General features: G+C 42.9%; 2 protein-coding genes across 14 annotated transcripts; both read left to right on the top strand.

Moving 5' to 3' along the window:
• Positions 1-93691: 93691 nt before the first annotated feature.
• Positions 93692-130241, top strand: ADGRF1 (adhesion G protein-coupled receptor F1). Of its 3 annotated transcripts, XM_032650299.1 has the most exons (17): positions 93692-93798; positions 93951-94026; positions 103838-103915; positions 105387-105538; positions 107668-107725; positions 109623-109766; positions 110737-110910; positions 112891-112991; positions 114020-114078; positions 117496-117659; positions 118802-118965; positions 120593-120781; positions 122858-124231; positions 125955-125996; positions 127428-127487; positions 129325-129391; positions 129916-130241. In XM_032650299.1, the coding sequence occupies exons 4-17, from the start codon at positions 105470-105472 to the stop codon at positions 129987-129989; spliced, it is 2739 nt and encodes a 912-aa protein (XP_032506190.1). In that variant the 5' UTR covers positions 93692-93798; positions 93951-94026; positions 103838-103915; positions 105387-105469; the 3' UTR covers positions 129990-130241. The 3 variants fall into 3 exon arrangements, with proteins under 3 accessions (XP_032506190.1, XP_032506191.1, XP_032506189.1); XM_032650300.1 differs by lacking the exon at positions 93692-93798 and having other exon boundaries at positions 93879-94026; positions 105448-105538; XM_032650298.1 differs by lacking the exon at positions 93692-93798 and having other exon boundaries at positions 93879-94026.
• Positions 130242-170673: 40432 nt separating this feature from the next.
• ADGRF5 (adhesion G protein-coupled receptor F5) lies at positions 170674-282057 on the top strand. 11 transcript variants are annotated; one of them, XM_032650271.1, is made up of 23 exons: positions 170674-170961; positions 222661-222786; positions 234640-234694; positions 244372-244542; positions 246944-247120; positions 247252-247361; positions 249240-249298; positions 250151-250293; positions 254057-254278; positions 255255-255458; positions 260685-260855; positions 262667-262786; positions 262939-263148; positions 266823-267035; positions 269024-269176; positions 270949-271157; positions 273672-273851; positions 275406-276791; positions 278040-278081; positions 278168-278227; positions 278836-278920; positions 280101-280167; positions 280795-280882. In XM_032650271.1, exons 1-22 carry the CDS (start codon positions 170899-170901, stop codon positions 280163-280165), a joined length of 4224 nt encoding a protein of 1407 aa, XP_032506162.1. In that variant the 5' UTR covers positions 170674-170898; the 3' UTR covers positions 280166-280167; positions 280795-280882. The 11 variants fall into 11 exon arrangements, with proteins under 11 accessions (XP_032506162.1, XP_032506169.1, XP_032506161.1 ...); XM_032650273.1 differs by lacking the exon at positions 280101-280167 and adding an exon at positions 171240-171437 and having other exon boundaries at positions 170920-170961; positions 280795-282057; XM_032650270.1 differs by lacking the exon at positions 280101-280167 and having other exon boundaries at positions 170676-170961; positions 247255-247361; positions 280795-282057.
• The last annotated feature ends 6301 nt before the right edge of the window (positions 282058-288358 follow it).

The raw sequence follows: 288358 nt of genomic DNA, 5'->3' as shown, positions 1-288358 counted from the left end.
GTACACACCGAAATGTTATCTATAATATTTTCATTTGAATTAGATTTTAGTTGTATAAAAATGATAAGTAAGAAGAGGGGAAAGAGAAAAGAGCTAGCTGTGATATAACATAAGTATTAGATAGGGTCCCAGCAGCTGAAAGTTCACACTGAGAGATAAGACCTAAGTGCCTAGAGCAATGAGAAAGAATAACTGTTGCGTTTGGGGTAGAATGCCAGAGGCAAAAAAATCAAATAAAGTATTACTCCAAGTTCACTGGAAGATAGGGAGTCCATGAAATCGGAAAAAGAAAACATCTCAGCTTTCCCATTTATTAGGCTTAGTGACTGCTAAGATTCTCTGTTTTCCCCTCTGTAAACTGAGGTTAACCCTATTCTACAGGGCTGTTATGGGGGATTGAATGAGATGGAACATGTTGTATAACAGGATTCTCAGTTGCAGGCAACAGAATCCAATTTGGACAAGTTTAGGCTGAAAAATAATTTATTGGAGAATGGGTAACCTACAGAATCTCCGTCAGGACGAGTGAACTGGGCTTAAGGGCTATGTAGTCAGAGATGGCTAAGATTTGGTAGAGGATCTTGTTGAGGGGGGTGGCAGAGGACTGGCCCCCCTCTTAGTGCTGGGACACTGGGAGCTATTGCTAGAATCCCCCATCACTGTTGCCCTAGGAAACTGGATCTGCCTGCCAACATGCTCACCAAAATGGAATCTGCATGGTACCCACTCCTTTATGCTACAGGCTTCAAAGCAAAATCTGAAGCAGGTGGCTCTGATGTCAAAATCTAAGTCATATGTCAGGCCCCAGCTGTAAAGCAGTCGAGAAGAGAATGTCTGGTGTCTATACGGAGGAATCGCCCAGTCACGAGAAGGGTGTTGAAGATGCTGGGAGACTGAAGGGAAAATGACAAATGTTTACTGCATACATATGTCTTCAGTTCACATTCATCTGAGAACAAGGCATTCAATTTGGCAGTGAGGAGGGCACGGGAGGAGGCTGAAGGGGCTCCAGTCAGAGCTGTGGGCTGGGAGAACCTCTAAAAATGGTTCTCCCAGCAGCGTCTCTGGACCCCACTGATTGAGGGATGTTGAGTTGGATTCATGCTGATGAAATTCTTTAACCTCAGTGTTAGTTTCCTCCTCCTGTGAGAGGCTGGTGAACTCGTTTTTAAGGGTAAGCAGAAGCAGCCCTATGATGAAGTCCACTAAATAATTCGGCTCACTCTTTAGCATCAACTTAGTCCCCACTTCCATTCTTCACGTGAACATAGAGTAGAGTTCATAAATGGTGCATCGCTGTACAAGCCTTGCTACAGCAAAATACTCATTGAGAATCCAGGCCCTTCCCCTGTAAACAGAGCCTGGTAAAAACAAGCAAACCAAACAAATAAACAAACAGAAAACCTATTCTCCAGGAAAAGAAAGAGACACACCTGACACCCACCAGGGAGTCTGCTGAGTGAAAACAAAAGATTTTTCTTCTCACTGTTTCTTTTGTTACCATATAAAGAGGCTACTGAGATTTCACAAGCTGGCCGGGCTGTGTCATGGGCAGAGGGACAAGCACGATTCCTGTGGGCATAACTGCGTGAGTTTTCCTTTTTTTTCCGTCATTGTTGACTGAAGCAATCGATGGTTTTCGGTTCCTATTTAACATCCTTCTTTCCCTCTACCAACCCTCTGAACTGCCCAGTGCCCTGATTGAAAATTCGTGGGTCAGCATAATTCTGCTTGAGGACTTGAACCCAAAGTAAAGATTGTATGGCTGGTGTCACCACCGTACCCTCGGATCTGGGCTCTGTCTTGGCACCAAGCTGACATTTGACACAAGTCTTGAGCAAATGACAAAGAGGCAGTGTGACCTGACACAGCAATTCCCAGATGCCAGGCCCTCTCAGGGGACAGGAAACTGGGTCACTCTTCCTGAGATGGATGCTCTGGGGAAACCTTGAACTTGTTTGGGGCCCTGGCAGGTAAGGGTGATGATGGCTGAAGTTGGGGAGGGGGACAGAGGGGAGGGAGCTCTTCCAGCGGTGTGAAAAAGGCAGCATCTCACGGGTAAACTGCAAATCCCTCCGTCAGGCAGACCCAGATGGGCTGACGGGCAATCCCCTCTCCTGCCCCCTCCAGGTGCCCTGCAGACGGCATCTCACTTCCTTGATTTCCCTGCCCACTCCACTGCCACCACGCTTTTTTTTTTCTTTCGGTACGCGGGCCTCTCACTGTTGTGGCTTCTCCCGTCGCGGAACACAGGCTCCGGATGCGCAGGCTCAGCGGCCATGGCTCACGGGCCCAGCCGCTCCACGGCATGTGGGATCTTCCCGGACCGGGGCACGAACCTGTGTCCCCTGCATCGGCAGGCAGACTCTCAACCACTGCGCTACCAGGGAAGCCCCACCACGCTTTTTTTAAAAAACATTTTTATTGGAGTCTAGTTGATTTACAATGTTGTGTTAGTTTCAGGTGTACAGCAAAGTGAATCAGTTATACGTATATCCATTCTTTTTTTTTTAAGATTCCTTTCCCATATAGGCCATTACAGAGCACTGAGTAGAGTTCCCTGTGCTATACAGTAGGTTCTTATTAGTTATCTATTTTATATATAGGAGTGTGTATATGTCAATCCCAATCTCCCAATTTATCCCTCCCCCCGCCTAACCCCTGGTGACCATAAGTTTGTTTTCTACGTTTGTGACTCTACTTCCGTTTTGTGAATAAGTTCATTTGTACCCCCCCTTTTTTTAGATTCCACATATAAGTGATATCATATGATATTTCTCTTTCTGTGTCTGACTTACTTCACTCAATATGACAATCTCTAGGTCCATCCATGTTGCTGCAAATGGCATTATTTTGTTCTTTTTACCATGCTCTTTTTTTTTTTTTTTTTTTGCGGTACGTGGGGCCTCTCACTGTCGTGGCCTCTCCCGTTGCGGAGCACAGGCTCCGGACGCACAGGCTCAGCGGCCATGGCTCACGGGCCCAGCCGCTGCGCGGCATGTGGGATCTTCCCGGACCGGGGCGTGAACCCGTGTCCCCTGCATCAACAGGCGGACTCTCAACCACTGCGCCACCAGGGAAGCCCTACCATGCTCTTTTAAACAAGATTTCAGCTGCTAAGATTGTTAAAAAATGCACGAGCAAGTGATGGATTCCTGTTTCCCTGGGGTAACTCTGCCCAGTTAGGGCCCCTCTTGCTGGATTTCCTTTATGAAAGATGGTGAGAGTTCTTTCTGGAGCGCTAAGGCTACTCCCCCCATTCTTCTATATTCTTACAAGTACAAAGGGACAGGAAGTCTCTCTTTCTCTTCCTCCTATGCTCTCTATTCTCCAGGGGAGGGGAGAAAGCACAGGCTATTACTCACAGGCCCTTGGAGCAGGTCCGTTGGACTATTTTTAGAGGAGGGCAACAGCATTTGTGAACACACCAGTTCTGTATGGACTGGTGTGAACACACTGGACCGCTGCTGACAGCAGAATCATGGTAGCAGTGCGAGATCCTTCCTAGAAAGCCCTGCTAAGATGGCTGTTCTGGTTTGAAGGCGAATATAGAGGCAAGGAAAAGTAGTAGATGCAAGTTTAGGGGCCCTTCATCAAATACCCTTGAGAACGACTAGCCTTGTGCACTGGTTCTCAAAACTTGGTGTGTTTCAGACCCACCTGCACGGCTGGCTAAGACTCAGGTCATTCTCTGGGGCCACCTGCAGAGGGTCTGATTCAGTAGGTCTGAGGTGAGGTCTGAGAATCTGAATTTCTTTCTTTTTTTCAAATTTTATTGAAGTATAGTTGATTCACCATATTGTGTTAATTTCTGCTGTACAGCAAAGGGATTCAGTTCCACATATACCTATATCCTTTTTCAAATTCTTTTCGCATTTAGGTCGTCACAACAAGTTTCTGTTAAACCCGCTGATGTGGCTGGTTTGAGGACCACACTTGGGGAACCACTGGCCTGGAACCTCATTCCCCCAACCTGCTGTTGGTTACACAGTATTATGGAAAGACTTTGGAGTTTGGAACCAGAGAGCTGTGAGCACAAAGCCTGTTGCTATTCCTCATTACATGCATGGCCTTGAGCAAGTTACTTAACCTTGCTGGGAATTAATTCCCTCCTTGCTGTAAATACACCCACTGATGAGGTCATCTCTGTAAAGCCCATAAGCACAGTGCTTGGCAAATGGTGGGTATTTAAAGAACAATCACTCCTTTTCTTTCGCTGCCCTTACTGATACCTTTGGAAAAGTCACTTGAAGGGGGAGTGCTAGGCCAGACTGACCTTCCAAATCCTGAGGGTGCACGAGAGCCCCTGGGGAAAGTTTACAATTATACACGTCCCTGTTTCCTTGTTCACTACCTGACTCACAACGGGTGGGGATGCCGCCCCTTCCCCAGGCAAGGAGAGAGTCTCAGAGCCCTGAGGGGGACTCTGAGGGGCAGCCCTGCCCACCTCTCCAGTGTATTTCCACCTGCCTGACTTGAGGACTTCTCAGTCCCTCATGAGGTTCCCAGCTCCTTCCTAAGAGGAGCCTTTGCCCAAATACTTCCCTCTGCCTCTTATGCTTTTCCCTCACCTTCAGTCTGATAAACCCCTATCCCGCATTTTCTTCAGCTCTCAACTCAACTACCATTTCCTCAGGGAAACTTTGACCATCTATCTAGGCCTGAACATGCTAAGCTCTCATAGAACTGTGCACAATTCCTTACATGTTTATATTTGATTAAATTCTAATTAATATCAGTATCTCTGTTGAACTATAAAGGGTGAGAGCCTTTGTCCATATACCTTTATCCTCATACTAGGTGGTAGATGTTTATCATGCATGTGGCCATCTGGTAATTACAAATGGTAATTGAGATATGATTTGAATCCAGGCATTTTTACCTGGGAGCCCATTATATCTTAACTATATGCTCACCCTGACCCACCTGCAAAAATGTGGCCAGTTCTCTTCATTATGAGTCCTATATCTTGAAGACAGAATGCAGAACTCATGTATCTTTCCTTGCAACTTCAGTTCAGGCAAGTGGCCCAGGCTCTACCAGTGACACTAACCTGTGTGAGGCTGATTGAGGAGCGATGATATGAAGAAGCAGGTTCCATGAGGAATGCATCTTTTAGCCAGGATAGTGGTGAAGGCATCAAGCTTTTAGAAGGCAGGAGTGGTGAAAGTTCTGGCATCCAACACCCAGCAGTGCGGGCACAGTCTGTCATGTTCACGCCCGTTGTGGGGTGGTGAGCTCTACCTGGAGTAGGCCTGTGGTTGAACTGGGAACTGTTCGTGCATCGGTAGCCTCCATACAGATTCTCTGGGCCTCCCACAGATTCCGGGAGATAGCTAATACACAGGAATTGTTCAATTCTTCAGATTAAACTGGCTAGAATAAATCTGTAACTAAGAACCCCTGTACTTACATTCTATCCCTGGAATAATGCATAGCATGTGACAGGTGTTCTGTGATATTTGTTGAATGGAATAATTTAGTAAGTCTTTACTATGCTTAAACACGTGCCTAGGAAGCTGTGTGGATTGATCCTGGCAAACTTATTAATGTCATCTACTCCAGGAGACTGTAGAATCCCTCAAGATATTTGCTGTCCCTCTATAGAAAGGATTAAATTTATCTGATTCATTGATGCAGGTTTGGCCGTGTCTTGCTGTGGCTGGTGAAATCCCAGCAGAAGAGATGTATATCATTTCTGAACAGAAGTTTTAAGAGCCAGTTTGTCCTAATGGATACACTCGCTTATAGATGCAGACACCAAGGACAAATGGTAATTGAGATATGATTTGAATCCAGGCATTTTTACCTGGGAGCCCATTATATCTTAACCATATGCTAACCCTGACCCAGCTTAATGAAGAAGACAAAAGTAAAAACCAACACCAATCATCGATATAATTATGAATGAGAAATTAGAAATAACCACACATTCTGAGGATGTTTAAAGCACTATTAAACAGCACCTTGCAAGACAATATGCAAATGTATTTGGAGACTTGGATAAGAGGATAATTTTCTACGGAACAAAATTAACCTCAGAAGATAAAAAGACATGAAACAGAATGACCACCACAATAGAAATGGAAAAAATTATTAAAGATCTACTACCCACCTCCCTGACTCCTGCACCTGCTGGCCACTGTTGAAAATATAGCGTAGATTCCTTCATGGGTGAATTGTTTCAAATCTTTAAGTAACAGGTAATTCCAGTGCTATTTAATCTGTTCCAGAGCATTGAGAAACAGATAAAGCTTTCAAATTATTTTTAGAAAGCCAAAGTAACATTGTACCAACACCTACAAAGATAGCACTAAAGAAGAAATCTAACATCCAATCTCACTTAAGAATAGGGCTGACAAATATTAAATATTAAAAATACATAACTCAACCAAACATTAAAATACAGCAAATGAAATCCATTTCGCAAGCTAAGTACTTGACATATATTATGATAGTGCATTCTACTAATACAGATCAAAGGAAAAACATGTTCATCTCAATCAATGGCCAGATGACATTTAATGAAGTTCAATAATTAGTTCTGATTTAGAGACACAGACAACCATGCAAATACATAGGAAAACGATCATAGAAGAACACTTTCTTCACCAAACAACAATAAAAAATGTATTTCAAGCCCTAAGTCAGCACATTATGTGACTTTAAAAGACACTAGAAACTTTAAAACAAGGCTCCCCACTCTCAGGACTATTTTGAGACATTGTTCGCTATGCACAGTCTACTACAGTTAGATAAATGTAGGAGTAAGTGACAGAAATGCTATATCAAGAAAACTAAGAAAATAAATTGAATAAACTATGAGGACAATGAGATCTCAAAAATGTAACTGTTTTTACAAAAGTAATAAGTACATATACACAGAACTTTTGTTTCTTCTTAAAATAGAGTAAGAGGGACTAAATTTACCTTCCTAATGGAAACAACCCAAAACCTGATGAAATATATAAAACAACAGTTTTTGAAACAATGGTCATCAGGCAGTGAAGCACACTGATCCCTGAAACAGGGAAAACAAACGATGTGAGTCTTCTGGTTTCTCCAGTTTACTGCCTTTAGACAGTTTCCAGCCTGTGGTTCAGGGAGAGGAAACCAGGTGGAACTCAGCTGATTCCCTGAGTTGAGGAAATTGTTTTAGGAAAGAGCAATAATTCAGGGAATAGAAGAAAAAAATTTTAATCTATAATTAAAATCTTCAGAGGATTAAGAGAAGTTACTACATCCATAGAATAAGACTAACATCTTAGTGAAAGGAGCAGTTCAAGACAAGCAGAATTCTTGGAAGTTTGAAATATGAGAGAAGGAAAATAAAGGAAGGTTGGAAAATAAAGTTAGAGAAATTTTCTTAGATATAGAGTAAAAACTAAAAAAACAAAACAAAAACCCACACAAAAAAACCCTGAAAAGTAAAGAGAAAAATTAAGAAACTTGGAGAATCAACCTAGTAAATAATAAGAATTCCAGAAATAGAAATTTAAAAAAAAAACAAAAAACTGAGAGGAGGAAGAAGAGTATTAAAATAATACAAGTAAACATTTCACAAGAGAAGAATTTGAGTTTTCTGATAGAAAGAATACACCAAGGGCACAGTACAATGAAAGAAAAAAATGACTCATATAAATGTGTCTCATCATGAAATACCCATAAATTGGGAATAAAGGGAAAAAAACATAAATGTTTCTAAGAGGAAAATTAGATCATTGCTGGAAGAATAAGAATGGTATTTGCCTTCTCAATATACATATGGGAAGCAAAAAAGGCAATGAAAAAACATATTCACAATTCTAAAGAAACAATTATTACTATTATTTTTGTGTGTGTAGAGGGGGAGCTGAATTCTATACCCAGCCAAACAAAACAGGAGTAAGGGACTTCCCTGGTGGCGCAGTGGTTAAGAATCCGCCTGCCAGTGCAGGGGACACAGGTTCGAGCCCTGGTCCGGGAAGATCTTACATGCCACGGAGCAACTAAGCCCGTGCGCCACAACGACTGAGCCTGTGCTCTAGAACCCACAAGCCACAACTACTGAGCCCACGTGCTGCAACTACTGAAGCCCGAGCACCTAGAGCCCATGCTCTGCAACAAGAGAAACCACTGCAATGAGAAGCCCAAGCACTGCAACGAAGAGTAGCCCCCACTCGCCGCAACTAGAGAAAGCCTGTACACAGCAACAAAGTAGCCAAAAATAAATAACTAAATTAAAAAAACTAAACAGGAGTAAGAGTAGACTACGGCTATATTTTAAGACTAGCAATGTCTCAAAAATGTATTCCTCGTAAACTCTTTCTCAAATGATACTGTAGGATGTGCCTCTCAAAAACAAGGGGTTAAAAGAAGAAAGAGGAAAACATGGGATCAGAAATCCAGATAGGGAAGGGAAAGTCCCAGGACTGCAGTGGAGCAAATCATCCTCAGAGAGGAGGAAGGATGGGTCAGGTGAGATTTCTTTAGGAAAAAAATTGAACTGATAGATTTTTCTGAGGGAAATGACTGCAAGGAAATAGACTCAGACGGGTTTTACAATTCTTTGGGAGGGCTTGCTGGGAATTATCATCAGTAAATTTATCTACTTACATGTATTAGATAAGTCTTGCTCTAAATTTTTTTCATTCTTTTAAGTACGGAATTAGTTATCAATAATTTTTGTACCTTTCCAATGTTAAAAGAAAAAATTCAAAATGGTAAAATTATGACTCTCCTACAACTATAAAGTGAACACATGTCAAAGATTTTATTTAAGCCATCAATTAATGAGGAAACCAGTAAGATGTTACAACCAGTTCAAAGGAGAATCCATAGAACATAGATGTTTAAACAGGCAATTGGTAATACTGAAGAGGATTTCCTAATAAATGCAAAACCATTCTCTTCCACTTGGGAGAAATCAATTGAATTTCTGCTGGGCACAATTCATTTGCATCTTTATTGACAAGATTCGTTTGCATTACTATCAGTTTTCTGAAATTTATAAAGTTGTAAAATGGCTCAAAGACCATGAAAGGCACCTATCCTATGGCATCAGTTAACTCTGAAAGGTCCACTAGATAATGTATAATAGTTCATTGAAAGAATACTCAGGGTTCTTTTTGGCCCATTGCAAAGTTGTTTTTTTTTTTTTGCGGTACACGGGCCTCTCACTGTTGTGGCCTCTCCCGTTGCGGAGCACAGTCTCCGGACGTGCAGGCTCAGCGGCCATGGCCCACAGGCCCAGCCGCTCTGCGGCATGTGGGATTCTCCCGGACCGGGGCACGAACCCGTGTCCCCTGTACCGGCAGGCGGACTCTCAACCACTGCGCCACCAGGGGAGCCCTGGGTTCTTTTTAAATTTTATATTGGAGTACAGTTGATTTACAATGTTGTGATAGTTTCAGGTGTACAGCAAAGTGATTCAGCTATACATCTATCTATCTATCTATATATCTATCTATTCCTTTTCAGATGTTTTCCCATATAGGTTATTACAGAACACTGAGTAGAATTCCCTGTGCTATACAGTAGGTTCTTGTTGGCTGTCTATTTCATATATAGTAGTGTGTATCTGTTAATCACCAACTCCTAATTTATCCCTCCCCACCACCTTACCCTTTTGGTAACCATAAATTTGTTTTCTGTGAGTCTGTTTCTGTAAAGAAGTTCCTTTGTATCATTTTTTTAGGTTCCACATATAAGTGACATCATATGATATTTGTCTTTCTCTGTCTGACTTACTTCACTCAGTTTGATAATCTCTAGGTCCATCCACATTGCTGCAGTAAACACTTGTTAAACACATTCATGAATGAAAACTTTGCAAGCATTTTCCTGTCTCCTTCTCTCCACTGTTAATACAGAAATAACTGTACCTATTTCGTCAGAATTCCTGCAAAAGGGATAACTTCTGGTAAATGCAAATTTTCCAAGACACTCATGAGTAATCAAGGTTTAATTTATTCCAACGTTCCCAAAAATGCTTATTTGCTTTTGCACTGGGGTATACATTTTTACTCTTAGGGAAATAGGTGGGGATTTCAGAGCAGGCTGAAGGGGAAATTGTTTTATTGTTTTATTCAGCGGTGTGTACACTCCACTTGTGGGGAGGTTGACAGGGACCCCTGGGCTCAATCCTGCACAGAACAGGACTGTCACAACTGATGCCACCACACTTACTATGCTACTCCTTCCTTTGTCCCCTTCCACTTGAATTCTCAGGACCACTCTGCTTTTCCTACATGTCATCCTTTTTTCCCTCTATTCCTACAAAGTGAGGCCATGTGGGGCTGGCCTGATCCCAGCACCCTGACTACCCCTTTCCAGAGTGTTCCCAGAAGAGATTCACAGCTAATCCTGACTTTCTTCTACGTGCCTCCAATAATGATGGGCTTGGCCCAGTCACTTCCTGGGTATTTTCCCACAACAGAAAACTTCAGGGTAACCCCTAAAACCTGGGTCAGCCTCTGTAACTGAGACCATCCACTTCAGTAACTTTCATTCCTTTCCCATCATTTCCAATAAATTTCTTTCCAAACTACCACTTACAAGACACGTAGCCACCTATCAGTTTAAAAATTTTTTTTCATCTGTTTGGTTCCAGGAATTGGGTTTCTTCACAGAAGTCATTGCCCAACTTCTTGTTTAAATGATTTAAGACAAAGCTTTGTGGGCTTCCCTGGTGGTGCAGTGGTTGAGAGTCCGCCTGCCGATGCAGGGCACACGGGTTCGTGCCCCGGTCCGGGAAGATCCCACATGCCACAGAGCGGCTGGGCCCGTGAGCCATGGCCGCTGAGCCTGCGCGTCCAGAGCCTGTGCTCCTCAATGGGAAGGGCCACAGCAGTGAGGCCGGCATATGGCAAAAAAAAAAAGACAAAGCTTTGTAATCTAGCATAATGGGCTTTAAGAGAATAGGTTCCGTGCAAAGAATTTGAGATACCTGGCCTGAACCCCTTTTGTTGGCTCCCACAGAATGGGAAAACCAGTGTGTGAACCTCAGGACCCACTCTTCTGGGCTCAGCCCCCCTCCCTGCACTAACAGCTTTGTAAATTTGCGTTTGCATTTTTACTGTCTCAAGCCATTCATAGGAACATCTCATTTTGCCTTTTAAAAGCCAGGTTAATAATGTTAGAATAATTTGGCAGTGAAATGACATTCAGCTTTCAGATTTAAATAAGGTAGGGAAGGAAAGCCATTAGTTTCCTACCATCCTTGGGGGTGGGGGGGGGTGGGCGGGAAGTGCATCTTTAAGAAATTAAGGGAGAGAATAGTTCTATTTAGAAATCATTCAAGTTTCTTTCTGACATGTCATGCTTAATATCTATTATCCATTTTCCTTCTCTTTGTGCTCGACTCTGAATACTTCCTGACTCAGAAGCTAACTTTAATCTTCTACTTTGTTTCAAGGCCTGTATTAGATTAACCTCTTTTTCTTTCCTTTGGGAATGACTGATTAGCAAGCAGACATTAAATTTAAAAATTCAACTCTGTACAGTGGATTTTCTCAAGCTCGCTAGACCTTGCTAGCGATAGGGATGGGATCCTCTGTAAAACCATCACTTCATGCTGGGTTGTGGTTGCCAGAAAGACAAAATACCTTTTGGACCACATCTGGAATAACAGATACAGGGCGCTATTAATCTATTCTTCTATCCCTGCAGGGTGAGATTTCAGATTTCTTAAAGTCCAGGGTCTTGGAAAGAAATTTTCAAAGTCCCGAGGACAAAGGAATTTGATAAGAAATACTTCCAATAATTGTAGAATTCAGGAATAAATGCGTCCAAGTATATAATTTAACTCCTTCATTTTAAAGATTAAGAAAATGAGATGCAAAGTTAATTATGGGTGCGGCTCGCAGATTTTTGCAGGTCTGGCTAGGTTTCCTGTGAGTACTTTCTCTAATGCACTACCCACTGAATACAGGCACTGGAATGTATAATCCGGTTTCATTCAGCCTGTTCTGAATTTCAATTAATTGCTCCTTCTTACAGGGTGTTCTCTCAAATGTCCCCCAATCCCACAGTCCATTCCATTCTGACCTCTGTTTTTTTCTATCTTCCTTTCCCTCCGATCTTTATTTTTCCTCTTTCTGACTGCTTTTACTTATTAAAAAGGCTAAGGCCTGAATAAAGTACCAGGTAATAGATTTAAGGGTCGTGATAAAGATGAAGATGTTGGTACTAATAACACTACCTCACATTCCATTGTTCTTTCCAGCAAAGCTCCTTCAATTCCATTTTCTCCTCTCATTGCAACCTAGGAGATGAGTTAGGCCAATATTATTTTTGTCATTTTATATGGAAACCAAAGCTGGAGTAAGTGAACTGATATGCCTGAGGACGCCACGCCAGGAAAAGAGATGAACTCAGGGGTCAAGCCTGTGTTTTAGGACTCTGAACCCAGGACCACACTGCGTCTCTTGAGTGTGGTTCACTTAGAGAGCGAGTCAAAAGACACCTTGCTGCTAGGAAGTACAAGGTGATTAAACTATCAAAAAGGTTTTGGGTAAATGTAAGGGGAAAACAAATTTTGATGGGTCAATAAAACATGCGAATTGTTCACTGAAGGAGATTGTGTACCGTTTCCCTTAGTAGAGGAACCCGATGAAGCCAGGTTCCTAGTTATTCCCTGAAGCCTTCCAAAGTGTGTTTCCGGAAGACAATTCAGCAATGCGTATCCAAAACAGTAAACACATGACTCACAGTTTCGGGCAAATTACTCAGTGTCTTCTAGGTCATTTCTTCATCTGGTAAAAATAGGGTTTGGGAGAGGATTAAATACAGTAATGTTAAATATCCCGACATATCTAGTGCATTCAATAAATATTGCCAGTGTTTAATCATGATATTTTCACTTGTATGAGGAAATAACAAGCACAAAGATTTAACGATAAAGACATTCTTAACTGTATTTTTGTAAATAATAGTGAAAAGTTGGAAACAACCTATATCCAGCAATAGGGAATTGGTAAAACAGGGCCTTCTGGTACCGCAAGGTGCTAGACTGTTAGACAGTCATTTAAATGATTATAAAATATGTTACTACATGGTAAGAGGTTTGTGGTTTATTATATTAAAAAAAGAAAATCATAAAGCATTAAGGGCGCTGATTTTTTTGTTGTTGTTAAAGTATATATATACAAGAGAGATATAGACATAGATAAAAATCTGAATGGGGTTATGTCACTATGTTAACAATAATTGACTGGGGACAGGATTATGAATGCTTTTAACTTTCTTATTTTTGCTTATCTGTTTAAAATGTTTTTCCAACAATGAACATGTAGTTTATGTGAAAAAATGTTATATTTATTTGAAAAATTTCAGGCTTTCTTGCCTCCCATTCTCTTCGTCAGTTTTGCTGCCAGGCCCTAGAAACGGACAACGTTCCCTAAACCCTCACTTAACAAATAACCCTTACTTATCCATTCCAGGCCAGGCACTGTTCTACACACCAGTTGTAGAGGTACACAAGATGGGCAAAGCTGCCCCCAAAGAGCTTACACTTGAGTGGAGGGAAGCCCTAAAATAAGCCCATAAAGAAGGGGGAGTAGACCCCGCATCCGGATGAGGTGTGTATTACTGAGGGAGCTGCCCCTCCTAGCAATTCTAGCAATTCTCTCCCTCCTCCTCCAAGCGCCCGGCAGCCTGAGGCCCAACGTCATTTACGTCATTTACGTGGATAAAGGCGGCTTATCTCTTGTTAAAGTGCAGCGATCTCCTTGCAGGGGAATGTGCTGTGTCAATACTGGTAATTTACACCTTAGTATGAGTCATTTCCTGAGAGCAGATTATCAGACCTTGATGGGGGAAAAAGGGCGAATGTGAAAGTACACTGAAGACCAGGTGGGGGTGAAGGGGTCTGACTTTACAGCCCCTCCGCCTTCAGAAGAGTAGGGGGCATGAAGATGGGGTGGGGCTGGCCTGGGTATGCGGTAGGCACGAAAGCGGGCAGGCGAGCGGGGTCCACCTTCATGCCGTTTTTTAGTTTGCCATGGACTGACCTTGGTTCCAGCAGCTTCCTTTCAGATCTGAAAGCCAGTGTCACCTTCTCTTCTCTTTCCCTGTTGTTCTGAAGTGAATTCATGTTTTAAATGTACGTTTCTCCTACTCAAGGATTAATTTTTACATTGTGTTGTAGTTACAAATGGAGGAACTCCACTTCTTTTCTAAAAATAGATGATCATTACGGACAGGGTTTGTATCTATGGATCTTTGTAAGGTTCAATAACGTCTTTCAGCAGACACAAAAATAAATACTCTCCTCACGGTGGCACAGTTTGGGGTACATATTAGGTGTTGGATAAGAATTTGTTGGATGAGTTGAGCGAAGGAACAGATGAATGCAACATTTGCTACACATGGGTACCACTCAACCATCCACACTGGGATTTCACGCAACAGCAAGTTACCATGGCAACGGCCAGACTGGATCCTCTGCCACTGTGTTCCATTCCCACCCTCTCCCCTGGGCCACAACGTGTGGAAAAAGGCAAAGCCTGGATCTGAAAATATTTGAGCCACGGGGCTCGTACTTAGCTACGTGGTAAAACAGAGGATCTAGCTGCAAATATGACTGGCTCCGTAGGGCCAATACTGTGGTAGCTGGGTGGTAATCTTGCAAAGATCAAAGGGAGCTTTGATTTTTCTGAGGGAAGGGAAGAGCCAGGAGGAAGAGAACTATGCTTGGATGGGAAGAAATTTCAAATACCAGCTAGGTGTTTAACAATTCAGTTGAATTTCATACGGCTCAGTTGAATGCCTGCCAGTTTTTCCCCACTAGCCGGACCCGACGGTCTTGTCAGGCTCGTGAACTCCAGCAAAGCAGAAAGAGGCTTGAACTTCTGGCATTTATATTTACAGACCATTAGAGACATGAGAGCAATCACAATAATTCCTGGAGTATATATCCTCCCCTCCCATAACCTAAACATACTGTACCCAGCCTGGGCATTCTAATCCCTCCTCACCCTAACCATATCCCTGCCCTTTACTGTTTCCCTAGCAACTTGACAGCATGGGGAAAGGGATGGGGAGGCTATAAAAGGAGCCACAGTACACAAAATGAATTATAACAAGGGTGTATGGCTGGGAGATTTGGTGTAGTAGAGGGTGGAGGGGTTGACCTCCCGTGGGCTTTATCTGTGTTTCTCATCTCCATCTCCCCCAATACCCTTGGCTGTGTTAGTTCTCATATCTGCACCAGGCAGACAGAGCTGAGCATTGATAACTTCCAGTTTTCAGAAAGGTAGCTCAAAGGAGAACAAAGAGTGAAGGGTGACTTTTCCTAAATCATGAGGTTTAACCAAAATTATTTTTAGAAACTTGGCATTTTTATTCTGTTTTTGTTTTTTGGTCCCAGTTTGCAGATGACAGCAGTGAGACTACTGGTACCAGGCAACACTCCAGGGAAAGTGCCGTTTATTAAGTTTTAAAAGGTCTGGTCTTTTATTATTATTATTATTGGAATATAGTTGATTTACAATGTTGTGTTAGTTTCAGGTGTACAGCAAAGTGATTCAGTTATACATATATATATATTCTTTTTCAGATTCTTTTCTATTATAGGTATTGAATATAGATATTGAATAGAGTTCCCTGTGCTATACAGCAGGACCTTGTTCTTTATCTATTTTATAAAAAGGTCCAGTCTTAATATATGACATGGTTGAGGCATCCGGTCCCACTTTTCCACAATTTCCTTGTTCTACTCCATGGGTCACACTTTATTTCTTTGTCAAGATCCTTTTGTTGTTGTCGTTGTTTAGTTCCTCATCAAGAGTGTATCACTGATAGAGCACACCCCTATGGAGTGTCACACAATGATTTCCAACAATTATGCAAAAGTAGTTTTCCTTGATGGTTCATCATTGATTGTTCCAGGCACTGATCTAGGCCTTTGGAAAACCAAGCAAACAGATGGAAACCTCTGCAGACATTCTAGTTGGGGAAGAAACGGTAACTACTAGACACTATAAATTACGAAAATTTCGTTAGAAGCTGACAAATGCTGTGAACAAAATAAAGTGGCGGGAAGGGGGAGGTAGAGTGGGACATAGCGTTTTAACTTTAAGATAGGGTTTGCAGAGCGGGCTGCACCGAGAAGGTGACACTGGTCCAGAGGGACAGAGCCATTCTGAAATCTGAGCAAGGACATTCGGAACAGGGGAAGCCCGCTGTGGAAAGGTTGGGGGGCATGTAGCTGGTGCTTTTGAAGGGGGCCGGGGCTCAGGATGGAGTGCAGAAGGTACTGGAAAAAGAGTAGGAGGTTGGGGCTCAGATGAAGGAGTGGGGCAGGGCTTGTCTTGGGCAGATAAGCCTCTTAGCTTTGACTTTGAAGAGAATGGGAATGTTTAGAGAATTTAGGTCCAGAAGGGACATGCATCTTTTGTTTTAACAAATTCTAAAGGGAACAGGAAGGCCACTTAGGAGGCTATGACTCTAACCCAGGCCAGAGATGGCACTGCTCAGACTGGGGTGCTGACCGTGGAGCGGGTGAGTGGTCAGATTCTAGACGCTTTGTGAAAACTATTTCTAATAGGATTTCCTGATGGGCTGGAGTTAAAAAAAAAAAAAAAATCTCACTATGATACGCACGTGTATGCTTGTTTGGTTATACTGAAGAGTGGTCGATGGAATGCGTACCAAACTGTTAACAATAGTTACCTGGAGGGCAGGAAAGGATAGGACGGGAGGAGGATCTTGGCTTTAGATGTGTACATTTCAGTGTTGTTTGGCCGTTGTAAATCACGCTGTTGCTTTTTGCCGCTTAAAAGCAAAAACCAATAACTTACTTGTCAAAAGAGTACCCCTGATGCTCCTTTAACTTGCTCCCACCTGCCTTTTAATATTGGTGGGGCTCACGGCGATGTGTCCCTGGCCCATTTCCCAATCCTAAAAGCAGAGCTTGGGCTGTTCGCATTGGTTTTTTTCACCATCTGCCAGGTACTCTGGCACTGCAGGGAATCATGTATACCCTTTGGCTCCACGTATATTAAACGCAAATGAAAAAATAATATCATCTCTGAACACTCCTGCCGTCTCTTGTGGCACTGGGCACCCCAGAAGAACACCTCAGGCAATTTGGGTGGCTTTATGCCTCTGGATACAAGTTGCTTCTCAATATCTGGTGTCATTAACACAGAAAAAAAGGAAGCTTGAGGTACCCCAGCCTCTAAGCCAAGAGGTGGGGGGGCAGGCTGTTGACATCTCCTTTCCTTGAAATTTCTTCCTTTTCTTTTCTCTCCCTTTCTTTTTAGCTATTGCAGGTCTCAGGAGGCAGCTGAGGCTTTGTCCTGGATCTGCCCTCCGCCCATATCCCTGCCTGGCTCACAGAAATATTATCATGGTGAAAGGAAGGAATGCTTTCTCCCATGCAAGGAGTTCTGTAGCCTTTGTTTACCCTAGTCCATGGGTGGGGGTGGCGGGTGCATTCCGTATTCTGCCTAAAAATATCTCCAATGTGCTTCAAAATATTTGTCACCCATACAGAGAATCCTGCAAATCCTCACCGCAGAGGCCTGGAAAGGAGAACATAGAAAGGTCTGCTGAGAAGGACTTCCTCTCACCTGTGTTTCGCAGCAGCAATTCTAGAGATCAAAGGTCTTTGTCTTCTAGGCTAAGATCTCGGCTTTCTGCATGTTTGTATCTGATTTTGCTCTGTGTTTTGCTCTCTGTGCTAATTGCAAACTTGAATGAAATGCTCAATGTCACTTCCCCACGAACCCAAGATTCTTCGGGGCATGGGCGCACATAAGACCCGGGTACAGTTCCGACCGTCCTGGTCAGGTGTTGCCTGGCCTCCATCAAATTGGCCAGAGTGTCCCAGGTACCATTCTGTCGACATCCTCAGGTCTCAGCCAAGGAGTTCCTCATCCAGGTCCCGTATGGCACCCTGGTGCTCTGCACTCCTGATCCTTTTCTCAAGGAGCAGAAGCTCAGTTTGTGATGAGTTAAAAACACTCCTTCTATGAGTGTAAATGACTTCTATTTATACTTGGGTGCCTTTTCCAAAGACAGTCCTAGGACTGGGTCTGATATCCTCAGAGCTGGGGAGTCTTCAGACCTGACGGTACAGAGTGTTGGTGTCACCCGCACTTGGTTGTCTGTGAGACCCACAGCAAAGCACTGGTTTTCTCTTTTTTCCTTTCAGCACGTACAAATGCAACTGTTGCCAAATCCCTAAAAGCAACTATTCCCCAAGTTCTCTTATGCGTGATGAGACATCCCTCAGCTCTCTTTGGATGTTACTTCCGTTTTTATTTATTTCTCTTGTTATTCATAAACATTAAGACAAACCAAACGGCTGGTTCCTTCTCCCATCCATTCTGAGGGCATGTTTCTCCTGTATTAAACTAAAATTAAACTCTGTCCCTAAAGAGTAAGCCGGTTTGAGAACTCAGAACCCTTTCACACTGCCTCAGTTTATCCAATGATAAACTTTGAACTACACTCTTGGGCATAATTGAGTTTGACTCCAACGTTTGCTCATTAAAGAGTTTATTTGTTAGTAACCCAACTCTTAGACTGCATATGTCTCTGCTTCCCCCAACTTACTGCTTTTAACCTTAACTCTACAATTAATCCTTTCAGTACCCCAGGAAGTAAAATGGGAATTGTCCCTTATTTAGTGGGTATGTGTTAAATAGAAGGTAGGTATGAATTGTGACCCTTGGAACAAAGGGCCTGGTGAAGTGAAAGCACCACTATGGTTATTATAATGAATAATAACAAAATTGCATCACTGACATGCAGCTACACGGTTTCTCCCCTGCCAGTCCTTTAACTTTGCTTGTAATGTTTTATGGCACAATCTTTCTGAGCAGCAACCAAATGCAGTACTTATTTTGCAACCTGTAGGATCCACAAGCCAGAACTCGAAATAAGGGAGTTATTAGTGATATGGATAGTCAGGGCCAGAGAGAGAGAGAGACAGAGAGACAGAGAGACAGAGAGAGAGAGAAAGAGAGAGGGAGAGAGAGGGAAGAATTTTATCTGTAGAGAAATGTTTTTATTTTTTTTGCCATGCCACTTGTGGGATCTTAGTTCCCCCTCCAGGGATTGAACCTGGGCCCTCGGCAGTAAAAGCACAGAGTCCTAACCACTGGACTGCCAGGGAATTCCCCAAGAAATGTCATCTTTTGAAAGATCTGGGGGCAATTATCCATATATCTTCTATAATGTTAGGTAATTGTCAACTCATTACTCCTTTTTTTTTTACAGTATTGATAAGATCAGCACTAAGTATAACTGTAAGTTTATTTATAATTGCTTCTGAAAAACCATGCAAAGGAATTTAAATGGAAGAAGATTATTTAGTTATTTGTAGAGACCACTAGGAATCTAAAATAAAATTTTGAAAAAGTCTGTCTTACTTGAAACTTCCATAAATTTCTAGCAAATAAGAGTCATAAATATAGGGGTTAAGAATATGGGCTCCAGGGACTTCCCTGGTGGCACAGTGGTTAAGAATCCGCCTGCCATTGCAGGGGACACGGGTTCGAGCCCTGGTCGGGGAAGATCCCACATGCCGAGGAGCAACTAAGCCTGTGTGCCACAACTACTGAGCCTGTGCTCTAGAGCCCACGAGCCACAACTACTGAAGCCCGCGCGCCTAGAGCCCGTGCTTCTCTACAAGAGAAGCCACTGCTCAACGCAACTAGAGAAAGCCCGCTCTCAGCAATGAAGACCCAATGCAGCCAAAAATAAAAATTAATTAATTAAAAAAAAAAAAAAGAGGGAACATGGGCTCCAAAGAAAGAGTGTCTGGGTTCCAAGCCTGGCGGAGCTGCCAGGGTGACCTTGGAGGAGTTGCTCAATGTCTGTTTTCTCATCTGCAAAATGGGTAGGGTAACAATAAGTAACTCACAAGGCAGTAGAGAGGCTATTATAACAATCATCATCATTTCCTGAGCATGTCCTGTTTATTGGACACTTTCTAAGCCCTTAATTTCCACAACAACCCCAGAGGATCGTCCATAGAAGTCAATTAGGCTATGCACCGCAACACCCTTTAGACTGTGTCCAGCCACGCTAAGACTTAATCAAGGCTACTTGTTTTTCATGTCCCCAAGCAAAGTGAAATCATCACGCCTTTGGAGTGAAATAAATAATTTAACAGGAGGGAGGCGATTTCAATAGGAGGCAATCTCCGTGAATCCCGCATATGAAGTGAGTTCATTTGAATTTGCCAACAAGCTCCTGCTAAATGAAATCAGTTGGAGAGCTATAACTTAAGGCTACAATTAAAGGGCGAATTAAAAGCAGTGCCAGCAGGTTAGGTAGTGAGGACAGGCCTCGCAGCGTGCAGTGCACGCTAGCTTTTGGCTTCCCGTTTTCCTTAAAGCAGCCCGAGAGGGCTGTGGATTAATTGGTGGAAAAGCAGTGACCGGAGGCTTTGGGGCCAATGTGTGAAGCAAGCTGAATAAAAAGCAAAATGATGAAGGGGGATGAAGCACAGTAGAGCAGCGATTTCCACACTTTTAAGTTTCAGGATCCCTCTACTCTTAAAAAAATTATTGCAGACTTCAAAGAGCTTTTGTGAACATGGGCTGTTTCTATCTTATTTTTACCTTATTGGATGTTAAAGACATTAAAAAATATTTATTAACTTAAATATAATAAAACTTATGTATTGATAGCATAAATAACATCATTTTTATGAAAAATAGCTATATTTTCCAAAACAAAAAAGTGTTATTGCTTTACAGTTTTTGCAAACCTCTTTAATATTTGGCTTTTTAATAAATAGCTTGATTGTTATATCTACTTTTTCATTCTGTCTGTTGTGATATAACATTTTGTTGAAAATCTAGCTTGTCACGTATTTAGTTGGAAAAGGGAGAAATATGTTTAATAGCCTTTCAGGAAATTATGGATTTTCTTCTTTGATAATACACTAAAATTTGACAGGTGTTTGATTCTTTTTCTTTTTTTCGTCTTTACTACTGTTTCCAAGGAAATCTTTTCTTTTTTAATTGCAGTATAGTTGGCTTACAATATTGCATTAGTTTTAAGGGGTACAACATAGTAATTATATATTTTTATAGAATATACTCCATACAAAGTTACTATAAAATATTGACATTCCCTCTGCTGTACATTACACTCTTGTAACCTATTCACTTTATACCTAGTACTTTGTACCTCTTAATCCCCTTCGCCTATGATTCTTTTTTTTTTTGCGGTACGCGGGCCTCTCACTGTTGTGGCCTCTCCCGTTGCGGAGCAACAGGCTCTGGACGCGCAGGCTCAGCGGCCATGGCTCACGGGCCCAGCCACTCCGCGGCATGTGGGATCTTCCCAGACCGGGGCACGAACCCGTGTCTCCTGCATCGGCAGGCGGACTCTCAACCACTGCGCCACCAGGGAAGGCCTCACCTATGATTCTTAAAGACGAGTTGCAATGTGACATTTCAAGCTATATCAATGAACTTTTCATACTCTATACAAATGCAACAGAATGAGAGTGAAAAAGGAAAATCATGCCTCCTCCCCTTCTTCCTCCCCCTCCCCTTCTTTCTCTTCTCCTTCTTCTTCCTCTTCCTCTTCCTCTCCTTCCTCCCACTTCTTTGTTGAATAGTTTTGACCTCCAAGACACCCTGAAAAGGTCTGAGGGGCCCCTAGGGCTTCCTAGAACACATTCTGAGAACCACTGTCCTAGGTAAATAATCTCCCTCTCTCTCTCTTTTCCCCCTTAGGCTCTTTTAGTCACATAGCATAAAGATTTGCTCCAGGTTATCTCAGAAGAGGTGGCTTTATTTTATGGCTAGAGATGACTTGGATCCCTACAGGTACATTCTCTCAGGCTCCCTTTCATGAACTACATATTCTTTTCCCCAGGACACCTTACCAGCTCCATTCTTTCCTCTCCTTTCTCATACTTTCTGCTCTGTCAACTTTAAACTAGCCTCCCTCTCAATAGCAAGACGTTTTACCTTAAACTCAGGTAGATAACTGCACATTCCCTTGATGTTTTCAAGCCCAGAGTTATAAGAACTCAAGTTGGTCATATTGCGGTGCCGGTCATAGCATATTCACGGGTGACACTAAGACCAGCTGCCCTTGGGCCAGGTGTCCCTCAGAGCCCATTAGCTGTGGGTGGTAGAGTGGGGCACCCAGTACAAAGTGTATTTCTTCTGTGCTCTTTTTACAGTGGCTGAGAATTTAGCCCATTATGATCAAAACTGCACTTTCTTTTGAAACTTGCAGGTTTTCTCAGTGTTCTTCAGGGGCTCCCCCTGAGACTCCAACCTACTAGGAAGTGTAATGTAGCAGTGAAACAAATAGGTACGGAGACGTGTGCTTGGATTTGGATCCGCTTATTACCTGGTGACTTTGGGGAAATACTTTAACTTCTTAGTCCTAGAATGTAAAGTGAGGATGATAATGGCCCTTAGGGTCATAGTAGGATTAAGTGGGAGCACCCATGTAAAGTGCTCATGGTACAGTAAGTACCCAGAGGAGTTAGCACTCATCATTCAGTTTTACTTCAGCATTGGACAGGTGGAGGCAGCTCTGCCCAAGAGGATGGAGACCAGCCCTTGGACCCGCTCACTAATATGCCTCTTTTTCTCTTGCCTGATTCAGGTCCCCTTTCCCTCAATCACCAGGTTTGCCTAGTCGGAAATAGTACTATCCACGGTCACTTAAGCACTAGGAAGCTTAAACAGCTTTTCTGTTTTCTTCTCAGTTCTATCCTTCTCCCCCAGCTTTCTCACGTCTTCTTTCCTCTTTCTTATTCTCCCACTCCCCTTCCCCTTCCAGTGTTGCCCCTCTTCTTCCCCTGTCTTTCTCTTAGTTACAGTACATGATAAGCTGCTATAACAAAAAGACCCCCAAGACCCTGTGGCTTAAAAAAGGGCAAAGAGTTTATTTGTTTCCCTTTTTGAACTGGTCCAGAAGCAGTGGCTCAAGGAGGCTGTTCTCCATCAGGCCATTTGAAGGTCCAGATTCCCTCCTTCATGCGGTTCTTCCGTCTCCTAGGATACAGGGTTCATCTGTATGGTTGAAGCTGGCTCGTTCGACATCCACACAGTCCAGCCCACAGGAAGAGGGTCAGAGGAAGTGGAGGGCAAGCAGATTGCTTTTTTAAAAAATGTATTCTGGAAGTTGGGACACTGGCTAACACTTAGATTCAAGGAAAGCTGGGGGGCTATGTGCTCAGCTAAAACCCAAAGAGATCAGAGTCCTTCTCCTAAAAGGAAGAAGTGGAGAATGGGGACAACTCTTAGTCTTTGCCATGACCCTCAGTCTATCAGTGGGACTCCCAAGGCACGGAATTTAAGGTTTTAGCAGCACGTTTCCCAAACTTTATAGCAATTGAAAATGCTGTCTGTTCCCTCTGCCTGAAATGCTCCCACCACCCACCTCCCCACCTTTGTCGGTCACCCTAGTGTGAGGTTTCTGCACCTGAATCTGAAACACTCCTGCCACATTCAGTTCGACGTGGACCCAAGAAGGGAGAAGAGTCACGGACCTTCAGTGGGTTCCTCACCCAGAGCTAGGCCCTCTTTCAGTGGGTTTCCAGCTTTCTCTCTTCCCTTTTCAGGGCACATGGCCTCTGATGCCCTGGCAGTAAGAGGACCTTCCCATAAGGCCACTGGCCTGGGAAGGTCATAGCAGAGCTAGGATAACATCAGTTTCAACAATCAAAACTTCTGATTGCGAACAAACCCACTTCTTCTATGGACACCAGAGGAGATAAGAGTGTGGGCTAGGCTGGAGATTGTTTCACTGAGGAACTGTGATTACCCTTTAGGGATTCATAGCTGGCAAGAGACTCGATTTAATTCACTTACAAAATTTTTATTAGGCGAATATCAACATACTCGCAAAGGTTTCCCTCTGCCCTTTTTATAACCATGTCAAAATCTGCCACTCAATTATGCTAATTCTTTAGTTTGCACTCAGTCGGAAACATCATTTAAGAGGGAAATGATATTTTAAATGGCCTTTCTAAAAAAAAAAAAAATGGTTCTGAAGAACCTAGGGGCAGGACAGGAATAAAGACACAGACATATAGAATGGACTTGAGGACACAGGAAGGGGGAAGGGTAAGCTGGGACAAAGTGAGAGAATGTCATGGACGTATATACACTACCAAATGTAAAATAGATAGCTAGTGGGAAGCAGCCGCATAGCACAGGGAGATCAGCTCGGTGCTTTGTGACCACCTGGAGGGGTGGGAGGGAGACGCAAGAGGGAGATATGGGGATATGGAGATATATGTTTATGTATAGCTGATTCACTTTGTTATACAGCAGAAACTAATACACCATTGTAAAGCAATTATACTCCAATAAAGATGTTTTAAAAAATAAATAACTGGCCTTTCTTTATTACTCTATTTGTGTCAAGCCTAAGTGATTCAAATGCCTGTGCGACCAAAAAGTAATTGTGACGTCACCACACTGCTGAGGTCTGGGGAGTGACCTCTTGTAGCTCATTGTCAACATCTATTTTATGGATTCTCAGCTCTCCCTTTAGCCTTAATCTTTGATCTCGGGCTAGAAAGTTATGATGTCATGAAATCAAATGGGAGTCTCAAGTTGAATACCTTATCATTATTTTTTTATTCTAAGTTAATAACACAGACATACTTTTTTCTTATAATGAAATAGCTACTTATACGTTTCTTCAGTCCAATGAAGTTCATGACACAGGCATTGCAAAAAGAGTTTTTAAAATTTCCAATTACTTAGGTAATGGCATACTTTCTAAGTAAATGAAGCTTACATTAACAATGTCTTGATGGATGGACCTAGAGATTATCATACCAAGTGAAGTAAGTCAGGCTAAGACAAATACCATGTGATATCACTTATATGTGGAATCTAAAAAATGATACACATAAACTTATTAACAAAACAGAAACAGACTCACAGACATAGAAAAGAACCTTATGGCTGCTGAAGTGGAAGTGAGGGGGTGGGAGGAGGAGAGATAAATTAGGCGGAAGGAATTAGCAGATACACGCTATTATATATCAAATAGATAAACAACAAGGACCTAGTGTATAGCACAGGGAACAATATTCAATATCTTATAATAAACTATAATGGAAAAGAAACTGAAAAAGAACATATATATTATATATATATACACACACACACACACACACACACACATTTATATAACAGAATCACTTTGCTGTGTACCTGAAACTAACACAATATTGTAAATCTACTACAATTAAAAAAAAAACCAATATGATCCTGAAAAACCCAGTTAAGAAGAAGGAAAATTATATCACCTGCCAAGTGTTCCTGGTTTCCTTCCTCCCCAGTTCAATATTTTAACCAAACATTTGAAAGAAGTCTTAAGTAGCCTGATTATTGATCTGGGAATAACACAAAGTTGGGAAGGTTGGTTAATAAGTCAGAACCCAGATTCGAAGAGGTCTCAGTAAATGAGATTGGTAGGCATCTACCATCTCTGCAATATAGTTTAACATGGATAAGTGTTTGCCTTTAGACAGACAGAAACAAAACAAAACAACCCAAACAGCTAAATACGTATTAAAAAAACTCAGTTTGTTTGAAAAAGATAAACGGAAATTAACTGACCAAAAGGCAACACAAAGTCAACTGTGACTGCCACATAGCTGCTAAAAATCCAATGTGGTCTTAGGCGGCATGAAGGGGAAAACGTGGACAGCATAAGGTGCGTGATAGGTCTGTTAATTTTTTTTCCTTTTTTTTTGAGATCATACTGCATTTTAGAGACTTTTCAAAAATTCTGGATGCTACATCTTCAGAGGCACAGTGAGAAACTAGAATGTATTCAGAGGAGAGTAAGTGTCAAGGGTTTTGGAAGCAGTCATGTATGAACTGGGGACAGTTGTACTAAAACTAGATGGCTTTGGGGAGACTTGAGAACTATTCTCAAATCTTGAGATGAGCTGAGAACTCAGGGTTGACTTTGCGAGAGGGAACATTATTTGCTCCCCTATGCTTTCCCCTATAATTTCCCTTTTCCCTGGAAATTTTACTGGAAATGCTATTATTTTATGTATAAATGTCAAGTAATTTCTAGTGTTATTTTGTAGTACCTTCTTCCTATTCTTCTAGCTATCTCCTGTGACAAATAATAGCACAATCTCCCCCACTTTAAATCTTCAGAAATAGTTTCATTTATCTAATGAGATTCATCCTTTTTGGATTCAGAATGAAGGTTTAAACACCCTCTAAAATGACTCCATGAATCTGCTCTCTTGTCATCCCCACACCTTCACCGTCCTTCCACTTCTTGATTTGATTATTCCATCAGAGACTACACCTCTGTCATTCGGGCTCAAAACCATGGGGTCACCTTCAGCTCATCTGTAGTCCTGAGATGCAACCCGATTTTGTCCATCACACAGTGGCCTGGCCCAACCCAGGGACCCTGACCAGAAATATGTGATTTCTATCCCATGTGGCAATGGTACATATGTTATCAAAGACTCCTGTTAAGTGCAAATCAGAGATTCTGCACATGGGCTGGAGGCTGGGGAAACTTGAAGGAGCAGCTCCTGACTCTGCATCAGGACGGCCAACCCTGAAAGCTTCATCCTGGAAAGGGTCTGGCGGATGTTTAAGGGCGATCCCCTTCACAAAGTCGCGAGCGTATCTCACGATTTGAGTGTAATTCCTAGTAAGCAGGGGGATGGCCTGCATGCTCCCTAGAGCCCTTCCCAGTCAGAGGGATGTGACTTACTCCTTGTGAATCCCCGGAGTGGAGAACAGCTGAGGATTTGACAGGAAGTGGCAGGAGATGGGAATTCAGCATGAGGGGAGATGTCTTTGTTTTTCTCAGCCTCCTGGGTCTCCAGGGCCCTGGGCCAAAACGCTGGAGGCTGGGAAATGCACAGGAATGTCTTTAGTTCATTTCTTCAGCTGGAGACTTAGATAATCAGACTCTAATAGAGACACAGACATAGAGAACAAAGGTATGGACACCAAGGGGGCAAAGGTGGGGTGGGATGGATTGGGAGATTAGGATTGACATAAACACAATACTATGTATAAAACAGATAACTAATGAGAACCTGCTGTAGAGCACAGGGAACTCAGTGCTCTGTGACCTAAATGGGAAGGAAATCCAAAAACGAGGGGATATATGCATACATAGAGCTGATTCACTTCACTGTACAGCAGAAACGAACACAACATTGTAAAGCAACTATACTCCAATTAACAAAAAAATGTTTACCTTGATTAATCTTGTGAATTGAGAGAGGAGCCAGAGATCACCATGTACTTCATTATACCCTCTAATGGCTGAGGTACAGCCCAGGGCATTGAGAAGGGCAGAGAGCTGGCCTCAGGGCCATCCATAGATCTCTTCCTTCCAGTTACAGGTGGTCTACTTTGAGCAACTCAGCCAGGAATTTAACTTTTCAATAAGTCTGGTGAACTGGGGACCAGCCTTCACATCTCTTTAAGGGCCTGCAAAGAGTTCCCAACCACTAAGAAGCCTGGCAGGAAACTGTGGGAGCTGGGGACACGTGTGACCCCTTATTCCCAGTTCTCGTGCTCCCAGCTCGTGCTTCTAGGACGTAGGGTCAAAGTTGTGGAGTCTGGGGAATTCTGGGTAATGTTGCAAAACACAAGCTGCAGCTCGTCTTCCTCATACCTTCTCAGATTATCTGCTCCTGATAACCGTGTTGTGGGAACCTGTCCCCAGCTGATGTGGGGTATCATCAGGGATGCACCTCCGTTTAACCCCATCCCATCACTGAACTGACCGTGTGCTCTTCAGGGACTGTCGGGAAGGGTAGGTGAACTCCTAGGACCCCTCGGCCTGGGGAGTCTGTTTGGAGCAGCAGGCCAGTTGCATCTGAAGGTTTCGATGATCTGTTACAGGACGTTCAGGAGGTCATGTCTTCTTCTTGGGGGTCCTTCCCATAACTTCTGGTCACAGGACTGGCTGCTCACTGGTGGGAAATTCTTGATGGGACCGGGGTCCTCCTCCTAACCAAGATTATGGGCTTCAGCTTTTGTGGGGTTTTGGTTTGTTTGTTTTGGTTTTTTGTTTGTTTCTTTTCTGCCATTTCTACGGTTTAATTAGAAAAAAGAATTTTTTAACATATCTATTAATAACATGTTTGGTTTCTAGCAGAGACAGATGCTATTTGTGTCCCACCCAGAAATAATAATAACAATTATGTATTGTGTGCTTGCCTGGGACCAGTATGCTAAGTGCTTGCTGTGCTTCTCTTTACAACGATGCTGTAAAGGCATCTAGGATAAGACACCATTCTAGAGTGACACAGCTACCAAATAACAAAGGGAAGGACCAGGTTATCTTCCCTTTAATTACTACTCTACAAAAAAATGTCCTGTTGTCCTGATCTCACCTCTGAGACTCAACTGTGAACACACCAGCTATGATGCATTCTCTTACACAAGCTCTTTGAAATTTTAGAGGGAGAAGAGTATGGTTTTTCTTAAGCAATTTAAAAAATATCCCTTCATAATTCGTTAAAAAAAAGTTATTCAGCAAATTAGAAAGAAGGAAGGAAGGAGGGAGGGAAGGAAGGAAGACAGGGAAAGAAAGAGGTGGAAGAAGAAAGAAAGAAAATGAGTCAACACTCTACCGCTAATATTTTAAGGGGTTTTTTCTGTAGTATTTATCTCAGGCATAATGTTTGAAGGATAAAGATTCAAGTAAAAATTTAATAACTTGGAACTCAAATGGCTTTCCTAAGCTGGCTGAGAGTGGATAGCTTATTTAGGAATTCCAGTGCAGGCAAAGGTCAACAGATTATAAGGGACTAAGGTTAGAAAATGTGTGTGAAATAGACAGGAAAGGAGGCTGAGGATTCTGCAGGCTGGTCTCACCTGGCTCAGGACAGTGGGTGGTAGAATGTGCTGGAAGCACAGGGTGGCTCTGGAATGCAGGTAGAGTCCTGCAGCTGGAGTTTGCCTCTGAGTCTTGGAGCCTCTTCCTAGGGTCTTCACCCCGGCAGAGCTCTGATTAAGACACCTGGGCAAAAACAGTGGCTATTGGCTGTGCTTCTGTCAGTGACAGAGGGAATCATGATTTAGAAAGTTAGAAAGAGTGTAGTTAGAGGGAGAAGAGTCAAGACAGAACAGTCATTGGCATCCAGCCTTTCGGCAATCGTCATTAGCAGTGCATTGAGGGGGTAGGTGGAGAAAGGAACCAGTAGGACCGGTCGTGGTTTTTTTTTCTTACATATTTTGTTCAATATCTCTTCTCTGGGGGCTGGGATAAATTAGGAGTTTGGGATTAACAGATACACACTACTATATATAAAATAGATAACCAAAAAGACCTACTGTACAGCACAGAGAACTATACTCAATATATTGTAATAAACTATAAAGGAAAAGAATCTGAAAAAGAATAAATAAATAAATATATATATATAACTGAATCACTTTGCTGTACACCTGAAACTAACACAACATTGTAAATCAACTCAACTTCAATAATTAAAAAAAAAGAAAAATCCCCTCTCTGAGAAACTTTCACATCCCAGTGTAGACCATAATAGACAGATAATTGTGGCATTTGATTAACTTCCATAATTTGTGTTATGAAATTTCCTGTGGAAGACAGAAAATCTGTTTCTTAAATTTGCAACAAATATAAATTCATTTCCACCTAAAAACAATTATATATTTTGTTCAATATCCCTTCTCTGGGAGCTGGATTCTAAGAAAGCAAACAACTTTGTTTTGACTTCAAAAGGTATAATTAAGGATGCAAGACATAGAAACATAAAACAAATCATAATGGGAGGTGTTATAGGTCGCCAGAAATGGTTATGTTAGGGACAAGAGACATTCATGCCTTAGAGGACTCAAAGTTTGATGATTCCATGGTGCATGATTTATCAAACTGTGGGTCTCAGCCCCTCAGTGGGTTGTAAAATTGAGTGGATTATGTCCACCATATAAAAAATACAGTAGAAAATATCAAAGTGCATTGTGTGTAGGAAGGTTATGCCTTTCATGAGCATTGTTTTTTAAGCTGTAAACACGCACACAAGTGTACATGATGGGTTTTATTATAAAATATATTTCCCCTCACAGATTCAATCAAACATTTCAAAGATGTTCCATTCACCAAAGTAATCTCCAACCTAGATCTTTTTTTTTTTTTTTTTTTTAAACATCTTTATTGGGGTATAATTGCTTTACAATGGTGTGTTAGTTTCTGCTTTATAACAAAGTGAATCAGCTATACATATACATATGTTCCCATATGTCTTCCCTCTTGCGTCTCCCTCCCTCCCACTCTCCCCATCCCACCCTTCCAGGCTGTCACAAAGCACCGAGCTAATATCCCTGTGCCTTGCGGCTGCTTCCCCCCAGCTATCTACCTTACTACGTTTGTTAGTGTGTATATGTCCATGACTCTCTCTCGCCCTGTCAAAACTCACCCCTCCCCCTCCCCATACCCTCAAGTCCGTTCTCCAGTAGGTCTGCGTCTTTATTCCTATCTTACCCCTAGGTTCTTCATGACATTTTTTTCCCTTAAATTCCATATATATGTGTTAGCATACGGTATTTGTCTTTTTCTTTCTGACTTACTTCACTCTGTATGACAGACTCTAGGTCTATCCATCTCATTACAAATAGCTCAATTTCATTTCTTTTTAAGGCTGAGTAATATTCCATTGTGTATATGTGCCACATCTTCTTTATCCATTCATCCGATGATGGGCGCTTAGGTTGTTTCCATGTCCTGGCTATTGTAAATAGAGCTGCAATGAACATTTTGGTACATGACTCTTTTTGAATTTTGGTTTTCTCAGGGTATATGCCAAGTAGTGGGATTGCTGGGTCATATGGTAATTCTATTTGTAGTTTTTTAAGGAACCTCCATACTGTTCTCCACAGTGGCTGAACCAATTCACATTCCCACCAGCAGTGCAAGAGTGTCCCCTTTTCTCCACACCCTCTCCAGCATTTATTGTTTCTAGATTTTTTGATGATGGCCATTCTGACTGGTGTGAGATGATATCTCATTGTAGTTTTGATTTGCATTTCTCTAATGATTAATGATGTTGAGCATTCTTTCATGTGTTTGTTGGCATTCTGTATATCTTCTTTGGAGAAATGTCTGTTTAGGTCTTCTGCCCATTTTTGGATGGGGTTGTTTGTTTTTTTGTTATTGAGCTGCATGAGCTGCTTGTAAATTTTGGAGATTAATCCTTTGTCAGTTGCTTCATTTGCAAATGTTTTCTCCCATTCTGAGGGTTGTCTTTTGGTCTTGGTTATGGTTTCCTTTGCTGTGCAAAAGCTTTGAAGTTTCATTAGGTCCCATTTGTTTATTTTTGTTTTTATTTCCATTACTCTAGGAGGTGGGTCAGAAAGGATCTTGCTGTGATTTATGTCATAGAGTGTTCTTCCTATGTTTTCTTCTAAGAGTTTGATAGTTTCTGGCCTTACATTTAGGTCTTTAATCCATTTTGAGCTTATTTTTGTGTATGGTGTTAGGGAGTGATCTAATCTCATACTTTTACATGTACCTGTCCAGTTTTCCCAGCACCATTTATTGAAGAGGCTGTCCTTTCTCCACTGTACATTCCTGCCTCCTTTATCAAAGATAAGGTGTCCATATGTGCGTGGGTTTATCTCTGGGCTTTCTATCCTGTTCCACTGATCTATCTTTCTGTTTTTGTGCCAGTACCATACTGTCTTGATTACTGTTGCTTTGTAATATAGTCTGAAGTCAGGGAGCCTTATTCCTCCAGCTCCTTTTTTCGTTCTCAAGATTGCTTTGGCTATTCGGGGTCTTTTGTGTTTCCATACAAATTGTGAAATTTTTTGTTCTAGTTCTGTGAAAAATGCCAGTGGTAGTTTGATAGGGATTGCATTGAATCTGTAGATTGCTTTGGGTAGTAGAGTCATTTTCACAATGTTGATTCTTCCCATCCAAGAACATGGTATATCTCTCCATCTATTTGTATCATCTTTAATTTCTTTCATCAGTGTCTTATAATTTTCTGCATACAGGTCTTTCGTCTCCTTAGGTAGGTTTATTCCTAGATATTTTATTCTTTTTGTTGCAATGGTAAATGGGAGTGTTTTCTTGATTTCACTTTCAGATTTTTCATCATTAGTATATAGGAATGCCAGAGATTTCTGTGCATTAATTTTGTATCCTGCTACTTTACCAAATTCATTGATTAGCTCTAGTAGTTTTCTGGTAGCATCTTTAGGATTCTCTATGTATAGTATCATGTCATCTGCAAACAGTGACAGCTTTACTTCTTCTTTTCCGATTTGGATTCCTTTTATTTCCTTTTCTTCTCTGATTGCTGTGGCTAAAACTTCCAAAACTATGTTGAATAAGAGTGGTGAGAGGGGGCAACCTTGTCTTGTTCCTGATCTTAGTGGAAATGCTTTCAGATTTTCACCATTGAGGATGATGTTTGCTGTGGGCTTGTCATATATGGCTTTTATTATGTTTAGGAAAGTTCCCTCTATGCCTACTTTCTGGAGGGTTTTTATCATAAATGGGTGTTGAATTTTGTCGAAAGCTTTCTCTGCATCTATTGAGATGATCATATGGTTTTTCTCCTTCAATTTGTTAATATGGTTTATCACATTGATAGATTTGCGTATATTGAAGAATCCTTGCATTCCTGGAATAAACCCCACTTGATCATGGTGTATGATCCTTTTAATGTGCTGTTGGATTCTGTTTGCTAGTATTTTGTTGAGGATTTTTGCATCTATGTTCATCAGTGATATTGGCCTGTAGTTTTCTTTCTTTGTGACATCCTTGTCTGGTTTTGGTATCAAGGTGATGGTGGCTTCGTAGAAGGAATTTGGGAGTATTCCTCCCTCTGCTATATTTTGGAAGAGTTTGAGAAGGATAGGTGTTAGCTCTTCTCTAAACGTTTGATAGAATTCACCTGTGAAGCCATCTGGTCCTGGGCTTTTGTTTGTTGGAAGGTTTTTAATCACAGTTTCAATTTCAGTGCTTGTGATTGGTCTGTTCATATTTTCTATTTCTTCCTGATTCAGTCTTGGCAGGTTGTGCATTTCTAAGAATTTGTCCATTTCTTCCAGATTGTCCATTTTATTGGTATAGAGTTGCTTGTAGTAATCTCTCATGATTTTTTTTATTTCTGCAGTGTCAGTTGTTACTTCTCCTTTTTCATTTCTAATTCTATTGATTTGAGTCTTCTCCCTTTTTTTCTTGATGAGTCTGGCTAGTGGTTTATCTATTTTGTTTATCTTCTCAAAGAACCAGCTTTTAGTTTTATTGATCTTTGCTATTGTTTCCTTCATTTCTTTTTCATTTATTTCTGATCTGATTTTTATGATTTCTTTCCTTCTGCTAGCTTTGGGGTTTTTTTGTTCTTCTTTCTCTAATTGCTTGAGGTGCAAGGTTAGGTTGTTTATTCTAGATGTTTCCTGCTTCTTAAGGTGGGCTTGTATTGCTATAAACTTCCCCCTTAGAACTGCTTTTGCTGCATCCCATAGGTTTTGGGTCGTTGAGTCTCCATTGTCATTTGTTTCTAGGTATTTTTTTATTTCCTCTTTGATTTCTTCAGTGATCACTTCATTATTAAGTAGTGTATTGTTTAGCCTCCATGTGTTTGTATTTTTTAAAGATCTTTTCCTGTAATTGATATCTAGTCTCATGGCGTTGTGGTCGGAAAAGATACTTGATACAATTTCAGTTTTCTTAAATTTACCAAGGCTTGATTTGTGACCCAAGATATGATCTATCCTGGAGAATGTTCCATGAGCACTTGAGAAAAATGTGTATTCTGTTGTTTTTGGATGGAGTGTCCTATAAATATCAATTAAGTCCATCTTGTTTAATGTATCATTTAAAGCTTGTGTTTCCTTATTTATTTTCATTTTGGATGATCTGTCCATGGGTGAAAGTGGGGTGTTAAAGTCCCCTACTATGAATGTGTTACTGTTGATCTCCCCTTTTATGGTAGTTAGTATTTGCCTTATGTATTGAGGTGCTCCTATGTTGGGTGCATAAATATTTACAATTGTTATATCTTCTTCTTGGATCGATCCCTTGATCATTATGTAGTGTCCTTCTTTGTCCCTTTTAATAGTCCTTATTTTAAAGTCTATTTTGTCTGATATGAGAATTGCTACTCCAGCTTTCTTTTGGTTTCCATTTGCATGGAATATCTTTTTCCATCCCCTTACTTTCAGTCTGTATGTGTCTCTAGTTCTGAAGTGGGTCTCTTGTAGACAGCATATATAAGGGTCTTGTTTTTGTATCCATTCAGCCAATCTGTGTCTTTTGGTGGGAGCATTTAGTCCATTTACATTTAAGGTAATTATCGATATGTATGTTCCTATTTCCATTTTATATATTGTTTTGGGTTCGCTACTATAGGTCATTTCCTTCTCTTGTGTTTCGTGTCTAGAGAAGTTCCTTTAGCATTTGTTGTAAAGCTGGTTTGGTGGTGCTGAACTCTCTCAGCTTTTGCTTGTCTGTAAAGGTTTTAATTTCTCCATCAAATGTGAATGAGATCCTTGCTGGGTAGAGTAGTCTTGGTTGCAGGCTATTCTCCTTCATCACTTTCAGTATGTCCTGCCACTCCCTTCTGGCTTGTAGGGTTTCTGCTGAGAGATCAGCTGTTAACCTTATGGGGATTCCCTTGTGTGTTATTTGTTGTTTTTCCCTTGCTGCTTTTAATATGCTTTCTTTGTATTTAATTTTTGACAGTTTGATTAATATGTGTCTTGGCGTGTTTCTCCTTGTATTTATCCTGTATGGGACCCTCTGTGCTTCCTGGACTTGATTAACTATTTCCTTTCCCATATTAGGGAAGTTTTCAACTATAATCTCTTCAAATATTTTCTCAGTCCCTTTCTTTCTTTCTTCTTCTTCTGGAACCCCTATAATTCGAATGTTGGTGCGTTTCATGTTGTCCCAGAGGTCTCTGAGACTGTCCTCAGTTCTTTTCATTCTTTTTTCTTTATTCTGCTCTGCAGTAGTTATTTCCACTACTTTATCTTCCAGGTCACTTATCCGTTCTTCTGCCTCAGTTATTCTGCTATTGATCCTATCTAGAGTGATTTTAATTTCATTTATTGCATTGTTCATCGTTGCTTGTTTCATCTTTAGTTCTTGTAGGTCCTTGTTAACTGTTTCTTGCATTTTGTCCATTCTACTTCCAAGATTTCGGATCATCCTTACTATCATTATTCTGAATTCTTTTTCAGGTAGATTGCCTATTTCCTCTTCATTTGTTAGGTCTGGTGGGTTTTTATCTTGCTCCTTCATCTGCTGTGTGTTTTTCTGTCTTCTCATTTTGCTTATCTTACTGTGTTTGGGGTCTCCTTTTTGCAGGCTGCACTTTCGTAGTTCCCGTTGTTTTTGATGTCTGTCTCCAGTGGCTAAGGTTGTTTCAGTGGGTTGTGTAGGCTTCCTGGTGGAGGGGACTAGTGCCTGTGTTGTGCTGGATGAGGCTGGATCTTGTCTCTCTAGTGGGCAGGTTCACGTCTGGTGGTGTGTTTTGGGGTGTCTGTGGGCTTATTATGATTTTAGGCAGCCTCTCTGCTAAAGGGTGGGGTTGTGTTCCTGTTTTGCTAGTTGTTTGGCATAGGTTGTCCAGCACTGTGGCTTGCTGGTCGTTGAGTGAAGCTGGGTGCTGGTGTTAAGATGGAGGTCTCTGGGATATTTCCACCGTTTAATATTATGTGGAGCTGGGAGGTCTCTTGTTGACCAGTGTCCTGAAGTTGGCTCTCCTACCTCAGAGGCAGAGCCCTGACTCCTGGCTGGAGCACCAAGAGCCTTTCATCCACACAGCTCAGAATAAAAGGGAGAAAAAGTAGGGAGAATTAGTAGAAGTATGAGTAAAGAAAGAAGGAAAGGAGGAAAGGAAGGAAGGAAGAAAGAAGCAAAGAAGGAAAGAAAGGAGGGAGGGAGGGAGGGAGGGAGGAAGGAAGGAAGGAGGGAAAGAAGGAAAAAAGACAGAAAGAAAGATGATACAGTAAAAATAAAATAAAGTATAATATAGTTATTGAATTAAAAAATATTTAGAAAAAAAAAAGGGACGGATAGAACCTTAGGACAAATGTTAGAAGCAAAGCTATACAGAGAAAATCTTACACAGAAGCATACACATACACCTTCACAAAAAGAGGTAAAGGGGGAAAAATCATAAATCCTGCTCCCTGAGACCACCTCCTCAATTTGGGGTGATTCGTTGTCTAAAGGAGGGAAGGAAGGAAGGAAAGAAAGAAAGAACGAAGGTAAAGTATAATAAAGTTATTACAATTAAACTTAATTATTAAGAAAAAGAATTTTTAAAAAAAAGTCATGGACGGATAGAGCCCTAGGACAAATGGTGGAAGCAAGAGTATACAGACAGGATCTCACACAGAAGCATACACGTACACATTCACAAAAAGAGGAAAAGGGAAAAAAAATCATAGATCTCGCTCCTAAATTCCACCTCTTCAATTTGGGATCATTCCTTGTCTCTTCAGGTATTCCACAGATGCAGGGTATATCAAGTTGATTGTGGAGCTTTAATCCGCTGCTTCTGTGGCTGCTGGGAGAGATTTCCCTCTCTCTTCTTTGTTCTCACAGCTCACAGGAGCTCAGCTTTGGATTTGGCCCTGCCTCTGCGTGTAGGTCGCTGGAGGGCGTCTGTTTTTTCGCTCAGACAGGACGGGGTTAAAGGAGCCGCTGATTCGGGGCCTCCGGCTCACTCAGGCCGGGGGTTGGGGGATGGGGGTAGGAGGGGCACTACGTGCGGGGCGGGCCTGCGGCTGCAGAGGCAGCGTGACGTTGCGGCAGAGGCCGGCGTGATGTTGCACCAGCCTGAGACCCGCCGTGCGCTGTCCCGGGGAAGTTGTCCCTGGATCCCGGGAACCTGGCAGTGGCGGGCTGCACAGGCTCCGCGGAAGAGGGGTGTGGAGAGTGACCTGTGCTCGCACACAGGCCCCTTGGTGGCGGCAGCAGCAGCCTTAGCGTCTCCCGCCCGTTCTGGGGTCCGCGGTTTTAGCCGCGGCTCGCGCCCGTCTCTGGGGTTCGCGCTTTTAGCCGCGGCTCGCGCCCGTCTCTGGAGTTCCTTTAAGCAGCGCTCTTAAACCCCTCTCCTCGCGCACCAGGAAACAAAGAGGGAAGAAAAAGTCTCTTGCTTCTTCGGCCGGTGCAGGCTTTTCCCCGAACTCCCTCCCGGCTAGTCGTGGTGCACTAACCCCTTCAGGCTATGTTCAAGCCGCCTACCCCAGTCCTCTCCCTGAGCTCCGTCCAAAACCAAAACCCGAGCCTCAGCTCGCAGCCCCGCCCGCCCCGGCGGGTGAGCAGACAAGCCACTCGGGCTGGTGAGTGCCGGTCAGCACCGATCGTCTGTGCAGGAATCTCCCCGCTTTGCCCTCCGCACCCGTCGCTGTGCACTACTCCGCGGTCCCGAAACTCCCCCCTCTGCCTCCCGCAGTCTCCGCCCGCGGAGGGGCTTCCTAGTGTGTGGAAATTTTTCCTCCTTCACAGCTCCCTCCCACTGGTGCAGGTGCCGTCCTTATTCTTTTGTCTCTGTTTTTTCTTTTGCCCTACTCAGTTACGTGGGGAGTTTCTTGCCTTTTGGGAGGTCTGAGGTCTTCTGCCAGCCTTCAGTAGGAGTTCTGTAGGAGTTGTTCCACGTGTGGATGTATTTCTGGTGTATCCGTGGGGAGGAAGGCGATCTCCGCGTCTTACTCTTCCGCCATCTTCAAGGTCCCCCCCCAACCTAGATCTTTATTACCATTTATTAAATGCCTAAATATTTCCAGGCCCATTAATAACAATGCTTAAGAAAATTTTTTAGGAAATGACAATGACGCACTCCCTGTCTGTGAGTCATCCAGAAGACTGTCTTCACGATGATAACAGCTTACATTCACTGAACACTATTCGTGTGCTGGGAATCATGTTAAATATTTTTCATCCATTATTTAATCTACTTCTCATAACAACCCTATGAGGAGGCTACTATTATTCTTCTTATTTTTCAGATGATTCAAGAGAAGTTCCCAGAACTACAGTAACTTACCCCAGGTCCCCCAGTTAGTAGAACTCAAGCCCATGCCTGTCTGACTCCACAGACAAAGACTGGTACCACCATACTGCATTGTTTTTCAAGAACAAATCCCTTTTTGTGGCTGAGTAATATTCCACAAAAAGGGCTTTGTTCTTGAAAAACAACGCAGTATGTTGTACAAGGCTTTGTCTCTGAAAGTGTATCATTTGCAGAGATGTGGATGGACCTAGAGACTGTCATACAGAGTGAAGTTAAGTCAGAAAGAGAAAAACAAATATCATATGTTAACACATATATGTGGAATCTAGAAAAATGGTACAGATGAACCTATTTGCAAAAAAGAAATAGAGACACAGATGTAAGAACAAATGTATGGACACCAAGGGGGAAAAGGGGGGAGTGGGTTGAATTGGGAGATTGGGATTGACATATATACACTACTATGTATAAAATAGATGACTAATGAGAACATCCTCTTTGATACAGGGAACTCTACTTGGTGCTCTGTGGTGACCTAAATGGGAAGGGAATCCAAAAAAGAGGGGATATATGTATACATATGGTTGATTCACTTTGCTGTACAGCAGAAACTGACACGGCAGTGTAAAGCAACTATACTCCAATAAAAAAAAAGAACAAATCCCTCACAGAAAGCTTTGTCATTTGTAAATCTTCTTTTGTGGCCTCTTTTAAAGTGTTCCCCAGATAGCGCTAGGATGAGTCAACCCCCTTTGGTCCCCACGGAAGGTTGATAAAGAGTGTTTCTTCAGTCATGGGTGTGGAGGGTGGGGTAATGCTGGAGAGAGCTGATTCTAAGAAACCTGTTCCATCCTCTGCCTACAGACTCTGTCCTAACAGGCCTGAGGGCTTAGATTCTGAGGCAAACCTGGATCCTCCCACTGAATGGCAGGCATTTCCCTCATTCCTCACTTCCACCAAGAATGAAGTTTCTTCTCCAACCAGGGAACAACGGCAACAAAACATACCAGGAATACTCAGTTTGGGACTCCCTGGAACGAGAATGAACTTCTCTGGGTCAGACATCAGCAAACTTATTTGAGGACAAAGGGCCAGATAGTAAATTTTTTTTTTTTTTTTTTTTTTCTCTACGTGGGCCTCTCACTGCCGCAGCCTCTCCCGTTGCGGAGCACAGGCTCCGGACGCGCAGGCTCAGCGGCCTTGGCTCACTGGCCCAGCCGCTCCGCGGCATGTGGGATCTTCCCGGACCGGGGTACGAACCCGCGTCCCCTGTATCGGCAGCGTCGGCAGGTGGACTCCCAACCACCACGCCACCAGGGAAGCCCGATAGTAAATATTTTTGACTTTTCGAACCATGTGGTTTCTGCCAGAAGGCTTCAATCTAGCCATTGTAGTCAGAGAACAGTATGGGCAACACTTAAATGAATGTGGCTGGATTTGGCCTCAGGGCTATGGTTTGCCAACCCCCGTTCAAGAGCCTAAAACTGAATCTTCTCTAACGGCCAGTTCGGGAGAAGAAAAGCACATAACTTTGCTCAAGTTTTAGTTCTATATTCCCCCGGAATCCTTTTTGCTGTGTGTCATCCTCCTCCAATATTCAAACAACTTTTTACCAGCAGTCCTGCATCAAGACCTAGGAAGCTGTGGAGTATGGAGGTATCTGGGTTTTGTTCCCGAGATCCTCTTGTGTTGGTAGGTTCCCGTGTCATCATGTTGAGGTGTGGATATGTGGGAGGGTCTCCCCATCCGGCTCCAAAAGAAGGACCCCTGTGAGGCACTGTGTCCTTCAAGATTCTTCTCTCCTTTACTCAAGAACAGGATTTCAGAATAGTTTTCACCAAATGAAGCCAACATCTTCCACAAATAACTGGCAGCGAAAAATGAACCCATGTGCTTACATCGCGGGTGAAGTCTGCGTTAAATAAGGTTGCTCTCACATAGGAAGTTTCCCTTGACTAAGAGAAAGCCCGCTGTACCCCACATCCCACCCATACCACAGGGCTGCTGTTTGCATTTTTCACCCTCTGTGAGTCTATTCCTTTAGCTTTCAGTTCAGCCTCTAATTAAAGAGAGGATAGCCATCCTAACATAGGGTTGAGCTTGAAAATAACGGTGCAAAATGGTAAGTAATGTGACCTAATGGTTCCCTAAAATTATGTATATTTATATTCCTTCCAGGATTCCTTTCTTCCTCTGTCCCTCTCTCCCTTCCTTCCTTCCTTCCTCCTTTCTTTCTTTCTTTTTCTTTCTCTTTCTTCCTTCCTTCCTTTCCTTTCTTTCTTTCTCTTTCTTTCTTTCTTTCTTTCTTTCTTTCTTTCTTTCTTTCTTTCTTTCTTTCTTTCTTTCTTTCTTTCTTTCTTTCTTTCTTTCTCCCCTCCTCCTGTTCCTCCCCTTCCCTCTCATTCTCTCTCTTTTTTGTGTTAACAATCTCCTAATACTTTCTTTTTTAAGAAATTGTATTTATTTATTTTTTATACAGCATGTTCTTATTAGTTACCTATTTTATACATATTAGTGTATATATGTCAATCCCAATCTCCCAATTCATCCCAGCCCCCCTTTCCCCCCTTGATGTCCATACGTTTGTTCTCCACACATATATGTTAATATACAATATTTGTTTTTCTCTTTCTGATTCACTTCAACTCTGTATGACAGTCTCTTGGTCCATCCACGTCTCTACAAATGACCCAATCTTGTTCCTTTTTATGGCTGAGTAATATTCCATTGTACATATGAACCACATCTTCTTTATCCATTTGCCTGTCAGTGGGCATTTAGGTTGCTTCCATGACTTGGCTATTGTAAATAGCACTGCAATGAACATTGGGGTGCATGTGTCTTTTCGAATGATGGTTTTCTCTGGGTATGTGGTTTCCTCCCAATCCCCAGTAGTGAGATTGCTGGGTCATATGGTAATTCTATTTTTAGTTTTTTAAGGAACCTCCATACTGTTCTCCATAGTGGTTGTATCAATTTACATTCCCACCAAAATACAAGAGGGTTCCCTTTTCTCCACACCCTCTCTAGCATTTGTTGTTTGTAGATTTTCTGATGACACCCATTCTAACTGGTGTGAGGGTGATACCTCATTGTAGTTTTGATCTGCATTTCTCTAATAATTAGTGATGTTGAGCAGCTTTTCATGTGCCTCTTGGCCATCTGTATGTCTTCTTTGGAGAAGTGTCTATTTAGGTCTTCTGCCCAATTTTTATTGGGTTGTTTGTTTATTTAATATTGAGCTGCATGCGCTATTTATATATTTTGGAGATTAATCCTTTGTCCATTGATTCATTTGCAAATATTTTCTCCCATTCTAAGGGTTGTCTTTTCGTCTTGTTTATAGTTTCCTTTGCTGTGCAAAAGTGTTTAAGTTGCATTACGTCCCATTTGTTTATTTTCGTTTTTATTTCCATACTCTAGGAGGTGGGTCAAAAAAATCTTGCTGTGATTTATGTCAAAGAGTGTTCTTCCTATGTTTTCCTCTGAGAGTTTTATTGTGTCCAGTGTCACATTTAGGTCTTTAATCCATTTTGAGTTTATTTTTCTGTATGGTGTTAGGGAGTGTTCTAATTTCATTCTTTTACATGTAGCTGTCCAGTTTCCCCAGCACCACTTATTGAAGAGACTGTCTTTTTTCCATCGTATATGCTTGCTTCCTATGTCATAGATTAGTTGACCATCGGTGCATGGGTTTACCTCTGGGCTTTCTATTCTGTTCAATCTATATTTCTGTTTTTGTGCCAGTACCATATTGTCTTGATTACTGTAGCTTTGTAGTATAGTCTGAAGTCAGGGATTCTTATTCCTCCAGCTCCATTTTTTTCCCCTTAAGATTGCTTTGACTATTTGGGGTCTTTTGTGTCTCCATACAAATTTTAAGACTTTTTGTTTTAGTTCCATAAAAAATGCCATTGGTAATTTGATAGGGATTGCATTGAATCTGTAGATTGCTTTGGGTAGTATAGTCATTTTCACAATATTGATTCTTCCAATCCAAGAACATGGTATATCTCTCCATCTGTTTGTCTCATCTTTGATTTCTTTCATCAGTGTCTTTAGTTTTCTGAGTACACGTTTTTTACCTCCTTAGGTAGGTTTATTCCTAGGTATTTTATTCTTTTTGTTGCAATGGTGAATGGGATTGTTTCCTTAATTTGTCTTTCTGATCTTTTGTTGTTAGTGCACAGGAATGCAAGAGATTTCTGTGCATTAATTTTGTATCCTGGAACTTTACCAGATTTATTGATTAGCTATAGTAGTTTTCTGGTGGCATCTTTAGGATTCTCTATGTATTGTATCATGTCATCTGTAAACAGTGACAGTTTTACTTCTTCTTTTCCAACTTGTATTCCTTTTATTTCTTTTCCTTCTCTGATTGCCGTGGCTAGGACTTCCAAAACTATGTTGAATAATAGTGGAGAGAGTGGACATCCTTGTCTTGTTCCTGATCTTAGAGGAAATGCTTTCAGTTTTTCACCATTAAGGACAATGTTTGCTGTGGGTTTGTCGTATATGGCCTTTATTATGTTGAGGTAGGTTCCCTCTATGCCCACTATCTGGAGCGTTTTTATCATAAATAGGTGTTGTATTTTGTCAAAAGTTTTTTCTGCATCTATTGAGATGATCATATGGTTTTATTTTTCAAATTGTTAATATGGTGTATCACCTTGATTGATTTGTGTGTATTGAAGAATCATTGCATCCCTGGGATAAATCTCACTGGATCATGGTGTATGATCCTTTTAATGTGTTGTTGGATTCTGTTTGCTAGTACTTTGTTGAGGATTTTTGCATCTATATTCATCAGTGATATTGGTCTGTAAATTTCTTTTTTTTTTGGTATCTTTGGTTTTGGTATCAGGGTGATGGTGGCCTTGTAGAATGAATTTGGGAGTGTTCCTTACTTTGCAATTTTTTGGAAGAGTTTGAGAAGGATGGGTGTGAACTCTTCTCTAAATGTTTGATAGAATTCACCTGTGAAGCCAGCTGGTCCTGGACTTTTGTTTGTTGGAAGATTTTTAATCACAGTTTCAATTTCATTACTTGTGATTGGTCTGTTCATATTTTCTATTTCTTCCTGGTTCAGTTTGGAAGGTTATACCTTTGTAAGAATTTGCGCATTTCTTCCAGGTTGTTCATTTTATTGGCATAGAGATGCTTGTAGTAGTCTCTTAGGATGCTTCGTATTTCTGTGGTGTCCGTTGTAACTTTTCCTTTTTCATTTCTAATTTTATTGATATGAGTCCTCTGCCTCTTTTTCTTGATGAGTCTGGCTAAAGGTTTATCAATTTTGTTTATCTTCTCAAAGAACCAGCTTTTAGTTTTATTGGTCTTTGCTATTGTTTTCTTTGTTTCTATTTCATTTTATTTCTGCTCTGATCTTTATGATTTCTTTCCTTCTACTAACTTTGGGTTTTGTTTGTTCTTCTTTCTCTAGTTCCTTTAGGTGTAAGGTTAGATTGTTTATTTGAGATTTTTCTTGTTTCTTGAGGTAGGACTGTATTGCTATAAACTTCCCTCTTAGAACCATTTTTGCTGCATCCCATAGGTTTTGGATTGTCATGTTTTTGTTGTCATTTGTCTCTAGGTATTTTTTGATTTCCTCTTTTATTTATTCAGTGATCTCTTGGTTATTTCATAATGTATTGTTTAGCCTCCATGTGCTTGTGTTTTTTACATATTTTTCCTGTAATTTATTTCTAATCTCATAATGTGGTCAGAAAAGATGCTTGACATGATTTCAATTTTCTTAAATTTACCAAGGCTTGATTTGTGACCCAAGATGTGATTTATCCTGGAGAATGTTCCATGTGCACTTGAGGAGAAAGTGTAATCTGCTGTTTTTGGATGGAATGTCCTATAAATATCTATTAAATTTATCCGGTCTATTGTGTCATTTAAAGCTTGTGCTTCTTTATTAATTTTCTGTCTGGATGATCTATCCATTGGTGTAAGTGAGGTGTTAAAGTCCCCCACTATTACTGTGTTACTGTCAATTTCCTCTTTTATAGCTGTTACCAGTTGCCTTATGTATTGAGGTGCTCCTGTGTTGGGTGCATATGTCATTGTTATATCTTCTTCTTGGATTGATCCCTTGATCATTATGTAGTGTCCTTCCTTGTCTCTTGTAACATTCTTTATTTTAAAGTCTATTTTATCTGGTATGAGTATTGCTACTCCAGCTTTCTTTTGATTTCCATTTACATGGAATCTCTTTTCCCATCCCCTCACTTTCAGTCTGTATGTGTCCCTAGGTCTGAAGTGGGGGGTCTCTTGTAGACAGCATATATATGGGTCTTGTTTTTGTATCCATTCAGTGAGCCTGTGTCTTTTGGTTGGAGCATTTAATCCATTCACATTTAAAGTAATTATCGATATATATGCTCCTATGACCATTTTATTAATTGTTTTGGGTTTGTTTTTGTAGGTCCTTTTCTTCTCTTGTGTTTCCCACTTAGACAAGTTCCTTTAGCATTTGTTGTATAGCTGGTTTGGTGGTGCTGAATTCTCTTAGCTTTTGCTTGTCTGTAAAGCTTTTGATTTCTTCATTGAATTGAATGAGATCCTTGCCAGGTAGAGTAATCTTGGTTGTAGGTTCTTCCTTTCATCATTTTAAGTATATCGTGCCACTCCTTTCTGGCTTGTAGAGTTTCTGCTAAGAAATCAGCGGTTAACCTTATGGGAGTTCTCTTGTGTGTTATTTGTCAGTTTTCCCTTGCTGCTTTTAATAATTTTTCTTTGTCTTTAATTTTTGTCAATTTGATCACTAGGTGTCTCGGCATGTTTCTCCTTGGGTTTATCCTGCCTGGGACTCTCTGTGCTTCCTGGACTTGGGCAGCTATTTCTTTTCCCATGTTAGGGAAGTTTTCGTATATAATCTCTTCAAGTATTTTCTCGGGTACTTTCTCTCTCTTTTCTCCTTCTGGGACCACTATAATGCAAATGTTGTTGCATTTAATGTTGTCCCAGAGGTCTCTTAGGCTGTCTTCATTTCTTTTCATTCTTTTTTCTTTATTCTGTTCCGCAGCAGTGAATTCCACCATTCTGTCTTCAAGGTCACTTATCTGTTCTTCTGCCTCAGTTATTCTTCTGTTGATTCCTTCTAGTGTATTTTTCATTTCAGTCATTGTATTGTTCATCTCTGTTTGTTCTTTAATTCTTCTAGGTGTTTGTTCTTTAATTCGTCTAGGTCTTTGTTAAACATTTCTTGCATCTTCTCAGTCTTTACCTCCATTCTTTTTCCAAGATTCTGGATCATCTTTACTATCACTATTCTGAATTCTTTTTCTGCAGGTTGCCTATCTACACTTTGTTTAGTTGTTTTTCTGGGCTTTTATATTGTTTCTTCATGTGGTACATAGCCCTCTGCCTTTTCATTTTGTCTATATTTCTGTGAATGTGGTTTTTGTTCCACAGACTGCCGGACTGTAGTTCTTCTTGCTTCTGCTGTCTGCTTTCTGGTGGATGAGGCTATCTAAGAGGCTTATTCAAGCTTCCTGATGGGAGGGACTTGTAATGGATAGAGTTGGGTGTTGCTCTGGTGGACAGAGCCCAGTAAAATTTTAATCTGCTTGTCTGCTGATGGGTGGGGCTGAGTTTCCTCCCTGTTGGTTGTTTGGCCTGAGGTGACCCAGCACTGGAGGCTACAGACTTTTTGGTGGGGTTATTGGTGGACTCTGGGTGGGCTCACACCAAGCAGTACTTCCCAGAACTTCTTCTGCCAGTGTCCTTGTCCCCAACGTGAGCCACAGCCACCCCTCACCTCTGCAGGAACCCTCCGACACTAGCAGGTAGGTCTGGTTCAATCTCCTATGGGGTCACTGCTCCTTCCCCTTGGGTCCTGATGCGCACGCTACTTTGTGTGTACCCTCCAAGAGTGTAGTCTCTGTTTCCCCCAGTCCTGTCGAAGTCCTCCAGTCAAATCCTGCTGGCCTTCAATGTCAGATTCTATAGGAATTCCTCCTCCTGTTGCCAGACTTCCAGGTTGGGAAGCCTGACGTGGGACTCAGAGCCTTCACTCCAGTGGGTGGACCTCTGTAGTATAAGCGTTCTCCAGTTTTTGAGTCACCCACCCAGCGGTTATGGGATTTGATTTTATTGTGATTGCGCCCCTCCTACCGTCTCATTGTGGCTTCTGTTTTGTCTTTGGTCGGGGGGTATCATTTTTGGTGAGTTCCAGTATCTTCCTGTCGATAATTGTTCAGCAGTTAGCTGTGATTCTGGTGCTCTCTCAAGAGGGAGTGAGCACAAGTCTTTCTACTCCACCATCTTGAACGAATCTCTCCTACTACTTTCTTAGATGATATATCCTAGGAACCAGAAGGTCCTTTCTCCACCTAGTTACAGGTTAGGGGTGAGGATATCAGCTCGAAGAAATGAGTGGTGAACTAAATTGCTCTGTCTAGGAAAAGAAACACGGAGAAGCTGGGAGAAAGATCTGAGCATGAGGAGGCTGGTGCCAAGGGAAATGAACTTGGGCAGAGTATTGCGAGGAAGGCTGGGGTTGACGTTGGGACACTGGTGGTGAGGGCTAAGGGTGAGCAAGCTGGCAACCCTCTTCCATCTCCTCTTTGGAATCTTCAGGAACACTTCAGACTAATGCATTGGGGGATTGAGTTTTTATTCTTTGGGTAGATAAAGAAGCATGCTAGTGCAGTGTGAAGACAGATCTCCCCACCAAGACAAGTGCTTTATATGTGCTTTATTCTCTTTCTTACATGTACTCTTACTCATATATACATTATATACATTTTCCTTATATAGATATGCAGTATACAACAAAACCACCAAAATCTTAACAGTTGTTAATTCTTCATGGGGGGGTACCAGCCATTTTTATTATTCATTTTAATTTTTGGGGTATTTTCTGAACTTTGCGTAAGGAACATGTGTTAATTTTATCCCCAGAAAAAAAGAACGAAACAGCTCTTTGTCAGCTATTTTCATCTAAGTGTTTATATAGAGGGAGAAGAAAGAGAGAAAGACTGAACACTGACTATTTGAGAGGAGCTAAAGGGAGTGCTGGAGGAGGAAGCTGGGGCATCCCAAATCTTCCCAGATTCCATTTTTATTGAGGGATGGTGGGATAAGAACGTTAGAAAGGCATAAATATAGCATTGCATTTCCTTTCTGAAATCTCTCAGGGAAAAGGCGTGGATGGGGAGCAAGAGTGTTGGTTGATGAGACATTTTCCCACGTTCTGGGTCCAGAAAGAGAGAAGAGTTTGCTTGAAACATTAGAAGTTGGGGAAATGTGTATTTAAAATGAGCTCCTTCTGCATTTTTTTTTTTTTTTTTTTGCATTTTTGTTTTACCTTTTTTTGAAGCACTATGATCATACTTTTATGTCCCCCCACATTTCTCTCTAAACCTCCAATTGGCATTTTACAGGGGGTTTGTTTCAGGTGTTCTTTTGAGAAGAGGTGACGATGCTCAATGAGAAGAAATAAGGAGAAAAGGAGAGAACAGAGGACCTGGGGCCCTTCATCCAGTTTAGTGAACATTTAGGGTGTGCTTACGTGAGGGGTGATAACGGATCAAAGAATAGTGCAGAAGCCCTATCTTCCAGGAGCCCTAATACAATGTTTCTCATCCCAGCAGCACATTACAGTCACCTGGGGGTCTATTGAAAAAATGCCATGCCAGGTCCCCACGCTGGACCACACAATGAGAATCCCAACGGTAAGGATCTGAGCGTCAGTATTTTTTAAAATCACAGAGGTGGCTCTAATATGCAGCAAAGGTTGAGACCAACAGTCTAAAAGCCAAGGCAGAGCAGGAAGGGGGGTGCAGATCTATGTGCTAGGAGAGGAACGTGTGAGTCCGGGTTGGTCATGGCAGTGGAGGAAGAGATCAACTTTTCCTCGGGAGGTGACGTTGGGTAAAAGAGTCACAGAAGGAGAGACGCTTCAGCTCCATCTTAAAGGACAAGAGGAGGTTGATCAAATCAGACAAAAGTGATGTGGTGGTGTGCATTCCATGCCAAGAAATCAGCCAGTGCCAAGACATGGAGGCATGACACATGGGGGACACCCTGGAGCCACCTAGGTAGGGCCAGGCAGTGTATTAGTTTGCTAGGCTGCTGTCACACACCACCACCTCCTGGGTGACTTAGCCATCAGGAATGTATTGTCTCAAATGCAATGACCCTGCAGCGTGGATTAAGCTAGAGGTAGAGGTGAGAAGGAGCCTAGGGTAGTGACTTGTTTTTCTAGCATGATGTAGGCAGTAAGAGAAAACTTTACAAAAGGAGACTTGATAAGGTTTTGGGACCAATTGATATGCCAGGTGGGAGTGGGAAAGGGGGACTGGATCCAAAAGTAACTCAGAGGTATGACTGGGAGAATAGTAGTTTGTTTAGTTTTTTTTTTTTTTAAACAGAAAAAGAGAAGTCCATTTTTTGGGGGAAGAGTGAGTTCAGTTTCAGGTTTTTTGGGAAAGAGGTGATAGAGGACACCCTACTGGAAGCATCAGCAGAGCACCAGAGATACAGAACTGTGCCTCAAGAGAAGAGTTAGGGCCGGAGACCTAAAGAGGTTACAGAGGGGGGATGGTTGAAACCTTGAGGTGTTTACGGCCCAGAGGCAACAGCAACAATGACCAAAGGGGGCTAAAGGGGGCTCCTCCATTTCACTTTCCTTGTATGAATCCTCTCCTGCTTCTCATGCACAGGGGCTAGTTCTGCAGGCCAAAGATAAATGGTGTCTTGGCTTCTTCTCCTGGGCCAACTAGGATGGCTGTGACCACTCAGGGCATTGACTTTCTCAGAGCCTACAGGGAACTGTGGGAAGTGTCAAACCAGTACCATGGCTGGCAGGTGTGTTATCCTTGGAGGACTGGAAGACTGGGATGCCATCAAAAGCAAGGCCATTTAGTTTCCCCTAAAATATATACTGGGTCCCCAAGAGAAGACTAATATGGCCTCTGGAAGGACCAGGGGCCCCATGGGTACAAGGACGCCGTGTCTTCCTTGGGAGGTTCCTGTAAGAGTTGGCATTCTACGGCTCCCCTCTTTTCCACAAGTGGCTCTAACCTATAACCTGTGCTCCATATTTTGGGCCCTTAGGCCAGGAAAACTCCTTGAATGACACATGGAAAAAGGACTGGATTTGCCATTGGGAGACCTGAGTTTTAATCCTGAGGCCGTTCCTGAGACATTCAATAAATCACTTTACAGACCTTGAGAAGAAACACATCTTGAGTTTACTTCTTCATCTGTAGAAGGAAAAGAGGTAGCCTAGAGGATCTTGAAGCTCCTTGAAGCTCCAAAATTCCATGATTTTTATGTTCTAATCAGAGCTCAGACCAAGGATATTCAATGCCTGCTGTACCTGAAATTGGCCGAGCAATCCCAAACCTGTATATTTGTGAAAATGGACAGATGAGTTGGTTCTTCTTGTGCTTTTTTGTCTCCTTTGGCCCTGAGGCTGTTTCTCTTCCCTGCTGTCTTCTGTCGCTTGAAGTTTGCCCAGAGAACTATGATTAGCAAAAATTGCTAAAAGCAGGCAGCTTTGGCTAAATTGACTTCTCAGCAATTACACCAAACAGTTGCTCCAAGGATATATTTGCTCTTTTTCAGCCACCACGGCACCACAGAAAAACTTCTCGCATGGCAATGGGCCCCCATGCCAATTCATGCAGGTAACAAGCTGTGTCTTTCCCTGGCAATAGAGATTTTCCTGTTGTGGCCTGAAAGGAAGGCACTGTCAGTTTTATTATTTTTGAATGAAAATGTTTTGAATCATTTGTTAGATGACTCCTCCTCTAGGACTGGGTGGAGTGATGACTAAGTTAGGAGAGGGCCATACAGGGCAAGCCAGGTCTCCATATGTAACAGGGAAGAGCCGAATCTGACTACATGTTGGATCTGTTTCTTTTACTTTAACCTTTGTTTTCCGCTGCTTTTGTTCAGGATACTGTCTATACATAATGTCCTGCCTCGGGGAACCCTGCCCCTCTGCCTGAATGTTAAACCAAAGTGCCTTTGTTCAGGGAAACATCCTGCCCCTGTCCACCTGTGAACAGCTGCAAGAAAGGAGAAATTAACGCATCCCCTCTATGAGGCCTTTTTACTTTACTTCGTCATCTCCTCCCCTTCTCTGTTCTATAAAAGAAACTGGCACCCAAACCCTGATAAGATGGTTCTGTGGAGACATTAGTCTGCCATCTTCTTGGTCTGTGGGCTTTCTGAATAAAGTCACATTCCTTGCTTCGAAACCTCGTCTCCTGATTTATTAGCCTGTCATGCAGCCAGCAGAGCGAGCTTGGACTCAGTAACATGTATAGTTATGGGAGGACATTTTTTTCTCGAGCAGCAAATACCTTGCCAAACCAATTCCACGTGGCCAGGGGCCAGTCATTCCATGTTTCACTGCTTGAATTTTGGTTCTTGAGATATAAACATGTAATCAGAGAATAACGGGCCCATGTCTTATGGAGGAAAATACAATGCTGAGAGGTAGAGTAATGTGCCTGGAACATCTTAGACTTTGTGATAGAAGAGATAAGATTAGAACCTCATGGACGCAAACTGAATCCAAGATGCCATGCTTCTTCATATGTAAATATATGCATTTGGTATCTTGTAGAAGATGCTGGATACTCTGCTAAATGCTGGTTTTCAGCACATTTTCTTCCTCATATTTCATACGTTCTCCTTGTGTAACCCAAAGAAGCGTCTCAGATGCTGCTAAGAGACTGGTACTGGGATAACTGAGTCAGGATGCTTTAGGGTACAAGTCCTTCCAAGGACCAGAAATAATATTACATTTTAAAAATCCTGAATTCCATTTCTTCTGTTTTTCCATCTCTCCTAGACAGTGGATGGTTTCATTCCTCTGTAACACTCTAACAAAAACCAAGCTATGAAAGAGATTAGACCTAATTGTGAATCCAGGGACAACATACCTTAAACATGCATAAAGTTGTAGCAAGAACATAGGGAAGTAATATTTCTGAATTCTGAGGAAATTGGAGAAGCTATAGCGTCCATCCCCCTGTCCTAGGGCAGCAGTACATATAAATTAAGTAGGTCACGCTAATTGTAGAGGTTGCCAGCCGTGGTGATTCTATAACCCCTTCAGAAGGGCATTTCAAGAAACCTTCATGGTTATTTTTTTTTTCCTGTATCCTAAGTCTCTTTCTCTCTAATTGTAGCTGCACGGTCTCCAAAAAGTAACAAAGTAGATTTAATCATTCATCAAACTTATTTTCTAAGTTAAATAGCACACATTTCTTCATCTTTTCTTCAAATCTTTAAAACTATTTTTAGACATTTGATAAATGATCAGTTTATTGCTAATTCCTAGAACTTTCTCATTTCATGACATCTTTCAAATGGTGAAGAGGCTTCGCAGGTCAGTTCCTGCATAACTCAGAGCAGAAACATACATTTGTATAAAAACCCTGAGTGACCCTTCACCTACCCAGAGAGCTCTTTTTCAGCAACTTGACCTTTGGCATTAAGCATCTTGACAACAGCAATGGAGAGGACAGAAAAACTGTAAAGAGTGGACAGTAGACCAAGTCAGTGCATCAGGCTGGAGCCAGTTATAAAAGACCAAGCAGCTCTATACGTCTTCTTGGCCCCTGGGCAGTCAATGGTTTAAAATACTTTAAAATCAACACTGATTTTCATAATGATGACCACAGGTCATTTAGAAAAGATGCTACAAAGGGTATCGGCAATAGAATCCACGTAGAGTTGGAGAAGTGTGTTTCTTCCTCTAGAATGCTTTCCAGCCAAACTTATCCCTGTAAAGTTAGTCTTGGCACGAAAAGAGGTCAGTGAGCTAGAAATGGTACCGGTGTACTGGTGTCAGAAAAATGTAAGCCAAGAGATTTTTCTGTTAGCAACTCAAAAAGATAAGGAAAGTAGGGAACAAAGGGAAGGGATGAGTCAGTCCCCTTAGGCAATTAGCAACGATCCTAAGCCCCCCGGGACCAGGTAGGATTGGTCAGGGGTAGGAAAGATGTGCCTGAATATGGGCTTTTATTTGCATAGAAATTTATTTTGAACACTCAATTTGAAAATGCCCAGCAACCTCTGCATCAGAAAGGGCACCATGAGTAATCTGAATAAACTGGGCTTTCAACTCAAGGTACCTCCGCATGGCCTCGACTGATGTCTACAGTAGCCGCCTGGCTTTTAGCATAAGCCACCGTGTGCACATCAGGCTTCAAAGGACAGATGGGGGGGAAATGCCAAGAAAGCCACTAGTTGGATATTAAACCTACCTGCAGCAACTTACTCGGCTTTGACGATGAATTCATCTGTGTCTGGATCACTTTTTTGTTTGCTTGGATATGAATCCAGTACGGCACTTAGGTCATAACCTTCTCGAGGTTGCAAACTTGAACGTATCTAAGCCCTGCAAAGTTGGGTAAATGTTCTTAACAAATCATTCAATGTTCACTTAACAGATATTTCCTAAGTGCCAGTTCTGTGCCAGGCAATGCTTTAGACATGAAAAAAGTAGGCCAAAATTCCCACCCTGATGGAGATCACCTTTATGGAGGATATACATAGTTTCTGTATTTTTTGTTTATCACCAAAATGAAATAGAAAAGGGTGAAATGCGAAGTGAGAAGAAAAATTACTGATGAGGAAAGACGGCCCAGGTGCCACAGAGGCCTCAGCAGTGAGCCCTTCCCAGATCTGGCTGTGTTGCAGAATTGGCAGGGGAGCTGTTAGAAATACAGAGTGCCTGAGAGAGAGAGACAAACAGAGACAGAAAGAGACTGACAAAGAGAGACAGAGACAGAGAGAGATACAGAGAGACAGACAGGGGAAATATTTTTATATATGTACACAGTTTATTAAAATATAATTTATAAATTTAGGAAAAAAAAAAAGAAGTACAGAGCATGAAGACTCGCGCAAGACACCTCTGAGTTAGTTCTCCAGATGTGAGGTCCAGGAATCTGTATTTTCCAAAAGCTCCCTAAGCAATTCTGATATGTCCCACGCAGAACTGTTCCTAAACATATGTTTAGAAATCACTGAGCTAGATGTTCTCTTGATGTTTATATCTGTTGGCATTCCAGCGGGAAACAAAAGGCACATTCAGTGGAATAAATTAAAGAAGATGTACAGAGGGATGATTTACAAATGAGTGGTCAGGCTGTCAGGAAACCCCCAAAGGATGGCCGATCACAGGGGGCAGCTGTTAGCATCTCTAAGCCTGGGAGAGAGGGGAGTGGGAACCCCCAAAGTGGAGGCAGAGAGCGCTGGGGGGAAAGAACCTCTTGACAGGGGCTGTGACCTTCAGTTGAGAGAAGCAACCGACTGGTTTGAGCCAGACTCACCTGGAATTCAGAGGGGCAGGCAGACCACCCAGACCAGCCTCTGAGGGTGCAAAGAGGGATGGAGAAAAGGGTGGAGAGTGTGACTGGAGGGGCAAATGAAGACATCCAGCCCAAGGCCTTTTTCAATGTGGAAACATAGGGAAATATAATGGTACCCCAATCGATCTAAAGCTATACTGCCAATATTTCATAGCACAATTTTTCATGAGAGGTCTAACTCTTAGCCCCTTGTTAACTCTACTTGGTACCCCAATAAAATACCAGGTTTTTGTTCTTGCTTTTGTTTTCTCAATAGCAGTTAATATTTATCAAGTAATCATTAAATTCTATGTACTGTGATAATTTTTTTTTTTAATTTTATTTATTTATTTATTTATTTATGGCGGCATTGGGTCTTTGTCGCTGCACGTGGGCTTTCTGTAGTCGCGGCGAGCAGGTGCTACTCTTTGTTGTGGTGCGCGGGCTTCTCATGGCAGTGGCTTCTCTTGTTGCAGAGCACGGGCTCTAGGTGCACAGACTTCAGTATTTGTGGCTCACGGGCTCTAGAGCACAGGCTCAGTAGTTGTGGCGCATGGACCTAGTTTCTCCGTGGCATGTGGGATCTTCCCGGACCAGGGCTCGAACCCGCGTCCCCTGCATTGGCAGGCGGACTCTCAACCACTGAACCACCAGGGAAGCCCCTGTGATAATTTTTTTTAAAAATTTATAGAGCAGCACTTCAAAGTAGGAATTATTATTTTACTGAAAAGGAAATGACTGCACAGAGAGGTTAAGACATTTACCATGGGTCACCCAGTGTGTAAGCATAAAGTCATGATCTGAGGTCAGATCTGTCTTATATCAATGCCCGTGCTGTTGAACTTTTAGGCTGTTTTGTGAAGCTTCTCCAGGAATATGTAAACGCCAGTCGCTCCCAGTAACTTGGAAGGCTATGCTCTGCACAATTTTGTCAAGAACAAGAAACTGCAGTTCCTTGTATTATTGAATATAGTCTCATATTCATTCATTACTTATCAAATATTTGTGTTTGTTAAATATGACGTTATCTCCCCATTCATACTCAGGAAGCAACTTGGACCTTGTGGATTGACTATTTATGATTTTATGCATTCATAAATCATAGGCTTGAGCACAAGGTTGTGGTACGTTTTCTCTGTGCTCTGCTGGTACTTCTGTGCTCAGGACAGAACTAGGATGACCCACTGTTCCGATGTGTCCTGTGCTGAACGGTTTCCAGGGCGTGGAACTTTCAGTGTTAAAACCGGGACAGTGCCAGACATACCAGACTGGTTGGTAAATGCCAAGCTTTTCTTTTCTTTTTTTTTTTTTAATTGAAGTAAAGTTGATTTACAATGTTGTGTTAATCTCTGCTGTACAGCAAAGTGACTCAGTTTTACATATAGGATATTGAATATAGTTCCCTGTGCTACACAGTAGGACCTTGCTGCTTATCCATCCTGTATATAATAGTTTACTTCTGCTAATCCCAAACTCCCAATCCATCCCTCCCCCACTCCCCAATGCCAAGATTATTTAAAGATAGCTTCAGTTTTACAATGAGAGCCTCAATAAATTCTTAAAACACATATAAAAAATATTTTAAGTCTAATTTTCTTCCCATTTTCCCTGTTTAGCCCTGGTTTGATCTGTTCCTGCAGTATTCTAAGTCTAGCTTTTGGCCCTTCCTTAAGACAAATGAGCTGAGGCACAGAGGTTATGTGATAGGACAGGAAGAAGGAATTCAAAAAAAGGTTCAGCCCAGACGAGTCACTGTGGCGGCCAAGATGGTGAGTGACTGCTTGCTTCCCTTGGTGGACAAAAAGATCACTGAGGTCAAGGGCCCAGCGGTCTCAGGACTTAGAACTGGGCCTGTTCCATGGTGACCCATTGGGGAGCATCTGGGCTACAAGGGAGGTATATTTATGCAAGATTTGTTTCCAAACTTCCTCTACTCGTCATGAAACTTGGCTTTGGTATCATCCTTGAAACATATAAGACACTTGAGGTGGGGGAGGGGGAACAGGGAGCCTCATATCATAGGAGAATTTCCTGCTAAGTAAGCTTTCAGTCCCATTCCCTAAAGATTGATCTGTCCTGGGGACTCTGCCAGCTCCTCCCAAACCCACAGGAGTCAGGGCACAAAAACAAAGACAATAAGAGCCTGCTGTGTAGCACAGGGAACTCTACTCAATCCCCTGTAATGGCCTATATGGGAAAAGAATCTAAAAAAAAAAAAAGTGGATATATGTATATGTATAACTGATTCACTTTGCTGTACACCTGAAACTAACACAACATTGTAAAACAACTAGACGCGAATGAAAGTTATATAGAAAATGATAATCTCCCCTCCCCCAAAACAAAACAAAACCAAACCTTAGGAGAGCCCCAGGGCCTCTAGGTTAGCTGGCGGCCTTCACTCTTCCGTTGTTGGTTGGGGGATGCCAGACAAATGAATAAAGTTTATTTTTTACGGGGACAGAGGTTGGGTTCAGGTAAGTGACTGAGGCTTCCACAGGAAAACTTAGGGATCACCTGTACGGTATCATTTAAGGAAAAGAGAAGGATGGTGGCAAAGGGACTAATACTTACAAAGCACTTATTCTGTGCCAGGCCTATGGCTAGCTTTTTACGTGTCCAGATGAATTTATTCCATGCCAAAATATTACAAGATGATCATTTCCATTTACAGGTAAGGCTGAGACGTGGTTGCATAACTTATCCGAAGTCATACAGCTCGTGAGAGGCAGAGGTGGGATCTGAAACCAGGTCCACTGAACTCTTAAAACCTCCATCCGAGGATGGAGGATGTGGCCCTGGAAGCATCACTGCTGCCTCCTGGTGGCCCTGAAAATCTCTGGACTGGCTCCTGGGCCACCAGGTTTCTTCCAGTTTCTGATGTTACCCAGATACTAATCGTGACCTGGAAATGTTGAGTTCTTTGTAGAGAAAGCCTGCGAGATGTCTGGAGCTAACAGTGAGGAGGTGAGTGACCCTAAAAGAAAGACACAAAGAGTAGCAGAAAACATGGCTTTGGAATTTCCTGCTATTATTTGGGGGAAGACAGCCCATTTGTAAGTGCTAATGAAATCTCTGTTTCAGTTTCACCAGTATCAATTATTCACAGAGAATTAACCACTGCTGAGGCTCTCCCTTCCTGCAGGGAGAACAGCCCAGCCTCCGTGTTTGGCTTTAGTCTTTTGAATATCAGTGCCCTCTGGAGGTTGAACTCAGAGAAACAAAGGCAAGAGAGAAGGACACAGAGTTTTCTGTTCCTGTTCCTTCTTATCGAAGTGGATGCCTCCAAGTACAAAGGCCGGGGGACTTTGGAGGAACGTTTTTCCTAGTGTGACCCCAAGTGTGAAATATCATGGGACCACTGGGCTAGTGATGAGGAAATCAAGTGATTCCTCAAATCCATGTCCAAGCTTCTGATTTGTCCCCCGTGATGGATCTTCCTGCGTGTTCTATCTTTTTTACCTGTCTCAAGGTAATGGAGCCCCGGCAGCAGCCTCTCACCAAGGGGGAAGGATTCCCAGTGAGAAGGCAGTATCACTACCCACAGAGTGTGTACACAGATAGTGACAGAGGGTCTCTATCTGTGTTTTCTTTGTTAAGATACAAGAAGGCCCAGAGAGCCGCTGTAGACTCACTCTGTTCCTGCGTGGCAGTCCAAAGCCAGTGATGGCAGGAGCTAACTGGCCTAATGTTTGTTAAGCACCTACTGTGTGCTGGGCCCTACTTTAACTCTTTGATTTCCTTAAGAAGAGGAGTCCTATCCTTTGGTTCTTTTTAAGCTCTGGGTTGAGTTTATTTCTAAATGATAGACTTGTCCCTTAAATAGGATGGCCCATGGTAGGGCTACTCAGGTGAGAGGCAGCGGCAAGGAAATGAGGTGGTAGTACAGTCCCAACAGGGTGAGCCTGGTGAATCTTATGCCTGTAGTTAGGGCTGAGGGGCAAGGGAGGGATTCCCAGACTCTAAGCTTCTTTTTTTTTTTTTTTTTTTTTCCCAACAAGTGTGATTTAGGAAGTTCAGGCCTAGGAAGCCTTTGCTACTAGTCTGTACCTGATTTCAACACCTGTTTGGATAGCTGGGCTTTGATTGTGTTCCTAAGTGTCAGTAGCATCTCATAGTAACAATTTTTTTTTTTTTTTTTTGTGGTTCGCGGGCCTCTCACCGTTATGGCCTCTCCCGTTGTGGAGCACAGGCTCCGGACGCGCAGGCCCAGCGGCCATGGCTCACGGGCCCAGCCGCTTCGCGGCATGTGGGATCTTCCCGGACTGGGGCACGAACCCGTGTCCCCTGCATCGGCAGGCGGACTCTCAACCACTGCGCCACCGGGGAAGCCCCATAGTAACAATTCTGATGACTAGATGTGTCTTTTTGCTGTGGCTGAGGTCTTGACTTAGTAACCCACCCACATCCTGTCAACTCGTACCATTACTGAGCTCACTGGTTCAACTTGCAACAACCAGCACCTGTGTCCACCCGCCTGCTGGCTTCTTCCGGAGGCAGAAACCTACTCTGGCCATGTGCAAAGCAATCCGGAAGCGCCAGGGAATTGATGTCCACCTCGCCAGTAGCCTTCAACCAATAACTGTAGGAAATTCAATATATCATCTACAGAACGTAAGGACAATGTGAAACCTAGGACGTCTGTAAGATAATGCTCAGAGGCAATGCTTAGAAGGCTGTTCCTTTTAGAATGCCCACAAGCGTCTTAAAGGCAGAGATTGGGCCTTTATTATGATTCCAAAATCCACTGCCAATTTCAGTCAATAATTCTCTAAAGATCACCGGTGTGGTGCTGAGAAAGATGGTATAACATTCATTGGAATTTACTGCTCAGTCTAAAAAGCTTCCAGCCTGGTGGGTTTAGCAGACCATAGACTCTTCCATTCAATCCTGGTACCTTGGAATAAGTTTTATATTAGTCATCTCTTGCTGTGTAACAGATTGCTCCAAACTCAGTGTTCTAAAACAAGAATCATGTATTATCTTTCACAGTTAGGTGGGTCAGGAATTCGGGATTGGCTTCTCTGGGTGGTGGCTCAGGGTCTCTCATGAGGTTGACCAGGGCTGCCGTCATTGGAAGGCTTGACCGGGGCTGAGGATCCACTTCCAAAGTTGCTTACTCACCTGCCTGGCTATGGGTGAGATGCCCCAGCTGCTCTTCACATGAGCCTCTCTGCAGAGCTGCTTGAGTATCCTTACAGCATGGCTGCTGACTTATGCTGGAGGGAGCAATCCAAGGGGCCAAGATGTCATGCTTTCTCTGACTCAGCCTCTGAAATTACACACTGTCATTTATGCTTTATTTAATTGGTCACACAAATCAGTCCTGATTCAGTGTGGAGGGGGCCACACAGGGAGTGAATAGCAGGAGACTGGTTACTGTGGGTTTCTAGTGGAAAAGTTCATCCCCTGTAAGGGTTTACGGGAGAAACGCATGGAACGTCAACAGATTCAAATTACATTGGGAAGCGCCTGTTGACTGGGCAAGCAGAAACATTTCAAACATTTTCCTTATTTTGTAATTTCCCATAATGCTATCTGTGGGTAATGGTCTGTGACCTTTTCGTCAAACATCCTACAACCCACAGTAAAGCTTTGCCGTGATATTGAGGTGGAAACGCCTTAGAAACGTGTAAAAGGAGTCACACTTGAGCACAACAGAGAGTTTTGCTTTTGATGTGGAAGAGTGAGCTCTCAGATGACTGGTTTTCTTCTAAAACCTAAAATCCACGAATTCTCAGAGACGTAAGTCAGAACCTTAATCCCCAGAGTCAGACCGGGCCACCGTGTGGGTATGGCTACTGGCCGGTGTTCTCTGGGCCAGGGTAAGGCTGAACATTGGAGTGCTTTGTTGTACTCCGGGCAGAGGGAGCCCACTGGCCCAGTTGCTTCAGGGCTCGTTTCCTGAACAGGAAGGTTTTACCACCTGGTAGACAGATCTCTCCAAAACAAACAGGCTTCCCACCTCCCAGCTTTGAACTCTGTGCTGAGCCCTGAACTCCAGGAAGAAGAGATGGACCATGGACTTATCATCAGTGGCAGCAGATACCAGTGCTGCAAGAGGTTTTTACATTCAGTAAGTCCTTGCTACCAGAGGTCAAGTTCCCACTGCAGGAATGGAAAAAAAAAAAAAGAAACCCAAAATCTAAGGAGGCAACACTGAAAGAAACCAGGGAAAAGGAGATGGTAGCAGTTGACATGCTAAGCTTTATTTCTCAGTCGTGGACAGAGCCTGGGAACTCCACTCTTATCTTATGGAAAGTAGTCCTTTTTGCCATTCAAAGAAAAAAAAAAAACAGTGCTATGATATGTTCAAAAATAACAATGCTATGGTATGTTTGCTTCGTATGTTAAAATACATTCTCTTTTAGTTTTCTCACAACTTTTTGAGGTTGGTATTATTTGTTTCTGGCCTTTCTAATGAAAATGGAAACCCTCTTTGTTTCCCTATCCTGCTTTATTTATTTATTTTTCCATAGAGCTTATTACTCTCTGGCATTGTATCCCACGTCTTCCTATTTGTTTATTTTCTCATTATCTAGTTGTCCATCTAACAGGTAAGGTCCTCCAGAGCAGGGACTGAGTCTGTTTTGCTCTCTGCCACATTCCCAGAACCTGGTTAACGCTCCATATATAATTGCTGACAAATAACTTTTGCACTGAGTCAGCTATGAGAGATTAAATAACTTCCTGCCGGCCTTCTGGGTCTAAATTTGATGCCCTTTTCGTCATGTTGGGCTGCCTCTCTGTTTCATGTATCGAGAACCAAAAGCCCACATCCAAGGAAACCGAGGCCACAAAGTTGCAGAGCTCGAAAGTGGAGGCGCTCACACCAAAACCCAGGGCTTCTGGAATTTAGTTACTCAGCCTCGTTCTTGCTGCCATGCGCAAGCTCAGGAGTTTTCCACATACGTAAGGTTAATACTTAGGTTTGAAACCATCCTCTCGCTTTTTCCGTTGTGGCTGATCGGCCTCCTGGTTCGTGGGTCTGGAAACGCACTTTGGGTGTAACTCAGCACAATTACATCCCACCCCACGCCCATTCCACCTGTATTATCAAAATGACCTATAAGGAAATAGCGTGACCACAGTTACACGTGGCTGCTCAGATGTATGTATGTAAGTTTCTACTCAGGAAGAACTTACGTCTAAAGTTCTGAGCAAAACATCTGAATCAGTACTAGGGTGAAGCCCCATGGAAGTTCAGAAGAGAATTTGTTTGTCTTGATTATGTATTTTCAGGGTCATTGGACAATTCCTTATCCATCTTTGGCTTGACCTACGTTTTCTTCTTTGCCTACCACTTGGCTTTCTTCTTTGCTTCTCTGCCTGTGTCCCTCCCAAGAGCTGAAAGTAGGTGTTAGGACTGAACATGCCCAGTAAACCACCCAGGAGCTTTGGTTGCCAAGCTGGGGAAACCGCAGCAATCGCTTCCTTATGGCCGTGTGCTTAGAGAGCCAAGAACAACTAAAATACATCAGCTGGGAGTCGACCCTCACAAGCAAACAGATTGGTCCAGCTTATATCACTGAAACAGCTTGTTGGAGGAGTCTGGTTCTACTGAGAAGAAACACATGTTTACACCCAAATGACTCAGTTAAGTGTGTTCCTCCCGAAAACAGGATTAGAGCCCATGAGCCTTTGGACTTCATTTGGTGGATTTGTTATATGGGACCCGCCTTGCCCATCACTGTTGGGGTGAACTGCCTTTGCAGATCCTCCCTCTTCTTTGCATCTCAGGGGTAGACAAAAACAGCACTGCTTGATAAACTACTTGAGAACTGCAGCAATTAGGAGGAAAAAACAATTTTTTTTTGGTCCCTGAATACATTGCATCAAGAGGTTGCACAGTGTAAAAATTTCCCGATAATTTGTCATATTTCCATGTTATTTTTTTTTCTTTGGAAAGATAGCAAAGGGAAAAGAATCAATGGAAAGATCTCAGGTTTTGGGAAGTGGGTTCAAATTCTAGATCTGCCATTAATTGACTGTAAGCCCTTGAGTGAGTGGGCTAACTTTTCAAAATCTCCTTTGTTTTTTTTTTGGGGGGGGTTTTCATCTATAAACCAGGTACAGGGTGTAAGGTTATTGTTAATGCTTGGAGAATGTGAGTGTAGAAATTGTCAGTGCCCAGCAGATAGCAGGGTCTTCATGGCAGGGAATATTATTACCATCATTTGTTAAATTTCTACTGTGTGGGTCAGGATTAGGGCAGCCACAGTCTAACTGAGAGGCTGTGGAAAGGAAGCGGATGCGGGGGTGGGTGGGCATCTTTGCCATTGCCAAGTTTTGCGTTCCTTGGACAAACTGGGCCTTAGCTTTTACATCTTAAAAAATAGGGGAAAATGCTATTCTCCTCACTTAAAAACCAATGAACTAGTATTTTGAAGAGCATGCTGTGCACAGACACTCTAGTAGATTTTCCTTAAAATGTACCCTTGGCGCAGTGGTTAAGAATCAGGGGACACGGGTTCCATCCCTGGTCTGGGGAAGATCCCACATGCCATGGAGCAACTAAGCATGTGCAACACAACTACTGAGCCTGCACCCTAGAGCCCACGTGCTACAACTACTGAGCCCTTGTGCCGTAACTACCGAAGCCCATGCGCCTAGATCCCGTGCTCCGCAACAAGAGAAGCCGCTGCAATGAGAAGCTCACGCACCACAGCAAAGAGTAACCCCCGCTGGCCGCAACTAGAGAAAGCCTGTGCTCAGCAACAAAGATCCAACGCAGCCAAAAAAGAAAAAAAAAATGTACCCTCACTTTTCACAACACTGGATTATTGCTCAGGCTGTACACGTAAGGAAACGAAACCCCAGAGAGGTGAAGAAATTTGGCCAAAATCCTGATACTAGCAAATGGCAGAGTTGGCATTTTGAGCCTGAATTTTTGACATTTGTTTATGCACCATTTATAAAATGAGATATTGTGTTGAAAGTTATAAGTAAGAGGTTTATTATTATTATTATTATTTTTGTCAAATGCTGATTATGTTATAAATACAGGGCTAGATGATTGGGAAACAGAGAAAATAGTAGAAAACAATCCCTGACATTGATGGACTGAAAATCTCTTTGGGATCTTATGTTCTTTGGCACATAAAAATTGCCTTCCTAAAATAGAAATAATGTTCTGTTTTTTAAAAAAAGACATTAGAAATGTAATTAGTCTTTCCTTTAGAAAAGGAGAAAGGGAAATGGGAGGGCAACCCCAAAGCATTGTGCAGATCAAATGAGATAATGACTCAGAAAAGCCTTGGAAAGTAAAGACGCACTTTAGATATACAACGCTGTTGTTATGTTTATTATTATCATTTTTTATTATTAGACTCCACTGCTGCATCTAATGTACTGTAATCCTTGCAGAGAGGACTGAATGATCATGCATGCTCAAAGGCCCAGGGTGAAAAATGTTGAGTTAGGGGTAGAACAAGAGCTACAGGAATTCCGAGAATGACACCACCAAGGGTAATGTTTGCAGGTTGCCTGGAACTCAGAGATTTCTAGATTAAAACCAAACACCTTGGATGATTCATGCTCATAGTATTTGAAGTGTAGCTCTGAGTAACTGAAGGGTCCTTAAATCATCTGGTCTATCTTTGAAGGGTGGGGTTTGGTACCGAGAGCACATGTGAGCTTTATTTATACAGACAAGGAAACTGAAGTCTCCGGATGTGCTCAGAGTCAGGTAGAAAGGGTGAGGTAGAGACCAGATATTTCCAACTTTGGTTAAGGGAAGTGGAAAGAAACCAGAGTTTAGAGCCAATTCCTCCCTTGACTAGTGATGTGACTTCTGACGAGTTACACTGAACCTTTCAGAACCTCATTGGTTTTTTTTTTTTTTTTCATCTGTAAGAGGAAGGCGAAGAACAAAACAGCAATGACATCACTGGTGTTGGTATGGGGGAAAAGTGAAATAGCACAGGTGAGGATACACCTGGTACAGAAATGTGTTCATCTCTCGCCATCCCCGTCAGTTGTGGTAACGAATTTAACCCCTTTCTTTTCCCAGCAGAAGCCAACAAATAGCTCACATTTTACGGATCAGAAGGAAGGGAAGATTTACTTCCCTCTTAACTGGAATGAAAATGTAAATTGCTTCTAAGGCAGGGCTACTGGGCTTTGTTTATCTTTGTATCCTCTGTCCCTGTCACAGTGCCTAGAACTTGGAAGGCACTTCAAAAATACTTATGAGGCTGAAAATATCACCAGGTTGTTAATAAAACTTCAGATTGTCCTTCTGCCTCTCTTATCCCATTTTTACATTGGAAGAAATATCAGACCAACAGCATGTGAGACAGCTTTGCTTCTGGTTGGGGTAAGTAGCCTCTGTTGAGCCAACCTTCATGAAGATAAAAACTATAAACTGTGGACAAAACCTACTGAAAACCCCAGTTACTTGAAGGCACTAGAAAGTGAATAAAAGCACGCAGATACTGGAAGAGAGTTGATTCACGCACAAAGTGGATAGCACTGGGTACACTTCCCTTTATTTTTAATTTACAGCTTTCAGCCTGAGAACAGGCCCCAAACTGTGGCCTGGGAAGGTGAATAAAGCCAGTGGTATATTGTATCCTTCTGGCTTGAAGAACCAAAAGACGGAATCCCGGACAACCAAAGCTGCTGGAAAGTGAAGAGAAAATCCTGAAAAGGAAAGAATCAGAGGGGAAAATCCCCAAATTCTGTTTCCAGGCTCTGCCTAAATCACTAAATGATCTCTGAATCATGTGTGCCCAAGAAACTGACTTTTTAAAAAAAATCAATACTCTTCAGCGGAACATAACAGAATCCAGAGTTTCTATAACATATTTTTCATAATGTCTGAAATACTGATATAATCCAAAATTGATTGATGTATGAAGAAACAGGAAAACATCACCTATATGTAAAGAAAAGCAAAAACGGTAACATTGTCATATGGAGTTTATAATTTATGTGGATGTAATACATATTAGAACTATCATAAATGATGTGAGTTTCTATATTTTACATGAAAGTAGTACGGTATTACCTCTAGACTGGCTGTGAAAAATTAAGAATGTATATGGTAATCCCTAGAGCAAACTCTAAAAACATAATGCAATAGGTACAACTAGGAAGTCAATAAATAAAATAAAATTCCAAATTATTTTCATTTGACGCCTGCCTCACAGATATGCTTCCCACTGCAGAGTTTCAGGCCCACCCAACAGCAGTCTCAGATTATAACCACAGCATAAAAGGGTGCTCCCCAGAGACCTGACCCCCTCTAGCCTTAATGAGAACAGGAAGGAAATAAATAGAATTCAGAAGGGACATCCCAGATTTAGGAATACAAGCAAGACTATGGGCATGTAAACAAAAAGTGCAGGGTCACTGGAATGGAAGGATGGGAAATGTGTAAGAAGCTCAGGGAGCTTTTATTTTGAGCCTGCTTCCTGCAGCTGGTTGACCCAGGCCTGAGAGAGGGAGGTGAGTGCGAGCGACAGCCAACCACAACCGGCACTGTGGATGAATTTGGGTAAACAAGTGGCTAAGTATATTGCTAATTATGTTTCCAAGATATTGCAGAGGAAGGAAAAGAGCAAAACAACATTTTGCCTCTCTTCAACCTGGTGTTTTTTGCACCTGTGTTGGTGTGTCACAGTGTAGGGACAGTTGCATAACCTAGTTGCTATCGATCCCTTGGTTTATTCCCATACTGCATCCTCCCTTAGGATACAGTTTCCAAGTAGGTGTTGGCTATTTCATAATCAATAGCTGTGGGGGAACGAAGGTATCAGAGAAGTCCATACTAAGCCAGCCCCCCAATTCTATATTATTTTTGTCTAAACAAGGAATTACAAAGACTGAAGAAGTCTTAGGGATACAAGTTAAACCGGAAACGCCAAACTATCTATGAACGTGTTGGAAATGCCTTCACGTAGTTTTCTGGAATCTACATATCTGACTTAGCTCTAACGGTAACCAAGTCTTGCACCGGTTCTGATTCAGCATCCACAGGAAAAGGGATTGGTAGAAGGAGTAAGAGCAGATCACTTTCCAAATGGAATTATGATTTGAGAGAGCATTCTTGATGTGGAGCCGGGTGGGAGGAGAGGGCTGAGATAAATAATAAAGGAATGTGGGTCTCCAAGATTTTTAAGGGGGACACAAGAGGTAAAATACTGGCTGACCATATGGGCTATTGTATCCTCGTGTTCTGTACATAAGACGGTTCTGGGAAGCCCTGCGGTGGGGGCAGCTGTCATACTGCACAAGTAAGCGGCAGCACTTGAAGTAGGGTCAGGCAAGTGAAGCACAAAATTTAAGGGAGCACCAAAAAAAACCCCAACACCTCAGCATTCAAGAATCAAGACTTTTTTCATCAAAAATAAACATTGGGGCTTCCCTGGTGGCGCAGTGGTTGGGAGTCCACCTGCTGATGCAGGGGACACGGATTCGTGCCCCGGTCCGGGAAGATTCCACGTGCCGCGGAGCGGCTGGGCCCGTGAGCCATGGCCGCTGAGCCTGCGCGTCCGGAGCCTGTGCTCCGCAACGGGAGAGACCACAGCAGTGAGAGGCCCGCGTACCGCAAAAAACAAAACAAAACAAACAAAAAATAAATAAATAAAACATTGAATGCAATACTTAATAAAAACTCATGTAAAAATCCCTGATGAATAAAATAGCAAAATTTTACATATAAATAAGCTGTTACTATTTTTTTTAATGATCCTGTTATACAGCCATTTCCAATCCACCCTTGGTTCCTGGGTCTGCACTGCCATTGCGTCCTCTTGGGTGTGTGTATGAGGGTTGATACTGGTGAGCAAACGAATTAGATATCACTGGGCTTTATATATAGATACGTTTTTTTTTAATTGTAGAGCTTTCACTAATGTTTTCCCTTGGCTCAAAATCTGGGAGGAGATTTCAGTAAGTGTATATAGGTCCACACACTTTTCCTTTGCCTCAGGTTTCAATAGGGTTCAGCCTGATACTCAACTGAGAAAGGTGTGCCATAAGTAGGACTGAGTAGGGAAAAGCCGAAAAAGCCGAGAACACTTGGACTGAAACCTTGATTCACAGAGGGACTTTTGAGAATTCAGGATGAGTTGATTCACAGCTGAGCGGCCAGGGAATAACTGGCTGCAAATTCATAAGAATAAGAGCCCGGAACAAAGGAGACAGGTGGACTCTGAGTGGTGATGGAGCCCAGATAGCGGGGAGAGCGTTGGCCGAGGAATCAGCTACTCATTCCAGCCCTGGCTCTAACTTCCCATGGTCCGGCCACGGCAAACCCTATCTAAGCCTCAGTTTCTACACCAGTAAAATAGAGTGTCTTCTGACTTGCCTTAGCTGGGGGCCCTTTCTCCAAATAAATTTAATGTGACAGCCATAGTTAGAAGTATGGCTGATTTGGTTGAACTTGGGGTGTGAAACCAAGACCCTGACCTGTTCAGCTTTTCCTGACTCCACCATCTCAGGGCTCTTCAGAGTACAGTTTGAAACACTGTATTAGGGGATCATTGATGTCATTTCCAGTCTCAGCATTCTATACAAGCTGAGAAGAAAGCCCTACCTGTATTTTCATGTAGACATTTTGACAATGAAAGTTTACTCACATCAAAAAACCAGAGGGGCCTCCAGCCTTTGGATTGCACTTCTGGGTGTGCCCTGTTCTGTTTCTGGGCTCTTTAAACCTGCAGGGCTCATGGAATTAGCAGAAGCATCAGGAGAATTTAGTCAGCCTTGCCATGGCCAGTACAATTATACAGTGAAATGAGGCATGCTGTCAGGATTTTAACATGAAGCAGGCACCCCTGGGAAACACTGAGAAGTGACCAGGCATTGTCTACACATGGCCAAGAGCCAGTGGCAGCCAGCTGGGCCTTCCTTTCAGAGAAATATGACAGTTCCAGACCTGTAAATATTCCAGGACTGGAAGAGAATGAATTCTACTGGTATTCAAAACAACAACAAGGTCCTTGTCATCTTTATTAGAATTGTTATCCTCTTGATTACTGTGGCTGTTATTCAATTGTTATGGATCTTCAAGGACATAACAGCCTTCTCTTAAAACACAGGTGGCAGGAAGGCAGCAGGAACTGCAGAAAGGGAAAAGGAACTTCAGGGTCTGACAGATCCAAGGTGGAACTCCGCACGTCTACCTCTTACTAGCTGTGTGGTTTCGGTCTGTTTTTTTTTTTTGCGGTACGCGGGCCTCTCACTGTTATGGCCTCTCCCGTTGCGGAGCACAGGCTCCGGACGCGCAGGCTCAGCGGCCATGGCTCACGGGCCCAGCCGCTCCGCGGCATGTGGGATCTTCCCGGATCGGGGCACGAACCCGCGTTCCCTGCATCGACAGGCGGGCTCTCAACTACTGCGCCACCAGGGGAGCCCCACGGTCTGTTTTGTAAAACTTGTCTGAGCTTCAGGTTTCTTAGTTCTACAATGGAAATACAGTGCCAGTAGAGCTGTAGTGAGCTCCATCGATTGAACAAAACTTGTACAGCCTAAAAGTTTTGAGTTATGCTTTCTTTGGGGACCTTACTGAGGACTATAGCCCAAGAGACAGCCTCTCAGATAGCTCTGAGGAACTCTTCCAAAGACTATAGCCCAAGAGACAGCCTCTCAGATAGCTCTGAGGAACTCTTCCAAAGACTATAGCCCAAGAGACAGCCTCTCAGATAGCTCTGAGGAACTCTTCCAAAGACTATAGCCCAAGAGACAGCCTCTCAGATAGCTCTGAGGAACTCTTCCAAAGAGGTAAGGGAGGAACTAGAGTACATAGAAGTTTTTTTGCTGAAAAAACAAACAAACAAAACATGTAAAAAACAAAAAATAAGCCGTGTAGTCAGACATCAAGAAATTACTGCTAACCACAAAAATGCCAGGCACATTCTCCTTCTCCTCTTGGGATGCTCACACTTGGAATCCAGAGTAGGGAGGAAGCCCAGCAGCCTCCCAGAGAAGCCATGGGTAGGAGTTCCAGCCAACAGCCAGTACCGACTTCCAGTCAGGATGAGTCTTCAGATGGTCCTGGTACCCAGTCAGGTCACTTCCGGTTTTCAGGCTACCCCAGCTGATGCCATGTAACACAAACTGTCTCAGAGAAACCTTGCTCAGACTGTAGATTTGTAAGGAAAATAAATGTTTTCAGCCACTTAGTTTGGGGTGGTTTTTTTTTATGTGGAGCCTGAATCCCTCTTCCCAAGCCGGTGTATCCATCTTCCAGCTACTGTGAGTGTGGGCTGCTAAGATCCTGTGGCCACGCCCTATCCACACAGACTTGCCCTGGGCTGGCTGGGGTCACAGGGGAGGTTATGTCCACCACCCTGCAGCCAATGACTGATTGTCACAAAAGGTGGTCCCCTTGCCTCAAGGCAGCATTGGTTCTGGTACAATTCACACTCCGGTGGTCCCTGTGGGACTAGGCTAAGGCTAGATCCCCCGTGAGGTCACATCCTAGGCTAGCTCTTTCCCTGCCCCATCTCCTTCTCTCCTCACCTTTCTCCCGAGAGCACCCTCAATACTTCACATGTGTTAGAATCCCTGTCTCAAGCTCTATAACTAGGTACCTGACCAAGAACAGGCACTAATGGATGTTTTAAGTAGTGTAGGGGAGAAATCTTTCCGTGCCATCTGCTGGTGCCTCCACTACCCAGAGACGTTAATATTTTGGTGTACGTGAAATTATCTAATACTAATGATAGGGCATTTAGTACATTCCGTGGCAGACAGTAAGCCCTCAATAAATGCTAGCCATTATTATCATATCTCCCAGTGCTTTTTTATATATTTGATAATCACGTTTTTATTGAGCACATATTATGTGTCAGGCACGATTCTAACAACACATTTCATGTATAACACACTTAGTCACACAGCAGTCCTATCTAGTGGACATTACCATGAAAAACGAGGCAACTGAGGCCCAGAGAAGTTTAATAACTGATCCAAGGATACACAGCAAATAAGCGACAGAGTTAGATGAGTTATATATGTCTACATTATATTTTAATCATCATTTCAATGATTACTTCTTTGTGGCAGATTGCTTCAGTGTGAGGCTGGATACTTTGCTGCATTTTAAAGGACTCAAGTATGCATAGTAATTCACTCCAGCTGTGACTGTCCCCTCCCTGTCCGGGGAAGTACTATGCTTGTAATTTCAGATGGGTCTCTCTTCTTGGAATGGCCTCACCTCTTCTCTAATTATCCAGATTCTAACCTCCCTTTAAGAACCACATCAAACCTTATCTCCCCATGTAGTTTTTCCTGATCTCTCACTGTTCTTCAGTTACAAACTCCTACAGCTTTTATTGTATGTCATTTCTGCCCCTAACAATTTCCTGCCACCACCGGCCCTGACACATTTCCTTTCAATAGAGGTTATGCTTACAGATGGGTCTGTTTCCATCAGCTAGACTGCAAGCCTTTTAAGGACAGAATCAGGACTTCTTTGCTGTTTCTCCAGTATCTCCTGTAGTGCCTGGTACAAAGGAGATTCTTCACAAAAATTTGTTGATTGGATGAATGAATCAACAAACTACTTCATGTGTGTGTGTATGTTTCTTGTTTTTTTGTCTGGATTGTAAGGCCCTTAAGACCCGGACCCGGTTTTCAGTTTCTTTTAAGACCTTCATGTTTAGCAAATGGTAGGACCAGGACAGAAATATTCATGGAACTGAACCAGAATAGTCTGTCCTAAAGATGGGTCACACTGTGGTCTTGCTCTGGGAAAAGGACAGCTCTCTATCAAAGGGAAGCAGTCCCATGTGAAATCTTACATGGAAATAAGAGAAATTTTTAATCTCTGAGTTTGGTGTGTGGCCGGCCCATGTTGCGTGCTGTTTCCATAACTCTGCATCTGACTGAATGTCCTTGACTTGACCTTGTGGGAATATGTAAACTGTGGGATTCAAGGGGGGGATGTTTGTGGGAGGAGGGGACCATGTGATGTGGTGCAAACTTTGTTTGTAATTCCCTGACTCAGGAGTGACTTCTGGGCGGTAGCAAGAGGTGACCCCACGAAGAGCCTTGCTGGCCTCTTCAAAGACAAGACGTTTTATGGAGAAGTCCCCCTGCCAGCCTGACCGGAAGTGGAGGACAAAGGGGCAGCTGACTGCAGGTCTCATCCTGACCAGCACCAGCTTTTCTAGGCTCAGTTTCAGCATGACGTTTCTCCTTCAGGAGGGGAAAACCTGAGCCCAAGGAATACTGCTGTGTCTCTTCGTCCTGCAAGACCAGATTCACATATCTCTAAATAAAAACTAATTTTTAAAATGCATCAAAGAAAAAAAAAATTGGGCTTCCCTGGTGGCGCAGTGGTTGAGAGTCCGCCTGCCGATGCAGGGGACACGGCTTCGTGTCCCGGTCTGGGAAGATCCCACATGCCGCGGAGCGGCTGGGCCCGTGAGCCATGACCGCTGAGCCTGCGCGTCTGGAGCCTGTGTTCTGCAACGGGGAGAGGCCACAGCAGTGAGAGGCCCGCATACCGCAAAAAAAAAAAAAAAAAGGTATCAAAGAGCTGGCAAGTCAAAGTACCCCAGTGCACACTGTTCCAGCATGGACCATCTCACCTTCCGCACTTTCCAAGTTTATCTATTTTGCAAGCATACACGATCACATGATCAATGTTGGGCCTTTTTCAAAGACGTATAAATTTATCTTTAAAGAATAGGGAAGAGGCCGTGAAGTACAGGGGGTTAGGAAAGTTCATTATGCTTTGGAGAATGTTTCAACCTTGATCTTAAAGCAGTGCCCAGAAAGCTTCCCATTCAACCTCAAGGTCACCCGCTGTACTGCGCTGCTTTAGGCCAGAGAGGATGAGGGCTCCTTGGATTGGGGTCAGGGTTGGGATAGGGTAGGGAGAAATTCTGGGCATTCACAGCTGTAGGAAGTGCTTGTTTTCTCTTCATTTTGTTTTGCTTAAGAAGAGAAAAGAAGCTCACGTCTCTTTGAAGCCCCATGGGGCTGTTTTCACTGAGAAGGCACAGAGAAAGCCCATGATTGTTCCTGGAATGCTGGTCTCACCATTTATTGTCCTTGGATTTAATGCCTGCTTTGCATTTGGAATAAAGATTCATTCATTTCTGTGCCAAGAAATAAAGAATTCTATTGTCTCCCTGCCCAAATTGTTTCAAGACCATCTTTTTTTTTTTTTTTTTTTTTTTTTTTATGAGGCTGACAGGGCCAGATAACATCTTGCTCGGCCCCATGATCTGGTCTCCAAAGGAGATGTTGTGCCCTTTTTGGTCTGAGCCTTGCTGCCACAATCATGTTACACAGAGCAGATCTGTCCCCTCAGTACCAGGAACATTGCCCCTTTCACGAGGATCCTTAACAAGCTCTGCGGATTGCCAAACCAGACTTACACTAATTCTCCACCATAAGGACAGCTATGTCACTTGAATTAGCAGGTGATGATGAGCCTTGGGTGGCCCCTAATTCGATCCATGGGGAGAAATGAGTGTAGCGGATTTGCATGCTGTAACATGCTCCATCCCAGAATATTCTTTGATGACTCACCAAAATAAAGGCCAATTTAATTAAAACGAACACAGAAGTGTGGAAAAATAAAGGGCAAAAGAAGTTCCAAGGAAGCTGGTTATCTCTTCGGAGGAAAACTTCCTCTAGGGGCTGTAGCCAAAACAGTTTTTAACAGAGTGTTCTTAGGTAGTTTCATTCCAAGCATCATGACAAAGGTCATGTTTCCTCTTCCTCATCTGCTCTCCTAAGCCTTCCTCCCTCCCCTCAAGCCTCCTCTGCAGCAAACCTCCTGGCCTCTAGCCTGGGGGGGGAAGATGAAGCCACCTGGAACCCTATACTTGGCTCTTTCCTCCGGTTTCAGACAAAGGCAGCCTCTCTCCAATTTACTGCTGGTGCCTCCTGTTGTGCTATTCATCCAAATGTATCCTCCAGGAGCTGGTTCCAAGGTATGTCTGCTCTGTGCTGTAGTGTCCTTTTCTTCGTCACCTGGCTCCATTTCCATATCCTATGAAGATGCTCAAGTCTCTCTTATCTTTTAAAAACACCCTCTCTTAACCTGTCTTTCTCCCCATCTCCCCTGATAGCTTCCCTTTCTCTCCCCTTCCCAGATAAGATCTTTCAAAGGGTGCTTTATATTTAACACCTCCACTTCTATCCACACTTTACCTGCTTCACTCTTCACGACTACGGTATCCTCTTTAAACCCTCAAACTCCCTGACAACAAGCTTCCCACTTCCAGCCCCCAAGGCCACGAAAACGATGGGAAGAAGACACTAAGGACCTAATGGTCAGAGGCAAGGAGCTCATTTTACCCTCAGCTTGTTTGATTTTATGTAGTGGTTGTCTCCATGGTCACCCCTTTCTTCTGGAAATTCTACTCTCCATTTCTAAGACACCACCACCTCCCAATTCTCCTTTTCCCTCTCTGGTGATTTCTTTCCACATCAACCCTCAACTGTTGAAGCTCTTCAGGATCCCTGGATCTTATCCCTTCTTAGTCTCTCCTGGTAATTTCTCCCATGTCCATGGTTCACCTCCTACCTGCGTACTGATGACCCCTATGTTTGTATCTCTACCCCATGTTTTGCCCTAAGTTCCAACTGCTTCCTTCAAGATCTCTTCTCCTGGAATACCATACAGGCAGCTCAAACTCTACATACTCAAAATTGCACTCATCTTTCCTGTAAAACCTGTACCTTGTACCCCTCTTCCTCCTGTACCCCAATCCAGGAAAGAGCACAACCATTCATCTACTCACCTGAGTCAGAAACCTGGGCGCACATCCTGGCTTTCTCTCTTTCTCTCATCTTCTATGGCTAGTCGGTTACCAAATCTTGTAGACTTGACCTCCACAGCACCTCTGCTATGTATCCACTGCCCTCCTTTTCCGCCATCCTTGACTTTTCTCTGGATTATTAAAATGCTCTTCTTGCCTCCTGTTTTTTTTCATCTGCAGTCTACCTCCTACAAAGCATCTGGGGTGAACTTCCTTCAGTGGCTCTCTATTGCTTTTAATATGAGGCCCATACTCTTTAGTGGGACCAAGAAATCATGCAGCCCCCGCCTACCACTCAGTTCTCTAGTCTCTCATCTAAACCTCTTGCACTCCACTCCCCGCAGAGACAGGCTAAACATGCATTCTCGGGCTTCCCTGGTGGCACAGTGGTTAAGAATCTGCCTGTCAATGCAGGGGACATGGGTTCAAGCCCTGGTCCGGATGGATCCCACATGCTGCGGGGCAACTAAGCCCGTGCACTGCAACTACTGAGCCTGCGCTCTAGAGCCCGTGCTCTGCAACAAGAGAAGCACCTCAACGAAGAGTAGCCCCTGCTCTCCACAAATAGAGAAAACCCGTGCACAGCAAGGAAGACCCAATGCAACCAAAAATAAATAAATAAAATAAATAAATTTTTAAAAAAACATGCACTCTCTTTTCACTTTGCCCAGAATTATGCTGTCCCTTTTCTGACTTTTCCAACTTGCTATTGGTCCATTTCCCTCCACCCTAAACCCACGGCAGTGACACATTATCTACATATCTGTTTTAGACCCAATTCCAGAGTTATTTCACCTCTAATCCCTAGGAGAATTTTCCTGAATACTAACCCATCCCTTACCTCCAGGCGCCACCAAGGGTACCTTCCTTTGAGTCTCACGGCACTCGTACACTCTTTCACGTGGACTCATAGCCCTTTATTACCAGCATTGCTCAATTTTGTTTCAGCATTTATCACAGTGCCAAAACTGAATAAATGTTTCTCTGAGTGAGTGAATAAATGAATGAAGGAACGAATGAATGAATAGACTCTCAACCATTTCCAGTTGGACAGGTGTAACTTACAAGTCTCAAGTATTAACCACTGAAGAGCTTCGCCTGAGAGGATGTATGCTATGAGAAAGGAGTTAAAGCCATTTGGCTTACCCAATATTTTTAATAATCAAGAGTATGAATTTTCCCCTCCTTAGCATTTGTGGAGTGTTTACTGAGTGTTAGCTAGCACAAAACATTCCCTGCTGTTAGTCAAACATTAAAATGGCTAAGCGCTTTTAATGCACTTTAATATTTTGAGATAAAATTACAGTTTTGGGTCAGGGAACGCTTTTGCAATTTGGATTTATGACTTTTGCAAATGGATTTGTATTTGACTGTCACGTACTAGCAACACAACTAATTTGAATGTGTGTTCTGCTATTTTATTTTTCATAAGCACAGGCTCACTGAAAGCCTGTGAGGCTGTGAGGAATGCATCTTCAGGTTCATCCATGTGAAATATTCATCCATGTGAAATAAAGGTGGCAGCAGAAAGACACATCATACCTGCGACTACGTACTGAGCATATATACTCTGCATATACTCTGTACCAGGCACTTTCATTCAATCATTTCAATAGCCTCGGGATGCAGGGGTTCATTTATGAAAGAGGCTTTACACATGCCATTCGGTAGAAGGATTCCTGTTCAGCAGTGGGGTTTTTTTGTTGTTTTTTTTAAACGTCTTTATTGGGGTATAATTGCTTTACAGTGGTGTGTTAGTTTCTGCTTTATAACAAAGTGAATCAGTTATACATATACATATGTTCCTATATCTCTTCCCTCTTGCAACTCCCTCCCTCCCACCCTCCCTATGCCACCCCTCCAGGCGGTCACAAAGGACCGAGCTGATCTCCCTGTGCTATGCGGCTGCTTCCCACTAGCTATCTATTTTACGTTTGGTAGTGTATATATGTCCATGCCTCTCTCTCGCTTTGTCACAGCTCACCCTCCCCCCTCCCCATAACCTCAAGTCCGTTCTCTAGTAGGTCTGTGTCTTTATTCCTGTCTTAACTCTAGGTTCTTCATGACATTTTTTTCCTTAAAATCCATATATATGTGTTAGCATACGGTATTCATCTTTCTCTTTCTGACTTACTTCACTGTGTATGACAGACTCTAGGTCTATCCACCTCATTACAAATAGCTCGATTTCGTTTCTTTTTATGGCTGAGTAATATTCCATTGTATATATGTGCCACATCTTCTTTATCCATTCATCTGATGATGGGCACTTAGGTTGTTTCCATCTCCGGGCTATTGTAAATAGAGCTGCAATGAACATTTTGGTACATGACTCTTTTTGAATTATGGTTTTCTCAGGATATATGCCCAGTAGTGGGATTGCTGGGTCATATGGTAGTTCTATTTGTAGTTTTTTAAGGAACCTCCATACTGTTCTCCATAGTGGCTGTACCAATTCACATTCCCACCAGCAATGCAAGAGTGTTCCCTTTTCTGTTCCCTTTTCTCCACACCCTCTCCAGCATTTATTGTTTCTAGATTTTTTGATGATGGCCATTCTGACTGGTATGAGATGATATCTCATTGTAGTTTTGATTTGCATTTCTCTAATGATTAATGATGTTGAGCATTCTTGCGTGTGTTTGTTGGCAGTCTGTATATCTTCTTTGGAGAAATGTCTATTTAGGTCTTCTGCCCATTTTTGGATTGGGTTGTTTGTTTTTTTGTTATTGAGCTGCATGAGCTGCTTGTAAATTTTGGAGATTAATCCTTTGTCAGTTGCTTCATTTGCAAATATTTTCTCCCATTCTGAGGGTTGTCTTTTGGTCTTGTTTATGGTTTCCTTTGCTGTGCAAATGCTTTGAAGTTTCATTAGGTCCCATTTGTTTCCTTTTGTTTTTATTTCCATTTCTCTAGGAGGTGGGTCAGAAAGGATCTTGCTGTGATTTATGTCATAGAGTGTTCTGCCTATGTTTTCCTCTAAGAGTTTGATAGTTTCTGGCCTTACATTTAGGTCTTTAATCCATTTTGAGCTTATTTTTGTGTATGGTGTTAGGGAGTGATCTAATCTCATACTTTTACATGTAGCTGTCCATTTTTCCCAGCACCACTTATTGAAGAGGCTGTCTTTCTCCACTGTACATTCCTGCCTCCTTTATCAAAGATAAGGTGACCATATGTGCATGGGCTTATCTCTGGGCTTTCTATCGTGTTCCATTGATCTATCTTTCTGTTTTTTTAATCAAGAGGCTGCTTTGCTTTTGGTGATGTCTTTGGACAGAGTGTGGTAAGGAGGCAAAGGTGCTTATCTGTGAACCCTTGCCAATCAATGGCCTTTGGTACCTGCCAATCACCTTGGGTATTGCTCTGCCCTGAGACCTCCATCCTTCTCTAACCACCCAACATAAAGACCTGGTTGTGTCATTCTACCCTGCTTCTTTCACCACTGGTTTCCATGCTTCCTGATGACCTAAACGTCACTTTGTTTCATCCTGTGAAATTCAACACCTCTGAAATTCAACTTGAGCCAGATGTTCTTTTCAAGGTCGAATAAACTAATCTTCCAGTCTTATAAAATAATCTATGTTAACGAGTAATGGGGGAGAGTCAGAGAATCTCTATCTTTCCCATTCATATAGAAAATTTGTATTAAATGCCTTCTTGAAATGATGTCACACAGTGTCAGTGTCATTTAACCAAAGGATGAGTCTTTGGATAAATGTCAAGGTATGAAGTGGGAAAGGGTCATGTCACAGTTGGCCGGAAGATACACTAGCGTAAGGAAAGTGAGAGGCCCGGAGGTGGGAAAGTGCCTCAGATTAGCTAGAACAGTGCTGTCCAGTAGAAATATCATGTCAGACACATAGTCACATATGGAATTAAAAATTTTCTAGGAGCCACAGTGCAAAATTGTAGAAAGAACCAGGTGAACCACATTTTAATAATACACTTTATTTAGCCTAATCAATTCAAAATATTGTCATTGCAACATATAAGCAACACAAAAGACATTTATGAGATAGTTTACATTTTTTTACTACTATGTCTTTGAAAGCTAATAATATGTATCTTATACATTGGATGAGCCATATTTCAAGTGCTCGATGGTTAGTGGCCATCCTATTGGATAGCACAGCTCTAGAATCCCAGGGCAGAAAAAAGACTCAAAGTCATTAAATCCTACAATTCTTTGAGGTTCAAAAACCCCTATAGAGCATCCAGGTGAAGTGTCTGTTCTGTCCATGGGTGAGCACATTCCGTAACAGAAAACAGCACTTTCCAACATTGGGATGTTTTGACCTTTAGCAAGTTTTTGGACTCTGATCCCCCAAGTTCAGAGAAAGGAGAAGGAGAATCTTTCAACTACCTTAAGGCCCTTGTGATCCTTGAGTTTGTGCTTTAGGTTAAGCTTTCCTAATGTTTTCAACTGCTCTCTGTATGAAGGGGAGGATTTCCAGAGTCAGAGGAGGTAGGGCACAATGATTTCTTAAGTGCTTTCCAGCTCAAATGTTCTATGACTTCGAATATTAAGCCACCACCTTAAAGACTCTGCATAAAGTAGAAGTGAAAACATTCAGAGGAAGAAATAAGGCAAGTCAATGGATGAGTCATGTGTTCCTGTCCACATGTTATAGGACCTAGAACCAATTAAAGGGGAAAATTGTGTTGTTTCTGACCCCATCAACAGGTTGAATCTAATTCCCCTCTCCTTGAGCATGGAATGGTGTTATGACTCACTTGGAACCCACAGAACTGGGTAAGAGTGAGTTTGCACGGCTTTTATTTTTTGTTTATTTTCTTAAAAACTTGATACTACATTTTTAAAATTAACCTTTTCATTTTGAGATAATTATAGGACCACATGGGTTATAAGAAACAGTACAGAATAACGCAGTGTACTGTTAACCCCTAAGAGTAACATCTTGGAAAACTATAGCTCAGTATCACAACCAGGATATTGACATGGATACAGTCAAAATATAAAACACTTGCATTGCTACAAGGGTCACGAGTGTTGCCTTTTTATAGTCATATACACTCTCTTCCCATCCACATATCCTCCTTAACCCCTGGAAACCATTAATCTGTTCTTTGTTTCTGCAATTGTGTCATTTCAAGGACGTTATATAGATAGAGTCATACAGTATGTAATTTTTTTTATTGGCTTTTTTTGTTTTTGCTTAGCATAATTCTCTGTAGATTCATCCAGGGATTGTTGCATGTATCAATAGCTTTTTCACTGCTGAATAGTAGTCCATGGTATGGGTGTACCACAGTTTGTTTAACCAGTTACCTGTTGAAGAACATTTGACTTGTTTCCAGTTTGGAGCTGTTATGAATAAAGCTGCTATGAACATTCATATACAGTGCTTTGTATGACCATATGTTTATACAAATGCCCAGGAATACGAATGCTTTCATATGGAAATACAACTGATTTTGCGTGGTGATCCTGCAACTTTGCTAAACTCACTTATTAGTTGAAGGAGGGGGTGTGTGTGTGTGTGAGTTTTAGCTTCCTTGAGATGTTTTTATGTAGATAATCACAGTATCTGCAAAGAGGCACAGTTTTAGCTCTTAGTTTCTGTTCTGTATACCTTTTATTTCCTTTCTTGCCTTTTAGCATTGGCAAGAAGTTCTGGCACCACGTTGAAAAAGAGTGATGAGAGTGGATGCCCTTGCCTTGTCCTGATCCGAGAAAAGCGCTCAGTCCTTCACCTCTAAGCGTAATATTAGCTGTAGGCATTTTGTAGATGTTCTTTATCAAGTTGAGGAAGTTCCTCTTTGTTTGGTTTTCTGAGAGGTATTTTTAACATCATAAATAGATGTTGAATTTTGACATGTTTTCCTGCACCAGTTAATATGATGGTGTGATTTTTCTTCTTTTGCTTTGTTGATGAAAAATTAATCAGTTGATCTAAGAAAGAAATGGAAACTTTTATTCGAGCCAAATTGGAGGATTATAACCCAGGAAGAGCATCTCAGAAAGCTCTGAGAACTGTTCTGCCCCTTAGAAGTCAAGGCACAGTTCTGTAAGTTTTTTGAGACAGAGGACTGTACATCAAACGACCTATTATTGACAGTTTATATCGTCCAGATCTAAGTGCCATTGCGGTGGGTCACGTGACCCCTTACGAGATCCAGGAGACGTGTTATCTTTAAGGAGTTGTCTTGCTGATGCGAGGAGAATGTTGCTGTTTATGATCGAGCAGGTATTTCTGCCAACGGGGGAGGTTTGGTCGACGCCAAATGCAGATACACAGCGCACGGTGCGGGGAGGGGGGAGGCCAAAGGGCAGAGAAGAGTTTTTGTTTAAATTTTTCTTGTCTTGCCATAAAAATATGAATTTTTGACTGCCGGTCACTGTCACCAGGGACCTTCTCCTGCAGCGCCTAGGCGAGACCTGGAAGCACACAGGCCTTGCCTGGTTACAGATTGGGTCAGGACTCTTTGATCACAAATCTCTTCCTCTTCTCCAGCCAAAGTAAGTCTCCAGTCGCCTCTTCTGTCTGTGTCTCATTCCTCCTTGAGATTTGTCACCAGGTCCATATTAAAGGAAGCAGAGAGCTGGCTGTCTCTCTCAGCACCCTTCCAATTTACAAGAAGTCTAAATGGCTGGGGCTGTCCTGTCCTTGCTGGTTATTTCCTTTGAGACAGCAGCCAGAGGAAGGGGTGGGAGTCAAGGCAGGCAGGAAGAAAAATGTTGTTGAACACAGCCCAGCTCAGCAGATGAAAGCCTGCAGGCCTTTGGCTGAGGATAGCATAGAAAGGGACAGGCAGAGCCAATCTTCAATCATTCCTTCTCAGTGTTTACATCAGTGAGCTCTGGGCACTGCCCTGCTGGCAGCCTGGGTATTAGTAGCTGTTGGCTCGTGGCCTGATTGGAAAGAGATTCCAGATTTTGGAGGGAGTTGAGCGAAACAAGAACAACATGTCCTGTTCACTCAGAGAGTATGGAGGCCTCCGGCGTGGTCGTATGTACAGGGCGCTCAGCTGCAGGGTGATGTAGCCTCCGACACCCAGGGCCACACGTGTCAGGAGAATCCCAGATCTGGAGCCGGAGGAGGTCCTACGTTCGGGTATGGTTCCACTCTCTGACCTCAGCTTGGGAAAATGGGAGCTTGCCCAGTTTACAGGGCATTCCAGCAACCAAGGCCTGGCCTTATCTTGGGATATACAGCTAGAAAGTAGATTGAGGGAGAAGGTTGGTAAAGTAGAAATGCAGTCTGTGGTCCCCTCTGTCCCCTCCTGGGGACACTCTGGCAACCTGGCCAGCCTGGACCAGCATAAGCGACACTGGGGAAATAATGCTTGCCTGTCTGCCCCATATTTACTCCAACCCATCCAAATGCCACCACCTCTATTTCAGGCATTGTCAGCATCTAATAAGCCTATTATCCAAGACTTAAGTGTGTAGTGTGGGTTACTCAGGGGAAGTCATTCCCGTAAGAGCTGGAGTAGTCAGGGAGAAAGTAGCCAGGGAGAAGAGAACTTGATTCAGGCTTTAAAGTTGGCGACTGAAAAAAATGCACACCCTAAAAGTTGAGAATTATGTTTGATTCACAGACTTGGCCTTGCTGAGGACTACAGCCCAGGAGGCAGCCTCTCAGCTCTGAGGGACTGCTCTGAAGAGGTAAGGGAAAAGCCAGGATATAGGAATTTTTGCAACAAAAACCAGGTAGTTGGAACATCAAAAGACTACTGTTAATCAAAGAAAACCAGACATCTCAAGTTAATGATTTAGCACTTTTCTATGTACGGGAAGATACAAGAGTCTGGGCTTGTTGAAATCACTCCTTTGATATGCACCTTAATTATCTAAGGCCGGTATCCTGTTTTTCTCCATCCTGAACCCCGCAGGGTACACAGCCCGGGCTGGCTGCAGTGGCTGGTGGCTTGATGGCGGCAATATCCTTTGTTTACTGATATGGCAGGTGACATTCTTCATCCACAAAGTCTGTGTAAGACTTGAGGAGATGGAGAAGAGGGAAATGGGCATTCCAGGAAGCTACTTTTTTTTTTTTTTTTTTTTTTGCGGTACGCGGGCCTCTCACTGTTGTGGCCTCTCCCATTGTGGAGCACAGGCTCCGGACACACAGGCTCAGCGGCCATGGCCACTGGCCTAGCCGCTCCGAGGCATGTGGGATCTTCCCGGACCGGGGCACGAACCCGTGTCCCCTGCATCGGCAGGCGGACTCTCAACCACTGCGCCACCAGGGAAGCCCAGGAAGCTACTTTTTTGAAGCATTTATTAAATGCTAGTCATTAGCAAAGCACTCTACACACATTACCTCATTTGATCTTCACAACAACCCTATAAGGTAGGCATGAATTTTTTTAGGTTTATGAATGAGGCTGGGGGGGGGAGGCAGTGAAATATTTCATTCAGCATCATCAGATGATTAACCCAACGGATGTCTCCCTGAGCCCTTATTCTTTTTTTTTTTTTTTTTTTTTTTTATGCGTTACGCGGGCCTCTCACTGTTGTGGCCTCTCCCGTTGCGGAGGACAGGCTCCGGACGCGCAGGCTCAGCGGCCATGGCTCACGGGCCCAGCCGCTCCACGGCATGTGGGATCTTCCCAGACCGGGGCACGAACCCGTGTCCCCTGCATCGGCAGGCGGACTCTCAACCACTGCGCCACCAGGGAAGCCCCCTGAGCCCTTATTCTTGACCCCTGCCCTATACTGCTTCTCATGGTGGAACAGGAGAGACAAGAGGGTGTCCTGAGATGAAATGGGAGTGGAGATTGATTGGCAGAGTGGGTGCAATTGACATACATTTTTTGTGATCAGACATGGGTTAGGTGCTCGGTACTCTCTTGGGCACCTGCTGATCTAACACTTAGCCAAGATACTAACACTCTAGAAAATTCTGCTGTGACAATGGAAACGGCATCCTCCAAATTCAGGTTCAAATGGTGTAGGGTCAATTCACTGGGAGGCTAACGAAATGACCTGGATGAATCTGCTCATCATCAGTCCTATTAGACCCGAATTCCTGTTATAAGTGACGTGGTGTCACCCTTCTGTCTATCTGTTCGTGCCCTTTTTTAACTTGTATGTTCCCTGAGGATGAAGATTGTTAGTATTTAGCTCAGTAAGTCCCTCAGTAATGGAAGGAACTCTCCATGGGCTCTCAAGTTGAATTAATTAAATCAGATTATTTAGTGGTAATAATTTCACAGTATATGCATATATCAAATCATCCCATTGTACACCTTCAACTTACACAATGCTGTATGTCAATTATATCTCAATAAAGCTGGAAAAAGAAGAAAACATTCATTTTCAGCCACGTGATTTTGAGTAGAGTTACAGAGAAGTTAGACTCAAAGCCTCCATTGTCTCCTTCTCAAATGGTTGAACGCCTTTTAAGGATCTAAAATCCTTAAAGGATCTAGCAATTTAAATTTATATTCTGGGACCCAAATGAAACCTCTGAAGTGACATCTCTTTTAACCAATAGGTCCACAAACTTTTATGCATTGTGCATATTGGAGAGGAGATTCATCCATTGAAATGTCTCAAGACTTCTTGTAAAGTTTGCTTTTAACCATGTACTTAAGGTCTTGTGATTCTTAAATTTGGACAGAGAGGCACTAAGGCATGATTTCAAGATCAGTCATGAAAAGCCCAGGAACCCAAGGTGGATAGACCTGACTTCCAGGGTCAGCTTTGCCACTGGTTGTGTGACCTTGGGTGAGCTGGCTAAACTTTCAAAGGCTTGGTTTCATCCTTGTGCAAGGGAAGAAAAAACGGAACCCATCATAGGTGGTTGTTGTGAAATTTAACTGAGAAAATATATCCAGAGGATTCCCGGGCACTAGGCAGTGTACCGTAAATGTGAAATTAGAAGATGAAATAAATTAGTGGTACTGCCTCGGCTATTTTCATTCAGAGGCTGTTTGCGTCTCCTAGGAAGGGGTAGGTGGCAAAGGAGGCTGGGTGGGTGCAGGAAGTGCTGTGGTGTGTTTGTTGTGGGACAACGGCATGGAAAACCACTTTAACGTGTTGCATGAGTCGGTGGGGGAAGCGCACAGGTGCTGTTACCCCTGAAGAAATTCACTGCCTCCCGTCCCGAACCCCCGCCCCAGAGAGAGGGAGAATCCTCACATTTTCGCCGAAGGACGATCCTCCTTGTTCCTTAGTACAGAAACCTGTTCTGTGAATCATTACACCTCTTTCCCAAAAGCCACCCAAGATGGTCTACCCTCAGCCGAAAGCTTCTTTTCCTTGGATTTTTTTCTGGCATCTTGTATGCAAGCCAATACCTGAAAGTGCCCTAATGACTAGAACTTATATGAGTACCTCTGAGTGTATTCCCCATGCCTAAGTGGTCCCTCTGAAAAGATATTGCCCTTGGAGACCTCTTGGGATGTTGGGTCATGGTGAACACAGTAATGATGCTTGGTGAGTAAATCTGAACGGTCCAGATGTTGTTTAGTTAGTCAGAGTTGTTGGGGGCAGTTGGACGTAGTGTTGGGCCCTTCATGTGCTGTGTGTCCTCTGACTGAGGTCGTAGGAGTCATCTGTGGGATCAGGGTGGCTAAGGTGATGCAGGTGAAGTGCCGGAACCTTTCCATACCATTGACAAAGGATAGCAGGTTTTGATCTATTGATGGCTTCTGTGTTATGCCTGTACCTCCTTGATTCTTATCTATCTCTGATGGGGTAACTAGATGGGTCGCAACAAAAGGGTATAATTTTATGATTTTTAAGGAACGTGGTAAAAATTATGTGGAGCCCTGGAAGAGCAGCATGAAAAATCTGGAACTGTAGACCCTGGGCTGGACCGTCTATAGCTAGTTAGCTTGGTGCAACAGTTCATTTTACGTGTCAGGTCAAATGGGACACAGCGTCCCCAGATATTTGGTCAAACATTATCCTGGCTGTGTCGATGAGGGTGTTTTGGGATGGGATTAACATTTGAATTGGTAGACTGAATAAAGCAGATTGCCCTCCCTAATGTGATGTGTGGCTCTCACCTAATCAACTGAAGACCGGAATAGAACAAAAAACCTGACCCTCCTGTGAATAGAGAGAACCTCACCTGCCTGATTGATTGAGATGGGACCTTGGTGTTTTCCAGACTTGGACTGAAACCTCTGCTCTTCTGGGATCCTGAGACAGCCAGCTTTTAGGCTGGAACTTACTTACACCATTGGCTCTCCTGATTCTTCGGCCTTTGGACTCAGCCCGCAGCTACACATTGGCTCTCCTGGGACTCTGGCTTGTCAACAGCCCATCTTGCACTTCTCAGCCTCCATAATCACGTGAGCCAAGTCCTTATAATAAATCTCTTTGTATCTATAGAGATGTATACGTATTTCCTATTGGTCCTGTTTCTGTGGAGAACCCTGACTAATTACACTTGGTAAATTGTGCATGCTTTTGTCTGGCTGTGTTAGTATCTTCAGGCATTCAATGGGTCACTTAAATTTGCTTTTCTGCATTTAAGTACCTGCACCCCAAACCCTGACCTGCTGCCTAACAGTGAGCTGCCGTTATGAGAAGGAACCAAGAAAGGGAAGATGGATTTATAAAGATAAATTTAGACCTCCTCCTAAAAGCTTCTAAATTTATGTGGATCTTTTTGTAAAGTTTTTGTTACAAAGTTTTGCATATGACAAGTTACAAACTAGGTCGCCAGCTTGCAAAGTGTGAGCATGAGACTGTGTCCAAGCACTTTAGGAATAAAGGCAGACAGAATACACGCAAGAAGCAGTAAATTGGAGACTATTCTGCATACGAGTGTGCCTTGAGGTCTAAAAATTCAAGTTAAGGCAAATTAAAGGCACTCTTTTAAGAGGCGTTAAAATTGCTTCCGTGAGATGCCGCCACGTGCTGAAGACAAAGTAAGTTCAGCAAAGGGTTAAAAATTTCATATATGATAACACTGTGTTTGTTGGTTTACTAAAATAAGCAGGAAAACCAAAAGTTAGAGCCCCAATCTGTGGAAGATGACATCGTAGGGCAAATTGGCAGTCCCACCACGTGGCAGTGAGAGGGGACCCGCAAGTGTGGCATAGCTTAAGGTTTTGATTAAGTTCTTATGATATTGAGTTTATTATTCTGCTTGTTGCTTTTATTGAATGTAAGCAGGCAACAGGCATTGGAAGTGTTCATTGTAACGTATAACATTGTTCTCAATTTTTTTTTTAAGGCATTAGTGCTCTTTCCCATGCAAAACTGTCAGCTCCTTACATCCTGGGACCTGGTTTATTTCTTATTGTGTCTCTAATAGTATTTAGGTATTAGTACTTTGTGCCGGGCTCCGTGCATAGAGGGTCTCGGTATATACTTATTGAATAGAATTGAGTCTATCATCCATTCAAACAGGCATGGAGACACTATAATTCAAAGTAGGATGAGTACAGATGTAAACCAAAGAAGGCATACCTTGTATTTGTACAGCATTGTTCTTGCACAGAGGACAACTTCCTTGTTATACCCTATGGGCTCAGATATCATGTTAAGAATGTTATATATATTCTGAGTAGTATTCCATTGTACGGCTATATCTGAACTTGTTAGTCCCTGTGCCATTGATGGAGATTTGAATTGTTGCCAGATTTGAGCAATTATTAGTAAAGCGGCTATGAACATTGCATACAATTCTTTGTGTGGATAGATTATTTTCATTTCCCTTGGGTAAATATCTAGAAGAGTGTTATGAAGCTACAGCAAATAGTGTTGAGCTGGTTCTTGAGTACATACAGATGAATGCAAAGAATGTAAAGTCCATACGTAGACACAAAGAAACATGGGAATTTCATATTTAATAAAGGTGGTACCTCAAATCAATAAGGAAAAGATGAATTATTCAATCAACAGTGTTGGAACAGATGGGTACATAGCTGGAGAAAAAGTTACTAGCTTTAATTGCTTTGGCTGGTTTAGACTATGCATTATAAGAAAAAGATGGCTGTTCTCAAAAAGGAATAAAAGGACGAAAAAAGAAGTCCCCAAACTCCAGGATCTGTCAGACAGAAGATGTAACTAATTCCCATTTCTAACTGGAAAAATATAAAACCGAGATGGCCTTTGAGTGATTAAGGCCAATTACTACTGAGCCTCATGACAAGAAGCAAGTCAAGGGTATGACCATCAAAAGCTTTTGCTTAAACATCTGGAATAATTAAGGTGGTTCTAGGTAAATCCTTTCAGTTGGACAAAATTGCTCCGGGAAAATACACCAAAGATACGGCTCTCCCACCAAAGCCTGATATGCTCAAGACACCTGCCTGGAAAAGAACTGGGGCATAACGATCGGCACATAAAGCTAATTGAATAAAATAGATAAAAAGCCAACTACGTTTTTAAGAGAGTTACACTGTCAAGAGAGCCACTAGCTGTGCTAAAAGGGGTTCTAACTTCTTTATCTAAGACCACAAGCTTATTCAGCATATTATTATCTACCAGACAAGTTCTCACAAAAGTTTTACTGCTTTACATAGATTGCCTTCAATTTAGTCTCCTGTAACAGTTTCTTTGCTGCCCGTTAGCTAGACCAGAAGCAAATGCCATTAATTTTCAAATTGCTCTTATGGAACTTTTTGCCCCACTCTTGGAACTAATTTCTGTGTTAGCCAACTAAGTCAATGGTGGTAACAATGAACAAGAGTGAGTCACTTATAATATACATACAAAATATTTTCCCAAATAATTATTTATATTTGGATGCTATTTATTGTGGTTTTTTGCCATGAAGAATCCCTCCCACCTGTTTATATAGTCAAATACCGTTTGGTTCTCTTTGTCATTCTGGGTTATGGTTTTACTTTGGAAAGATTTTGTCATTAAATCAACAAATTAAGGGACATAAGAGCAACAGCTCCTTGTTTTCTTCTAGTATCTTTATAGTTTCATATTTTAACATTTTTAACCCAGATGAAGTTGATTCATGGTGGTAACAATTTCAGTTGTTAAAACAAAAAAGGTTTATATTTTGTGCATATAACATATTTTAAATAAATAGAAGCCACGACACCTATTTTGTATTGCTTTCAATTGTCACATATCACAAGTAATTCTGCACTGGACATATCTGTACAGATATCATTCTGCACGTGGGCAAGTATATCTGTAGGTTCTATTTCTAGAAAATAGAATTGCTAGGTTAAAGGATATGTACGTTTTAAAATTTGGCATGGACTTATTGATTTATACTCCCACTAGCTATATATGAGACTGCCTATTTCCTCCTACCTGCAACAAGAGTATTAACCTTTTTGATCTTTGCCTCACCTGAGAGGTGAAATGTAATATTTCATTAATGTTTTATTTTTTCAAGTTAGATTAGACTTTTCCTTGCTTTTCATATATTTCAGAAGTCTTTTTACCTATTTTTTTTTTCATATCCCTTTTTCCATTTCTCTCTTTGGTTGTATTAACAATGGTTAAAGAAGACAATTTAGTTGATCCAAACAAGCTTTATTTAACAATTCATGAAGTAGACAGTCTCCATTCGGAGAGGTGCAAAATGGGGTAGAAGGCAGGAAGCTTTTATAGGTAAAGAATAAGGAATGAGGAAGAGGAAAAAAGAAAACCTATCTGATTGACTGGGGCTGCAGAGTCTACCTTGTTTGGGGTGAAAAAGAACAAGGAAATAAGGGTAGATCCCGGAGCTGGCTTGGTGTTTGGCTAACAGAATAGACTGCATTTCACGTCAAGTGGAGTATTTACAAGGACACAGAAGTCACCCAAGTTTGAGTTTGCTGCTGTGGCACTCCAGGCGGAAGTGGATGCATTTTGGGCCCAGAAAGTTATTTCAACAGACATAACTTTTTCTTATAGATTTATAAGAACTATTTACATAGTCAATAAAAGACTCACTTATGACATACATTGAAAATATTTCTCCAAGTAATTATTTATATTTGGATGCTGTTTTTTGTGGTTTTTGCCGTGAAGAATCCCCTCCCACACCTTTTTATATAGTCAAATACCAATTGTTTCTCTTTGTCGTTCTGGGTTATGGTTTCACTTTGGAAGGGTTTTCTCATTAAATCAACAAATGAATGGATATAAGAGCAACAACTCCTTGTTTCCTTCTGGTATCTTTATAGTTCCATATTTTGTTTTAACATTTTTAACCCAGATGAAATTGATTCTGGTGTAAGTTGCTAGGGAGGGATACATATTTATACAATACCTAACTGGTGAGGGTGGGTGTTTTTGTAGATGATGATCTGTGAGCTGTGGAACAAGAGTTGTAGAAGATTAATTTTCCAATGAATATATTTTTGTAATTTTGAGTTTTGTACCTCGTTCATGTAAAATCTACCAAAAATTCATTGAACTAATTAAATTCTTTGCTGTGATGAAAGAAAGCAACAGGAACATGGACAGTCTCTGCTCAGCTTCAGTTAAATGTCACCAAGGCAGAAATATGGAAACAGTATTGTCAGACCTGCCCATTTTTCAAAAGAAGCTGAAATCTGGATTTTCATGTGAAATCCCTGGATGTTTAAATGTTAACAACTAATTCAGAGTTTTAAAAACATTGCCTGGGCCAAGCAAACACATCTGTGAGCCAGATGGAGCCCTCAGGGTGCCAGTTTGAGACCTGTGGTTTAGACATGTTTTCCTCTTACCCTCAAAGATTCATTTAAGTGCCTCTTCTAGGGGCAGCCATAGTGTGGTCAGCCTGTATCACAAAGGATTTTAATTGATTGTTGGTGGCCTAGTTTTTCTATTAAACTCAAGCCTTTCTATTAAGTTATAAAGTTAGAAATATTTATAGATTTTGAGATCCCCAGGGCCTAGCACAGTATCTTGTACCTAGTAGACATTTCATATGAACGTATGTTGAATGAATAAGTAGATAAATGAATGAACTCCACTGCAAATAGAATCCCTGCCAAATATTTGGACAAAGTAGCTCAGGTTCTCAGAGGTTACCTCCCCCCAACCCCCCAAGTCCCCCAGTGCACTCATGGCAAGCTGAACTTTTGTACCCGATTTTGTGTACAGGTGGCCTCTTCCACGTTGTGAATCTTGGCCACTAGATGTCTCGCTTTGCTTAAAAGACATTCTGGAGCCCTGGGTTCAACTTGTGGTTTGCTAAAAAGAAACAATACTTAAGTAAAAAAGAATGCCTTAATCTCAGGCCACATCTTCTACATATGTTTGTCCTCTTGAAGAAGCTGAAGACAGCCACAATATCAAAGAAAAAGTGCCTAGGGATGGAATCAGATTTATTTTGTTCTGGGAGAATTTTTTATCCACAGGAATGTACCCTTGGGGGCACTGAATGACAGTCTGTTGGGTTTTAGCCTCTAATCCAGCAGATTCATGAGTGTTCTCCACAAGTCTTGTTGGTGTTACTTTTCTCTGCTGCTTTCGGCTGGTGGAGAAATGCATCTTACTGTTAAGGGTCTGGGACTCTAGAACCTGTGTAGTAAAAGCAGAATTCTTGTAAGCTGTATCAGGACAAACTTCCCCACTGAGGCTGCCCAGATGCTCATCTGAATTCCTGAGCATCACGTGAACACAGGGGATATGTTGGTGCCTGTGGTCGTGTCTTTCGTGTGCCCAGTGAGGGCCTGCTGAGCTTGGAAAGGTGGAATGCTTGGTGCTGTATAATTCTTATCTTCTTCTTCTTTTTCTTATTTTGGCCACACCCACGCAGCCTGAAGAATCTTAGTTCCCTGACCAGGGATCAAATCTGGGCCCTGGCAGTAAAAGCACCTAGTCCTAACCACCGGACTGCCATGGAAATCCCTTTCTTTTTTTAGTGCTCTATAATTCGCATTTTAAAGACAGGCAGAGTAAGGGGTAAAAAAAAGCTCAATACTTTTATAGCCCATGGCTTTCTCTTCTCAGTGTTACCTCTGGCATTCAAACACAGTACATTCTGAACTGATTAAGGGCAATGGACGGAAGATTGCCCAACCCTGTTAAATGCACCCAGGGCCTTGAATTTAATGATACTTGAAGCTACTTGAATAAAATGGAACTGTGGATTCTATGGGGCTCTGGTGGCTTTCTGACTTATTATGGAAGGTTCAGATGGTAAGAACGCTGTGTCTCATTAGCACCTGAGACATAGCCTCGCCTTTATCTTTTCTTTGGTTATTTTGCAAGTGTTTGACACTTCTCTTTGCATTTCTCTTCTGTCTTAGAGAAGCAATGGAGTGTAGGTTCAGAAAACAGAGTTTGAAGTCAGCTTGTGTTAGTGTCCTGGCCCACCATTGAGACTACATCAGTTTTGATTGTTTTACCATATCTGTAAGACTTACCATATTACTCACTGTAATTTACATTTTACAGTCAACTCCCCCCCCCCTTTACTTCTCCTTTCAGTTGTTTTTTGTTTTTGTTTTTGTTTTCGGTACGCAGGCCTCTCACTGTTGTGGCCTCTCCCTTTGCGGAGCACAGGCTTCAGACACGCAGGCTCAGCGGCCATGGCTCACGGGCCCAGACGCTCCGCGGCACGTGGGATCTTCCCAGACCGGGGCACGTACCCGCGTCTGCCGCATCGGCAGGCGGACCCTCAACCACTGCGCCACCAGGGAAGCCCTCCTTTCAGTTTTTCTTTCTAATTATACCTGAATTTTAAAAATTGCATTTAACCCTTTCACAATTATGGAATAAAGCCACTGGAAACAGTTCAGGACCTATCCCTCCCTTGAATCACCATGTCATTCAATGTGGCCCTCTGTGTTTGCAGTCCCTGGATCAGAGCTTCTCAAAGACCAAACGCAAAGGATACCGAGCACTTCTGATGAAAGGACACTCCTCAGAGTGGGTACATGTCCTTCGCAGGTCCACCTGCTGATCAAATTCAGATATTGTCTCAAACCCACAGCCGTCACTCAGGGAAAGATTGCTGAGGTCATAAGAGTTAGATGACTAGTTCCAGTAACACGATTCTGTTTGTTATTTCCTTTCTCCTAGGCCTCAGTCTTGTTGCTGCTTACTCTTTTGCTGGGAAACCAAGCCATCAGACCAAAACAAACAGATGGAGTTAGGAGGCCTGAAGCTCTTCCTCAGCCCCCGGTCTTTCTTCTTGTTCTTCTTTGGCGTTTGCAGGATGCTAGACGCAGACTCGCCAAGGAAGCTCTGTGGTCAAGTTCAACAGAGGAAAAAAAAATGTCAGGTTGACCAGATGGACCAAAACGCATTGGTTTAGCCACCTTTGTACCCTCAGGTGAACAACTTTGTTTCTGCTTCGTAGGTTAGTGGGTGAGATTTGGGGGCAGAAGGAGCATTGCCATCACACCAGAGCAGCAACACTTGCTCAGCTCTGCCTTCGCAGAAGGTGGCTCTTCTTGGGCTCATAACAAAGACATGTCACAATGCCACCACAAGGCTCAAAGCATGCTTCTTCCTTTTGGTCTTTGTCCTCTGCAGTGATGGGGGAGCCCCATCCCCTAACCAGGAAATAATGAAAAATTCAGCATTGCGTGTGTTAGCACATTATTAGGAGGAAGCTGGAAGGGGTGATTAAATGTCTTGGTGGTGAGTCATCGGTAACCCTCTTTGTGAAACAACCGAAATACTGGGCATACTATGATCTCCTTCTATAAAATATGGAATTAACTATTAAACACATACATTTATTTGAATTCAGGGTTTCACCAAAATCAATGACTCATGAAATCACTGATGTTTATTGGTTGCCTAACTTTCTAGTATCTGCTGAATGGTTTTGATATAAGAAGACACTATAGGGGTCCCTTTGGTTCTGAGAGCTATACACCAGCCCCTAGGAAGCTGCTGGGCTTCATGACAAAAAGAGCTGGAAGTGAATAACAGAGCTGCCGTACGAGCTGCCAGCCCTCACCACGCTGAGCTCCACACTGGTCGGCCACTTGGTCTGCTCTTCTGCTGTTTCCTTACCCCTCCCCCTCGCCCACCACCCAATTCCATAGCTACTTTCTCCCTAAGTAATTAATAAATTATTAGTCCATTTTAGAGACACATTCCCACTGAGATGTCAGTGACTTATATGTTCCTACAAGCTCCTGCATTTTCATACAGACAATAGGAAAAGGGCAGCACTGAACTGAAAACATGGCGTCTAATCCTAGGATGTTAGACATTGGATCAACTGAGTAAGACTATATAGTTCTAGAAGTCCTCGACCCTTCGTATTGAATGGAAATTTGGTCTCCACGTACCATTGGTGGATCCCGAAAACAGGCAGAATCCTGCAGAAAAAGCACATGAGGAGAAAGGAATTAACTTGACTAAATGATGAGATCAGCTTTATTCCACCCAGGCTGGTGGGGGACACAGGAGAGATGGTTGATGCCCTTGAACTATTGGAGATTGTCAGAATGGCTTTGTTCTCTTGACAGCTCTTCCACTGGACCAGATCCAGACCTGGTCATGAAGAGACAGGATGAGGACCAAGTGGCCCAGATGGTGTTGGAAACAAGAGGGTCACATTGAGTTTAGGCCTGATTGGCACTAAAGGTATTCAAAATGAAAATATAGACCCTAATATATTGGGAATATTGTTCACTCTAAAAAAAAAAAAAAAAAAAGAGAGAGAGAGAGAGAGACTTCTGTTAGGTTTTAGTGCCCCGAAGACCATTTTGTCCTTCCTGAGAAAATGGATGCTTCCTCTTTTCTGATAATAAGAAAAATGTATCTGACTAGCTTCCTCTTTTCATTGCTAGGAAGCTCTGTCCCTAGAGTTACATTTTAAATTTACAAAACACTGTAACTACCTCCTAGGTTTTTATTTACATTCTTTTTCTTAGTTGATTCCCTACTCTTTTTTTATTTTATTGGAGTAAAATTGCTTTACAATGTTGTGTTAGTTTCTGCTATACAATCAAGTGAATCAGCTATATGTATACCCATATCCCCTCCCTTTTGGACTTCTCTCTCCCCCCACCATCCCACCCATCTAGGTCATCACAGAGCACCAAGCTGAGCTCCCTGTGCTGTACAGCAGGTTCCCACTAGCTATCTGTTTTACATATGGTAGCGTATTTACGTCAAACCTAATCTCCCAGTTCATCCCACCCTCCCCCCCGACCATGTCCACATGTCTGTTCTCTATGTCTACGTCACTATTCCTGTGACTCTCCACTCTTATAGTTTCCCCTTTTTATAGTTCATGTACATACATATAGTTTATGTATAGAACGTTTATATTTCTTTATTTCTATTCTAATGTAATTTTATGCATTAATATTGTAAGCCGCCTCAAATCATTTGTAAGTTATAGAGTGGTTTAAAGTGTCAACTACCTCAAGTCATTGGTAAATGTGGAGTGTCAGCTTTCAAATCAGATGACTCCTTAGAAAGAAACTAATGAAAAGAAGTTAGTAAGGTTTAGCACAAGGTTTTCTAAGGACAAAGAATATACCGAAAGCATTTGACCCGGGCGTGGACGCCGTTGCTCTCTTTTGCCCACCTCCATTATATAGTATTCCACCCAAAAGTCCAAGGTACCTTTGTCTGGGAAAGTAGCAGGTTGATTCTTCAGCCTTGAGTGAGAAAGTGGGAAAAGGAAAAATGATATCTACCTCTCCCCATACCTCACTGGAACGACCTACCTCTCCCCAGCTGAAATTTATGCATGAAAGGCTACATTCCTTCTGCTTTATGGGCTATGGCCCTGGGTGTCCAGAGGCTGGATGTGAAAGCTTGACAGAGTGGCATCGTGTGACACGTGAATCTAGGACAGAAGTATCCTGCATTCCCCTAGAGCATTTTTCTCCCATTTTCCTTCTGTGATTTCTGTGTGCTGGGAGAATCATTAGGTCTTGGGCTCTGAGCTCTTTCCTGTTACCAGGCCTGTTAGGGAATTAAGTGGGAGGGAGAGTCAACATAAAGGTATTTCTCTCTTCCTTCTTGAAGGGGGTGTGTCTGGGCTTGTCTGCCTACTGGGCAGCAACGTTGCTGCAGGAGTTGCTGGTGAATCAGTGGCCTGTACACCTGCCAGCGAGCCCCTGTGGCTCAGATATTACGATTATCTTTCCAAACAGAACAAGAAGTGATTGAGCCACGGTTACACCAGAGGAAGGGCTCCCTGGGGCTGTGATGTGAAGAGAGGAATCACAGGTAAGCCTCAAAGCTGTGATTTGATTCCTTAGAATGTGTCTTACTATCATCCTTATTACCTGTTAATCTGAGATGATTTTTCCCCTCCGCATGGGGAAAACTCTGATTTCAATAACCCATTTCCTAAAGAAGGGTAACTAAAGGAACAGAGAGTGGAAAAAACAATGAGCAGATACGACAGAGTTCAGCTTCTCGGTAATTATATAAATCGAGATGTTTGGTGAGTCTCAGACTAGAGGTTTGCTGACTCAAAGAACAGCCTTCTCTCTGTCGATTGCAACACGGTAACCCCTATTCTTGGGGGTGTGCCTGGGAAATGGATTGACTGGAATAAAGAAGGCTTGGCCAAGGGTAATTGTTAAAAACGTCAATCTCGCGGCTTCCATGAATTAGTCATAGATTTCCCCTAGCCATCTCTTGAAATAAAAGTATTCTTGATAAGATCAAGTTTATTTTCACTTTAAGATGAATTAGTTTAAGCTTTGACCTAATTGGTATATTTCCAGGAAGTGCTTCCCAATTTAACTCCTTCCCTAGACTCTAAAAAATCCACAAACTGACCCTTTTAATCCTTTCCTCTGCTCCCTCCCCAAATAAATATAAAGTGATACACTATATTTTCTGACAGTCCTTGAAAATTAGTCATTTTTCTTTTCCCTTTTCTTCTTTTTCATGAAGAATTAATTTATGCAAACCTGATCTTCTATGTAATCCATCCAGGCCAGATACTAAATAATGAGAAGTTACCAAAGGATGTATAGGAAGAAGGTCAGGGTGGAGAAATGTGGAAAAATGATGACTTTGGCATTTCCATGGAGAAGTCCATTAAACTAAACCTGATAATAACACACATAGGCTGGAAATTACAGAGACAAGAGAAGAAACAAAAATAGATAAAAGTACATTCTATGATTTATCAGAGTATTAATTAGCACAAACCTTTTGTTATGTTCTTAATAAAACCACTATTAATTATTCAACCATAACCCAAATTCAAAAGGATTGTATATTATGTAGCCACATATAGTACTTTATTCAACCATTAACAAGGAACATAATCTTGAGCAAATTATTTAGCTTTCCTTATTCTGGTCACTTGATTTGCAAAATGATAGCCATGAGCATGAAGTGTTAAAATGAGAGCCTGGGGCTTCCCTGGCGGCGCAGTGGTTGAGAGTCCGCCTGCCGATGCAGGGGACGCGGGTTCGTGCCCCGGTCCGGGAAGATCCCACGTGCCGCGGAGCGGCTGGGCCCGTGAGCCATGGCCGCTGAGCCTGCGCGTCCGGAGCCTGTGCTCTGCAACGGGAGAGGCCACAACAGTGAGAGGCCCGCGTACCGCAAAAAAAAAAAAAAAAAAGAGAGCCTGTCTGTGTTGAGTCTTAGAAACTTGACTTTCAAACACTCTTATTCTGTGCATGACCACAAGTTGATGGAAATTGTTGCCGACAGGCCTCAAAGGCACATGTGTCTTGCTTCTCTAAAAAGACAGTGTATTTCCTTATTCCTTTTTAAAAGTAAGGACAGGGTTCCCATCACAGGGTTTATCTCTTGTGGTGCTGGGGGTTAGGCGAGCACAATACTTTGGCATCCATGTGCCCTCTGGTGTCATTCATTCCACAATTAAAGGGATACAGATATCCTCCTAGAAAAAGTCAATGAACACATTCATTCAAACTAGGGTGTCAGTGACATTTTTTAGCAGCTTGGCTGGGAGCAAGTGTGAACTGGATGAAGCAAGAGGGTACAGGATACGGAAGGACACGAGCAGTGGCAGCAGTGTGTCCCCAGGGTGAACGACCCAGAAAGTAGAGGGATGGCATCCCTAGGACAGTGTCACTGAATTCACAGTTTTGCTTACAGCCGCTCCTTAAGAAACCACGTCCTACCCAATCTAAACGTATGTCTCTGCCACTTTCAAAATGGTCTGCCTTGTTCTCTTTCTAAAGGTCTTTGGCAGGGAATACCCATAGCTACATAGAGTGTGTTTGAGCAGAGATGTGCTCACAGGATGTCAAGGTCTCCGTAGTTCTGGACTGGATACACGGTCTTGATGGCTATGAAAATAATCTTAGAAACCTGGAGGGATGGTGCAAAAGATCTAGAATATCATCCTCTCTCCCATGCCCAGCTGGTTCTAGCCTTGCTGAATTCCACCACTGTAGTACACAGAACTGGGTGGGGAGGCAGGTGGGGTGGGGGTGGGGGTGGGGGTGGGGTGGGGCTTCTTACCCCCCACCCCCCACCCCGGCCCCAGCAAGCCACGGATAATCTCATCAAGGCTCCAGTTCAACGGCAGATGAAAACCTGGGCTCTGGCATGTTGAGGCCAAAGATCCATAAGAATTAATAAGTGTGAAAGTGCCCTGGCATTTCCTAGAATTATAGTAAATTTCCCATGCACAGTCAGTTAAATGAATAAAATGCAGAGGTGAACAGCCATGAGGTATGCAGCCCTAAAACGTGCAAAATATAGTTAAATCTTGTTGATGAAGGTCATCTGGTCTTCATCGTGTCTCTGGGTCCTCAGTGAGAATGTCAGTCTTTAATCCCCAGAGGCTCACAAACCATGGAAACTCTAGTGTTTTGTTTTGTTTTAAAGAAAGTCTTTTAAACTAAAGACTTTAAGTGAAGTCTTGAAGATAATTTCCTTATCACTTGCTTCTTTCTCATAAGACAAAGTTTTTAAAAACCTGATCACAAGAATTCCTTTATTATTAGGGATAAGCAGGCATTTACTCTAAATTTGTGGTGTTAGGACAGCTTTGTCACAACAGAACAGATCCACATCTGCAAAGTTTCGGGTAAAGAGGTTTTGTATTAAGCAGATTATATTTTCCATGATGACTTTTCACACTTGTGTTTGTACGTTAGCCTAATTTTGCTTAAACACATTCCTGTGCTTCATCTCTTAAGAGAATCGGGCTAATTATTTCTAAGAAGAGAACAACGTATTTCTTAGGCATATAACACTCTTCTACATCATCAACCAAGATGCCAATTAAGCAAGTAACTAGCAAAAGAAAAGACACAGACATCATAGAATTTAAAAAATATTTAGGTTAGAATTTTATTATATGACCATGTGCGCCTTTAAAAGTGATAAAGAATTTTACAGGTGGTCTTGATAAAGAATGGTTTAGTCAAGAAATGTAGTTAGCATGACTGGTTATTCATTTGGAGGAAAATGAAATAAACCCCTATTTTATACCGGAACCTAAAATAACTCCAGAAGGACTGAGAATTTTAAAGTATATAACAAACAAATGAACTAACTCACTGAAAGAAGTGTTAGAAGATAATATAGGAGGATATGTTTACCATCTTTTTATAGAAAAAAAATTCTTAGCATGACCCCAGTTTAAAATCCATAATGGAAAGGATTGACAGAGACATTCATTGATGAATGTCTTAAACTTTTGTGCTGAACAGGACAACATAAAAAGTTAAAGACCAGAGACAAATGATGAGCACATATTTATAACACGAGTGACAAAGAGCTGATATCCATGCTATGATGAGCTCCTAGAAGCAGTTCTTAAGAAATAGGTGAACATTCCAATAGAAACACTTTGGACAATGACTTAAATAGTCAAGCCGGAAAAAAATATATATAAATGACCAATAAACATCTGAAAAATGCTTAATTTTATTAATAATCAAAGGCATAAAAATTAAAGCAATTAGATAAATATTTGCCTATCAGTTTGGCAAATATTATAAAGATGTTGGGGCCAGTGTGATGAAACAGGCATTTCTACACCTTACCAGGGACTGTAAATGGGTACAAATTAGGAGGGCCATTTGGCCATGTCTATCAAAACTCAAAATGTTGAGTTAAAGATGCACAAGAAGAAGGTTAACAGAAGGAACATTTGAGGCAGATTATAGGAGTCTAAATAACAAATTTGCCATGATAATGTGTTAGATTTTCGTCTGTACATGACGTGAAGCCCAGAAGGTTTTTGAATGTGGATTGGCATGGTATTTGCAGGATAGGTAGAATGCCAGGCCACTGGCTTTATTTCTAGAAAAATCATTTGGGGAATATCATTGGAAAATGTGCTTTTACTTATTAGGAAATTAGGATGAAAACACTTAATATGCTTAGGGAAGCTTAAAGAATGAGTGTTTTTTGGTAGATTTGAAATAATTGAGGTTTAGCAGTGTGAGCACTGAATGAAAAGTCAGATATTGTTTCACTCTTATTTAAAAATAGATCATGCAAGAACAGTTTGTAGCATCTTTAATCTGACCTTTCACCCGTGAAGACCCCACAAAGCCCGTTCTGTAGGTTCTTTCCAGTAGGCCTGGTGAATTGTGTTTTCTCCCTTGAAGAGCCGAGTTTCCTTGGACACTGGTGGCACTCACGTTGTTAGGAGGATAGCTTTGAAACATATATTCTTCTTTTTCCTGAACAAAGAAAGCTTAATTGTCAGGAACTCGGATGGGGATCATGTTAATAATTGTGACTCTATTAAAATCATGGCCTAAGCAACAAAACGAGCTGGGTCCAGAGTCCGAGAGAAATAACAAGTTCCTTGGGGAGAGAAACTTAAGGAAATAGTCAATACGTTCTTTTTATTTAGAATTTAGGTTTACCCTTCTCATTTTACACAAGTGTAAAACCCAAATAATTCCCACTTAATTGCCCAATAATCAAAGCAATACATATGAAAGTACTTTGTAAATTAGAAAGAATTATCCTATTTCTTCTTATGTAAATATCCCCGCCCTTGAGTGCGGTTCTGGTACATTTTTCAAGCAAAAAGTCCAAGAGGAAGGTCAAATTCTCTGGGCTTTACTGATTGACAGTAAGCAAATTCGAGTGGGGAAGATGGGAAACAATGACCTGGGGATTCCAGGAAGGCTGGGTCCCCACTTGCTAAGCTGAAGTCTTGGCTGAAGAAAGAGCTTGGCACCTTTTCTAGAATGCCATTAATCATGCTTTAAGGGCTTGGTGGTAACTTGTGTTCTACTGAACCATGAGTGACAGGAGCAAATCCTCAGTTACAGGGGGTTGGAATAGAGCCAACCCTTGAGGCTGGCAGTCAGGCTTTTTACAACAGAATTGAGCTAGACTTGTCTGTGAGTGATAAACTCAACCAGTACACCCAAAGCAGTATTGGGTGATGAGCTAAGAACGATGAGTCATTCTGTATCTCTTCTAAGAAACAAAGCAGAGATAAATGAATTTAAAAAAACCAGAATCCTTGTGAGGAGGGAGCAGACAGCTGAGCTAGGCTGACAGCACCAGCAACAGGAGAAATGCTCTCTAGCTGAAGTTCCAATTCGTGGCAAAGGACAGAAGGCCTCGTCAGAAATGTATCTCAATTTTTGGATGGGAAAGAATCAGATAAGAGGCATGGTCACAAACTGGACTCTGAAGGCAGATCCATTCAGTGAAACATCAGAGAGTTTAAATAGGGAACAGAGATACCCCAGCAACCCAGCAGTTGTTTTCAAAAGTAGGTCTGATCATGGCTCTTGGAGTTTCCCCAAGTGGGTGGCACGAACACCCTGCCTGGGAAATTGGAGGCGCTCAATACACAAGGCTCTCGATACACAAGTGATTGGACAAATCAAAGTTTAGCGGATTGGTAAAGTGTTGCAAGGAAAGGGACAACTTAGCTAAGTAATTCCTTTTGTCCCTTCCAGCCTTACAACTCCGTAGTTCTTAAAAAACCTACCGCTATTCTCAACGGAAGGGCTTAATTCTTATCAGGTTCTCAGCCCATCTCAAAAGATGTTCAGGAATGATAATAAGCCGTATGAGGAGGACACAGGAACAGAGTCCAGTAAAAACAGTTTCATCTTTCTAGACTCAGATTTGATGACTGACAGACACTAATGAAAAGAACAATTACATATGCAAATAGAAACTGGGAAATGGGCATATAATAATGGAATCTGAATGTGAACAGATCTGAGCGCACCCTATTTTCTTCCTTACTTTATAGAAAAGGAAACTGAGTCCAGCAAGTTTTCTTTTTAACTTTCACGACTTCTAGCAGATAAGGGACAATGCTGAAGTTAGGGTCTAATTCATCTAGGTCGTTTCCCACTAAGTTTATTCAACGTGAACACGCTAAAAACATACTGCAATATAAAATATGTGTTTTAAACTTTACTGGGAACACATGTTTATACAGACACTCATTGAACTTTTAACTTTTAAATAACTTCATAGTCCTTCCAAAAGAAGTTGGTCTAGCTCATAAAAAGTCCCAAACCACCAAACATTTTTCCATATATGACATTGGTTATCTTTTCTGTCTCCCACCTATATCCCCACCTGTCTTTACCATATCTGCCTACTGAAAGGAATGCAAAGAAACTCTTCTCAAAGGCAAATGGCCCAAGAACTCCCATACAAAGGCAGATCCCAATGAAAATGTGACCAAAAACTTATAAAATAAGACGTAAAATAAAACCGAGATTTTAAAGGTCCTCTGCCTATTAATCAGTTCTATTTGAATCCTGATTTCTTTCAGATCCCAGCTGGAGATCTGTTCTTTCCATTTGTGTGTGTGTGTGTGTGTGTGTGTGTGTGATGCATGTGTGCACATGTGAGTCCAAGGCAGAGAGGAGGGTGACAGTTCTACTGGGAATTCTTCTATTTATAGAGGAAGAAACATAATCCCATACATATTGATGCCAGGAAAACAGCCCAAGAGTTTAACTCTGCCTAAGAATAGAATGTTACTAAAAATGCTGGAAAATGTATGTGAGAGCAGTGCTGGTGAAGCACCACTGTTGATAAGGAGACAGCTGTTGATATAAATAAATGATATTTGGATCCATAAATACATAACTGGAAGATTGAGGAGACAATGGGCGGCCGTCTCCAGAGGCGTAATAGCAAATTCTAATGATTGTTCTCTAAAAACTGAAGGACAGGGATTATCAGGAATGAATTCACTTGAATGAATTCAAGGAAGTGAGGGGAGTCCCACCACGGCCAAGTCTTCCCATGGATGCCAGGGCCTCCCATGGACACCCGGGCCAACACAGCTGTAGGTCAGGCATCGCTGGCCCCCAGCCGCACAGAGAGACGTGTGTTGTAAACAAGCACACACACTCTGATGACAAAAACAGCTTCTCATCTGTGGCAAGGGAACATGGATTCTGAGAATTTTTTTTTAAATAATCAGGACCCTTCCAGTTCAGAAGGGACGTGCTGAAAATACCACGGGGTTTGCCTCTAGTGAAGGCAAAGTCAAGTTGGATTTAAGATTACACCTCAACACACACACACACACACACACACACACACACACACACACACACAGTATTTCTTGACCCTCTTTAGAGTCAGATAACTAAGTTACCGTAAAAATGTATTTTTACTACCTCCGAGCTGGAATCCCTCCATTTACACAGTGCTAGCTATCAACCCAGGAGCACCTTTTATTTGATCAGTTAATTTGCCTCAGATTGAAGTCAAATTCTGACACAATCCAACAAGTAACTACAAAAACTGGTGGTGAGATTGAAACGCTAGTCGTACTAATATTAGCAGCTATCAATCATTGAGGCTCACCGCCTGTCAGGCGTTGTTCTGAGTCCTCTATATTCAATTACTCATTCAATTCTCCGAAGAACCTCTGAATTAGATACGACTTTCCCCATCTTATAGACGAGCAAACCGAGGCATAGAAAGCCTAAAAAAATGTCAAAAGGAGTCCGGTTGACAAACGCCAGGACCTGAAGCCTTTGCAGGCTAGCCACAGAGCCTGTTTTGACCCATGCACCTGGAGATAACGATTTTCCTCCTTTTGATTAGTTGTCAAATACGGCCCAGTTAAATTTGAATTTCAGAAAAACAGCTGTAATTCTGGACAATGAATAGTGTCCCAAATATTGTGTGGCACATACTTACACTAAAACATTATTTGTTATTTATCTGAAAGTCAATCTTCCAACCCTACCCCAGAGGGAGCTGAGTGCACCAAGGAAGCAAAGAAAACATTTTGATAAATTTGACGTTTGGTCCCAAATCCCAGAGGAGAATTCAAATCACAGTATTAGCCTCAGGGCAGAACTCTTTTTCCCTCTGCTAGAAGCAGTCTAGAATAACAGCTCTCAAAGCTGTCTGGGGGTCAGCCTCACTCGCGAAGCTTTTTTTTTTGCAGTGTGCGGGCCTCTCACTGTTGTGGCCTCTCTCGTTGCAGAGCACAGGCTCTGGACGCGCAGGCTCAGTGGCCATGGCTCACGGGCCCAGCCGCTCCGCGGCATGTGGGATCTTCCCGGACCGGGGCACGAGCCCGTGTCCCCTGCATCGGCAGGCGGACTCTCAACCACTGCGCCACCAGGGAAGCCCATTTGCGAGGCTTCAATAACGCGCATGGCTGTGCCTGATCTGCATAAGATTTAGTAGGCTTACTGTGGGATAGGGGCACCATTATTTTCAAACGAGCCCCTAAGTGTTTCCTTGTCTCCTTCCCAGCTCCTCCCCCTTTTTCATAGTCCGGCTATTCATGACTGGCCTATAGACCAGTGATTGGGAATCACTGGTCTGAAACCCTGATTATAAGTTCCAGTTGACCATTTCTAGCCAGTCCAAGGAGACAGCCCAGGCTCCACCCTCCAGTGTAGGAAGAAGAGAGAATTAACAGGCTGAGAGGATGAGAGAGTTTCCTCACACGCTTGGAGCTGTCACCCAGGCCTCCTCACGGTGGGTTTGCAGCCTCAGGCCTGAATGCTACATGTGAGAAAGAGATTTTTCAAAGAGAGAGAGATGGAGAGAAAGAGCCATATGAGGCCCAGGCCTCCTGTTTGGAAGCAGGCCCTGGCACAAGAGAGAGGGTAGATCATGTTAAAAATTGTCCCTGGAAGTGGAGGAAAATTGGGAAAGGGGCTGGAAAGAGCACAAGCTCCGTCTGCAATGTGGCTGCACTCCAGGAGGGTACTGGGAAATAAATTTAGCAGGACGTGGCAGTTCACCAATAAACAAACAAACAAATATATAAATAAAAACAAATAGAAAATATCCAAAGGGCACAGAAAAAGAAGTTCTATTTCACAAAACTGTTCAGTTATTTTACATAGATATAAAATTTTCATTATATGTGAGTGTATATATATATATATATATATATATATACATAATACAGATATATACACATTTTATTATGTGTGTATCTATATCCTCGTGTTATAAAATATGTTCCTTTCTATGGGGTCAAAAATATTTGAAAAACACCACTCCAGAGACAAACATCCCTCACTTTTGGAATGCAGAAAGCACAGACCAGAGCAAATAGGACTCAGAGCAGGTTTTGGGAAGGAAGATGGGGAAGAATGATCTGGAGACTGGACAGCTGCCCAAAGAACGTTAAAGCAGTCGATTTTGGGGGAGTCTTGGCAGGCAGGTGGATGGGAGCACGCGAGGACCATTCACTAAGGGGAGAAGGTAAATAAAAAACGGGTATGTGTCTCATGGTTTATTTTTCATGCTGCCCTAGAAAGCCCTAGAAAGAATCTCTGCTGACATGTAGGCCACATCTGTGGGAGTCGTTACCCTGTCTCTAATGCCTTTTCTCTTTTCTAATCAATATTTTTTTAAATTGAAGTATAGTTGACTTACAATGTTGTATTAATTTCTGCTGTACAGCAAAGTGATTCAGTTATATGTATATATACATTCTTTTTAAAAATATTGTTTTCCATTATGGTTTATTCCAGGACATTGAATACAGTCCCCTGTGCTATACAGTAGGACCTTGTTGTTATCTATTCTATATGTAAAAGCTTACATCTGCTAATCTCCACCTCTCACTCCATCCTTTCCCAGCTGTTCTCTTTTCTTGTAGGTCAGAGAGCAAAGCCTGAGGCCGCACTGTTGGGATGGCAAGGCGTGTATGAAGTTTAAAGTGCACCCGGGAAGCAAGGTAAGGGCTGGAGAACCAACCCTGGGCTTCTGTGCTGCTGTCCCCAGGCACTTATTCCAATGGTGGGTTATTGAGCTTGGGAATCATAGCTCTTCATCTTTTCCTATGGAGATGTAAAGAGAAAGGGAATTTTATGACCATGACTACGGACTTTTGTCTAAATTATTCTGAGATAACCATGAACTTGAGGACAATTTGTTGCTAACCACATCAACTATGAGGAAGGCCACAGGGAAGTATTCCTTCATGTTCTGTCAATACTGGCCAATAAAACTTTAAAAAAAATTTTTGTTAACAAAACCCCACACAACATACAACGTACCATCTTAGCCGTTTTTAAGTGTAAAGTTCAGCAGTGTTAAATACTTTTACACTGTTGTACCACAGATTTCTAGAACTTTTCCTTTGGGCAAAATGGAAACTCTATACCCACTGAATAACAACTCCCCTCTACCCCCTCCTCCCAGCCCCTGGCAACTGCATTCTTCTGTCTATTTCTATGAGTCTGACTTCTTTAGATCCTCATATAAGTGGAATCATATAGTACTTGCCATTTTGTGATTGGCTTATGTCATTTAACATAACGCCCTTAGGGGTCATCCATGATCATAGCACGGGACGGAATTTTTTTTTCTTTTTAAAGGCTGAGTAATATTCCATGCCCAATAAAATTTTTGGCAATGATGAAAGTGTTCTGTGTCTACACTGCCTAACGGGGTAACCACTAGCCAATGTGTTTACTGAGCACTTGAAATGTGGCTAGTATGACTGAAAATTGAGTTTTTCATTCCATTTTATTCTAATTAAAATTAAATTTATTCTAATTAAAATTAGACTGTCACATGTGGCTGGTGGCTACTACATTGGACAGAACAGTTCTAACTCGTGATTTTTTTCATTGCCACCAAATAACCTGTGTGTAAATGATTAAATCTTGTGACCATGACTATGGGCTGAGTTTTGTCTAAGTTATTCTAAGATACCCATGAACTTGAGCACAGTTGGTTGCTGATTACATGAACTATGAACAAGGAAATTTGCTGGATTGGTTCACTATTATTTTTATGCTGAAATACTCAGAGTCTATCTTTATATTAATGGTTCTAGGGTCCTTGGTTATTTGAATGCCTGTCTTTACTGAGATGAAAAGAAAACCTCAGTGAAATATAAAAGGCTGGATGTTAAATGCACCCAACTACAAAGTAGAAGCAAGCCATGATTTTAAGATAGCCTGTGTTGAGTCAAATTTGATCACTTAGATCAAACTTAAACGTAGAAGAGAGTTCTGGAGAAATTTTCTAGTAGGTTTGTAAAGAGGAAAATTCACTAGTTCTGCAGTGGGAGTGGAAGTGATGTTGTCTCTGGTGGAAAAATATAACCATATGCTCAGGGCTTCTGATGAGCCCAGCTAGGCTTTACCCCTGTGTGCATTTAAAAATGTTGGCTTGAATGACTTGTTTTTGTGCCTCAGCCTTGCATGGCGCACACGTCTAGTCACAGACTGTGACTCCAGCTGTTCTTGTCCTGTCCAGAAGCAGGAGGGGCCAGGGGAAGATGAGAGTTCCTACGCCCTGGCTCTTCTCCTTCTTCATGATCACCGAGGGCTGGAATGGCTTCCTGGGGGTGAGTTTGCGTACGTCCCGTTTTCTTCTCTACCACCTCCCCGCTGTCCTTCTGGCACTTTGAGCGTCTGTCACTCTCTAGGCAACTGCGGTGACAAAATTTCATAGACTTGGCATCAAAAGTGCTGGGTTCTTGTCTCAACAATACCAGCATTAGCTGTGTGGCCTTGGATGAGTCACTTCATGTCTTGGAGCTTGGAGGACCTGACTGCAAAAACCGGGATCTTGGACTAAGCCATACTGGAGATGTTTTCTAACTCAGCGCATCCTCTCCTATGGCCTCTTTGATGGAGGAAAAGCATATAGATCGACATTAGCAGTCCTTGTTGGCCTCTTCCCTATCTATACTCACTTTCCTTTTTTTTCCCAATAACCTTTTTTTAATTGAAATAATAATTTACATATTTTAGTTTAGTTTACATAGTTAATTTACAATGTGTTAGCTTCAGGTATACAGCAAAGTGACTCAGTTATACATATATATATGTATACATATATATATTCTTTTTCAGATTCCTTTCCATTATAGGTTATTATAAGACTTTGAGTATAGTTCCCTGTGCTATACAGTAGGTCCTTGTTGTTTATCTGTTTTATACATAGTAGTGTGTATCTGTTAATCCCAAACTCCTAATTTATCCCTCCCCACCTGCCCCTGTCCCCTCTGGTGACCATAAGTCCGTTCTCTAAGTCTGTGAGTCTGTTTCTGTTTTGTAAGTTCGTTTGTATCATTGCTTTAGATTCCCCGTATAAGTGATATCATATGATATTTGTCCTTCTCTTTCTGACACACTTCCCTTAGTATGATAATCTCTAGGTCCATCCATGTTGCTGCAAATGGCATTATTTCATTCTTTTATATGCCTGAGTAATATTCCACATCTATGCCACATCTTCTTTATCCATTCATCTGTCAATGGGCACTTAGCTAGCTTCCATGTCTTGGCTATTGTAAATAGTGCCGCTGTGAACATTGGGGTGTATGTATCTTTTCAGATTGGAGTTTCCTCTGGATGTATGCCCAGGAGTGGGATTGCAGGATCATATGGCAACACTATTTTTAGTTTTTTTAAGGAACCTCCATACTGCTCTCCATAGTGGCTGCACCAGTTTACATTCCCACCAACAGTGTAGGAGGGTTCCTTTCTCTCCACACTCTACTCACTTTCTTGATGCTTTCATCTGGGGTCATGGTTTTAATGTTCTCTGCATGCCAATGACTCCAAAATCTGTGTCTCCTTCTCACACCTGTTCCCCGAATGCCACACTCACCTATCTACTACCTACTTGGTATCTCCAGCTGGGTGCCAATATCCCCTCAACTTAATATGTCCAGAATTAAACTCTCGGTTTTTTCTCACCAAACCTGCTTCTCCTTGCCCATCTCAGCAAGTGGTATCACTGTCTCTCCAGCTGCTTAAGCAGAAAAATTATTATTATGCTTGACACTTCTCATAATCCACGTCTAAACCATTAGATCTTTTTTTCTGGTTTTCTCTTTAAAATATATCCAGAATCCAAACACTTCTCACCAACTCCATGGCTACCATCCTGATCCACACCTTCATCATCTCTCACCTATATTATCTCGGTAGCTCCTGAAACGCTCTCATTGCTTCGGTGCTTGTCTATTCCCAACACGGCCGCAGGATTGAGCCTTCTAAAAAGTGGAGCAGAGCACATCTTTCCTCTGTTCAGAACTCTCCAGCAGGCTCCCATCCCACTCAAGCAAAAGCTAAGCCCTTGCCACAGCCCAGAAGGATCTACAGGACCTGCCTCCCCAGAGATACTCTGACGTCACTTCCTGCCCCGCCCCCCCCCCCCCCCCGACTCCACTTAGCTACTCTGGTCTTCACGTGCCAGGCATATTCTTATCCCAGGGCCTTTGCACCTGTTCCTTCCTCCTCCTGGGAAGTTCTTTCTCAGGGATCCTCACTTTCCTGCTTCCTTCAGGTTTGTGCTCAAAAGGTGCCTCAGCGATGTCCTTTTCTGCCCCCCTCCCCCACCATCCCTGGCTTGCATTTTAGATCCATGATTTCAGTTTATCTGGGAAATCCAACGAGGCCTTATGAAATACAATATGATCAAGGCTTGCTGTAATTCTTCTTCTTCTTTTTTTTCTCTTAACAGAGTGATGATGGCATCAAAACAAAGCAAGAACTCATTTTGAATCAGAAAAAGCCTCTAGGTGAGACTCCCTCAGATAGCATGGTACAGCACACCCTGGAGCCCAGAGAGCAGGGTTCAAATCCCAGGGGTGCTCCTGAGGGGTTTTATGATCTTTGGCACATCATTAAATACCTCAAATGCGTAAAACGGTAATTACAGTAATTCTTTGTGAGGATGAAATAATATAATAAAGGCATAGCATCCTGTCCCATAACCAGCCAGTAGCTGCTCCATACTCGTCCTTTCCCTCTTCACCTTGATCCCAATAATGTAATGAATGGCACAGACTTCAGTCTGGGAATGAGTTGTGGTCTGAAATTTGATTTGCGGGTCTGATGCTTCAAGCATTGTATATATTTCCTCATGGAAACAATGGTACACACAGATGGTGGTTAGGTTCCTGGGTCAGTCCTCAAAAGCCTTTTTACGGTGCCATGAATCTGCCATCCAGCAATGTGCTGATAGGGCCATAGACCTTACCACGCTGTAGCAAGGCTACAATTCTTTGGGAAAATGAAACCAGAGCTTCAACTTGGAATGCCATGGAAAGGTAAAAGCACACGTATACATTGAACTGTTACCAGTGCCATGCACTATTCTAAGTGTGTTAGATGAATTAAATCCTCACAAAGATCCTCTGAGTTAGGTACAATCGCCATCTTTATTTTACAGATAGTGAGACAAGGCCGGTGGGTAGGTGGGGCAGGATTCAACGCCCAGTCAGTCTGGCTCCAGAACCAGAGCCATTCATCTTTCCCCGCTTCCCCACCTATTACCTGCTTGGGCCTCCCCTTAGCTTACATCCCTTGGAGTAATTCCCAAGGCCGGGACAGAGTTTCCGGCCTTAAGGAGATGCGGGGAGGGGTGAGTTGGTGGCAACTACAGCAGGCAGGAGACTCCTGTAAATGTCCCGGGACATGCTGCAGCTTCTGGATTTCCTTCTGAGAAGCCTAGGGATTGATCCAGCTGCTTTTCTTCCCTATAAATCTCCCAGCTCCCCCAGACCCTTAAGAAATGGGACAGTCTCATAGAAGCTCCCCATCTCACCTGTGCCTGTAGAAAGCATGGTCCCGTCCTGAGAGATCTAAGGGATTCTAAGAGGTTTCACTGCCGATGATCACAAAATGAGACCCAGGAAAAAAGGATATTCACCTTTTGCCTCTTTTTCTCTGAGGCCCTTCACATTCTTAACCTGGGGTCCACAGAGGACCTTGGGAGGATCTTGAGACCCCATGGAACTTCATACAGAGTTTCATGTGAATGTGCCCAAGTGAATTCTGGGTGCGATTCCTCTTCTCTCCCAGCCCAAAACACCTAATGGTCTCTTCTTAGGGAAACAAAAGGTACTGCTCAGAAACGATAAGGTGGAGGTGAGGGTGCATCAAGGCTCAAGTAAGGTTTGGTTTGGTTTTACTTGTGCATTTCATCTCAGTATCAAACTCAGCTAATTAGTGGAACATTTGTACAGGAGAAGGAAGGGCTCTTTGGAGAGGAAAGAGGGGACTGGGGGTTTTATATCAGAGATACGTCCAGGAGACCAGAGCTGGGGGAGGAGGCGGGGAGAGTGACCAGGACTTTCTCACCTCTTCTCCCTTCAGTCTTGACCCCGAAACTTGACTCTGGATGTGACCTGAGAAGTATATAAAGTCAGGAGGGCGATGCTGGGGTGCGTCAGAAAGCACGGAGCAGCTGGCCTGGCTGAAGTCGGAGGAGAGAGGTGTCTTAGGCACCTGTAGACCATCTGATGCTTTGCTCGGGATGTTCATTTTTAGCCCATGTCTGGATGAATGGAAGCGACCAAGCCATGTCCGTGACCCTCAGGCTGAATCTGACAAGCGCTCCGAGGTCACTTGCTCTGCAGTGTCTCCCTCCCAGCCTGAGAAAAGAAGCCTTCAACGGTCTCTCTTTCTCTCTAGGTCCAATCCAGGAATACGAGCTGCTGCTTCAGGTAGCCTATCGAGATTCCAAGGAGAAAAGAGACGTGAAGAACTTTCTGAAGCTTTTGGAGCCTTGCCCTGTTTTGGGGCCGGTGAAGATTATCAGAGCAAAGGCCACCACGTGTGAGTCAGTCTCTGGTAACTGGGAGTGGAAATGGGGAAGGTGGTGTGTGAGTCGGGAGAGGTTAGGTTATGCTGGGGAATCAATCATCCCCCCAATATCTGTGGCTGAAAAGCATAAATGCTTGTAAAAGATATCTGGCCAACAGCACTAATGACCACCACAATAGGGTTAGGAGAAGTTAAATGATTTATCTAAAGCAAGGGTTCTCAGAGTGTGGTACCCAGACCGACAGTAGCAGCAGCATCAGGGAACTTAAAAGAAGTGCAGATCCCTGGCTCCATTCCAGACTTACTGAATCATACACTTTGGGATGAGACCCCTCCCAGAAGGTTCTGGCACATGATCAGGTTTGAGAACCATTTATGGCGCACCACTGTGCATATTTTCACAACCGTATGTGGTGACTTTGCCGCATTTTTTTTTTTTTTTTTTTTTGTCTATTGTAAAGGAAAGGTTTCTTAGTAGGAGTTTTAGGTCCAATGCAAGCATACAGGATTGGTTAATAAAATTTTTCATCATGATTCTCAACAAAAAGGTTTCTCTGCCTTTGCCATATTGCTAACAGGGACTCTGGGGGAGTGATGCTAGGTGGATGGGAGCCTCCGATAAGACAGTGGACAAATACCATCTAGAACCCTTTAAATAACTCTCAGGTCGACATATCCTCTTCTGCTTCTTTCTCCATGTGAGTGGTACCGACTGGGCACACATCCTTCTTTTGGACGCTAGCCCCAGACACTTGATTGTTATGTTAGCTGGGTTTCTGATCCAACCTCAGTATCTATCGAGTGGGACGTTTCTTTAATCTTAAACATACTTGTTTCCATCTTGTTTTCATCCTTACAGCTTTTGGAGAGAAATATCTCTAGCTTTCAGTTCAGATTCTATATCAGAACCAAAGATGAGAACTCAACCATAGCCAGTTTATTAACCAGGTCCCGTGAGACCAAGCTCTGTTTTTTTGTGCAGACTGTGGCATCCAGAACGGGGTCCTGCGCTGTGCCTGTGACGACGGCTACTCCTGGTTTCCTCCCTCATGCCTTGATCCCCAGAAATGCTACCTTCACACGGAGGGATCTCTCCAGAGCTGTGATTGTCATCTCAACAACCTCACCCAGAGTGTCCATTTCTGTGAGAGAACAAGTAAGTGTGTAAGGATACCAAGAGGGGAGCTGGGGCCACTCCCACCTCCACATGTGACAGAGAGAGAAGGACCACCAGGTCTGTACCCCAGTGTTTCTCTTTGCCTCCCAGAGAAGAGCCAGTGTTTACAGGGAGTTGGAAGGGCAGTGATGACGTACCCTGCTAGGCTTGGCTGGACACAGCGAGAGCTCCGTAAGTGCAGAAAATTCAGAAATGCGAGCTGATGTTTGGGCGCTAGTTCAGCCTGGAGGTACCTCCAGCTCACCTCGACAATTCTACGATCCTTCTGAGATTTAGGGAGATTCCCTGAAATTCCAAGTAGGGGAACAGCTTGTGTAAATAACGTTTTTCTTCCCACCTTCTGTTTACTTCTTTGGCCAACATCAATTTCCAGAAAATAAAAATTTAGAGGTGTGCAGGCAGGGAGGGTTGCCTAGTGATTACATTGAAAGAAATTCTGTAAATTGCCAACAAATATGTGTGTTGAACGAATTGCCAAAACCAAACAAAAGTTGAAGTCTAGTTTAGGAGCCAGTGGACGCTGAGGGAGCTACTGCTGACTCAGGTTGATGTCCAGTGGATGATGGGGTGAGCCTCATGACGTGGGCTCCAACAGCTTGAAGGACTTTAAGAAACGTCCCCAAAGACTAGTCCAGTTATCTTGAAGCTCCAGATTTTGGTAGAGTGGAGCAAAGAGTGAAGGAGGACCTGAAATAGCCCAGCTTTCCTGGGTCTCCCTGGATCCCTTTCCCAGAACCACAGCAGTTCAGGTTAAGGTAACACTTATTTATTTATTTATTTTAATAATTTGATTGAAGTATAGTTGATTTACAATGTTGTGTTTAATTTCTGCTGTACAGAAAAGTGACTCCGTTTTATATACATCTATCTATCTACCTACCTATCTATCTATCTATCCTTTTTCATATTCTTTTCCATTATGGGTTATCAAAGGATATTGAATACAGTTCCCTGTGCTATGCAATAGGACCTGTTGATTATCCATCCTGTATATAATAGTTGGCATCTGCTAATCCCAGACTCCTAATCCTTCCTGCCTCAAGTAACACATATTTATTAAACACCATCTTTATACCCAGATCTGGGGCAAATTCTGGCAGGTCACCGTGAGGCATTTATCTTGCTGTCGATCAATTAGCAAGCTACCTGGGGAGGCCAGGCTGTTAACACATAAAAGAAGACAATGTGACCTCTTCAACAAATTTTGATGAAAGCCTACACTTTGAAAAGTGGTCCAAGTCTGATCCATCTTTGGGGGATACAAAGATGGATCAGACAGGGATTACACTCACAAGGCGATTCCCAAAGTAGAGTGGGGACACACATTCATGAGGTGTGTTCACAGATAGATGTGTAGGTGAAGAGGCTGGAAGGGAGGTATGGATAAAGTACTGTAAGAATTTAAAGGAGAGGAAGACTCTTTTCATCTGGGGCCCAGGGAAGGTCTTGCTAAAGAGGCACATTTAACTAAGTCCTGAATGAAAGATACACAGGATTTGTCCATCCAGAGGTGGGGAATAACCTGTCCCAGAGGAGAAAAGCACCAGTGATGGGTAAGCAAGGGGTAAGTTGGAGTTAGCAAGTAGTGATTTTTTTTTTTTTTTTTAATTTTTAAATAGGGACAATGTTTAAGCTCAGGGCCTAGACTGGGATAAGTGACTGCCTTTTATAACCACATGTGAGTGGCTACTCATTTACCTGCTTATAAGGTCATCTTGATTATCGCACTTTCCCATTATGTTCCAAATCCACAAAAGAGAATTCTGGTTTTATGGATGCTTCCTATATTACTTTAGGTGAACATTCATCATAAAAAGAAATTGACAAAAAAAAGAAGAAAGAAAGGAGTTGAAGTACCAGTGTCAAATAGATGGGCTGAATTAGACTTCTGTCATTTTAAGCTATAATATATCAAGTGAGTAATTTTTATCTTTGTAAATTTCTTTTTATTTTCCATAGAGGTTTGGGGTACTTTCAAAATTAATGAAAGATTTACAAAAGATCTTTTGGATTCATCTTCTGCTATATACTCCAAATATACCACTGGAATTGAAATTCAAGTAAGCACCTTCTACTTATTACAAAAGAAATCATTGCCTAAACGTAAGTTCAGGTGTTTCCAATTCAACATATTTATTTAACACATATTCTTAATTTTTCATTTTCAATGAGTTATTACATAGCAGTTAATCACTCTGCCCACAAGTGATGTACTTTGAACATTTTCTTTCAAGGAGCATTAAGCAATTGACTTCTTCCCATTTCTTTAGTGTTTAGTTTTGCTCATTTGTTAGGGTAATATTAAACCAAGCCATCTTGATTCTTTTCTTTTTTTTTTTTAAGTACTAAGGATCTTTATTCTCAGGTCTGATATTGAATCTGTGGCTGCAGGTAATGTCACTATTTTGAGAATAAAAGTTCCCACTATCTTCATTCTTTGCAAGTCTTCAGCCACAAAGTTACACCTTATTCTCATAACAAGATAAGTGAATCAAGCCGTCTTGATTATTTTCTGATTTTTATTTGTCAAAAGAAAGCTCTCATGATCTAAGCTCAATTGTTAACATTTGGGATTTGTTCCTTAAAGAAGCCTCTCTTGTTAGAGGCTAAAGAGGGTTACTGACCAAAATTTTGGACTTCATAATGAAGTGACATAAAACTACCTCTACCTGGGATGGTGGTTTAGATGTGGTCCTAACTGAAGACATGCACAAACACTCCGCAGGCAGATTCAGTTTAAGCATCTATTGAAATCAATGGCTTATTTAGGGGAAGGAGAAAATAGATTTTGGGTGAATTTATTATGTTATCTGGCACCCGACCCATCCTCTAGTCTAAGCAGTTGGTTCTGCATTCTTTATTAGCAACCTCAAAATTAAATTATATGCGTGTACGGAGGCGTGTGTGTGTACATTTTCTGCTATCATTTTAAATGTATTTCTACAACATGCAACTACCTCTCACCATATCTCTTTCCTTTTCTTGGTGCTTCCGTTGGTTATTTATTGCCTGCGACCATTTTTTGCTCAAATGTCTTTCTTGTGTGGGAACAAAGATCAACATATTGCTCTTTGCTCTCTTTGTAAAGCTTAAAGAAGCATACAAGAGTATCCAAGGTTTTGAGTCAGTTCAAGTCACCCAATTTCGGTAAGTTAATGCAATCGTCTTAGAAGGGCATCCCTGGAATCATGCACCCGTCCTGCAGGATGCCTCATGCTGTTTCCAAGTGACCTTGACAGAAAATAAGTCAACTGCTCTTTGAAGTAGGATTCTTACTAAAACCGAATAAAAGTCTGTGGTGCTTTAAAAAATCTTAAGAAGAAAGCCTATATTCTCACTTAAGTGCCTTTGCGAATATAAATATTAAATGGCATTCTCGAAGCCATGGATCAGAAACTAGAATTGGAAACCCGCACGGCTTGGAAGGAAGCAGGAGGACGTGGTGTGCATGCATGGGAAGGGGCGAGTGGTGGTGACGAGGGTTGTGGGTTGAGGAGGGATGCGTTTTCTCCTTCCATGAACACAGAGGGTGTGATGTTGTATAACTGGGGGCCAGAAGGGGCTCCTTGGGTAAAATATTATATTTTTGTGTAGATATCATGTATGCACCATAGTTCAAAGCCCAGTAGTCATTGTCTACAGCAAATAAAGAGATAATTAGGAAATTACCCTTTTGTTTACACTTTAATTCAAAAGTTATTTGGTTAGTTACCCGTGTGTGTATTGATTACCAGCTATTTATAGTCTGCTTGATAGAGGAAGTGACTTAGAGGTCAGAGAACTTAACTTCTTATATACTTTTTTCACAGCTAAAGGATAGCTATAGGAAATTTTCAGTAGCTTTTGCTATAAATATACTGTCCTGGACATTATCCTTTAAGCCCTCTCATGTACCTATAAAAAGGCTCACATGTATAATATTCTTTAAAATTCAGTGCTAGGAAAAACACTGCTTCTTTTTTCTTATATCAAGGTCTATATAATTAATCTAACTTATGTTTTTGACTTTGCCATCATTGAATTCATAGACAGCATTGAAACTCAATCAACAGTTTTGTATTTAATATTCACATGTTTCTTTTCCTTGGTCCTGGTTTTCTATTTATATTTCTAATTTATATTCCATCATATATATATATATATATATATATATATATATATATACATATCTCTTACAAACTGTCTCCAATAATTTGTAGACAAAATCACAGTAAAAGTAGATATAAGTCTATAAAATACAACTATTTTGGTTTTACCCTTTACATACATGATCAAAAGTAAATCTTAGTCTCTCACAGTCTCAATTTATTTATCTGTCAAACAGGACTGTTAACACCTGTGGAATTTGAGTTAACCTCATTACATAAAATGAAATAATAGAAAAATACTTTTCAAACACTATAGAAGGGCTGTATCAATGAAAAGGCATTGTGATCATCACAGCATAAAAGGGTATTTGGGTTTATTTATTGTGAGTTCAACGTAGTTCAATGTAGTGATTAAGAATTTGAGCTTTAGAGAGCCAGAGGTTCATATCCCTCAATTAATAATTAATGACTTGACCCAACTTCTTTTGGACTCAGTTCTCTTATCTATAAAATGAGAATAACCCTAACCCTAACCCTCATGGAGTTGCAGGATTAAATTAATCCATGTTATCTCACTTGCTTTCATAACTTCAAATACCATCTGTATACAGATGGGTTCTGAATTTATTACTTGACCTCAGCCTCTCCCCCAAACTCTGGACTCCAATATCCAATGCCTATTAACATCTCCAGGTGATTTTCTAGTAGGCATGTCAAACGTAACATGTCCAAAATGGGAGTCCTCCAACTGCCCCCCATCATAAGCTTTCATCTCCTTCTCCCACTGTCTTCCCCATCTCATTTCCAGAGATGCTGTTCTTCTAATTGCACAGACCCAAATCTTAGAGCTATCCTGTCTTAATTTATTTTCCAATAAATTATACTTAATTATTGAAGTATAATTTACATACAGTGATATGCTCAAAACTTAATTGTATAGCTTTATTAGCTTTGACAAATACTAATACATGCCACCTCCTATCAAGACAGACCATTTCCATTATCCCCAAAGTTCCCTTGTGCCCCTTTCCAGCCAATCTCCATGCACATTCCTACCTCCCTACCAGAAATAACCACTGATCTTATTTCTATCACCATAGGCTGGTTTTGCTTATGCTAGAACTTTACCTAAATGGAATCATGTAGTGTACAGTTTTTTGGGGGGGCCTGGCTTCTTTCACTCAGCCTAAGGCCTTTGAGACTCATCCTTGGCTTTTTGAGTATCAGGGATTCCTTCCTTTTTATTGCCCAGTAATAATCCATTGTATGAATATACTACAATTTGTTTTTCAATTCCCTGGGGTCGTTCTTGCCTGGTTTCTTTCTCCCACACCCAAAATCTGCTCCGTTAGCAAGTCTTCTGGCTCTATCTTCAAACACAACCTGAAACTGACCAGTTCACTTCTCCCCCCACACACTGCTACTCAATCCGTTCAGGGCACCACCCTTTCCTTCCTAACTAGTTTTCCTGCTTCTCTGCTTCCTCCCTTCACCTATTTTCTACACAGCAGCCAGAGTGATGATCTTAAATTATAAATCTGATCATGCCATGCCTTTTCAAAAAGAATAAAACCTTTTAATAAAAGATGAAATTCAGACTCAAAGGCCCTGTTCCATCTGGCTCCTGGGTACCTCTCGAGGGTCATCTCCTATCCATCTCTCACCCGCTCATTGAATTTTAGTCACGTTAGCCTTGAAGTTTGTCAGACTCACAGGCATTTTCTTGCCTCCAGCCCTTCTCAGGTGCTGGCCACGCTGTACCAATTCTCTTTGCATCACTGGCTGTTTCTTTTCATCCTTCAGGTCTCAGCTTCAAAGATCCTCTGCACAGAGAAGGTTTTCCTGACCAGTCTTATTTAAAGTGGGCCTCACGTCTACTTGATATTCTTTTTTTAAAAAGATCTACATGAAGAAAACTTTATTTTATTTTAAAAGTTGTATTGGTGTGTTGTTGATTTTCAATGTTGTCTTAGTTTCAGGTGTACAGCAAAGTGAATCAGTTATACATATACATATATCCACCCTTTTTTAGATTCTTTCCCCATATAGGCCATTATAAAGTATTAGGTAGAGTTCCCTGTGCTGTACAGTAGGTCCTTATTAGTTATCTATTTTATATATAGGAGTGTGTATATGTCCATCCCAATCTCCCTCCCCCCACCTTACCCTCTGGTAACCATAAATTTGTTTTCGACATCTGTAACTCTATCCCTGAACTTGTCTCTCATAACACTTAACAAAATTTGGAATTATATATATATATATAATTATGATTTTATATATATATAGATAGATAGATATAGATATAGATATAGTGGTTATTTGTTTCTTATTTGCCTTGCCTTCTCCACTGGCACGTAAGCTCCAAGAAGGCAAAGACCAAATCTCTTTGATCTATTCCCACGGACCCAATGCCATCCCCACACAGAATAAGCCTTGAGTGACTGAATGAATGAATCTCATTTTTCTTTCCAAGTCATCATTGTAGAAATGGAAGCATCATTGCTGGGTATGAAGTTGTTGGTTCCAGCAGCACATCTGAACTGCTGTCAGGCATTGGGCAGGTGGCTAAGGAGGCTAAGACGTGCCTGCATCGGCTGTTTCCACTAGAAGACAACTCTTTCAGCGTGTTCGGAAAAGGTAACACTGGATTCCTGTCCTCTGTAGGAAAGTAGATTAGGGGAGCCTAATTAGTAGATTGTATTATATATTCGAGATGTTCCCGAAACAGAATTGTTCTAAGACTGACTTTTAGTAGAAACAAGCAGCTGTTTCTCCTCCCGACCAGGATGAAACTCAATTTCAGCTCCACTATTTCAGACGCTTGCTCATGGGTCAGCTGACCTCCAGTTCTTAGTGTAAACGTCACACAAGACTGATTCACGGCAGGCGCTGATGGAAATGAGTCAGCAATCGTTTCCTGGTATACATGCTGGAAGAGCCCTGGGGCTGATGAAATTCCTAAATCATAATCCAAGGGACCCAGGAGAGAAAGCATTTTTTCCAGGTCATTCACATACACCCAGACACACAAACACACACAGATATACATAGACACACACACCCTACTTCTTTTCTTCAGATGTTTAAAAAATTCTTTACATTCAGTTTTAAACCTCTCTTACCAAGCTTTGTGCCACTTTCAACATTTATTCAACAAATATTTACTAAGTATCCAAAGTGATTAGGCACTCAAGACACAGCAGTGGGGAAAAGAAACAAAATTCATAGCCCTTGTGGTTCTTCCTTTCAAGGCTTCCTCTTCGCAGTCCCAACGTGGTAAGAATATATTATGAAGGGCCAGCTGCAAGAGGAACTAGTGGCTGATCACGATGTGAGAAGCCTTTAAAGGGGTACAAAGTAGGACATGTCACCCCCAAATGGCAACTGCCCATCTTTTAACCCTATCATGCCTGCTTTGTCCCATAGTGTCTTGAAGATTTTCTGGTTTTCTAGCATTCCCTTGAAGAGTGAAAATATTTCCTGGGAGGGATCACACCCTGTCTTATTTTCACCGAATACTTAACTATTTGATAGCCCGTTAAATTCAGATTGTTGGCATAGATGAGACACCTGGAGGGAAAGGGAGCCAGCCTTGGGGAGGGTAGGACATCAGGAAAGAGGAAAAGGGGTTGATGGGGTGAAGCTGGGCATCAAAGACAAACTTCTCCTACTCCTGGGTTTTGTCTGAAAACATGACTTAAATAGTACTGCTTTATAGTTTATAGAGAGTGTCAAGATATTCAGAGACATTTTTCTTCTTCGTTTCCATTCTTTTCCAGCCCAGTGTAACAGCATAGTCTTTGGATTTGGGTCTAAGAATGATGAGTATACTATTCCCTGTAGCAGCGGCTACTCCGGAAGCATCACGGCCAGGTGCCAACCCTCTGGGTGGCATGTCCTCAGGGAGACGTGTGTGCTCTCTGAGCTGGAAGAACTGAAGAAGGTAAAAAAAGCATTTCCACCTTGCAGATTTGCCCTGGTTTTGAGTTTCACAGTGGGTGTCTCCCAGTGAGCATGGCTGGGTGGAAGGTAAAATGTATCAATTTGTCTCATTGGTCAGAAGTCAGTGACATCAGACCCTGGGAAACCCAGGGAGTGTAGGCGTGAGTAGTGAGTCTAGGTAGCAGCCGAGAACCTCAGAAACGTAAGATTGGGTGGTTTTGGGGGGAGGGTGCAGCAGAGGTGTGAATCAATGCTGAAGAGAGCTGAAGATGGCCTCTGAAAGCCTGGGAATCAAAGATCCAAGTGAAGGTATAAGTCAGAAGCTATAACCTTAGTACATTTGTCAGAAATCGGGGCAGGGAATGAGTCAGCCATATAGAATGATAGAACTTCAGTGGCTCTCCAGGGCCATGTGCCTCACCAACTTCCTTCTATAGATCAGAAAAGGGGAGACTAAGGGGCTAGTGGTCCCTCTGGTAGCAGTAGTGTTGAACTAGAAACATGGTCACTTGATTTCCGGTCCAGTGCTATGACCTTCACGTGATGCTCTCTTAGGAAGGTTCAAGTACTTAAGATGTAGTAGATAGAAAGATGGAAGCAAATGGTGAGGATTTAAAACCCAAGTCATCGAAGAGGAACTCCAGGACCAGCTCACAGACACTATCCTGCAAATAGTTCATAGTGAGCAGAACTTCAGTCCCAGCCAGAGACCCTGCTTTGGAAGCAGAGAACCCCACAGTATTCACCAAGGGACCGTGGAAGGTTTACTGCTCTCTTTCTGGACCTCAGTTTTCTCATCTGTAAACTGGGGAGGGAGATTGGAGCAGATGTCTTCTGAGGTTCATCCTTGTTCTTGCCTTCTTTGGCCCAGTTTCTGGACACGAATCGTAGCTGGGACTAGGTCACCCCAGGGTGTGAGGACAGTCAGATCCCAGGCGCCCTAGGCAGAAAACAGCTCTGTCAGCTGAGAAGAGTAAAAAGGAAAACAGGGGGGATCTGGGATCCTGGGTTGATGTGCTTTGAACAAAGGGAATATCCCTCTTGGCTGCCTTCCAAATTAGCTCAGTGTCGTGGAAGCAGACGGGAGCGTCAAGGAAGAAGTAAAACCCCAAATCCAGTGACCAAGTGTAGCAAAATCTCCACGTATGTCCCTCTAAATCCTCTATAGGGATTTCTCAGCATAGTATAATGGATATAACATAGAATTTAGTGCCAAGTAGACCCTACCTTTCCACTTCCTAGCTGGGTACTCTTCGGAAAGTCACTGAATCTCACTGAACATCAGGTTCTGTATAATCAGGGTAACAATTTATATAAAAGTGCTTCTTAGTGAATCTCTTCAAGTTTCAATTTCCTTAATCATAAAATGAAAATATCATGGTACCTCCTTTAAAGGGTAATGTAAAGATGAAATCATTGAATCCCCAGTAAAACGTTTAGCACACTGTATGGAAAATAAAAAGCACTGAATGAGAGCCATTATATCGTTGTTATCATTGTTATATGATTATCCTACGTTATAATGCACCATACAAATGCTGGTTATTCGTGGCCATGAAATCTGATTTAAGTCTGATGAAACACAAGCATTTCATTGTTTTCTAGAACATAACCATTTCTATTCCTAGAATTTCAGTGTGATTGCCAGCAACGCCACTGAGGCAACCGTGTCATCCTTGGTGCAGAATCTTTCAATGGTCATTCAGCAAAACCCATCAACCACAGCTGGGGATCTGGCTTCTGTGGTGTCAATTCTGGGCAATATCTCATCCCTGTCCCTAGAAAGACACTTCAGTGTGTCCAGTTCGACAATGGAGGTAAGGTCTGCCTGAGCTTGAATGGCTCAATTTAAATGCTCAATCTTGCAGGAGGAATGGCAGACGCCCCAGTTGATGGGGTGCTGTTGAAAAGGACCAAAGAGCCATGGAACAGTCTTGACGTGAGCTTCACTGCTTCCTCAGCAGTGTCTAAGCAACCCCCGGGATCAATTATGTGAGTTCAAAGTTAGAGGGAGCCGCCTCCAGGCAGACTGCCTAGGTAGCAGCTGGCTGAGGGGAAGGCGTGAGCCTCTGCCCTGAATGACACTGAATGACACAGGTGCCAATTTTTAATATTTAATATTGAGTCGGCAGTTTTTCCTTCCCGTGGCTATAAGCTCTGACTTTAGTATATCATATTTAGTATATTTTAAGAGCTCCATTTTTTCGACTGGGGAATTCATGACTTAGTTTGGACATTTAAAAATTAACTTTAAAAATTACTCAAATGAGACATGCTCACTATAAGATATACAAAGAAACAAAAAGAAAAATAAGTGATATGTAATCTTGTCACCCTAGAATAGCCGCTGCTTACATTTTACGTGTCACCTCAGTGCCCAGAAAATGGACAAGGGACACATAGCAGGTACTCAATAAATATTTGTTAAATAAATATCCTTCCAAACACTTTGGACGTGTGCATTTTATATGTTAAAGCGTATAATATTTTACAAAATTGGGTTATATAATGTATATTGTTACATAATCACACAATCCTGCTTAACTGTATAAGATGAACATAACATCAGAGATGACATTAAGTGTGAATAAGTTAAACTCCCTGAATCAAAGATGCTCAGATTTGTTTTTTTTTTTAAAGTCTGACTATGCATTGTTTACAAGAGACCAACTAAAACAAGATGACACAAAAAGGCTAAAAAAAAAATAAAGGACAAAAACAGAGCAGCAAACACAAACAAAAAGAAGGCAGAGGTTGCTGGGGCAATAGGAGAAGCTCACTATGGGATCCGGGCCAGAAGCCACAGAGGGCTCAGTTAGGGTAAGACTCAGCCAGAGGGATAGACGCCCGCAGCAGATGCCTGGGAACCAGACCCGTAAGAGTGAGTGAGGGTCCTGGGTGAGAAAACGCTGCCTTTCAGGTACGTTTGGAAAAGGAACCTGGTTTTTGTTGTTGCTATTGTTTTTGTTTGTTTGTTTGGCCTTACTGCTTGAGGGATCTTAGTTCCCCAACCAGGGATCGACCCTGGGCCCTCAGCAGTGAAAGCGCAGAATCCTAACCACTGAATTGCCAGGGAATTCCTTGAAAAGGAATCTCAAACTGAGACTGACCCTTAAAACCCACAACAATTCAATGCTTCCTTGTTGCATGTCCAGTGTTTAAGGATTTTTTGCTTTATATTCTCCTCTATTAAAGAAAAGTCGTAAATACGAATGAATTAAAACTTGAACATTCATGACATGAATTTAGAACTTCTGATATTAGCAAGAAAACATGATACGGGAAAGCAATTACAAGTAACGTTTCACTCTTGGACCCTCAGCCTGAGGAGTCATGTAGTCCCGTTTGCCATCTCAGAAGGAAGAAAATGCACACTGCAGCGCCCATTGCAGGATTCTCCTCCTCTCCTCCGAAGCCCCAACCGGAGTATGAATTCCCGGGGGTGATCACGATGGAACTGACATGATTCTGCTGACCCTCATTTCTTTCTCTTTTTTTTTTTTTTGCGGTACGCGGACCTCTCACTCTTGTGGCCTCTCCCACTGCGGAGCACAGGCTCCGGACGCGCAGGCTCAGCGGCCATGGCTCACGGGCCCAGCTGCTCCGCAGCATGTGGGATCTTCCCGGACTGGGGCACGAACCCGTGTCCCCTGCATCGGCAGGAGGACTCTCAACCACTGAGCCACCGGGGAAGCCCTGACCCTCCTTTCTTAACCCAATGCTTCCACTGCGTGGAGCCCCAGAGCTAAATTTCATTGCTGAGCTTTAATGTGGTCCTCAACTGAGCCAATTCTCTGGGCCATTTTCCTGAGCTTAAGACTAACGACTATCCACCCGTAGTCCTCTGATCTGTTTACTCAAAATCCAAACTGACTCTCACCCTTGTATTTCAGAATGTCATCAGTATATCTGACCACATCCTTAATTCTACCTCGGTAACCAACTGGACAGTGTTACTACAGAAAGAAAAGAATGCCGGGTCCCAGGTCCTAGCGTCACTGGAAAACATCAGTGTTCTGGTCCCTTCGACAGCTCTGCCTCTGGAATTTTCTCGAGAATTCATTAACTGGAAAGGGATTCCAGCATCCTCAAATCAAAGCAATTTGGGTTACAACTATCAGACTGAAATGTTCCTAAAAAACCCCTCCATTCCCATCAGAGGCCATGTATTAATTAGGTCAGACCAGTTCCAGGAGCCCCTTCCAGAAACTATCATCAGCATGACCTCCTTGACCCTGGGGAACATTCTACCTGCTACCAAAAATGGAAATGCTCAGGTCAGTGGGCCCATGATATCCATGGTTATCCCAAACTATTCCATCAATGAAATTTTCCTGACTTTTTCCAAGATAGAATCAAATCTGAGCCAGCCTCATTGTGTGTTTTGGGATTTCAACCATTCGCAGTGGAACGATAATGGCTGCCACCTAGTGAATGAAACTCCAGACTCGGTGACGTGCCGCTGTACTCACCTGACCTCCTTCTCCGTGCTGATGTCACCCTCTGTCCCCCCTGCCATTGTTCCCGTTGTGAAATGGATCACCTTTGTGGGACTGGGGGTCTCCATCGGAAGTCTCGTCTTATGCCTGACCATCGAAGCTCTGTTTTGGAAGCAGGTCAACAGAAGCCAAACCTCGCACACGCGTCACATTTGCATGGTGAACATAGCCCTGTGCCTCCTGATCGCAGACATCTGGTTTATTGTCGCTGCCTCCGTGCACACCACGGCGAACCCGTCTGGACTCTGCACAGCTGCAGTGTTCTTTACACACTTTTTCTACCTCTCCTTGTTCTTCTGGATGCTTCTGCTCGGCTTCCTGCTGGCTTATCGGGTTATCTTGGTGTTCCACCACATGACCACGCCTTTGTTGGTGGCTGTCGGGTTCTGCCTGGGCTATGGGTGTCCTCTCATTATATCCATCGTCACCATTGCGGTCACACAACCCAGCAAGGGCTATGAAAGGAAAGATGTGTGTTGGCTTAACTGGTCCGATGGGAGCAAACCTCTCCTGGCCTTTGCGGGTCCCGCCCTGACTATTGTGGCTGTGAATCTGGTGGTGGTCCTGTTAGTTCTCACGAAGCTCTGGAGGCCCGCTGTTGGAGAAAGGCTGGCTCAGGACAGCAAGGCCACTGTCGTCCGCGTGGGGAGGAGCCTTCTCGTTCTGACCCCCCTTCTAGGGCTCACCTGGGGGTTTGGCATAGGAACAACGGTTGACAGCCGGAATGTGGCCTGGCACGTTATCTTCGCATCACTCAATGCATCCCAGGTGAGAGTGGTGAGAACAACCTATTACATCATCGGGTAATTGGAATAATTATAGAGAATTGAGGATGGGAAAACCACTCTGGGGGCGATCGATCTCATTTCCCTGCCTCTAGCAGGACTATTATAACCCAAATTGCCTGGCAACAGTGAATAGAAAAAAATAAAATAAAATAAGATCCAGTCTTCCCAACAGTGATTCTCACACCGAAGCAGAATTTTGGGCTTCTTCAGTAATCCGTTCCAGGGTTTTAAATCTGTTAGAGTTCACATAGCTAACACTGATCTCTCTTGCCGTTGACCCAGTCCTCTTTGTCTTGTGCTGACGTCTGTTAAAGCACACAGGGAAAGGGAAATAAATCCAGAGTGCTTTTTGAGTCTGAATGGTGCAGAGGAAGTCCCTAATGTGCCATAAAGCAGGGCCTGGCCAGTTGTAGGCAGCACTGTCTTTGTAAATAAAGTTTTATTGGAACGCAGCCATGCCCATTCATCTACATAGGGCCTGTGGCTGTTTTCCTTACACAGGCAGAACTGAGCAGTTGTAAGAGACTGGATGACCTGCAAAACCTGAAATATTTACTCTCTGGCTCTTTACAGAAAAAGTTTGACGAACTCTGCTGCCAAGGATGGGTTTTACATGCCGTGATCAGAGAGTATTCAGAGAGTAGGTGGGCAAAGCAATCCTTAGGTTTTGGTGAATCTGGAAGAGAGCCTTCAGTCCTGGTTCAAGAAATATTTGCTGGGTCTCCTCTGGACAACGACTGAGGGTAGCGGTGGTTAAACGTTTGAGCTCTGGAGTTAAATAGCTCTGGGCTCAAATGAGTCATGCTATCCAACTGTGTGACTGCTAACAAATTATTTAATTTCTCTATACCTTAATTCTCTCATTAATTAATTAATTACCTGTAATATTAAGTACCTGATAATATTATTAATATTAATTATCTGATAATAGTATTACCTGTATCTTAGAGTAAATGAAGATTAAATGAGATCATTTAGCACTTAGTGCAGTGCCTGGCACAGAGTAAGTGCTCAGTAGGTATCTCCTGAATCCAGTTGGTTCTCCACCTACTGCAAGAAACCAGGCTACACTTAGGTGGTGGCGCAGAGGGCAATCACGGAGAGCACACACCTAATGGTGGCAGGTTTAGGGAAATGCTGTCCAGGGCCCTTGGTGACACGCTGTCTGAACAGGCACCAACTGAGGGTCCTCTGCCTGGGAGGAGAATTTCAAGGTCCAAGAAAGGCTCTGCCAAGGGTTACCCGAGGGCTGGATGGACCTGATGGAAAGGATGCTGATATAGTCAACTTCCTCTACTTGGCCTTGGGGTCGGACTTCAGTGACTGCTGACATCATAGACGCTTAGTTAACGTTTGTTTAATGCCTAAAGAAAGACTAAGACATAGAAGCAAATGGAAGTTCTTTGTTTTGGGTTTAGGATAACACAAAGGGGAAAATGGTGCTCCACGTGTGTTTCAGACTTTATTCACACAATAATTTAATTATATGTTCAACCAAAAAAAACATGTTTGTGTACTTTGTGTTAATCCAGGCATCGTGGAGTTTACACAGTATCCTTACCTTCAAGGACCCACAGTCAACAGGGGGACAGACAAGGAAATAATTTCAATGTTGGGGGATACAATAGAATAGTAATACATATAAATGCTTTCTTTACTGGAAAAGGAAAAGATAATACATGTGCCTTATTCTTTTTTTTAAGGGCTTTTTCATCTTATGTTTTGGAATGCTCTTGGATAGTAAGGTATGTGTATTCATTTCTCTCTTTCTCCTTTAACCCAGGCACCTAGTCCCTCCCCTTCAGTTCTAGGGCCCTTATTCATACATAAGAAGTTAGACCATGGGTACCTGCATAATAAAATTCTATAATTTCACAAAAGGCAGGTTCCGTCAGGAGACAAAGAAACTAAACACTCATTGCTGAAAATAGAGCTGTAGAGAACTAACCACAACGTATAATGGGAACATTGTAGAAAAAAGGGGAAGCTTGTTTTTACTTTTAAATTATGATTTGGCATAATTGACCAGCAGAAAAACTTTCCTTAGGGGTGAATTTCTGTTTTGCTCCTTTACGTAATTTATTCATTCACTTAGAATATGCTGAAAGGCCTGTTTGTATGTTTCTAGAATTTTATGTAGTAAATATTACATCGCCTCTAACATTAAATAGAATTCCTGATGAAGGATGACCAATGTAAGTAAAAGATAAGAGAAAAATACTTACACTTCTTTCATTATTTTTCCAAGCTTGGAGCAATTCTGCAGAGAGGTAAAGACAATAAGCTAAAAGATGTAGCCTCTGTTTTAATAAGATAAGGATATTTTATAATTATCATAATTGTTGCCCATGCCTCCAAACCCCTGTTTACAAAGAAGCAATTTGCCTCCTTCTTTTTTTTTTTTTTTTTTTTTTTTCATGCGTTACGCGGGCCTCTCACTGTTGTGGCCTCTCCCGTTGCGGAGGACAGGCTCCGGACGCGCAGGCTCAGCGGCCATGGCTCACGGGCCCAGCCGCTCCGCGGCATGCGGGATCCTCCCGGACCGGGGCACGAACCCGTGTCCCCTGCGTCGGCAGGCGGACTCCCAACCACTGCGCCACCAGGGGAGCCCCTGCCTCCTTCTTGATTGGACCAAATAATCTTGTTGTTTGCACCATTCACTTGATGAGGACGCTCTTCACTTCAAACTTCGATTTAGCCACTATTGCCAATTACTAATGTCTAGAATCTGAATTATTATGGTTTTGGGGACTGTTGCTCTTTGTTTCATTCTAGATTTGTTTACAGGTAAAGAAAAGAAAGAAAAGAAAAGAAATCCTTTCATCAGACCCACATGCTTATCGTCTATTAAATGCTTCCGGGAAATACTACTACTAAATAACAATTACACTCTTCAGTTTTGTTCTTTTTTTAATTTTTTTTGTGGTACGCGGGCCTCTCCCGCCACGGAGCACAGGCTCCGGACATGCAGGCTCAGCAGTCATGGCTCACGGGCCCAGCCGCTCCGCGACATGTGGGGTCTTCCCAAACCGGGGTACGAACCCGTGTCTGCTGCATCGGCAGGCGGACTCTCAACCACTGCGCCACCAGGGAAGCCCTTCTGTTGTTTTGCTCTTGATTTGCCTCTGTACGATTGCCTATGTGTAGCTCCTCACTATTTCTTTATTGCCCTGTAGCTGCAACAGCTGCTACTCAACAAGTTGTCTCCTTTAAGCTTTTGGAACCAAGCATCAAAGGTAATCATCTCCTGCAGCCGTGGAGGCAATTCGTGAAGTTCCAGTTTTGCACTTTTTTACACAGTCCCGCGGCAAGCCCACGTTTGTGTAAACCCCTTGAGTTTCTGTCATGTTATATTCCTGGTATCTGGCATGATGTCCAGCACGTGGTCAATACTCATTAAAGAGCCGTTGAATGAATGAGTGAATGGATGAATGGATGCAAGGGTGTGGAAAGCTTCAAGGATGCTCAGGCATGGGGGTCTGTGGTGCTCTTGTGAGCAAGTACGTTTCAACGGTGTTGCTTATTATAGTCTGACTTGTCTCCCAATATCTAGAATCAGTAGGGTCCTTTTCTCTGCCTGCCTGTCTAGATCTCCTGCAGACCACTTTTCCTTCTCCAGAAAATCAGACGGGGAAGCCTTCATTAATTTCTAATATGTAAAATGATCTTTATGAATTTTCCCTTATGCTGGTGTACCTGACTTTGTCACTTGCAATTTTAGCTCTTCAGTCTACAAACTGACAAGTTTGTATGGAAACAAAGGATTCTTGTTTTCATTCTTTGCCACAAAAGTGCAATCCACTTAAGGAACAGTATAGTTAGGAACAAAAGTACTTGCCTCTCGGTTTTGTATTTTTGACGTTAACTCAGACTTTCGTCTTTTAGCAAGACACGGAGGGCCTTTCAGAAAGGGTTTCTAAAGCAGAAATTTCTGTGTGTGATAAAAATCAGCCGATTTAAGTGCATGAAAAACTACATGGATATTTAGAGATTCTTAACAAAGGATAATATAACGTTTTGAAATTAAAAAAACAGTGAGGAAATTAGCCTCTGGCATTTTTATAAAATAATTTTCCTGGGTCTGCATTTCATAGGAGAGGGCTGTGGGTTAGGAAGCTGTCACCCCAGGAGCTGGCAGACCTGACTGTATTTCTGACTCAGTGACCAATTGGCTGTGTGACCTCGGGAAAGTCACTTAGTACCTTTTGGTTTCAATGTTCTCAAGATGTAAAAATTAAGTGTTAGACTAGTTACTCAAAGCAGAAATTCTAATATTCTGTGATTTTGATTTTATGTCTTGAAGAACTAAAATCCCTTGAACCAGAAAATGTGAAACTAATGAATCATTCTCTACTCTTAAGAAAAGGAGGGAGTTACAGCATGTGTGACTGCATTAAAGTCAAACCTTTAGTTAGTAAAGCAAGACAGGACACTCCCCACCCTACAAAGCAGGAAGTCAGAATTTTTCTCACTGGAAGGCCAAAGAGAGAAAAACACTGAAAAGGAAAATACACCAAAACCAAAAGTAAAGACGCCTGACAGTGGTTTATCTCCCTGTTTTTATTTTTTTTATTTTTATTTTTTATTTTTTTGCAGTATGCAGGCCTCTCACTGTTGTAGCCTCTCCCGTTGCGGAGCACAGGCTCCGGACGCACAGGCTCAGCGGCCATGGCTCACGGGCCCAGCCGCTCCGCGGCATGTGGGATCTTCCCGGACCGGGGCACGAACCCGTGTCCCCTGCATCGGCAGGCAGATTCTCAACCACTGCGCCACCAGGGAAGCCCTATCTCCCTGTTTTTAATGTAAATTGTTGACCTTTTTCAGAAGGCAGCAGTGGTCAGTGAGGGCTTTGCATCTTCTGGATTTGTACCCCTTCTCCAGTTTCACTTTCAAATTAGGTGACAAAAATGAGATTTTGTTTTCTGGGTAGGTGGCTCATTTGCTTTAAAGTAAATGCACATTTGGCAGAAGAAACATTGAGTATTTGTAATCTTCTGAGGGAGTTTGAGTGAAAAAGCAGGCACCTAAAAGAATACTTTGAATGCCTAAATGACTTGGTTTTCTTTTGTGCAGCAAAACTCATCAGATTCATCTCTCAAACCCAGATTCAAAAAGACTTTCAACCCATTCCAACACAAACGTGAGTTACAACAAACCAAAGGTTCTAAGGGGTAGGAAGAAAGAACATGAATCCATCATGGGCAATCAAAATTCTTTGGATCTCAGATAAAGTTCAAGTGTCGGAACTTGAAAAAGCATATTTCCCTCCCCAAATGCTCAATGGGCTCATCCAGAAGCTTTGGGTCCTGTTATCACTGCCACCAGCCTGAGGGCTTTTAATAAATCTCTTTACCTTTTTGGACCTTTGTTCCTCATCAGTAAAAAGAAAAACTAAGAGATCACTAAGCTTCCTTCCAGCAGTAACATTCAGTGATCTCAAACCAATCTCATTCCCCAACGTCTGAAAATACAGTGCTTCTCTTCTCAGATGAGAGATATCTGACAAATGTAAGCTTCCATGGCATTAATAAGATGCTGTACACCCTAACCTCTTCCTAACACTGTCCAGAATTGTAAGGAATTGCATAGGCTTATTTTCATTTTGGTCTTATGCTCGATTCCAACATAGTAGCAATAATTCTTATCCTCTTTTTCCTCTTTCAGGCAACTATGTACTTTCTTATACTGGAGAGTCCTCAAACGACATCACGCTAACTCAGTTTTCATCAACTGAATAAGACCGGGAACCCTAAAATCAAGGAAAATTTTTTGGAGCAAATTGACATTAGAGCTCAATGTCAGTGAAGAAATCATGCTCAATATTCAATGGATTTTTCTGATTTCGGAGTCTGAGAATATAATAAGAAACTCTCAGCAGTTTCATGACAGCCATCTTTATCTTCAATTAAATGGAGAGATTTACTTCCATGGGGTTTGATTCAAAGGAATTGCTTCATAAACGTAGAAGATTAAGTTTTTGTCGGAAATTATGTCAGTTGTACTAGCCTCTCACTACCACAAACTATGGTTTCCTTTTTCATAAAATCGCATTATTCATGTGACATTTCTAATCACCTGAATTGGAGTAAGGAAATGTCATGAAATCACTTTAGATGCATTGACGGACCATGTTCACTCTCTTATAAAAAAAGTCACTGGTGAAATTTCCTAGAGAAAAGGCGTTTTCCTCCAAAAACTTCCAGTTGGATTTTATGCTTGTTTTTGTTTTTTAGGTACAGTCACTGAACTTTGAAAGTTAATCAGAAACAAAATAGAAGTGTCCATTTCAGATAGCTTCATAGCCGTTACTTAGGAAGTATAAAGCAGTATTTATATATATATATATATAATATATAAATATATATAATATATATATATATATAAAATGCATTATTTTTCAGTTTACAAGGCACTTTCATCTGGTCCCCCATCCAATGACGTGAGGTGTCCAGGCAGACCTAGTGCAGACATGATGAAATAGAGGCTTGGACAGGTGAAGTGACTTCCCAAAGTGAAGCCAGTAAAGGGCGCTTTTAGGACTTTTGGTTCCTAGTCCATTTCTACAGCCTCGTAACAGCCTTGAAAATTACCTGCAATCCTAAGCAAGCCTTATGAGGTTAGATACGAGATTCATCACTCCCAGAATTCTCTCTATGTAAGAGGAAAATTGAGGGAGAATTTGGTCGTCAGCATCCAGAGAGACCTTAAAGCACCTGCTTTTCTTTCATAATACACTGTTGGCACTTTTGGAAGTCATTTACATGTGTGGCCGATGCTACTTCTGGATGAGATAGAGAGCAGCAGGTGAAGGCACTGTAGGAAGCAACATTTCCCTTCCATACTGCCATCACTTTGGGCTCACCTGAGTTTCAGTCCTGACCACAGTGCCCAGAAGAACTAAGCCCTTTGATTCATCCTTGCTTCCAGAGTCTCCTAAAAATCTGCTGTGGCATTTTTAAAGCAAGTGTTGATTTCTTTCAATAATAATTGCAGTGATGATGATGATGATGGTGGTGGTAAGAAGTCATAAAAGAAGCAGCTACATGTAGAGGGTGCTCACTATGTGTCAGGCATTATTCTAAGTGCTGTGCATCTATTAACTCACGTAATCTTCACAATAAGCTTGTGAAGGGGGAATAATATTATCCCTGTTTTACAGCTGCTGAAACTAAGGCACAGAGAGGTGAGATGTGAGCAGGGCAACATGGATGGCAAATGGCTATGCCAGGGTAGTAGTTATGGAAGTTGAATTACAATAAGAAGAGGGTTATATAAGTCAGCCTAGCAGGATTGGAACTGCTAATTTAATTGTAATTAGAATCCTAGACTACTTGGTCTGCAAAGGAGTTCAGGCATCATCTAGCTACTATTTTACGAGTAGCCCTGATGTCCTAAGTCACAGTAGCCTGTGATTACAAAAGTAAGCCAAGTCCACATTTACTGCTATCTGTAGGAGTATATTAGTCAGCTCAGACAGCCATAATGGAACATCAGAGGCCTGTGGTTTAGACAACAGAAATTTATTTTCTCATGGTTCTGGAGTCCAGGAAGTCCAAGTTGAAGCTGCCGTTGGGCTTGTTTTCTAGTGAGACTGCTCTTCTGTCTTGTCTGTGTCCTCACATGGCCTCTTCTCCATACACATGCAAATAGAGCTCTCTGGTGTCTCCTCCTCTTCTTATAAGGACACCGATCCTATCAGATTAGGGCCCCACCCTTATCAGCTCATTTCACCTTAATTACTTCCCTACTGACCCTGTCTCCAAATAATCACATTGGCGGTTAGAGCTTCGACATATGAATTTTGCAGGGACACTATTCAGTCCATAACAAGTAGCTAGAATTTTTATTTGCCTGTTTAATTGAAATTAGGGTGTTTTAAAAGTGTGTTGGATCACATACCATATATCATGTTTGTCTAACCCACTGACTACACATTCAGCTCAGCTCCCTTCCAGAATGCTACTGAAACAGCAATAAAAGAATTAAAAAAGGAGAAAGACATTGGAATATTTTCTATGGCTGTGTAAAAAACTGCCACAAACTTTGGGGTTTAAAACAACCTGCATTTATTTTCTCACAGTTTCCCTGGGTCAAGAGTCCAGACACAGTTTAATTGGGTCCTCTGCTCAGGGTCTCACAAGACTGAAGGAGCTAGCTGGTCTACCTCTTTATCTGGAGGCTCGACTGGAGAAGAACCCACCTCCAACTCATTCAGTTTATGGACAGAACTTATTTCCTTGCAGCTGTGGTAAAGAGAACCTTGGCTTTTCACGGACTATTTGCCAGAGGCTACCTTGGGACACTAGAGGTCACCTACACATCCCTGCCACTGGGATTTTCCAAAATGGCCACTTATGTCATTAAGCCTGCAAGGAGAGTCTCTTAGTCCAGTCTGCTTTTAAGACAGAGTCTTGTACAGTATAAGGTGATCAGGGGAGTGACATCCTATAACTTTTTCCATATTCTATCGGCTAGAAGTGAGTCACAAGTCCTGGCCACACTCAAGGGAAGGGGATTTCTAAAGGTGTGAACAGCAGCAGGAAGGGATTATCAGACCTGAATTATTAAGGATAAGGAGAGAGAGAGGAAGCAACAGCAACAGAACTTTGGAAAGCAGGTGGGGTGAGTGCAAACTGACTCAGCTGGCCTAAGAAAGCTAAATATGAAGCCAGAAGCGAGGGAAGCCAAGAAGCAAGCTGCTTTACCCTGCAGAGTCCCCCAAGAGACTTGAGACTTGGCAGCCCCAGTGTCCATAAGAAGTGAAGTGAAGGTGGAACTAAACCGTACGGTTGTTCAAAGTCAGTTTAGGAAACAGACTCTCAGATGCTTCCCTCACCCCAAGCAACCAAGTAACCATCCCTTCCTCCACCCTAGCAATAGAATATATGGATATGTGGGGAAAACATGGGATTTGGGGACTGAGAGACTCCAGAAGCGTTTGAGGGAGAGTTTACCATCTCCGAAACAGAGAGATTCAGTGAGAGTTAACATATAACACCAGCAGCGAGGCTTACTTCCTCCTGGCAAGAGACTGGGATGGTCCTCTCTGGAGAATCTGATCACCAGGAGAAAACACTGAAAGATACTGACTCTGGGTGTTTGCTAATGAAATGTTCACACCTACAGTGAAGCCAAGAACCATCCTACGCACTTTGTTCACAGACCTTCCAATCAGCTCTTCAATGTCCTACTCTGAAAAGTAAAGCCAAACTGTCACAGCCCACTAGGCTCTCTAGGAAAGCACCCAATATTAAATGCAGAAGCCAAAACAAACAGAAAGAGCCAGTATGGTGTCACCTAGAATCCAGTTCTGTGAGCTCGACTAGAAGATGAAGGAGAAAACAGAGAAAGGAAGCTGGGGCAGGGGCAGGGGCAGGGGGGTGGGGGGACGTGACTAGAAAGAGGGGAAGGGCAGGGATCAATACTAACCTCCAACAGAACATTGCCTTTATGAACAAGTGCTATAAAAAGGCATACTGGGGCCACAAAAAGAATCTTTGGAACTAAAAATAGAATAACATAACCACTAAAATACTTCAACTGAGGGGATGGAAGATAAAGTTGAGGCAATGACCTGGAAAGTAGAAATAAAAGAAAAAGATGTAAAATGAAAAAAAAAAATTAGAGGACTAGACCCAGAATTTCACCATTTGAATAGTAGGATTTTCAGAAAGAAAGACTAGAGGAACAAAAGGAAGGCATCATTAAAGTCATAAACAGAGAACAATTTTTGGTCACTTAGGGTCATGAGTTTCTCTACTGAAAAGGCCCACAGAATGCCCAGTATGATAAGTGAAAACAGACCCACAGTTAGACATGCTATCATCTGAATGTTTGTGTCTTCCCCAAATTCATATGTTATGAATTCATACCTAGTCCCCAAGGTGATGGTGGTAGGAACCGGGGCCTTTGGGAAGAGTTTGGGCCATGAGGGTGGATGTTGCATGAATGAGATTCGGGCTCTTATAAAAGAGGTCTCACAGAGCTCCCCAGCCCTTCCCACCACCCGAGGATTTAGCAAGAAGCCGGACGTCTGCAACCCGGAAGAACCTTCACCAGATCTTGTACTTCCCACCTCCAGAACTGTGTTGAATAAGTATTTGTTGTTTATATGGCATCCAGTCTATAGTATTTTTCTATAGGAGCCCAAATGGACTGAGACAACATTATTGTGAAATTTCAGGTCACAGAAGAAAAAAAAAGAAGATGCAAATATTTTCAGAGAGAAAAAGTGGGATTTACCTGAAGGGTCCAAATCAGAATATTATCAGGACTCTTCACAGCAGCAGTATAAGCTAGAAAACAATGGAAAATGTCTTCAAAATGTTGAGAAGAAAAGACTGCAACCTAAAAGCAATTAAGTGTGAGGAAGAATAAAGATAGTTTCAGACGAAGAAATTCTTGACACGTTTTCCTGCAATACTGCCTTTCCCAAAGGTTACTGGGGAATAGACTACGCCAAAGGCAGCAATAAGCCCAGAAAGACTTGGGACACAAGATGCAGTAGAGGAGAGAGAGAGAGGGAACCTCTAGGGTGGGAATAAGGGAGTCGCTAGCCAGACAGCAGCCGTGGGGCCGGTCCAGGCTGGACCCACAGCAGAGACTGCTCAACAAGGTGAAAATGATAGGATACCTGATATACTTGAGTGTTATTTAGAAGAGACCTACATACTTTGAGGTAGGTTGGGTATGGATTTTTTATAAGAACACAGAAATCTAAGCAAGTAAAAAGAGTTACACCTAACAGAAATAAAATGTTGTGCGAAAAAGGAAGAGCAATTAGCATACTACCTGGCTCAGCTATGAATAGAGCATACAGAGTGCCAATAATGTGAAATGATTTTGATATAACCAAAATAATAACGATGTATTCGGAAGGTGGAGAATAGGAAGTGTATCTGAGAGGATAGGAAAAGAGATCTAAATACTCATTCTTTGTTTTTGGAAATCAATAAAACTGAGAAACCAAGAAGTAGCATTATAGTCATGTTATTTAGAAACATAGAAATAAATACCAAAAGAATCAGCTAAATCAGTTAAAAGAGTTTGTCTCTGAGAAGCAGGGAATTATAGAGTTATTTGACTCTTGAAATCATATCCATGTGACTTTGGTTTAATGTGTGTGTGTGTATAATTGGAGACAGCATGGGACATCCTGAACTAGGAAGTCACCTTGATTGATTTGATTGGCCACAAGCTTATGTAGCCTTGGTCAGCTGCTTCAGTTCTTGGAGATGCCTATGAAACCTTCAATTTGTAATGTCCAGTAGGCCACTTGGCATACCAATCTATTGTTCAAGGGAAAATCTGGGACAGAGATACACTCTTAGGGTCTTCACCCTGGAGATTATGGTTAAAGCCATGGGACCAGATGAAATCACCTAGCAGGTACAGGGAAAGAAGTGAGTAGGTCCAAGCATTGAGCTTTGAGGGTACCCCATCATTTAGAAGTAGGGAGAAGACGAGGATTCAGTAAAGAGGAAGGAGAAGGGCAGCCTGTGAAGTAGGAGGGAAACCAGGACAATGAGACCCAGAAGCAAAGAAAAGCATTTCAAGAAGGAGTTCAAGGACAGCAACTGGGTTAACTACTGCTGAGAGTCAAGAAAGATAAAGAGCCCGACTTGCCCATTCCAGTTTGAATGTGAAGGTCATTAATGTATGAATATAATAGGCACTCAGAGTAAGAAATTCCACTAGCGGAGGGTTTCACATTGAACACAGAGAACGGAATCGTGTTTAGATGTTGCCATCCCTCATACTGGATAAGCTCTTCCAGATCTGCAACTAGCTATTTTAGAAAGATTAATTTTCTCCCTGTTTTTTGGATGCTTCCAGAACAAATGCAGGGGCTGAGGGATGGTCATTTTGTCGCACCTAGAATGTTTCCCAGCCTGATGCAGATTTTGGTAAACGTCCCAAATCTATTTCTTTCTCAATGATTCTTATGAGGAAAGACAATGTGCCTTTTGTTAAAAGAAGGCAGGAAAACTGTGCTGTACTTACGTTTATTAAACTTCAGGGGGCGGGCTCTGACCAAGAAATAAATCCTGGACAAATTGCTCAAAGCTTAAATACACCTGAGATCCAGCCTAGAATGTGGCGAGGTGAAAGGCGTTTTAATCCAACTACTCTAATTAGGAACGATTTACAGTGTTGCTACTGTTTTGTCTAGTAAAAGAGATTAGGGAGCTAAGAACATAATAACTCTGTTTGGGGCTGGGAAACAATACCTCTGTTTCCTGGGTTTAAGCCCAAGGGTGCTGACCAACAGTTGAAGGCTGCTTTTAAGCAAAGCAGGAATCAGCCATGGTTGGCAGGGGATTTTTCCTGCTAGAAAACCAGTGTTTTATTTAAAATGTAGGTTGTCTTAACAGGATATACCTTGAGTAACTTGGGTAAATGCAAGTTAATTCAAGTATGAGGCACCAAATAGATTGGGGATATTCCTAGATTTTTTTTTAAACAAATTTATTTATTTTTATTTTTTGGCTGTGTTGGGTCTTCATTGCTGCGCACGGGCTTTCTCTAGTTGTGGTGAGCGGGGGCTACTCTTCATTGCGGTGCACGGGCTTCTCATTGTGGTTGCTTCTCTTGTGGAGCACAGGCTCTAGGTGCTCGGGCTTCAGTAGTTGCAGCACACGGGCTCAGTAGTTGTGGCTTGCAGGCTATAGAGCTCAGCCTCAGTAGTTATGGTATACAGGCTTAGTTGCTCTGCAGCATGTGGGATCTTCCCGGACCAGGGATTGAACTCTTGTCCCCTGCATTGGCAGGCGGATTCTCAACCACTGCGCCACCAGGGAAGCCCGATATTCCTAGATTTTTGGATGCATTGTTTACTTTGGGGGAAAATGGTTTGGCCGATTCTGTACAGTTTTGTCATACATGAGCTTCCATGAACGAATTACCCTAACTCTTCAGGGCGGAGGGAACAAAACAAAAGAAACATAAAATAGTGACTTCATTCAGAGCAAAGATTTACTAGGTCCTCAAAGATTAATCAGGAAAGATCAGGGCTGCTTGCAATTTATTCCTCAGCCCTCCCCTTGCTGCCAGGGCTTGCGTTAGTGTTATGCAGTCCAAGTTCATACTGCTGTCTGCACAACAGGCCAATAAATCAAGAGACGAGGTGTTGGGACAAGGAATAGGGACCTTATTTGGAAAGCCAGCAGACCAAGAAGTTGGTGGACTAGTGTCCCAAAGAGCCATCTTGCCCAGATTTGGGTGCTAGTTTCTTTTATAGAGCCGAGAGGGGAAGGTGAGGAGGTAAAGTTAAAAAAAGTGTTAAGTTTTGCAGATATTTCCCGGTTCAGGCCAGACTCAGAGGGGATGTGTTGATTTCTTCTTTCCTGCAGCCATTCATAGGTTGGCCTGGTCAGGATGTTTCCTGTGAGCTAAACAAAGGTATTTTAGCTTCATCCTCAGGCATGGGAGGCAGGGCTCCCCAGGATGGGCCATTATGTATACTTTAAGCCTTAGGCAACATCCCTTTAGTGATTAACTTGTAGCAAAAGCAATAGAATACAAAGATTAAAATAAAAGAGACAGATCCAATATGGAGTCAGATTTGTTCTTCCCTATTACATTATTGACAGAAAGGGTAGGAAAGGGAACAGAGGTGACCAAAGCCCTCAGGATTCCAGTTTCTGTGCTAGACTCAGCATAGATCATGCCCTTTAATCCTCAAAACAACACAGTAAGTTGCGTATTATTTTCCCCCTTCTGTAGATAAGGAAGCCGGGACTCGGAGAGTTTGGGTAAGCTGCTGCACACAGCAGGGAGGGTCCAGAGCACTCCACTCTGCCTCACTTCCCTTGTTCAGAAAGCCTCCTCGCTTCCCTCTGTGCAAGCAGCAACCATTCCTAATATTTTGTGAATAGAGATTTATTGCTTTGGGATAAACATTGGACCCTCAGGCTGTACCATGAAGTAATTTATCCAGACACTCGACTCCAGATTCTCCTGATAACCCGGGCAAGGTCAGGGAAGGGTTAGAACTTGAGAAAAGGACAAGTGATGGGGGAAGAGTCCACTGGTGACCACAAACTCTTCTGTAATTTGTCTCCATTTCACCTGCTTGATCCTAAAAAAAAAAAAAAAGTGCCCATGTACGTTTCCTTGATGTGCTCCATGGGGCTTATGTAGAAGGTTCTCTCTGGGATGGAGTCCTTGGGAGGCCCACCTCTAGCTTGCCTCCATCACTCCTCTGTGTGTCAACTTCCCATCAGTAAAACCACAGATCTGCATTAATTAGATAAGCTCAGAGATTCCCTTCCAGTCCTGACTTTCTTTGATTCTGTGTCTCTTCATAGGTAACACCCTGGGAGAAGAGAAATTTATCACCAAAGAGTACCAAGTGGGTTTGGCAAGACCTTATCTCGCTGGGTAGGAATCACAGACAAAGCATTGCCAACAACTACTTTTATGCCAGCCAGATGGGAGGCAACACCCCTCTGGAATTCTGACCTGACACTTGAAACCAGAGGAGAGGAGATCCCCAGTGTGATGTGTTGCCAAGGGACACATTGCTTTTATGGATAAGGTTTCCCGGTTCTTAGATCTCAGCCATGTCCCCCAGTAGGGCACGGCAAGGCAGCTGTGGATTCCATGACAACACACAGCCAGGCACTGCCAAGGACAACTCTTTGTGGCATGAAAGCTTGCCTGGTGCTGGTGATAATGTGACTTTGTTTTCCTGAAGTAGGCTGGGTGTGGGGAGCCAGCCCCACCTGTCCTCTATGTCACCTGATGCGGGGAATGTTATACAGCCCCCCTCCCCATCAGCTTTTGAAGGAATATGTAAGAAGTCACATTCATGGAATCACTTTCAAAATTTATGTTGACAATTTTTTACATATTAAATTCTGCAAACATGCAGTGCACCTGCCCTGCTTTCTTTTAGACTAGAGCAATGATTCCCAAACTGTATCTCCAACCGGCAGCATCAGCATGACTGGAACTTCTTAGAAATGCCAATTCCTGGACCCCACCCCAGACCTCCTAAATCAGAAACTCTGGAGTGGCGCCCAGGGAGTGCTGTTTTAACAAGCCCTCCGGGGGATTCTGGTGCACACTCAGATCTGGGAACCACCGACTTAGAGAACTGAAAGGGGGAATGCTTCAGGCTGAGGGCAGGAGATTAGGATCTGAATAAACCTTGCCCTGTGCAGGAGGGTAGGGCAGGGAGTGAGGACTTTTTTGTTTCATTTTCTAATGACAGCACTTCCGTGAGCCTCAGGAATCAAGACAGTCTTGGTACTGGTGCGAGCAGAGAAGTGTTAATGATAGATGTGTAATGTAACAGAACTGATAAGAAAGAAAAGGGGTTGAGGCCTGGCTCCAACACTTACTAACGGTATTAACTTGGTTCCATTCCCAAAGCCCAGTTACTTCATCTGTAAGCTAAGGGTAATAACTCTTTGTAAAGTTATTGTTGGGAGTTCATGAGAGAAGCCTGAAAATTCTCAGCCTACTGCCTGGTATTTGGTAAGCCTCCAACAAATACCGGCTATTACTACTATTAATAGTGCTGAAGTTAATAAAGCAGCATGAATTCTATACGATATTGTCACGGCCCCAAAGTAGTGCACTTAGAGGAAAGATACAATCTTCAAGGTCCAGAGACAAGGGTTCGAATATCAGTCCTGCTATTGACCACGCTGGACAGGCTATCTTATTTCTAGTTATTTGTTAAAAACTGGAAAGATGGGGGCTTCCCTGGTGGCGCAGTGGTTGAGAGTCCGCCTGCCGATGGAGGGGACACGGGTTCGTGCCCCGGTCCGGGAAGATCCCACTATGCCGCGGAGCGGCTGGGCCCGTGAGTCATGGCCGCTGAGCCTGTGCGTCCGGAGCCTGTGCTCCGCAACAGGGGAGGCCACGACAGTGAGAGGCCCACGTACCGAAAAAAAAAAAAAAATCGGAAAGATGACAATTATCTATTGTCATCATGTTCAGGCTTGTTTAATGCCTGAATATATAGGAGTCCAATACATTTTGTTTTTTCTTCCTCTTCTTTCAGTGGGAAAAGAAACCCAATTTCCAAGGGTATGAAAGTCAGTGTGTCAGCGATTTAATCACGCAGAACATTCATATCGGAGCGTTCTGTCGAGGTGGCTTACAAAATACTTGTTTAAAGCTGAGGAGAAAGGCTATCGGCAGCTGTGAAGGAGAGAAGGACCCTGGATGTATATTTCTTTTTCTTGTTCATTATCCTATAGAAAAGTGTAATGACCCTTGACAAGTAGAAAGAAAAATAGTCCAGACCAAAGAAGGCTTTACAGGGAAGAATCCTGAAGACTCACAACCAAAAGAAATGTCTAATTATTTTTCCCTTAATATAAAATAGACTTTAAGAATATCAAAGGCATTGCCATAACTTCCGCTTAGGACATTTCCAAATGTACAGGACTCTCAGGTTCCTAAATTACAATGCCTTTCTAGCCCATCTCTCTTTGCTTCTTGTTTTTTACTTTAACGAAGACTGGTCACCAGCCTCAGATGTCTTTTTCCGGCCTCTCTTCCCTTCTGCCTCTCCCCAGCCCAATGTGTATACATTTTCCTCATCCTGGCATTGCAGGTGCTGGGAGGGGTTATGTAGTACAGTCATAGACATTTGGTTGAGTGTCTAAATGAAACAAGGTGTACATTCCAAGTATAGAGCATAAGATGTATAACACGTGTGACTATGAGTGAGTGAGATTGATTCTTTGTTTCCCAAAAAGGAATTTTAAGTTTATTCATTTGAGGAAGTTGAGTACCGTGGCAGGAAGTATGGAATCTGGACTCCCACTGTAGCATAGCTCTTGCACTTAGCCCTGTCCTCTGGCAAGTGATTTAGTCCCCCCAGGGCCTCAATTTGCTCAATGGTAAAACTGAGACAGTGATAGGAACTGCCTATAGGGTTGTTGTGAGAAGTATCCATAAATGAAATAACACATGTAGCAAAATTCCTGGAACATAGTATGTGCTCAATATATGTTAGCTATAATTACTTTTAGCTTTTATTTTATTATAAATAAAAAAATACATATGATAGAATATAAAAATCCGTTTCCTTACTTTTACGTTTACTTTTGCCTCCCCAGTACCCCGCCACACACAGTAAATAATCATTGTTTTTGGACTATATCTTTCAAGACTTTATCCTTCCACACAAATGGGATCCACTTTCTATGTGCACGTATTCTCCCTTGTCAGCTCGTGTTTGATGTTTACTTCAAAAAAATCACGGAAGAGATTTGGAAAATTTCTATGAGACTGAACCAGGTATGAAATACAGAAGGAATAGATCTCATAACATTAGAGCTTTGGAGTTATACCTAATTTTCAAAATAAAAACTGCCTTGTTCTACGTGGCTACTGAATTATTCACCAAAAAATGGGTCTGGATACATGTGAGTTTCTCAAAAAATTCATACCTTTCTCAAAGTTGCTGGTATTGTCATCATAGCAGATATTTAGAAGATTGTGATGCTGGCCCTGAAGGTGGGGAAATGTTAATTCTGCACACACATGCCCTTCTTCTCCCATCTCCCTGCCAGCCCAATACCGTTGTAAAGCCCCAAATCAAAGCGTTAACTCAGATCCTCCCTCCAGTGCAGCCGATAAACCCACGGTCATGTGCAAAAATACACTGTAGACACAGAGATGGGCAATGAGTAATTTTGTTCAAGATCTGACATTGTCTTGGCAGGGAACAGCAGCTTCCACTGCCAAGAGGTGAGACTTCACTATTGAAGTCCAGCTCTTCCTTTGCAAAGGTTTCTTTCGGATAAACAACAGTACATGATAGCATATGGTTCCTACATGTGCTTATTTATCTTACAAGATTCCCAGGGCGAGGAGGGGGTGCAAGCAGACCAGGAGTTAGGGTCCGTATGTATCACTTTAAGACACGGCTCTGGCTCCTGGTTGAACAGTTGCCTAGATACAAGTACATTTTTCTTGTGCCATCACTTAGTGATGTTCAGTTATCACCTCCACCTTACCCAGTCCTCTCAGAGCACATCTTATTAAAAATAAGTGCTTTTAATACTGGAGTATGTAGGAGTAACATGATATGGTATCAGAGATCTGCTGCTTCTTTGTTTTTCTGGTACGCGGGCCTCTCACTGTTGTGGCCTCTCCCATCGCGGAGCACTGGCTCCGGACGCGCAGGCTCAGCGGCCATGGCTCACGGGCCCAGCCGCTCCGCCGCATGTGGGATCTTCGTGGACCAGGGCACGAACCTGTGTCCCCTGCATCGGCAGGCAGACTGTCAACCACTGCGCCACCAGGGAAGCCCAGAAATTTGCTTTAAAAGTTGACAAGAAAACATAAAAGAAAAAAAAGATAAAGGAAGTGTATCAAAATGCTGACATTTGTTGATCAAGTGAAGGGCATCATCCAATCCTCTCTGCTTTTGTATATATATATTTTAAACTTCTATAATAAAAAGCTTTTTAAATTAAAAAAAAAATCAGTGCTTTTAGAGTCAACAAGACTTCTATTGCACGTCTTCTGTGTTCCAGGTACAATTGTCAATACCAGTTTCTTTACCTAGAAAATGTAACTTGATCCTCCTTATAGTTCCCCTTTTGGTACTGTAGACGAGGAAACAGAGACCAAGTCCACCTAGAAAGTGCCCAAAGTGAGATTTAAACCCAGGGACCCTCTCACCCCAAAACCCATGTTCTTCCTACTCCCAAAACTATTCAAGACTCAAGACTCGCCACGAGGCTGGTGAGGGAGGGATTACCAAGATGCCTTCTGGTATCTATCCCCTTAGTCTACTTTGGTTAATGTCTTCCTATCAACCTGTTCATTCAGCCTCAGCAAGAAATGTCATCACTTAACCACTAACATACTGGCCATGGACTTCACGGTTGACGGTTCTACTGGTGGGTCTACCTACATCCTTCACAGTCTGTGCAGCCATTTCAGGGATCAAAACTCCATCCTCACTTCCCCACCCTTAGTGCCCACAATCAGTGGAGAGACAAGAAGGTCAAGAAGTTTGAATTACCTCCTAGGAGCATGAGGACACACTCTCAGGAAGTCACACTTCCAGGCTGAATTTCTTTTTTTCTTTTTTTTTTTTTTTTTTTTGCTGTACGCGGGCCTCTCACTGTTGTGGCCTCTCCCATTGCGGAGCACAGGCTCCGGACGCGCAGGCTCAGCGGCCATGGCTCACAGGCCCAGCTGCTCCGCAGCCTGCGGGATGCTCCCAGACCGGGGCACGAACCCGCATCCCCTGCATCGGCAGGTGGACTCTCAACCACAGCGCCACCAGGGAAGCCCCAGGCTGAATTTCTTGAATGAGAAGGTTAACTGTTGTTCTTTCTCCCACAGTGGAAAAGTCAAAGACAGGCATTGAGAAGCCCCTAGGAAATCTTCCAGTTTCATTCTCAGCTCATCTCCAAGGGAGATAGGGACAGGGGAGAGCTGTCCAAGAAACAATCAAGTATGTAAAACAAAGCAAAACAAAACAAAACAAAAACCCTTATTGGATGTTGGAGGCATGAGGGGGAGAAAAAAAAAGTAAAAAGGAGGGAAAAAGAAATCGCTTCTATTTCTACTGCTACTGAGAGCACATGGTGGAGAAATTGCAAAGGGTTCTATATTCCTAGAAGGAAAACAAAGTGCAGACACTGGGGATTACTGCACAGAGGACACTGACCTTCCCCTCTTCCTGAAGAGCTTACGAGACCACACAAGGAAAAAGAGATTTGTGCCGGGAGAATCTCTTTACTTTCTCCCATTTGTCAGAAGTAAAATATCAAGGTGGAAGAGGTGGAAAGGAGAGGAAAGGGCCATCTTCAGAAAAAAGAACGACAACCACCCTGAAATATCACAGTTACCCTTGGTTCTAGGATAAGGAATAAAACATGGTCTCCTTTTTATTTTTATCTTTTGAAGGGGCACCTGAACTCGCCATGTTTTCTTAGTTGGAGCATTTCCTCCTTCCAAATATATCCTGTAAATCTTGGGACAGATCTTTCCTTTGTATTTAGTTGAAGCTCAGTCAGGGGATTTGACTAGATCTGGAGCCATTATGCACAATAAACTCTACCATACATATTCAACCCTCAGAGCGCGCAGATGATTCCAGCAAAATTAATAACTGAGTTGTTTGTAAAGGGCCGAACACTTGTGCGACCTTTATTATCACTAGCAGTCATGCAGACTTTGGAGTGAGCAGTCAAACTTCAAGCTTCCAGGCATGGGCAGGGAACAGGTCAGCTTAGAAAAGGACATTTACTCTCACATACTTCTGAAGGGACGAGAACATTCCTTGAGTTCTTTCACCTTTACTCCAATGGGCAAGTGGGCTTGTATTCTTAGCAAACGCCACCGAAGACCAACCCATTCAGGAAAACAAACGTTAACAGTAGCTCTTGTAGGTCTGAAATGGTTCTGCTTGGAAGTGTATGAGCCCAGGTCTCACTTTGAGTCTTTCCAAGATTCATTCATCCATTTGACAAAAATCTATTGGGCACCTACTATGGGCCATACACTGTTCTAGGTATTGGGGATACAGTGGTGAACAAGACGAAGAGATGAGGTTCCTGTGCGCCTCTCACCATCCATGTGGGTACAAACCCATCACAAGTCTACAACTTTTCAGCTTGTCTGGTCAGTCTCTCCTAGGCTCTGCTACTTTTCGAGAGGTTATTTTTTTTATTGATTTGGAATACTTGGGCCCTGTCAATAAATAATCTGATATTCATCTACTTTTATGCTCTACTTCCAAAGGAAAAACTTACCACTCCCCATGTTGTTTCATTCAACCTAGAAAGCCCACCCACTCCCCCTTCCACCTTTGCAAACCTCCTTGGTTCTTCAAGGTTCAGATGGCAGCCTACGTCCTGCTTGAAAACATTTCTGCCTGCTCCTGCCTGAATCGACTCCCTTGTCCTCTGAATCTTATCGTACTCAAGTAGCCACCAAGATGTTGCAGGAGGTATTGATTGCATAGTTTTTCTATCATTTGCTGCTTTTTATCCCTATTAACTTTGTTTCACCTGCTGGATTATGCATTTCTCACCAGTGAAGACTGTGCTTTATACTTTGATGATAGCTGACTCATTGGTATTAGACTTGAATATCAATTGCATATATTTGATACATAAAATGGAATATTACTCAGCCATAAAAAAGAACGAAATAATGCCACTGGCAGCAACATGGATGGACCTAGAGATTATCACACTGAGTGAAGTAAGTCAGACAGAGAAAGACAAATGTCATATGATAATCATTTCTATGTGGAATCTAAAAAATAATACAGATGAACTTCTTTACAAAACAGAAACAGATTCACAGACACAGAAAACAAACTTATGGTTACCAAAGAGGAAAGGGAGGGAGAGATAAATTAGGAGTGTTGGATTAACAGATACACACTACTATATATAAAATAAACAAGGGCCTACTGTATAGCACAGGGAACTATATTCAATATCACGTCAATAATGGAAAAGAATCTGAAAAACATACATATATGACTGAATCACTTTCCTGTACAGGTAAAGCTAGCACAATATTGTAAATCCACTATATTTCAATAAAAATAAAGAAATGAATTGCATACCTTTGAAGTATACATTTTCATTTGCGAATTGAAAAGCTTTTCACAACATTGTAAATCAACTATACTTGAATAAAATAAATTTTAAAATATTTTTATTGGAGTCTAGTCGCTTTACAATGTTGTGTTCGTTTCTGCTGTACAGCAAAGTGAATCATCTACACGTATACATATACGTTACAATTTTCTACAGGAAAGCCAGGTGATTGGATAAAAGCCAAAAGAGATTTAGTTGATTATCCAGATGTTGAAAACATAGAAAAGAAACCACCAGAAGATCGACTCGCATCGTCTCAATACTAAGCTACTAATTCATGAGCTAGTCCTAAGTCAGCAGTTGTTCACAGGCATCTCCCCCTTCATGCAATTTGAAAAATGGGCATCACTCTGGTCAAAACAATTTTGCCTTCTATATCATTCGTTTGTAAATTTGGAGCAAGAAAAAAGTGGCTCTGGGCGTGGGAGAGAAAAGATGGCTGGAGGAGATGCAGAAAGTAAAGCTCATTCATTTAATGACTGTGTATTCACCTCGACACAGCATGATCCAGAGCCACTCACGGCTCCCTGTTTTTTTTTTTAAACACGCAGATAAGCACTTCAAGCGGCTTTTGGGTATTTTCCCATCTCAGGTCTCCCCATTGTTTGCCAAGTCCTTCTGGACAAGGCAAAATGAAACGTATTTCCTTCTCGGTGATTGTTTGGTCTGTAGACCTGTGTGTGCGTGTGTTTGTGTGTGCACTGCCCAGCTGGGAGGTAGACAGATTTCCCCCACGCCCTTGGCCTTTGAATAGAGCCGAAAGGTGGAGATTGTTTTTTAACTTAGTAATAACAATGTTATTACGAAGCAATTGAGAAAATACCTGAGGCTGCTTCAAAAACAGCTGCCTTAGATGTGACACAGAACAGCGGTGACTGTCATCAGAGACAGGGTCAAAGACAATTTTTATGGGTCCTCAGACCAAAGGACATTGGGGCAGATTCTGTGTTTGAGGGGGCGGGGAGTGACATCTTATTTCCTGAGTAGGATATGCCAATTTTTTTTCTGTGTTTTTATAGTCTTTTTTCAGATGTTAATGGTATTTTCCACTTGGTGTGAATGTGTGTGTGTACCTGAATATATTAAAGAATATTTTTATAACGTATTTTTTTCATTCAATCAATCTTTTATTTTGATGGAAAATAAACTTGTGCTTTATATTTTATTTTGCTTCATTTTGTCTGTTTGTTTTGCTCTGCAGCAAATGGCAAAACCAGAAATGGTGCCGCGTGAATGACCGTGAAATCAGTACAGATTAGGTGCGGAAACCCCGGAGTCACTGGAAGCACCTCCTTTGAGTGTCAGTCCTGCTATTCTAATGTCTTGAATAGCGATGAAATATGCCTTTTGAGTGTGAGGGTTGGAAGGGGAGCAAGTGCTCAAACTCCAAAGTTAATAGAAGAAAAGAAAGATAATTGGGATTCTGGGTCCATAAGGTGGCAGATGCCTGGGTCACCATCCTAATACTGCCCTCTGGGATCTGTTTGTGGCCTGGAAGGTATAGGACCTATGGAGAGAGGTGAGTTCTACTGTGGATGCCCTACTTCTATGGCTCCAGCTAGAGTAACATCTCATTGATTGTGTAAGTTTCTAGACTGGAACTTGCTGTGGCACTTTGGGTTTTAGGGAGTGAGAGGACACCACTGTCCTATACGGTAGCTTAGCCTTTATATGTTTCCTTCTGTCACCAGATTCCCAGTGTTTGAGTGTGAGACCACATGGCTCATGCATCTCTATAGCCCCAGCCTTGCACACATTCCACGGGGTTTGTTCAATGAAAGAAGGAATGAGGAATACATTCTATAGGTGGAGAAACAGAGAATTCTTGCTGCGAAATTCTCTGCTCTCTACAACTGACTTTCCAAAGTGACTTTCCATTCTTTGACTTTAAACATTGCCACAAGTCCCGGTTTGGGGTTAAACGTAATAGGAAAGAAGGAGAGGCCTCTGTTATTCTGTAAGAAAATTCAGAACTTGAACTGGGGAATAAAAAATACATTTCATAGAAACTAAATTTGTGGACAATTTGAAAAATCATTAAAGCAGAATGTAAATATATCATTGGTTAGCTGAAAGACTTCACACACACACACACACACACACACACACACACACACACACACAATTTAAAAGTACAAAGACTATGCTCTATAAATTTCCCCACGTCATAAGTAACTTTCAAAACCTATCTTTAGTGAGCTGTCTGCTCCTCCATCACCATGTTGGACTATATTTAATTTAATGAATTAAACTCACTTGGGGGGGCCCTGTAGCAAAGAATGAATCTCACCCAGAGAGAGATCTGGCCTTTGACCTTGGCTATGGGGAGGTATTCTCTTGGCCGTTGGAATGTCCTGCCTGATAAGAATGTCTTTGTTTAACTTGGGGTCTTGTGCTAAACTGGACAGTCTAACAGCGCGATTTATAACGGGCCCCTTAGGCCACACAGCATTTGCCCCAGGTGCAGAGGGGCAGGAGATTAAGTAGGATGCGCCACACAGTGACACAGGCAGCCACTCAAGTCCACGCGATTGAGCCCAGTAAACACTCAGGACACCCAAGGATCAGGTGGCCCTCTCTGGGTGGCAATACTCTAGGCATATTGCCACACATTGTTGCAAGGGGACTTCACGCTGTCCGTGACTCTACTGGGAGAGGCCAAATGGACACTCCACCTTGGGAAGTTTCTGCCCTGTGCACACTTGCCCTTGGCTGATTTTAATGTACAGCATTCACTGTAATAAACCATAAGTATAACAGCTTTCAGTGAGTTCTGTGAATCCTTCTAGCGAATGATCGAATCAGAGGGTGACCTTGAGAACCCCCAACTCTGCAGTTGGCATCAGACATGAGGGTGTTTTTGTGGACCGTTCTAAGTTGTCAATGACTTTAAAATGAAATATGAGTTTAAAATAACATTTTGTAGAATAAAGAAAAATTTATATTACATATACATCATTTGTAATATGCATTAGAAAGGCTAAATGTGTTAAGATATGGCTCTTAGAATTAAGAAAATTAAACAAATTGTTTCAATTTTTTAATAATATAAAATAATATAGTAATGTATAGTATGCACTTGGATATGTATCTTTGATCATTTCTTTACATTAGATTCATAAAAGTAGAATTAATTGGTTGAAAGACCTGGACATCAAGCTTGAAGGATGCGGAGCTTTGACTGTGCAGCAAAAGATGGGGAAGGAAGGGGCTTCCCTGGTGGCGCAGTGGTTGAGAGTCCGCCTGCCGATGCAGCGGACATGGGTTCGTGGCCCGGTCCGGGAAGATCCCACATGCCGCGGAGTGGTTGGAGCCGTGAGCCATGGCCGCTGAGCCTGCGTGTCCGGAGCCTATGCTCCACAAAGGGAGAAGCCACAGCAGTGAGAGACCCGCGTATCGCAAAAAAAAAAAAAAAAAAAAGAGATGGGGAAGGAGGAAAAGAGTCTTCCAGGTGGGTCAATGAGAGGAGGCTGATGCATGGAGACAGGGAGGCCAGTGAGAGAATGATCTGGGCTGAACCGAATGAAAGCTTGGACAGGTGAGTGAGGAAAAGTATTAAGAAGGTAAATCTTCTTATGATAGTGAAGTTATCCAAGATGCTTACAGGCCTGCAAGGTAGGAGAAATTAAGACTTTCAGGCCTTGCAAGAGGCTAGCTGTAGTTGAACCTCACTCCACAAAGGATTTGAGGGAGCTGAAACTCCCATCAAAACCTATTTAAAAGTTGATCATTCCAGAGCATCCAGAGGAAATAGGCAGCAGGCAGATCATTTGTCACATGGACAAAGTCTAGACTCAGAGGCTTCTTAGTAGAAGGGTAATTACTAAGACCTCAGAATTCTTACAGCTCTTACACACAGCTTGAAACAATGATAGGCTTCCTTCTGAAAAATAATAGTAAGGAAATGGCTCTAAACTTTTCCGTTAATGTGTATTTGCAGGTTAAACCAATACCCATTTATTGACTCACATTCTGTATGTCAGGGTCTGGCTTGGCATGGCTGGGCTCTCTGCTCAGGGTGAAATAAAGGTATTGGCTGGATGCATTCTCATCTGGGACTTGGGCCCTTTTCTAAGGAAAAGTCCCCATTTTCTTGCTGGCTATTGGCTGGGGCTGCTTTCAGTAACTAGAGACTGTCTCAGTTCCCTGCTCCAGGGACCCCTCCATCTCACATTTCAGATCTCTGACATCCTCTTCTGTTCCCAGTTGAAGACAGCTCTCTGCTTTTAAGGGACTCATGTCATTAGGTTAGATGCACTGGAAAATCTTCCTATCCTAAGGTCAACTGATTATTGACCTCAATTACATCTGCAAAAATCTCTTTTTCCACATGAAATAAGCTAATACAGGAGTAACACCAGGGAGTGGAGACCATGGTGTCCTCTCAAAATTCAGCCTCCCACAGGATAGACTAGGAGAAGTCCTTCAGAGAAGGACCCTGCAGACAGATGTATAAAGACTGGCAGAGCTTACTTCAGAAGTTCTCAAAGGATAAGTCAGTGATCAGAGTCCCTGAGAGGATCATGAGATCAGAACCATTTTCAAAATAATATTAAAATACAACTTGCCTTTTTTTACTCTCATTTTCCCACACGTGGGTCTGTCTAAAGGCTGCATGATGTGTGATACAGCACAGACGAATACAGAAGCAAACATGAGGGTCCATGTCTCCTATTAAAGAGGTTTGCAAAAATATAAAACAGTGACACTAGTCACTCAGTTTGCTTTTTTATTTGGAAAGCACGATTATTTTTCACACACAAAATTTTTTGTTAACATCTAATGGGTTTACTATTGCCATTTAAAACGAATTACTAACCCCAATGTTCAAGCAGCATTATTTACAATTGCCAAGATATGCAAGCAACCTAAATGTCCGTCCTCTATGAAGGGATAAAAAAGATATGTTTTATACACACACACACACACACACACACACACACACACACACACAATGGAATACTACTCAACCATAAAAAAGAACAAAATTTTGCCATTTGCAGCAATGTGGATGGACTTGGAGGGCATTATACTTAGTGAAATAAGTCAGACAGAGAAAGACAAATACTGCATGATATCGCTTATATGCGGAATCTAAAAAACACAACAAACTAGTAAATATAACAAAAAAGAAGCAGGCTCACAGATATAGAGAACAAACTAGTGGCTACAGTGGTGCAGGGGAGGGAAATATAGGGGTGGGGGAGTGGGAGGTACAAGCTATTGAGTGTAAAATATGCTACAAGGATGTACTGTACAACATGGGGCACATAGTCAATATTTTGAAATAACTGTAAAGAAATGAAATGAATTACTAAATATATATACTTTAAGTTCTGATTTAATTCCCAATATGGTTAATATTGATAAACATTAACAGCACAATAACAACATAAACACCAACAAAAGCTCTAATTTTTTTTTTTTTTTTTTTGCGGTACGCGGGCCTCTCACTGTTGTGGCCTCTCCCGTTGCGGAGCACAGGCTCCGGACGCGCAGGCTCAGCGGCGACGGCTCACGGGCCCAGCCACTCCGCGGCATGTGGGATCTTCCCTGACCGGGGCACGAAACCCTTGTCCCCTGCATCGGCAGGTGGACTCTCAACCACTGCGCCACCAGGGAAGCCCAAAATCTCTAATTTTTAATGTAAAGTGTTCCTGAGACTAACTGGTGTGAGAAATGCTAGTTTCACCAAAAGAAATGTTTTGAGCAAAACTTACTAGGAAAAAATGTATTTTATCACATTGTTTCATTTGGATAGCTAGACTTTTGTTTTTGGACTGTTAGCATTATGGGGGAGAAAAAGCTCATTCAAGTGAGTTTTCCATCTGGATGACGCATTAAATACTTCCTTACTTCATGGGAGGAGAATAAAAATGTCATCAGCCGACTGTATTCTTCCTGGAAGTTGCAACCCTGAGTTCCAAGAAGAGACAGTTAGAACTATATTTGGAACCAAGGTCAAGTCTAAAGTGAGCCTACTTTTTGCTCCTAAGTAACCAGGGAGAAATATATTCTCTTTTCAAGCATGTATGCCCCTTAACCAAGGTCTCGCTCTCAGCAAAAGGCTGCCTCCTCTCTAGTTTTCATGCTCAGCTCTCTCTCGCTTTTTGACTATATTTCAAAGGATTTGAGAAGTGATGGCTGTATGAGGCTGTGTGCAGACTACAAGGACATTGAATAAGAAAGTGGTATAGCCCGGTGGTTCCACCATTGCATAGGAGTGACAGCATGGTTTAAATGCTAGCTTCGTCACTTACTAACTGTGTGACTGCCTTTGGGCAAGTATTTAACTTCTCCAAGCCTCAATTAAAATGTACCTATTCACACCAGCTATGTTGATGGCGCATAGTTGAATCAGTTTAACTTTGATCATTAAATGTGTTGCGAACACCCATGTGGCTAGGCTAAGGACACAAGAAGTGATGCAGGTGGAGTCTGAGGTGTAGGGAGTCTTTACAATCTAACTGGGAGATGTCCAGATTCTTCTTATTTCCAGATTCTATGCTAATACCTCCACCTATGTAGGAAGCCTTTTGTAGTGAGGGCAGGCATCCACGATTCTTTATGAGCTTAAACACCAAACAGGATCCTCCTCTTATATTCCCTGTCTCAGAAAATGTCCCCATCATTTATCTCCTCGGTCCCTCTAGCCACCTTGGGCATTGTCTCAGCTCCTTCAACTTCTCACCATGCTCTCTATCAACCAGTCTACTAGCAAATCCTAAATATTTCTCCCATCTGCCCCCTTCTCTTTATCACCACTGCATCCACTAGTTCAGAGAAGGACTCCGGAGGTGAATGTACAAAGCCCAGCTTGGCTTAAGCCCTGGGTTCTCAAGGCCAGGTCTGGGGACTACCGGTAGTCCCCAAAGTGTCAAGGATTGGAGAACAATTCAAGGTTGTAATGCTCTCACTTTGTTCCATTGCCCTTCACAGGTGTGTTATACTGTTGTTTCTGCAAATATTTTGTATTATATCAGGACTTTGTGTGATAAAGTCATGTGTAAATCCCACAAGCTAATAATTGACTGCAGACCTTTAAGATTTTCATTTTATATTTAAAATTATACTGCTAAAATCATGTTGTTTGAAAGCCCCCTCCCCTCAAACTAAGAATAAGGAAAAATAGCTTGCCATTTCAAATTTTTACTGAGTCCCCTGTGGACCCATGAATCTATTCTTTTATAACTTACCTTTCTGAGACTGACGTGTATATGAAAAATCAATTTTGTGTTGAAGGCAGCCATATTTCCTGATGGCGTGGTTACATATTTGCCTTAAAGTTTCAGAGAGATAGGAGCAAAGGGTTGAAGTAAATGTATCATTTGCCTTCAATGTGAATTGCCCTAGTAAATCTCAAAATGTGTGCTTTCTTCAGGGAGGGACTTAATTTCATCAGGCAATCCACATCTTATCGGGAGCTGTCTGTACTTTTGGGTCAAATAAGAGCACTGGAGAAAATAGCCACATTGATGAAATAAGAATGACACGTATGAGGAATGAATTAATTATCCTCCATTAATAATGTGTCATATTTATGGTTTTGCAAAAAGATTAGCTTTAGGGAAAGAGATTACTTCCACTTTTCTCAGGCTCAAGTTTTGTTCTTTCCTTTTTCCTTCCAGAGGACAGAATGTCCCTCAGCATGGAAACAAGCAGACCAGGTAGCCAAAATATCATAGCGTTTTCTCATTGAAACAAACAGGAAAAAACATGCTTGGAGAGAGTTTCGCTTGTTTGATGTTATGGTTCCTGTTGAGATTTTTCAAACAGAAGTTTTGAAAACAAATGTGTCCCACAGTCTCCCACCTCTGAAAAGCAGTATTTATTCCTTTTTTTACAGGTGTTTTCATTCCCATGAAAACTGAGATATCTTTTTCCGAATCGGCAATTAGATTGTTCCCCTTGTATCAAAACTACAATGAGGTACCCCCTCACACGGGTTAGAATGGCCATCATTAAAGAGTCTACAAATAACAAATGCTGGAGAGGATGTGGAGAAAAGGGAACACCTGTACACTATTTAATTCAGCAAATTTTTAGTGATACTGTCTGTATATATGGGATCATGTTAGGGATACGGGGGAGATAAAGAATAGAGAGAAAGACTTTGACTACAGGAAGCTCACAGTTTATAAGGGGACTAAGAGAAGGAATCAGACAACAATAAAGCGAGAAGAACGTTCTTCCCAGAGGAGACTAGGAGATTCCAAATGGGAGGTATCCTCTGGTTGGGAGGATCAGCTAAAGCTTCATGGAAGAGGAAGCAACTGAGATTAATTTTGAAGAATGCATAGGATATCCACAAGCGAAAATCAGGCTGAGATCGTGGAGAATGAATGTGTACCAGTGGGTGGATTGACTTGAGCAGGAGAAAAGCAACCAACTTAGAAACCTATTTAAAAGTCTAGACATGTTGTAATGATGGCCCAAACTAGGGAAGTGTTAGTAGAAACCGAAAGGGGAGGACAGATAGGAGAGACATTGCTAAGATAAGACTGTCGGTGATCATGGGGTGAAAGAGAGGAATGAGCGTCCAGCCCAAGGGACTGGAGGAACGGCCATGCTATCATCAGAAGGGCTAAATGTGGAAGAAGTGGCTTCATTAACACATTTGAAATAGGCTGAAATTCCAATATAGCAGGCAAAATAATTGGAAAGGAGAAAATTTGGTCTTTGCAAATAAATAGAACTACCACTGAGAAAGCTTTTAACTTTCATCTTAGTCCTTCTTGGTAATTTGAATGGTATGACAAAATGGCCTTATCTTCCAAACATATTTATTTACAGATATAAATATTAGGCTGGATCCTAAAACACCTAATTAGAGATGTTCTTTAAAATTTTTCTTTTTAAAATTCACAGGCATCTTTGTATGAAAGTTTCTGGGCATTTTAACAAAACAAATAAAACCTATGCCTTCTAACTATGTAATTGGTTTTTATTTTAAATTCAAAAACAGAGTGTTTTGATATTACTGGTGCAAGTTTTATAATCCATTTTTAAGATCAGCTTTGGCTAATGAAGATATCTGTGACTGCAGACTCTTACGCTCTCAATAAGAGGAACAAAAATGATATACACAGGAAAAATAGCAATTATTAGAACTGAAAAAAAAGCTGAATAACTGGAAAACAATTCATAGTATTTAATCACTAAAATAGACCACTGGGCATTGGGTGATATTATTAAAAGAATAATATTGCATCTAATATTTATCCAAGCATGATGATGTTTTTGTGGCAATAACAGGACAATATTTACAGAAAACAATGGAAAATTTCTAGGTTAAGTGGAAATGATTTCGAAATTTGATGCTAAAATAGCCAAACACAGATTAAAAACACAGATTAAAAAAATAATGAAACAAATGATCAGTATCTAGAATGGAAAATTGTAAAAGGGATTGTTAATCAACAGTAGTAAAATAAGAATACTTAATATATAAAAATTTTAAGAATACATAGGTCAACTGGATTCTATTAGTAATAAAAGTCTTCTTGTATGCATACATTTATCATACAAATTATTAAAAACTACTAGATGAAGAAATAAAGAAATGAACATTTATAAATGTTTCGTTGGCTTTTACATTCTCTGTAAAGCTAAGTTTTGGCTTTTATAAGAAGCTGAAAAAAATCCTTTTAATTTTAGGCATTGATTTAAAGTTTGATGAGAATTGTGCTCAGATGAAGAAAAAAACACGTTTAAGCCAGAAGAGAACTCAACATAGTTTGAATTTGTTACCAAGAGACAAGGTTTCAATTTGTGGATAACAATGGCATTCTATGAACCAATTTAAAGATTATATATGTTATTGTCTATATCTGCCAAAAGGGGGAAAATGGAAGAAACCAATATCAAATTCAGCCATGCAACTATCCTTAAATATGTCATGGCAATGCGAACTGAGTGCTGTTAAAGCAGTAAGATTTAATTTAGACAAGATGTCAGATGTATAGCAGAGTTAAGTTAAATAACAGAAGAGTTTCAAATAAACAGCCAACTGTGGTCTTCAGCAGAAAATTAAATTCAGTTTGAACATGAGCTTCCCACATTATTTTGTTATTTGGAATGAACTTTGTTTATTTGGTATAAGCATTGTTTATTTGGTATAAGCAAAACCTTATAAAAAGAAAAGATCAGAGTTTGGCCATTTCACTTTGAAAGGGTTACAATTTTTTTTTTTAAGGAAAAAGTGTTTTTATAAATCAAAAGAAATTGCATATAGCCTGTACAAGTAAAGTGACATTCCAATAAAATATTAGAACAAGGAAACAAAAATGCGTACATGAATATAAAGAAGATTCATGTACAAATAATTCCAAAACGTATTTCTGTAAGGATGATTTCCTGGTCTTTATGGATCACGGCATGCTCCTATTAAAGAGAGGTTTGGGCAAATGCAGCCCAAACATCGTGCTATTTTCAGTTTTCTTTCTACTATGCCAACTTTGAAAAACTTGAAAGAAAAGGCAATTTTAAAACATCATATGGGAAGAGATATGGGAACATATGTATAACTGATTCACTTTGTTATAAAGCAGAAACTAACACACCATTGTAAAGCAATTATACCCCAATAAAGATGTTATATCTCTGCAAAAAAAAAAAAAAAAAGGATCTAAATTTTGCCTTGAGATGATTCAAATCACAATATATGATAGCAATTTATATGATACAACATAGAATTTTCTATGATAATGCTAATTTATCATATGTGATTCTATTATAATATTTGAACAAAATATATAAAATTCCTGATTATTTCTCAATCTAAGCATTTCTTTAAGACATCTATTGGCAATTCTAGTTGCCTCTTCCCCTACAGAGCAAAAATTTCCGGATTTAAATCAATTTATAAAACTACCTAGAAATGATGATGACTCAAGAAAAGTGTGTGAGGTGACATTATTAGTAACATATCAAAATCTTGATAACAATATATTTTGCGATTTTGTGGGCATTAAGGCAAGAAAAATAGATTTTACGAAATAAATATATAATTGGAAAGTTACATATATCTTTATTTTATGAAGCATCCAAACATCCCTGACTGGTCAAGAGAATACCCAGAAATAGGTAATAATAACTTTCAAGCATCTTTGATATTTTGCTGTTTTTACACTCATTTAAAAACCATTGCTCAATATATATTTTTAATATTATCATCGTGATGCATATTTGTTAAGGTAGATAGTTGTTGCATTATTGCTGAACAGTCTATCAGTGTGTTGATCAGTTTTATGTATCAACATGGCCAGGCTAGAGTCCACAGATATTCAATCAAATGCTGATGCAGGTATTGCCCTGAAGGTATCTTGTAGATATGATTTACATCTATAATGAGTTGACTTTAAGTAAAAGAGATTATTCTAGATAATCTGAGTGGACTTGATTCTATCAGTAGAAAAGTCTTTAGAGCAGAACTGAGTTTTCCTGAGCAAGAAGAAATTTTGCCTGTGGGCAGGGGCTTCAGCTGGTGCCCAAGTGTTCAGCCTATGCTTCCTGATTGCCTGCCCTACAGCTTCTGGACTCACCTGCCTACCCAACTGCATAAACCAATTTTTCCAATATATCTCCTAATATACATCTCCATCAGGATCTGTTTCAACAGTGGAATGCTGCATGATACAATTAGCTTAATTGATAATTTTTTAAATCTTGGCACACAGAGTGTGTGAGTCTCCACATGTCCACTACTCAGCTCTCTAGATGGAGGGACAGGCCTACATGCATGGCACTTCTCCCCAAAAATGTCTTCTCCAAATCTGACCTGAAATAGCTACCTTTTCTCTTTCCTTATCTTCTCTTTACTGTGTCTGCTCTGTTTTGCCCATTGGTAGGATTTTGACCATTCCATTGAGAATCAAGGTATCTTCTCTGACCTCCTCTGTTCTCTAGATTTACCCAGTATTCCCCACGAGCCCAGATGCTGATGGTCCAGGACAAATGTTCCTCAGATGTGAGAGCTGGGCTGGGGGGGCAGCAAAACCCCTCATAAGCTAATATCTTTGACCCTTACTTGTGAATTAGGTACTCCTTAGGCTCTTATTCTTCACCCATGACCATTCAGCTTCTAATACTATTTTGCCTTCCTTGCTACCAATTCTTTTCCAGTGGCCCAAGAAGAATTCGTCCTTCTCCTTTCTTTGCTGTCAGCAGCTTCCTTCTGACACCTCCAGGACACTTGCATATGGAATTGGGTGAGGCGAGTAAAGGTTTTTGAAGCTCAAATGGCCACCCTTCCCCAGGAGTGTGGGACTCTGGCTGGAGTGGGTCCCTGTTCTCTCAGTGTCTTGCCCACACCTTCCCTTAGTTCTGGTGACTCTCCAGACACTGAGTCTTTTTTTTTTTTTTGTAAAGCAGTTGTTTTGTTTTCCTCCAGTTTTACTGAAATATAGTTGACATACAGCACTGTGTACATTTAAAGTGTTCAGTTTAATGATTTGACTTACACACATTATGAAATGATGATCACAACAAGTTTAGTGAACATCCATCATCTCCTAAAGATACAAAATTAAAGAAATAGAAAAAAAATGTTTTCCTGTGAAAAGAACCCTTAGGATTTACTCTCTTAATTTTATATAATCCATACATCAGGGTTAATGATATTTATCATGTTATGCATTATATCCCTAGTGCTTATTTATCATATAACTGGAAGTTTGTACCTTTTGACTGCCTGCATCCAATTCCTCCCTCCCCCCTCCCCCCTCCCCCCCCCCCTTACCACAAAGCTGATTAATTTCTCTGTTTGGGTTGGGGGAAGGGGGATGCCTGGGATTTTTGTTGATATCAGGATTTGATCCAGAGTCTCTAATAATGACAAAGGATCATAAGATATAAAATATGGAAGCGTCACTGCCCAGATTTCTGCCACCTGTAACTAGGTATGCTTCATTTTGTTCCATATGACAGTAAAAGGAAACCTCTCATGATGATAAATATAAAAGTGTGAAGAGAAATACTAGCACAGTAAGTCCCCTACATACGAACCTTCAAGTTGCAAATTCTCAAGGATGCAAACGTGCATTTCGCATGTCCAATCACAGAAGTTAGTTCACGTGTGTGGTGTACATGGCCATGTGCTTGCATCCTCTACAAGTGGTTGTGTTTTGTGTACTTGACTGTACAGTACGGTAGAGAGTACAATAGTACAGAGTCTTTATTTCAAGCCCAGGACGTCCAGAAACAAGCATAAAATCAGCGGTGATGGAGCTGGCGCGCTAAGAAGCTCCAGCTGTTGTACTGCACTACTGTACTTATAAGATTCAAAACGTTTAGTTTTGTGTTTGTTTGTGTTTTATGTATTACTTATGCGAAAAGTGTTATAAACCTATTACAGTACAGTACTATACAGCCGATTGTGTTAGCTGGGTACCTAGGCTAACTTTGTTGGACTTGATGAACCAATTGGACTTACGAACATGCTCTCAGAACTGAACTAGTTCATCTGTAGGGGACTTATGTATTAAAGAAAAGTGAAGCCAAAAGTTTTTGAGTACAATTCAAAGTGACTAGAATTATCTCCCCAAAATATTCATCTCCCTCCTCTATTTAGACCAGTTTCTCTCAAACATCAGACTTCAATGTTAAAATCGTTTTAATCCAAAATAACTGATTTTCTGCATAATCTTATTACTAAGACCGTACTTAATTTTTGTGCTCACGTTTCTTTGCATGTGGACAATTACATAGGCTTCATGGATGGTTTCAAGAAGCCACTGGTTCATTTATTTCTTTTCTTAATTTATTTATTCAGTATTTACTATGAGCGTCAAAAAGTAACTCTATATTTTTAAAGTACAGCTAAGTGTCCATGAGTAAGTTACACAACTTCTCTGAGCTTTAGTTTCCTAGCAAAGATGGAAGGCCTCATACCCACTTTTCAGAGTTGTTATCAGAATTGAGTGAAATATCATTCAACCTAGTATAGTATCTGGTACGTGATAAGTACTCAGAAAATGAGAGCATTTTTTTCCTGCTGCTGTTGTTGTTATTTTAGAAATTTTGTTTCTGTTAAAAATACATTCTGCATTCCCAAATAAATGACTATGTTTTGGAGCAGAGCTTTGTTTGTGACTTCTAAACTGCCTTATCCTCATTTCTATCCTATTTCCATCCGATATGGAAGTATGAGGGGAACAATTGAAATAATAGTAGATAGTAAATTTTTCCAAATGACTTTAAGGTTGTATGCAGACTCTGGATGACATTAACATTCTGAGGTTAAAATGTTTCTAAACTTAAATAGTTATGAAATTACTTAATCGCTTAGACTATGAGCTTCTTGGGTCTCTAGTCTTGGGAACAAAACCTGCTCAGAGGGAGACTGGGCTGGAATTGTCACATCTTTGGTGCTGTTGGCAGGTTTTCTCCCTAAGGTAGCTGGGAATGATAAGGAACAAACATTAAATGAAGAAGATTCTTTGTGATCCTCAGAGAGGAATCAAGAACATGTTTTTATAAATTCCAGTTGATGTGAAGAATTAAGATCTGGGAACATTGCTGTTTCTGTGAGAAGAAATGACAGCTTATTGAAGCAGAGAGAATGCAAGTTATCCCCTGGGAATGAACTGAATCATTAGCTTTGTGGTCATTTCAACAACAATAAACCAGAGGAAGTGATTTCAACCCAGGGCTGCCCACACCTTGGTGTGAGGGTTTAGTCCAGGGAGACCTCGATGGCAGCTTAGTTTCCCCTACATTTCTCATTCCAGAAAGAAAAGGAGTCGGGGGAGAATACCTCATGTCATTTCCTGAGATGCTCAGTATTTACAGAATACAGTTTTTGTAATCTTGGCCCTAGTAAGAGTCAGTATATTCTGGAAATAGTACAGAACTCTCAAGACCTTGATGAATTTTTCTGTGTACTTTCTACCTCCCAGCTTTGGGTTATCTGCAACCCTGAAAAAGAGGCTTTCTAAGTTTTCCTAGCCATCGATAGAAACCAGTCGTTGCTTCTCTTTATCCAACTTTTTTTTTTTTTTTTTGCGGTACGCGGTCCTCTCACTGCTGTGGCCTCTCCCGTTGCGGAGCACAGGCTCCGGACGCGCAGGCTCAGCGGCCATGGCTCACGGGCCCAGCCGCTCCGCGGCACGTGGGATCCTCGCGGACCGGGGCATGAACCCGCGTCCACTGCATCGGCAGGCGGACTCTCAACCACTGTGTCACCAGGGAAGCCCTCTTTATCCATCTTAAAAGCCGTCTGTCCTCATGCCTTTTCTTTCTCTTCTTAATTTATTTATTCAATAAGTATTCGGCACAAAGAGGGGGTACAAAGCTGATTAAAAGATGCAGTCAAGATGCTTACAATATAGAATAAAAGATAAGCCATGCATATGCCAGGAAGAGACGATATACACAGGTGAGGAAGAAAAATAAAATGTTGCTGTTTAAATTTATAAAAGTACAGCAGCCTTCTAAGTGAGTAGCATAAAGGTGGAAGCTTATTTTAGAAGATACTTCACTTGGGTCATTTTGGAGGTGAAAGCTGAAACCCACTGGGCATTCGGATGAGTGAGTGCAAAACAAAAGGAGAGCTGAGTTACTCTGTATCTTGAGGGTGAGAAGAACTAAGAATTTATTCAGCAGTGAGAGGATGGGAAGAGGGAGATGTCAGAGGCTCTGGGAAGGAAGAAGAGCCCAGACATATGAGATAGATAAAGGCTTCAGGAGAACATTAACCAGGAAAATTCTGCGTGGGGTGGGGCAGAGGGACTATAGGACACTGATTCCAGTGATCAATGTAAGTTGTTTTCTGGGTTTTGATGTAATTACCCTCTTTCTTTTCTCAGACTGTTAACAAAAAATCTCTTCCACCCAGCAGCCTTATGCTAATGAGGCTCTGGGGAAATGAAGGATTTAGGGTTCAAAGGCAGGAACCAAGAGCTATATGCTGGCAGCAAGCCATTTAGTGCTGGTTCCAGCGCAGCCTCCAGTGAGGATGGCTCACAAGAACTCAACTCTCTCCCCCACCTCCTTCTTTGAGGATCCCAGAGGAATGGAGGGTGGGAAAACTGGTGGTGGATTTCCCACAGTGCATGGGACGGAAACTCCAGCCATTCCTTTTGCTATCATATAGGAAAGGCTGAAATCATACCAAAAGATTGTGTGTTGGGAGAATCAAATAGGTTAATATGTCAAGGGCTTCGCATATAGTAAACTCTCAGTGGGTTTGGAGTATTATTAATTTTATTATTATTTGAACAGCTGGGTTATGAAATCATAAATAGATAATATACAAGACCGGAAAAAGTCACTAAATGGTACAAACAATATGTGTTCTAGAATTTTAGTGATGGGAGAGATTACCTCTGGCATCATTTATCAGGGAAAAGTTTATGGAAGAGCCAGGCTTCATGCTGTGCATGTGGACTTATGTGAGACTGAAGGATGACTCCACCTGAAAGCCCAGCTCTTTGCAGAAAGGAAAAGACAACGCTTGTTGGAGGGAGGGAAGGAGATTCATTTGGGTCTGGAGCCAAGGCTAAGTACAGAAGAGCAGAAGTTACACTGGAAAGGCAGACTGGGCATAGACTGGGAGCATTTTGCATAGCAATACAAAGAGCAAAGTCTCTTGATAGGTAGCGTGTATATGCAACACAGATGTCATGGACAGATATTTGAGAAGGGAGTATCAAAATCACAGCACTGCTTTAAGGAAATTCACCTGACAGCAGAGTGTTAGTGGCCGGGAGGAGGGAATCCAGGAGAGGAACTGCTGAGACAGATTTTTTTTGTCATTTGGGCTGGAAGAGATAAATGAAAACATGAAGTGATGGCAGGGAATATGCAAAGAAAGAGACATATGGGAGCTGTCTGTCTAAATCATAATCAGCAGTTTTTGGAAACTGATTTGGGGTTGGGGAAAGGATGGGGGGGTTGGGAAAATAAAGATAGAAGCAAAGTTAATTATCACACCCCAGATCTGAACCTGAAGAACTAGAAGGATGGTGGTGCCAAAAGCAGGACAAGGGATGTGAGATATTTTGGGAAACGCCCTCATTTAAAGAGGAATGAAGACCATTCTCTAGTAGGTCTGTGTCTTTATTCCTGTCTTACCCCTAGGTTCTTCATGACATTTCTTTTTTCTTAAATTCATATATATGTGTTAGCATATGGTATGTCTTTCTCTTTCTGACTTACCTCACTCTGTATGACAGACTCTAGGTCTATCTACCTCATTACAAATAGCTCAATTTCGTTTCTTTTTATGGCTGAGTAATATTCCATTGTATATATGTGCCACATCTTCTTTATCCATTCATCTGATGATGGACACTTAGGTTGTTTCCATCTCCGGGCTATTATAAATAGCGGGGAGGGGGAAGGGTAGGCTGTGACAAAGCAAGAGAGAGGCATGGACATATATACACTACCAAATGTAAGGTAGATAGCTAGTGGGAAGCTGCCGCATAGCACAGGGAGATCAGCTCCGGTGCTTTGTGACCGCCTGGAGGGGTGGGATAGGGAGGGTGGGGGGGAGGGAGACGCAAGAAGGAAGAGGTATGGGAACATATGTATATGTATAACCGATTCACTTTGTTATAAAGCAGAAACTAACACACCATTGTAAAGCAATTATACTCTAATAAAGATGTAAAAAAAAAAAAAAAAGAGGAATGAAGAAAAGCCAGATTAGGAGGGAGGAAATGGGAAGTCCTAGGATAGAGACCCCGGATGCAGGGAAGATGAGAGAGGATTTTCAAGAAAGAATTGATTGACATGTTAAAAGCTTCAAGTTGAGAAACAGGAGACTTGAGAAAAGCCCTTGTTAGCCTACAGTCATTGGTGACTTTAAGAGTCGGATTTAGAGAGAGGGATGGATTACTAGCACTTCACAGAGAGGAGGAAGAGGCTGGGTGATTAACAATTGTTTTTTTTTTGTTTTTTTTTTTCATAAGTTTGGTTGAAAACGGAAGGGAAAAGATAGGATGGTAGTTCAAGAGTAGGCGGAGTTAACAGAAAGTTTGTCGTTGAAATGTTTTTGGAGTAAGAAGTATGACCACCTTTTTAGGCAAAAGGATAAAGGAGCAAGTAGAAACGGAGAGATTAATATGCTAGAAGAGGATTGTTACAAAGGACGTATGAGAGGTCAGCTCTCAAGAGCTCAAGTAGGCTACTGGGTACTGCACATCCTTGTCAAGCAGCTATGAGGATCCAGTTGTATTTTGCAATGGGAATATCTCTTCACTAACGTTCTGTGGCCTTCCCCATCGGTCACAGAGAGAGCAGGGAGGATTGATAGGTCCCCCAGGACCAGGAGTGGCCAGTGGCACAGTGGAATGTCAAGCGGGAATGATACAGGGAAGGTTGACAAAGAGAGTATTTAAATAGCTTTGCAAGGCATCTGGTTTAATAGGAAGGTGGTGGTAGCTTGAATAGTTGGAAGCTAAGGAAGGAGGTGTAGAGCTGGGCCTCTCAATGAAGGCAGATGTCCCATGAAAGTGAGGAAGAGGCAGTAAAAGGGTGTGTTCCCCATCAAAAATATTCAAACTTAGAATCATGTATTTTCAAATTAGAGCAGTTCCCGATGGTCACATTGTGGCAGAACATGGCAATTCGCTAAAGTGGGATGCAGGTCATTGGCATGGAGGAGCTCAAGGAGGTGAGAGACCAGGGTCTTGAATGTGAGGATGCAGAAATCCCGGAGAACGGTTGCAGAGGAAAGAGTCGAAGCATGAGCTAGACGTCAGCGATCAAGGAACAGTGGAAGAGCAAGTGGTGATGAGTAAGTAGGAGGGGGATGGAGGGAAACAGGGAGGGGGAAGGATTTGTGCCCAGGGGCACGGGGTGGGGCAGGTGTGATGACCAGGATTCCTCACCCAGGGAGATTGAAAGGGAACTGGGGGCAGAAGCTCCTGAGAAGGGAGAAGGCTTTAAACCCAGACCCACATTGTGTGCTTACGGGACACGGAAATGCCTCAGGGTGACAATCTAGGGTGCAGAGACCCAGGAAGCCCTGCATCACCAGGGGCTGTAACATCATCACAGTAGTATCTCCTGGATGATGAGTGATTTCCCTCTCACATCTTTAAAGAGACATGGTCTCTGTTTATTCACTTTTACATCCGAGATGTTGACTAGCAAGGATGGAGGTGAGTCGGAGACTCACTTACCTCTCATTCCTTACCAGGTAGGAAAGTCAGAGTTTAGAGAAATTTAGGACACATCTCACAAACCCACAGCTTCTTCCTCTGCCCCCCGCCCCCCGCAATTTTCTTCAACCCACACTAGTTTGTTGCTAAAACTCCATCGACCAAACCAACCAAACAAACGAGTTTAGTTTTTAAAAACAAGTTTCTATTTACATCATCCAAATAAAATGGTTTCTCTTTCAAACTTCCTAAGAGATATATATATATATATATGTATATATATATATATTTTTCAGTACGCAGGCCTCTCACTGTTGCGGCCTCTCCCGTTGCGGAGCACAGGCTCCGGATGCGCAGGCTCAGTGGCCATGGCTCACGGGCCCAGCCGCTCCGCGGCATGTGGGATCCTTCCAGACCGGGGCACGAACCCATGTCCCCTGCATCGGCAGGCGGACTCTCAACCATTGCGCCACCAGGGAAGTCCCATATATTTTTAAAGTACGTTGTCTTCGGGAAATTTTTACACGTATTCATCGAGGCTTTACAGGTTCTCTTGTGAACTACATCCAAGAGCAGGTGGTAGACAATACTGAGCTGTCAGTAAACATGCAGGTGACTGTGTACCTGAAGGGGGCCCTGAGGACCCTCAAGGTTTTGTTTCACGTGTAAGAAGTGAGAGAATCTGAGATCTAGCCAAGGATAGTACTGCAATTCCATCAAGGATTGGAGATAATTCTCATTTTCCTAGAGTTCTTTTCCCTTAATTTTTTTCTACCACAGTTGCAGGTGGAGGATGTGAAAAGAATGTATCTACTCTGTGACTCAACATGTCTCTATGTTTTAAAATAATATTTTAGTGACTTTTTTTTTTCTTTTTATAAAGACAAACTATAGAGAAAAACCAGCATCTGTATTACATGCCAAACAGAATTAAACTATTAATATTTTGTGATTTTTCTTTTTTTTTTAATACCAAAGACATAGAATAAAATGCAAAATCTTACATCGTCTGCTTAGTCCTATATTCCATACCTTCTTTTTCCTGGATTGTATAGTTCATTTTTTCCATTATATATCATTGTGTATATATATTTTTGAAGCTGGCTTTTTTTCATTCTGGCCTTTTTTTTTTCACTTAAAAAAATTATCTATCCATGTTGACACATATAGATCTAGTTCACTATTACTGTAATAATAGTAAAATATTTTATCCATTTCCCTACTGATGCACATATAGGTTTCTTCAGATTCTAACTATTAATAATAATAATGAACCTGAACACTCTTGTATTTTCTCCTTGTATATATAGGCAAGCATTTCTCTCAGATATATAGTAGTATATATCCAGAATTTTGAACTCTCCTAGATACGCCAAATTGCTCTCGCAAGTGATTTAAGTAACACGCACTCAGCAGTGTGAGTTCCTAATTGCCCCCCTAAACAGCAGTGTATGAGAATTCCTGGTTCCCCAAAATACTTGGACTTAGCTCTCCCTCCCTCCCTTTCTCTCTCTCTCTCCTTCTTTCTTTCTGCCTTAATTTTTCCTAACACCTTAATTTTCCAGGGAAGCATATGTCAGTGGTTTTACCTAAGGCGAACATTTATTTTCCAAGAACAATCCTACAGATGTTTCTTGCGGATGTTGTCTCCTTGACAGGGTTCATACTATGGAACACACGTTTCCTCTTCATCTCTCAGTGACACAATCAAAGTCATAGAACTCCTTAGTATTTGCCTCTCAGTGCTCCATCTTCAATGACAAATGTGATATTAGTATTTGGCAAAGAGAAAAAAAGGCTAATGGAACATGATTAATTTCACCTCCAATGTAGGTGGAGCCAAAGCTGGCAGTACTGACTCTCTTCTCAGGAGACACTTTGAGCTTGTGCAGAAAGAGCCCCACGTTTGCAGGAAGTGATCTTTGAGCATCCAACAGACACACTTGTTCTGTTACTTACCATGATTGTTCATACTTCTCACCATGCCTCCCAAATGAGGAACCATTCTTCTCAGGAAAACATCCGAACTACCACACTGAGCTCTTAGGTATGTTTTTTTTTTTTCCCCCCTCAAAATAATGGAATCAATGACAAATTAATTTCAAAAGTAAAAAACAAAACAAAACATAAAAGCCTTTATGTTGACCTGCTTATCTGGATCCAAGAGCATTAAGGAGCAGATTGGACTGATTGACCAGAACATTCCTTAGAGATAAATCGCTTTACATTTTGATATTTTAAAATGTATTTTGCAAGTCACATCAATTAAAAACACAACAAATACCAAAATTAAAGAAAAACCAAACCACACAAATATATTGATAGTAAGATATTTCTGGATGGCTGTCTTATGTGGTTACAGATTCTGAAAATAACATTTTAAAGAATTATCAAACACCCGAAATGTGTGCCCTTTGTTTATCAAGGTCCTCTTTCCTGCAAGCTACTAGTTTCAATGAGTCCAGCTTTGGCACTTCTTCCTTACCTGGTAAATCCACATCCAGTTACATTTTGTAACATCCCACTTGGGGCTTTGCCTATACTTCTGCCCTTCCCGAAACTCTGTGCTCTCTTCATTGTTCAGCTGGGGTAGTTTCTCTGTTTACTTTGGTAATCAACATGCTTCATTCTTTCCCTGAGGGAAAAGAGTTCCGCTATAGCAAACGCCTAACATGACTTACTGTATTCACTGATTATCACCTGACTTCTGTTAAAAGATCGTTATCCAAAGTTGAAATCGTCTCATACAAATATAAAATGAGCATGTGACAGTTTTTATTTAACTCATCTATTAATGAAGGGATGGTAAGACGTTAAAGCTCATTCAAAGACAAATCTTAAGAGCGGACATATTGGTGCAGGCAAATCAGGAATGCTAAACCGAATGGGCTCATAGATGCAAAACTGACTCATAGCCTATAGAGCATTAAGATGCCATGTTTGGGATAGTCATTTCTACAGTGTAAAAATCAACGGTATCTCTACTGGAGAAAGGTAATTTGTGTTTCTATGGACAAGAATCGTCTGCCTTTCTATCAGTTTCTACATCTTTCAGAATTATAAAATAGCCAAAAGAATCAAAGGTATTGACCTCTATAGACTCAGCGCCTCACAGAGGGTCTGCAGACGATACTCAACGTCCTGTTGACAGGGCACCCAGTCATCTTTTTCCACTTTAATGTCTTTCACTATGTTTCTCAACTATTCCATCTTCAGTGGAAGTAATGCCTATTAAGTAGGAGCAAAATTGAGACTCCGTGAAGAAAATTTAAACCGTTGGTTTAAGGAATGTCTTTGCTTTATTATAGATCTCTGCATATACTAGACTACAATTAACTGCACAAAACTAGATATTCAGAATAATGGACTTTTACCTTATCTTTATAGATGTTAGATTATGCATCTCCACTACTACAGCTTGTGCTCCAATCCGACAGCCTCAGCTGACGCCTCTCAGCTAAACACAGCCCTTATACATACATGAAGTGACCCTTTGGTTCATAGGAACTATGACAAATGACCAGAATACACGAATACAGGCTCGGAAATTCTAGCAGGAACATTGTCACAAAGCATTTACAACCGTGAAAAGAAAACTAATTTGGTGACTTACAAAATGTTTCCAAATCCAAGCAAAACACAGAAGCTAATTTCTGTGTCCTCACAGCAGCTCTGTGGCACAACCCTTGACCCGCTTCTGCATTTTGGGTTTTAGAAAACACCAGCTTGATTTACCAGGGGGCACAGCAAAGGCACTGGGGAGTCATGGAGTTTCTAGATGCTTCTAGATGAAACGGTGACCTGGAGAGTCACCCCCCTCCATCCCTCTATCCCTCTACCCCACGGTTTCCCAGCCTTTGCTGGACCCTGTGTTTCTTCCCACCTTTCCATCTTTACCTGTCTTCCCTTCCCTCCTCCTACATTCCCCCCTCTTCTTTCCCTCTTTCCTTTCCTCTCTCCCATTTGGCATCCCCCCACCCCCTTCTCACCTCCAACCACTTCCCATTTTCCTTCACTCTTTCTTTTAACTTCAGTCCTCCATCCTCTTGGCATGTCCAGAGCTTCAGTTTCTGAATAGAGGTCATTTTCTACTCATAATACAGTCCCTGTAAGAACAGGGACGGACAGCACATGACAAACTGTGGTGTTTTAATAATAACCCTGCCGTATTGCCTGTGAAATCGCTCCACTTTTTCTGCCAGAGTTTAAACTGTGAAACCATAACAACAATCTTATGTTTTCCTCTGAGTGATATGTTTTCCCTTTTTCAAAAAGTGGAGAGCTGTAATTAACAGTGCCTTTCCTGCTAACTCTCACCTTACACAAATAATGCCCTCCGTGGGTCCTAGGTCTAGGGGTGTAATGCTGTAATAGACACCGTCCATGACTTTATGGAATTTATAGCCCAGCAGGAGACGTGGACAAGTAACAGACCTTCACCACTTCCAGTTACGCGTGTTCCGGGAGAGATAAGCATGGTTGGCTATGGAAGAACACAGAAGGGGCCCAGGGATCAGAAAAGGACTTTCTAGAAGATGTGAGATTCAAAGGATTAGGGGTTCGTAGAGGGCATCCTTCAGAGAGCAATTTCCAGGAGAGGATAGAGGTGGAGATGGAGAGAAGGAAAAGGGGGGGTGAAGAGAGAGAGGGGGAGGTGGGCTTTGAGGTCAGGTGCAAGAGGATAGCCAATTCTGGTCCTGAAGGGGCTGTGAGCCATGCGCAAGCATTTGGCCTTTATCCTTAGGCTACTGGAAGAGTTTAAGCATGTGATAACTTCATGAAGACAGCAATTGAGAGGGTGCTCTGACTTCAGGGAAGAGAATGAATGGGTGTGAGGGTTGGACCCAAAAGCACTGAGGAGACCACTGGTGGGATTTTAACCCAGGGATGTGTTTGTGGCCTGTGCCCGCTTACAACCACAACCCAGCTTTTCCCCAGCTTTGTACCAGCTTCTGAGTACACGGCTCTTCAAAGGCTGACTGTCACCCCTCAGAACAAGGTGGCAATAGTCCAGGCCTCTTGATAATAACACAGCTTGTTAAAACCAACACACCCAACGTTCCGGGCTTCTTCCTACTGGAACCGAGCAGGGCCCTATGGGGCCATCCCAGGGCGGACCCCTCCCCCATGACCTCTGCTTTAGCTCCTCTCTGAAGTACCCAGATAATGGTATTTCATGCATATTTCCTGAGTTTTTCAGATGCTAAAAACAACCACCGGATGGAGGAAATTAACTACTCGATGATCATGAGCATGTAGCCCCCAGGACCTTCTGGCACCTAAGGATGGATAATGTTCACCCCCGCCCAGCCCATCCACCCCCCCCCCCCCCCCCCACTCATCTGGCCTTTAAAAATGCTTTGCTGAAACCCTTCGGGAATGTGGGGTTTTGGGAACATAAGCCCCTCGTTCTCGCATGGCCCTGCAAAAAAACCTTTCTCTTCTCCAAACTCCGATGTTTCGGTTTGCTTGGCCTCACTTCGCATCGGGCACACAACTTGGATGGGCTTCACAGATGTACCACCTACACAAGCCGCAAACAGCCCTGTGCTCAGAAGGGCCCGCACTGGGTTTAAGGATCTGCTGTCATCTAGAAATCCTTAATTTCTGAAGGAGTGACCTCACATTTTCATGCTGCACTGAGCCCCATCAATTATGTAGCGGGCAGTCCTGCTTCTAGCAATCTACGGATGTTTGCCTGCAGGGAATTCTTTAAACCCTAGGGTAAAACGGCCCGAGGACTTGAGGAAGTGTTCCAGAATTAGACACAGACTGTCATCAGCGTTTCCAGAGACAGAGCTGAGAGAGTCTTTGCCTCGGCTGGCAAGCAGACCCTTCTCAGGCCTGTTCTGGCCTGCCTCTTACCAACGGCTCTGCAGCACTGCATCTGGAGTGTGGCCAGAAAATTCTTCAGCTCGGTGGAAGAGGATGAGGGCATGCTTGACTTTTGCAGAGTTGAACACTTGGAGAAACTTCAGGAAGAAAGCACTTGGTACGAGGTACAGCTAGCTGGCCCATCAGCCCCCTGCCTGCTGCCCTGCTAATTCTCATTTCCACGATTCTTGGCATGTTTATTCTCTTCTCGCCAGTGGCCAAAGGACACATTTAAATGTCTTATTTCCTCTGGGGAGCCTGGAGAGAGGCCACAGGCACCTACTACAGGAAATCATGTGGAGAGGATCTCTTATTTAATACGGTTCCCAGATTACTTTCCTTCCCCCAGCCTCCAACCCCCACCTCCAGCCACACCGAGTCACCCAGTTTCCTCCTGCAGCAGAGACTAGACGGCAGTTCACCTCTGCTCCCTGAGGTCCCCGTGAGCCAACGAGCTGAAGTCTGGTCTTGGGCAACCCCACCCTCTCCGCGGCTGTGATTGAAGGGGAGGCCCTTCAGTTTCACCTCCCCAAAGAGGTTCTTGGGAAGCTCTCCAGTACAGGGTTAAACTTCAGGAGGCTGCAAAGCACAGACGAGAAAGGTAGGTTCCTGCACTCTTTTCTTTTGCCTTGTACTGTGAACCAAGCTGTTCTGAAGTGTGTGTCCATATGGCTTTTCCAGTTGGCTGCATGTTTTCAACCTCTGTGTCTGGTTGAGGTTTACTCATTTACAGGATGTGGGGAAAAAGAGTGAGAGGGGAGATGACTCTTGGGGGTTTTGCTTTTGTACATCTTTGGATACAGAATGCCACCCAGAATAGTACCTAGAAGGCGAAGCTGATTCTTCTTTTCTTTGGAGGGAAATCCCATTAGAAGCTGCATTTTGGGGGCTTCAGTATATGAGAAAAATGTTTTACCACCTGCCTTTCCTTTTCAACAATGTAGACCCTTCCCTTGATTTTTTTTTTTTTTTTTTTTTTTTTTTTACTCCTTTCTGAGTTTTTCCTTTCAGTTAAAGATGGCTTAGAGTGGATAGGGTATTTTCTGACAGCAATATAAACAGGTGTTTCTAATTTCGGGTACCTATGAGTTCTAAGAAATGGACAAGCTCTGTGTTCAAGATCAGGTGGACTGCCATGTTATTTTCCAGAATTTGCTATGAAACAATTGTTCTTCCTGAAGCTTCCTGAAACTAGATGCAAGTGTCTCTCAAGTGATGGCTGAGAAGGCTGATTTTATTTGCTCTGTTGTGATAATTGTCTGCAGGGATGCTGCGCCCCTTAGCTGGCTGCTTTTTCAGTCATTACTGGGGCTAGAGATGATGTGTCCGTGTCCACTGAGACCCAGAGGGGGGGTCTAGACTTATTCAAATAACACTATGTGCTTCTTTGACTTTGTTTTGGCCTCTTACGCTTTCATTGTTTCATCTTCGTCCTCACAAGCAACCTTTCCTCTGGGAGAAATATTTTACAGCGACTTCATAGAATACCAGTCTGCACCTGTTTATTTGAACATTGACTGTTCTTTCCTAACTTTATTTAGTTCAGATGCTCAAAATCTCTTGCCACTTCTGTATTTTACCCCAGCAGAGTCTCCCTCCACTCCGTCCTCCATACCCTGCTACAGGGCTCTTCGGAAAATGCAGTGCTCTTAATGTCACTCTCTTCAGTGAAATATTTCCATTGCATCCCATTGCTTACAGCCTTGCTTCCTAAAGGGTAGTCCAGGGACCAGCTGCATCAGGCATCATTGGGCAGCTTGTTAGAGATGCAGGTTCTCTATCTGCTCCCCAGATTTACTGAATCTGCATTTTTATCCAGGTCCCTGGGTGATTCACATGCATTAAAGTTTGTGAAGCCCCAACTTAAGGAAGGTAGACAAGACCTTCAAGGTATGGTCCTTATCATACAGCCAGCCTTACCTCTCACCCTCTGACTTTCCAGCTGTACCCAATACCTTCCATTTCCCCAATATGAGAGAGCTCTAATACCTACCTATATCTGTGTGTGCTGTTCTCTGTGTCCCCATAACTCCATTCATCTTCTCCACCCAGCTACCCACTGCAGCCTGATTGTTCCTCCCCCCTCCCCCCATCCAGTCCACCTTAAACTAAATGCCCATCAAGTCTGGTATTTTATGGCAACTTAGCGACTCCCCCCTCCCCCAATCCAGTCCACCTTAAACTAAATGTCCATCAAGTCCGGTATTTTATGGCAACTTAGCGAAGTGCTTCTGCCATAGCCCTTAGTACATTAAATGATCGTTGCTAGGTTTATTATTTTCATCCTTGAGGAGTTACTGGAGATTAACTTCTGAATCCATAGCACTTGAACCAATGCCAGGTACATAGCCTGTGCTCAGTGTTTTTGAATTTGTGAATGAATGAATGGATGGACAAATGAATGGATACATTGTTTGAAGAGGCCCAAATCACCCCCAGATTGAGGTCTGTAGTTTGAAGTCTTCCAAGGAGATTGCCACTCTCTATAATATTTTTCCACACTCTCCTTTATGAGACTTGGCTGGATTCATTTTTTTCACCAAATATTTTGAGTACCTACCCTGTGCCATACCTTTTCGAATCTATTCCTTTACGTCGCTGTGAATAGTCTCTCCCAGAAGGTGTTTCTCTATCAGTGCTCCTCATTCACCACCACTCCAACTCAGAGACTTACTCATCTTTCAGCAAATAGGTACTGAACACCTTTCGCATACCAGTTGCTGTGCTACCTGCTACAAATACGATGACCAACGACACAAATGCGAGCCCTGCCTCCATGCAGCTCCCCATAGACAAGATGTGCCTTTTCATCCTCTGTCTTGCTTTTCCATATAAAGTCTGAAGGAAAACTGAAAGCCTCATCTTTAACCAAAGCTGCCACATCCAAGTAAAGACAGCAGGAGCTTGAGGGCAGAGTGATTTAGTACAAAGGAAGCTGGGCTGTGTTTCAGCACCTTGATTTAGTCCAGTACCTGTAATTCCCTAGCCAGGTGACCCTGGGTGGGTCCACATCCATTTGCTGGACCTGGATTTTCTCAAGTGGTGAACAAGATGGAGAATTAGAAGGAAAAGAGGCCCCTGCCTTCATGAGTATACAGAGAAGATAATATCCAGGGAGCCTCTGCGCTCACTTCTGTCATGTTACGTGATGATTTGAAGGGCAGGGCTCTGTCGTTCTCTGGGTCAAACTGGCAAAGAGGAGATCTTAAGGGAGACATTTCATGACTATGCCCACGAGCTCAGCTGTGACATTAATGTTGTCCTTTGGCACCTTCCATCAAACACTACGTGGCAATGGCTTCCAGGGAGCAGCGCCCTGCAGCTTAGAGGAATCCACTTGGTATTCACTGTTGGGTGGAGAGCTGGTTTGAAGTAGGGCAGCTGAGGAGAAAGGCAGTGTCATCCTCAGGCAGTCTCTGCTTTTGGAAAGCAGTCAGCAGAAGGGAAGGAAGTAGCTCCACCAAGTCGTGCAGGAAAAATCTGGAAACTTGTAGACATAGAGCAAAGAAGGGATCCCTGACCCCCACTGTGGCGTGGTTGTAAGGACTCCCTTTCTGATTACACTTGGGTTCTTTCTAATTTGTGTTCATTTCACCTAGAATCAGAGGTTGGGGGCCGGGCATAGTATCCTTTGTCCCGGAGCTTTGCACCCCCACGGGGTGCATGCACAGCTGGGAGGAAACAAATAACTTTCTATTTGTTCTCCAGATACAACCACCAGGCTGAGGCTGCAGCAAACTCTTTAGGCGCTCACAAGGGTTCACCCTTTGCCTGTCTGAGCCTTCTCTTCCTGCTTCAGCATGTGTGCAGCTTCCAAACGAAATGCCTTCCAAACCTTCTGAGTTCCTTCTTGCTTCCTGTTCCTCGTGTATCTCTTTGCCTCCAAATTTCCTGCACACCCACCTTGTGTATAGTTGCCTCCCAGCAGGCAGTGTTTTCTGATGGTCATTTCCTAACTCCTCAAGTTAACATCAATCTCTATCAGTAAGCACACCTTGTAGCAACAAAAAAAAGAGGCTCACCTGCATGGGAGGTTTCTAATGACCTACTGCAGATCTCGGGATGTATCTGAGATCAACCTTGCCTGTACCTGACCAACATTTGTTTTTTCATCAGAGGCATGGAGTGGGCTGGAAAGAGGTAGACCCACTTCTGAATCCTCCATCTGCCATCTCCTTCAATAAGTGGTTGTATCTCATCAAGTCTTAGATTTGTTTCTGAAAATGCAGATAATGTTTACCAAGCAAGGTTGTAGAGAAGATTAATTAAAGTACCTAGTATGTTGCCTCAAAAAATACATCAGATCTGAAAAAAGGAGGTTGACCAAGATGGTGAAAATGAGAAAATTGTCATGTGCAGAATAGTTGAAAGAACCAGAGGACATTTGAAGTAAGAAGTAAGTCTTGCAGCTCATGAAGTTTGCTTTCAAATATTTAAAGATTGCTCAAGGTGGGAAAAGGGGTCAACAGAGGATGGATCAGTGGCAATTATAGGGTGACAGGTCCTAGCTCAATGTACAGAAGGATTTACCCACCATTTGAATTGTCTAAAACTGGGTGAGCTGCCTTGTGGCAGGGTGAACACCCTGTCCTGGGCAGTGTTCCAGCACCTTGGAAGACCATGGCCAGGGTGTTCCCAAAGGGATGCCCGCACTGGGTGGAGCCTGGGTTATGACCTCGAGGTCCTTCCCACTCAAAGCTACCAAGAGTCTCGTGATGTCAGGGTTCCGGCCCAAGCCACAAAATAAAAGTCTGCAAAAAAAAAGCATCAGACTACAGAGTGATCGGGGCTGCCTTTTGACTAGCTAGCCCTACACATCAGCTGAGATGCTTTTTAAGTAGGGGCTTTGCAGCAACAGTCAAAAGGTTGGATTTCCAGGAAAAAGCAAAAAAGAAACGAGAACAATGAGATGGGAAAAGTTCACTCCAAACCGCTCTTCTTGGGTTACTCTTTAACTAGATCGTGGGTTACTTCTTGTGCTGCAATCACATTCCTATTTGATGGAAAACTGCCACATTTTGGTACATTTTCAGCCAAACTGGGATCAAGCAAGTTAACAGCAAGACTCCAAGCTTTGTCCCTGATTTTTGCTCTATGTATAAAATGAAAACACGACGATATGTCTCTGTATTCTTTGCCATCTCGAAATCTAATTTTAAAAAGTACAAAATAGGGCTTCCCTGGTGGCGCAGTGGTTGAGAGTCCGCCTGCCGATGCAGGGGACACGGGTTCGTGCCCCGGTCTGGGAAGATCCCGCATGCCGCGGAGCGGCTGGGCCCGTGAGCCACGGCCGCTGAGCCTGCGCGTCCGGAGACAGTGCTCCGCAATAGGAGAGGCCACAACAGTGAGAGGCCCGCGTACCGCAAAAAAAAAAAAAAAGTGCAAAATAAATGGTTCTACCATCCTCTAAATTACGGGGACTGTGAATGTGGAATTTGACTTTTGGGGGGAGAGGAGAGCTGGCTGCCGCTGGCTGCCTGCTCTGAAGTTCATCAGCCATTGTTTTCCACCCACCTTTCCTTTTCTGCTAAATGAGCCACATGGTAACAGCCTCTCTGCCAGCTAAGGACCTGGAGGCTTTTACAAAAGGGATAATTTAGCTTAGGGGGAGAGGGGCCTGCACACATCACTCACTGCTCCAGGTCCCCTCGGAGGCTTTGCTAATACTTCATCCTTCCAGGACTCAGAAGAACTTTCTGGTCTTGCAGTTTTGGACCCTCACATCTTTTCTGCAGTTGCTTGGGCAGCATCTCCACGTGCTTTTCATTTCTTCCATCTTTGTTTTGAAATCTCAGGGAAAAGAAGCTGTCGTTCTTTCAGTAGAAGTGGATGTCAGCAAATGCTGCATTTTGTCAAATTGAAACAAAACTACAGTATATTTTATTCTCCAGGTTTACCCAGGCTCACTTTCTTGAAAACGAAAATTTTCAAAATCCCTTGAAATATAATCAACTATGCAGGACAAAATCACAGAAACCCGTGCAGACCCGCATGTTTATTTTTAGTTGCCGGCCCAGCATGGCAAAGCAGCGGTCTAATGTCCAAACTAAGGCCCTGGGAATTTCCTCTAACAAGCCTGTGCTTCCGCGCATTGTCACAGTACAAAGGGCAGCGAGGGGCTTGAGTGCAAGGCTACGGGTAACCCTGCCCCCATGAAATCTGGAACTTATCGTTCCCTCGGTCTACATGGTCCTCAGTGCTGGGGTCACCATGCAGGTCGTCCAGCAGCTCTGGGCACATGCAAATGAGTAGACGTGTATGATTATCTCATCTAAAAATATCCGAGAGATCAGTAATGGCATTTCGGAAATAAAGTTTCAGCTTTCTATTTGTAGTTGAGGATCTCCTCAACCCTCACCCTTGTCGTGAAGTGGATTCAGGTTTAGCCCAGAAACGGGGTTGTCATGCTAAGATCCTGGGTTAGATTGCAATTAATAAAGGGGTTTTAAAGCATATTATAGTTTTTAAAAAGCATAGATGCATGTACACACAGCGCCAACACACACACACACAGAGGAGAAAAGACACCTGAGTCACCTAGATCTTTCCTATTATCCTAGACCAGTTTCTGATCCTTGATTTATTTATCTACAAAATGGATGCAATAAACCTCACATTCTATTAGTTTTGGGAGAAATAAGGTGCAAAATTACAAATAAACTGACCCAAACTAGACTTTTGCTCAAAGTTTTGCATTTTGGTCTTAATATTCTTTGAGATCCTTCCAAGAAATTTTTGTAGGAATATTTGCCATCAGGTCTCCAGGGAGGTTTGTTGTTGTTTGGGGGGTTTGCTATTTTGTTTTGGTTTCGGTTAGGTTTGTTTTTTCTTCCTCCTTGCAGAGGAGGAAGCCTAATTTGTTACTTAATGCACACACTTTTCTAGGAGAGGTTTCATGCCTTTGTCAAGCGCTCCCCACTCCTGGGAAGGTAACTGCACTGAGTCAAGGTTGCAATGCTCAGGCTTGCGTCTGGGGGTTACTACGGAGGAGGAAAGGTGGGTCTCAGGTCTGCACACAGTGGTCCATACGCACCCTGTGTGGGGTCTACCGTCTGCATCCCAGCAGCCTGCTGTGAAGATGGGGCCCCTGCACAATCAGAGGCCCCAGGGGCCAGGGGACCTGCACATAGAAACGCCAGCCCTGAGCCTGGACAAGATGGTTGGGCTTTGCCGGCAGGTGGATGACCAGGCCCCCTCTGGGGTCTGCAGATGCAGGAAAAGCTGTTCTAGCCCTTTGGTGAAAAATGTGCGAATGTTAGTAAAAAAACACCTTTATGGATTGTTTTGTTTGCAAGTGTTTATTATCAGACACCCCTCAGGGGTTCACAGGGCAGGTCATGTGGGGCCTGGGAATTTCCTTCCACAAAGGCTGTGCTTCCTCTCTTTGTTACTCCTCAAAGGACAAGTGGAAGCATTGCTCCAGATCCTTATTAACCCTTTCTCCCTGCCTGCCACATTGCAGACAAATCCTGCTGCCAGCCTTTGAAGGAGCAGAAAGATTTCAGACTTGGGTTTTGTGTGGGCACCCACAAGTGCATATGCAGAACAGGCTGTGTGTGTGTGTGTGTGTGTGTGTGTGTGTGTGTGTGTGTTGGTGGAGGAGATAGGCAATAAAGCATAAAACTTACTATTTTTTTTTTTTTAAAGCTCTCATTCAGTATCACAGCATACACCCAGTCATTGTTCAGACCAGGTAAAATTTCTGCTTTATTTATCATAATAGACTTTTGTACAAAAACTGCTGATGCAATTTCAGTTCCCTGTCCCCAGGGCGGGATCCCTCTAGAACGATAGCTGCTCTTCCCCTTTGGAGTCAGGCTAAAAGCAGGGGCACGATGAGTGGAAAGATCTTTCATGAACCAAGTTCTTTATGGAGCACATGCTACATACCTGAGCTCCACCAGGAACCCAGGGAAAGTAGAAGTTCTGCCAGCAAGAAAGTGCAAGCACATCTGAATTTTTATACCTAAATCCAGACACACACACTCATGCGTTGTACGGGAGAGCACAAAGCAGCCAGGGAACAGTGTGATCTAAGTCCAGAAATATCAGAAGAGGCACCTGAGCCCTCGTGCTGCTGGAGACGCTAATGATTCCCAGATACATTTCCCCACCCACGCATGGGGGACACACACACGTACGCACGTGCACACACACCTCACTCTCGGGAGACAGCTTTGCCATCTCAGAGGAAATCGCTTCTCACCACCAACTCCAAGAAAGTATCTCCTCCCACACCCATCTCTTCCTCCTCCTTTCCTGCCTCAAGGGAAGAGACGGCCCTTCCCTGCATTCAAAGCTGGCTCTCACCCCCTCCCACCCTCCCCATCACTACACTCCCCTCTGATTGGCTCTTTCCACTGTCATTTAAATCTGCTTAAGACCTCCTCATGTCAAAACAACCTTTGCCGACCATGCAGCTACTCTTCCATCTTCCTTTCCTCTCCACCAGGAAATGCACGAAAGAACTGTTGATGACATCCTCGTGTCATCATCAACCATTCACCCAGGAAACCATTCTATTCTGTCTCCTCATCTGCCCGACCCACTGGGGCACCTTAGCTGCACCTTGGCACCTTAGTCTTGCCAAGACTCTCACTTCATTGTCTACAGCATGTGACCTCATGGACTACCACCTTCTCTGCTCTTGTCCTGCCTCCTGGCTTCCCAACTACTACTCAGTTTTCTTTGCAGGTTCCTTTCCCTCTGCTGTTCCCTCCACTTCCTGATGGCCGCGATCTGGACCACCTTCCCTTCTCCATCTACATCACCACCCAGCTGCAATTCACCTCTCTGTCCAGAGTCCTCTTTTCTCCCTTGTCTGTTAAGTAATCTATTGATCATCCAAAGCCTATTTTATTTTATTTTTTTATACAGCAGGTTCTTATTCAAAGCTTATTTTAAATGCCACCAGATTACTTCCTTTTTACAGGTCTCTCCATCCACGTGCAGATCTGACCTCTCTTCTCGGAGCCCTCACATTCCTTCGTTATACTGCTTTTTGTATTTGTATTCTCAGTAATTGTTCTCATGCACTTCTTTCCTAGGACATAGAGATGCCATCTTATTGATCTTTTTATTCCTAGCCCCCAGCACAACACTTGGCACATTGGGTTTTCGATAAATGTTTGATAAAGAGTTGGGAACATCAAAGTGTCATTTAACAAACAGACATTTTGGTGAACTTATCCCTGAGCTTAAATAACATCTTTGCTGTTTGAGGGTAAAAGTACTAGTAAATTTTTATTTAAATACATAATTAAATTAAAAATATAAAAATTATATTTAAATATAATCTTTAAAGTTAAATTACTCACATTTAGACTACTAACAATATTTCACTTTTCCTTAAAATCAAAATCACAGTTCCGAGCACTTCCTATCTGAGTGTTCAATTGAAAGGAATGACAACTTGATTTCATGTTAAATTTAAATTTCCCCTCAGGGAAGATGTCTGAATGTGTCATGAATGACACCGTATTTTCATGCACCTGAAGTAGGGTTGCCAGGTGGAACAGAGCTAATATTTTGTCAAGGTTTTGCCACTTCACCGTGCAGCTGGCATTATGTAAACTTTCCACAGCTGCACCTGCAGGTCCGTTGAAGCCACAGAGATTGATTTGCCGAGTTGTTTGAAGGAGAACCAGGGGGACCCCAGGAGAATCAGCCTGATCACTTGAGTCAGGGCTGAATCCACCCAAGGTCCTGTCTCCCGGGAGCACGTAGGGCAGGGATGGGTCTCAGAAGGCAGGGCAGAGAGGCTCACCCAACCCTGGGCGGTGACAGTATTCTGCATCCTCCCTGGGGCTATGAGGAGAAAATAGGAGAATCGCTATTTATGTTGAAAAAGGTCATCCCTTTAAAATCTCTATGTTAGGTTTTTGTAATAATGCTTATAAAATATTAGCACAAAACAACAGAAAATGGCTATATGAGAGATACAAAGCATCGTTTGTCCAAGTGTGGTCTAGAGATCACCAAGAGGTGAATGGACTGGGGCACTGGTCATTATGCAAATTGCCACGCTCTACCTGGATCTATTAAATCAAGCCTGTGGGGGGAAGTGAGGCTGGGGGTGGGAAGGACATTTTATTACCCATCAGTAACAATATTTAGGAAATGCCTGCCAGCTTCTGTTGAGAAAAGTGTCTACACTGGGCCTCCTTACGCTGGTGCATCCCACTGGGTAGGTTAATGAGTTTGCCATCTGGGCTCATCTTTGCCGCGACATCCTTCCTGCTGAATTTGTAGCCCTTCTCTGGGCCACAAGTTTGGAAGAGAATCCTATACCGCTTTGTACCATCCTTCACACCATCGTGTGTTTAACTCTTTGTGTATTTAAATCTTGGCAGCTCGTCTCAGAGCACGAGATAGTATAGAGGCAAGAGCCGGGTTTGGAGTTTGGATTCTGCCTCAAATTCTTCCATGTGACCTCCAATCTACGTTGTTTTTTTTTTTTTTTTTTTTTTTTTGCGGTACGCGGGCCTCTCCCGTTGCGGAGCACAGGCTCCGGACGCGCAGGCTCAGCGGCCATGGCTCACGGGCCCAGCCGCTCCGCGGCACGTGGGATCTTCCCGGACCGGGGCACGAACCCGTGTCCCCTGCATCGGCAGGTGGACTCTCAACCACTGCGCCACCAGGGAAGCCCTACGTTGTTTTTTAAACGGGGCTTGGCAAGTTGAGTAACCTTTCCAAGCCTCCCTCGAGTGGGAATAGCTAACCAGTTCCCAGATTGTTGTGAAAATTAAATGACATCATGCACACACAATTTTTTTGAAAGGCACTCAGCACAGACCCTGTGCCAGAGTAGTTTCTCAGCAAGAGAGAGCAATTAAAAATAACAACAAATAAACAACAAGCTCCCACTGTATAGCACAGAGGACTATATTCAATAACCTATAATAAACCATAATGGAAAAGAATATAAAAAACGAATGTATATATAAATGTATAACTGAATCACTTTGCTGTACAGCAGGAATTAACACATTATAAATCAACTATACTTCAATAAAAAAATAACAACAAAATTTTCATCAACACCAGCCACGGAGGAACAGAGATGAAGTAATTTGTCCAAACTTACATAGCTAGTAAATGGTAGAGCTAGGACACGAACCCAAGTAGTCTGGTGCTAAAGCCCATGCTCTTAACAGTTTATAGCACCTCTAATAATGTGCCACCTGGGGAGTCATTCCTAACAAACAGCGATGGAGCACCGGCCTACACCGTGTTAGATGCTAAGCACCCAGCAGTAGACAAACAAGGCCTCGCCTTGGCCGCGAAGGTGGGCTCTAGGAGAATCATAGGATAGAGGAGGAGCTCACAAATAAGCCTTTCTAATGCGGTTCAGGAAATGCCTTGATGGAGGGAAGTGATGGGCAGAGATGTACACACAACTAGACAGAGTCAAAGCAGATTCTTGCCTGGAATGACCTTGACTGGGGCCTTGAAAGACAATGGGTATTAGACCAATGAAAATGGGGCAAGGTGGCAGTTCTAGGCAGAGGCTGGAGGACACAGTGCTTGCAGGGCACTGAGGGGCTACAGAGAGGGGAGAGTAGGAAGAGAAGAAAGTGATGGAGAGAAGTGAAGATGGCTGTGTAGGCAGAAGCTATAATTATTCAGGGTTTTATCTGAAGATAGTTGTATGTCATTTTAGAGAGAGGAGAGACTTTCCACGAACTAATCCAGCAGCTGTCTATCTGCCAGTGTTTCTCTAAATGTAGGCAGAGCTTCTGATTCTACTGGCCTGGACCTGGAGACGAGGCATCAGTACTTTTGCAAAGTGAGAACCACCATGGTAAAAATAATCATGCTATATCTCACTGATTAGTAAGCTTTTGTGTGCATCAGGATCACCTCTGAGAATTTGTTTAAACACTGCTGACTGGATCCTACCCCCAGAGTTTTAGATTCTGGAGGTCTGGAGTGGGCTCAAGAATTTGCATTTCTAGGGAATTCCCTGGTGGTCCAGTGGTTAGGACTCCATGATTTCACTGCCAAGGGCCTGGGTTCAATCCCCGGTCAAGCAATTAAAATCTCACAAGCCGAGCGGTGCGGCCTAAGAAAAATAAAGAGTTTGCATTTCTAGCAAGTTCCCAGGTGGTGCTAAGGCTGCTGGTCTTTGGCACTTTACAGAGCAGAATCTCAGAGTGTGAAGCCAGGAAGCCAGGAACTTAGGCCATAGTATTTGGGTGATTCTTAAGCTGCACTAAAATCTGAAAATTCCTGGGAGGAAGAGTGATTGAAATCTCTTATCTTCTTTGCTGTAATGCTCCTTTAACTTTTTTTGCGGGCCTCTCACTGTTGTGGCCTCTTCCATTGAGGAGCACAGGCTCCGGACGCGCAGGCTCAGCGGCCATGGCTCACGGGCCCAGCCACTCCGCGGCATGTGGGGTCTTCCCGGACCGGGGCACGAACCCGCGTCCCCTGCATCGGCAGGTGGACTCTCAACCCCTGCGCCCCCAGGGAAGCCCCTCCTTTAACTTTTAAATATTTCTGTAGCTTAAGAAAATCGAACCCCAATATTCCTGATATTCTGGTTCATTTTGCTCTGTAAATGGTCAAAAAATGGTGACATGTAGGGTTCTTTGGAATTTTAAACATCAGCCCTTTGAAATGTTTGTTTGCAAAGCAGGAAGTCACTTGCTACCCAGGGCAAACACTCAGGTGGAGGGTTTGTCCCTTTGGAGGCTTTAGCTCTGCAGCTTTTGATCAAGTTTCTCTATGTTGTTTTTTGTTTTTTACGTGTGTGTGTGTATATATATATATATATATATATATATATATATACATGTATCTATTACCTATCATCTATCTATCTATAGCGAGAGACCAAAAGGGTACTGTATAAATGAATACTAGTAATGCCTGCTGCTCTTAAAATATGAAATATTTAGTGATCTGAACTTGATATCTTGGAACAGCAAGCCACCGTGCATGTGCTGCACCTGGCCACCAGTGACCCAGCCATTAGGTACGTTCTTGAGGCAGAGACAGCACTTGCATTACAGTAAACAAAGCAAATAAACAAACAATAAAATCACTACACTCAAAAATTTTTATTAATTCCCTGGATAGTTACTTCCTTAAGTTAGCAATAATCTTAATTAAGTTATTAGATTTTATTTATAAATAAGTGAGGAAAAGTAATCCTTAAAGTTCTTGTGATGTTTAATTTTTTTAATTTTTGAATTTTATTTAATTAATTTTTTTATACAGCAGGTTCTTATTAGTCATCAATTTTATGCACATCAGTGTGTACATGTCAATCCCAATCTCCCAATGCATCACACCACCATCACCACCGCCCCATTGCCTTCCCCCTTGGTGTCTGCGTTTGTTCTCTATATCTGTGTCTCAACTTCTGCCCTGCAAACCGGTTCAGCTGTACCATTTTTCTAGGTTCCACATATATGCGTTAATATATGATATTAGTTTTTCTCTTTCTGACTTATTTCACTCTGTATGACAGTCTCTGGATCTTTTTACGTCTCAACAAATGACCCAATTTCGTTCTTTTTTATGACTGAGTAATATTCCATTGTAAATATGTACCACCTCCATTTGTCTGTCGATGGGCATTTAGGTTGCTTCCATGACCTGGCTATTGTAAATAGTGCTGCACTTAACATTGGGGTGCATGTGTCTTTTTTTTTTTATTTTTTATTTTTTTTGCGGTACGCGGGCCTCTCACTGTTGTGGCCTCTCCCATTGCAAGCACAGGCTCTGGACGCGCAGGCTCAGTGGCCATGGCTCACAGGCCCAGCCGCTCTGCGGCATGTGGGATCTTCCCAGACTGGGGCACGAACCCGTGTCCCCTGCATCGGCAGGCGGACTCTCAACCCCTGCGCCACCAGGGAAGCCCGCATGTGTCTTTTTGAATTATGTTTTTCTCTGGGTATATGCCCAGTAGTGGGATTGCTGAATCATATGATAATTCTATTTTTAGTTTTTTAAGGAACCTCCATACTGTTCTCTATAGTGGCTATGTCAATTTACATTCCCACCAACATACAAGAGGGTTCCCGTTTCTCCACACCCTGTCCAGCATTTGTTGTTTGTAGATTTTCTGATGGTGCCCATTCTAACTGGTGTGAGGTGATACCTCATTGTAGTTTTGATTTGCATTTCTCTAATAATTAGTGATGTTGAGCAGCTTTTCATGTGCCTCTTGGCCATCTGTATGTCTTCTTTGGAGAAATGTCTATTTAGGTCTTCTGCCCATTTTTGGATTAGGTTGTTTGTTTTTTAATATTGAGCTGCACGAGCTGTTTATATATTTTGGAGATTAATCCTTTGTCCGTTGATTCGTTTGCAAATATTTTCTCCCATTCTGAGGGTTGTATTTTTGTCTTGTTTATGGTTTCCTTTGCTGTGCAGAAGCTTTTAATTAGGTCCCATTTGTTTATTTTTGTTTTTGTTTCCATTACTCTAGGAGGTGGATCAAAAAGGATCTTGCTGTGATTTATGTCAAAGAGTGTTCTTCCTATGTTTTCCTCTAAGAGTTTTATAGTGTCCGGTCTTACATTTAGGTCTCTAATCCATTTTGAGTTTATTTTTGTTTACGGTGTTAGGGATTGTTCTAATTTCATTCTTTTACATGTACCTGTGCAGTTTTCCCAGCACCACTTATTGAAGAGTCTGTCTTTCCTCCATTGTATATCCTTGCCTCCTTTGTCATAGATTAGTTGACCATAGGTGTGTGGGTTTATCTCTGGGCTTTCCATCTTATTCCATTGATCTATGTTTCTGTTTTTGTGCCATTGTCTTGATTACTGTAGCTTTGTAGTATAGTCTGAAGTCAGGGAGTCTGATTCTTCCAGCTCCTTTTTTTCCCCTCCAGACTGCTTTGGCTATTTGGGGTCTTTTGTGTCTCCATACAAATTTTAAGATTTTTTGTTTTAGTTCCATAAAAAATGCCATTGGTAATTTGATAGGGATTGCATTGAATCTGTAGATTGCTTTGAGTAGTATAGTCATTTTCACAATATTGATTCTTCCAATCCAAGAACATGGTATATCTCTCCATCTATTTGTATCATCTTTAATTTCTTTCATCAGTGTCGTATAGTTGTCTGCATACAGGTCTTTTGTCTCCCTAGGTAGATTTATTCCTAGGTATTTTACTCTTTTTGTTGCAATGGTAAATGGGAGTGTTTCCTTAATTCCTCTTTCAGATTTTTCATCATCAGTGTATAGGAATGCAAGAGATTTCTGTGCATTGATTTTGTATCCTGCAACTTTATCAAATTCATTGATTAGCACTAGTAGTTTTCTGGTGGCATCTTTAGGATTCTCTACGTATACTATCATGTCATCTGCAAACAGTGACAGATTTACTTCTTCGTTTCCAATTTGTATTCCTTTTATTTCTTTTTCTCCTCTGATTGCTGTGGCTAGGACTTCCAAAACTATGTGGAATAATAGTGGTGAGAGTGGACATCCTTGTCTTGTATCTGATGTTAGAGGAAATGCTTTCAGTTTTTCACCATTGAGAATGATGTTTGCTGTGGGTTTGTCCTATATGACCTTTATTATGTTGAGGTAGGTTCCCTCTATGCCCACTTTCTGGAGAGTTTTTATCATAAATTGGTGTTGAATTTTCTCAAAAGCTTTTTCTGCATCTATTGAGATGATCATATGGTTTCTTCTTTAATTTGTTACTATGCTGTATCACATTGATTGTTTTGCATATACTGAAGAATCCTTGCATCCCTGGGATAAATCCCACTTGAACATGGTGTATGCTCCTTTTAATGTGTTGTTGGATTCTGTTTGCTAGTATTCTTTTGAGGATTTTTGCATCTATATTCATCAGTGATATTGGTCTGTAATTTTCTTTTTTTGTAGTATCTTTGTCTGGTTTTGGTATAAGGGTGATGGTGGCCTCATAGAATTAGTTTTGGAGTGTTCTTTCCTCCACAAGTTTTTGGAAGAGTTTGAGAAGGATGGGTGTTAGCTCTTCTCTAAATGTTTGATAAAATTCACTTGTGAAGCCCTCTAGTCCTGGACTTTTGTTTGTTTGAAGATTTTTAATCACAGTTTTAATTTCATTACTCGTGATTGGTCTGTTTATATTTTATATTTCTTCCTGGTTCCGTCTTGGAAAGTTATACTTTTCTAAGAATTTGTCCATTTCTTCCAGGTTGTCCATTTTATTGGCATAGAGTTGCTTGCAGTAGTCTCTTAGGATGCTTTGTATTTCTGCGGTGTCCCTTGTAACTTCCCGTTTTTCATTTCTAATTTTATTGATTTGAGTTCTCTCCCTCTTTTTCTTGATGAATCTGACTAATGGTTTATCAATTTTGTTTATCTTCTCAAAGAACCAGCTTTTAGTTTTATTGATCTTTGCTAGTGTTTTCTTTGTTTCTATTTCATTTATTTCTTCTCTGATCTTTATGATTTCTTTCCTTCAGCTAACTTTGGGTTTTGTTTGTTCCTTTTTCTCTAGTTCCTTTAGGTGTATGGTTAGATTGTTTATTTGAGATTTTTCTTGTTTCTTGAGGTAGGCTTGTATTGCTATAAACTTCCCTCTTAGAACAGCTTTTGCTGCATCCCATAGGTTTTGGATTGTCGTGTTTTTATTGTCATTTGTCTTTAGGTATTTTTTGATTTCCTCTTTGATTTCTTCCATGATCTCTTGGTTATTCAGCAACGTATTTTTTACCCTCCATGTGTTTGTCTTTTTTACGTATTTTTCCCTGTAATTCATTTCTAATCTCATAGCAGTGTGGTCAGAAAAGGTGCTTGATATGATTTCAATTTTCTTAAATTTACTGAGGCTTGATTTGTGAACCAGGATGTGATCTATCCTGGAGAATGATCCGTGCGCACTTGAGGAGAAAGTGTAATCTGCTGTTTTTGGATGGAATGTCCTATAAATATCAATTAAATCTATCTGGTCTATTGTGTCATTTAAAGCTTCTGTTTCCTTATTTGTTTTCATTTTAGATGATCTGTCCATTGGTGTAAGTGAGGTGTTAAAGTCCCCCTCTATTATTGTGTTACTGTAGATTTCCTCTTTTATAGCTGTTAGCAGTTGCCTTATGTATTGAGGTGCTCCTATGTTGGGTGCATATATATTTATAATTGTTATATCTTTCTCTTGGATTGATCCCTTGATTATTATATAGTGTCCTTCCTTGTCTCTTGTAACATTCTATATTTTAAAGTCTATTTTATCTGATATGAGTATTGCTACTCCAGCTTTTTTTTGATTTCCATTTGCATGGAATATCTTTTTCCATCCCCTCACTCTGTCTGTATGTGTCCCTAGGTCTGAAGTGGGTCTCTTGTAGACAGCATGTATATGGGTCTTGTTTTTGTATCCATCCTGCGTCTTTTGGTTGGAGAATTTAATCCATTCACGTTTAAGGTATTTATCGATATGTATGTTCCTATTACCGTTTTCTTAATATGTTTTGGGTTTGTTTTTGTAGGTCCTTTTCTTCTCTTGTGTTTCCCACTTTGAGAAGTTCCTTTAGCATTTGTTGTAGAGCTGGTTTGGTGGTGCTGAATTCTCTTAGCTTTTGTTTGTCTGTAAAACTTTTGATTTCTCCATCTAATCTGAATGAGATCCTTGCCGGCCAGACTAATTTTGGTTGTAGGTTCTTCCCTTTCATCATTTTAAGTATAACATGCCACTCCCTTCTGGCTTGTAGAGTTTCTGCTGAGAAATCAGCTGTTAACCTTATTTCCTTTGTATGTTATTTGTCATTTTTCCCTTGCTGCTTTCAGTAATTTTTCTTTGTCTTTAATTTTTGCTAGTTTGATTACTGTGTGTCTTGGCATGTTTCTCCTTGGGTTTATCCTGTATGGGACTCCCTGTGCTTCCTGGGCTTGGGTGGCTATTTCCTTTCCCATGTTAGGGAAGTTTTCAACTATAATCTCTTCAAATATTTTCTCGGGTCCTTTCTCTCTCTCTTCTGCTTCTGGGACCCCTGTAGCGAACGTTGTTGTGTTTAATGTTGTCCCAGAGGTCTCTTAGGCTGTCTTCATTTGTTTTCATTCCACCATTCTGTCTTCCAGGTCACTTATCTGTTCTTCTGCCTCAGCTATTCTGCTAGTGATTCCTTCCAGGGTGTTTTTTCATTTCAGTTATTGTATTGTTCATCTCTGTTTGTTTGTTCTTTTATTCTTCTAGGTCTTGTTAAACATTTCTTGCATCTTCTCGAGCTTTGCCTCCATTCTTTTTCCAAGGTCCTGGATCATCTTCACTATCATTATTCTGAATTCTTTTTCTGGAAGTTTGCCTATCTCCACTTCATTTAGTTGTTTTTCTGGGGTTTTATCTTTTTCCTTCATCTGGTACATAGCCCTCTGCCTTTACATCTTGTCTATCTTTCTGTGAATGTGGTTTTTGTGCCACAGGCTGCAGGATTGTAGTTCTTCTTGCTTCTGCTGTCTGTCCTCTGGTGGATGAGTCTATCTAAGAGGCTTGTGCAAGTTTCCTGATGGGAGGGACTGGTCTCTCTATGTTTTTAGAACAACTTGAATCTGGGTTTTGATGGAATGGGCTGTAAATGTAGAAATGTGAGATGTGGAATGTAGAAATGTGGGTGTCTTTGAGGGTAGCCATGGCTAAGGCCAACATGTGTCCCAAGGGTTGTTATTTCTATCTTCATAGATAAGGCAGGAAGAGGCTGGGAAACCCAAAGTCACCTTGAACAAGAAAGGAGGGGGCTTCCCTGGTGGCGCAGTGGTTGAGAGTCCGCCTGTCGATGCAGGAGACACGGGTTCGTGCCCCGGTCCGGAAGATCCCATGTGCCGCGGAGCAGCTGGGCCTGTGAGCCATGGCTGCTGAGCCTGTGCATCCGGAGCCTGTGCTCCGCAACGGGAGAGGCCACAACAGTGAGAGGCCCGCGTACCGCAAAAAAAAAAAAAAAAAAAGAAAGGAGGGAAAGGATAGATGGGTGTGGGGGAAAAGAATCCTGGATGTTTAATGTTTCCCCTTTGCCTATAAAAAACAGAACCCCCCCCATAACTACCATTTTTTTAAATGTCATGGTCACAAACTAAATTTCTCACACCAAAGATTTAGAAGAAAATATTCATGTGACCAAATTAACAGTCTTTAATACAAGTGAGTGGTGAATCAAAGCAAGGCTCCCTGGAACAGAAATAACTACAAATCATAAAAATCCAAGTTCCTCTGACGGTTTTATTACCAGTCTGGTATCTTAAACTCCTCTATGTGGAGTATTGAAATGCAAATGCCATGCTGAATATCTGGAAGCATCTCTTTCATCCAAAGTAGGATCAATTCTGTTAACTATCTCTGTTTCAAAAAGAAGAAAAGGGCTAAATATATGCTTTAAGACTTCTCAGTACTACACAATGTTTCGCCTTCATTTACCAGGAAAATTAATTAGTGGAGTTCCACATTCTATATCCTACAATAAAATTCAACCTTTACTGAAAGTCACTTTGGAGTTTTGAAACAATGAGGTCAAAGGGAAGTTACTAAAAATAATCGGAATGAACTGTGATTGTTTGAAAAGGAAATAAGCAGAAAACTACTTTCATTGAGTCCAAGAAACAAACTTTTATTAACTTGCTCTTTCCCCTCATTTGTTTAATTTTCACCTAGGGATTTTAGTGGAAGTCCCCCAAATACACCAGTCTGGTTGTCTAGTTACCCTGTGCCTCCCCAAGCTCACAGGTGCCCAGTGCTCTCACGTTTCCTGATGTCTCCCCCACACCTTTGAACTCACCTGGGTTCCAGCCCCAGCTTAGCCCTGTCTGCTTGTGTTCAATCTAAATGCCTGGAGCTTGGCCACTCGGCTGACCATGTTATGGCACGATTCCTACACATAGAAAAGAATCCCTAGTTAAACGAGGGAAGAGTGAGTCTCTTTTGCTTTGCAGTCATCTGAAAAATGGGGGAAGAAAAGGAAAAATAAGGTGAATTGGGGGGAGAGGTAAAGGCCCCTGCAAAGCCCTTTGTGGTGGAACAGGGTGTGTGGTCTCTAGGACAGTACTTCTCAGAGTTTAGTTTGCATAGGAGTCACCCAGAGAGCTTGTTCATAATGATTCTGGACCCCACCCTGAGATTCTGGTGAGAAGGTTGCAGGCAGGACCAGGAAGTCCCGGTCACTGGACCACGTAGGCTTATTAAGTGCTGAACGGTACTCACCAAGAGGTTCCCTCATATGGTGGGAAGAGCAGTGGGCCCTAAGGTCTCACCCATGGATCTGAGGTGCAGGGGAGGAGAACAACAAAAAATAGAGAAATAGATGAGCGTGACTTGGCAGTCAACAGGTGGTGGGGTCTAAGGCCAGCAGAAAGGCAGGGCAGGAGAGGAGGATACTTTGAATGCACCCTGAGCATTGTCCTTTTTCTAGCAAACAGTTTGCAGAACAAGTATTGGAATTTGTTCTGCGGGCTTTCCATGGTTGAAGAGTGTACAGGCTTCCCAAACACAGAAAATTAAACTATGAGTCATGTTGACTCACAAACTACATGTCATAAAGAACGTTTCTGTTTGTCGATAATTCGTACTATCACCTCGAAACTAGGATGGTAACCGGTGGAGGGCACTTTGCTTGGGAAATTGGGATACACATTTGAAGGCTGGCGCTGTCATAGGCTGACCTTCTCTGGTTAATACAGATAAGAAAAATTGAGGACCCAGTGGAAAACCCAATAACGTGGGATTTGAGCTAGTGAGGCTGGGGACGGATGTGGTGAGGGTTGGAAAGGGGATTTCCAGTAACTTGTTAGAAAGAGGGGCGTGATGCCACCTCCACCAACACACGTGAATACACACACATACTCCTTACTGCCTTTATGTTTCTATATAGCATTTTTGCTCATCTGGTACATAACTTATTTGTTTGTTTATTGTCAATATTACTCTATCAGTCAAGGCCACACCAGGAAGGAAATCACTCTCAAAGGTTAAGTGAAAAGGTGAAGGCATTTTGTCAACAAGCCACTAGCAGTACCAGGAAGCCCTTGATCACCTCCCGTAGGGCACGAAGGGGCCAGATGTTTTGGGTGGGGTGTCAGAGGAGCCTGGCAAGACCTGTGGATGTGGGAGAGGGGGTCCCCCAGAATCCATGGCTAGGGTGGAGCAACACAATAAGGCCATTGCCAAACTGTAGCCCCAAAAGGATCCGGGGGGAGTACATCCCTGGCTCCCCTTTCCTCCCATCCTACGATCTCCTGCTGGCATCTCCTGCTCTCCCAGAGGACAAGGCACTGCAGGGTGTGGGGTGGGTCCCCCGGGGCACAGAGCACGGCAGAGAAGGTGGAGATGAACCGAGAGGCCAGCCAGCACGTTCCTCCAGCTGGAATGAAACTCCTCGGGGACAGTTGTGTTAGTTACTGCTTCTCTCCAAGGTCTCCATTAGTGTCTGGTGCACAGGTTTTCAACAACATTTGGTGAAGGAATGAATGATGCATGACTTGGAAGAAGAGGCATATTGAAGAGGCAGAATGTGTGATGCAAACCCCCCACACCGTCCCTATCATGATACTTAACTCAATTCATCCTTGCTCACAATGTTTCCATGCGAAGGGATATTTTGAGGGGCAGGTACAGCAGGAAGACCTGGATGTAAGAGTGAGAAGATGCCCAGCATCTGATTATACACATATTATACTAATAAGTTATCAAGAAATTCACTTTGCCCATTTCCTTTTTTTATGTTTTTAAAAAATTTTCTATTAGAGTATAGTTGGTTTACAATGTTGTGTTAGTTTCATGCCCACTTCTCAGTCTTGCTCTGTGAGCAGCCAGACTTGATTCACGCTAATAGATGGGCCCCAATGCTGTACATCCAACAGCACAACAGCAGGGTTGTGAAGGTTCATGCTCTGGTTTCTACAGATGCTAGAGGCATGGGAGGGATCACCCCCAGCCAACCCTACCCCAGGTAGGACAGATAGGCCTAGGACATGGGCTGCTCTGGTTCTATCTTCGCCAACTCAGAGGCTCTGAGGCTGAGCTTTACAGACTTTCTGTAAAATGGGGATGACAATCGTGCCCCCCTTTCAGAGATGTGAGGCCCAGCTGGATACTGACCCACTGCCTGGCAGTATGTAAACACTTAGTAGTAGCCTTAAGGATTGTTTCTTGTCTCTGCTCCTGGGAGAGGTGTGGGACATGCGGCAGAGGCTCTATTTTCTGCACTGGATCCTTGATCAGGGAGAGGGTCAGGAGGGAACAGGATAGCCCGTCCTGGAGGAGGTTTTGCCCAATCCCCAAGGCAGGGCTTCCTGCTTCCTTCCTTCAGGATTAAGTGGAGCAAAAGCTGGTTTCCCTTCTGACCCCCAGTCAGTACCACACACACACGTTTTTGTTTGTTTTTTTTTTTCCAGGTGGCCTAGGGTGGCTTAGAAGTGCACTGAGAAAGAGACTGTGCAGTTCTTCCTTCCACAGGGTCAGGGAGATGTTCCCAGAGGGAGCTGAAATGAGGAGCAGGTGGGGGACTCTGGGAAGATGAACTTCCCTTGGAGAAGATGGGCAATGCCTTTAGGGTCTGGGGGTTCATGTGGTCTTCCTTTGCCAAGGGCTCTCCACCACTTACATTTGCTGGTGGCAAGCCCTTCCTCCACGCTCTTCGGGTCTGTATCGCTAAAATGACTGCTCCAAGTTAAAACAGAGGAGGCTGATAAAGAGAAGACGAGCTGCCCTTTGACACCAAGGTCTCCTGTGGTTGCATGACAAGCTTACAAGAAACACTCTGGAATCCGGGGCACGAGGGTTGGTGGTGGGGAAATGTCACCCCGGCTGCAGGCAATAAGGTGGTACATGTCTGGAGAGAACTTAAAATCAATAATAAAACCAACTAAAAGTCTTTTTTTTTTTTTTAATGATCACCATGCAGTGGCAATTCCAAACAATGTCAGTGGCAAAATACTCTTCCAAAAAAAAATTTTTGTTGGTCTAAGTTCTAAACAATTGCTGTCATCACGGGTGAGTTTCAGTAATAGAATCTAAGCTGCTAGTTACCATATTTGTATTACTTATTTTTTATTCATTTTTATGAGTCTAGTTGCTTTACAATGTTGTGTTAATTTCTGCTGTACAGCAAAGTGAATCAGCTATACGTATACATATATCCCCTCTTTTTCGGATTTCCTTCCCATTTAGGTCACCACAGAGCAGTGAGTAAAGTTCCCTGTGCTATACAGTAGGTTCTCACTAGTTATCTATACGTAGTAGTGTATATATGTCAATCCCAATCTCCCAACTCATCCCACCCCCCTTCCCCGTGCCCCCCGTATCCATATATCTGTTCTCTACATCTGTGTCTCTATTTCTGCTTTGCAAATAAGTTCATCTGTATCATTTTTCTAGATTCCACATATGTTTAATAAAGATTGTGTTCTACATAGAAGTTGATTCAGAAAACTCAGTCATATACTGGCTCCTGGCACAGAGGGACTCCACTACATGTTCGTGTTCCAAGAATAAGTTCCTAATGGTTTGGAACTGTCTGAGGTTGCTTCAAGTGACTCTATCTCCTGGGGCATGACATATCCCTGCATTTGAACAGCAGGCTAAAAATAAGTAACATTAGCACAGTAATTGTATAGACAAATAAGCGGAACAAGAGTTGCTTCAATTCTGTCATTCTATGGGACTTCATAGAGTTTTGATTTGTGTTTAAAATTGAAAACAGTGAAGGAGAGTACTACCCGCATGGTGTACTCTTTTTATTTGACAACTACACGTTTTAGCTCACACCTCAATGTTTTACCGAAAATTAATATTTAAGTGAAAATTTTTTCTCTTTTTTAGTTGTTTTAAATATAAAGAATTAATCAAGAAAATAAGGACTATTACTGAAAATAATGTTCTCACATAAAAGAGGGTAGAGTTGATAAAAAAATCTGGTCCAGATGTCAAATATACTAGATGCTTCCATGGTCCAGAATTATGAGTGCAGGCTGTTGCCTTCTTCAATCGGATTTTACAATGCAGAGAAGTGAGTGTGTGTGAGAGAGAGAGAGAGAGAGAGAGAAAGACAGACAGAGAGAGACAGAGAGAGGGAGGTGAACACGTGCATTCGTGTGCCCGTGTGCATGTGTGTATTCATGGGTGTAGGGAACCAGTTTTCACTCTTTGTCGTTATGTGATTCCTGGGAAATCTTATGATGTCAACCATAGAAGTATACTTAAATATTGCTCCTGTTAGTATACATAAATATCCCTGATCAGGCATTTGTTGTATAAGGTGATTCTGGCACTTAAGAAGGGACGATATGGGAACATTTCTCATGTAGACCAGTAAGTGATCCAAGGGCTGGAGCTCATTCATAAGAGTGCCCTTGTTTAGTGAGGGTCCAGCCGGTTCAAATAAAGAGTCCTAGGAAGAGGTATGTGTGTGAATATCCACTGGGTAAAGCACAAAGTCCAGATCTCACTGACCTTAAGTAAAATGGAAAATGGAACATTTGAGGAATTCAGGAAAAGACTAAAAATATCAATATATGTTGTTTTCCCTATCTTAATGTTCCAGGTCAGACAAGGTAAACTGAAGGGGTGTGGTCCTGGAATCACCATGTAATTGTTAATAGGTAGCTATGTTTTGTGTACTATGCATCAGGTCTAAAAATAGTTCAGTGGTCCCAAGAGGCCAGCTTTGAATTATAGGTGATGATGTAGTTAGGAACAGTCTTGAACTTGGAAACCTGGACTCATTGTTCTGGGATAGGTCGTGGAACTGTGGGGAGCTGGGCAACTTCCATGCAGCACAGTGACGGTTTGCACAGTGCTGGGCCATTGCCAAGGGCTGTAGCAGCCACTGTGTACACCTTTCCCTTCATCTCTTAACTCCGTCTGTCCCTGAAACACTCAAAAAGTACAGGCTAGAACGCAGGGCAACTAAACTTTGGGTTTACCAACTTGATCACCAAGCACACTGGAAGGTCAGACAGGGTCTCAAGAGTTTGCTGTCATGGTATGAAATGGAACAGACCAGTGAATAAAGGAGATTCCAAAGAGATGGCTTATGCACAACTTAGATTTGGGGAGACAGAATTTCATAAACCTATTGGTAGGGCACTCGAAGTGAACAACTAATGCTTTTCCTAATATTAAAACAAGTTGTTTTGAACAGGAGCTAGTTTACTGAGTAATACGTGTAGTATCTGGAAAGTGTGTGCCTTTCCATTTTCTTTAAAAGATTCACTTCAGGTAAAATAAAAAAGTGGTCTAACAAGGTCTTGCTAATAATGATGGAATAGCTCGTTTCTCCAGGGCTCAATTACAAGCTATCTGGTTTTCCAGCATTCCACATCTCTAGGCTTTTAAAAGCATTTCCTGCTCCCCAAGTAGCTGAACTTCAGAAATGTTGATTAATTTCCATTTGTGCTTCATTTTCCATTCTCACCACTGTTCTCCCAACTTTATGCTTCTCCTCGGCGAGCTTATTTTAGGCCCCTTCTTGGGGCTGGAGTTCAGAACCATTGTTGCTCACGGACACAGGCATCAGCCCAACCTTTTCCGAGTTCTTTCTCAAACAAATGTTGTCATTGTACCTGACATAGTATGTATTCTTGAAAGAGCATTTTAAAAAGAATACATCATGGCTCTGAAGAACTGAGGGAAGTGGTGGTGGAGGGACCCCACTCTTAAGACGTGAAGCAGGAGCCACGGAGCAGGGACTCAGGAGGGAGGTGGGATGTGTCCCTGGGGGACGGGGAGTGGCCATCTTTAGCACAGGGATGGCCTTCGCTGGTTGACCAGAAGGTGATACTGATCTAGTAGTGTTACCTTTGTATTGTAGGTCTTGGGAAATTTATTGAGCACCTCTTATGTGTTGGGGATTTCTAGCTCTACCTTAGAAGTTATTTTCACTCTTTGGCTAAGATGGTGGAATACCTCCCCATCTATGTAGGGGGACTCCTGCAACCCTACTGGGGGGCCTTGGTGGGCATGGTGTGTTAGCAGCCATAACCACGCTGTGACTGTGCCCTTGAAAGCACTGGATTCTCCTGACGGTATAGACATCCTGGCCCCCGAAAATGGGATGAGCTGTAAAACAAAATCTCCCCTTGATTCAGTCATTAAAAATGTATTCATTGAATACCTACGATGTTCCTTGTCACAGCTACTTAGTATTTTCATATTTTCTATTATAATCTCACCTCCAAATTAGTCATTTTTAACTAATAATTTAAAAAACTAATAGTTAAAAAATTGATTTTAAGTGATCAGTTCTTGAGTGTCCATTTTTCTTTCTTAACTACATTATCTTAAGTTCATGGACGTCACGTGAATAAAATTTGGCGGTGGGTCCACAGACTTGAATGGGAAAAATAGATCTTTATTTTTACTAACCTCTAACTGCAGGTTAGGATTTCCTTTAATTGGGAACCTAGGTAACAAGCCATAGCAGTATTAGCAGTACCTATGACTTTGTCACCAACAGAAATCACAGATCATTACTATGTTGCAGACCCTCAAAAATCTAGTTTATTCCCATCACCACATGAAATGTGTGATAGTCATTAAAGCTGCCTCATTAAATTTTTTAATTGAATAAATTAAGAAAGAAGTCAATATATTACTAAATCACATTGTTTTAATATTTTGATAACTATATTTCAATATAATTATTTTCTCTTGTAATCCTATGTATTTTGTTCTATACATTTAAAAGCATTATTCAGAGAAGGAATCATAGTCTTTACCAGATGGCCAAAAGGGTCCATGTCCCCAAATCATTTTTTTTTTTTTTTAATCCTACAGTCCTTTCATCCAGGGCCAGGGAGATACAAACTCTTTCAGTCTTTATATGTCTAGAAATATCTTTACTTTGCCCTCATCCATGAATGTTTTTTCAAGTGTGGAACCAGGTGAGGCCACCCTGGAAGAAAGTACAGGTGGAAAAGGATGGTGGGACCATGGACAAGGCTTGGGACAGGCTAAATTTAGAGGGAAGGTAGAGAAAGAAAGGGCACCAAGGGGATTGAGAGGTGGGAGGAACCCATGGGGTAGGAGGAACATCAGAAGACTGGATGCCGATGGGATCTCAAGGAGGCAGGAGCAGCCAGCTCTGTCACATGGTGCTGCAGAGTCAAGGAGGATGAGAGCAGCAAATGGACCATTGACCATGGTGATGTGGAAACCATGGTGACGGTCATGAGAGTCGCTAGTGCATAGCTAGGGAAGGAAGATGGATTTGACTGACTTGGGAGCCAAAGAAGAGGGGTGAAGAAGTGGAGACAAAGTCAATGTGTTCAGCTCTTTGGTCAAGTGTTACTGTAAAGGGGAGCAGAAAAATATTGCAGTCAATGAGGAAAGAGACAGATGTCAAAGGCTTTTCAAGAGAGATTCTAGAACATGTTGCTGTGCTACTGGGACTGATCCAGTGCTGAAGATGAAAGAGGAAATGGCACCCAGAGCCGAGTGGAGGAAGAGGCAGGTCGTCGGCAGGAGCAGGGCTGAGTCATTCTCTCAAACCAGAGGGCAGTTCAGGTGCAAGAGTGTGGGAAGTTTGCACATAGGAGGATGAGCGTTTGAGTGATTCTGTTTTCTCAATGAAGTAGGAGGCAAGACTACAGCCAGGAGTGAGGAGAAAAGAGAAAATGTGAAATGGTGATTTGGAGGAGTGAGAAAACCAACATAAATAAGAGGATTGTCGGGCCATGTGATTGTAGCAATTCCACCAACAATTAGCAGGATAATTTTAATAAATAAGCTGTTTGTCTGCTCTCAGACACAGATAAGAACTGCTCTCTGAAATACTCCCCCCTTTCCACTATCCCCCACTTCTCTCTAACCCCATTGCCCTCTTTTTAAAAAATTTTTTATTGGAGTGTAGTTGATTTACAATGCTGTGTTAGTTTAGGTGTACAGCAAAGTGACTCTGTTATACATGTACATATATCCACTCTTTTTTAGATTCTTTTGCCATATAGGTCACTACGCAGTTTTGAGCAGAGTTCCCTGTGCTCTGCAGAGTTGATCCTTATTAGTTATTTATTTTATATATTGTAGTGTGTATATTGTCAATCCCAGCCTCTCAATTTATCCCTCCCCCCCTTACCCAATTTCCTTCTTGTTATTAAAGCCTCTCTGATGACTTAAACCGATTCATACTTACATGCAACTCATTGGAAATGGATAATATATCCACCTTTCAAAGGCATCTGAGTCAGAGCAGAGGTTGTTCCTTCGCTTAAAGCAATTTGTCTCTAAAGGTGTAAGTTTAGGAATTAGAGGCAGGTGGACATAGGTTTATCTATTGCTTCTCAAATCCTCCCACAGAGGTGACAGTCTACACTGCTGATGTTACCTGGCGCCATATTTTTCAGACCACTGTGGTGCCCTTCACTATACTTTCAGTTCAACTGTATCCTAATACAATAGAAAGAATCATTTAACCTTCTTTCTTGAAAGGATATAGGCTTTGGCATAATTTACTTAGAGCATCATTTCTGGCACTAATTAAATTGTGGACCAAGCATCATAAAGAAAAGACTACAGGTTTAACACAAGTTTAATACTGTCTCTCTCTACTCAGAAATCATCACTGTATCTTAGGCATTAGGTATAGGGATCAACCCCTTACCTGTACCTGGGGAATTGTCTTAATTTAGAGGTAAGAAGAAAGGGTATCTGAGTATCCAGAGGGGGTTGGGGCAGGCGCCAAGGCACAATGTTAAGAGTCCTGCCTGGGAAGACAGGAGATACCAATTCTAATTCTGGTTCTGACACTAATGGGTGTTGTAGCCTTGGTGAAGCCTCTCAACTCCCTCTAGCGTGGCCGCTGGAATGAATGATCACCAGGTCCCCTTGACTCTCAAATCCTGTGATTCTGACTTTTCTCTTGGCATGTATGACTCTTCAGCTCTCACTTGTCTGGTGCTTTTAGCATCACGGCTATTCACTCATTGGCTTGATAAATTCTGAGGAAATCACCTCTCCGATCAAAGGCAAAAATGGGGGAACCTTTGTTTTGGTGGCAGAGGAAGTGTTGAGGCCCTGAATCGGGATGGAAAGTGCCCTTATGGGGGACTAGGGATGTTAGCAGATGCCCTCACTGCTGCCTGAGGCATATGACACCTGCCGATGCAGAGCACCTGCACCCAGGACACACAGTGAAGGAGCAGAAGTTAGAAGAGGAGCGACCACCCATGTTCACGTACAAAGGAACCTGCACACTTGAGACCAGATTCAGCTTCCTTCAGAACAGCTTCCTTCCCAGACCAAGACAAGAAGGAATGCCCATGTCCTCAAATACCTAGCTCTTCTCCATGTTGCTGAAAGTGAGGGTAGTGGGGATGGGGGCGGGGATAAAGGAGGAGGAGTCAGTGATGCATGTGGTCCATCGATAACTGACATCCGTGCACACCAAGGCTGCAGCCTGTGGCTGACATATGGGCAACAATAGCTCTTCCCGCTGCATGGATGGGATAGTGGGCCACCTGTAAGAGCCAAAGGTGGAACCCAAAGGCTAGGGAGGATTGCCAGGCCACTGACGATCAACCCTGCATAAGAAAAGGTCAGCGAAGGCCAAGAGAAGGCTGTTGATGTCACCTCTACAGATCTGTGTCCTGCATCTGTCTCCATTTTCCCATATGCTGTCTCTCCCTCTTCCAAGAAAAGGCAGGGAAGGTAGTCTTGGCCGTGGTCCAAAATAGGACTTCACTTGGAGGGTGCTTTGGATTTCTGACCGAAGCTGGGACCATCACGGGAGACATAAGAAGGTAGGTAGACTATGGCAGTCAACTGTATCCAGTTGGTCCAAAAGATGGAAAGCTTTGGGATCTACCACAGCAAAATAATATAAGTATCTGAAAGATACTTATGCCAAGAAGGCATAATAAATCTGTCTATCGGTGGAATGGATCCAGTAACAGCAAATGCAAATAAAACCTGAGAGGCCGCCGCTGAGCACAAATATGACCAACTCCAATTAGCAGTCTCTGCCAAGATAGGCACACAAGATAAGAATAAGACCATTTGTATGCCATAAAACCGCCCAATTTTCTGTCGGTTTCTTCCTTGCATAAGGACAGGTCAGTGCCAGAGGGGAATTTTCCTGGCCTCATTATAGAAATAACAAAGGAGAGCTGACCCTGAGTCACACTGGGTCAAAAGTGTTACCAACATCTGGTTGTGGATTAAAAAAAGGCAAATAGGGCGTACCCTGCCAAGACGTGGAAGTGTGAGTGTTTTACAAGTAGAATAACTATGGACTTTGGTGTATACCTCCGCTGTGTATATACTAACATCGTGGCATTCTTACCTTTGCTTTCATGTTACACTTTCAAATATGCTTCTTTAATGAACCAAATAGGCATCTCCCCTCAGGGAGCTTACACCCTAGTGGAGGGTTAGAAGGTGGAGACAGCCAATAAAATAAATAAGTACATTATAGTGTATTAGAGGTGATATGTGATATGGAAAAAATTCCTCAGGGAAGGGGGTTGGGAGGACTGAAGTGTGACATATGGTGGTCAGGGAAGGCCTCACTAAGGAAGCAATGTTTGGGCAAAGGTGGGAACGAGAGGGAGTGAGACACGAGGATATCTGGGCTAAAAGCATCGAGGCAGAGAGAATGGCCAGTGTCAAGACTCTGGGATGGAACAACCTGGCTCACAGGAAAGCCAGCATGGCTGGAGCAACGTGGAAAGAAGGAGAGGAATTAAGGGAGGATATGGTGGGAGGAGCAAAGCTGCCAATGGTCTAGACCTTACAGGCCACTGAAAAGACTTTCACCTTGACTGTGTGAGATGAGAGCATGGCTGAGCTCAGGTGAACATTACATAGCTTAGATCTTATGAAGATCATTTTAACCGCAGTCTTACACAGAGACCAATTAGAGGTAAAGATGATCATCCAGGCAAGAGGCAATGATGGTTTGATAAGAGTGATAGCAGTGGAAGGGGTAAGAAATACCCAACCACGCGTGTATTTTGAAGCTAGACAGGATTTGTTGACAAATTAAAAAGTGTGCAAGGGAGGACTCAAGGATGAGTCTTAGAGTTTTGGTCTGGCTAACCTGGAAGGATGGAGACGCCCTTTACTGAGATGGGAGAGACTGTTGGAAAAGCTAGCTTGGGAGGGAAGACCAGTTTTGTTTTGACATGTTAAGTTTGAGAGCCTGTTGAAGATCCAAGTGGATTTATCAAGTGAGAAGTTGGATGTACTGGTCAGATATGCAGGAGTGAGGTCTGTGATTGAGGTAGATGTTTGGAAGTCACCAGCACAAAGATTTAAACCACAAAACTGGTGGAGATCACCTGGGGAATAAGTGTCAACAGAGAAGAGTTCCAAAGACTGAGCCATGGGACATGCCAGTGTTAAGAGGAGAACCCAGCCATGGAATGAGATGAAGCAGTTTCCTTATGTTTGCCTTTTTAAAAAAATTTTATTGGAGTATAGTTGAGTTAGCTTCAGGTGTACAGCAAAGTGACTCAGTTGTACATATACATATATTCATTCTTTTTCAGATTCTTTTCCCATATAGATATTACAGAATATTGAGTAGAGTTCCCTGTGCTATGCAGTAGGTCCTTGTTGGTTATCTATCTTATATATAGTAGTGCGCGTATGTTAATCCCAAGCTCCTAATTTATCCCTCCCTCCCCACATTTCCCCTTTGGTAACCATAAGTTTGTTTTTGAAATCTGAGAGTCTGTTTCTGTTTTGTAAATAAGTTCATTTTGTATCATTTTTAAAATTAGATTCCACATATGAGTGATATCGTATAATATTTGTCTTTCTTTGACTTACTTCACTTAGTATGATAACCTCTAGATCCATCCGTATTGCTGCAAATGGCATCATTTCATTCTTTTTTATGGCTTTTTTATTCCATTGTATATATGCACCACATCTTCTTTATCCGTTCCTCTGCCACTGGACATTTAGGTTGCTTCCATGGCTATTGTAAATAGTGCTGCGGTGAACATTGGGGTGCATGTACCTTTTCAAATTATGGTTGTCTCCGGATATACGCCCAGGAGTGGGATTGCTGGACCATGTGGTAGTCCTTTTGTTTGCTTTTATGGATCAGCTAGGACATGCCAGCACCGAGTGTGGAGCTGGGCATACGATAAATAAGATGGGGCCCGGCCCTCAAGGCACTTACAGTCAATGCATTAAGCATTGAAATGATCGTTTGAGTGCAGTCTGGTACCTGCAGAAAGACACATACCTGATAGATAGTTTGGGGTCAGGGAGAGGAAACACATGGCCCAGCCGGGGAGAGTTAGGAGGGTCCTTGGAAGAAATGACATCTGCAATTTAACTGGACATTAAAAGTTAGCCAGATGACGAAGGGGGAAGGGCAGAGACGTGACACAGCCTGGAGCATGCTGGGAAAGACACATTTATTTGGTGCTGACATTTCTGCCTGAGCAAATAGCTCTGTCTCCCATGAGGTTACCCCCTCAAGCCCTAAGAGGTGCCTCATACTAACGCAAACATAGATTAACACGACTCGTGAATTAGTTACTCAGGCTGCACCATCGCAGTCTGGTTGAAGTCTGGGTTCAATTTGCCACCAACTACAACATCTTAGAACTCAGGAGAAGGGCTCTGTCCCAGCCAACGGCAGGGCAGCTGTAGCTGCGACAGGGCAAAGTCTTCCCATGAGCAGTGAATTCTGGGTTGCAGCGGAGACCATATGGTGGTCCCGTTTTCTGTTTGTCTTTGTTTTCATTGTAAAGTGAGTGCCACGAGCACAGAGTGTTCCTAGCAACAAACAGGACTATGGATGAGACAGGAATTGCTCTTCAGTGAGGCAAAGGGACAGCCACCTTGACAGCGCCCTGTCCCATGTCAGAGTTGATGGCGTCCCACAAACCAACGCAAATAGGGAAAAGACAGCGCTTTCAAAGAAGCGTTAACCCAGGAGCTGACTGACAGCAGGGTGTTTTTTAAGACAAGATGCATCTGAGTCAAGGTCCCCCACGTTGTCACTCTGTTTTGAAGTATCAAGGTCTGCAAGCTTTCCTCTCCCGGAGTGGGCGAACTCTGCCACCAGACATTCAGTTCTCTCTTACAGTGACTTTCCAAAGCCGTCAGCCTGCAAAGTTCTTTTAGTGTCCTTTACCCCCATGATAATGTACAGGCTCCTCCTACGTTTTCTTCATTCCTTCCAACACAGCTGGTGTCATTCATCTACATCTATACTAATCTACTCAAGATACCCCCAAAGGAACCACATCTCATGACAAACACAAGAAGGTATATTTTAGAGGCATCTTCAAAGTGCCCGTCTGTATGGAACCAGAGGCAAAGCCAGCAGAAAACAAAGGCAAAGACAGTACCAAATCCCTACATGATATTACAACAAAAACCTCTTTTCTGCAGAAATAGCAATAGCTAACACACATGCTCATTAAATGCCAGGCACTGTTATAAGCCTTTATACATGTACGAAACTCATTTAATCTTCCCAGCAACCCTGAGGTAGGTCTTATTATTAATCTGATTTTACAGATGAGGAAACTTGAGGCACAGAAAGATGAAATAACCTGTTAAGTTTCTGAGGAGCTACTAGTGGGCAGATCTGGTGTCCACACGCTTAACCCCAGGCTACTTTGCATTCTCAAGACTCAGGTGTTCTCTACTACTTAAATTTAATATTATAGGTTTTTAGTATAAAAAAGAATCTGGAATGTCTTTGTCCATTTCGTATAGAAAAAGTCAATACCACAAATATTTAGTGTAAGAAATTTGAAATACATTTGACCCTTGAACAGCGTAGGGGTTAAGGGCACTCCCCCCACCCCCACACTCGAAAATCTGTGTATAACTTTACAGTCAGCGCTCCGTATCCTAGTTCCACATACAAGGAGTCAACCAGCTAACTGTGGATCGTGTCATACAGTCGTGTGTAGTTAGTGAAAAAAATCGGCATGTAAGTAGACCCAAGCACTTCAAACACACATTGTTCAAGGATCAAATGTATTCTAAGACATGATTTAAGCTGTTTGCCTCTGTGTGTATGTGTCTTAATATTCTTCTTATTTATTTATTTACTTATTGGTCAAGGGTAGTATTTTATTTATTTTTTATAGAATTACTTTTTAAATTGAAGTATAGTTGATTACTATGTTTTTTAAAAATGTATTTAAATTTATTTTGAAATAGAAATTCACAGTTCTTGTTTGTGGGTAAGATTAGGCCATGGTTTCTTATCTGTAGGGATGTTATTTTGCTCCTTTTTTAAAAAATTTTTTATTGGAGTCTAGTTGCTTTACAATGTTGTGTTAGTTTCTGCTGTACAGTAAAGTGAATCAGCTATATGTATACATACATCCCCTCTTTTTTGGATTTCCTTCCCATTTAGGTCACCACAGAGCACTGAGGAGAGTTCCCTGTGCTATGCAGTAGGTTCTCATTAGTTATCTATGTTGTACATAGTAGTGTGTATATGTCAATATACACACATATACATAGTGTGTATATGTCAATTCCCAATTCATCAAACCCTTCCTTGCCCCCTTGGCAACCGTGTTTGTTTTCTACATCTGTGACTCTGTTTCTGCTTTGCAAATAAGTTCATCTGTATCATTTTTCTAGATTCCACATGTAAGCAAAATGATATGATATTTGTTTTTCTCTTTCTGACTGACTTCACTCTGTATGACAGTGAGTATTTTCTATAGAATCAAAAGATTTATTTTTTATAGTGATTCACACTTTACTATAGGTAATGCCGTTAGAACTGGATTAAATAATAAGGCCCTTTACTGTGCCACTGACAGTAAATCCAGAGGTAAAGTACATCCACAACGTGCCACATGTCCAAGCACACCCAGGGCCCGGCAAGGAGAATGACATCACTGTGCTTTAAACCTATCACAATACACCCCCTGAGCACAGCCAGGCCCAGGCTGGCAGCAGGGAGGAAATGGACGGTAAGCTGTCAGGGCGCCACCAACAACATCTTCCACAATGGCATGGAGTGGGCTGGAGGATACAATTTAGAATCAGTACCGAGAAGTAGAATAATAATATTTTGAAGTTTCATCTTCTTTTTGCCAAAATACTTCACCATTGCCCCCAGCCTGAGTACGACTGGTGGTTGCTGACTTGCCTTCGGGGCGATAGCTCTGGCTGGAAAGGAAGGCTGGTGAGGAGGGAAGGAGACGGTGTGGGACAGGGAAAGCCCATGAGCTTGGAGGATTCGAGCCCAGGTCTCCAGTTCTGGAGCTCTTCCTCTATGCCAGGCTTTTACCAGAGCCTATAGAATATACTGCCTTAGCAGTATTATTATTCCACTTTCACACATAATAAAACTGAGTCTCAGTGAGGTCTCAAAACATGTCCAAGGCCACAGAAATAGGAATCAGTGGCCCTATGGTTTGAACCCCTACAGTCTGACTCTGGGGTCCTGGCACTGACACACAGTCCTGACACTAGGAGGGTTTCTTTCAATGAGATCTGGGGATGGCCTGTGTCAGACTTACTGGAGCACTTATAATGCAGATTCCTGGGCTCTAGAACAGGAGCCATTCATCAGGCTTTCTGTGGGCAGCGTTTTAGAGTAGGAAATTGAAGATCATTCCCCATGCTGAAGTTTAAGAACAATTAGATGAACACCTATTACTTCCCATCTGTGTTCTGACCTTGGGCAAGTCACTGTTTCTCTTTGAACCTCAGTTTCCTCCCTTGTAAAAAGAGGATGAGTAAGGTCACTTTCAGCTCAAAAACTCTGATTCTAATTCATTTTTAAAAAATTTTTTATTGGAGTATAGTTGCTTTGCAATGTTTTGTTAGTTTCTGCTCTACAGCAAAGTGAATCAGCTATACGTATACGTATATCCCCTCTTTTTTGGATTTCCTTCCCATTTAGGTCACCACAGAGCACTGAGTAGAGTTCCCTGTGCTATGCAGTAGGTTCTCACTGACTTATCTATTTTATACATAGTGATTCTCATTCATTTTAAACCCAACCACCTGACTGCAGCCTGCCAACCTGCCTTTTTCCAGGTATCTCCTTATCTTTAAACATTAGTGTTATTGAGATGATATTTTAAGTGTTACAGAATTTGTAGTTAGATGCACAAATATTCATAGAGTTTCCCTGGAAATCTGGGAGAACTGGATGCCCCTGAATGTGACATATTTGAAGTGCAACCCTCCCTTAAGCCCAGGGCTAGGACTAAACAACCTCACTAGGTCTTCTCGTATTCAAGATTTTTTTAATCTCTGATTTCTTGGTGCCACTAGAAATGAAACTCATTGATAACTGTAATTTCCTTTCTGAAAGCGCAATCTCATTTAGTGGACATCTTTCAAAGGTTTAAACCAGGCATCCTACACCAGCCATGAGCTCTAACACATTTGGGGTTCTCTCTGGTTTCATTTTCTGAACTTTTTCTTGGAGAAAGGAAAACAAAAACTAGGGCATTGGCCAAACAAGTCCGGCCACTCAGTGAATAAGTTTCCAGATAAGAATGACCTGAAGGACGTCCCACGGGCGTGAGGGAAATCGCATGCGCCATCCAGGGAAGAGGACCAGAAATCGCTTCTTGCTTTCAAACAGTGGCTAGCCATCAGGGATGGCCCTGTGAGGCTCGGAGGACCACGGCAGGAAGGCACTGGTCAGCAGCGAGACTAAGCTCGGCTTGGAGCTGCCGGACCTGCCTGAGCCCTCCCGATGAGTCCTGCTTGACTCTCCCTTCCCCGAGCATGAGGCTGTGGGGTGAATGGCCTCGTAGTGGAGACCTGGAAGTTTGTTAGACGTCTGACCAGAGCAGGAGCCGGCCTGGGACAACGGTTCTGGGAAGGTAACGGGCATTTCTCCTAATGGGGGTCTGTCTCCCTTTGCAGCAAGATCTCAGGGGCAGCTAGGTCACTCTGACACTGCTTTAAGTCATCTTTCAGTTACGACCCTCTGCCTGATTTTCTTTTCTGTAGCTGTGACATGTATGTAGGGAGCACAGAGCATGTCTGGTCAAGGGCATTTTGCATGCAGGCTGTTGGTTAAGTTGGTGACACTGTGTTTAGGGAGACTGAGTGTCAGGCAGTGAGCTGGGATGCTTTTAGAATTTCCTCTAAAATAAAAAAAGCTTTCCTTTTCTTTTTCTTTTTAATGAGGTTTCCCATCCCTGAGCCAGAAAATACCGTAAAGACCAGAGCATTTTTGAATTGCTATGTGAGTGTTTCCATGCCAGGCAGCAGGGGAGGCTACCCCGAGTGTAGCAGGAGAGGCACGGGTATCCTCAGGTCCCAGGCAGTCCTGGGAATGTGAAATGTAAGATGCTGCCCCACCCAGACTGAGGGGAAAGGGGTTTGCAGGTCAGCGCTGGGAAGGATGTCAGGAAAAGTGCTGGGATCAAGAGCAGGCAGGCTTGTCTTCAGTGTTCTAGAAGGAAGGAAATGCCCTATGATGTGTGGTTTGCTTAAACCATTTTTTTTTAACATCTTTATTAGAGTATAATTGCTTTACAATGTTGTGTTAGTTTCTGCCGTACAACAGAGTGAATCAGCTATATGTGCACATATATCCCCATATCTCCTTCCTCTTGTGTCTTCCTCCCACCCTCCCTATCCCACCCCTCTAGGTGGACACAAAGCATGGAGCTGATCTCCCTGTGCTATGAGGCTTCCCACTAGCTAGCTATTTTACACTCATGCCACTCTCTCACTTCGTCCCAGCTTACCCTTCCCCCTCCCCGTGTCCTCAAGTCCATTATCTATGTCTGCGTCTTTATTCCGGCCCTGCCCCTAGGTTCTTCAGAACCTTTTTTTCCTTTTAGATTCCATGTATATGTGTTAGCATACGGTATTTGTTTTTCTGTTTCTGACATTTCACTCTGTGTGACAGACTCTAGGTCCATCCACCTCACTCAAATAACTCAATTTCGTTTCTTTATATGGCTGAGTAATATTCCATTGTATATATGTGTCACATCTTTATCCATTCATCTGTTGATGGACACTTAGGTTGCTTCCATGTCCTGCCTATTGTAAATAGAGCTGCAGTGAACATTTTTGTATATGACTTTTTTTGAATTATGGTTTTCTCAGGGTATATGCCCAGTAGTGGGATTGCTGGGTTATATGGTAGTTTTATTTTTAGTTTTTGAAGGAACCTCCATACTGTTCTCTATAGTGGCTGTATCAATTTACATTCCCACCGACATTGCAAGAGGGTTCCCTTTTCTCCACACCCTCTCCAGCATTTGTTGTTTGTAGATTTTCTGATGATGTCCATTCTAACTGGTGTGAGGTGATACCTCATTGTAGTTTTGATTTGAATTTCTCTAATAATTAGTGATGTTGAGCAGCTTTTCATGTGCCTCTTGGCCATCTGTATGTCTTCTTTGGAGAAATGTCTATTTAGGTCTTCTGCCCAATTTTGGATTGGGTTTAAACCATGTTTTCTTGTACTTTGTAGAAAGCCAGGCCACACCACTTCACTGCAGCTCAGTTTTTCCCTTCATAAAGGGCTAATGTTTGGGGCCTTTCATTTTTGAATTACACAAGTAATGCATGACTATATCCGTACTATAATAGACTATGCCTAACAATTTATCAAGTCCCGCACACCCGATATGCATTAGTTTTTTTCCCTCCCCAAAGTTATCCCACCAGTTGTTTGCTGTGTATGTCACCAGTTAAATGACGTGTTTTTCTGTCTTCCCAGCTCTTAGGACAAGTCAGGGCACATAGGAGTACAAGAAGTTCGCATTGTCAGATCCATGTATTGTTCTTTAACAATACCTTCCTCTCACTGGAAAGAAAAACTAATACATGGGGAATGTGAACAGCTCTTTTAATATTTAGAAAAGTTTGGAAGAGTTTTATTCATTTTCAGCATTATTATTTTTGTGTTGGTTTTGACTTTGGCAACTAATAGTATTCATAACAGTTTCCCAGGGATTAAATTCTAGATTTTTCAACTAGTAGTTCGGGCCTCTCTCCTGAAGGCCATCAAAGGCATTCTGTTCTGGAAAAGAAAAGAAAAGAAAATTAACCTGATAGATAGATGGATGGATGGATGGATAGATAGATAGATGATAGCTAGCCAGCTAGATTAAGTGGTTGGCTCTGGGAAAATGGGGAGAGTGTGGGAGAGATTCCCTTTTCATTTAGTGGATAATAGTTGGGTTTAACAGATGGGTTCATTTTCTATTTCTTTTAGCTTTCTGTAAAAAGGTGGCCTTTTTTTTTTTTCCTTCCATACATTATTATGAGACAAGTGAATAAGAAGAAAGCACAGTGAACTAGTCGGTATGGGTCATGGAGAGAGGATCTGGAATGAAGTTGCATGAGCAACGTCCAGTCCAAGAATAATCACAAAATGCTTTCAGTTGCTATTTGGCATCTTCTCGCCCTTCCCAAGGTTTCTCTACCCCAAACTAGAGGGCCAGCTGGCCCTGCTGATTTTGGACATTCTCTGGTGCTTTCTTGACCATCCTGTTAAATTTGCCTGCCTTGACTCTTTCTCAGGGTAATTCAGTTAATCATTTCACCCTACTGTGCAGTGCTAGCCCCTGATAGAGACCGCCTCATCCTCCACCATGTCATAGGTAAAGCAGGTTGCTTGTCCGCATTTTATGGAATACAAAAATGAGAGGCTTAGAGGTTTCGTTGTTTGCTCAGCATCTCACAATTAATCCTTTGGGGGCACTGAAATAAAAAGAAGCCCAGATCTCTGCCTTTCCAACATAAGGATAGAAGTCATGTGGAATAGAGAATGAATGGGATTGGCTAGATTCTATCACCTTGGTAGCAACATGGACTCCCAGTTGTGCTGAAAGTCTGTAGACAGATTAAGCTATTGCCTGGTCCAGATTTTAGCAGATTCTAATGCCTTCTGTCCATTGGTATCACCCCCAGAAACTTAACAAAAAGAAGACGTTGCCCAGACACTTCCCTGGAACAACTGAGTCAGAATCTCTGGGGAAACGGCTCGGGCATGGTTTTTTGTGTGGTTCGTTTGTTTTTAAACCTCCAAAGTGATTCTGTTATGCAGTGAGGGTTGGGAACCACTGAGTCCAAACTGTAAGAGATAAAGTCTAAATTGAGAAGCAGAAGTGATAACCGCTTCATGGAGCCGAGAAGTTGGGGGCAGAAGTCCCAGCAGCTGTGAACATCATGGATTAGGATTCTGGCGGCTCCTATTTATGAGAGGAACAGTCCCGTCTCACGTCTGCAGGTGAGAATGAAGAGGCATCTCTACTCCCCAGACAATGGCACTGCCTTTCAAGTTTAAATCAGAACAACCCCACTGGCTTCCCTGCAGATTCATGGGCTCCCTGTTACTTGCAGAGTTTACAAAATCAGATGAAATGTTCTAGGTAAACAGGACGTTCTCTTCTGCCGCCAAATGACTACGGGGGTGGGGGTCATCTATTCTACTCAGTGTCATTTTAACATGTGTCTCAGTTCCCAGAAAAAGAAATACTAATTATCCTTTGCGTGATCTGCCACTTTCTGGATTGATCTATAGATGGATAGACAATAATTCAGAGCTGTTTGGTTTTTTTTTAATAGATTTTATTTATTTACTTATTTATTTTTGGCTGCATTGGGTCTTCGTTACTGCACACGGGCTTTTCTGTAGTTGTGGTGAGCGGGTGTTACTCTTCGTGGCGGTGCCTGGGCTTCTCATTGCAGTGGCTTCTCTTGTTGCAGAGCATGGGCTCTAGGTGCGTGGGCTTCAGTAGTTGTGGCATGTGGGCTCAGCAGTTGTGGCTCACGGGGTTAGTTGCTCCGCGGCATGTGGGATCTTCCTGAACCAGGGATCAAACCTGTGTCCCCTGCATTGGCAGGAGGATTCTTAACCACTGCGCCATCAGGGAATCCCCAGAGCTGTTTTTTAATCAGAAGATGTGTCCCTAGAAACTTCCTCGCTGACATTTCTCAGTAAAATCCAAATTAGTATCACTCATCGCTGTAATCTTTGTCTCCTTTATAAGGAGCACTGGGTGGGGGGGGGGCTCTCAGCCTCAGTTTCCCCAGGTCCTGGGAGTTTCAACACAGAGTAGGTGCTGCAGGAAGGCTTGTTGGGTTAAATATCTGTGTTGAGGCGCTATGAATTCACACGTTATTTACCAGCTCAGCATTTCAACTCACGTTGTCTGATTCTAGTGATGATGGTTAAAGTAACTGGCATCTTGCCTGTTTCCTAAAAGATAATCACAAAGGTGAAACCTTTAAAGTCACAGCTTAGTGGAAGCATTTACGGTGATAGGTGTGCAAAGAGCTGTGGAATTACAAAGACAGAGAATCCTTTCCTTTAATCAGCTTATACTCAGAATGGGAGGCAAGGCACAGGCCTTGGGAACTTTAATAATAACAGGTAATATTTACTGAGGACTTATTATGTGCCAGGTACTGTGTTCAGTGCTTTACAAAGACTGCTAAGTCATATAGTTATTCCAATAATCCAATACCTCAGGTACTATTATAATACGTACTTTATAGACAAAAGGACACAGAATTTTAAGTTGCCTGAGGCACACAAAGCTGGCAAGTAGGGAAGTTGGGATTCCAGCTCAGGCAGTCTGACTTACCAGTCCAGAGGCCTAATTACTATGCTGTGCTCCAAAAACCACAACAGTGCTGCAGAAAAATCCAAATGCCAGGGCCAGCAGAGTAGCGGAGGAGAGAAATGCAGTGTATCCCAAAGAATGATGTATTGCTCGAAAAGACAAGAAAAGAGGCATGTGCTATAAAGGGTAAGAGCTCAGATTCGGCAACAGAGTTGGCTACATACTGTGTGACTTGGGGGGTGTGATTTAATTTACCGAAGTCTCAGTTTCTCCATCAGTAAAATGGGGATATTGCTACTTCAAACAATATAGGATTTAAGGATTAAATGAGCCTAGTACATGCAGAGCGCTTAGTCTAATGCCAGCATATAGCGAGGGCTTGATAAATGGTAGCAATTGTTGTTACTAAGGGAATAAGCAAGACCTGAAATAATGAGTAAATCTCAGAAGGGAGGAACGGGTCATTTCAGCTGCCAAGAATAGTGTGAGAAGAAGCTAAGAGCTAGCAATCCATTCAACCAATATTTGTTGTTAATATTTAGGACACATTTTGCAAAAAAAGGTACAATAACAGCTTGTGAGTAGGTCAGCCTGTTCTGTATCCAAGTGTCATGGAAGAAAAATGTAGCAGGGCTGGGTTTTCCTTAGGTTGCGGTGACCATGCTTGCTAGGTGAATTAGTCCAAATATTCTCTGGGCATTTGAGAACGTTCAGAGTACTTGAATGTGGTACAGTAGCAATCTATGAAAAATAGTGTTCTAGGCAAAAGAATCAGCTGATGGTATTGGATATTGGACAGGGAGGAAAGGAGGGAGGGTTCAGCAGATTGCTGCAGTCATCCCGGTGATAGTGATAATGATGAGATGGTAATGTCCACACCAATATGGAGGCCGAGGAAAAGAAAACATGGCAGTGGAGGTATTTACAGGACTTAGCGAATGGTTGAATTGGTCCCCCAACTCCTGCCCTCGATTCTTGTAACCAGGAATACCCGTGGGGCTGTGAGTCTGTAAAACTGAAGAATGAAGCCAGCAGCTGGCAAACCTGGGAAGAGGTGGGTTAGGAGAGAAGAGACACATTAGTTCTGGATGAGCGGAATTTACACCCAGGTGGAAATAGTCCGGTTGGAAAGATGCTCCTAATATTTAGCAAAGAGATCAAGGTGGAAATAAAGTTAAACTGATAATTGAAACCATAGCTGTGGGCTTCCCTGGTGGTGCGGTGGTTGAGCGTCCACCTGCCGATGCAGGGGACGCGGGTTCGTGCCCCGGTCCGGGAAGATCCCACATGCCGCGGACCGGCTGGGCCCGTGAGCCATGGCCGCTGAGCCTGCGTGTCCTGAGCCTGTGCTCCGCGGAGGGAGAGGCCACAACAGTGAGAGGCCCGCGTACCGCAAAAAAAAAAAAAAAAAAAAACTTTTTTTTTTTTTTAGAACATCTTTATTAGAGTATAATTGCTTTACAATGGTGTGCTAGTTTCTTCTTTATAACAAAGTGAATCAGTTACACATCTACATATATCCCCATATCTCCTCCCTCTTGCATCTCCCTCCCTCCCACCCTCCCTATCCCACCCCTCTAGGTGGTCACAAAGCACCGAGCTGATCTCCCTGTGCTATGCGGCTGCTTCCCACTAGCTATCTATGTTTGGTAGCTATCTATGCCACTCTCTCACTTTGTCCCAGCTTACCCTTTAGAAAATACCTTTCATAATAAGGTGAGGACTAAAGTCAGACTATCCAGATTAAGGAAGTTTTGGAATGGCCATGACTTCTCAGGGTACTGTATTTGGGGGGAAAAATAATACTTTTTTCATTTTAAGTAGCACACATACATACATTATTCTTAAAGTCTAACAAAATGGAAATTTAAGAGAAGTGAAGTCACTGGCTAAGGACACCAATGCCTGATGTCAGAGATATGGAGTGAATGGGGGCTGGGAGAGGAGGGAACACAGAGGGCTAAGATGGCCCTGCCAAATATTAAAATGTTGGAATAATTGAAACCACAAGGTAGATAAATAACTGCTGTCCCGGGGCCCCTGGATTGTCTGAAGTGCCCCCTCCCACCTCTGCCTCGGTCACCCAGTTGCTTGCCTTGGACCCTTGCACAGACCTCCCCACTAACTGGCAATGAGGGCCCTGAGGCCTCTGCTCTTGCAGGGACCAGGGACTGCTCTGATTGGGCCACTATTGTTGTTATTAGAATACTCTATTATTTTGAATCTCACCTCGTAAAGAGTAGAACCACAGAACTGTAAAGGTTTGGACCAACACCCAAGTCCCCTGAGGCTCTATACAGCCTGGCAGCCAACCCCAGGGCCACCCTCCATGGCAGTCGAAATGCATTGTCTTGCCAGGGCTTAGGGAAACCCCTCCATGTGGTAAATGAAAGGAGCAAGATGGTTGAGATAAGAGCAGAGTTAGGAACTTAATGTTTTCGTGGAGATGGCAATCTCTTGCTCAAAGGTTAAAATCCTCCAGTGATTTACAACAAGGAAAGAAAGATAAAAGGTTATCAATGCCACACACATGTGCAGTGTGTTTTAGAAAGCTTGACCCCATTGTGTACAAACAAATGTTCCTCTGTAATCTGATAGGACTGAGCTACCCTGACACAATGCTACTGCAGGACTTTATTTTAAGGCAAAGGGAAATTAAATAGGAAAAAAAAATTTCAAGGCAGTTCTTTCACTGGTATTGTGTTTCGTGTTTGTGTTCAATAAATATTTAGTTTATAGTTCTGCATGTGTGACGGATGAATCATCTCATTAGATAAGGTCAGCAAAGGTAAGTTTTATCACTTCTGTGTTTGAAAATACAGATCTGTGAAGGCGGGCTCTTAAAGCAGTCCTTGAGGACTTTTAATCTGCCCGTCTGCAATTCAGGAGGGAGGTTATTGATGACATCCTGTCTTAATTGCAACCCTGAGCAAAGAATATTAATCTCAGTCAAATTTGCAATGGAAGTCCTGAAATTTCATACTACCGTTCATCACCTGCCATCAGGAGGAACTCTGCTTTGAATTATTCTCTAGTACTAGCGTAATATAGATATATATATACTAGTATTCTCTAGTAGTAGCATAATATAGATATATGTGCCCCAGAACATAAGGAACGGGGCATAGGAAGATATACCATTGGCGTTTTCAAAGGATACAATACCTGTCTAGTTAGTCACACACAGGCCAAGGATTAGTAAGATGCGTGGCTTCCCCTGTTAGTGTCCTAGCATGCAATGCAATTCTTCCTTTCTTAAAAAGAAAGCCATGCATATAACATCACCTTCTGTGCATGACACAGAAACCAAGCAGTTTACCTATGGGAAGAATCGCTACTCTCTCCTCCACTTTTTAACCAAATACCTTGAGTTTTATGTGCCCACCACATTCACAAGTCCTGACCTCCCATTTACAGCTGAACAGAGCAGGGAATCTCCAACCAGGAGGCAGTCGTCTGCCTGAGCATTAAAGGGTGGATAGAATTTGAATATGTGGTGATTATGTTGAGGCGAAGGGACAGGAAAACAAGGGAGACCAAGAAACCAAGTAAATGATGGCAGGATTACTTTGGTTTTGCAAAACACTGAAAAATAGTTTGACCATAATAACTACCCTTCCCCACTCCCAGGATTAAGTTTCAAAGATTAATGTTCATATTATTACTTTTGCATGAACACTGGGAAATCTCTTGTACTATTTTAAATTATGAAAAAGCAATCAGCTACAGTAGTGAAAATATGATAGGTGCTTATTAAATAAGCCAGCTCCGGGTCATGAGGCCTTCAGCATCAGCAAAAGCCATTGCCTTTGTTCCGAAGGCAGCTGGGAGCTGAACAGAGGTAACACATGAGAAGAGCACTCCCAGAAGGTCTATCTTGCATCTACATAGGAGATGCACAGAGAGGAAAAGAATCCAGACATTGCAGTGGTGCATGTGAGGGGCAGTAAAGGCCTGGACTGTGTAGTCACCCAGAGATGTGAGAGATAAGTGCAAGAGATAGTTACGATTAGGCTCAGAAACCTAAGTGAGGTTACAATGGATTTGAAATAATTGTGAGAAATTTTGGCACCTTCAGAGGACAATTCCTCTACCCCAAATTTGAAATCACCAGGGGCCATCAGCTCCCTGGCTTTGCTGAAAAGAAAACTGAGACTCAGAGAGGTGAAGTGACTTGCCCCAGTTCACGAACCAATCAGTGCCAAAGTGAGGCTAGAATTCAGTTGCCTGGTCTAAGGTCTATATAGAGAAAGTTTTTCATTTATTCTTACTGATATCCCACTGAGAAGATCTCATAGGCCAAATGGTACGTTTTCCCAATGGAGTAGATGGCAAATTTTATAATTTTGTCACTACCACATATCAACTGTGCAATCTTGGTGAGCTACTCATCCTTCTAACCTTCCATTTCCATTTTTGAATATGGAATAATTAATTTAGTGGTATCACAGGATCATTGAGAGGGTTAAATGACATAATCCTTGGAGAGAGCTTAGCACCATGCCTGAAACAGATCCAGTAAGTGACAGGAATCTGTCACCATCAGCATCACCATCATCACCATCACCATCAGCATCACCATCATCACCATCAGCATCAGCATCACCATCACCATCATCACCATCTTCATTGCTGATAATTATTCTCCACCATCCTATCACAAACAACTTGTCTGACTGTAGGACAACATTATTGTCTATTGATAGAATTTTAAGAATCCTTGGTTGAGTTCTTCAGTCCTGACTGACTCAACCGCTAGCTGCCTTTGAGACACATAGCCCTTGCCAGGCCCTGGTTTTCTCATCTAAAAAACTAAGAGGTGTGTGTGTGTGCATGTGTGTGCTAGTATGTGTGTGTGTGTGTTTGTAGAGGGCTGGCAAGAGTGCTTGAACTAGAGATGAATTCTCGTTTGTTTTTCAATTTTAAACTGTGTGTGTTTTATTCTCTATTCAGACACACCAGTAATCCATTTTTCAATTTTCATAAAAACATTCCCAGAATAAATAGTAAATACTGGGCAGCAGACCAGAGGGCCACACTCACACTTTTTGAGTGATAAAAAATAAAAAGAGGTATCATTTTTATTGAATTCTATATTAGTTTGCTAGGAACACTGTAATAAAGTTCTGCAGATTGGGTAGCTTAAACAACAGAAATTTATTTTCTCACAGTTCTGGAGCTTGGAGGTCTGAAATCAAGGTGTTGGCAGAATTGGTTTCTTCAGAAGCCTCTCTCCTTGGCTTGTAGATGCTGTCTTCCTCTGGTGTCTTCATGTGGTCATTCCTCTGCGTGGGTCTGTGTCCTAATCTCCTCTTATATGGTCACTGTATATATTGGATTAGGGCCCCACCCATATGACCTCATTTTGATGCAATGACCTCTTTAAAGACCCTGTCTCCAAATAAGGTCACATTCTGAGCTGCTGGGGTGTTGGAATTCAACACATTAATTTTGGAGGACACAACTCAGCCCTTAAGAAATTCACCTGTGGCCAGGCTTTCCTGTGCTTCGTGGGCACAATCTCTAACCTTTACAGCAATGCTGCAAAGCGGGTACTGTGATTCTCATTATTCACATCAGGAAACTGAGGCTCCATGGGGTTAAGTGTCTCACCATCAGTTACTAAGTGATGGAGCTGGAATCAGAACATAGGCCTGTTTTGCATCAAAGCTAGTGCTCTTTCCACTACAGTCTGTTATAGGAAGGAGAGAATCACTGGACCCCTAATGTCATTACATTCATTTTCTTTCCAAGTCAGAGCAAAAAATAGCTCTGCCTTCTCTGTTGATGGTGATTGCTCAGGAGAGCAATGCACACCCAGGGACCGTGGCTGAGCCTTCGTCACAGTGGTTGGACAAGCTGACCAAGGCAACGTCCACAAGGAATTCAAGGGACAACTAAACATCGCCCTTCGGGCTGCTTTGTTCCCTTTAAACAGAGACAAGGGCCTCTGCTTATGCTCTCCTCCTTTGCCTGGGATTCTCTTTTCTTGCCCCGTTTTACATTAAAACATTACCCATCCTTCAGGGTCTGGCTGGCGACCTCGGTCACTCCCAAACTCACCCAACTTCCCCCTGTCCAACCTCCTCCAGTCATCTCATCCCTTCACACTGCAGCTCACGTTGGAGACAGACCAAGTTGGGAGCGATTCTCACTCTGTTACTTACTTACTAGCTGGGCGGCTTGGGTCAGTACGGTAACCTCTCTGAGAGCCTTCACGTTCTCATCTATGAATTAGGATGAAAACACCTACCTCACAGGCTTCTTGTGAGAGGCAAATTAAGTGAATGAACATATTAATCGCATTGAGGGCTGTGCCTGGTACCTAGTAGGCATTTAGTAAATAGCATCTTTTAAACTTACATTTTTTCTTCCAGTCTCTGTTTCATGCCTTCCCGATGAGATTGAGAACTTCTTAGGAACAGGGACCATGACTCATGTCAATTCATGAACGCGTGGCGCGAATTTAGGCCTACAGAAAGATCTCAATGTTTGTTGGTTCGTAATTGTGCACCATGATTGATTCTATGTGAGGTATATAATACAACCTCAAATAACAGACTTGGCTGCTTATTTGCATCAAAAACTATCGGTAGATCATATCTGAGTCCATAATCCCATGAAACCATTCATTCATCCACCATTGACTGACTGTCTCCTAAATGCATCCCCCTTAAGATTCTGTTTCTATGTAGTTTCTTTAGTAGACAGAGGACTATAGGCTGGTGATGGAAAGTGACAGGAGTGTGGATGGAGCAATGGGATGCTGAAAATGTGGACCTGCAGACCTCAAACCTCCCTCTGCATCAGAAACAGCTGGGACAGATACAGATGCTCAGCTCCCTACCCTGCCAGAAATGCTAATTCAATTGGTCTGGCATGATATTAAAACAACAAATAAACAAATGAAAAGAGGGAAAAAAAAAAAAAAAGAGAAATTCCCCAGGTGCTTGTTCTGACGTGCAGCCAGGGATAAGAACCATTTAAGCAGACGATGCTCAAATACTCTTCCAGGGTGGTGGTACCCAGGCAGTGTTAAGGGGAGGGGCTGTGCTCAGGGACCAAGCCAGGAGCAGAGCCCCGGACTGGAGGAAGGATGAGGCACCTGGGCAGAGGCTGATCAAATGTGGGCTTGCTTTCACCTCTTGCCTTCCCTCTCCCCAGGGGGAGCCAAGGAGAGTATCAAGGCCGGGGTCCCCAGGGCAGAGGGGCCGAGAACACCAGAGAGCACAGGAGGGCAGAGCTGTGTAGAGCTTAGGAAATCATTCCCAGAACGAGTCTCACGATTGCCCTATTTATACAGAGCTTGGAATCATAAATTGATGATGACATTGGGTCATCAGACCACACAGATGTGGTCATTTCAAGAACAGGCTTCTAAACTTGCAAGGTGTACAAGCCTCTTCACTCCTGCTCCCACCCCCTCCATCAAATCGCGGCAGCTCAGGGCTGATGAAGGGTTTCCTGGAGACCAGCTGATCTGAAGCACTGGTTGTTTAGAAGATTTGGGAGAACCGTTCCCTGATGTGTTTCAGGTCAGTTTCACAATGAATGTTTCTGGTGCACATCCCTCCAAAAGAGAACTCTGTTAAAGACTGCTCCAAGGAACCCAGGCCCTCCTCCTCCAAGTGCAGTGATGCTGAGAATCCTGGCGACTTCTTCCTGGCATATGAGGCTTATGATGTCAGGGTGCTTGATTTCCCTCCCCCTCTCTTCTAACTTCACAGACAGGAAAACAGAGTCTGAGGAACCAGGAAGTTGCTCATCTCCCCAGGGTTACTCCTGAGCACGGGGTCATATCTCCCAGCTTTTTCTAAGATACAGCAGGCTCATATAGGTTGGTGAGTTTTAGTAGACAGTGTCCAGAATTTATAATGTAAAAGGAGAAAGAAATTGGAAATGACATCAGATATGTTTCTTTCCCTTTCTGCCTCTGCTTGTCTCTGAGTTTCTTAGTTGTGCTCTGCCATTTACTCCAGGAATTTGGAATAAATGTAAACTTCTCAGGGATTTACCATGAAAGGGGCCCTACTGAAGATATATTGCCTTGACGTGGGGTGCTACTCTGGGCTTTTCGTTGGATGGACTTGGATTCTCTTCCCTGTTAGCCAAGTTAAACAGCTTCCACTAGATTCCTCACTGATGAGAGCAGCTGGACGGTTACTGAGACGTTATTGGTATAGGTGAGAATAGTGCGTTTTCAGAAGGCTCTCCCCACACATAGCAGGAGCCCTAAAAACTGAACTGATCTTCAGCTGGTATCACTGTTCAGATTGGTCAGGCTCGCGCCATATTGGTTGTCAAATATTTTCAATATTACCTCTCCCTCAAAACGATGGCCTTCTTCCTTCAAGTGGAGGACCTGCCCTTCACCCTTACCATGTAACTGATGACTGTATGTAGCTGTTTTCTTTCTTCTGTATCCAGAGAACATCCCCTCCCCACAGTGCAGTCCTTCCTATATCCGTATTTCTACTGAATAGTGATTCTGTGGCCACAAAATAGGCCAACAGAGAAAAGGATGTCAGTTTCATCAAGAGCTATGTCCAGGGAGGCTGGGGGAAGATGGGGACAGTGGACAGTATTGGCCAGTGGCTATTATACAAAAGGACCAGACATGACCATTTAGGTTGTGACCATTTATTTGGTCATTATCATGACCAAGATAATCCTTGCTAACTCTGACAAAGGCCAACATTGGGACGAGAGAAAGATGTGGAGTCAGCTTGAATTCCTTTAATGCCTGAGTCCCTCCATGGCTGTCACGTACTAAGGGAGGCTCATTAACTATTCAGTTACTAGCTCTCGTCTCCTTGATTAACTGCCTCAAAATGGAACCAGCCAGTCCAGTGCACTAAGTCAATGCCTAAAAAGATTAAATTCCCTCCAAAATACCCGATTCATCCCCAAAACAGTTGTTATCCCCAGGCTAAATCAGCCTGCTCCACACTCACAAAAGCCTACTCCCTTCAACAAGGAATGAGTGGTTATGCTTTCCCTGCAGTAGATGCATCTGGTCTTAAATATCTATTCCTGTAACCTAAATTGCAAAGCATTTTCCAAAAGCCGTTGAGTTGTAGAATTTTAAAAATGTATTTGATTGCCAGATCTGCAAATTGGCTCAGTTTTCCAGGGCCTTATTCTTCCTTCTTTTCCCCTGGGGGAGAGGAAAAGGAGACAGCGACAGTTGGTGATTGAAACACAGTCCTCCCTGGCATGTAAGTCTTGGCTGTCTCTCCGTGTGTTATCCTGGCCAGGTCCCCTGGTGCCCCCGGCAACGCCTGGACCAAGGGCTGTCCTTGATGGCGGCTCTCTGGATTCCACTAAGGTCAGGGTGAAACCATTGCAGCCGGCATCCCTGGAGCTCTGCACGGCTTTTAGTCACATCTGAGCCTCAGAGAAGTCTGTGAGAGAATTAGAGGAGGTCTAAGTATCCCCATTTCATAGATGAGCAAACTGGATGCAGAGAAGTGTCAAGGATGCAATTAGTTTGTAGTCATCCTGGATCCTAACCCATATCTCCTTAGTCAAGTATTCTTTTCACAAAAACACATGGACATAAAAATGTCAGTAAGGAAAGGAATCTACACAAAGTAGTTTGTCATGGTCCTCAGACCCATGAGAGGTGGGATTATTCCATGTGATACTCTAACTTTCAAGTGCAACAATGATTAATCTGGTCGCTGAAAAAGTTTGTTTTCATTACTAGCATTGTAAAGAGATAGCTATAAAAAATCAGTATATTGAGATATATTGTATGTCAATGTTCCATATTATACACTCTAAAAATCTCTAAAATACAACTTGTATTTTTATGACTGAGTCCAGAATTTTTCATACTAATGGGTCATAGCCCATTAATGTGGGTCATAAAGTCAATGGAATGGTTTACTGCCAGAATTCAAAGAAAAAAATAGTGTAAGATAATAGAATAGAATTGAAAATATCAGACTGTGTGGCACATAGCAAAGGAAAGTACTGTTCTCTGAATCCTTTTGTTCATATGCTATGTATTGAGCCACAAGGTTAAAAGTACTTTGTACTGAGTAGTCTCTCCCTTTTTCTTGCTTTCCCTCTCTTTTCTCTGTATCCTTTCTCTTTCCTTCCCTCTCTCCTTCTCTATGTCTCTAGGAAAGGTACCCAAACATCTGCCATCTTTGTGCTGTTTGCGGGTACCATCCCCAGCCCTCCCAACCCCCATCCTTCCTAACACCATCCTTCCCTCACCTGGGGTCTGGAGCAGACACTGTTCTCTACATTTGATGTATTTATGCTTTTTCCTTTCTCCCCTTCACTGAAAAGGTCCTTTTGTAGTGCAAACTTTGAGACAGGGTTTGCTAGCTCTTTCTGGGTTTGATAAATGAATCTAAACCATCCTATTTCCATTTCAGGCAAGGCAACTCAAACTTGAAGACATGAAATCCCCAAGGAGAACCACTTTGTGCTTCACGATTATTGTGATTTTTTCTTCCCAAGCTACACTGAACTTGAATTTAGAGTCTATTGTTTATCCTTCGGTGAGTAAATCCGTGTCTGCTGTATTTTCCCTGTCACATTTTTCTGATTTCCTGGGAATGTCACAGACGGAAATTGCTTTAAACAAATGTTTAAGGTCTTTGAGAAAATGTGACAAATGGTGGGAGGGGGTGGTGAACATAAATGGATGTTAAGGTATCTACTGGGCTGCACCTTGCCACACTCTGAAATCAGTGGTAGTGGCAAGGGAACATCCTCCTGGCTTCCCCCCTTAAAAATGTGCCACTTCTAGGCCTGAAGCTCCACCCTGTGAAACTGACAACAACACCTATAAAGCAGGTTTTGAGGACTGAGCAGGACCTATGTTCTCAAAGTATTCACTTAAACACGAGCATCAGACTAGAGCACATTTCAAAAGGTGTTAATTTGCGTCTGTGTTATAATCACAGACTGATACAGTTGAAAGGGCCATAGATATCATCCAGGCTTTTTGCTAACAAATTAGCCAGGTCGTTTAGCTTTGGGAAGTTAATGGGAGTTTAGCTCAACTCAAGAGGGTGATAAGTACCCCCTTGTTCCTTGTGGGAATCCTTGGGATCTTCTTTCCTTAGGCTACTCCATGCACCAGAGAAAGGGCGTGTTACTGGTTATGAAAGCTCACGAGACTGATGTGATTCTGTGTCTCAGTTTTCTCATCTGTAAAATGATGAAAATAAGAGTATTTATTTACTGATCTCTATGAGAATTAAATTAGTTAATATTTATAAGATGCCTTAGAACTGCGCCTGATACATTTTTTCACATCCTTATTGGAGTATAATTGCTTTACAATATTGTATTAGTTTCTGCCGTACAACAAAGTGAATCAGCTATACATGCACATATACCCCCATATCTCCTCCCTCTTGTGTCTCCCTCCCACCCTCCCTATACCACCCCTCTAGGTGGTCACAAAGCAACGAGCTGATCTCCCTGTGCTATGAGGCTGCTTCCCACTAGCTATCTATTTTACATTCATGCCACTCTCTCACTTCATCCCAGTTTATGCTTCCCCCTCCCCGTGTCCTCAAGTCCATTCTCTATGTCTGCATCTTTATTCCTGTCCTGCCCCAGTTTCTTCAGAACCATTTATTTTTAAATTCCATATATATGTGTTAGCATATGGTATTTGTTTTACTCTTTCTGACTTATGACAGACTCTAGGCCCATCCACCTTACTACAAATAACTCAATTTCATTTCTTTTTATGGCTGAGTAATATTCCATTGTATATATGTGCCACATCTTCTTTATCCATTTATCTGTCGATGGACACTTAGGTTGCTTCCATTTCCTGGCTATTGTAAATAGCGCTGCAACGAACATTGTGGTACATGACTCTTTTTGAATTATGGTTTTCTCAGGGTATATGCCAAGTAGCGGGGTTGCTGGGTCATATGGTAGTTCTATTTTTAGTTTTTAAAGGACCCTCCATACTGTTCTCCATAGTGGCTGTAGCTATTTACATTCCCGTCAGCAGTGCAAGAGGGCTCTCTTTTCTCCACACTCTCTACAGCATTTATTGTTTGTAGATTTTGTTTTTTTTTTGCGCTTTGCGGGCCTCTCACTGTTGTGGCCTCTCCTGTTGCGGAGCACAGGCTCCCGACGCACAGGTTCAGCGGCCATGGCTCACGGGCCCAGCCGCTCTGCGGCATGTGGGATCTTCCCGGACCGGGGCATGAACCCGTGTCCCCTGCATCGGCAGGCGGACTCTCAACCACTGCGCCACCAGGGAAGCCCTGTAGATTTTTTGATGATGGCCATTCTGACGAGTGTGAGGTGATACCTCGTTGTAATTTTGATTTGCATTTCTCTAATGATTAGTGATGTTGAGCATCCTTTCGTGTGTTTGTTGGCAATCTGTATATCTTCTTTGGAGAAATGTCTATTTAGGTCTTCTGCCCATTTTTGGATTGGGTTGTTTGTTTTTTTGATATTGAGCTGCATGAGCTGCTTGTATATTTTGGAGACTAACCCTTTGTCAGTTGCTTCATTTGCAAATGTTTTCTCCCATTCTAAGGGTTGTCTTTTCATCTGGTTTATGGTTTCTTTTGCTGTGCAAAAGCTTTTAAGTTTCATTAAGTCCCATTTGTTTATTTTTGTTTTTATTTCCATTTCTCTAGGAGGTGGGTCAAAAAGGATCTTGCTGTGATTTATGTCATAGAGTGTTCTGCCTATGTTTTCCTCTAAGAGTCTTATAGTGTCTGACCTTACATTTAGGTCTTTAATCCATTTTGAGTTTATTTTTGCGCATGGTGTTAGGAAGTGTTCTAATTTCATTCTTTTACATGTAGCTGTCCAGTTTTCCCAGCACCACTTATTGAAGAGGCTGTCTTTTCTCCATTGTATATTCTTGTCTCCTTTATCAAAGATAAGGTGACCATATGTGTGTGGGTTTATCTCTGGGCTTTCTATCCTGTTCCATTGATCTATATTTCTGTTTTTGTGCCAGTACCATACTGTTGTGCTTACTGTAGCTTTGTAGTATAGTCTGAACTCAGGGAGCCTGATTCCTCCAGCTCCGTTTTTCTTTCTCAAGATTGCTTTGGCTATTCAGGGTCTTTTGTGTTCCCATACAAATTGTGAAATGTTTTGCTCTAGTTCTGTGAAAAATGCCATTGGTAGTTTGATAGGGATTGCATTGAATGTGTAGATTTCTTGGGTAGTATAGTCATTTTCACAATGTTGATTCTTCCAATCCAAGAACATGGTATATCTCTCCATCTGTCTCTATCATCTTTATTTATTTATTTTTATAAATTTATTTATTTTTGGGTGTGTTGAGACTTTGTTGCAATACGCGGGCTTCTCATTGCGGTGGCTTCTCTTGTTGCAGAGCATGGGCTCTAGGCATGTGGGCTTCAGTAGTTGTGGCTCGAGGGCTCTAGAGCACAGGCTCAGTAGCTGTGGCACATGGGCTTAGTTGCCACGTGGCATGTGGGATCTTCCCGGACCAGGGATTGAACCCATCTCCCCTGCATTGGCAGGCGGATTCTTAACCACTGCCCCACCAGGGAAGCCCTCTATCATCTTTAATTTCTTTCATTAGTGTCTTATAGTTTTCTGCATACAGGTCTTTTGTCTCCTTAGGTAGGTTTATTCCTAGGTATTTTGTTGTTGTGGTTGCAATATTAAATGTATGTGTTTACTTAATTACTCTTTCAGATTTTTCATTATTAGTGTATAGGAATGCAAGAGATTTCTGTGCATTAATTTTGTATCCTGCTACTTTACCAGATTCATTGATTAGCTCTAGTAGTTTTCTGGTAACATCTTTAGAATTCTCTATGTAGTATCATGTCATCTGCAAACAGTGACAGTTTTATTTCTTCTTTTCCAATTTGTATTCCTTTTATTTCTTTTTGTTCTCTGATTGCTGGGGCTAAAACTTCCAAAAGAATGTTGAATAATAGTGGTGAGAGTGGGCAACCTTGTCTTGTTCCTGATCTTAGTGGAAATGATTTCAGTTTTTCACCATTGAAAATAATGTTGGCCATATATGGCCTTTATTATGTTAAGGTATTATATTTATTATGCCTTTATTATGTTAAGGTAAGTTCCCTCTATGCCTACTTTCTGGAGAGTTTTTATCATAAATGGGTGTTGAATTTTGTCGAAAGCTTTTTCTGCATCTATTGAGATGATCATATGGTTTTTCTCCTTCAATTTGTTAATATGGTGTATCACATTGATTGATTTGCATATATTGAAGAATCCCTGCATTCCTGGGATAAACCCCACTTGATCATGGTGTATGATCCTTTTTATGTGCTGTTGGATTCTGTTTGCCAGTGTTTTGTTGAGGATTTTTGCATCTATTTTCATCAGTGATATTAGCCTGTAGTTTTCTTTTTTTGTGACATCTTTGTCTGGTTTTGGTATCAGGGTGATGGTGGCCTCATAGAATGAGTTTGGGAGTGTTCCTCCCTCTGCTATATTTTGGAAGAGTTTGAAAAGGATAGGTGTTAGCTCTTTTCTAAATGTTAGATAGAATTCCCCTGTGAAGCCCTCTCGTCCTGGACTTTTGTTTGTTGGAAGATTTTTAATCACAGCCTCAATTTCATTCCTTGTGATTGGTCTGTTTATACTTTCTGTTTCTTCCTGGTTCAGTCTCGGAAGGTTGTGCTTTTCTAAGAATTTGTCCATTTCTTCCAGGCTGTCCATTTTTTGGGCATATAGTTACTTGCAGTAATCTCTCATGATCCTTTGTATTTCTGCAGTGTCCATTGTTAGTTCTCCTTTTTCATTTCTAATTCTGTTGATTTGAGTCCTCCCTTTTTTCTTGATGAGTCTGGCTAATGGTTTATCAATTTTGTTTATCTTCTCAAAGAACCAGCTTTTAGTTTTATTGATCTCTGCTATAGTTTCCTTCATTTCTTTTTCATTTATTTCTGATCTGATCTTTATGATTTCTTTCCTTCTGCTAACTTTGGGTTTTTTTGTTGTTGTTGTTCTTTTTTCTCTGATTGCTTTAGTTGTAATGTTAGGTTGTTTATTTGAGATGTTTCTTGTTTCTTAAGGTAGGATTGTATTGGTATAAACTTCCCTCTTTGAACTGCTTTTGATGCATCCCATAGGTTTTGGGTCATCGTGTTTTCATTGTCATTTGTTTCTAGGTACTTTTTGATTCCCTCTTTGATTTCTTCATTGATCTCTTGGTTATTTCATAATGTATTGTTTAGCCTCCATGGGTTTATATTTTTTTACAGTTTTTTTTCCTGTAATTAATATCTAGTCTCATAGCATTGTGGTCAGAAAAGATACTTGATATGATTTCAATTTTCTTAAATTTACCAACGCTTGATTTGTGACCCAAGGTATGATCTATCCTGGAGAATGTTCCACGAGCACTAGAGAAAAATGTGTATTCTGTTGTTTTTGAATGGAACGTCTTATAAATATCAATTAAGTCCATCTTGTTTAATGTGTCATTTAAAGCTTGTTTTTCCTTATTTATTTTCATTTTGGATGATCTGTCCATTGGTGAAAGTGGGGTGTTAAAGTCCCCTACTATTATTGTGTTTCTGTCCATTTCCCCTTTTATGGCTGTTAGCATGTGCCTTATGTATTGAGGCACTCCTATGTTGGGTGCATAAATATTTACAATTGTTATATCTTCTTCTTGGATTGATCCCTTGATCATTATGTAGTGTCCTTCTTGTCTTTCGTAATAGTCTTTATTTTAAAGTCTATTCTGTCTGATATGAGAATTGCTACTCCAGCTCTCTTTTGATTTCCATTTGCATGGAATATCTTTTTCCATCCCCTCACTTTCAGTCTGTATGTGTCCCTAGGTCTGAAGTGGGTCTCTTGTAGACAGCATACATGCGGGTCTTGCTTTTGTAGCCATTCAGCCAGTCTACGTCTTTTGGTTGGAGCATTTAATCCATTTACATTTAAGGTAATTACCGTATATATGTTCCTATTATCATTTTCTTAATTGTTTTGTTTTTGTTATTGTAGGTCTTTTCCTCCTCTTGTATTTCCCGCCTACAGAAGTTTCTTTAGCAGTTGTTGTAAAGCTGGTTTGATGGTGCTGAATTCTCTTAGTTTTTGCTTGTCTGTAAAGGTTTTAATTTATCCATCAGATCTGAATGAGATCCTTGCTGGGTAGAGTAATCTTGGTTGTAGGTTCTTCCCTTTTATTACTTTAAATATGTCCTGCCACTCCCTTCTGGCTTGCAGAGTTTCTGCTGAAAGATCAGCTGTTAACCTTATGGGGATTCCCTTGTATGTTATTCGTTGTTTTTCCCTTGCTGCTTTTAATATTTCTCCTTGTATTTAATTTTTGATAGTTTGATTAATATGTGTCTTGGAGTGTTTCCCCTTGGATTTATCCTGTATGGGACTCTCTCAGCTTCCTGGACTTATTTCCTTTCGCATATTAGAGAAGTTTTCAACCATAATCTCTTCAAATATTTTCTCAGTCCCTTTCTTTTTCTCTTCTTCTTCTGAGACTCCTATAATTCGAATGTTGGTGCGTTTAATGTCCCAGGGGTCTCTGAGACTGCCCTCAATTCTTTTCATTCCTTTTTCTTTATTCTGCTCTGCGGTAGTTATTTCCAGTATTTTATCTTCCAGGTCACTTACCTGTTCTTCTGCCTTAGTTATTCTGCTGTTGATTCCTTCTAGTGAATTTTAAATTTCATTTACTGTGTTTTTCATCATTGTTTGTTTGCTCTTTAGTTCTTCTAGGTCCTTGTTAAAAGTTTCTTGTATTTTCTCCATTCTATTTCCAAGATTTTAGATCATCTTTACTGTCATTACTCTGAATTCTTTTTCAGGTAGACTGCCTATTTCCTCTTCATTTGTTTGGTCTGGTGGGTTTTTACCTTGCCCCTTCATCTGCTGTGTATTTCTCTGTCTTCTCATTTTGCTTAACTTACTGTGTTTGGGGTCTCCTTTTCACAGGCTGCAGGTTCGTAGTTCCCGTTGTTTTTGGTGTCTTCCCCCAGTGGGTAAGGTTGGTTCAGTGGGTTGTGTAGGCTTCCTGGTGGAGGGGACTGGTGCCTGTGTTCTAGTGGATGAGGCTGGATCTTGTCTTTCTGGTGTGCAGGACCACATCTGGTGGTGTGTTTTGGGGTGTTTGTGAACTGAGTATGATTTTAGGCAGCCTCTGTGCTAATGGGTGGGGTTGTGTTCCTGTCTTGGTAGTTGTTTGACATGGGGAGTCCAGCACTAGAGCTTGCTGGTCGTTGATTGGAGCTGGGTCTTAGCATTGAGACGGAGATCTCTGGGAGAGCTCTCGACAACTGATATTACGTGGGGCTGGGAGGTCCCTGGTGGACCAATGTCCTGAACTCGGCTCTCCCACATCAGAGGCTCAGGTCTGACACCTGGCCAGAGCACCAAGACCCTGTCAGCCACACAGTTTTTAATTCTTCTGATTTCCACAGCTCTACTTCCCATCTGTGTTTCAGCCCGTCGCACAGCTGCTAGTGTTGAAGGGTCTCCTGCTGAGGCGGGGGGTGGCTGTGGCTCACTGTGGGGACAAGACACTGGCAGCAGGAGTTCTGGGAAGTACTCTTTGGTTTGAGCCTTCCCGTAGTCCGGAGAATATATTTTTTATTTTTGCAATAAATCTTTTCAGTAGCAGTGAGCAGAGCCAGGAATATGCTTGGTCAACAAAATAATGTTGGGCACAGTCCTCTTAAAATCTGACTGCAGCATCAATAAAAGTAAAATTATAATGATGGAGCAGAAAAGGAAATTATAAAACAGAATTTTGGAGACAAGAAGACAAATAGTCAACTGGCAATCAAATTGGAAAACTCAAGAAAGCTGAAGCTTAAGCCAACAGTGGAGAAAGCTAACTTAATATTCATCAAAATGTTCAAGAATTGATGAAACCCTCTGAAAGTGGGGCATGAAGAGAATGCTGGTACAAGGAGACTGGTTGAAGGATGTGTGAAAAGTGGTTGGGTCCCTATATCCCCTCTCCCATGCCATGAACTTGGGCAAGCTGCCCTTCCTCCACCCCGGCAGAAATCTGGAAGTTTATTCTCTGGAGAGGGTAAAATGCAGGGTCTCTTTATCTGATACACTCGAATATAGTCACAGATGTATTCTCCCAGAAGCAGAAACACTCACGACTGACTCACACAGGTTACATGAGATTTTCTCCAACAGGCATTAGGAAAAAAAAAAAAAGAAATAGGAGTCCTGACTGCCCTCCATCTACTGACCCAGTAAACTCCCTGTGCCTGATACATTTTTTAAAAGGCTGTATCAGTGTTTGCTGTTATGATTTCTCTTCTTGTAATAACATTTTTTCTACTGACTTTTTAAAAAGATACTTTAGTGCTACTTTATCCAGTCTGTCACTATTGTTAGAGCTTCACTGGTAGATTTTACCATGATAAAATGTCTCTTTTTGCCCTGCTTGGTACTTTTCAATTTTAATTCTTTGTCTTATATTCCAGTGGTCAGTTCTGTTTTTTATTTGTGTTTGCCTGATCTTTGTTCTTTATTTTTTGTTTAGCTTTCAGTATATTCCTTTGTTTTACTGGTTCTCTTATAAACAAGGAATGTTTGAGGTTCTTTTTTTTTTTAATCTGACTGTGATTTGGGGAGTATAATTTATTCACATTTGATGTCATATTTAAAATGCTTGCTCTTACTTTCAGGATTTTTTAAATGAGTTTATGCATTTCCTTCCTCTCTTCTGTTTTTGTGTCTTTCTTTGTTTAGACCTAGGTTTTGTCTTTTTTATTCCTCTCATGCCTTGGGAGGTATACTTTGTATGTCTTCTTCCAAACTCTGCTATGCGAGATGCAGCCCATGCAATTATATGCAGCAGCTTGCTTTTATAAATAGAGGAGGGAAACATTACTTTTCCTGTGGGTTTGCACGGTCAGTACAGAGCTCTACTTTCCCCAAGCATGTGGGGAGAAAGCAGGAGCCTGAAGTGATCTCAGCAGTGGGGTCAGCCTTACCTCTGTTCCAGAGTTTCCCAGTGTTCCTAGCTGCAGCAGTGCCCTCCCACTGTGCCATTTCGGCCCTCATCACAGCATCCTTAACAAAGCCCCTCCATCTGCCTCGTGGCCCAGGCTGATCAGAGGATAGGCCTCCCAAGACTGCTGGTGGAACTTTAAATTTGTCTTCCTGAAAGCTCCCACCACCATGCCAAAAGGCCTCAATTGGCCCCCCTAGATCTGCCTTCAAGATATAATATCTTCGTCCAGCCTAGAGGCTGAAGACCTCCCTTGGAGAGGTGCCCTTGAACCTGTCTTACCAGCCCATGCTGCCTAAGCTACCACTCAGCCCCCCACTTCTACCATTTTAAAAGCAACATGGGGTGATGAGCTTTTAAAAAAAAACCGTGGTAATACAAAATTTACCATCTTCACCATTTTTAAGTGTATAGTTTAGTAGTGTTAAATATATTCACATTTTCGTGCAGCCAATCTGCAGAACCATCTTGCAGAACTGAAACTCTGTATACAGTAAACAATACCTCCCTAGCTCTGCACCCCCTAGTTCCTGGAACTCACTGTTCTACTTTCTGTCTCCATGATTTTGGCTACTCCAAGTACCTCATACAAGTGGAATCATATAGTATTTGTCTTTTCATGACTGCCTTATTTCACTTAGAATAATGTCCTAAAAATATATCTATGTTGTAGTATGCATTAGAATTTCCTTCCTCTCTTAAGTCTGAATATGGATCCATTGTATGTATATCCTACTTTGTTGATCCATCAAATGGATCGTATGGTAGTTTTTTTAAATTAATTAATTTATGTATTTATTTTTGGCTGTGTTGGGTCTTCGTTGCTGCTCGTGGGCTTTCTCTAGTTGTGGCACGCGGGAGCTACTCTTCGTTGCGGTGCACGGGCTTCTTATTGTGGAGCACGGGCTCTAGGCGAGCGGGCTTCAGTCGTTGTAGCACGTGGGCTCAGTAGTTGTGGTGCATGGGCTTTGTTGTTCCGTAGCATGTGGGATCTTCCTGGAGCAGGGCTTGAACCTGTGTCCCCTGCACCGGCAGGTGGATTCTTAACCACTGCACCACCAGGGAAGCCCCTAAAAAAGCAGTTTTCTTCACCCAATTCTAGATCTGCTAAATTGGATTAGGGGAGGGAGGGAGGTGATCCTTATGCCCACAAAGATTTGAAATGGTCTGCATGAGAGGATTGAAATGTACCTTGATTTTAACCCACAACTGCTGGCAGCAAGTCCTTAATTTTTTAGCACCCCTGGAAAATGGGAGAAATGAAATCTCAGCTTGGGAGAGCTTCCCAGAAGTAACCACCAGTAGTCACCTTCTCCTGGGCTGAGTTCCCCAGCAGCAAACCACGGAGAGTGGACAGAGAAAGCTTCCTGGTGGCTCCCCTTCCCCAACCCCAAGCCCCAGGGAGGATGGAGACAGCAAGGCAGCAGAAGAACTCTTCCTTCTGCCCAGGCACAGAGCCAGAGAAGGCTCCAGGGCAAGCCGCACAGGAAACAGCCCTATACATTGACTTTGTTATTTCTTGGTTTCTGCACATTTCGGTAGACCTGAAATAATCTCACTGCAAGCGAAGCAGCACCCTGGGCTTTGGAAATTCTAATCATCAGCCATTATTCCTCTGTTCATTTCTTCAAGAACATTTGTGAACTCTCAGGTCCCTCCACAGTTCCTGTGGACGTGAATACTAGTCATTGAAAAGAAGGAGGGGGTGGAGGAGACAACAGAGAAAGAAAGAGAAAAGACACTAGTTAAGAGATACTGGGTCACCGAGGCGAAACCAGCTCCCCCACAGTTTCCGGGGTATCTCCTGATAAGACGATGCCATACCTATGTGGATAAGCACAAACTTAGGATGCAGGCTAGCTGGGTTTGAGTCCTGATTCTGCTGTGTGACCTTAGGCGAGTTATTTGACCTCTCTGAGCCTGTGTTTTCTCATCCGTGAAATGCAGATAACAACGGTACCTACGCCTTAGATTGTCATGAGGATTAAATAAATAAGCACACACCAAGTGTGCCTGGCACAGGGTGTTGAAGAAGTCTTAGGAATTATTGTTTTTGTTATCATTATGATGTGGCAGAGCTCTCTCTCTCTCTCGGGGGGTGTTCATTGGTGCATGGGGTTCATGGTAAAGCACACACCCTGGAGGGCAGGGGTTATCTGGCTCCTCTACTGAGACTTAAGGAAGTTTGGATTGGGAAACACATCACAGGAAAATTCACTGGGAGGCAGGGATGAGCTAGGAGCCCCATATCAGGTCGAGGTAAGGTTATAAGCTACGGCGCTGGCAGTGAACTCAGCAGCAAAGCCAATCAATGTCAGCTCTTAAACAAAGAAGCCACGTGATGACAGTAGATGAGCTTTATGGAGATGAAGCAAGTGGCAGTATGCAAATGGGGGGGTCCATGTGAATGGTGCCCCCAGGACAGCGTGATGCCCTGTCCCAGAATAGCACTTACTCTGTCATCAAAACTATTCTAGTGTTTGTCATTGATTAATCATTTGATCCTCACAGCAACCTCATGAGGTAAGCTCTCTTTATCGCTCTACTTTAGGTGAGTACTGAGGCACTGAGAGGTTAAGTAACTTGCCCAAGGTCACACAGCCATTTTATGGCAGAGTTAGGATTTGAATTCAATTTCTTCAGAGTCCTTATGCTTAATTGTTGTACTATATGATCTAACTAACATTTATTAAGAGCTTACTATGTTCCACGTTGCGGTTGGCTTATTTCTCATAACAATTCTATGAGGTCAGCACTATTATTATTCCATTTTACAGAAAAGAAAACTGAGGCTCAGAGAGGATGAGTAACTTCCTCAAGGTCGCGTAGCTGGTAAGGGCCTGTACCCAGGCATTCTGGCTCTAGAGCTGGCTCTCAAAGCCCCCGCCTCAGAAGGCAACCATCGAACCATCTAGGAGAAAAAGGGCCAGAGGAGGAGAAAATAATTTCTAAGCATGCACAATCTAAACAGCCCTAATGCTGCAGAAATATTAGGGTGGGGACAGGCTGAGTGTGGAGGAGAGGTCGTGAGACTCGTCTAAAAGGTCATGCGAACGACTCAGGGTTCAAGTCTCAGTACAGTGGAGGACAGCGTCATTTATATTTCTTGACAGGCCTCAAGCTGCAGGAACTCTGAGAAACTCAGATAGGCTGATTTCTTCCGCTCCTGCATCTAGAGACTGGTCTATAAAAAGTCGATGCCCAGATCATACCACAGAGACGAATCCATTTCATTTCCCCGACCCTTCAATCACTGGTTGCCCGCCATCCCCGGGCCACAAGGTGCTGACCCAGAATCTGCAACCCTACCCTCAGCTTGAACGTCCCGGGGCACGTGAACAGAGAACCGTTGCGAAAAGGCGTCTCTAACGCTCACTGACTATTTCCTAAAATGTTCTTTCAGCTTCTCCATGAACATGAACTAGCAGGGGAGGACCCAGTAAGGCAAAAACGAGCCGGTATGTAACCCTTTGCTTGCCCATTTTTCTAGTAAATCCCATCAGATGACATTTGTTGTAACTTTTTGAGACACTGGGATCCACATCATTCAGTCTCTGAGCACCTCAGTGTTCAATTTCTAGAAGTAACCGCAAAGGAATTCCATTCTCTATCAAATGACGTTAGAGGGGTCTTATCAGCACGTTCAGGGCTCGTGTCTGTCCTCTCCCATCACCTCTCCTCAGAGCCTGAAGATTTCCCCGAGGCCCCTTCCTTCAGCTGCCCTCCGCCACCACCAAAAAGGCTGCTTCTCTCTTCTCAGCCCAGCAGCCTTGCCTTTTTTCTTTTTCTTTTTTTCTTTCAACCTTGTCTCCTCTCATTCAGCACTTTTATTTTGTGGATCAGTTGAATCGCTAGACCCAAGTCCTTTTCTGCCTGCCACTCCAGTTTCCCACTGAATTCCCAAGAAGCTGTCTGGAAAACACAGGGCTCTGCCCTTTGGAGGGTTGGGGGCAGGTGAGAGCTGTGAGCACCTGCATGGTGATGGTCAGTGTCTCCTCCCTGGTGTGGGACCCTGAGCAGGTGGGTACATCTGGAGGCTGCATTTTCCAAGGACCAGCTCCTCCCACCACAGCAATCTTGCAAAAGCATCAACCTGATTTTCTCATTTCCCTGCAGAAAATCCTTCAAGGGCTGCCAATTGCTTTGGAGATATAATCTGATTATCCGCTCACTGGACCCTAAGTGCTTTGCCCACTCACTCTCCTTCTGCTGCTTTTCACAGAGTCAGTATCCCACTCACCACACCCCTTTGCTTGTCTGGGGGACTCAGTTCACATAGGCTCCTGCCCTGGAAGGTCTTCCATCAATTCCCCACACAGGGAGGGGCTGTGTTCCTGGGTTCCCCTTACCCACAATACATCCTCGTAGTCCAACATTTATCCCAATGCACTATAATTCTTTTGCTTCCTGTTTGCCACTCCCAGGAGACATGAGCTCCCTTGAACCCTCTTCCTCTCTGCAGCCTGGCATGTAGCCCAGTATCCCAACAGATGAGTGAACAAATAAAGAGAAGGCATGTCTCTGTCATAGCGGCCCCTGTGTGAGTTCAGAGGATATGTTCCTTTTTGCTAAGGGTCTGCTGGCTTCGTGGCTGGACCAACCGTCTAGAAACGTCTTCACTTGTAACATTGGGACTGAATCCTTTTCCAAGCATTGTTGGGACTTGGTCTGTTCAGTCTGGTGGTCTAAAAGAGACTTTAGGCTGCCAGAGGGAGCAGGGTCCTCTACAGGACCCTAGGCGTCCGGTAGAGCCCCTTACAGGGCCATAACAAGATCCACCTGCTGCCCCGTGCATGAAATGAGAATTCAACCAGTGCTCGCCGGAAGTTCATACCATCGGTCCTCTCTCCTTCCCTTCCTTCCCTTTTTTTTCTATTTTAACCTAGTTTTATATCCCTATGGGATCCTCACTCGCCCTCCTCTCCTTCCCTAAAGTGATCTACAGCACAGACTGTACTTTGTACCTCCTGTGCTTTAAAACAAACATTATCACCTCTACCCACCCCTCCCCCCTGACAACCCCTTGAACCCTCCCACCCGCATGACAGGAACAGGACCAGCGATGTCCCCACTCAATATTTTGAAAGTCTTTTCTTCTTAAAATCAAACCACTTGAGTTAAGTTCCAGCTCCAGGTTCTGCCAGCTTCTTCTAGGGCTCAGGCTGCCACCTGCCTCGGAACCAGTTGGTGACCCTACACCTGGAAAAGTAACATCCTTCTGCACTTCCAGTCCTAGCTATTTGTGATCCTTGGTGCCCGCATGAGAGGTTAGCCCTCAGAGAGGAAACCACTTCCACTTCTAAGGATTTGACATTCCAAAAGTTTTCCAGACGTGCTTTCATTAAAAATAGTCACGAAGATGATAAATCACCATGAAAACATGTTTTCCATTTTTTATACATGGTTTGGGCCTCTAGGGTCATTTTGGAGGTGTTAACGACTCGACCCGTCATCTGCAGAAGACGGATTGGCCTTGGTACTTGTACAAAATCACTGAAGTAAGAAGTGGTCATGGAAAGGCCCAGGCGCTGGGCCGCAGATGCTCAGAATATGAGTTGCAATTAAGAGCATCGCTCTCCAGGAAAACTAGGAAAGCAAGCAATAGGAAGGTTACATTCAGCAGCTGCCACACAGAAGTGTCTGTGTTCTGGAGCCTTCGTGCCAGAAAGTGGCAAACAAAGTTTCCAAGAGAAAGAGAATTCTCAAAAGGAATTTCCTTTTGAGGCACTGGACCAAATCTGTAGAGCTTTAAAATTTGATCCTTTAAAGGTAGGATCAGTACTCACATTTATTCTCAGAGCTATGGACTTCTTCCTTTACCACATCTTACATCTCACAAATATATCACACACATCCAAACACACACACATATATGTACATACATACAAATATACAAATATATATTTACTGTACAGGGTTGTTGAGAGGATTAAATAATAGTATGTACTTACTTTTTCAATGTTAATATAGTTATCTGGGGCGGGGTATTTGATGTTTTTGTTTGCTTTAATGGTTTTTAAAATTAAAAACAAATTTAATGGACTTATTTATAAAAATATTGCAGTTGACAGAGCCTGAAATATACCTGGTACAGAGAAGGTTTTGTAGAACTACTGAAGGCAGGAGGTTGGATGCCACAATATTAGCATTTTAGGAAAACTATCTCAAAACTCTGTGGGGGCAGAGAAACCTTCACCAAAAACTCGGAGGCCAGGGGCAAGAAGAGTATGAACCTGCTTGTTAGTGGCTATTGGGGAGCAGAGGGAAATAAGCATCCGTCAAAGCCTCCAGAATTCTGTCCTAATTCCACCAGGAAGTGGATTCTAGACCAGCTGAGAGGCTGGCACAGAGAAGGCATTGGTGGAAGCCATCTGAAGTGAAAATTTGCCAGATGGTTATGGTTGAAGGAATTAGATGAAGAGGTTAGTGCCGGGAGACCAGCAAGGATGCTCAGCAGTGTGGAACGTCATCGGCCCTGGTACCTGGAATGACGTTAGGAAAGGAACATGGCAAACGCTTGTGAGACATTTGGAGAATTGGATCAAAAGGACTTGGGGACAGACTTGACATGGGGGTGACAGGGAGGGATGATCTATATGATACTTGGGAGTGCACAGACCCGGGTGACTGGGGAGGTGGAGGCCACGGGTAGAAGCCGGAGCTGGAATGAAAATCTTATTTTGGAAGTACAACAGTCAGCGGGAAATTTAGTCTTAAGGGCAATCTTCACAGGGGACTGAAAGCAGAAGTTTCTTGGGAATTCCCTGGGGGTCCAGTGGTTAAGGCTCCATGCTTCCACTGCAGGGGGCACGGGTTCGATCCCTGGTTGGGGAATTAAGATCCTGCATGCTGCGTGGTGCGGCCAAAAATAAATAAAGTGCCGGGATGCACTGATTTTAAAGGTTTTTTTTTTTCTAAAAAGAGGCTTCTTAGGTTGGAAGTAACGCAAATGTGTCCTCATCCTCAGCATCAATTATGAAGTTCCCCGTGTCAGATTTCTGAGCTTAACTGGGAATGTGTCTTGGGTCCTGGGCTGAAGAGTCCCCACTGGTTCTTCTTTGGTTTCAAAAGGAATGGCTGGTAGGAGAAAGGGAGACCCAGGGTGTCCTAAGCCCGAGCTGGAGGCACTTACATCTTCACAGATCCAGTGAGAGCAAGGTTCCTACCAGATTGGGTTGCCAGCTGCCAGCTCGGAAATCCTGACCTTTCTGCAGACCTGCAGCCCGGCCAGCTGTGCTGTCTCCTTTTGATCTGTGTTCAGGAAATGCTGTGCATTCTCCAGGTTGAGAAACACATTTGGGGATTTTCCTGGCTTTAATCTTTCTTATGATAACTTGTGGCATTTCGTGCTCTGAGCAGGCAGTAGTGGTGGCAGAGTAAGAAGAGAAGGCTGGTTCTCTCCGCCTGGTGGGTTTTTTTTTTTTTGCTTACCTATCTCAAAAGTGAGACCTGATTGGAAGAGAATTAGGTTTAGTTGACCTACCAGCAGATGGCTGCGTAGATGATAATCCGTACACTTATTATGATCAGTATTATTATTTCCACACGCTGTTTCAGAATGGCTGTTATATGCCAGACAATTTGCTAGGGGTCTTCATACCCCAACTCCTTAACAACAAATCTGCAGAGAAAATAGTGCTCCTAATTGACAGATGAGCAAAGCATGGCTCACAGGGGTTCAGTAGCCTCCCAGGTGAGAGGGCATTTACCCCAGCTCTCTAGACTCCAAGTCCTAGCTCACAGTTAAGGGTCAGAGTTTTCAACATGACTTTCTGGATCCTGCCTGTGAGATTCCGTGCCATAATTTTTTTTTGTTTTAGCAAAGGAGTGTTTTTAATATTTAATTAGTATACATTTATTAAGCACCTATTGGGCACAAAGAACATAAAACATGCTGACTGCTGCTATCAACTTTTAATCTGGTTATAAGGATAGGATATGCACGCACCACAAGTTAAATTCAAATTCTGTAACATCAAAAGCAGAGTCATCCCGTGTTGGGAGCCTGAAAAAGGCAAAGCTACTGGCTAGAAAATGGTAGGAGCTACAGAGAGATAGGTCTGGGCTAAATGTAAGTTTCTAACAGAACTAACTAAAGGTGGGTTGGACCGTCTTATACGGAGGTGAGTTTCATGTCATGCAAGGTATTTAAGCCAATCTGAATAAGCACCTGGCAGGAGTGTTTATAGGGGGCATCGCGGCATCTGATGAGTGGTTACCCAAGATGATCTTCAAAATACTCAGACAACTTCACGATGCCTTGATTCTGTGAGTCCTCAGGTCACTGAGCACACATAGCCTCAGAGAGTGACCAGGAAAGAATTGATTGAGGTTGAGGCATGAAAGAAGGAGCAGAAATGGGACAGAAGAAGGGAGGGAGGAGGGAGCTCCAGGCAGAGGGAATACGAGGAGATTCTTGATGGTCTGGGGCTTTTTCTTACGCATATACTGCAGAAGGAAACTGTGTTCTCGCTAACCACATTCAGAGGAAGTTTACGCAGCTGTGATTCTCGGAGCAGATTTGTTGAGTGAGGGGCTCTAGCGTCACTTTACGTGGGGCTGACTTTGATGATTTGGGTGTATGATGAGCTAGTAGAATTGATTCTTTTCTCCAGGCCTCACAGCCCATTGTTTTATGCCACAGTGCTGCCCTCCCTCTCCCCCATCCATGCCTGCCCCCCAGACCATAGCCATAGTGTGAGTGAACCTTTCAAAACCTAAAGGGAGAACAGGATCTTTGACTCTCTCCTGACAAAGGTACAGCAGGTCCAGATGACGCTGCCAAATTGGTACCTACGAGAACATGTCAAGAGAAAAGCAGAGCAGGTAGCTTTTAATATTTACCTGCTACAGGACTAAGGGGGAGAAACAAATTCAAATCTTCAGTGATAAAGAAGCATGGGCCCCTTTGGTCAGGAGAAAACCACATGAACCTCATTTCTCCTGAGTGATGTCAGCAGGCCCCACTCTGTTGCAGGGGAGAGATTCATTTATACATTGACTTAGGCCCCGACTTCTTAGAAGCTGTAATTACCAGTAGAGTGGCCAGGCAAAAATAGTCTTGTTTGCTTAAACAGCTGTGGTGAAGACCCAGAACTGCTTGTCACAGTTTGTGGCCAACTTTCCAGAAATGTCTCTATAAGATAAGTGCTGTGTGGCAGGCACTGATTAATGGGAAAGGAGAGGGGAAATCCTGGTTGGTTTGTGCCTCCCAGGCCAGGGATAAGCCTGCGTCTGTGACACTGATGACCCCTGGAATGTGCTACCTTCCACTGGGGCATCGGTGAGTCAGAAGAACTCAGACAAACAACACCAGGGCGAAGGAGCCCGAGGCAAAGAGAACACATTGAACTGTCTGGAATCAGGTGGTCCAGGGGCAGCAGAGAAGCATGGAAGGGCCTCTAAAATACACACTTACACAGAGTGGGAGCAACCTTCCTGTTCCTCCTGGGTCCCTTGTAGCCTGGGGCAAGCCCACCAGGATCACTTTCCGAAGCTCTGAAGTCCTCAGGTTTGGAGGAGGTGAGGTGGACAGGGCGTGGCCTTTGGACCCCAAATCTTGGGCCCCTGACCGCACCCTACACAAGTCATACTAATTCTGAGCATCTGGGCTTCTTCCGTTAAACTCAGATGCTCTCCCTGGGCATTACAGGGACTGGAGGCCCAGTGGTGTTTCTGTGTTCTGCTTGCCCATAACACCAGGAAGCTTTGGGTTCAGGGCCAAGTCAACGGTCACTGGTAGGTCCAGCCAAGCTGTCTCTATCTTTGAAGATTTTAATCACTGCACGCCCACCCCACCTCCAAAACATCCTTTATTCTCTTTTCCTGAGGAACACATGGCACCATTAAGGGAGAAATGATTCTACCAGTCACACTGTCAGAGTGAGGTAATGGAAAGGACCCCATTCTAGAAATCCAGAGATCCAAGTTCTGATCCTGTGGACACCACCAGCAAGCAGCAGAAGCTGGGGCAAGTCATTTACTCTTTGGGGGGATCGTTTTTCTCATGCCTAAAAGCAGAGATTTCTGGGACTAACTTATAAAGAGTCTACTTTGACTCATCTGGGTTGAGGCTCCACAGTATCTGTGTGTGTAGAATCCCTACGTGTGGATAATCATCCGTCAGGAGTGGGGACCACGGGAATAGATGATTGCCAAGGGCAAACCTGTAGCCTTCTGAGTTACTATGGTGTTTTTGAGCCTGTTTTGAAGAACTGACCATTGTCAAGAAGACATTTCTTTCTCTATTAAATGTTTCCCATCCTTATCAGTCTCTATGGAGAACTGATGCTCAGGCTGAGGGTTATTCTGAAACTCCCTTAGAGGTTGTCAAGAACATAAGAGGTGGCTGAGGGGAAAGGGGTCTTAGAGGCTGGTGCTTCAATTAATATTTGCACAAATGCCATAGACTAGAACTCGCTAAAGTCACAGGAACTGTCCTCTTAGTCGTATTTTAAGCTTTTGGCTCAGCTCCTTGTAGGACCTCAGCGGAAGAACTACCTTGGCTTCAGTGGGGAATGATGACATCCGGGAAGCACCATGTGCTTTTCAGGCACGTGCTTATTCTCCAGTTACATCTGTAAAGAGCAGAGAGAGGTGGGCTCAGGGATGGGTGATACTAACGACCCTCAGGCAGGGATCAGACCCTGGGAGGCAATAATGCAGGTGATGGAGTGGGTGATATGGAATTGTTACTGACCTCACTCATCTCAAAAGCAGCTACCGTCCAGGAAATCCTGTTTACATTCATTCCTGGCAGGAGAGTAGACTGACCACAGCAAAGAGGATCCTGGAGCTTCTGAATCCTCCGGAGGGTATAAACACTGCTGCATTACTTTTCAGGAAAAAGAATGTGCTCTAAAACAGAGCTTATAAATATCACGCAGCCGCCCTCCTCGCAAATGTTCCCAGCAGGCCACATACTATGTCTAGGTTTAGGATCACTCAGATTAAGATTAGCAGTCCTTCCAGGAAGCTTGTTTGCATCACAGAACCGTTTGCAAATCAGAAAGAAAACAGGAAATTTCAAGCAATGCCATAATATCGTGACAAACTGAGATTCCGCACTGGGTTTTAAAAGTCACTGTGCTCTACTTGTAAATACATTTTTATAAGGAGGAAACATACCGCAAGATGCATTCCTAATTTTAAGAAAATGTGCACAGACATTTTTTACAGTTTGAGTTAATTACAGCAAGTTGAAGGATGCCAAAATGAAATAATTCTCAACAAGGTTGATAAGTAAAACCAAACTCCTAGACAAACATAGTTTACAGCTGTAAGTGGACAAATATTACCATTTTCTACAATCAACATTTATCAGTTGGAGTTTCCCATAGTAAACTTACTCCATTTTAGTGTTTCTCATAAATAATCCTTGGAATATTTAAAACAAATCTTGTGATATTATGGGGGAAATTCTTTGTCAGTTTAGAAAACAGACACAGAATTTTAATGTTATGGTTTTATATATATACATATATATATGTATTGTACTTACAGATTTTACTTATATTTTAAAGTAAAAGTCTTGCAGGTATTCACTAATCTTTTCCTTATTTGACTGACAAGATAAAATAAGCCACAACTTGTCTTCTTAAGGCATCAGTATTAAAAATTCTCCTATTTTTTGAAGGTTTGTCATTAGCTACTAACCAAGCCCATGGCTTCTCTCCAGTTATATATTTCAACCAGGAATGAGCCAGAGATTCTGGCCATGACAGAAATGTGAATCTGTGACTCAACTCAGAAATCACAGGTTTATCAAGAATTGATTGGATATGAACTTATTATGTGCTGGGCTGCATGCCAGATGGAGTGGGTACAGCCTTGAGAAGTAAAAGAAGCAGTTCCTGCCCTTGAGAACTTAACAACCAACAGCCCAGACATGATGTAATAGTGGTAATTATGCAGGAACATTCCAATAGATCTGTTGTCTGGCTTGCCTGGATTGGGAAACAGACTCATCTAGAATGCCAGCCGGGCAACCAGTCTTGAGACAATTTGGAAGAACAATGAATTGCTGAAGATCTCTTTTATTTTAATTTCCAATTTGCCAATTTTGCTTTTGTTGAGTACCTAGCATGTGCTGAACACCAGAGATACAGAGTAAGAACAAAGAGCCCAAGCTTTGCACACAGGCTAAGAACAAAGGGAATTAACTACATGACTTTTCCCAGAGGTCTTCAGGCCGTGAGTGCATCCTTCAGCTCTCAAAATACATGCATGACCACTGAATGGTGTCAGAGACATACTGACTCATGCTGGTGAGTCAGGACCATGGCTTTTATTGTCTAGATGGTTGCCGAGCCTCCCTGCCGGATCTCCCTTTTTCTATTCGTGTCCCATTCGAGTCCATTTTCCACACAGTCACCCTTAGCCTTGGACACCAAGGGGGGTGTGGGAATGGAGAGGATGGACAAGTCCTCAGCTTGGCCTGTGAAGCTCTCGAATGGCCAGAGACCACAGCGCTGACACAAGCTAGATCTGTTTCCTTTCTCCTCTAATATAGCAGAGTCGTAGAGAGGAAGAATCATGAAGGGAGGGCTTGGTGGTTATCAGTAAACAAACGTCTTTTTCTCTAAAAAAGTTCATTAGAAATTCTTAAAGGGTGATGTGTCCAGCATCCACATGTCCCCGTCATTAGCTTTTTTTTTTTTAATTTTGATTTTTATATTTATTTATTTTTTTAACTGCACCACACAGCATGCGGGATCTTAGTTCCCCGACCAGGCATCGAACCCATGCCCCCTGCAGTGGAAGCATGGAGCCCTAACCACTGGACCCCAGGGGATTCCCAAGAAACTTCTGCTTTTTATTTTATATTGGAGTCTAGTCGATTTACAATGCTGCGTTAGTTTCAGGTGTACAGCAAAGTGATTCAGTTATACACGTACATATATCTCTATTCTTTTTCAGCTTCTTTTCCCCTATAGGTTATCACAGAACACTGAGCAGAGTTCCCTGTGCTATGCAGTAGGTCCTTTTTGGTTATCTATCTTATATATAGTAGTGTGTGTATGTTCATCCCAACCACCTAATTAAAACGTCATTGGCTTTAAGCTGAAAGGTCCATCACGTTCTCTGTCTGCCCACCACAGTGAGTTCTCACAGCCTTCATATGCTTTCGTTCCAGTTGCCGTGAGCAGTCCTGCAGCCCAAGAGTTCATTGTCAATGTTGAGGTCAGTCTTGAAGATGCCTCCTTCCTGGAGCCTAGCAAAGCTTACTTGAAAAGCCTCAGTTTTCCAGTTCAAGGGGATGACACTGACCCAGCTACCAGCCTTTTGAGCATCGAGGTGACAACAGGTGAGTAAAAGACCCATTGCTTGAAATAGGAGGATTGGGCCAATCAGGATAAATGTTGCTTTGAGCCCCTTCCTGTTAGAGGGGGATGTGGGGTGTGGAGGGGGGTAGCCTGGGGAGAGCTGACCTCAGAGAGGAGGTAATGGGATGGCTGGGTAAGGAAGATTAGACTTACTGACCATGATACTCATATCTAAGCACATTTTCTCTGTTCCCCTCTTCCTGTGCCTCCCCCACCGACTCTTCCAACAGCTTATCTTATGATCCTTTCAAGAAAGGCATGTTTTTTAATCAAAATTTTTAAATTGGAGTATAGTTGATTTACAATGTTAGTTTCCGCTGTACAGCAAAGTGAGTCAGTTATACATACACATATATCCACTCTTTTTTTAGATTCTGTTTCCATATCGGTCATTACAAAGCATTGAATAGAGTTTCCTGTGCTATTCAGTAGGTCCTTATTAGTTATCTGAAAGGCATTTTTAATCAGAGTACACAAAACCGAGGATTTTTATGGCCAATGTGTGTCAAGCCCTAAATGCAGTAGGTGGTCCAGGGGTGGTCGCTTCCGCCATCCGCTTAAGGCACATTTGTATCTTACATGGAGTCAAAAGTTCTGCTAATATCACCTCCACATCCATCTCAAAAATAAGTAAATGAGGGCTTCCCTGGTGGCGCAGTGGTTGAGAGTCCGCCTGCCGATGCAAGGGACACGGGTTCGTGCCCCAGGCCGGGAAGATCCCACATGCCGCGGAGCGGCTGGGCCCGTGAGCCATGGCCGCTGAGCCTGCGCGTCCGGAGCCTGTGCTCCACAACGGGAGAGGCCACAGCAGTGAGAGGCCCACGTACCGCAAAGAAAAAAACAAACTAAATGAAAAACAAATAAAACAACCAAATATTTTTTACAAAGTTATAAATATTTATTAAAAATATTTACTTTTTATAAAAAAAAATAAAACAACCAAAGAAATGCTTTTCACGTCAGCGGGAGAGAGATTTTGACAAAGGGGATCTTGTTGGCTCCCTTCGAATTATCCCCGGCCAATGTCCACCACACTCACCAGTAGCCTTGACTTCCTCCATTCCTTCTGCTTCTCCTTCACCCCCTCCTGCTGCTGGAGCACAGGACAGGAGCGGTGTCCAAGGATCCCAGGGGACTTGGTTGTCCCTCCTATTTCAGGAACAATTATTTGACGGCTTTCCTTTGGGTGGTCACTCTGTGGGCCTTTGCCTAGATGCCCACCCGCAGAACAAACGGCTCACAGTGACGTGGCTTTAGTCCAGTTTTAGACATAAATTCCAAGCCCTCTGTTTTCAGAGCATTTTTCAGTGTCAGTTTTTAATGGGATTGGAGTCTGTTGGGGCTGTTCACATTTGACTTGAAATGTAAAAGGCACAAGTTTCGAATTTTTCCTTATGCTCTACATTTGTTATCTCTTGCTGCGTAATGAATTACTCCCAAACTTAGCGTCTTAAAACAACAAACTCGGAATTCCCTGGCGATCCAGTGGTTAGGACTCTGCGCTTTCACTGCCGAGGCCCCGGATTTGATCCCAGGTTGGGAAACAAAGATCCCACAAGCCGCACAGCATGGCCGGAAAAAAAAACAAAACCAAAACAAAACAAACAAAAAGCTACAAATGTTTATTACGTCACGCAGTTTCTGAGGGCCAAAAATCCAGGAAGAGCTTAGCTGGATAGCACGGGCTCTGGGGTCTCTCATGAGGTGGTTAGTCAAGCCGTCAGCCAGAGTCGCAATCATCTGAACGCTCAGCTGAGCCTGGAAAACCCGCTTTCGGGCTCACGCATGCGGTTGTTGGCAGCCCTCAGCTCCTCACTAGCTATTGGCTAGAGACCTCACTTCCTGATCATGTGGGCCTCTCTATGACGTGTCCTCATGCAGTGCAGCTGGCTTCCCCCAGAGCAAGAGGTCAGAGAGAGAGAGAGTGAGAGAGTATAACCAAGAGGGAAACCACAGCGTCTTTTATCACCTAATCTCAGAAGCGAGGCACCACCGCTTCTTTCTATATTCTCTCGGTCACACAGACCAACCCTAGTACAACATGAGAGGGAGTTATAAAAGGGTGTGAGTACCCAGAGGCAGGGATGGGTGGTGCCATCTCGGAGGCTGGCTGCCATACCCTCTAGTCCGGAAATCTGTTTAGCACTTTATCATTGTAGGCAGCCCCTGGGATAGTCAGAGCTGTCATCTTTTAGATGGCCGTGCCTAACAGCAAAAGGTGACACGTACGGGAATCATGAGAATCTCATGCAGAACTACTGAACTTCCCAGAAGGGCAATATGAAGTGGAGTTAGCGTTTCCTACAAGTATAAATACTTGACGTCTAGAAACACAAAAGCGGTAACTACCTTTTCTCTCCTCATTGTTCTGGTTGATGTCAGTCTGCAGACCTACTGGAAATGAAATCTGGTGCCCCTGTGAGAAAGGCTATAAGTGGCCTCAGGAAAAGTGCCTCCACAATCTCACTTGTCAAGGGCGTGATGGCTCCCCTTCAGGGCATCATTGCAGTCTCCTTAAGGGACTGCCTCCCAAGGGACTTTTTTGCCAGCTCCAGGGGGGTAAGTAACTGCTCACTGAATGTTTGTTTGTTGAGTGGCTGTTTGATATCAACTCAACCAGATGCTTCTCTGTCCTGTGTGTACTCAAATGCTGACATGGGATTTTTAAAATATTGCCCTGTGTTCTTCAGCAGATATTACCCTGCGAATGTCGGTCAGACTCAATGTGGGCTTTCAAGAAGAACTCAAGAACTCTTCCTCTGCCCTCTATAGGTCCTACAAGACTGACTTGGAAACAGCGGTGAGTTTTGGTCCCAGGAGGCTCTTGACCAACAAACTCTGAGCTGAACTGTATCTGTTGCATTTACAGTGGGTCATTTGCTTGAATCTGTCAGAATTTATGAATGTGAATGTCGAAATTATTTCTATACCTCTGGGACAATGAATTAAGAAGCGCTCAAATCAGACAGTGTTCAGGGGATGATTGGACATCATCTTGACCTATAGGTGGAACTTCCTCCCAGGATAGAATTGATTCACATAAAATTTGGCAGCATCAACTCACAGAAACCTACTAAAAGGTCCAAGAACCTGGTCTAGAAGCACCAGATGGTGCATTTCTATTCATCTTCGCACATCACATGGGTGAAACCCCTAACATCTTTTGTGCAGACCAGCCCGAGTCTGGCACAGAGGATTCCACACCACTCTCTACACTGCAGGTCCCAAGGCATTCACACTTAAGGCAGATTTAAATTTACTCGTGTAGATAGGTTCATTTGTGTCATATTGTAGATTCCACATAACAGAAACAGACTCATAGACATAGAGAACAAACTTGTGGTTGCCCAGGGGGAGTGGGGGAAGGGGCAGGATGGATTGGGAGTTTGGGATGAGCAGATGCAAACTATTATATATAGAATGGATAAACAACAAGGTCCTACTGTATAGCACAGGGAACTATATTCAATATCCTGTGATAAACCATAATGGAAAAGAATATGAAAAAGACTGTATACATATGTAAATTTACTCATGCAGAAAAAGAGGATATTCTCTCATTGTAAACTGTGGGCCAGACACCATTCTAAATGCTTTACACTGGATTAATTCATCTAAACCTAAATGCTTTGCTGAGTCAATTCATTTGGAATAGAGCTTCTCAACTGGTGTGGTACAAATTGCTACAGGTGGGCTGAGGTAATGACTCCCCTTAACCCTCTGGGCAGCCAACCCTCTGCCTCAAGCCAGGAGCAGCCTCCCGTTTACCCAGTCAAATATTACCATTGTTCATGGGTGCCATGATGAAACTCGGATACAGAAGAGCTGTAGGAGATCTGATTTGCGTATCCGACATGTAACAGTTCTGCACAGCACGAGAATCTCCCTCATGCACAAACACGACACACTAAATTATACACTTTTGAGGAAAAAAGGAGAGTTACATATTCATCTTTGGATCCCACCCATCCAGCTACTTAACACAGCACTTTGTACACGGCATCCGCCCTGTAAATATGACTTGATTCCAGTTGAATTTCCTGTGGGGTTGGAATTCAGGGAAACAAAATGAAGTAAAAGCATCAGTGAAAACCACATTGGCTCAACCAAAGCTGTGATATGTTAAGTGAGGGATCCGATCCGGCAGTGTGGCAGCCCCAAGAAGGCACCTCGAAGAATTCCGACTATAGGAATTGCAATTGATTGAGGGCCCGGCTGCTGCCGCGTGGCAGGGCTGGCTGCCTGCTGCTAGTGAATGAACGGGGCGGGTCTGTCTAGTAAACGTGGGACTCCTTTGAAGGCTGTACTGAACCTTCCCAGGCTCAGTCTAGGATGATTTCATCCAGCCTCTCCTGCACAATTTCACTCGGGTCTGATGACTCTCCCTGTCTTCCCCACTGCCTTCCCATTATTTTCCTCTAGGCATTTCCCTAAGTAAATTTTTTGCACGTTACTCTTGCACATTTACTCTGGTGTTTGCTTCCTGGAGAACCCAGAATGACCTAGGTAGATAGGAATCACTTCTTCAAAGATCTGCCAGTGCTAGCACTGACAAAATATACAGGAGAGCATTTTACCCAGGGTGATAAGAAGTAGACACTTTTCACTCTGTTTCAAATTGTTGACCCGTCTCTCACTGGACCTTGATCCGTGACACTTGTCTTGCTTTATTTTCCAGTTCTGGAAGGGTTACAGTATTTTACCAGGCTTCAAATTGGCGACAGTGACAGAGTTCAGGTAAGAATGCTATAACTGGGTCATTTTTATCCAATGGCAGATACCAAAACGTTAGTGAAAAAGCAAAAGCCCGTTAGAAGGGCACCATCTGGGATGCCCGGTGGGGGCAGTTTGGTAAAGGTGAAGACAGTGTCAGATTTCCAGGGCTTAAAGTGAAAGGAAATACTGAGAACAGTAGCTCACTCCTTAGAGATGTACCTACTTAGAAGGAAGGTGAGAAGAAGACTTGTGTTCATTCTATGCACGCAAAAATTCTGCAAACAAAGATGTGGGATACATTTGCCATCTAGGGAAGTCAGAAATACAAAAATGAAATAAAGTCATACATGCATTGACGCCTTTGTTAAAAAAAGTTAGCCAGCTAGCCATGGCCACAGAGTTGCACACTGTCATGTGAAGGCATCCCTGTGGGCACCGGGCAGCCCTAAGTGTGTTTGCACAGTGTTTCAAAAAGTTAGTTGCCAATTAAAAAACGAAGAATGTTTACAGAAACGTTGAGGATTTTGGCTTCACTGGATATTCAGCATAGCTGGTAACCTGGGCCAGCAGACTGTGTGACAACAGTCTCTACCTTGTGGCTTATATCCTTTGACCCATTTGTAGGATTCAATTCACTCCGCCCCATCTGGCTCTTCCAGTCATTGATGTTACCCGTCTGCAGACACTTGCGTGTTCGAGCCCTGCCTCAGGCTTTCAGCTAGAGCTTAGAAACAGGTTGGATTTCAGTGGACCCTTGAAGATAAAGTCCCCAGGCTCTTCCTGCCATTTTGTTTTCTTATGCAAATAAACCGTAAGGATCTAGACTCTTCCAGATCACTTACTGCTTTACTGAACTGAGTGGTCTCCATCCAGGCCTGGAAGTGTGGTTGTGGCGTATGAAGTCACGACAACGGCAGCGCCACCTGAATTAATGCGCAAAGCAAACGAGCAAGTAACACAGAACCTCAGTCAGACCTACAAGATGGACAGCAGTTCCTTCCAGGTTACTTACAGCAGTAAGTAGAACATCGCTACATTTTCCCAATATGTAGATTCTACTTAGATATGGTAACGGCATTTATCATGACGCTTAAGCCTGGGAAATCACATTACAGTGTCCTCCGTGGAGAGAGACTCTCCAGGTCCTGGCGTAGAGTTTTGGTACCTTCTCCCCATCTTAGGCCTGTTCAGAGCCTCCTTACCCTGCTAATATCACTGTGACTGGGGAAGTAGGGGGCGGATCCCAGGAGGAAGAGATTTTACAAGGGGGCCGCAGAGCCATCTGGGTTTATGGATTTTTTTTTAAATTAACAGACCCAAAACATCCAAAAAAGTAGAACTAACGTTGTGGTGGTGGAAGTGGGGGATATTCATGAAATGCATTGATATTGACTAGGGGGACCATTGTTACTTTAGAGCAGTAGTTCTCAGAGTGTGACCCCCAGACCAGCAGCTTCAGCAGCACCTTGGTACTTGTTAGGAAAGCAAATTCTTGGGACCACCCCAGACCAACCTGGGCTAATCTGTTTCGGCAAGCCCTCCGGGTGATTCTGATGCATGGAAAGTTTGAGAAACACTGCTTTGGATCAGATGTAGCAGTGGTGAGAGTCCTGGTATTGTAGATGTTCTCCCTCATTTCACAAATGGGGTATAGAGTTGAGCTCTGTTGTGTAATTAGGTGGGTGGATCGATTGTTACTTGGGGGATAGAAAGGGGAGCCAACTGAGCAGAGATTTGATGGACCAGTACTGGCCGGTAGATGTTCTGTCTAACTCAGGTCCGTGGTTCCAGAGTGAAGGTGACTCCTCTTTGGAACAACACAGTTCACCGTGGGGAGGGCACTGAAGGGATTGTCTGAGGCACAGGCGGAAGGAAAAGTGCCCCTTCTCAGGAGTCAGACCATCCTTACAACAGGTCCATACTCTTTCTCTCTACGTTCGCTGCTAATATTTTTAGACATTGGATCATTTTTTAAAATAAAATATTGAAAGGGATATACACAACAGTAAGAAAGTGCTACGACATAAGAAAGAGAAAAACAGCAAGATAAAAATTCAGAATGAATAAGGCAGCAACCACATAGATGAAAACTGAGAAATCCAAGGCAGAGAAATAAGTGGCCTCCAGGTGCGGGCTCACACGGAAGTAATCCCAGCATCGCCAACCCCTTCCTCACCCCTAATGCCATCCCACCAACCGGCAGGTGCTTTGGCCTGAAAAAATTTTTTTCTTTATGGTTCTGAGGGCACAGGAGAATAGCAAGCTCTAGCATACATGAGCTTCAATTATGATGACTCTTTCCCCCAAATTTCAATTCTGCTGAATATAGTCAGCCATTTACAGGAATAAGTATCCAGCAGTTTTCCTGACCGGTGGCTGACAGTCAGTCCAAAACCACAAAAGTGCTCTAGTGTCTGTGGCTTATTCTTCCAAAGAGCCTTGAAGTTGTTGTGAATGACACTCGATGCCCCTTTTTGCAAGAGAATCTACATTCATCCCTGTCCTTGATTTGCACAGCCTTAGACCAATGACCATGAACTATGTCCCATGCAATTCCACCCCCGGCAGCTTAAATACCAGCCTGCTCTCCATAGGGTTAGTGGGGTTTATCCAAAATACAAGGATCCAAAAAAGTCAAGTAGCTGAGTAGTTTTTTTTTTTTTTTTTGGCTGCGCAGCATGTGGGATCTTAGTTCCCCGACCAGGTATCGAACCCATGCCCCCTGCATTGGAAACGCAGAGTATTAACCACTGCACCGCCAGGGAAGTCCCTGGGTGGGTTTTTCTTAAATTATAATTTTATCTGGTGGCAAGAGTGAGGGGTGCAGGGGAGAGGAAGAGAAAAAGAAAGAAAAATGCTGAATGAATGAGGTGGTATCAGGAAATTATTTTTAAGTCCATCTTCATGAAACTATTTCAGGAAAGGCACATGGCAGTCTTCAGAATGGTCCCTTTTAGTTTGCCATATATTAATCCTCTAGTGATGTTTGACCAATCAGCAGGGTCCCTTAACCAGAACGCCCCTTTCTTTCATCACTCCCAATATATTTATGATCAATTCCACATAACCACGGAAAACCGGCAGTTTTCCGGATCCTTGTAATTAGCAATGGTGCTAATGAAAAGCGGGCACGGTTATTGTACCTTTTCTATGTTAAAACCAGTGTTTTACACATTTTTCATCTTCATACATCCTGTGAGGTAGATACTATTATCGCCATTTTACAGGTGGGGAAATGGAGGCTTCGATTTAAATCATTTGCTCAAGGCCACATAGTAAGTAACATAAGTTTCTGTGCCTTCCTGGTCAGTTCACTACAGGAAATATTCACAGATGGCCTTGCTTCCTAATAGTTGAATGCAATTTTCTGAAATCTTATTTTATCCAGGAGCCTATAAAACGGGATAAGAAATATTTAGATACCTTGATATTTTGACCAGAACATCAGAGCACCCTAAATTAATTGGATGGTATTTTAGTCCCATGTTTACAGTACGGACAGGGTGTGGCGTGGGCATAAAGAACCTTCCAAAAGAGGAGTTGCCAAACCTCCTTCCCCAGCTCCTCTGATTTTCTCGACACATGGAGCTCATGAAGGACATAGCACAGCTTAGAGGGAAAAATCTGTATGTTGTGTAAACAAGGGACAGCCATAAAAACACACACAAAAACAGCAAATACCATGTTTTCATTTCTGTCTGTGAAATGGCTTAATACCAGGGTTCCCCAGAATTTTACTGTGAAAACAATAAGAATAGTTACTATTCCTCCAAATCACCTCCCGTGGTAGTGCTCACTGCTCCTGTTTTCCAGACAAGGGAGCTGAGGCTCAGAGATGCTAAGCAAGTTCCCCAGGGCCACACAGCTATGCCTGGTACAGAACCAGGATTCAAATACAGACCTGTGTATCTCATAAGCTCCCACTCTTATGGGCCCATGGGTGTTAGGTCTTTAAAAACATTCTTATTTCCCAAGCATACTTTATTGTAAAAAATTAATTATTTTCCCACTCTTAATTCATCAAAGACAGAGGACAGAGCTTTCAGTCAGCATGAGGTATCAGTGATCAGTAAGAAGCAGTTGATATCTTTCAAATCAGTAGCAAAGAAACTTGATGTTTAGGTTAGCTGGGGTGGCTTTTTCATAAGCAAATGTGCAATTTCCTACCAGACTATTTAAAATTTTTTTTGCATTTTTATTTTATTTTATAAATGTTATTGAAGTATAGTTGATTTACAATGTTGTGTTAATTTCTCCTGTATAGCAAAGTGGTTCAGTTATACATATATATTACACATTCTTTTTCATGTTCTTTTCCATTATGGTTTATCACAACTATATTGAATATAGTTCCCTGTGCTATACAGTAAGACCTTGATGTTTATCCATCCTGTATATATTAGTTTGCATTTGCTAAACCCAAACTCCCAGTCCATCCCTCCCCTCCCCCCCCTCCCCCTTGGCAACCACAAGTCTGCTCTCTATGTCTGTGACAGATTATTTGAAATATTGAAGATAGCTTTGGGATCCCCATTAGTACCATTGAGGACTGTTAAGTGTGCAAAGATCCCAAACTGGGAATCATGTCCCTAGTAGCTGGCAGACTGTCACTCTGGGGCCTCAGATCCCAGCTGCCCAGGGGTGGAGTGAGGAAGACGCGTTGCCTTATTCACCACCATGGAGACCTCTCGAGAACCCCAGTGGTGGTGGCATTCAGGGAGTAGCATTAATCCCGTTTATTTGCTTTGGGACCCTAATACCTTTTGTTTGGGTTTCCAGATGAAACGAAGTTCTCCATCACCCCAGAAATCATACTTGAAGGGGATACAGTAACTCTGATGTGTGAGAATGAAGTTTTGTCCTCCAACGTATCCTGGCAGCACGTGGAAACAGGCTTCGACATCCAGAACAGCAGCAGATTCTCCGTCTACACCTACGTGCTCAACAACATGACCTCCGTGTCTCGCCTCACCATTTACAACATCACGCAGGATGACGCGGGTGGGTTGCCATCCAGTAACCAGGGCGAGGAAAGGAGTGAAGGTCTAAGAGAGAATCAAACCGTGGTGGTGTGTGTAGGTAGCCTTTTCCTCTTCAAAAAGAAGTCACCAGGCTCAACTTTTCAAAACTGAAAATTAATCCCATGATGAAGGAGCCAAGCAAATTCAGCCTTGGGAGACAAATGTAATTTTCCACATTTACTGAAGCTTATGAGTTGGAACCTAAGACAAAAAGTAAACTCCTTTCTTTAACATTTAAAAAAAATTTAGAAGAGCCTTGTTGGGGTAGAATTGACATAAAATAAGCTGTACATATGTGAAGTGTATAATTTAATAAGTTTTGACATGTGTGTATACCCGTACAACTATCACCACAATCAAGGTAGTGAACATATGGGTGCCTGCTCTCCTCCCCCCCATTTTCTTGTCCTCTGTTTTAATCCCTCCCACTTGTCCCTCCCCAGCAACCACAGAAGCATAAGTTTTGTACCTGACATTCTATAATTTAATAGCCCCATCGTAACCCAGATGTCAACAGGAGTATCTCTTTTTCTCTGAATGAGAAACTGGGCTGCAGACACATGGGTTCTATCGTATGTTTGTTGACTCTGACCTGCCACAGAGTTAAATAGGATGCCAAAATTGTCCATGATCTCCTGATTCTCCAAGGTTTTCCCATTTTCCCTTTCTACCTCAGAAGCATCCCCACACTTCTTTGCTTACTAGCGAGGACTCAGATTTCTGCTCTTTCCTGAGAACAGCTCTCTACTCTTTGACCTTATGGCATCAGAAATACCTGCCTTGACCTTCTGCACTTCCTGAATGTTCCTTTAGGGTTGTTTAGACCAAGTCTCAGATGCTTTTGAAAGCCATGTTTCATGAATTACCATGATGACACGTGAGATGAGGCTATCATTCTTCTAAGGAAATAGACATGTGTAATAGTAATAATAAATGCCTTTGTGTATTCGATACAGGTGAATATATTTGCAAACTGACATTAGATATTTTTGAATATGGGTCCAGAAAAAAAATAGATGTTACATCCATCCAGATTTGGGCAAATGAAGACATGAAGGTGATGTGTGACAACAATCCTATGTCTTTGAGCTGCTGCAGTGAGATGATGGCGAATTGGAGCCAAGTTGAATGGAAGCAACAGGGGTCTGTAAGCATTCCAGGTGAGACTGTTAGAAGCCCTTCTGCAAACAGGTTTGTGCCTCTTGGCCAAGTAAAAATGGGAGATGCGGTCGGTGAAAGAGCAAATGTCAGGTGGCTGGGTTTTTTTCCAGACTGAAAAAGTATGAGGTTTGATGCCAGCTCCAGCTTAGCCGTTCTAAAACAAAATTCCCAAAATATACACACACAAGTTTCATGCTTGGGTTGTAGACAAGATTCTGGCAGAGAAGACCCAAGAGGGAGTGACGGGGTGATGCAGGTGCATGGTGTCTTGCCTACAGACAAGACACGCCTTGTCCCCACCGCCCTCTCCTTTCCCTCTTCAGCAGAGAGCCGAGGATGAGGTCATTGGCTTTGCTTTGGGGTCTGACTCCAAGAGTCTCATTCCTGTGTCTCTCCTCTTGGTGTCTGTCCTTCCCACTTCTCTGCCTTTGTCACCATGTATCTTTCTGTATTATCTGACTCCATGCCTCTGGTTTTATATCTTTCTCTGTCAACCTGTGTGTCTGTCAACCAATGTCAATTTCCAATCCTGTTTGCAGATCTATCACTGGAAATTCCCCACCTTCCAGTTTACGCTGGTGAATGACAAGAAGAAATTAAAATAGCATTGGTGATTCTGTTTTGTATACTAGTTTATGATCAACCAATTTTTAAATTATTTATTTTTGGCTGTGTTGGGTCTTCGTTTCTGTGCGAGGGCTTTCTCTAGTTGTGGCAAGCGGAGGCCACTCTTCATCGCGGTGCGCGGGCCTCTCACCATCGCGGCCTCTCCCGTTGCTCAGCACAGGCTCCGGACGCGCAGGCCCAGCGGCCATGGCTCACGGGCCCAGCCGCTCCGCGGCATGTGGGATCCTCCCAGACCAGGGCCCGAACCCGCGTCCCCCGCATCAGCAGGCGGACTCCCAACCACCGCGCCACCAGGGAAGCCCCGATCAACCAATTTTTAAAAGATATGTTATCACTTTTAATCCCACTTAAACTTGACCACAAGTTTGAAGCTAGCATTTTTTTGCCTCCCATTTTCAAATAAGGAAATCGAGGTTCAAATGAAGTGACTTATCCAAGATTGTCATAATTAGGAAAAGAAAACAATTGGGACTCACCTTGTTTCACAGCCTTCGCCTTGGTCAAACTATATCACACATGCCTGGTGAGCCAGCACTAGAGTGACTTGATCCGGCAGAATTTGTATTGAAACAGAAGACTGTTTTCTGCCTAGAAACCTCACATAACAAGATCCAATCTTTCCCTTAAGAAATGACAGTATTATTTGCTCACCTTTTTTTCTGATTGTTTGTTTGTTTGTTGCGGTACGCGGACCTCTCACTGTTGTGGCCTCTCCCATTGCGGAGCACAGGCTCCGGACGCGCCGGCTCAGCGGCCATGGCTCGTGGGCCCAGCCGCTCCACAGCATGTGGGATCTTCCCGGACCGGGGCACGAACCTGTGTCCCCTGCATCGGCAGGCGGACTCTCAGCCACTGCCCACCAGGGAAGCCCTTGCTCACCTTTTTTAGTAAAAAATCCTTAAAGGAAAATGTGGCTTTACCCATGAAATACATCAGTGTGGTGGAGCTTTTATTTTATAAAGCCACTGCTATCAGACATTATTAAATCATAAATAAAATAAGGATCAATCTGGATGTAACGTTTTCTGAGCACATCTAGTTTGAAAAGCACATTTGTTTTCTACCTTAAAGCGCTCCAGAGAATGGGAAAAGCATCTGGTAACTGTTGAACATGCTGACATATGGTCCATTTAGTCACTTCCCTAATTTTTAAGGAAGAGGAGGTGTAGACATCCTGGAGGAACTGCCAGATGGGAGAAGGACCTTGCACAGTTCCCGGAGAACTGACTTAGACGCTTTCAACTGTGAGAGGTGAAGAGCCTCGCCATCTGGCAAGAGAACCAGGAAGTCTGCCATGCAGATGCTCAGGAACCTCGCTGTGGCCACCGCTGCTACAGACATTCGTAATGCCCAGGGTGGGCTGGACCGACCGGCAGAACAGTGGATTTCCTGCCACAGGGCTGGCCGCCGGGGGCCTGCAGGGTCGTTTCTCTGATGAATTTAGCCCCTGCTTTCAACACCCTGCCCTCCTTCCGTCTCCCTTGCCGCCCCCTCTCTGCGGCAGTCTTTCTCCAGATTCCACCAGTTCTTCTATCACCCGTTTTTCCAGCTCAGCAGAAAGCAGTCTAGCTAGATAATTCACCCCAAAGCATCTAGAAGTGAATGTATTACATCTTCTCAGAAACGGTTGCACTGGATTTTCAAAGCACTTGCGGCAAAGGATAAGACAGAAAGGAAGTAATCTGCAGTGACAATTTCTAGCTTTAAGAAGGCGGTCTTTTTCGAATAGGGAGGGCTTTCTGAGGCTATTTCAAATCATGGGGCATGGGGTGATGATATAAACGGTAATGGTAACAGAAGTAATAGTGTTAATAGTACTAGTAGTAATAACAGAGGTACTAATAGTCATTAGTGCAGCTTCTGGTTCGCCTGTACTTAGCGCTAGCTTTGCCTGTACGGGAAGGTACTGACCACTTGGGGAAATTTAAAGGCAACAGCGTTTGTATCCTCACCATAGCTCTTGTTATGTGATGATGAAAAAATAACAGTCTAATTCCCTCTTTGACAGAACAGTTTCCAGACGAGTTCGTCAACTTCTTCTTTGCCCTGCCTACCACTGACATTTTTTTTTTTTTTTGCGGTACGCGGGCCTCTCACTGTTGTGGCCTCTCCCGTTGCGGAGCACAGGCTCCGGATGCGCAGGTTCATGGCTCACGGGCCCAGCTGCTCTGCGGCATGTGGGATCTTCCCCGACTGGGGCACGAACCTGTGTCCCCTGTGTCCCCTGCATCAGCAGGCGGACTCTCAACCACTGCGCCACCAGGGAAGCCCTAATTGTGTGTTATTATTTATGCTTCTGTGCCATCTGAAATGTTACGTTTGTAGCCCAGTAGGACATAAGTAAGAGATAAGTGAGACTTTTTTTTTCTTTATTGAGCAGAAATCGGCCTTGTGGCCTTCAAGTCACATTGTAAAGGGCCGCTAGAGACAGGCCTGCCTCGGGGGCTGAGGCGAGACCTAGAGAAGCAGCTAGAAGTGGCAAACAGCCCCATCAGAGGCGGCCTCTCCCAGCCTGGCTGCCCCTCAGGGTGTCCACAGTTGTCTTTTGAAAAAGACCAGCTGTCAAGGTTCCTCCTGAGAGCCACTCGTTCACAGTCTCCACGTTTGGGCTCCAGGCAATTTAATTTTCTTCAGTTTCACAGGAGATGTTATTGTGAGAACCACGGATTTCATCCCATCCCTCGTCTTCCACATGAGGAGACTGAGGCTTTCCGTGAGCTGCCCACCATCTCCCCGAGTGCACCAAGGGTCCCCTCCTCATCCACTGCTCTGTCTCCTACCCCTCTGTGCCTCCCTCTGTGTTCCTAATGGTGCCGTAGACAAATCTGATTTTAAATAGTGATTTCTCTACTTGTAGGAATGCACACAAAATTGGGCTTAAAAAAGGAAAAAGAAAAAAAAAGAACTTGAGCCCAGTCTTCTACTGTAGAAAAATTAGCCTTACAACCCGTGCTTTCCAGTAAGGCAGAATCTGGTCCTGAAGAGCTTTCATTCCAGCTCTGCCCTGTTCCTACTGCAGAGTAAATTGGGTCATCTTGACTCTGAGAACTTCATCTTTTTTCTTCTTTTTTTTTTTGGCTGCGCCGCACAGCTTGCGGGATTTTAGTTCCCTGACCAGGGATTGAACCTGGGCAGTGGCAGTGAGAGCACTGAGTCCTAACCATTAGATCGCCAGGGAAGTCCCAGACCTTCATCTTTTAAATAGTGACAATGGTACCCACTTTGCAAGACTTTTGAGAGGAGGAAAAAAAAGATAAATGTCAACATTTAAAACAGAGTTGCATACTTTGCATCTGCCACAATAACTGCTTTCTGGTAAGGATGAAAGCTTTGCAAACCATGCCTTTATGTATCCTCAGTGTCGTGGGCAATTTTCACTGGATATTATTTAACCTTGAGCCGCTGCTAGGTTAACTGCCTACCAGCTCTACTCCAGAAAACAGAGCGCGAACTTATAGGCTGCATTCAGTAACTTCCATTGTTCTGCAGTCAAGGGAGAGGAGCGATAAAGGATGGAGTGAGGTCCTGGAGGAATTAGAGAAAGTAGGTTTTCCAAAAATAAGTAGAGGGGTGAGCCTTGGAGAGGAAAGGGACATTTGTACCTATGAACTAGCAGGTAACTTACTCAAGGTGGGAAATCAGTTTGGTATTCTGAACAACCAGTTTGGGGACTGGGGAGAAAAGCTGGTGACTTATCAATCAAAATATTTTAAATATCATTGATCATCCAGCCAAGGCTGGATGGAGTTCATCAGAAGGGGTTTTTTTTTTTTCTTTAATTTTTGGAAGATTGCCAGTGTTTGAAGAATGCCTGGCAGAAGTACATTGCAGAAGGCAGGGCTGGAGGAGAGAGAGTGAAAGAACCGAACCAAAAAAAAAAATGGCCAAGAGGCTGTTATAGAGCCACAGGCAGGATGGCTTGGAGGGCACAGCGTCTTGGGAATGGAAGGGAAGATAGCGAAGAACAGCTATTCTGAAGGGTAAATTGCTGTTACCCTGAGAAAGCATGACGTTGAAGCTTCCACTAAAACATATATACTAATAAGAAGGAACGAGTTATGAAAACAGGTCTCAAATGAGATGAATATCAGAGTCCGTGTCCTATTTCTTCCTCCTTTCAACAATAATAATAGTCAAAATAATCTGACATTTTGTTCCTTCCAGTTGAAGTCATATCCAAACACATGGCTTCCTTGTTTATTTTTCACACTCCAACTACCGTCACGAAGGGTCTTTGTTAGGGGTCGGCCCCAGCCAGGCACTGTTCTAAGTGTTTACACAGTAACTCCTTTTACCTGACTACAATCCCAGGTCACAGCTGTTATTTATTCTCATTTTACATCTGGAGAAACTGAGGCACAGGGTGGTTTAGCGACTTTCCCAGTAACACCCTACTGGTAAGTAGTAACGTTGGAATCTGCAGCTGGGCCACCTGGATCCTGAGGTGGCAGGGCTAACATTACACCATCCTGCCTCTCCATTCAAAGAGAAGAAATTGAATGAAATAAGAATTCTTTTTCACTGATTTGACTTCTCTGCTACCAAATCAGACAGTCAGCCAACGGTGACAGTAAAAAAAACCTCTTATGTTGTTGCAGGAAGCCCTGAAACAGACACAGACCCTCGCTGCAGCAGATACACCCTCATGGCCAATGGCACTCAGTGTCCGAGCAGATTGTCTGGAACGACAGTGATCTACACGTGTGAGTTCATCAGCGCCCACGGAGCCAGAGGCAGTAAAGACATAAAAGTGACGTTCATCTCTGTGGGTAAGGACTCTTTCACTAGAATTTTTTGCCTTGCACTTCAAACTAAGGGCTGCCAATCAACTGGGAATATCCATGAGCAGTAAAGCAGGGCCTTCCATGGTAGTGAGAGTATGATTGGGGTCAACCTCAGAATGGGATTTCCATCTCTGCCATTTAAATTCTTACGAAGTCTTTAAAAGCAGGAAGGGTAGGGGTAAGAAACAGCGGTTGCGGGGAAGGAACAGCCTGCAGTGGATGGGAAGTAGGGTTTCCCACTCAGATTAGTCACTGAATGAGGATAACACCGCTAATTTCCCACTTTTTCCTCCCATAATCCCATTCTGCCTCCCTTGAATTCCAATAGCCTGGCTCACTCCCTACCATCCCTCACCCCCTCTTTCTCTCCCATTTCATCTTTTCCAGAGAGAATGCTGCAGGAAGATTTAAGAGTCTGGTGTTTTGTGATTATTTTACAGTTGTTACAGATGGGTTTTTAAAAATATTTTAAGTAATTCTAGGCCTCTTAAAAGTATCATTTCTTCTGCTCATATCATAAAGCATTATAACTTCATCCCTATCTGCCAAAGTGGGGCAGACAAACGTGTTTTTCTACCCACCCATCATACAAAAACAAACTATTATATTTAGATAAATCCTCAGTTCCCCTTTCTGAACAATTTGGAGAAAGGACTGAGATAAACATACTTGTTACTCTTGTTTCCGTTTTCTACTATCGTGACTTAGCACTTTACAAAGATCAAGGTTAGATTTATCTGAAACATTATTACTATAGAAAAGTTCAGGGTCTTTTGAGGTATTTGCAGTTTTCTAGAATGAGAGCAGTTATACTCTGCAAGTTTTAACTCAGAGAGTTGTGTTGATTCTGTGGGCTTTTGTCTGTCTCAGGGATACGCTTAGTCTTCGCTGAAAACCACTGGTCTGGTAGTTTGATTCTCATCTGGAATCAAGAGAACCAGATTGAGGCTTCCATGCGCCTTTTCCTTTCCACCCTCAGAAACAACTCAGCCTTAGAAAACCATCTCAAGATCTTTATAGCCAGGGAGGGCAACATGAGGGGCGTATGAATCCCTTCTCTGTGACTTTGGGGCTGCATCTGAACATTTGAATCCCAACTTCTGGAGGGTACTATGGAAAGTCCTGATTTCTTTTGTTTATGACTAAGAATAAGATTTCACACTGATTGGAAAAGCTGGCCAGCATCTGTGGGCTCAAGGTATCACATTGTTCACGTAGAGAAGACGGAGTGAATGGCATTTTGAAATGACAGCTATGCTCAAAGAGGAGTAGAAAGAGAACCAGAGGCAAAACCAGTAGAATGTTCATAGAAGCTTTTATTTATAAGGGTCTTGTTAACAGTTTCAGTGACTAGTTCCTCATGAACTTACAAGGATATTCTCAGAAATAGGAGTAAACAGGGACATAAATAGGGTGCCTGTACTTCCCAGCCCGGGTATAATTATTTGGGCAGTAAACGCTGTGATCCCTGTACTTAACATGTAATTCCAAAAACCACTCGTCTGCTTGGAAAGCACTGGCTGGGTACTGGACCCAGTGCTAATGCTGGGGATGTGAAAACGCAGATGAGAGGGTCCTACTCTTAAGGGGCTCACATTTTTATGGAGAAGAGATACAGAAGAAAGAAATTAAAATACAGTATGGTATTTTTTGAAGTTATTTTAAAAGAGTAGAGAATGGTGTGGTTATAAGAACTGAGCCATTGAGTCCCCCTTGAGGTGCCTGGAAAAGGTTGGAGGGGAGTTTGGGTTAAGTCGACACCGTAGTTTACAACCTTTTGCCCTGCTGATCATTAGGAGATAATTCCAGCCACAAAGGGGAAGTGCGCGAGTTCCCAAGGCATGTGACGGAAATGGGTACAGTTCAGAGCACCACCGAGAACAGCCTAGAAACAAGTAAAGCTCCGGAGCAGCAAGGTACCAATCCCACATTGACCCTAGTAGAGTCAGGACAGCCCATGCTTTCTGTCTCTATGTGAAATTTCACTCAGGTGTTGATATCACCGGAAAGACTAAACATTTTACTTGTTATTGGTTTTCTTTTGTCTGTTTTGTTTGCATTCTTTTAGCCAACCTACAAATAACCCCGGACCCAATTTCTGTTTCTGAGGGACAAAGCTTTTCTATAAAGTGCATCAGTGATATGAGTAACTATGATGAGGTGTACTGGAACACTTCTGCTGGAATTAAAATATACAAAAGGTTTTATACCACGAGGAGGTATCCTAATGGAGCAGAGTCGGTGCTGACAGTCAAGACCTCGACCAGGGAGTGGAACGGTGAGTGAAAGCCCAGATACACTGGACCCTGATACCTGGACCCCTGGAAACACATTGTAATCATTGCCATCCACGGAAGGCCTGCCCTGGGCCATGCCTGTGCCAGCCACTCTGTATGACGTATGTACTCACACTAAATGCAACAGCCTTCCGGGCGAAGATGTCACTATTCCCATTTTACAGATGTGCAAAGTGAGCCTAGGTTTCCACAATTTAAGCTGTAGAGCCAGGATTAGAACTAGTCTCTTTGATTCTAGAGTCTGTGCTTTGCCATTAAGTTAAGAGGATTTTTTTTTATTGAAGCATAGTTAATCTACAATGTGTTAGTTTCAAGTGTACAGCAAAGTGATTCAGTTTTATACACACACACACACATACACATATACTTTTTTAGATTCTTTTCCATTATACGTTATACAAGATATTGAGTATAGTACCCATGCTATACAGTAGGTCCTTGCTGTTCATCTATTTTATATGCAATAAGTCCCCTACACATGACCGAGTTCCGTTCCGAGAGCACGTTCGTAAGTCCCATTTGTTCATAAGTCCAACAAAGGGAAGCCTAGGTACCCAACTAACACAATCAGTTATATAGTACGGTACTGTAATAGGTTTATAATACTTTTCACACAAAAAATACATAAAAAACACAAAAAATAAAGCAAACATTTTTAATCTTATGGTACAGTACCTTGAAAAGTACAGTAGTACAGCACAACAGCTGGCATCCAGGGACAAGTTCGCATCTTTGAAAGTTCACAGCTTAAAGGATCGTATGTAGGGAACTTACTGTATTAGTGATTTGTACATGTTAATTCCAAACTCTTAGGAGGATTGTTTTTTTAAAGTATTTTTACCAGACTCTTGTGTTTTACCCAACTGAGGTATAAAAATTCTGCCTAAAGATTTTATATGCCTAGTTCCAAAGGGGTACAAAACACGTTTTTGTTTTCTACTTATCCCTAGACATTGTTTAGGTTGGGAGGAAATGCAAATTTTTGAAAGAAAAGGGAATTTGATAGAATTGCTTCAATAATAGCTGACATTTCTTGAGCTGTTGCTATGTGATAGATATTGTTTTACGCATTTAAGTGTATGAATTAATTTAAAACAATAAACCTAGAGGAGAGTGCTATTATTTATTTATTTTTTTGTAAACAGTCATTTATTTGGATTCATAGTTTTACAAAGGGAATTCTCTCCCACCTTGTAGTAGCAGAACGATATAGTCCCATTTAGATCGTCATATAGGTCAGCCTTCTTTAGGGAGATGTTTAAACATATAGTATATAACTTTAAAATGCTGTAAAGTTACCACAGAAATAAAATAACAAAACTACCTAATCGTTCTACCTCTCTCTCCATCCTCCCTGCCCCTGTACACCTGGGTCTGGGAGATTTGCCTTATCACTCAAAAAAGTCTCAAGAATAATGGTCACTGCTTAGGTCGCACGGGTAAGATTACAGCCAGAGATGAAAAGACCACACATCCATAAGAAGCAGTATCCCAGTCAGGCATCTGAAAGGGCAGAGAGGTGGCGCTGTGCAGGCTGAGTAGCAGGCTCTTCAGTGGGGAGATGAGCACCTGCCCTGCCTCCTCCGTGTTCACCGTAGACACATGCAGGGAATATACCGGCCACCTGCTCCTCAGGGAGGGGCACGATGCCAATCACACTGTCTAAACAAGCGGCACCACCCGCTTTATTTACACAGAGGAAATGCTCGATAGTAACAGTATCATCCATGCCTCCCTCCCCCCCAAGACCATTCTCCTGAATGACCTTCTAAAGCAGAGGTCTTACATTCCCCTACTCCAATATACTCACCTCCTGAAGATACTTCGTTATATGTCATTTCAAGATGCTTCCAGAACCAAACCCTCACAAAGACGTTTAGACTTGGTTCCTGATAACTTGTTTACCTTCAGAGTCCTGGGTAGAGAGCAAACCAGGCTGCAGATTTAACTGCGCGGTCCTATCCGGGCACTGAGCCCAAGGGCTGTTAGGGAGCTGTCCTAAGCCCGGATTCCGGTCATCGGTTACATCTCGGAAAGGAACTCTATAGAGTTGTGGGCAATGACCCACTGGCCCTGAGAAGCCTCGGTGCGAAGCTGACTCCAGGAGTCCTTGTCATTCTTTTCGCTGTCCCAGGAGAACACAGGAATAGGACAAGGGCTTTGCTTCACTGCTTCTTTGTTTGCTCCACTCCAGGAATCGAGAGTGCTGTTATTATCTCCATTTCACAGATGAGGAAACTGAGGCCCAGTGAGGTTAAGGAAACTACCTGAGGTTATACGTCTAGTAGACAGCAAAGTCAAAGGGAAACAGAGACTGTGTTGCTACAGAGGCCAACTCTTCACTACTCTATTCTAAAGCTTTTCATTCATTATAAGCATAATCAGTCCAGATCCTGTGAGTTCTTTACTTTTTCATATAAGGCCCAGGCAACATTGTAGAAATAACTACTTATTATCTGGCTGGACTTGGTAGGTACAATCAGGAAATGGGAGTCTTTTTCTCCTGTGCTGAACTCACGCAGGAGAGTTGCTCTGCCCAGCTGCCCTTTCCTACTCTCAGGCAATAACTTAGGAAGAGCTGTGACTGTTCTGGTCACACTGAACTATTAAACAGTCCCAGACTCAGGTGCTAAAAATCATCCATTCTCATCTAAATCAACTACACTCTTCTTTTATATTCAATGTAAATGTCCCCTCCCTCCCAATGGGAATCAGAAAGCGTTCCCTCTCTGTTCTCGTTCTACGTGTTTTTCCCTCTGGCTAGCAGCTACAGTCGGGGCAAAGAGAAGGAATGTCAGGGACACTGAAAGGTCCTACTTAACTGTAGATGCTGTTATCATCTTCCACTGTCCCGACAACAGCTGATCCAAAGGTGGTTCATCCTCTGACGGGCTCTGGTGTGAAGCCCCGTAGGAAAAGTTCCTTTCATGAAGCTCAACCCAAGCCCTGTCCACAGTCCGCTCTGCTTCACCAAGCACTGGGCGTGCAGGCAACTCCTGCTGCAGCCTTCTCTTTTCACTCCTGCAAAGTCGGCCCGCTCTCCTCTTTAGACTTTTCTAGATAAGAGTCAGACATCTAATCTCAGAGTCCACAGACCAAGCTCTCCCAAGAACTCACAGTCAACCTCTCTCCCTCCCTCCCCACTTCCTCCCCACATTCCTTAGTGGTGCCACGAGGTCCCAGACCAGAGGCACCTAACTCCCTTAAAGATGGGGAAAGGGGGCCTCGCAAGACCACAGTGCTCTATTTCCCTCTCACTGGCAACTTTCTTCAAAGAACTCCCCATCCCAGCACACACCAAAATTCGCATTCCGCCCCCGCTGCAACCCCAACTAAAGAAAGAGCCTTGGAGTAGGTTTTGTGAACCAGATTTGAAACTCAATTCCACCCCCAGCAGGCTATGTGACTCTGGATAGCCACTTGATTTTATTCGAAAGTAAGTGAATATTTAGGTGGCGATGAGCTAGTCCTTCAAATGCATAGCAAACCCAGGAGGGGAACCTATGGAGCATTTTCTAGTCCAGGGCCCAGGAGCGGGTACTGTGCCCGTGCCCCAGCTTGACAAGGAAAACCAAGCCTCTTCTCAACTTTCTCAGCAAATGTCTGTTTGGAGCGATGACTTCGTTCCATCTCATCTTGGCTTCCTTCCACTCAGGAACCTATCACTGCATATTTCGATACAAGAATTCATACAGCGTCATGGCCAAAGATGTCACCATCCACCCGCTGCCCCTACAGCCCAATATCATGGTTGATCCTTTGGAAGCTGCCATTCCATGCACAAGCTCCCGTCACATCAAGTGCTGCATTGAGGAGGACAGAGACTACAAGGTCATTTTCCAAGCTGGTTCCTCGTCCTTTCCGGCTGGTAAGATGCCCACTGCTGAATTGTAAGGACACATGATTCCATATATGGCGAGTCTAAAACTTTACTCTTAAAATAGGGGTAAAGAGACAGAGAGGGATTGCTTCAGGGACATAATGTAACAGAGGGAAGCCCATGAGGCTTTATTGCCTTCTATTTTGCTATGTGACCAGTGGCTCATTGGTTTGTGACAACATCTTGAGAGTCTGTGAGGGTGGAGCCCACTGTTTTTAGTGACAGCTGTTGAAGGTAGTGTTAAGTTACCGTCACAAGCCTTCTACGTGCTCAGTAGACTCGATATTCTGATCACCCCTCCCTCTATGCTATGAATCAGCACGCAATAAAAGTATGGCAGGGGCTTCCCTGGTGGCGCAGTGGTTGAGAGTCCACCTGCCGATGCAGGGGACACCGGTTCGTGCCCCGGTCCAGGAAGATCCCACATGCCGCAGAGCGGCTGGGCCCGTGAGCCACAACTACTGAGCCTGCGCGTCCGGAGCCTGTGCTCCACAACGGGAGAGGCCACAACAGTGAGAGGCCCGCGTACAGCAAAAAAAAAAAAAAAAAAAAAAGTATGGCAAAAATCCTTTTAAATGCATAGTTGAGCAGGCAAGAGAGTAAGAGAAATAACCAAGGGTCAAAAACATAGAAGAAAAGAAAAATAGAAGTAATGCTTTAGCTAATGCTGGGGTTTCCCTGAGGGCATCTGCCAATATCAGAAACCTCAGAATCTTTTTTTTTCTTTTTAATTTATTTATTTATTATTTTTGACTGTGTTGGGTCTTCGTTTCTGTGCGAGGGCTTTCTCTAGTTGTGGCAAGAGGGGGCCACTCTTCATCGCGGTGTGCGGGCCTCTCACTATCGCGGCCTCTCTTGTTGTGGAGCACAGGCTCCAGACGCGCAGGCTCAGTAGTTGTGGCTCACGGGCCTAGCTGCTCTGCGGCATGTGGGATCTTCCCAGACCAGGGTTCGAACCCGTGTCCCCTGCATTGGCAGGCAGATTCTCAACCACTGTGCCACCAGGGAAGCCCAGAAACCCCAGAATCTTGAATTTGAATTTGAAGGCTCTGAAGTGTGTGAAAGAAAAGGCCTTGCTCCTCATGCAGTAACTAAGGCAACCTACCCCATCAACACAATGTCAGGACCCTCAGACAATGATATGCTCAGTAAAAGAAGCAGCTAGAAAAACAAAATTCATCTGCCAGAGTTAAGAGCCTCAGCGCTGGGTGGGCAAGAATTTCCCCTGAGAAGTATAACTGTCCTGCCTTCATTCAGATTTGGGGCTTGAATTTATACAACCTATGTGGTCCAATAACTCCAAGCTGAGGAGTAATTAACTTAAAGTAGTCCGTTGGTAGCACTCAGTGGTACCTGGCCAAAAAATTTAAATCCTCTCTGGTAGAAGGTACCCTCCATCCAGATCCCTCAGGATTCCTGTAGATTAAGGTCAACCAAATATGAACTCACAACCACAAATCGTAATGCATGGACACCTTCATGAGGGATTTATAAGCTCATTCATACTTTCAAGAACTGTTCTTTGGGACCTGTGCTTAATACAAAACATAACAGTAGGCAATGAAAAGAAGACAAAAGAAGTGGGGCATATATATCGATATCTAGAAGGGCATATGTCGTAAAAGAAAATACATAGAGCATTAACTATACAAAATGAGCACTACAGATAGAAAGAACAATGGAAGTTCAGAAAAATGGGGATCCCATAAAGACCGGACAATTTAGAGAAGGCTGCATGGTAGGGGGGATATGAAATCAATTTGGGTACCGACCTATTTAAGCGTTTTAACATTCTGTGTTCAACACGCGTGCATTCACTGCTACTTCTAGGCTAGAGGCATTTTGAAAACCACATTAAAGTGAATGTGGCACATTCTTGGGAAAAGTTTGGACAAGTTTATCCACATTGGATGATTTTAACAAAATGTGTGCTTTGAATACTAATGCTGTGACTTCATTCTTTCATTGTACCTTAGCAAAAGAAGTTAACGGAAAGCAAGTGTGCTACAAACACCATTTCGTGGCAAACTCAGTTTCCTGTCCAGAAAATATGGATGTGTTTTGTCACATTACCAATACCGCTAATAATTCAGTCCGGAGCCCATCTATGAAGTTTAATCTGGTTCCTGGTGAGAGCATTTTAAATTATTTTAAAATGTTATAGTCATGAGCAGGGATTCATGTGTTCATTCACTCCCTCATTCATCCATCAATAAATACATGTTAATCACTTTCATGTAGCAAGCCTTGAGCTAAGCATGGGGCTTTGAAAAGAAATAAGCTATGTTTCTTGGCCTCAAGCCTAGGGGAGAGATAAATGTGCTTTTAAAATGTTATCACATATAATGTGGTAGCTTCTAAACTAGAGACAGTTGTGGGTGGTTAGAAGGGGCTGCCTGGTTTAACTATGCTAGTGATTAGGTGGGGAGAAATTGATCAAGAAAGCCTTGCAGATGAAGCCATATTTCCGTACGTAAAAAGAATCAGAAACTATGTAAAAAGGGCTACGTAAAAAGAATCAGAAACTGTCTTTCCCATCCTTTGTCATCACTGAGCCAATATCCCCCTAAATACTATTTTCAAGGTCAAAGGTCGTGATTTGTGGAGCCATCTCTGTAATAACCCATACCGAAGAGCTCTCCTCAGTAGCAACCGAGGGGCAAGTGGATAAAGGATGCTCCTGGGCTTGCATCATAAGCAATCCCCTCCCCGCAGAAACCTTCTCTCTAATAGAACCCGCGATGTCTGTAGGATCCATGGCTCCATTACCAAGCTTGTTTGAGTTTACTGAGGGATTTGAGATCCTTCTCAACATCTGTTGGTATCTGAGTCCTAGACAACAAAGTAGGAAGAAACTTAGAGCTCCCTGCCTCTCTGAGTCACCGTCCTCTGGACCCCACCAAGCACACCTCTTCCAGGGGGCAGCCAAGGTCATTTCTCCACTGTCCCTCCATCTTAGCCTAGACATCATCACGTTTTATTCACTTACCTTTGTTCTGCTCTTCTTTCTTCATACCAAGTCTGATTCCTCTTCTTTTTCTTAATAGAACATTACTTAGGTATTCTAAGATTTTACACAATGGCTAAGAACTCAATTCATGCTAAGTGTAAAAGATGATGAGAGCGGGGGTCTGCTCGTCAGAGAGTCAGGGTCCCTTGGAGACTAGAGATTCTACCATAAATGCCACTTTCCCATTCAAGTCTGTCTTGAGTCGAGGTAAAGAAAAGTCATCCTTGCGGGAAACCAGAAGGAATAAATGCTTAGGAATATTGCCCAGAATATTCAGGTCATGGGTGCCTGGGATTCCTACTACTAATTATATCCTTGGATTAAGGTGGTGCTTCTCAAACTTGGCTGCACCCTAGAATCACCGGGGAAGCTTAAAAAAACTGCTGATGCCTGAATTCCAGCCCAAGAGGTTTTGATCTCCTTGGGCTGGAGTGAGCCTGGACATTGGTATTTTCCAAGCTCCTCGGAAGATTCTAATACACCAGAGCTGAGAACCCCTTGGATTAAGTCATGATTTCCCTAAGACCCTTGTTAACCTGCCCGTCTTTCATCTGGATAAGTACACGTCAAGCTCTCATTATTTTCCATGGCTTAGGTTTTACAGGCATCAGAGAGAAGATTCCTGGAGGTCAGAGGTGGGAATGGGGCACTGAGGAAATAAATTCTGTTAGAAAATGCCAGCGCAGATTAGAATTGGATTTGCATGGAAAGCCCTAAGGGGCTTTAGAAAATCAGGGGCAAAATAAAGAAATTGGGCAACTCCGAAAAGGTCACTGAAAGGAAAAAAGAAGATGAGTTCAAAGATCAAAGCTCTACCTGAGCCTGACCCTATTTCCACTATCTTTTCTCCTCTCTTCAATTGTCCTTTTTATGTCCATTTTTCCAATGCAGGGGAGAACGTCACATGCCAAGATCCTATCATAGGTGTTGGGGAACCCGGAAAAGTCATCCAGAAGCTTTGCCAGTTCTCTAATGTTCCCAGAATCCCTGGGAGTTCCATTGGCGGGATCATAACTTACAGATGTGTGGGCTCCCAGTGGAAGGTCAAGAAAAACAACTGCATCTCTGGCCCCATAAATACTCTGCTCCAGCTGGCTGAGGTGATTCTTTTTTTTTTTTTTTTTTTTGAAGATGTTGGGGGTAGGAGTTTATTAACTTATTTTTGCTGTGTTGGGTCTTCGTTTCTGTGCGAGGGCTTTCTCTAGTTGCGGCAGGCGGGGGCCTCTCACTGTCACGGCCTCTCTCGTTGCGGAGCACAGGCTCCAGACGCGCAGGCTCAGCGGCCATGGCTCACGGGCCCAGCCGCTCCGCGGCATGTGGGATCCTCCCAGACCAGGGCTCGAACCCGTGTCCCCTGCATTAGCAGGCAGACTCTCAACCACTGCGCCACCAGGGAAGCCCCCTGAGGTGATTCTTAAACACTTGACTCTGAACTCTTGGGGGGGAGATGTGTCTAGCTGATCCTATTTCTCAGCACTTAGGAAAATGGGCTTTGAGCTCCTTGCTGTTGCTCTCAAAGCTATACTTATTTAATCCCAAAGAAGATGCAACCCTAGAAATGCTGAATATTTTGCTTGAATCCAAATATGGAGGCAGCGAAATACGTGTTCTGCCCTAGGACCAGCTGTGCAGTGCCACCTTGACTTCTTAATACCTTGTTTCCATTACCTCCAAGATGGAAGTCGTGTTATCCCCTCTAACTGCTCTCCTTTGAAGAATTTTTATATCAAGCTAATAGCGCTAATCTTTTCAGAGAGGGGAGCAACACAAAAAGTAAGGTTCGTCAGTCAAAAAAAATAGTTGGGCTTTACGCTTTTACAAGTCTGAGATTTCCTCAATCCTTAGAGGTAACCTATGGTTATAGAAGGGCCTAGCTGACCTCTCTTACCTAGAATAGAGGTTACTGCCATGTGGTAGGAAAAACATGTTTCACTTCATCAAAATAAATATAAATTACCTCTCATACTTAAGTTGCGGAAAGTTCGAGGCACCTAAAATTCCATGAGTTACAATAAATGAGGCAATTAGTGGGGTTATAGCTCATGGTAACATCTTCAGACCGTGAGCTATATTTGGAGCTAACATCTGGTTAGCTCCAAATCCTTGAATCCTGGGAAGAAGGACAGAGAAAAAAGCGTGATACTGGTTTGCATTTTATCTAATTATCTCTTGTCTCACATCAAATTCCTTAAAATACCGACTAAGTATAAAGCATTATTATAGGTGCTATCAGGGTAAAGAGGCCAAATCAAAACTTGACCTCTGATTGGATATGGAATATAGATGTTATATATGTATTAATTGGGGCTAGGATAGTCAGGAAGTTCTGCTTGAAAAACTTGGCATCTGAGTTAGACCTTGATGGGTAAAGCATCGGGAATATAAACTATCCCAACTGAGGAAGATAGAAATTATAATTTGAACTCAACATTGGGCCCTGGTCCCAATTCTAGACACTACATACCCTTTCAATGGAAAGGGGGCATGCTGACCTATCATGCTCCATCTAATTTATCCATTCAACATATGTTATTGAATACCTACTACATACGAAGTTAAATGACTGTGTTAGGGGTTATGGGATATGAGAAGGATATAAAGAAATGCAACACATGGTTCCCATCGTTAAGGAGCTTGTCATTTAATGGGAGAGAGACAAATTAAAACACAGGATGACATTGGTAGAGATGTCACAAATGTAAATTCCGTTAAGTAAAACAAATACTTCTGCATTCAGAGGAAGAAACTCCCCTGGGTTAAAACACTCATCAAAGTTCTTTATGGAGAAGACCAACTTTTAATTCATTCTTTAATTATAGTGAGGAGTCAGATAGTTAGAAAACACAAATGTGATTATTATAGATAAGGTGACCATATAATTTATCATCCAAACCAGGATACTTTTTGCTTTTTGTTTTTTTTGTTTGTGCATGTGTGTGTTTGTTTTATTAAAGTAGAGTTAATTTACAATGTTGTGTTAGGGAAAAGAATCTAAAAAAGAATATTTCAGATTCTTTTCCCTTATAGGTTATTACAAAATATTGAGTATAGTTCCCTGTGCTATACAGTAGGCCCTTGTTGGTCCTAATTTTCCCTCCCCCTGTTTCCCCTTTGGTAACATTAAGTTTGATTTCTGTGTATATGGGTCTATTTCTGTTTTGTATATAAGTTCATTTGTATCATTTTTGAACATAAAAGAGGACACTATTTATAATTACACTGGGACATCAGATATAAACCAGAACTGTCCCAGGAAATTTGGGATAGAAACCTCAGAGTGGCAAATGTGCTTTCATACAGACAATCAAGTGACAATTTCATGCAACTTTAATCTAGTTCTCTAGCAGTCATATCTACTTCCCTTCCTTTTTCTTTTCAACTAGTCATCAGGTTGACATATGCTCTATTGTTCCCCTTCATGTAATATTCCATTCTGAAGAGCAAGCACAGTTTAAGAGATAAGTACATTACCTTATGGGATATACTTAGGAGAATGGAGGAATCAAAAAGGAAACTCAGATGTGAGAGATTTTTGTCATGGATGTATCAGCAGTATTTGATGACTGATGGGCAAGTTTTTTGTTTTTTTCCTGTGTCGGCTTTTGTTTTACTAGGCTTTGATGAAGAGCCCCTCTCAGGATGAGAAGCTCCCTTCATACCTAAAGAATCTTTCCATTAGCACAAACCAGGTGAAACTTGAAGTCAACTCATTTCCCGGGAGCCTGGGAGCCATTATTAACATCCTTGATTTGCTCTCAACAGTTCCAACCCAAGTGAACTCAGAAATGATGATGGTGAGTTTGCTTAAGCCTTGCAGGAGTTTGGGGTCTTGTCTTTTCATCCCTCAGGACTTGGGGTCAAGAAACATAACTTCTCTCTATTGCAACTTCTCTGTCTTTTCCTGAACAATGCTTTGCCAGCTCTGGCTTTTAGCATATCAGTGAATATATTCAGTGTACATTTTGGGATCTTAAGATTTCTTTAGAGAAGGTCTGTTTTAGTTTCTTCATTAAAAGAGAATGAATTCTTACCTGCTTTCTAAGAAAACTAGGAGTGAAAGGTTTTCAGAATATGTACAAGGTGGGATTCTCAATGGTCTCTCACAAAACATGATCTTTGAAGCAATCCGCGTTCTGAGAGGAAAGAGAATTCACCCACCAGAATTCACATGAAGAGACTTTAATGAAGGGATACTTACAGAGGTAAAACCAGGAATTTAAAAAAAAAAGGTGTAAGGCACCCAGAGACCAGCTACATTTAGAAGCCCTTACTACCCCGAGGATTAATGTGGGAAGGAGAGGAAATAGTGCACCCATAGCCTTGGAGGAGGGATCACTGAGCAGGAACTACAGTATCGGAAGTATGTAACTATCACCAAAGGTGTGCTGAGAGTGAAATGAAGGTGCAGCGGGTAGCAGGAAAAATATATCTCAGCTTCTTTCTTCTCTCACCCTCTCATCTCCCGCCGATGCTTCTCATTGGCCAAAGCCAACCAGAGATAACTGGCAAGCAGCTTGGGTACCAGGAGTCTAAGGAACTTATACAGATTTCCTAGGGCTGCTGTAACAAATTGCTTCATTCTAACCTCTGGCTTTGTCTTCACATGACCTTCTCTTCTTCTCCATTTACCTTCTCCTCTTCTGTCTCTTATGAGGGTACTTGGATTTAGGGCCCATTTAGGTAATCCAGGTTGATTTTTCTCTCAAGATCCTTAATTACATCTACAAAGATGCTTTCTCCAAATAAGGTTTTCTCCAAATAAGGGCCACCATTCAACTCACGGCAGGGTTCATCATTTCAGAGACCAGAACAAGGCAAAGAAGGGCAGAGAGAAAAAGCCACTTCCCTCCATGGAGAGAAGCCACAAATGACAATTCCAAGTTTATGGGAGAGAGAATCAAAATATTGAGCTAAACAGAAAGATGCCTTTAACGACACTCCCATGATGCTTAGCCTTTGAGAGGGTCTTCTGAGACTACCGCACTCTTGCTGGTGAGATACCACCCACCCAAAAGCCTTTACAGGCTTGAGATTTAAAATAAAATAAAACAATTAATAAATATCTCTGTCAGCCTGCTGAGTCGACCTTAGTGAGAGGTGGGGGCAGTTCTCACCATCACGACTGCTAAATGTTGAGTAAGTCTCGCAGTCGTGAGGACCCATCCCCTGCTAATTCCCTCCATGAGAAGGTGGATCAGAGTCCTCCACAGCCTGTGATGGCTGCACGTTTCTCTTCTATTTTCTTCTTCCCTGTACCCACTTAATGAGTTTCCAGGGAGATGTTCTCTTCTTCTCTCTTACGATTGAAAACATTTGGTTGGTTTGATCCCATGCCTTGTCAATTACAGCACGTCCTCTCCACGGTCAACGTCATCCTCGGCAAACCCATTTTGAATACCTGGATGATGTCACAACAGCAAAAGACCAATCAGAGCTCACAGTTACTGGATTCATTGGAAAGATTTTCCCGAGCCTTGCGGTCAGAAGATAGCACCATCTCCCAACCTAACGTTCAGATGAAGAGCATGGTCATAAAATCTGGCCACCCCAAATCCTACACACAGAGCTTTGTTTTCTTAGACTCTGAGCTCTGGGGCAATGTGACCATTAATGAATGCCAACTGGAACACCTGCAACCAGATTCATTTATCGTCACCGTGGCTTTCCCAACTCTCAAAACCATCCTCGCCCAGGATGTTCCAGGAAAGACTTTTGCAAACAGCTTAGTGATGACAACCACTGTCAGTCACAATCTAACCACGCCATTCAGGATTTCGATGACTTTCAAAAACAACAACCCTTCGGGCGGGGTACCGAGGTGTGTCTTCTGGAACTTCAACCTCGCCAACCACACGGGGGGGTGGGACAGCAGTGGGTGTTATGTTAAAGAAGTCACCGAGGACAGTGTGTCCTGCAGCTGTGACCACCTCACATCCTTCTCCATCCTCATGTCCCCTGATTCCCCGGACCCTGATTCTCTCCTGAAAATCCTGCTGGATATCATTTCCTACATCGGGCTGTGCTTTTCCATCTTGAGCTTGGCGGCCTGCCTTGCTGTGGAAGCTGTGGTGTGGAAATCGGTCACCAAGAACCGGACTTCCTCCATGCGCCACATCTGCATCGTGAACATCGCGGCCTCCCTTCTGGTCGCTGACGTCTGGTTCATCGTGGCCGCCGCCGTCCACAACTACCGCTACCCGCTCAACCAGACGGCCTGTGTGGCTGCCACCTTCTTCGTCCACTTCTCCTACCTCAGCGTCTTCTTCTGGATGCTGACTCTGGGCCTCATGCTCTTCTACCGGTTGGTTTTCATCCTGCATGACACGAGCAAGTCCATTCAGAAGGCCATTGCGTTTTCTCTCGGCTACGGTTGCCCTCTGGTCATCTCCGTCATCACGGTGGGGGCCACCCAGCCCCGGGAGGTGTACACGAGGAAAAATGCCTGTTGGCTCAACTGGGAGGATACCAAGGCCCTGCTGGCCTTCGTTATCCCAGCACTGATCATTGTGGTGGTCAATGTGACCATCACGGTCGTGGTCATCACCAAGATCCTGAGACCTTCCATCGGGGACAAGCCGAGCAGGCAGGAAAAAAGCAGCCTGTTCCAGATCACCAAGAGCCTTGGGGTCCTCACACCGCTCTTGGGGCTCACCTGGGGTTTCGGTCTCGCCACTGTGTTCCAGGGGAGCAATGCTGTCTTCCATATTGTATTTACCCTCCTCAATGCCTTCCAGGTACGTTCTGCAGGGCAGCGCTCTCAGGAGGGAGCTATAATGATAGAAACACAAACAGGGGTAGGAACGGGGAAGGACTTTTGTTCATAGGAGGCCCTAGCCCTAAAGAACGGTAATGACAAGAAGTCAGTGAAATAGAAAGGGTGCATTCCTCTGCTTCCATGGAACCGCACGCCTCTTATCACCTGCATTATAGTTTAGTTGCCTATGCACCTCTCTTCTAAGCGCCCTGATAATACAAATAGGAGGAAAGTCCCTTCCCTACACTGGATTTTGCTATTTATCTAACACTATCTTGATGCCGTTTATTATCTCCTAAATGAAAATACCACCATTAAACCAAACAATCTCTCCAGTTAATTTCCACTAGCATTAAATGAGCTCTGCCTTGGTGAGGTCAGGGGCAGCATCTGTCTTATTTATCAGTACATTCCTAGTGCCTGCAAAGCCCTTGGCACAGACTAGGTGCTCAGTAACCATTTGGCAAATGAAATGAAGGCTCTGTACCACCTAGTGGGTTCTCAGGAAACATTTTTCTGAAGGATGAAAGAATGAATGCTCTGTGGAAGGTAGACATTTTGCTCCATTATGTGAAAATGAAAAAGACATTCTCTTTGCTCTCCAGCAGCACGTAACTATAATACAAGCCACATTGTTAGGTGGGCTTTAGCAGAGGTACAGACGACAAGCCTTTGGAGCACAAGGAAGGGGGATGCTTAATTCTGATTCAACCAGTAGATCAGTGGTAAGCCTAGGTCCCCATGAGCTGGTGAGGATCCAGGGCATCTGGAGGTGATGCCGAGACATTGCCTTAGATGCTAATGCCAAGACCATGCAAATTCTAACTGCTGCTACTGGGCCCATGGCTCCAAACTCTAAGGCTCATGTCTAATGATGTTTATAATATGCCTTGACTAGAAGGGACTGATTATTCCACCTCATGCCCTATGTTCTCATCACAAGAGGGCTACTGTAGACATGAGAGGTATGTTTAATAACATAACCAACAGGATCTCCAGTGCACAGTTGGGTGGAAATAGGGAAATTGAAAATACCCTTATGACATTATAACATCAGAGGTCCCTTGGTGTGGACCTACTGGTCATCTACTGGACCATAAGTGCAGATGTGGAAAGAGGTAGTACAAATTCTATGGCAGGTGAACAATGCTTCCTAGTTTGCTAGACTAGAATATGATTAGTTTAATTAATATGATTAAAATGCACTTCTTCCCAATTCTTTTTTCAGGGATTATTCATTTTACTCTTTGGATGCCTCTGGGATCAGAAGGTAAGAACAGTGGCAGTCATGATTCTAGAAAAGTCTAAATCGCAGTGACGTGTTGAGTTGACAACGGCTTCTTTTAAATGGTGCAGGTACAGGAAGCCTTGCTGAATAAGTTTTCACTGTCGAGATGGTCTTCACAGCACTCAAAGGTAAATACTTCGTTTGTAGAGACTTACACAAACCCCTCTCTCTCCACTACCAATTATAACATAGATTATTCCACTGTGTTTTCTTCTTACCTGATTCTGCCTATTAAACATAGTCATGGCACAGAACTAGCGTTAAGATGCTGTCCCCACATCTTTAAATAGAGGTTACAAATAGCACAGATAACATCAACTGGAGGTTAAAACCAAATTTCAATGAGAAGCACCCTTCTGGGGAAACTCAAGGCCATAAAGAACAAAATTTGAAGGATAGTGAATAGAGTTTTCTGTAGTTCATCTTGGAAGGTAACTATTGCCCTTAAATATATTTGCTTTCCTATGTCAGAAGATAATAAACCCTATCAAACAGTAAAAAATGTATTTGGAAGCTATTTCCCTCCTACTGGTGGTGACGTTACAGTGTTTCAGAAGGTGGCTTCCCTGCTTAATTTGTCTGAAATAGAAATTCATGCTCATCCAGGCTCTCTCCTTAAAGTGAAATGAAAGATGCCGTCAGTGACCACCGGCAGGCAGCAAACGAATCATCCTACAGCTCAAAACTGGGCCTTGGTCTAACGCGTTTGCTGTGTAATTCTTTTTTTCTTTTCTAGTCAACATCCCTAGGTTCATCCACTCCAGTATTTTCTATGAGTTCTCCAATATCAAGAAGATTTAACAATTTGTTTGGTAAAACAGGTATGTGCTGACGTCTAGATGTTTCCTGGCTTGACCTAAACATATTTGCCCTGGGGGGAATCTCACACCCCTACTGTCCCACTGCCCACTTCATGGCATTGACCCATAATGGCCTTATTTGGGGCAGAGGTTAAGTACTTGCTTATATTTTCCCAAACACCCAAGGGGTTGGTACAGAGGGCAGTGGCCTTCAACCTGTGGAGAGCTCTCCATAAAAACTGTACCCACCATAAAACTGGGAACCGTAAATTGCTGGCCTGGTCAAACACGGAGTTCTCTTCTATTCCTGTTATATAATAGGTAGGTCATGTTTATGGGTTACAGGGCAGCAAAGAATATATTTAGAGAATCTTACCATAGGATCCCATGCTGTGAATTTCATTTCCCTTTTTTTTTCCCTTTTCTTTTTTTGGACTGTGCTTCTTTTACACATCGACATTTATAAAACTGTGCATACATATGAGGGATCATCCAAGTTAGCTGTTCTATTAGGGGCATGGCACCGTGAACATTTCCTCCTTGTAGACATAAGATAAAGAATGTTAATGACTTTGGGCAGTGGGTCTCAGCTATCCTGGCAAGCTGAAACTCCTGTCCCATGTCACCACCACCTCCTCCCCTTAGGAAAATAGGCACCAGACTTCCTTTCGGCTCCTCAAAACTGAACAAACCTCACAAATGAATAAATGTATCAAATGTATCAAAAGCCTTCCTGACTCAGGCTTTTCATATAAAGCAAATTTTGAGAATGCCTATTAATTATTGAAACTCCGGAGAACTTGGTGTTTTGAGCTTCATTTTGATGCGTTACTCATGAAACTGGAGGACCTTCACTTCTGATTGGACCTGTTGTGAAATGATCAAATCTCCAGGGTATGTTAGAACGGTTCCCTTTGGCCAGCACTGTCCCTGGATCACGTTTATCGTTTGCATTAAAGCAAGAACAGTGAACACTCCAAGAAACGATTCTACAGAATCAGAATTATGCAATATGTAAGGTCAATAAAATGTGTTCATGGTTTCTGAACCAGTCAGATCAAGAGTTGGGGTCCTGTTCCCGAGGTCCCGGGGCCTGAGAGCCCCGGCCATTGCCACTTAGCCTTTCAGGGTCATTAATGCAGATCCAGGTTGGCCTATCTGAGGGTTCCATAATCACTGTAACTTTGGTTTGTGTTGTCAGCAGCGACAAAGGGCCCCCCAGGCAATGATGGAAACCTTGTTAGCCGTGGCAGTCCGCCCATCTGATGGTAGGGTGGGGCACTGTGTCGCTTCCCCTGCCCAACACACAGCCCGTACTGTCCCCGTGTTCAGTCCCCACCCCGCTGCTGACACGAGCCTGTGCGGTAGCTCGCGGGCCGCCCGCCCTGCTACACTCACCCTCAGCACTCTTGTTGGCATTCTCTGACTCCTGCTGCTTTTTCGGTCCTGCCTTTTCTTCTTCTGTGATTTTCTCTTTTCTTTCCTTTTCCCTAGCTCAGTCCCCAGGCCCCTCCCAAGAGCTTCCCAAAGTCACACCAACCCAAAGGGACCAGGGATATTCCCTCCCACGGATGCCCCCAAGCCAGTGCATGTGGTGGCATGCAGAGGGCTGCCCCTGTCGCGATCTCCCTGTCTTTTGTAGAAATCTGGCTGCTGGTATGATGTGAAATAGTTAGCGCTTGTCTTGTCGGCCGCCACGCATGCTTGAGAACAGCTTTGTTTGTTCTCCAGGACTTCTGGGTCTGGGGAGGAGGGCAGGCATGTGTTCCTATCCAGGCATGGCCTGAGCTTACCTGTCTCCTGGAGTAGAGCGCCCCCTGGTCCATTAGCAGAGGTTCACACCCCAGTAATCATGAAGACTTGGCCTTCAGCTGAGCTGCTGTTCTGTTTTTCAGGAACATACAATGTTTCCACCCCGGAAATAACCAGCTCATCCCTGGAAAACACATCCAGTGCTTATTCATTGCTCAACTAAGAACAGGAGAATCCAGCCCATGGAACCTCTTGGGGAACAGTGGACGTTCTCTGAAAAAGAGATCCTTTCCAAGCCATGGATAAAATGTTTTCTCCGCAGGCTTCAGGGAACAGATGCTGAAGAGACTTTTTCATTAGGGAAGGGGCTTTCTTTTGTAAATACAGACTAAAAGGAATTGTTACATTTATGTTGCAGCCCTACCCCCACCCCTTGTGTGATACCGAATGTGTATAGTATTTAAGTGAAACTCAAGCCAACTTCTCTGTCTATATTGTAAAATAGAATTTCAGAGACAGTTTTACTTTTCACACCCTGGGCCCAAAGATAAGCTTTGATTAAAATAATAAGTGAAAGGCTAGGACCTAGGAAATACTTCAGTGAATTCTAGGAGGGAAGGAAGGCAAGAAGAAAGGAAGAAAGAAGGGAGAGATGGAGGAAACTAGAAGGAAAAGAAAAAAATAGAGAACAACATAAGGACCATATTCTAAGATTTCCATGTTAATGACCTAATACAGTTGCTTCTCAGGTGCTGTAACACCGAAAATTCAAAAATGACTCCAAAATGGAAATGGAAAATTAGCCGTGGAGAAACTTCACTATCTTCCTGGTATTTCCTTAGTTAAGAGGGACCAAAAAAAAAAAACAAAAGCAATGAAAAAATTAGGGAGGAAATTATGTCAAAGATGCTTTCAAGTGGGTGATAATATTTACAAGAAATTCATGGAAGAAGACATGATTCCTCTGATGCTAAACACATACATACGTGCTACTGTATGTTAAGGTTGGAGCTAAGTGGAATGAGTAGGCAGAGGAAGTGTGATGACCATGCCTTATTAGATCACGGCAGACCAACTGCTGATTCCACTTTTATAGTTTAGCAGAAAAGGCTTATGTTTTGCTTCCACTTTTTGAAAGCAAAATATATATATTTTTACATCCATTCATTTCCAAATGTGATATATTGCACTGAACTACAGAACCCCCCTCTACTGTCATATATGAACAGCTTTAACCAGGTACTTTCCTGTGCATGATAGAATAGATTTTCATGACCTTACAGCATTGTATATTATTATTGTCGTAGTTACCGTGGATTTAGGGGCCCTGGGTGTGTTGTATAGCTCTCTATGTTATTAATTCTTTCAGTTCCTAAGTTCCTAGACCAATATACATTATGAGTTTTCTACTGTCTAATTTGTGTTTATTTCAACCACCTGGAAATCTTCTAGAAAGAAATTTTACAACCGGCCAGTCTGTGCTTCGGATGACACTTTACCTTGATGAACAGATGGTGAAGATTGTTTGTGAATTATGTGCATGTGTGTATTTTGCTTGTGTGTGTACATGTCATAAAAATACAAAGATTGAAATAGCATCCTTGTCAAAGTTAACCATGTAATGCCGCGGAGCAAACTACTGAAGCCCGTGTGCCTACAGCCCGTGCTCCGCAACAAGGGAAGCCACGACAATGAGAAGCCCGCGCACCGCAATGGAGAGTAGCCCCTGCTCGCCACAACTAGAGAAAGCCCGTACACAGCAACAAAGACCCAACGCAGCCAAAATAAATTAATTAATTAATTAAAAATGTCAACCATGTACTGTAGCCACAGCAACCGTACATTCCAAATCAAAGTCGGATCCCAGGGAGACAGTGAAACAGAATAAAAGTGTGGGGCTTCTCTGAAAATGTGGGTTATGTGGTCTTCATAAGGACAAATTTAAACGGGTCCAACCACCAGGAAGAAAGGCCAAAAGAGTCCGAGATTCAGCAACTATTTATTTTATTGAGGTTCGAAAGAGTATTCTGTAAATGTTTTAACTCTTTAAAATCTCTTCCGTTTATTTTAAATTTTAAGTTCTATTTTCATCTCTCTTTTCTTTATGGAGAGGGGGAGGTGAGACAGAAGTCCTAATGTTTCAAGGAAATGAACTCTTTTTTCATACCTGTTCACAAACGACGCAGACATCTACGCCTGCATTTGCCTGCAAATTGTCACATCCTTATCCCAGCTGGATAGCTCATTATTTAAAGTCCCTAAAGGAAATGATTGTCACGCTTAACATTTTTCAGGGAATGATCAACTTTGGGCAGAGTTTGGTACTTAGAAGACAGACCCAGAGGTTAGGAGGATGAACTGAATTAGATTTAGCTACTAGGGAAAGCTGGTGTTGCTGATGGGGCCTCTGGGGTTCTATCAGTGCGGACTGAGGCAGGGTTAGACAGTATGTTAGCACGGCCACCTTGACGGGATCGGCCAAGGAAAGCACAGCACACTGGAGGCTGTGGGTCTCATGTTCAAAACCACAAAGTGACAAGAAACACTGACCTTCCACCCACTTCTGTAGGGATCCTTTGGGAATCATTGTGTTTGACTTTGTGAAGGGGACCTCTGTAATGACAGGAGCCTTCAGCAGGGCTCCCCAGGACGTGGATCTGGCTCTCTCTCCACGTTCATTACCATGGGGGGGGGGGGACACGTTCACTTACCCCCAACACACACACACACACAGAGGTGTGCACGTACCTCCCACCTTTAAAGTCACAGCGCCAGATCCAAGTCCCAGGAAAGCTATACAAACAAAACATTGGAGAAATACAATAAATGCTGGTTTTCTGCTCAACTGCAAGACACATAGTTCAGCCACTGCTCTTTGCCAAGGAGATCCTAAAATAAGCAACAGAATTCAAAATTGTAAAAAATAGTGGTCCGTGAATCTGTAAATTACATGAAAGCCGGAGCTGTGCTTGGCCCCAAGGTCACCAGTTCTCAATCAGCAAGGATTCCGAGGCTTTTCACAGCAGATTTCCGAGGGAAGGAAGAACATGGGCTCTGGTTTTGATACAAAGTGAGATACGGGGTCAACTTCACTTGGAAAGTGGGCAATACTTCCCCCACGTCCCTGAAATCTCTCAGTGTATAAAGTCGGTTCCATGGGCCAAAACCTTGCATTAAGGGATGTTCTATGAAGTCAGTTTCTTGCAAAGGGATCTGTGCTAATGCTTCAGAGGTTGTGAGGTTGGAGCATTCACCAATGAGCAATGAATATAAACTACAGGAATATTCTAAGCCCAGTATAATATTCTAAGTCCAGTACAACACATCATCTCTTGAATGAGTCATGGATCTGCCATCCTCCTTCCCATGCCTTACTGTTTACTTGGAGAAAGAGGTAAATACAGGTCCCTGGGGATTTCAGGATGTAGGTTGCTAAGGCCAGAAATTAAGAAACACTGTGGGAAGTCATAGCCTTTTGTGGTTTATCTAGGGACCTTCAGAGAGGTTGGAAGACTGAAAAAATAAGTTTCATGGAGACGAGAAAGATTATAGCAACCAGCAAGAACAGAGGTGGGGGAAGGAGTTATTCTGAGGCAAGTGGGACAGAAAGTCACAACCATTTGAGAAAACAAAAGGAAACAAGTGTGGTCATAGAAATGCCATGTAGGTGGAATGCATTTTATTTGTGGCAGGTGAAGGTGATGTCAAATGGGGCTCTGCACCCCTAAGAGAAAGTCAATAACCCAGGCCAACAGAACTCTGATTCCCTGAGTGTCCAAAATAAAGGAGGGGCGTTCAGTGGATCTGTCTCTCTCACGTATTTTTTGAACGCCAGTGAAAGTAGTGTCTCATCATTTCAAAGATGTTAGCTTTGGAATGAGATGCTACAGGTTTCTAAATTATGACTTGGGATTTTCAGCCATGTCTTAATAGCATGCCAGCATACAGCTGTGTCTTTTCTGTGCTTATAACAATAAAAATCTAACAGGATCGAGTGAAGTTTTCTTTATTTAAATTGTCTGTGCTCTTGGAATAGGCTACTGCTGTTGTTTCAGGCTTCCCCACGTCCACCAGAATTTAATTCCGTCTTCTGCAGTGAATGGTCACATCTATTCTCCAGGTATGGGGGCGAGGGTGAAGGGTGTCAGAAATTCACAGCTGAGCTCAGTTGGCTGACAGAGCTGATGTCTTTCCTCACACCATCCACACTCCCACTCAGCATGTGGGGTCCAGAAGCTTAAGAGGCTTTAAACAGGGGACCTGGAAGTAATGCTTTCAGGACCTGACTGTCTGGGAAACAAATAAACAAATGTCTGTTCTGACATTTGGATATGGCTTGGTTGGAATTTTCATGGACAGCCAAAAACAGAGCCCCATGGGTTCTGTTAGCAACAGATATTTCTGCAACACGGTCCTGTATTTCCTGTATTCGTTTTCTACTGCTTTGTAACATACTACTGCAAACTTAGAAGCTGAAAACCACACCTACTTGTTATCACGCAGTTTCTGGGCATGGCTTAACCTGGTCCTCTGCTCAGGGTCTCATCAGGCTGAACTCAAGTTGTTGGCCAGGGCTGCGGTCTCATCTGAAAGCTGGGGTCCTCCTCCGAGCTCAGTGATTGCTTGGAAGAATTTTATTCTTTGTAGTTAATAGGACTGAGGTCCTTAGCTCCTGGAGGCATCCAACCATCCCCTGCCATGTGGTCTTCTCCCAATAAGGCAGTTTGCTTCTTCAAAGTCAACAGAAGAGCGTCTATGCTGCTTTGAATCTCTGTGACTTCTTCAGTCTCTGATCTCCAGACCCTCTTTTTTTTTTTTTTTTTTTTTTTTTTGGGGTACGCGGGCCTCTCACCGCCGTGGCCTCTCCCCCCGCGGAGCACAGGCTCCAGACGCGCAGGTCCAGCGGCCACGGCTCACGGGCCCAGCCGCTCCGCGGCACGCGGGATCCTCCCGGACCAGGGCACAAACCCACGTCCCCCGCATCGGCAGGCAGACTCCCAACCACTGCGCCACCAGGGAAGCCCCAGACCCTCTTTTAAAGGACTCACCTGATTAGGTCTGGCCCACCCACGATAATCTCCCTTGAGATTAACTCAAAGCCAGGTGATTAGGGACCTTAATTACATCAGCAGAATTCCTTCACCTTTGCCCTGGGATGTAATCTACTCATGGGAGTGACATCTCGTCAGAGTCACAGGTCCGGCTCCCAGTGCAGGGGAGAAGATGATACAAGCTATTTCTTCAGATTGTTTAAAAAAACAAAGTTAGGGATTTCCCTGGTGGCACAGCAGTTAAGAATCCACCTGCCAATGCAGGCAACATGGATTCGAGCCCCGGTCCGGGAAGATCCCACATGCCACAGAGCAACTAAAGCTGTGCACCACAACTACTGAGCCTGTGCTCTAGAGCCTGTGAGCCACAACTACTGAGCCCGTGTGCCACAACTACTGAAGCCCGCGTGCCTAGAGCCCATGCTCCACAACAAGATAAGCCACCGCAGTGAGAAGCCCGCGCACCACAACAAAGAGTAACCCCCGCTCGCCACCACTAGGGAAAGCCCAAGCATAGCAACGAAGACCCAACACAGCCAAAAATAAATAAATTAATTAAAAAAAAGTTAAGGACCCAGCACTGCTCTGTAGAATCTGTATGAGGCCTAAGCTGCAGATATGTGACCTGCAAACTTTCCTTTGTCCATAAGAGTAATCACACTGAGAAGGGTCTCTCTGGCAGTATCAGTAATAAGGTTTGTGTGCTGCAAATATGTCAATGTTATTCTGTCTGCTGAATATGCAAATGTGACAGAAGGCACACCCTTCCCAAGGGGATGGCTTTCAGCTGTGTGGAAATTCAGGGAAAGTGCCGTGTGGGAAAGCTTGATTTGTCCAGATGAAAAGAGGCACACAGCTCCGTAGCAGACAGCCTTCCCCACGCGGTGTGCGTCTGGTGTGGCAGGCAGAGTGAGCCCAGGAGCTCTAATGTACTCAGTCTAAAGTACGTTTGACATTTAGGCCAACAGGGCAGAGACCTGAGTACACAGGTGCTGGCCTGTTGTCTAAGCTTTTGTTCATCTGACCTCCCAGTCCTTAAAAACCAAGTCAAAATGCTCCTCCTATGCTGGGTACTTCTCGTCCTTAAAGTTTCCCACCCACCCCCACCAATGACGTGCTGCCACCTGCAGCCGTGCCTGGAACTGGAAAAGTTTTCATACCTCAGGAGACGCATCCCTCTCTCATGGCGTTAACCTGCCATCACATGCTTGCATGGGTCACAGGACTTTGTCTGGAATTTTATGCTTTTTTGCCCTGATGTTTTTCTTTTCTTTTGTTTTTGTGTGTGTGTGTGCATATTTTTACATTTATTTTTTGGCTGCACCGCACGGCACGCAGGATCTTAGTTCCCCGACAAGGGATGGAACCCGGGCCCCGTGCACTGGAAACATGTTATGGTCCAGCCATAACCACTGGACCGCCAGGGAATTCCCTACCCTGATGTTTTTCTTTGAAAGATAATGTATACATCATTTGGAAAGGAAATTGTTTAGTTTTGTATTTTGAAGACCTTTCCCCCTGGCTTTATGAAGTTTATTCATATAAACAGGAAGAAAAGCATGCTTCCTACGAATACGTTATGTGAAAAGGAATGCAGCCGTCTTTGAACTATTCAGGAACCCTGGGAGCGCTGCACGGTCTGGTAGAACGCTAAGTCACGTGTACTTTTCATTTTTAAGGAGCCACTTTACAAAAAGTAAGTTGATAAAATGAATTGCAGTAATACATTTGACTTAACCCAACAGATCTAAAATCTTAGCATTTCAAGATGTAATTTATGTAAACTTCTTTTTAAAAAATTTTTTTTTGCGGTACGCTGGCCTCTTACTGTCGTGGCCTCTCCCGTTGGGGAGCACAGGCTCCGGACGCGCAGGCTCAGCGGCCATGGCTCACGGGCCCAGCCGCTCCGCGGCATGTGGGATCTTCCCGGACCGGGGCACGAACCCGTGTCCCCTGCATTGGCAGGCGGACTCTCAACCACTGCACCACCAGGGAAGCCCTGTAAACTTCTTAATGAGATATTTTACATTCCTTTTTTTTTTTAATACTAAGTGTTCACAATCTAGTGTGTGTTTTACTCCACAAGTGCCCAGCACATTTCCAGGGCTAAGGAGCCACATGTATCTAGAAGCTACTACACTGGGAAACACATATTTAAAGCACAAATCAGAGATAAATGCGTTCTGCTATTCTGCTTCCTTTCTCTATATGAACAGCAGGGTAGGAAAATGAATTTAAAACAGGCCTGTACCACATCATCCGGGCTGGTCTTTGCAGAGATGCTTACACATATGGGAGGTGGAGGGGGCATAAATCTGTAAGGCCCCAAATACTTCTCTTCCATATAACTCCTGCCCCTCCAAGCCGGCCTGAAAGCCACACTGTTATAAACTGTCCTTGGAGATTATTGACAAGCACGGAGTATCAGCCCCAGAAAATTGCAGCCTCGCATCTTTCCCAGAAAGGAGGAAGGGCCGGGAGATCCGCATCAGCCTTCTTTCTTGGAGGACGAGCTTACTGTCTCATTGGTGTGGCGTAGCAGAAAGAACACGGCTCCCAGAACAGAAAGACACCTTTCCTCACTCCCCTGGGCCCTTCACTAAAGTTCTCTGGTCCTTGGTTTGCTCATCTAGGAAATAGGGATCATTCTAATTAC

This window comes from Phocoena sinus, chromosome 11, assembly GCF_008692025.1.
Source record: "Phocoena sinus isolate mPhoSin1 chromosome 11, mPhoSin1.pri, whole genome shotgun sequence".
In the NCBI taxonomy this organism is placed as follows: domain Eukaryota; kingdom Metazoa; phylum Chordata; class Mammalia; order Artiodactyla; family Phocoenidae; genus Phocoena; species Phocoena sinus.
Note: the sequence above shows the minus strand (reverse complement) of the source record. Positions and strands in the feature narration are given on the sequence as shown.

Excerpts from the sequence above, each read along its gene's own strand:
- ADGRF1 (XM_032650299.1), top strand. The coding sequence starts at position 105,470 with ATGAGAGTTCCTACGCCCTGGCTCTTCTCCTTCTTCATGATCACCGAG. Across the intron at positions 112,992-114,019 it reads CCACTGGAATTGAAATTCAA|CTTAAAGAAGCATACAAGAG; the intron begins GTAAGCACCTTC and ends CTCTTTGTAAAG. Across the intron at positions 124,232-125,954 it reads CATCACTCAATGCATCCCAG|GGCTTTTTCATCTTATGTTT; the intron begins GTGAGAGTGGTG and ends CTTTTTTTTAAG.
- ADGRF5 (XM_032650269.1), top strand. The coding sequence starts at position 170,899 with ATGCTTGACTTTTGCAGAGTTGAACACTTGGAGAAACTTCAGGAAGAA. Across the intron at positions 222,787-234,639 it reads AGTCTATTGTTTATCCTTCG|CTTCTCCATGAACATGAACT; the intron begins GTGAGTAAATCC and ends ATGTTCTTTCAG. Across the intron at positions 244,543-246,943 it reads GAGCATCGAGGTGACAACAG|TCTGCAGACCTACTGGAAAT; the intron begins GTGAGTAAAAGA and ends GGTTGATGTCAG.